Below are 243,793 nucleotides of genomic sequence, written 5' to 3' on the forward strand. Positions count from 1 at the left end.
ACTCTTTCACTCACCATGTGACATGCCTGCTCCCCCTTCACCTTCCACCATGAGTAAAAGCTTCCTGAGGGCTCACCAGAGGCAGATGCCAGCACTATGTTTCTTGTACAGTGTGCAGAACAATGAGCCAAAATAAACCTCTTTTATTTGTAAATTACCTAGTCTCAGGTATTCCTTTATAGCAACACAAAACAGACTAGTACAGCTGCCTTCTCCCTCTGTCTCTTCAGATCATCTTCCCTGTATGTATGTGCATCTCTGTGTCCAAATTTCCCCTTTTTATAAGGACACCAGGTCATATTGGATTAAGGCCCACCCTAATGACCTTATTAATTTCCCTTTTTATAAGGACACCAGTCATTGGGTTAGGGTCCATCCTAATGACCTCACTTGAAATCCTGCCTCCAGATGAGATCATGCTCTGAGGTATTAGGGATTAGGATTTAACATGAAAGTGAGGGGGATGCAATTCAGCCCATCACAGGGTGGATTCCCCTTCTGGGGCTGTGTTACTCAAACCATCCCAGGAAGGGTAACAGGGCCAGAGGAGCTGAAGAATTGTGAGCCCTTGTTTACCAGGCTTGGGGGGTTCTGTCTTGCACTACTACCCTGAAAACCCTACTGGTTGCCAATTGAATTTATCAGGGAACTCCAGTGCCCAGTGACAAAGGCTGGAAATCTTTTCTCCTAAAGATCTTTAAGGGTGCACCTGCCCTCACAGTCCCTCTGGCTCTGAGCTTGTGGCTCTATCTGTTCCCTATGCCCACATGAATGAGTTCTGCCTCAATCCCTGCTCCCCACTGTGGGGAACCAAGTACCAACCTCAACTTGCTGGGCAGATGCTACGTGACAGTCTAAGTGCTAAGCTCTTTACAGACATGGTCTCATTTTATCTTCCTCATAAGCCAAAGAGGTAAAGAATGACATTACTGTTTTACAGATGAGAAGGCCACATTGTGAAGAAATTAAGTGATTTGCCCGAGGTTTGTGTTGATCATTTCATTAAATGAAGTATCATATCTATCATACTTTTTCATTTATTAGAAACAAAATACCACTCACGGTAAGAACAAAGATGTGGAGGAGCAGTAGAAGAACAGAGAAGTAGGAGTGGAATTTCATGAGTCCCCAAACCGAAGACCAATACCTATGATTAGAAATACAGGGGACTCCATGTTCATAGTGGCGTTATTCACAATAGCCAAAAAGTGAAGTCACCCAGGTGTCCTTGTGTGGATGAATGGATAAGCAAAATGTGGTCCATGTGTATAATGAAACATTACCCAACCTCGGAAAGGAAGGACATCTTCTATACGCCAGAACATGGATGAACCTCGAGGACATTATGCTGAGTGAAATAAGCCAGGCACAAAAGAACAGACACTGTGTGATTCCACTTACATGAGGTGTCTGGAGTGCTCAGTCTCATGGAGACAGAAAATAGAATGGTGGTTGCCAGGGGATAAGGAGTTGGGGATAGCATGTTTGCATTTAATAGGTACAAAATTTCATTTTAAGAAGATGAAAGTTTTATAGATGGTTGGTGGTGATAGTTGCACAAAAAGGTGAATGCATTTAATGCCACTGGACTATATACTTAGAAATGACTAAGATGATGAGTGTTTATGTGTATTCACAACTTAAAAATAATTTTTAAAAAAGAAAGGAAAGGCACTGACCCCAACCCACACACTCAACAGTTTTTGAATCCAGATTTTCTGGCAATGATATAAAATGTCTTTTGATCCAATCACTCAGGAAGGTCAAGAGAAAACCCTGCATTTTTATTGGGAAGAATAGCCTCGAAGCAGGAGCATCGTTTAGAACCTGTCTTGTGCATCTTCAGTAAACATTTGAGTAATAAATCACTGTTGCACTTGAAGGAAGGTCTCCAGGTTCTGGTGGTAGGTGTGGGGTTGGCAAGAGTGCAGCTTTAAGGTGTGAGCTCCGGGATTTCTCACTGAGGATAAGTTCATCTTTCTACCAGTTCTGCACAGTTGAGTCTAAGCACAGGTGGTGGTGGGGAGGTAAACATGGAGATGACCAAGGAAACACACTCTGACCCATCCCTGATTGCAAAATGAAAGGGTGTTGGATCCAGAATGTGGTTGGTACTTGATAGGTGCACTGTCCCTGACAAAAACGGGGCAGAGGGGTGACCTACACACTCCTATTTCTCATCTCCAGTTTGTTCCTTATCAACTACCACTTTCTCTTCCTGCCTCTCCTGAGTCTTGAAGTTTGTAAAGTCTGGTCTGGCTTACTCCTCATAGGTATCCAGCATTTAGTTTTGAAACATATCAACACTTGTACAAATGGCAGTTAGGGTGACTGTTATGAAAAGGAAATCTAATACACTATTCCTCCACTTGAAATCCTCCATGTCTCCCCATTCCCTGAGGCACATGATTGAAGCCCGAAGAATGCATGCCCCACCTGCTCCCTGCCCATTGGTCCAGCTGCCACCCAGACAAGGTCTGGCACCAGATCCATAGTCAGCAGTGCTGGCCCTGCAGCCTCTGCTAACGGGGCTCACCAGCCTGCAGCCTCGGCTCCTCCATACTCACCTGCCCACCACTACTAGCTCAGCCTACAACCTTAGCCAACTCCTTAGCCTCCAGGAAGACCTCCAGGTGGTTCCTCAACTTAGGTGTCTCTTCTAACCTTAATCCTGGAAGTTGACTTGCTGGTTGCATTATGATTCCTAAGCCCCAGCTGTGGAGGGAGAGTCCCTGGAAGATGGGACAATGTCTTTGCCCCTGAACTTCCATCCCTGGCATAGTGCCAGCTTTTTCATGGAGGGTATTCAGTAAGCACTGCATGTGAAATGCATTGTGCCAAGTTATTTTGCCTCGTTTAACTCTTGAAAAGCAGGCTTCTGTGCAGACCAGGCTCAAATCCATGCTTCCAGGTGCCCTGTGCGGTGCCACCACAGTGTAGCACACAGACCTGCACGTGCCTACATGGCATTGATTCCAGGCCTTGGTTTCCTCTTTGGGAAGATAAAGTAACTGTACTAAATGCAGAGAGAAATTAGTTAACTTTATCACTTGCTTTTAGAATGATTCTTGAAATATGAATAAAAAATATAAATTTCTGGCTTATTTTGGCTTTTCTTTTCCTAGAGTAACTGAATTTTTAAAAATCAAGCAATGCAGGAAGGAATAAAAACAAATTCAGGTTTACATATATGAGACTGGCAGCACAATACAACTAACCTCTGCTAGTTGGTGACTAACAGTTGGAAATCCATCCTGGAAGTTCCCAAGCACATCAGTGTTGCAGAGGACCTTGAAAGCACAGCAAATGGGTGAGCACACATTATTAAACTTTTATTAGGTTGTCAGCCTTGTGTATCTCTTTCAAAAACGTGTAGCTCATAAAAACATTCTTCACTTATCTTCAGCTGATTTGATGCAATTTTCTTCAATGGTGCTTAGTTATATTTAATCCCTGTGCCATACTTATGTCCAAAAAAATGGGAAATAATGCAAAGCAGGCCATATTCTAAAATGAAAAGCATTAAATTAAGGTTCTAGGTTCCCTCAAAAAGAGCAAAGCAGAGTGGACCTCACCTTATATAGCATCTATCTCTAAACTTTGCATTTTATTTTGAAACTCTGCAAAGCAATAAAAAACTCATTAACTTTTATAGCCAGTCAGAAAGGTAGTAATAGCATCTGTAGCAATGGAGATGTAATTAGGCTTTTATTTAAATGTGGCAGGGAGTTTGTTCTCATTATACGAAATAAATGAACAACCACAAATCACCAGTGGATTCATGCTCCCTATGGTGCTGGTGCAAGTGGTCCAGGAACTTGCCCAGTGCTGCTTCCTTATGTGGCAACAGAGCCTGTGAGCCCCAGAGCCAGGGCTGGATGGAAACCAGCTTTCTGAAGGTTGAATAGTCACAGCAATTATATTAACGATTATAATCATGACAGAAAAGATTCTCCGTCCACATTGTTGTGTTAAAACAGAAAAAGAAAAAAAAAGTGTTGCAGATCATCAATGCAATTCTTAACTTGGTCATAGAAAAACACCGAATTTGATCATCCTCTTGTCTCTGCTGTAGCTAAGCTCCTTTCCTGGCCTCCAATTCCTGTTTCCTTCCCAATACAGCAACTTCCTTCTATCTGTATTATCTCCTTGCCCATTTAGATAGCCTCAGAAAAACATGGGGAAGAACCAATTTGAAAGGTCTCAGTGGGTTTCATCAGGTTCCTAACAGATAATAAATGCTGAGCTAAGGACCCTAGGTTCTTCCAAAAAATGATGATATTAAAGCTCTACATCCTCTTTTTGAAAGTATGTAAAACTACTTTAGTGGTTTTGATTCATTTTAATCTTATGTCAGCTACATTATTATGTAAGGGAAATTCAAAGATGAGGATAGAAATTTACTCAGAAAAAGTATAAATTGATTTCTGTTTAAAGATGATTTTCCGGCCGGGCGCGGTGGCTCACGCCTGTAATCCCAGCACTTTGGGAGGCCGAGGCGGGCGGATCACGAGGTCAGGAGATCGAGACCATCCTGGCTAACACGGTGAAACCCCGTCTCTACTAAAAATACAAAAAATTAGCCGGGCGAGGTGGCAGGCGCCTGTAGTCCCAGCTACTTGGGAGGCTGAGGCAGGAGAATGGCGTGAACCCCAGGGGGCGGAGACTGCAGTGAGCCGAGATTGCGCCACTGCACTCCAGCCTGGGCGACAGCGAGACTCTGTCTCAAAAAAAAAAAAAAAAAAAAAAAAAAAGATGATTTTCCTTAATCTCATCTCTCAAAACCCACAAATATATATGTATTACTAGGTATGTGTGTGTATATATATATATAAAAAATGTATATATATGCACACATGTGCATATATATTTTTTGTTGTTGATTTGTTTGTGTATATGTATATGAATGTATACACATATGTGTATATACACACATATTTATACACTCATGTATATGCACACAAATCAACAATAAAAAATAGAGGGCAAAAAATCCAATTTATATATAACAAGAAAATGGCTACATTCTCAAAACATCTTGACTGGAGCTCGAGAGCCAATAAAAAGTTGATCTCTGCCACCTGAGACCTTGGGCCAGGATACACGTGCTCTTAAAAGGGCAGGTTCCGTGTTCACTTGTATGTTCCGGCCCCAGCTGCTTTCCCTGATGGAAGAGGGCCAGAGGCACACAGCGGGAAAGTGGAGAAGCTGGAAGGGCTTAAGAGTCTAAGTCTGGGGAAGGTGAAGGAGTGTCCCCAGGGCGAAGAAAGAGCAGGTTTGTTGGAGGGCACTCAAGAACACACCCACGTGAAAGCCGTAGATAGGCTTTCCCTATCCCGCATCCCGCCACACTCCCATCCCACCCCTCGGCAGTACTAGCTCAGCCAATGGGGCTACTGACTGTCCCTTCTCCAAGATGAGTCATATTGAGAAGAACGGCCTGGGCCCATGGAGAACAACTGCCATCAAACAATCAATTGGCAGCATCCATCAAATACCTGATGGAGGGAAAAAAGGAAAGACAGAGGCACATCGGGGCAGATATCACGAAAGACAGTTTTCAAGGACACAGAGAGGGATTCTCACCAACAGTGCTTCATTCTGCACAAAGATTCTATGCAGCAGGCAGCATTTTCTGCACCTGAAACGAGAACTGTCACGGAAGAGTCAGGATATTCAAGTAAGAGGCCGTGTGACAGTGGGAGAGGATGTGAACAGAGCTGTCAGAGTCCATTAGGACATGGAAAGGAGGAAGAACACTGCAGAAATAAAAAATCCATATGAAGCGACAACAAAGGAAAAACAAGACAGATGATATCATGAGGTCTTGACAAATAGACCTGGGAAAATCTCATAAACTACGTATTAAAGAGAACCAGGGAACTTAAAAATGCTTTTAGCAAAACAATGGCCAGGAGAGGGCAAGATAGACAAGGACAGCTCGGCTCTCAGCAGGCGCTTCTAACCCTCTCACTGTCCCCGCCGCCAGCCCTGGGGGAAGAACACTGTGTTTTTGTTTTTGTTTTTACTACAGATTCTTAAATATTTTAAATTTTGAACCATAGATATATGTTTCCATTTTAGCATTAATCAATAAAATGGCTGTTGGAAACTCAGTGAAGAACAATACAAGAAATGTGATAAACCCCACAATGGGTATACGACCATCTTTGATCAATTTTACAACTGCTACTGCTCACCCCTCAATGCCCATCAGTCTCTCACAGGAATGCACCAAGAGAAGAGAATCTCCAGCAGGAGGCCCAGAGGTGGAAGAGGCAGGGATGCGAAGAAGCAGAGGAGGCTGGAAGGAACCGGCGAGAAGTGGGGACAGCGGGAGTGTAAGTGAGAGCCAGTGAGGCCGCTCACGCAGGGCACCCGGCCAGGTGAAAACTTTTAGAATTTGCTTCAAAAGTCAGTGAAGTGCTCTAAGCAGCACAGTGTCAAAATCAGATTTAAAGTTGTCAAAGGGCATTTTTAATGCAAAAAGCAACAGACTGGGCAAAAGTGTTTTTAATATGTGTAACCAAAAAAAGAGAGTTAAAAACTAGTATTTTTTTTCAAAATGTTCCCAGAAATAACATAAATAAAATTAGTTAGAAAACAAAGCAGACAATTAAAAGAAAAAGAGATACAATTAGTCGATAAATCTATGAAAAAATGGTCACTGTATCGTAAGGCCTGAAATTTCATTTCCCACCTTAACGCCTTCGACCCTCACAAGGCCCCAAGGGTCTAATCCTAAGTCCTTATGCTCACACCAGACGTGTACCCCCGCCAGTGGGAAAGGCTCCTTGCCTGGCCAGTTCCCCATTAGCTGGACTAGCTTCACTTAACCTGATCCTCACTCTAATGGGCTTCGCTTCCCTGCCAGCTCATGAAATTATTCAAAAAAGCTAGTCATATCCTCACATGGGGCCTGGAGGCACCTCAGCATCTTGTTAGTTCAAAGCCTGCCTCCTTTTCACTAGAGTCCCTGCAGGCTCTCTGTGTTCCCATGTGCAAGTCCCTTATGGCCCTGTGTAAAATGCAATGTCCTCCTCCCCGAGGCCTTGAGCATATGTAAGCAACAAACCGCTATGAGCTTATCTGTCCAGTCCCGCAGGGTGGATGCAAGTGGTCAGAACAGTCACCTCATTTGTAATCAGAGAAACATTAACTGAAGCAGCAATGATACGGAATATTTTTACCCAATGGATTCATAAAATTATGAACCAGTATTAACTACCTGTGTTGGCAGTGGTTTGCATGGGAATATATATTGGTGGTTTTTCAGGGGATATCTATTAAAATATACAAATCCTGTGACCTCTGATTTACCTTCTAGAAACATTTACTTAGATGCACTGTTGGTAACAGAGAAAAAATTGGATAGAGCTTAAATAGCTACTAAAAGACAATGGTTAAATGAGTTTTGATATGACAACTGATAGGCAATTTTGTGGACTGGCTCATTTCCAATCTTCTTCCCTTGTGTCTCCCTGGACTGCAGAGACCAGAAAGCCAGAAACTACATTTGCTAAGCTCCCTGGATTACAGGCATGACTTAGCTCTGCCAATGAGATGTACTTATGTGTGATTTGACTTTGGATCTGTTTTAGGTGAGATAGAAATAGCATAAAGCAGTGTTTTAAAAAATACTTTATTGTTTAGAATGGTGTTAAATTTACAGAAAAATTGCGAAGCTACAGAGATCTTGCATATGCCAGCATAACCTTTTCCCCCTATTATTAACATCTTACATTCTTAAAGTTAATGGATCAATAGTGATATATGATTGTTATTAAGTAAATACCACAGTTTATTCAGATTTCCATTTATTTATTTAGAGACAAAGTTTCGCTCTTGTTGCCCAGGCTGGAGTGCAATGGCACGATCTTGGCTCACTGCAACCTCTGCCTCCCGGGTTCAAGCGATTCTCCTGCCTCAGCCTTCTGAGTAGCTGGGATTACAGGCATGCGCCACCACGCCCGGCTAATTTTGTATTTTTAGTAGAGACGGAGTTTCTCCAGGTTGGTCAGGCTGGTCTCGAACTCCCAACCTCAGATGATCTGCCCGCCTCGACCTCCCAAAGTGCTGGGATTACAGGCGTGAGCCACAGCCCCTGGCCCAGATTTCCTTATTTTTTGTAGAACTTCTTTTTCTGTTCCAGGTGTCTGTTCATAACTCCACACTGCACTTACCTCTCACGGCTCCTTAGGCTCTCTTGGTGGTGACAGATTCTCTGAGTTTTCTTGTTTTTGATGACACTGATAAATTTGAGGAGTAATGGTCATACTTGGTAAGATGTCCCTCGAATGGAATTGATGTGAATTCTTTCTCTGATTAGGCAGGTGCCAGCATGGCCCACCACTGCTGATGTGGACCTTGGTCACCTGGCTCCGGGAGTCTTTGTCAGGCTTCTTCACGTAAAGTTGCTCTTTTTTTCCCACTTTCCACACCGTACTCTTTGGAACGAAGCACCTCGTGCTTAAGGAGTGGGGATTTAAGCCCACTAGGATAGTTTCAGCACTCAAAAAACGTATGCTTTCAGAAAGACAAGCATCACATGTTTTCACTTATTTGTGGGATCTAAAAATCAAAACACATGGAGATAGAGAGTAGAAGGATGGTTACCAGAGGCTGGGAAGGGGAGTGGGGTGGGGGGTGGAGGGGATGTGGTGAAAGTTAATGGGTACAAAAAATAGAATAAATGAATAAAGCCTAGCATCCGATGGCACAACAGGGTGACTATAATCAATAATTCAATTGTATATTTTAAAATAACTAAAATAGTATAATTGGATTGTGTGTAACACAAAGGATAAATGCTTGAGGGGATGGATACCCCATTCCCCATGATGCAATTGTTATTTATTGCATGCCTGTATCAAAACATCTCATACGCCTCATAAATATATATACCTACTATGTACCAACAAAAATAAAAAATAGAAATCCTGCGCTTTACCTATTTACCCCTCCCATCCCCTCTGGCAACAACTATTTTTACTGACTCCATAGTTTTGCATTTCTTTGAACCTCATATAGCTGGAATCATATGCTATGTAGCCTTTTCAAATTGGCTTCTTTCACTTAGTAATATGCATTTAAAATTTAACCATGTCTTTTCATGGCTTGATAGCTCATTTCTTTTTATGGCTGAGTAACAGTCACTTGTGTGGGTGCTCTCTACTTTGTTTACCTCGGTTGCTTTCAGTTTTGGAGTTTATGAATGAAGCTGCTAAAACACACTTTCATGCAGCTTTTGGTGTGAATATAAGTTTTCAAATCAATTCTTACTAGGAACTTGATTGCTAAATCACATAGTAAGACTATGTTTAGCTTTGCAAGAAACTGCCTAACTATCTTCCAATGACTGCACCATTTTTCATTCACACCAGCAGCAAAAGAGAGTTCCTCCATACTGAATCCTCTCCAGCATGCGGTGGTGCAATTTTTGCAGATTTTATCTACTCTAATACATGTCTACCTGTATGTGGTTTCAATTTGCAATTCCCAATTGGGAAATGATTTCAAAAATTATTTTAGGTTGCCATTTGTATATTTTCTTTGCTGAGTTTTCTGTTCAGATCTTTTAACTTCATTTTAATTGAGTTGTTTGCTTTCTTATTGTTTAACTGTAAAAGTTCTTTGTAAGCTTCAGATATAAGTTCTTTATCAGACATATGTTTTGCAAATATTTTCTCCAAGTCTGAGGCTTATTTTTTTATTATCTTGCAATGTCTTTGGCAGAGCATAAGCTTTTAATTTTAATACAGTTTAACTTACCTATTTTTCTTTCATCCACCATGTTTTTGATGTTGTGTTGAAAAACTCATTGCCAAACCCAAGGTTACCTACATTTTCTCTATTTTCCTCTAAAAGTTTCAAAGTGTTGCTATTTACATTTAGGTTTATGATTCATTTTGAGTTACTTTTTTTCTTTCTTTCAGCTATATTGAACTATAACTGACAAATAAAAATAATATACATTCAAGATGTACAATGTGATGTGCATATACTATACACGTTCATTGTGTAATGGTTACCACCATCAAATTAATCAACCTATCCATCACCACAGAGTTACCCTTTGTGTGTGTGTGTGTTGTGATAACACTTAAGATACTTTTTCTTAGCAAATTTCTAGTAAATAATATTATTAACTATAATTATCATGTGGTATATTAGATACTCAGCAATTATTTATCTTATAACTGAAAGTGTGTACCCTTAAATCAACATCTCCCCATTTTTCCCACCCCTCAGACACTGGCATGCACTGTTCCACTCCTTGCTTCTATGAGTTGCACTTTTTAGATTCATATATGTCAGATCATACAGTATTTGCCTTTCTGTATCTGGCTTATTCCACATAGCATAATGTCTTCCAGATTCACTTATGTTGTCACAAATGGCAGGATTTTCTTCTTTTATTATGGCTGGATAATATTTCATTGTATATATGTGTGTATATATGCATCATATATATGTATATACATGCATCATATATATGTATATACATACATCATATATATGTGTATATATACATCATATATATGTATATATACACATTGTATATATGTGTGTATATATACATCATATATATATGTATATATACACATCATATATATGTGTATATAGACAATAGTTTCTTGATCCACTCATCTGTCAATGGACACAGGTTATTCCATGTCTTCCCTATTGTAAATAATGCTGCAATAAACATGAGGGTGTAGATAGCACTTCAAGATATTTTATTTCCTTTCACTATCCTTTTCCTTTTCTTTGGATATGTACCTAGGTATAGGATTGTTGGATTATATAGTAGTTCTATTTTTAATAGTTTGCAGAACTAACAATGTTTTCTATATAAATTGACTATATCAATTTATATACCCACTGACAGTGTACAAGGATTCTCTTTTCTCCACATCCGCACCAACACCTGTTAGTTCTTGTCGTTTGGATAATAGCCATCCTTACAGGTGTGAGGTGATGTCTCAGTCTCACTGTGGTTCTGATTTGCATTTCCCTGATGATTCATGATGTTGAGCAGCTTTTCATACACCCGTTGGACAGTTGTATGTCTTCTTTGAAAAAATGTCTGTTCAGGGCATTTGCCCATTTTTCAATACGTTACTATCATCATCATCATTATTATTATTAATTTGCTATTGAGTTGTATGTGTATTCAGTATTTTGAATATTAACCCATTATCAGATATATAGTTTTTAAATATGTGCTCCCATTCTGTAGCTTGGCTTTTTGTTTTGTTGATTGTTTTCTTTGCTGTGCACAAGATTTTTAGTGTGATGTATTCCCATTTATTTATTTTTGCTTTCATGCTATGTGCTTTTGGTGTTATATCCAAAAAATATTGCCAAGGCCAATGTACAGAAACTTTTTCTCTCTTTTTTCTTCTAGGAATTTCACGGTTTCAAGTCTTACATGTAAGTTTTCTTTTTTTTTTTTTTGAGATGAAGTTTCCCTCTTGTTGCCCAGGCTGGAGTGCCATGGTGTGATCTCAGCTCACCACAACCTCTGCCTCCTAGGTTCAAGTGATTCTCCTGCCTTAGCCTCCTGAGTAGCTGGGATTACAGGCATTACAGGCATGCACCACCACGCCTGGCTAATTTTTTTTTTTCTTTTAGTAGAGATGGGGTTTCACCATGTTGGTCAGGCTAGTCTCGAACTCCCAACCTCAGGTTATCCACCTGCCTCGGCCTCCCAAGATGCTGGGATTACAGGCATGAGCCACTGCGCCTGGCCCATATAAGTTGTTAATCCTATTTCAAGTTAACTTTTGCATTTGGTATAAAATAATGGTTCAATTTTATTCTTTTGCATGTGGTTATGGAGTTTTCCCATCATTTATTAAAGAGAGTATCCTTTACCCATCGTGTATTCTTAGGACTCTTCTCAAAGGCATTTAATTTGGGGCTCTCTATTCTGTTCTAAGAGCCTGTTTTTATGCTAGTATCATACTGTTTTTATTTACTGTACCTTGGCAATATAGTTTGAAATCAGGAAGTATAATTCTTAACAGCTTTGTTGCTCTTTCTCAAAATTGCTTTGCCTATTCAGAGTCTTTTGTGATTCTGTACAAATTTTAAGATTGTTTCTTCTATTTCTGTGAAAAATGTCATTGGATTTTTGATAGGGATTACATCAAATCTGTATATCACTTTGGGTAGTATGGATCTATTTGCGATGTTAATTCTTTCAATTAGTGAACATGAGCTATCTTTCCAGTTATGTGTGTCTCCTTTAATTTCTTTCATCAGTGTTTTATACATTTCAGCATACATATCTAGATATTTCACATGCATGATTAAATGCATTTCTAACTATTTTATCGTTTTTGATGCTATTGTAAATGGGACTGTTTTCTTAATTTTTTGGATAGTTGGTTCTTGATGTATAGAAAACCCACTGACTTTTGTATGTTGATTTTGTATCCTGAAACTTTACTGAATTTAGTTATTAGTTCTAACAGTTTTTTCATGGAGTCTTTAGAGTTTTCAATATTTAAGATCATGTCATCTTCAAACCGAGATAATTTAATGTCTTTCTTTCCAATTTGGGTTCCTTTTACTTACTTTTCTCTCTTAATTGCTGTGGCTAAGACTTCCAGTACTATGTTGAACAGAAGTGGCAAGAGTGGGCATCTTTTTCTTGTACCTGAGTTTAAAAGAAAAGCTTTCAGCTATCATCACTGAGTATGATGTTAGCTGTGGGATGGTCATATACGGCCTTTCTTGTATTGAGGCACAGTTCTTCCATATGTAATTTGTGAAGTTTGTATCATGAATTTATGTTGAATTTTGTAAAATGCTTTTATTGAATCTATGGAGGTGATCATATGATTGTTATCCTTTATTCTGTTAATGTGGTATATCGCAATTATTGTTTTGCACATTATGAAACATCCTTGCATCCCAGGATAAATCCTACTTGATTATAGTGTATGATCCTTTAAATGTGTTGTTGAATTTGGTTTGCTAACATTTTGTTGAGGAGTTTTGCATCTATGTTCATCAGTGATTTTGTCCTGTAATGTTCTTTTCTTGTAGTGTTCTTAGTTAGCTTTGGTATAAAGATAATGCTGGCCTGATAAAATTAGTTTGGAAGTCCTTCCCACTCTTCAACTTTTTGGAAGATTTTGAGGAGAATTGCCATGAATTCTTCTTCAAATATTTGATAGAATTCACCTTGAAGCCATCTAGTCCTGAGATTTTCTTTTCTTTGAGGTTTTAGATTACAGGTTTAATCTCCTTTCTCATTATTGTTCTGTTCATATTTTCTCTTTCTTCATGATTAACTTTTTGCAGGTTGTACATTTCTAGGAATTTATTCATTTCTTCTAGGTTATTCAATTTGTTGGTGTATAGTTGTTCATAGTGGTCTCTTATGATCCTTTGTATTTCTGTGGTATCAGTGGTAATGCCTCCTCTTTCGTTACGTTTTCTTTATTGTGAGCCATCTTTTTTGTTCTTGGTTACTCTAACTACAGTTTTCTCAACTTTGCTTATCTTTTCAAAAACGCGACTTTAGTTTTGTTGATATTTCCTATTGTGTTTCTAGTCTCTATTTTATTTCTTTTTATTCTAATATATATTTTTTAATTTTCTGACTTTGGACTGAGTTTGTGCTGCTTTTCTGGTTTTTTTTGGGCTAAGTAGCTTGTATATTTGAGATTATTCTTATTTCTTAATATAGGCATTTATTGCTATAACGTTTGTTCTTAAAACTGTGTTTCCTGCATCCCATACGTTTTGGTATGTTGTGTTTCTATTTTTACTTGTCTCAAGATACTTTAAAATTTCTCTTTTGATTTCTTATTTGAGCCATTGATTTCAGGAGTATGCTGTTTAATTTGTACATATTTGTGAATTTCCCAAAATCTCTTGTGTTATTGATTTCTAATTTCATACAACTGTGGTCAGAAAAGATACTTGATATGATTTCAACACTCTTAAATTTGCTAAGAATTGTCTTATATCCCAGCATATGATCTATCTTAAAGAATGTTCCATGTGCTCTGGAGAAGAGTAAGTATGCTACTGCTGTTAGACAGAAGGTCAAGACCTTCTGTTGGGTCCCTAGGCTAATGGGATTACTTCTGAGATTGCAGTCAAGTGGAGTCAGAGCTGAGTTACAACTGCTGCTGGGCCCACAGTGGGGACCATGTTTAGTGGGCCTCTTCCCAGGTGCTCAAGCTGGCATGGATTATACCTCCATGACTTTGGTCAGTAGGGCTGGTGATGGGACAAGTGTCTGTCTACTCAGGGTCCATAGTTGGTTGTTACCAGGTGTGTATACCGGTGCGGATCCTTCTAGGTCCTTGGGATAGCTCCTCCTGGGTCACTGGGTAAGTCCCTGGGCAGGCATGACTGCACAGGTAAGAGTGACTGGAGAAGAGTTACAGGGCCATTTTGGAGTCTACTGTGGTATCAAGGTAAACAAGCCTGCCTCCCTGGGTGTGAAAGATTGAGCATGCCTCCTGGGGGGGTCTTTGAGTGGGAAAAACTGCTCTCAGCTCACAGATGAGAAGGCCTAGAGCCAAGTTACAAAACTATTACAGGACCTTCTGTGGGTCTGAGATTGGTAGACCTTCTCTGAATGCACAGATAGCTGTATCTCCTGGCAAGACTGTGCTTGGGCAAGAATGCTCTCAAAACACAATTGAGAGGGTCTATGGCTGAGTTACAGGACTGCTTCAGAGTTCACTGCCCAGGCTGAGGTCAGCGAGCCCATCACCAGAGGGAGCAGTGCCCGTGACTCCACCCCAGTCCTTTGGCAGATGACTGTGGTAGCAGGATCAAGGCCAAACAGGCTTATAGCCGAGCCCACAAGGAGATGAGGCTGATTCCAGACCTATTGCCTGCACCAACAGTCAGCAAGCCTGCCACCTAGATGCAGGCCTCCCCTTTCCTCAACCTCCTAGGTTTTAAGCCAGACCAGGGTTTCACAACCTCCCACCTGGATCCCAAAGGCTCTTTTGTCTAAATAAATCTCTCAATGTATTTAAATATTCTTTGATTCCTGTCATCAGAGTTTAGTAGTTTCCTGCATATAGATTTTGTACATATTATGTTAGCTGTTTACCTAAGAATGTCATTTTTGGTGCCATTGTAAATGTTTTTGTGAGTATAATTTTGAATTTCAAATGTCCATAGTTGGTGTATGGAAAACAAATGACTGTTGAATATTGGCCTTTTATCCTGTGATCTTGCTGTAATCACATCAATACCAGGACTTTGTTTTGACCATTTCTTAGGATTTTATACATAAATAATCATGTCATCTGTGTATGCAATAGACTGAATAATAATTACCAAAGCTAACCAAGTCCTAATATTTGGAACCAGTGAATATTATGTTACGTGGCAAAAGGGATATTGCACATGTGGTTAAAAGATGGGGAGATTGTCTGAGATTGTCCAGAGTGCCTGAAATATAATTGCAAGTGTCCTTATAAAAGGGATGCAGAAGTAGCTTTGATTATGGGTAGGAGAAGGCAATGTGATGAGAGAAATGGTGATTGGAGTGATGCGGCCACACTTCAGGGGATGCAAGCAGCCACCAGAAGCAGAAAGAAGCAAGGAACAGACTCCACTCTGCAAGTGACCAACCCCAATAACACCTTGATTTTAGTCCTATGTCTTAGTCTGTTTTGGGTTGCTATAACAAAATACCACAAACTGAGTAATTTATAAAGAAAAGAAATTATATTTCTCACAGTTCTGGAGACTTGGAAGTACAATATCAAGGTGACAGTATCTGGTAAGGGCCTTCTGGCTATGTCACCCATGGCAGAAGGCAAAAGGTGAGAGATGGTGAGAGAGCTAAGAGGGAAGCCAAACTCATCATTTCATCAGGAACCCACTCCCACAATAACTAACCCACTGCCACAATAATGGCACTAATTCATTCATAAGGGAAGAACCCTCATGACCTAATCACCTCCTAAAGTTCCCACCTCAGCATTGTTGCATTGGGGAATAAGTTTCCAACACATGAACTTTGGGGTACACATTCAAGTCATGACACCCTATATGACTAATTTTGGACTTTTAGCCTCCAGAAATGTAATAGAATAAGGATGTATCATTTTAAACCATGGACTTTGTCATAATTTGCTACATCAGCAATAAGAAACTAACACAATCAATAAAGACAGATTTATTTCTTCCCTCTGTACCTACACAATTTTTACTTCCTTTCTTGTCTTATTGTATTAGCTATGACTTATAGTATAATGTTAAATGGGAGTGGAGGGAAAAGATCTCCCTGCCTTGTCCCTGAACTTAGGGGGAAAGCTTCCAGTTTCTTACCACGAAGTAGTATGATGTTAGCTGTAGGTTTTTTGCAGATGTTCCTTGTCAAGTTGAAGCTGTTATCCTCTATTCCTATTTGCTGAAAGTTTATATCAAGGATGGGTACTGGACTTTGTCTAGTGCTTTTTCTGCATCAATAGATATTGTATTAGTTCATTCACACACTGCTATAAAGAACTACCTTAGACTGGGTAATTTATGAAGAAAAGAGATTTCGTTGACTCACAGTTCTGCAGACCTAACAGAAAGCATGGCTGGGAGGCCTCAGGAAACTTAAAAACATGGCAGAAGGAGAAGGGGAAGCAGGCACGTCTTACCAGGGCGACCCCATGATCCCATCACCATCAGGCCCCTCCTCCAATTCGACATGAGATTTGGGCAGGGACACAAATCCAAACCCTATTATTCTGCCCCTGGCCCCTCCCAAATCTCATGTCCTTTTCACATTTCAAAATACAATTATCCCTTCTCAACAGTCCCCCAGTATTAACTCATTTCAACATTAACTCAAAAGTCCGAAGTCCAAAGTCTCATCTGAGACAAGGTAAGTCCTTTCCACCTATGAGCCTGTAAAAATAAAATAAAATAATTAGTTACTTCCAAGATACAATGAGGGTACAGGCATTGGGTAAATGCTCCCATTCCAAATGGGAGATATTAGCCAAAACAAAGGGGCTACAGGCCTTATGCAAGTCCAAAACCCAGCAGGGCAGTCATTAAATCTTGAAACTCCAAAATAATCTCCTTGGACTCCATGTCTCACATCCAGGGTACACTGACGTAAGGGGTGGGTTCTCCAAGCCTTGGGCAGTTCCACCCCTGGGGAGGAGCTGTGCAGGGTACAGCCTCTGTGGCTGCTTTCATGGGCTGGTGTTGAGGGCCTTTGGTTTTTATAGGTGCACAGTGCAAGCTGTTGGTAGAGCTATCATTCTGGGATCTGGAGGATGGTGGCCCTATTCTCACAACTCCACTAGGCAGTGCCTCAGTGGGGACTTTGTGTAAGGGCTCCAACCCCACATTTCCCCTCTGCACTGCCCCAGTGGAGATTCTCCATGAGGGCTCCACCCCTGCAGCAGAATTCTGCCTGCACACCAGGTGTTTCCATACGTCCTCTGAAATCGAGGCAGATGTTCTCAGACCTCAATTCTTGTCTTTGGCACACATGCAGGCTCAACACCATATGGAAGCTGCCAAGGCTTGGGGTTTGCACCTTCTGAAGCCACTGCCTGAGTTGCGCCTTGGCCCCTTTTAGGCATGGCTGGTGCTGGAGTGGCTGGGATGCAGGGTTCCATGTCCCAAGGCTGCACAGAGAAGCTAGGCCCTGGGCCTGGCCCACTAAATCATTTTTCCCTTCTAGGCCTCCAGGCCTGTGATGGGAGGGGGTGCTGTAAAGGTCTCTGAAATGCCTTGGAGACTCCATTCTTGGCTATTAACATTTGGCTCCTCTTTACATATGCAAATTTCTGCAGCAGGCTTGAATTTCTCCCCAGAAAATGGGTTTTTCTTTTCTATCACATGGTCAGTCTGCAAATTTTACAAACTTTTGTGCTGTTTCCCTTTTAAATGTAAGTTCCAGTTTCAAATAATCTCTTTGTTCATGCATATGACTGTACATGTTTAGAAACAGCCAGGTCACCTCTTGAATGCTTTGCTGCTTAGAAATTTCTTCCACCAGATACCCTAAATCATCTCTCTCAAGTTCAAAGTTCCACAGGTCTCTAGGGAAGGGGCAAAATACCACCAGTCTCTTTGCTAAAGCATAGCAACCGTGACCTTTACTCCAATTCCCAACAAGTTCTTCATCTCCATGTGAGACCACCTCCACCTGGACTTCGTTGTTCATATCATTATCAGCATTTTGGTCAAAACCATTCAACAAGTCTCTAGGAAGTTCCAAACCTTCCCACGTCTTCCTTTCTTCTTCTGAGCCCTTCAAACTGTTCCAACCTCTGCTCTTTACCCAGTTCCAAAGCCGCTTCCACATTTTCAGGTATCTTTATAGCAATGCCCCACTCCCGTACCAATTTTCTGTATTAGTCTGTTCTCACACTGCTATAAAGAACTACCTGAGACTGGGTAATTTATGAAGAAAAGAAGTTTAATTGACTCACAGTTCTGCAGGCTTAACAGGAAGCATGGTAGGGAGGCCTCAGGAAACTTATAATCATAGCAGAAGGCAAAGGGGAAGAAAGCACATCTTACTGTGGTGACGGGAGAGAGAGAGCAAAGGGGAAAGTGCCACATACCCGTAGACCATCAGATCTCATGAGAACTCACTCTGACAACAAAAAAAGCATGGGGGAAATCTTCCCCCATGATCCAATCACCTCCCACCAGGCCCCTCCTCAAATTTGACATGTGATTTGAGTAGGGACACAAATCCAAACCATATCAGATATGGTCATATAAATTTTATTTTTTTACCTGTTGATGTGGTAGATAGCATTGTTTTCCAGTGTTGAACCAGCTTTGCATATCTGAAATAAATTGGTTGTGGAATACAATTCTTTTATACCTTGTTGGATTCAAGTTACAAATATTTTTTGAGGATTTGTGTATTTGTTCCTGAGAGATATTAGTCTATAGTTTTTCTTACTCTTACTAATAATGATTTATCTGATTTTAGTATCAGAGAAGTGCTGGCCTCATAGAATGCATTAGAAAGTGTTCCCTCTGCTTCTATTTTCCAGAAGAGATTGTAGAGAATTATTGTATTTTCTGTCTTAAATGTGTGATACAATGCACCAGTGAAACTATCTGATCCTTCTGCTGACATTCTTGGAAGGTTATTAACTCCTGATTTATTTTTTATACATATTGACCTGTAATGATTATCTATTTCATCTTTGATGAGTTTGGTAGTTTGCATTTTGCAAGTAATTGGCCCATTTCATATAAGTTATCAAATTCGGGGTCACGGAGTTATTCATCATATTATTTTACTATCTTTTCACATTGAAGGGATTCCTGCTGATGACATATCTTAAATTTCTGATATTAATAATTTTGGTCTTCTCTGTATTTTTCTCAGTCTGACTAGAAGTTTATCAATTATATTGATCTCTTTAAAGAACTAGCTTCTGATTTTATTTTCTCTTATTTTCCATTTTTTATGTTCATCGACTTCTGCTCTAATTTTGCTTATTTGTTTGCTTTAGGCTTAAATTTATTTTTCTATTCATAATTCCCAAATGTGGAAGCTTAGATTATTGATTTTAAATCTTCTTCCTTTGTAATATATGCATTTAATGCTATAAATTTTTCTCTAAGTATTATTTTCATTGCATTCTACATATTTTGATAATTTGAATTCTCATTTTCAGTTAGGTCAAAATATTTTGTAAAAATTTTTCTTGAGGCTCCTTCTTGACCCATGTGTTATTTGAGGTTAATTTATAAGCATTTTAGGATTTTTGTGGTATATTTCTGTTGTTAATTTCTATTTTAATTCTATTGTCATCTGAGTTTATATTTTATATTTAATTTTTATTTAAACAAATACGTTAAATATGTTAAGGTGTGTTTTATGGCCAAACATGTGGCCTTTGTGAGTGTTTCAATGTGAGCTTGAGAAGAATGTATATTCTGCTGTCGTTCAATGAATTATTCTATAAAAGTTAATTAGATTCAGTTGATTGATGTTTCAGTTCAGTTCAACTTACATCTTGTTGGAGAATTAGCCTCATCAATCTTTGTGTAAGTCTCTGCTTTATCCCTGCTATTTTTTTTTCTTTGGAAGCCTGCTTTGTCTTAAGTTAATAGCTGCCCTGAGAGCATCCTGAAAGTTGGAATGGGTATGTGGGGCAAGACTCTGATGAAGCTGGGATCGTTAAGCCCCTACATTCTGATGAATCTTCTTTGCCAGTAGAAACAACTCTCCAGCCCAGTAGGAATGGCTGCTCTGAACCTATTTGGGGCAATTAACACTGTATAGCCTGAGGTGACTGCAATGGGCCCCCTGAGGTAGTTGCCATGCAAAACACAGCTGATTTTTTTCAGGACCCACCCCATAACTACACTCACATCACAACAGGACTCTAAAGGCGAGGTAGAAAGTGTGACCCATGAAGAGGCGTGACACACTCCAAGGGAATTAGTTGTGTTTTCTTATTTATACAGACAAAAATCCAGGCTATATGTGCAGAAATGAATAGTAAGTGTGTGGGCTAATGAGAGAAAGTTAGATCAGGGTAAGTTTATTGATATGGGCCCACTAAGCAGAGACTCTGCATTTAATATTGTAGCTTGGGGAGTCAGAAAGGACTCTAACAGTTTGGTTGGTGGACCCAAAAAGGGATCAAAAGGTGGCCCACAGCAAGGGAGTTAAAATATAAATGCCAGGTGTGCCTTGGTTTAATGCCGAAGAAGGGATTAAAGGCTTAAAGACATTGGGATGTTAGAGTGGATTTTCCATTTAAGACCTACTTATATGCCCTGGGAGGCTTCAAAAGACATACCTTTCACCAAAATGGTGAGAAATAAATTTTTGAGGAGAGCCTCAGCATCCTTGATGTGTTTGTTCTCTATAGGCAAGATTTTTAGTGGAAACTAGAGTCACTGAATTGGGAAAACTAAATGTAATGGGAGTAACTGGATCCCAGGTTGGCAGGAGCCAAGTACCAGCATTCAGCCACCAAAATCCAGGTGGGCCTAGCTGACACAGTGGACAGCAATGTCACAGCAGCCACTAGAATAGTCTCACTCGTGGAGACCTATGGCATTGGCTAGTTGATCATGGTGCTCCTAGAAGTGAAATAGATAGGAAGCCAACTAAATTCTTACTTGATCTGTATAAGCAGAAAAAGTTGTAGGTCAAGTGAATAAAAGTCTAACTCTAATACTGAAAAACAGAGAATCATGATCCCTCAATCAATTATCAGAGGCAAAGTAAGGCCTTTATTCTTCCTGTAAGGGATAAAAGCCAAGTCCCCTTGAGGAAGAAACCCATGACACTGCCAAAAATTTATAATGTTAATCTCTTTCTCAGCCTTCCCCAGAGGAGCTTATGGCCTTTTAACAAGATGACTAAGCATTAGGGAAAAGTAAATAATCAGACATTTTGGTGACTGCTGGACACTGGCTCTGAATTGACACTAATTCCTGGTGGCACTGAACACCACTGTGACTCAACAGTCAGAGTAGGGGTTATGCAGATCAGGTGATCAGTGGAGTTTTAGCTCATCTTATAGTAGATTCAGGTAATCTCTGAACCCATCCTGTGGTTATTTCCCAGTTCCAGAGTGCATAATTGGAATGGACATATTCAGCAACTATCAGAATCCCCACATTGGTTCTCTGACCTGTGGAGTGAGGGCCATTATCATAGGAACTGCCTGTACCTAAACAATGTAAACCAAAAGCCATACTGCATTCTTGGAGAGATTACAGAGGTTAGTGCTACTCTCAAGGACTTTGAAAGATGCAGGCGTGGCAGTTGCTACCATATCCACATTCAATTGTGCTATTTGGACTGTGCAGAAGACAGATGGACCTTAGAGAATGACAGTGGATTCATGAGCTTAATCAAGTATTAACTTTAATTGTAGCTGCTTTAGCAGATGTGGTTTCATTACTTAAGCAAATTAACACATCCCCTGGTACCTGGTATCTGAGATCTGGCAAATGCCTTTTTTTTTCTGTATCTGTTTCGAAAGGCCATTAGAAGCAGTTTGCTTTCAACCTGCAAGGCCAACAATACAAATTGAGTGTCCTATCCCAAGGGTATATCAGCTCTCCAGCCCTGTGTCATAAATTCAGTTCATACAGAACTTGAGGCCTTTTCCTTCCACCAGATACCACGCTGGTCCATTATCTTAATGACATTATACTGATTTAACCTAGTGAGTGTGAAGTAGCAACCACTCTGAACTTATTGGTAAGACATTTGCATGTCAGAGGGTAGGAAATAAATCCAACTAAAATGCAAGGGCATTCTACCTCAGTGAAGTTTCTAGGGGCCTAGTGCTGTGGGGTGTGTCAAAATATCCCTTGTAAGGTGAAAGAGAGTTGCAACATCCCGTCCCTCCTATAACCAAGAAAGAGGCTCAAGGCCTAGAGGCCTCTTAGTATTTTGGAGGCAACGTATTCCTCATTCAGGTCCAACCCATTTACAAAGTGAACTAAAAAGCTGCGAGTTTTGAGTGGAGCCTAGAAAAGAGAAGGTTCTGCAAAAGGCCTACATTACTGTGCAGCTGCTGTGCCCCTTGAGCCACATGAGCCATCAGATCCAATGGTACTTGAAGTGTCAGTGGCAGGGAGAAGTGCTGTGTGGAGCCTTTGGCAGGCCCTTTTAAGTGAATCGCAGTGCAGACATAGGACTCTGGAGAAAGGATCTGCCATCCCCTGTGAATAACTACTGTCTTTCTGAGGAACAGCTTTTGGCCTATTCCTGGGCCCTTTTAGAGCCTGAACACCTAATCCTGGTCCATCAAATTACCATGCAAGCTGAGTTGGCCATTATGAGCTGGGTATTTTCTTACCCACCAACTCAAGAGGTAGATGTGCACAGTAACAATCTATCGTCAAATGGAAGTAGTATATGTAAGATTGAGCTTGAGCAGGCCCTAATGGCACAGTTAAGTTACATGAAGAAATGACACAAATGTCCATGCCTTCCATAGAAGCCTGAACCTATGGCCTCATGGAGAGTTCCCTATGATCAATTGTAGAGGAAAAGAATCTCAAGCCTGGTTTACAGATAGTTCTGCAGCATATGCAGACACTACCGAAAAGTGGACAGCTGCAGCACTGCGACCCTCTCTGGATCATTCCTGAAGAACACTGATAAAGAAAAAATCCTCTCCATGGGCAAAACTTCAAGCAGCACACCTGGTTGTTCACTTTATTTACAATGAGAAATGGCCAGCAATGAGATTCTATACTGATTTATGAGCTGTGGCAAATGGTTTGGCTTAATGGTCATGTCCTTAGAAGGAACAATATAGGAGTATTGGTGAAAACGAAGTATGGAGAAGAGGTATGAGAGTAGACCTCTTTGAATGAGAGAAAAACATGAAGATATCTGTGTCCCATGTGAATGCTTACCAAGATTTTAGTAATAAAATGGATAGAATGACTCATTCTGTGGATACAGTCAGTTTCTTTCCCCATCCACATTTGTCATAGTCCAATGGGCTCTTTGCCATTGTGGCAAAGATGGGGATTATGCATGGGCTTAGCAACACGGACTTCCACTCACCAAGGTTGACCTGACTATGGCCACTGTTGAATGCTCAATCAGTCAGCAGAAGAAACAGCACTGATTACTTGATACAGGATCATTCTTCGAGATGATCAGTCAGTAACCTGGGGCAGGTTGATTACATTCTATTGCTTCCATTATGGGAAAAGCAGGGTTTTGTTTCTACTAGACAAGGCACTTACCCTGAATATGTATTTTCCTTCCTTGCATGCAATGCTTCTACTAAGACTACAATCTGTGGACTTACAGAATGCATTAGTCACTGTTATGTTATTCCACACAGCATTGTTGCTGATCAAGGAACTCACTTCACAACAAACAAAGTGCAGCAACGGGCTCATGCTCATGGAATTCATTGGCCTTTCTATGTTCCCCACCATGCTACAAAAGCAGGCTTGGTAAGATAGTGGAATGGCTCTTTGAAGACTCAGTCACAGAGTCAGCTAGATGGCAATACCTTGCATGGCTGGGACAAAGTTCTCCAAAAGGCTGAATATGCTTTAAATCAGTGTCTAATATATGGTTCTGTTTCTCCCATGGCCAAATGCATAGGTCCAAGAATCAAGGGGTAGATATGGGAGTGACACAACTCACCATTACCCCTGGTGACCACTAGCGGAATGTTTGCTTCCTGTTCCCATGACTTTATACTCTGCTGGGCTAGGGGTCTTAGTTCCAAAGGGAGGAATACTTCCACCAGGAAACAAAGTGATTCCATTGAACCTGAAGGCTGCTGTCACCTTTCTCAGCACACAAATGATGGGGATGTAAGGCTGGTGCTCATGGAATTGCAATTGCCTCTTGTCTTTAAAGGCAGTTAATTTCTACCCAGTTTCTGAGACTGTGGAAGGAAAGCAGACAAGGTCTCTGCTTGACTAGTAGATTTTGCTCTTCCCCACCCTCACCATAAAGTTCAAAGGCACAAACTGAAAAGATTTTGAAAGCTGGCTCAAAGCCTTTTTCTTCTGTTAACAAAAAGTTAGAGTATTTTGCTTGGGAGGATCAGTTTCATAATTGTATCAGTGCTCCTATTCTAGAATTTCTAGAGCCAATTCTTCAGTAATGGGCATCTCAAGCAAGCACATGCAAGTTGTATGTTTATTAACAATTTTTTTTTAAACTGGCAATGCTTCTCATGTTCCCTTACAGAGGGAGGAAGACATATCTGGAGAGACTGTGGAAAGAGCAGAAGAAAACATAAACTGATTACACCCACAGAACAATTGCTGATGGAACATGAAGGATGCTTTAGGGAAAGCACCCTGATGTTTCACATTCAAATTGCCTCATCATGTGTTTTTAAGGTGCTGCCTGTCTCCAGGCACAGAGGTGCCTGGAACTAAAACCTCAGTGTTTGTCCTCTCTGTATTATCCTTGGCTCCAGAGCAAGGAGAGAGTTCCAGGACAGGTGTGTACAGTGTTTGCAGGTGAATCTGCATGTTGGTCTGTGCACTCGTTTCTCCTTTCCACCCCAGCAGTCAGTGGTGATTTATAAGCATCCTTCTGCATGCCCTTGTGATGTGAGGGAAAGAGCAGAAACATTTGGTTTAGAAAATAAATGGAGTCTAAGTAAGACCTTGAGCCTTTAGTGGGTTAGTTGTCAGCTTTTGGACAGATCCCTTTACCTTCTTACCCTTAGCTTTCTCCCCTATGAAACAGGGCCATGATCTTGTAAAAGGATGAAAATGACATGAGTAATTGCAAATAATTATAAACATCAGGGAAAATTCAATCTACATCTACTACGCCTTCCATTCCTTTTCAACTATGTTATACATTTCTTTTAACTTTAGCTATTCATGGTGCAAGGGATCTTCCAGATCTCTAGAAAGCTAATTCAAAGACTGACATTAGAAAACTTTACAGAAAAAAAAAGATTAAAGAGTTGCAGGCATGGGTGCAAAGAGCAACATAGCTGCTAAAGGAAGCTTGAAATCTTTGTCTAGTCCTGGGGACCCAGCTGGAGTTGTCAGGAATCAGCAGAGCAGGTGTTCAGCTGAGGTTTGGAAGAATTCTTAGCCCATTGAAATACTTTATGGGCCGGGCATGATGGCTCACACCTGTAATCCCAGCACTTTGGGAGGCCAAGGTGGGTGGATCACGAGGTCAGGATGTTGAGACCATCCTGGCTAACACGATGAAACCCTGTCACTACTAAAAAATACAAAAAAATTAGCTGGGCATGGTGGCAGGCACCTGCAGTCCCAGCTACTTGGAAGGCTGAGGCAGGAGAATGGCGTGAACCTGGGAGGCAGAGCTTGCCATGAGCCAAGATCGTGCCACTGCACTCCAGCCTGGGTGACAGAGCGAGAGTCCGTCTCAAAAAAACAAAACAAAACAATAAAACTTTATAAAGTCCTGATGCGGTGGCTTATGCCTGTAATCCCAGCATTTTGGGAGGCCGAGGTGGGCAGATCACTTGAGGTCAGGAGTTCAAGACCAGCCTGGCCAACATGGCAAGACCCTGTCTCTACTAAAAATACAAAAGTTAGCCGGGCGTGGTGGTGGGCACCTGTAATCCCAGCTACTTGGGAAGCTGAGGCAGGAGAATCGGGTGAGCCTGGGAGGTGAAGGTGGCAGTGAGCTGAGATCACACCACTGCCCTCCAGCCTGAGCAATAAAGTGAAACTCTGTCTCGAAAAAAAAAAAAAAAAAAAAAAAACTTCATAAAAATGCTAAAATATTTATCCAGAATGCTCATTTATTTCTAGGATGAGGTTTATGCATTTCATCATGCAAAAAGTTCTGTTCAGGTCAGGACTAGAACAAATATTAATATATATTTACAAATGTTTGCAATGTACAAAAGGCTCTGTTAGTGATCTGCTGTAAAGAAAAAGAAAGGCTGCATCAGCCTTTGAAGTTTTGTTTGCCTTTGAAGCTGGAGGAAGTCATATTGCCTGAGTGCTGCTCTTCACATTAAGAAGGTAGGGCCACTTGAGGGACACCATCTGACAGGCTGCAATCTAGGAGAGACCTACAGGGTTCCAAAGGCTCAGTGTGCTAATTTCTGAAACAGGATAGAACCTCCCATCACCTCAGAGCGATGGGACGGCAGGCAGGCCTTGGCGAGCCTCACTTCATCTCCACCCTCTTCATGAAGCCCCTGACTTTTAGTTCTCTGCCTAACAGTCCAGAAGGGACTGGCCATTTCCAGCTAAAGGTCAGGCTGTCTTAGGCATAGTTGAAGTAACAGAATCATCCTTATTGCTGGTTGCTTTTTTCACTTTTATTTCTTTATTTCCTCTTCTCTTGAGGCTTTCAGAGGCACATTTTGGTGAGAGAAAATAAGTCTAAACATTTATGAATTAGAAATATTGGCTTCTGGCATCCTTGTGCCAGTTGTGTGGGAATCTATTTCTTAATAAGATCATAATTAAGAGCACGGTTGCAGATTGTGACTGTGTTTACAGGGGCCACTGAACTTGGCCTGTAAATAACAAACAAAGTCATAAAAACTATCCAGAGAATAAAAGGTGCATCCTACAGTGAAGCCCTAAGAGACAGTAGTCCCCAGGCTGGCTGGAGAGCAGCACAGTAGCCACTCTGCTGCAGCGGGAAGGGATTGAGGAGATGTCACGGAGTCTGAGTGGCAGAGCCAGGGCCAGATCCAGCCCATGAGGTCACAGGCTGAGGAGTTTCTGAGTTTCAGAGCCACAGGCACAGCCCAACCCCAGGACTGAAAGATGCCAGTTACTCATCCAGTCCCCAAGGAGTTCCTGCCGCTGACCTTTGAGAGAGAAGACCCCAGGGAACAAGCCTTTCACCAGAAGGGGGAAACTGGAGCTTGAGTAGCTGACATTAAATACTCATGTTGTCTTTGGTTATAGATTTAATCTCCCTGACTCTGTTTATTTTTCGTTTTTGTCTTTCATCATGAGTATGTGGTCCTAAAGCAGTGAATCTCAAACTATGTTTCTAAAGCATCTGAACCTGCTGGGAAATGAAAAGTTACCCACTATTTAATATAAATATACATGCATATACACATACACATACAAATGCATGTACAAATACATATGCAAATACATGCACAAGTGCATATACATGAGCATGTATCCACGCATATCATATACATGTACACATACACATACATACATATACACATATAGACATATGCATATACATAGACAAAAGTATAGCTGTTTTGGCTGAAGCTCCGGTCTCACTCACTCAACTCACACTCACCCTCTCCCTCGTCTGGCCTTCATAGTGACACCTAAGCACCCTCACAAAAAGCCTAGGCTCTGCCCAACTCCACTTTAAAACCACTGAGCTTTGATTCAGTCAAAAGCTTGTCCTCACCAACCAGCTTGCCAGTGAATCTGAAAATGTGGACCTTTGCGTGAGTCAGTGCTTTCTGACATCAAAATCTCTTGAAGGAAAGAGGATCGTTCCCCTATTTTAAAGATTGAATTTGGCAAAAAATTTAAAAAAAAGAAGTAAGAATTTCAAGCCAGATGGAAAAAATCTTTAGGGCTAAACAAAATCTCATAAAATGAATGAGGAGGAACTAAGCATAAACTATGTGATATTAATGGGTTAGAGATGTGCAGAAGTTTAGGGAAGATATTATACATGAGCAGAGCATTTAGAGATTGATGGGTTTCTGGATAAGTGGAGGGAAGCAGTGTAGGAGGAAAAAGCCATGGGTAAAATAAAAGTTCCTGATGATCACAGATGTCACAGGACTGGAGGAGTTTGTGCTATAAAAGGGAGAGGGATCGTAGTTGAGATAATGAGAAGATGAGAGAGACTCGTAGGAGCCTCATTATGGAATCTACGGAGGGCTGATAAGGGCAGGGCTGATCCTGTCACTCAGATAGGATGTAGAACGCTATCTCTGAGTGGGACAAGAACTCTGCCAGGCTGGTTCAGGACCGGGCGAGTGAGGGTGAGGTCTTGCTCAGCATTTTCAATGAGTGGGCCAATCAGTGGCTCTATGAAAATGGCAGAGATTCCTTCCTTGGTCCCTGTTGGATAGTCACCTCGTAAAATTGATCCTAATTTCTGACAACTACTCATGAAATATGCCTGCATTTTCCCATGCCAAACATTTGCAAACCATCTATTTGAAAAGTTTAAATGGATATTGTTAACTGAAAAAAAAAAATCCACAATTTTTAAATTTAGAAACGGAAAGGAGACTTTTTTCTTATAAAGGGTTACATCCTGCAAGGTGGCCAACCTGCAGGCTGGGAAGCATGCCTCTGGCTGAAGCCCGGAGACAGGCACTTTGAAGGAGAAGGGGTTGAGTTGTAGAAGCTTCATTCTGAATAGGTTGACTAAACACACATATTCAACAAGTTACAGGAGGAGCTGTGAATATTCATGAAGGTGGTCCTGACACATGCCTAGTGAACAAACATGCATGTAACATACAACCCATATTCACCTTGGGGTGGAGAGTTACCATTTAAATTTGTTACAGTTTAGCCCTATATGTCAACAGGTTTTATCAGGAGACAAAGGCACTTAAGTGTGCAACCTCTGTAAACCAGCCAGAACCAGTCCATGATTGGTGGGCTCTTATCAGGAGAAAGTTACTGAAATCAGTCTCTTGTCTGATCGAAGCTGTAACTATGGCTGGTGGAACAGGAGTTTAGTGAGTGAGTGTCTGTCTGTGAGCTGGATGGATTGTGATTGTTTTAATATTGCTTACGTTGAGGCTGGGGCTTGTTTAGCTGCTAGAGAAAAAGAAAAAGCTGTGAGAACATAGTTTATCCTTTCAGTGTAGGGGTGTGTGACTTACCTCTTGCTTGGCATGGTAGGTCCTGTTTATAATTTGGTATCTTATGGCCACAAAGAGTCTGTTCTGTCATTCTTACAGTCTCTATTTTAACATTAATGCTGGCTGTTGTGACTAAACCGTAAAAGGGAAGGGGCATAACAAGGCATGTCTGATGTCCCATCCTGTCATGGCCAGGAACTCAGTTTTCAGGTTTCTGTGGGCTCTCCTTGGCCACAATGGGGTCTGTTCAATAGGTGGGAGAGTCTGGATTTTATATTTGTTTATTTAGACAGAGTTTCGCTCTGTCACCTAGGCTGGAGTGCAGTGGCATGATCTCGGCTCACTGCAACCTTCGCCTCCCCAGTTCAAGCAATCCTCATGCCTCAGCCTCCCAAGTTGCTGGGACTACAGGTGTGAGCCACAACACCTAGCTTTTTTTTTTTTTTTTTTTTTAGTACTTTTTAGTATTTTTAGTAGAAATGAGATTTCCCCATGTTGGTTAGGCTGGTCTCAAACTCCTGACCTCAGGTGATCCACCTGCCTCGGCCTCCCAAAGTGTTGGGATTACAGGTGCGAGCCACTGTGCCCAGCTTGGATTTTATTTTTAGTTTACAACATGCATGCCCACACTTGCACATATATGCACACATGTGTGCACACACATATTTATAAGAAGAAAATATGGACAGCTGCTACAGTCTTCATTTCTGGCCACAGTATCGTAGCTAATATTTAACTCAACTAGTTGGGGATCCTTTTTCTTGTCGGGTGACCCAAACCTTAATTCCCAAAGGGTGTGAGTCCTTAGCAGTCCTGCCTTTGTGAGGTTGCTATTATTGTCCATTTCTATTTCCAAAGGCTGACAAAATAAATTACCACAAACTGAGTGGTGGCTCAAAAAACAAATTGATTTTGTCACAGTTCTAGAGGCTGGAAGTCCAAAATCAAGATGTCAGCAGAATGCATTCCTTCTGGAGGTTCTGAAAGAAAAGCCTCCCTAGGCCCCTCTCCTAGCTCTGATGCTGCTGGCACGTCCTGGTAATTTTTTGGCTTGTTGCTTCATCATTCCAGTATCTGCCTCCATTGTCACATGGCACTCTTTCTGTGTGTGTCTGTGTCTCTTCTCTGTTTCCTTTTTTTTTTTTTAAGACGGAGTCTCACTGTCTCCCAGGGTGGAGTGCAGTGGTGCGATCTTGGCTCACTTCAAGCTCTGCCTCCTGGGTCCACACCATTCTTCTGCCTCAGCCTCCCGAGTAGCTGGGACTACAGGTGCCCGCCACCATGCCTGGCTAATTTTTTGTATTTTTAATAGAGACGGGGTTTCACTGTGTTAGCCAGGATGGTCTCGATCTCCTGACCTCGTGATCCGCCCGCCTCGGTATCCCAAAGTGCTGGGATTACAGGCGTGAGCCACCGCGCCCGGCCTTCTCTGTTTCTTATAAGGACGATAGTCACATGGACTAGAGCCCACCCTTATCCAGCTCATCTACCCTTGATATCATTTGCAAAGACTGTACTCCCAAATAACATCACGTTCACAGGTATTGGGGGTTAGGACTTTAGCATAGCTTTTTCGGGGGACACAATCTAGCCCACAAAATTGTCCACTAACATTTTCTATTATGTGTGGCAGAGCCAAGAAGCACTCAAGAGCATCCCCTGGGTTTTTAGGGGGACATGGTTCTTCCTACCTCCCTTGTGAGCAGAAACCCAATTTCTGCTTAGGGATCAGCCAGGACAGTTACTCTATTCTTTATAGTGGAATAAGAAGCCTCAAATGACAGAATAAAGCCTCAGTATCCCATTCAACAGATACAGCCTTATTTTCTCCAGCAGAAGCACTTCTGTCTTAGGAACTAGAATCTCCAAACCAGCAAAGCACAAGATTCTGGAGGGAGAAGCAAAAATCCTGCAGAAGAAATATGAGAAGAGCCATTTCCAATTATGCCTCTTTGATTTCCAGACTCCTGTATTCTGTTGATTGATTGCTGCTTCAAAGCATATACTACTTCCAGAATGCTGTCACTTTATGGGCGCTGTAACTGAGTATTCTCAGGCCATTGTGCCATTATATCAGGACAAGGCAGAAATTGGTGGAGGTCAGTGTTACAATCTGCTTGCCCTATCATGTGGCTGAGTGGTTCCCCCGGGAAGTTAATGCTGCTGAACCCTTGAGTGGCTTCTATCACCACTTCCTTAGCCACTTTATACCCAGACCCATTGAGCAAACACCCCGGAGCCTTCCAGCACACCCACTGAATGTGTCATCACATCCCCCTGATTCCTGAAAGTCTCCTGTGTAGCAGATGACCTTCAGGGAACATTCACGTGGGACACAGGTATGCCCCACCCTGTGTCCCTTCTGAGAAGTCCATTTACACATCTCTTCTTCAGTCTGTCACTAGTTATCCAATGCCATTCTTTCCCAGTCTCTGACCATCTACTCAGAGAACCACACATGAATTTGTGTAGATCTGTACTTCTGGCCATCTGTTACGCAGATAAAATGAAAAACTAAATTTTACTGCTACAAGTTTTGTCCACTGGGAAGCTATCCTTTTCCCTTTGTTCTTCAGCACTATCCTTGAGTGAGACAGTAGCATTGGCAGCGATCCACTTATGGCTGGTGCCAGCATAACAGAACCATCTGCAAACCAGCTGCCGTAGGCAACTCCCAATGAGGTCCTAAGTGTAAATTATGGGAAGAAAAGATGGAGAAGAAGGAAAAGATGGAATCGGAGTCCTTAGCAGTCACCTGCTCATGAAACCTGTTTCTGGACTTGCCGAATCTTATTCTCCTCCCACCTTATGGCCTAGTGTGTCGGTGCATAGCCAATTCATGATGAACAGTGGTCATGAAGTTCTCATTTTGTCTTGACAAAGCTCAGTAGCATAGCAAGATAAGAGTTGATTCTTAAAATAATAATTATATGCAGAGTAGAACATGGCTTTTCTCCAAAGCCCTATATATTTGCATTGCGATTCTCATTTGGGCTTGCCAGAAGCTCCTGAAAACAGATATTCAATTATGCTTTTATTTATTTATTTATTTATTTATTTATTTATTTATTTATTTATTTTGAGACGGAGTCTCGCTCTGTCACCCAAGCTGGAATGCAGTGGTGAGATCTCAGCTCACTGCAACCTCTGCCTCTTGTGTTCAAGCAATTCTCCTGCCTCAGCCTCCCGAGTAGCTGGGACTACAGGTGCCCGCCATCAGGCCTGATTAATTTGTGTATTTTTACTAGAGATGGGGTTTCACTATATTGGCCAGGCTGGTCTCGAACTCCTGACCTTGTGATCCGCCTGCCTCGGCCTCCCAAAGTGCTGGGATTACAGTTGTAAGCCACCACACCTGGCCTTCAATTATGCTTTTATGTGTGTCCATATGGCCCCAGTCACTTACCTTGGAGCTTTGTTGGTTACTCAATAAATGGGTTGGGACAGCACTCTCAAATGTGGTATTTGTTGCCTCCAAAGACATTTTCTCAACACCGTGCCCATTTTTTAGGGGTAGGTAATAGATGAAATAACAACTTCTGTTTCACTTTGGAAGAAATGCCCAAACATGCTTCAGACCACAGGGCCATGAGAAACCTCCCCAAGGCATGGGCCTCGAGATTTCATGGGGTTTATTGTTCACTCTTTGCCACACATGTGTCTCATTAAGACATTTAGGGTTCTTGCTGTGCTTGCTCACCAGATTCAACCAAGATGGTGTCCTGGGTATGGTGGAAGAAGATGTTCTCTGGGATGCAGAGATTTCCCTGAACAAGTCCATCACAGAGAGCAGGAGAGTCTGGCCTCTTCAGATGTGAGCCATCATTAAGTTCAAATTCACTCCACCATCCATGCAAACTGTGAGAGCTGCTCCATGGTGCCCAAATCAGCACATTCAGCTAGAATCTCTGTAAGTGCTCTCACATGGATGGGGTCAGCCTTATTCAGTGTTGAATTCTGTGCTCTGTGGTGTAATGTTCTTAGGATTCATGCACTACATTTACCCATGTTTCTGGTACTTTGAATTGGTGAGTATTGCCCTTTTTATCATTTTTCTTCCCTCTCTCTTTTTTTTCTCTCCTATAAACCATGTCCTTCTGGATTGGACTTTGCTTTTCTCCCTGTGGAACATACTTGACATTTGTGACCCTAATTATGGGTCTCATGCACTAATGGGTGATGGGAGTGAGCCCTGAGAGTTTTAGATATCACCTTACCAGGGAGCTCAAGCATGTGAAGTTATTAAAAGGTCTTCAAATAAGGGAAGATTCTACAGGCAGGGAGAGGAGGCTGCTTCCTTCAGCAAGGATGGCTTAGAGAGACTTGGGGTGTAAATTTCCCAGCTTTTCTTGAATCCACACAGATAACCCAATTCCAAGTCTTGGAGAGCCCCCTGCTACAATCAAAGCCTAACTTTTACACAAATGTATTGGCGAGTCTGAGGATTGAACTTACACTGTAATTTTGTACCTACTCCATTAAATTCTGCATCTATTTTATACAGCTCTATCTGCCTTGCTGCTTGTAAGTAAAACAAAGATGTTTTGTTTTGGTTTTAGTGTCACTGGAGAAGCTGTCTGATTCTCTGAACATGACGCAAGCCTTGCTGTCACCACCACCGTGAAGGTCAGATACAGCACCCAAGGTACTTGCTGCAATAGGCCTTTCTTCCCCTGCAACTGAGGTGATAATTGAATCATAATACCACTGCACGCCTTGGGTTATAGGAATCCCGTTTCCCACTCAGCATTGCATTCAAGACAAAGGACATACCAAGTCAACCCTAACATCTCACATCAGATGTTCATAAACGGCTCACATTTTCTGTACTTTATGCATATTTTTTTACTCATAAAAGAGTCAAGGGGAAACAGCTTTGAAGAAGGAGCCCAAATGATATTAGCGTTCATGCTTATTTTTAGACTTCAAAAAGATAGGTATCTAAACACTACTTACTGGATAAATGTAAGGGTGTATTTTAGCCTTTGTAGATTTCCTAACAGTAATTATTAACTATACAACCATACGAACTCATTATTAAGTACTTAGTGTGCTTTTGACATCAGCTCCATCTCGATTTCTTTGAATTGCATGAGCTGTTTTGTAGGACAGTACACATCTGTCCTGGAAGTGTCCCAGAGAGCCAGCAAACCCCTCACCTGCTGGACTGTGGCTGTGTTGGGAACCTGTCTACGTTTAAAACTCCAATGCTTTGACTGAGTGGTATTGGCTGGATAAAATCTGTGGTCTTTGTGAGCTCTACAAGGGCAAAGCTGGTTAACTTGTTCATTTCAAAGGAGTAATCTTAATATTGTTAATGTGGCTTGTGGCATCAAGGTTATTAGAATTTAAGGACTTAATAGATTTCTCCATCTACTACATCAATGGTAATTGTAGAAATTAGCTAAAATGCACTACTGCTTAAATGCAATGGAAAAATATTTCTTTCTTCCTTTCAAGACTTTAAGAGGTCTGAAATGTTTCTGTCCAGGCCCTTGCGCCTCTGCCACCGCTGTGAGAAGTACATATCCTGGCCAGCCTGCTGACTCAGGAGGTTGAGAATCAGGTGCAGCAGACCAGAGCACTGCTTCAGTGTCAGGGTAGAGCTGCTCCATGACCCAGAGATTCATACGAGTAAGTTATTTTCCTCAAGACCAGTGAGTTTGTTACACAACAGAATTGTGGCCATACCCAACCAATACAGCATGAATCTTTTCCATTACGTTACTATACAATTACACAATTGATCGTTCTATATGCATTGTTTTGTTAAACTGCATGTCTTAGGGATCCTCCAAGGTTAGTACCTATAAGCCAAACTTATTCTTTTTAATGGCTGCAGAGTATTCTGCAGTATGGTTATAGCAAAACTTATTTATTCATTCCCCTGTCGATGAATATCTAACTTCCCAATCTCTCCTTAAATCAACAATGCTGAAATGAACATTTTTATGTATATATGCCTTTTCACACTTGGGCATCATATTTAAGATAGATTCCTGCTGTAAAGTTTATGAATCAAAATATGTACATATTTAAATTTTGAGAATTACTGCCACTTTTTCTGAAAGGCTACACATTTGCACTCCCACCAATGATGAATGAGAACATTGATTACCCTGCCTCTTCTAAATTAATCCCAGCCTAATAGATGAGGAAAAAGTCTCATGGTTGTAACATACTATTTCTTGATTTTTGAGTAAGTTTAACACATTTTCATATGCTTACTATGTTTGACTCTTCCGAGAGAGTATGTTCATGGTCTAAATTTTTCTATTAAAATGTTTTTCTTTCTTATCAATTTTAGGATCTCTTTATATATTCTTGATATTCATCCGTATTGATTAAATATGTTACAAATATTATCTACCAATCTACCACTTGCCCATTGACTTTACAGTGTTTTGCTTTTTCACTAAAGAAGATTTTAGGTTTTTATGAAGACAAACGTTTCATTAGATTTATGTAGGACTTTTGATTTTTGCACATTGCCTAGAAATACTTGTACTTCACTTCAATATAATGAAACCACTCCGTATATTTTCTTTTACTAAATTTACAATCTTAACTTTTATCTGGCATTTATACCATTGCACTATTATGAAAACACTCTATAATGTTTTCTCCTAATAAGTTTACAGTACCATTTTATATCTGAACATTTTTTATAATGTAAGAAAAAATTTTTCCTATAGATATCTAATTATCTCCAAATTATTTATTGAATGAGCTATTCATTTACTATTGACTTTAAACACCATTATCTTTGTCATAAGCTACTATCTCATTAACAGAAGAGTATATTAATTTTTAAAGAGTTTTAAAAATTTTATAGCAAAAACACATAAAATTTACATCTTAATTGTTTTTAATGTACCGTTTAGTAGTATTAAGTACATTCACATTGTTGTGCAATTGTGACCACCATCTATCTCTAGAAATTCTTTAATTTGCAAAACTGAACATGTACCCATTAAAAAATAACTCATCATTTCACCCTCAAAAGGGTGAAAATCCTGGAAAGCCTGGAAACTGCCAGTGTACTTTCTGTCTCCATGAATTTGACTACTCTATGTATCTCATATAAGTAAAATCATGCAGCATTCTTTTTATGACCAGCTCTTTCACTTAGCCTAGTGGCTTCAAGATTCATCCATGTTGTAGCACGTGACAGGATTTCCTTCCTTTTTTAAGGATGAGTAATATTAAGGATATATTTCTAAAACCTCGAGCCTGTTTATCTGTTTTATTTTTCTACTTTGGTACAATACTACAATGTTTTAAATACAACAGATCAATAGTGATAAGAAAAAGCTGGTATAGTTGGATATTTGTCCCCTCCAGATCTCACGCTGAATTTGATCTCCAGCGTTGGAGGTGGAGGCTAGTGGAAGGTGCTTGGGTCACGAGGGCAGATCCCTTGTAAATGGCTTGGTGATATCTGCTTGGCAGTGAGTGAGATCTTTTTCTAATAGTTCATGAGAGAGTTGGTTGATTAAAAGAGCCTGAGCTCCCCTTCCCTCTCTCACCCTCTCTCTCGCCCTCTCTCTCACCCTCTCTCTCGCTCTCTCTCTCACCCTCTCTCACCCTCTCTCTCACCCTCTCTCACTCTCTCTCTCACCCTCCCTCTCGCTCTCTCTCTCGCCCTCTCTCTCGCCCTCTCTCTCGCTCTGCTCTCTCTCTCACCCTCTCTCTCGCTCTCTCTCTCACCCTCTCTCTCGCTCTCTCTCTCACCCTCTCTCTCGCTCTCTCTCTCGCTCTCTCGCCCTCTCTCTCACCCTCTCTCACCCTCTCTCTCGCTCTCTCTCTCACCCTCTCTCGCTCTCTCTCTCACCACAACATAAACCTGCTCCCCTTCACCTTCCACTGGTGGTGGAAGCAGCCTGAAGCCCTCACCAGAAGCAAATGCTGACACCATGCTTCTTGTACAGCCTACAGAACCATGAGCCAAAGAAACTGCTTTTCTTTATAAATTACCCAGCCCTAGGTATTCCTTTATGGGAACACAAAATGGAATGAAATACAAGTAAATTTGCCATCTTATCGTTCTCTTTGTAAAAATGAATTAGACATTCTCCACTGCTGTGGTCTGAATATGTCCCCCAAAATTCATATGTTGTAAACGTAATGCCCAATACAACAGTGTTGGGACATGGGGCATTTTGAGAGATGTTTAGGTTTCTTCAAATTGATATCATTATAAAAGGGCTTGAAGGAGAAAGTCTGGCCCCATTTCACCCTTCCTTCCTGATATGGTTTGGCTGTGTCCCCACCTGAATCTCATCTCGAATTCCCATATATTGTGAAAGGGAACCGGTGGAGGTAATTGACTCATGGAGGCAGATCTTTTCCGTGCTGTTCTCGTGATAGTGAATAAGTCTCACGAGATCTGATGGTTTTAAAAATGGGAGTCTCCCTGCAAAAGCTCTCTTCTCTTGTCTGCTGCCATGTGAGACATGCATTTCACTTTCTGCTGTAATTGTGAGGCCTCCCCAGCCATGTGAAACTGTAAGTCGAATAACCCCCTTTCTTTTGTAAATTGCCCAGTCTCGGATATGCCTTTGTCAGCAGCATGAAAACGGACTAATAATACACTTTTCTTCTGCTATATGAGGACACAGCATTTGTCCCTTCTGGAAGATGCAGCATCCAAGGCACCACCTTGGAAGCAGAGAATAGCCGTTACCCGATAGTTAAGCCAGCCAGCACCTCAGTTGGACTTAGGCTGTAGAACGGTCAGAGATAAATTTCTGTCCTGTATTAATTACCTAGTCTCAGATATTCAGTTATAGCAGCACAAAACTGACTAAAACATCTGCCATATGAATTTTAAAAACCTTTTATCAAGTTCATAAAACTTTCAGTTAAATTGAAAATTTTCTTTTTTTGGGGGGGTTTATTATTATTTTTATTTTTTATTATACTTTACGTTTTAGGGTACATGTGCACAATGTGCAGGTTAGTTACACATGTATACATGTGCCATGTTGGTGTGCTGCACCCAGTAACTCGTCATTTAACATTAGGTATACCTCCAAATGCTATCCCTCCCCCCTACCCCTACCCCACAACAGGCCCCGGTGTGTGATGTTCCCCTTCCTGTGTCCATGTGTTCTCATTGTTCAATTCCCACCTGTGAGTGAGAACATGTGGTGTTTGGTTTTTTGTCCTTGTAATAGTTTGCTGAGAATGATAGTTTCCAGCTTCATCCATGTCCCTACAAAGGACATGAAATCATCATTTTTTATGGCTGCGTAGTATTCCCTGGTGTATATGTGCCACATTTTCTTAATCCAGTCTATCATTGTTGGACATTTGGATTGGTTCCAAGTCTTTGCTATTGTGAATAGTGCTGCAATAAACATATGTGTGCATGTGTCTTTATAGCAGCATGATTTATAATCCTTTGGGTATATACCCAGTAATGGGATGGCTGGGTCAAATGGTATTTCTAGTTCTAGATCTCTGAGGAATCGCCACACTGACTTCCACAATGGTTGAACTGGTTTACAGTCCCACCAACAGTGTAAAAGTGTTCCTATTTCTCCACAGCCTCTCCAGCACCTGTTGTTTCCTGACTTTTTAATGATCGCCATTCTAACTGGTGTGAGATGGTACCTCATTGTGGTTTTGATTTGCATTTCTCTGATGGCCAGTGATGGTGAGCATTTTTTCATGTGTCTTTTGGCTGCATAAATGTCTTCTTTTGAGAAGTGTCTGTTCATATCCTTTGCCCACTTTTTGATGGGGTGGTTTGTTTGGTTTTTTTTGTAAATTTGTTGGAGTTCATTGTAGATTCTGGATATTAGCCCTTTGTCAGATGAGGAGATTGCAAAAATTTTCTCCCATTCTGTAGGTTGCGTATTCGCTCTGACGGTACTTTCTTTTGCTGTGCAGAAGCTCTTTAGTTTAATTAGATCCCATTTGTCAATTTTGGCTTTTGTTGCCATTGCTTTTGGTGTTTTAGACATGAAGTCCTTGCCCATGCCTATGTCCTGAATGGTATTGCCTAGGTTTTCTTCTAGGGTTTTTATGGTTTTAGGTCTGACATTTAAGTCTTTAATCCATCTTGAATTAATTTTTGTATAAGGGTTAAGGAAGGGATCCAGTTTTTCATGAGATGTATAGATTAACCTGGAGATAATTTACATTTTCCATGACTGTATCTTTCAGTGTAGGTATAGGGTATGTCTCCTCTTATTTTTTTTTTTTAACATTCTTCAACAAAGTTTACAATTTTATTCACATCAGACTTGTATACTCTTTGTCAGGTTTATGGTAGAATTTGCTGGCAACTCTTCAAAATTTAATCAACCCTTTTCTTTGTGCAAGCAGTTAGATTCCCTTCCCAGCTTCCCTTGCAATTAGTTGGGGTCATATGACTGAGGTTGTAGTTAGTGGAATTTGAGCAGAAGTGATGGATGTTACTTCCAAGCCAGGACCTTAAAACCATCCCACACTTTCTCTAAGCTCTCTTTCCTTCCTGCCTTGGATGACAACTCCCAGGGTGATCTTGGGAGAAACCTGTGGAAGGTGACAGAACCCCTGTGTCCCTGAATGATGCAGTGGAGCAGAGTCCCAACCTCCCCCTCTGGACTGCTGCCCTGGGCTTTTGGATGAGTGAAACATGAACTGCTCTTGGATGGAGTTGTTACACGTTTGAGTCTGTTACTACAGCTGATTCTACCCTAATCAGTATCAAACCAGTGACCTTAAGGTGTGATGCCACAGATGAGCCCTGAAATACATGAATGCCACTTCCAGGCCACCCCATAACAACCTTACATACACACTCTTCCATGCTTTCCTCCTCTCTGGCTAACCAGGATTGCAACTCCATGATAGCCTTGGAAGCAGGGTATAAAAGATGGCAGAGTCGCTGCTCACCTGTGCACCCAGAGCCTCCACACCTGCCTGGAACCACCTGGAACGTCACGTTGCTAAGGGAGTTGTTAGATATTGGGGTCTCTGTAATGCTAGAAGAGGTTCCATTTAGATAATAAAAGTTCTTCTTTGGGGTTTTGTGTGCATTTAAACAATTGGTAATGGCATTTGTTTCTTTCTATCATGTTTTCTAATTGGTTATTGTTAGTATTTTTAAATGTTTATTTTATATCAGACCACCTTACTAGTTAATATAGTTTATCAGTTAATTCTGTGAAATTTTGGGGTAGATTATCAGATAAAACTTTTTAAAATGGCAGTTTTGTCTTTTCTTCATGCTGTCTGTACAATGTTTCTGTATTTACTGCTAAGATTTCTTATTCACTGTTTGCATAAAAGTGGTGCTAGTAGGTGTCCTTTTCTTGTGTATAATTTTAACATGAATATTTATGATATTTTGCCATTAGCTATTATGTTTGCTCCAGTTTTCTAGATCTCTCTTATACAAAATTAAGAAAGTTTTCTTTTATTTCTAACTTCACTGTTTTGCTTTGTTTACATTTTTATCAGAAATGTAATCAGGATGTTGGTTTTAGCAAATGCTTTCTTGATATTGATTGAGATGATCTTGTTTTCCTCTTTTAATCTGAAGACATACAGAATTGAATTAATAGATTTTGAAACTATTGAATCATGTTTGCATATCTAAGTCTTGATTTTACAAGACACACACATTTTTAAAAATCATTATTCTGTGAAATTTGCTAAGATTTTTTGGGGTTTAATTTCTGCAGCTCTCTGTGTTAGTGAGATTGGCTGATCTCATTTAGTTTTGTGTCAGCTTTGTCTAGTTGTGGTGTTAGTTTTATACTAGCCTCACAGAATAAGGTAGCAGCCTTCCCATATTGTTTGATGCTACAGCAAAGTCTGTATCACACAGGGATAATCTAATCTATGAGCTAAAGTTTCATAAAATTTATTAACTCAAGAAAATCCCTGAACTTGGTTTCATTATTATGGATAGATTTTTTTCTTTTTATTATCTTTTAAATTTGGTTTAGATGCTTTTGACTGTTTGAATTTTGTTTCTTATTAAGTTAAAAATGATAATTTATAGTGTTCTCAAAAACTGTCCATTTAATCTAGACATTGAAATATATTAATTTAATATCTTATATTTTAAATATATTTATATATTTATACCAGCTTGCTTTTAAAATTATATTTGTATTTATATTATATTACAAAATATTTTTAAATGCTCTTTTCATTGCAAAGAACTGTCTTTTTATTTTAGTGATGAAATCTGTGAATTTTAGCTGCTAAATCATTTTGTTTAAATCTTATTATATTGCTTCTACTTTCTTTAGGTTGTTTTTTCTTTGATTTGATTACATTTTTCAATTATGGAAAATTTTCAGCTGTTAGCTCCAAATACCTCCTCTCCATTCTTTCTCTCCTAGAACTCTTACAGATTGTGCATTCTATCATTAATTCCTCCTAAATGATCATTCCCAGTCGCCATTTTTTATATATCTGCTGTAATCTGAGTGATTTCTCAGTGCTAATGTCTACCTCACTGATTCTCTCTGTTGCTATTTCTATGTAATCTGTTGAAAACTGCATCTATTGATAAATTATTTTCTTTTTTGCTATCCTTTCATTCTTTACTTTTAGTTTATTTGTTTTATGGAAGGAAATATGGCTTGTATCATTTTTGCTTTTAGGAATGTGCATAGCTTTTCTTTGCAGCCAGACACATAATCTATTTTTGTGCCTATCTGGGTAGGGAGGATTTCAAAAACACCTGGAGGCAAGAATAGGGAACATTAACTGCCTTAAAACCAGGATCAGTCCTGGCTCCCCAGGGGCTCAGCTCATTGGCTCCAGACAAGAGTTCTGATCTGAACATCTGAGTTAAGAAAAAAGACCTCATGTGTCTTCCTGTGCCATCCTGCTGGAGCAAGAGCCAGGAGACCTACAGGAGCGCTGCTTCCTCCTCCCTTTTATGCGCTTGTCTCAAGTCTGTTTTGGAGGCCATTGCAAAGGTGCTGCCTGCAGGAGCCAGCCCTCTGGGCGTGTGGAGGGAAGGGCACACTGACTAAGCTGCCCACAGGAGGGAAGTGGGACCAAGGACGTGGGAGGAAGCTCACATGGTAACTATGGGGCATAAGGCATTTTGAGAAAAGCAAGACTTTGAGGAGGAATTTTTAGGACTAAAGAATAGCATGAGTGTCTGGAAATCCTAGGGTAAAGAGCAACTCATAAGGAGAAAGAGAAAGGTGGGAGAGCTCAGAGGCAAAAGTCTATTCTTACCTGTGCCCTGGACTGGCCCTTCCCTACCCCATTTCCTAGACACCGAGATAGAATTTCATGCTGCTCACAGTGTCCGGACTGCAACACACCATTTCTGTGTTTCCTGTAGTTAGGTGGAGTTGATAATTTAAGTAACAGACAAAACTAAGAGACCCCTTGGCCAGTCTCAGGCAGCAAGCACAGTGTGTGCCCTTTATTATTTTATTTTATTTATTTATATTTTTTGAGACAGAGTCTCACTGTGTCGCCCAGGCTGGAGTGCGATGGCGGGATCTCGGCTCACTGCAAGCTCTGCCTCCCGGGTTCACGCCATTCTCCTGCCTCAGCCTCTTGAGTAGCTAGGACTACAGGCGCCTGCCACCATGCCGGGCTAATTTTTTTTTTTTTTTTTTTTTTTTTTTTTTTTTTAGTAGAGACAGAGTTTCACCGTGTTAGCCAGGATGGTCTCGATCTCCTGATCCCCCCTCCTCAGCCTCCAAAAGTGCTGGGATTACAGGCGTGAGCCACCACGCCTGGCCGTGTGTGCCCTTTATACTAGTAATAGGCACATGTGAATTTTGTCCACACTTATGCAGAAATGGAGAAAGAAGCACTGCAGTAAACACCTAAGAAACAGCAATCAGAAAGGTTGTGGGCAAAGCTCGATATTCAGATGTGTCCTGGACTCCCCTCCAGTATCATTTTAATTACAAATCATCCATATGGAAACCTGGAGACTGTTTTAACTTTCCTTTTCAGTTTTTAGTTATATCTTACATCTTATATCACTTTCTAAAATTGAATAACCTGGAGATTAATTTATTTGCTTGTCACTTTTCCATTAGAAGCTTGAATTCATTTCTGTTTTCATTACCAGTACACAGTGGCTTGTCCCAAATTATCTTCACCCAAATCCTACCTGGATGAACTTACAGCATTTTAATAAAAATGGTTATTTGCTCTGGGAGAAAATTGTAATGGGCAAAATAAATCTCCTTATCTTTGAAGTAGTTTGAATGTGAGATCACAGTATGTCCTTTCTGTTAATACTTGGCTGCAGGATAATCCATGATTCCTTCTTTAAAAAAGTTCAGTACTAAAGTTGTTATGCAACATTTTATTAAAAGATAAAGTGCTCCCATTCTTCATATATACTCCATAAACTGCTGAGATGTCAAAGTGCTCCATAAATAATACAAGCTTCTTGCCCATCATTAACAAAAGACGCTGCTAAGTGGACAGAAAATTCAGTAATTCCCTTTTATGGAGATCACAGTACATACACTTAGTCCAATTTGCTGACCCTGCCATCAAAAATTACTGTCTGCAGAAACCCTGGCCTGGATTTTTTCACACTGAAAAATGGAGAGCTGGGGATTTTAATGGAAGACGCTGAACACTGGTTAAAATTCTGCCTTCACTTGAGAACTGGTCCACTGAGAAAAAATTATAACTATTGCTTCCCTTCCATTGAGAACACACTCTTCTATCAAAGGCATTCTGAGCCAGGAATCTGAGCTCTTTCAAGAAATCAGCTTATAGTAAGGCCAAATGAACTGCTAAGTCAGATCCCAGTGTGATGATACGCATATTCCCATTTATGATATGTCATCAATCATGGCTCATGCCTCTTGATTGCACTATGATAAATATGCCACTCAAGCAGGTTCATCGTACATCAGAGCCAGGGAAGGCAGCTTGGGAAATGCACAGGGTAATGGGCAACTTGGAAAGTGTGCAAATCCAGACAAGGCAGGTGCCTGCAGGACAAATCAGCCAAAGCCAACCAGATGTCTGGGCACCTGGTGTGGACATGCTTTCCCTCAGCCCAGATTTAGTTTCAGTGCATCACGTCTCTGTGTTCCAAGCAGCAGTTAACCTCAAGGCCGCACTAACATCTCTGGTGAGTTTACGGCCTCTGGTTCCTATCTACTCTCTGATTTAGGATATTCTTCAGCAGCAGATTGATCCTACATTCTGGCAAGTGCAGTTACATGGATCGTAATGTGCAAGTTCCCATGACCCCTCAGTCTTTCTTTCCAGCTGATGCACAAGTTAGACTCTAGTCCTCTCCAGATGTTTCATCTCACAATATGAAATCCACCTTTCACTGGTATCTCTCACACAAATCAGAGCCAGATTGCCAAACTTCTTCACCTGACCTAATCGGCCAAAAACCAGAAAGCAGTATTTGCTGTTTTCCAATGATGTGGCCCACCGTGATTAACTTCCATAACACACAAACATGTTCCTCAAAAAGAAAGGCTAATGCTACATTCTAGAGAAAATGTATTACCCCTTGATATGGTTTGACTCTGTGTCCTCACCCAAATCTCATCTCAAATTGTAATCCCCACGTGTCGAGGGAGGGAGGTGATTGGATCACTTCCAATGCTGTTCTTGTGATAGTGAGTGAGTTCTCATGAGATCTGATTTTAAAAATGGCAGTTTCCCCTGTGCTCTCTCTCTCTTGCTGCCTTGTGAAGAAGGTGCTTACTTCCCCTTTGCCTTCTGCATAATTGTAAGTTTCCTGAGGCCTCCCCAGCCATGTGGAACGGTGAGTCAATTAAACCCCTTTCGTTTATAAATTACCCAGTCTCAGGTAATATGTTTACAGCAGTGTGAGAAAGGACAAATGCACCCCTCTCACCCTTTCTTTCCTGTTAAATTGTTTCAAAACTAGCTTTGGGGCATGTTAAAAATGTAGATGCGCCAGGCGGATAACTCATACCTGTAATCCCAGCACTTTGGGAGGGTGAATCACGAGGTCAGGAGATCGAGACCATCCTGGCTAACACAGTGAAACCCCGTCTGTATTAAAAATACAAAAAGTTAGCCGGGTATGGTAGCATGCACCTGTACAGTCCCAGCTACTCGGGGGGCTGAGGTGGGAGAATCACTTGAACCTAGAGGCAGAGGTTTCAGTGAGCTGAGATCGCACCACTGTACTCCAGCCTGGGCAATGGAGCAAGATTCCATCTCAAAAAAAAAAAAAACAAAAAACAAACAAACAAACAAACAAAAAAAACCTGCCTGGGCCTCAAGTGCAGACCTATTAAATTAAAATTTCTGGGAATGGGGCTTACAGACTCTTGTTTTTTTATAAGCAGCCAGATAGTTCTGTGCATTGAAGTTTGAGAAGTTATTTGGGGTAGGTTTTCTCTGAGATGCCTTTCTGCCCTGATATTTTGTGGTTCTAGAAGCATTCAAAGAAAACTGTCAATGCACACCCCAAAGGCACACCCATGGGTCTCCTGCAGCACTGGCCACCATTCTCAGACCATTGCAGGACTGTGCAGAGGGAGTGATGGACAGGGGAAAATGGGACAGGGAAGAGCTAAGGGTTGGAAATCACAGGTCTGCTTTAAACTTCAGTGCCTTTACTTCTGGCTCTGCTGTCTTAGAGCAATTACATGACCTCACTAATTTCAGGTTTTCTAATTTCCAAGACCTGCAGTGTTAGATCAGTTACATGACCTCACTATTTCAGGTTTTCTACTTTCAAAATAGGAGTAAAAACAGATACTTCCCAGATGGCAGGAGGGTCAAATGAAGCAATAATGGGGCTGTATATAGCAGTGTTTAACTAAAATTTGAATTATTTAACTCTGTAAATGTTAGTTTTCTTCCCAATTTCCCGTTTGTAAATGATCCCTGGTTCGTGGGTTATTTTGAAGATCACCTTAGATGTATATGAGAGAGACTCTCTATGGATGACGTCGTGAAGAGCAGAGACCCTGAATCCCTTTACCTGTCGGGGAAGAGGGACAGACAAGGCCACCAGTTCAATCTGAGAAAAGGGCAGTGTGGTCCACTGAATAGTGGCCCCCCAGGACCTCCACCATCTGGTCCCTGGAACCTGTGATATGGTGACTTGGAAGGCAAAAGGGATTCTGCAGATGTGATTAAGAACTTTGAGTTGGGGAGATTATCTTGGGCCATCCAGGCGGGCCCTAAATGTAATCATAAATTTTCCTATAAGAGAAAGGCACAGGGGACTTGATGACAGTAGGGAAAGGCAGTGTGATGACACAGTCGGGGGGAAGGTGATGTGATGCAAGGAAGGGGCCAGGAGCCACGGGACGCAGGCGGCTCTGGAAGCTGAAAAGGCAAGGAAGCGATTCTCCCTAGAGCCTCAGTTAGAACCAGCCCTGCCCTGCAGACACCTCGGTTTTGTTCCCATAAGACTCAGTTTAGACTTCTGACCACCAGAACTATACATTCCCACTGTTTGAAGCCACCGAGTTCGTGGTAACTTTTACAGTAGCCACAGGAGAGGAATGCACGTATATGTAAAAGCAACACTATTGCTAAGAAAGTAAGGAGCACGTTTTCATAATTTACAGATGACAAGTATCTGAAATTTCAAGGGTAGTTTGAACTCACATATTTCCCCCACCAGCACTTTCAGGGCACTCACTCAGTGCCTGGCCTTGTGCAGCTCCGTATCACTCTGACAACCTAAAGTTTAGGCTGCTGCAGCCACTTTGCCCCACCTGAAGCATCTCAGGGGTGGGGGCTTGGGATGCTAAATTCTTCTCCATGCTGCAGGCCCAGGGTGCACTCAAGCTGGCACCGTGTTCCCCAGAGCTGGTCTCAGTATCTCCAGAGTGGGCGTCCTGGAATCCTCTCAGCCTGGGAGGTTCTCAGGGTGGCTCGAGCAGCCCTGTCCTCCCAGAGCCTGCTCAGGTCAGGAGACCCATGGAGGGAAGGGTAGGGACTTTCCTCCCAATCCCTAGAAGTCACTCCACCCACTATCCCAACCTTGCTTCCTTTTGGCCCCATTTGTCCTCTTGTCCTCACTTTGTCTGCCAGAATCATACTTCCGACCTATTGTAAAGGGTGGTTTTGCAGTAAAAATGAAGCTGATGCAACCAGTTCAATGCACAGAGGCCCCTGAGCTAAGAATAGGATGAGTGTGTAATTTCTCATCCACACCAGGACACTGCTGGGCTTGGCAAGCTCCCACTAAAGACAGCACAGTCACGAACCACAGGACTCAGGCCAGGGCAGGGAAAGTAAGAGGAGGCAGGCCCCTCTGTCAACCTCCATCTTCCCTTATCCGCAACTGGTGCTGCAGGCCTGCAGCTGCAGTAGGCTTCCAGGAGAGCCCTTCAGAAGACCTAAGGGCTGAGCAGAGTCCTCCGGGTGGAGAAGCAGGACACAGGCCTTTTATTTCCCTTTTCTTCCAGAACACCACCTGGATTAGAGAGAGCCACCTTTCCCAGGTGGGGCATTTGCCTCCTTTGACTGGCCCAGACTCATGATTATTCAAGGCTCTTGCCTGTAACTAGATCTTCCTAAGGAATCAGTGACTCTCTAGAACCCATCAGCAGAGGATCTTCTGCCATGTACACTGTTATCACATCTCTTTTAGCCATCCATGAAGTTTCTATTTTCCAAGAGAGATGCCCAAAGCCTCCAAGCCACTTGCAGGGCAGTCAGGAATCACACACTTTGGATCCTATTACAGAGCAAGCCTTCCTTAATGCAGAACACCCCTTTCCCCTGCCCAGCTTTTCGGGTTCTTTTGTGATGACCTTCCCACTCTACCTCCTCTCAGGTGGGCAGATAACACTGGATACGCAGTGACAATTTTGAATTTCAAATAAACAACTTAAGTTTTTTAGTTTCTTTCTTTTTAAAAAATACCTATTGCCCTACCTTTTCCCAAGCCCCTCCACCAAATCTGAAGAACACAGTTTCCAGAACCCTATCACAATTTTATCATATCAAAAATACACACTTAAAGGCTTTTTAAATTTATTGACGTGTGAAGTAGTTAAAGTGGCAATTATATAATTACACAATAATTTGGTGGAGATGATATTTCAAATTATAAGATGCATAAAGGAAAGGTAATAAAAGGGTCTTAGGCTAAAGGCCTTCAAATTTGTGATATACAAAGAGCACAGACCACAACCATGAAGTCCAGGAGGGCCGGGTCTTGCACTTGTAGAAAGTGCACAATCAGGCTGGGCGTGGTGGCTCACACCTTTGGGAGACTGAGGTGGGCAGATCACCTGAGGTCAGGAGTTTGAGACCAGCCTGGCCAACATGGTGAAACCCCATCTGTACTAAAAGTACAAAAAATTTGCTGGGCGTGGTGGTGGGCACCTGAAATCCCAGCTACTCAGGAGGCTGAGGCAGGAGAATCATTTGAACCTGGGAGGCAGAGGTTGCAGTGAGCCGAGATCACGCCACTATGCTCCAGCCTGGGTGACAGAGTGAGACTCTGTCTCAAAAAGAAAGAAAGAAAGGAAGTGCACGTTCAGATGATGTCTCCTCCCGGCCTCACACTCTCAGGAAGGAAAAACAGAACAGCTGCGTAGATCCCACGGTCTCTTCCTGAAGCTTCCCTAACTCTAGCACCAGTTCCAGATGGGACAGCCCGTAGGCTGCTCAGGCAGTGTGTCAAAGGCTCACCTGATGTGCCAAGGCTTTCTGGCTTGGAAGCCCCTTTCCGTGCCATTTTGTTAAAAATCTGTAAACAGAAATTTAAAGTAAATTTTACCTATTTATTATTTTGTTTTATGCTAATATGCATGTGAAGTTAACAATTTTGGGGCCGTTCTATGAACATACCAGTGGTAAATACCCATTATAATGTCTCTTTCTGTTTTCTGAAAAATGTTCTTTCAATGCAGATAAATAGTCATTGAAAATCAGTAGAATGTGTGTCTTTTGGTCAAACAGCAGGAGAGCTGGGAAGGGAAGTTGAAAGGCCTGGGTAATTTTCATTTGTCAGTAGTGAAATCATCAGATTAATGAATGAAGAATGCATGATTTCCACCTTCATGAAGTCACTGCTAGTCTTAACCAGACACCATAAAAAAATGCAAGGATGTCCTGAGCTGGAAAGTTAAAATCCTGAGTGTTCCAGAATCATAGACTTTAAATCCTAAGGTTTAATCCTGACATTATGCCATCAGGAGCCTGGTGGCCAGGTAAGGTGGAAAATGTAAACTATTTTACCAATTTCAAAAGAGCTCTGGAAATTAGCCTATGAATCCTATAAGTGAAAACGTCCTCCAGCCAAAGACCTCAGGATCAGGCCTATAGTTGAACGAGTTGGATTTACTATTTGTTGGAGGGAGAGAGACTACACGCAGGGCACACCAGCGGGAACTGTGGGGTGTCTCAGGCAGAGGGGGTTTGCCAGGACTCATTACAGAACTGGGGCATGTTGGGTGATCTGGGGAGAGCGTTCAAGGAAGTGGGGCTTTGCTCCAGATTTGGTTGGTGTTTGGAAGAAGGGGATGCTATGCGATGCGTGGGTTAATCTTACCTGGAAGAAGGCAGACCAGAGCCAGGCAGCAGGCTTTTAACTATAAAGCAGCAGCACTCACTAGCATGAGCTGGGAGAGGGGGATATTAAGTCACTTTTATGGTTTGAACCATGTTCTTGCCTTGTCTGTGTTCAGACCTAATGACATAATGGTCTTGTTCTTTTTTTTTTTTTTTTTTTGAGACAGAGTCTCGCTCTGTCACCCAAGCTGGAGTGCAGTAGCATGATCTCGGCTCACTGCAAGCTCCACCTCCCAGGTTCACGCCATTCTCCTGCCTCAGCCTCCCAAGTAGCTGGGACTACAGGCACCCGCCACCGCGCCCGACTAATTTTTTTGTAATTTTAGTAGAGACGGGGTTTCACCATGTTAGCTAGGATGGTCTCGATCGCCTGACCTTGTGATCCACCCGCCTCGGCCTCCCAAAGTGCTGGGATTACAGGTGTGAACCACCGCGCCTGGCCAGTCTTGTTCTTGTCTTATTCCGTCACACTCACCAAGTGGCTTCCCTGACCGTTCCTGTTCAGTGAACTGTTTATGTTCATCAGGAGAGACCAAGGCCCAGCTGTGGGCACCGGGCCAGCTCCTGCATATTAGGGGCCACCTTTGTCTTCTTAGAGCAATAATAACTGATGAACACCAGGACTAAGTTAGCACTGTGTGTTCTTGTTTACTGTGGGATTTTACTGAATAATATTTCATTACATTTCTTTCTCCAGAAATGCTGGGAAGGAATAATTTGGTGGAGACAATAGTTCAAATTATAGGATGCATAAAGGAAAGGTAATAAAAGGGTCTTGGGCTAAAGGCATTCAGGTCTCGCCGTATTCAAGTGTGCAATGATGTGTTGTAGCCACTGAGCCAAATCCTGGGAGACCACAAGAGGCTGATTGTGTCTGTCCCCATCAGTATCCAGGAAACTCACTTTCCCCAAACACACCTACAGCGAGGTAGTTCCCTAAGTTAGGCAGCCTCTATCCACAAGCCGCACCTGCATCTCTCCAGTACCTGAACACTTCCTTCATTCCACAAGCATTTCCAGACAGCCCACCTTCCCCTCACACTGCATCCTTCTCCTCAGGGACACAGAAACCCCCTCTCACTGCTGGTCCCAATTAGATGGGCAGGCCCCTCCCTGCTGCTCAAAGCACAACCAGAAACCAGGCTCAGAGGCAACCAGAACTCCGAAAGGTGTTCAGAGGAAGGCGGGCTGGTTTTGGGACCCCAGGGGGAGAAGGAAGGCACAGCAACAGGGTGCTTTATGGCCCCAAGACCAACAGAAGGTGACCCCAGCCTAGCACCCATGGCAGCCAGCTAGGCTTGCTCCCGCTCTGATGGAACAGGGCCCTCTGGCAATACCAGGCCAGCCTGACGCCACCTGACGGAGGAGGGACCTGAAGCCCTGTCCGCATAAGTGGCCCCAGGGTGGCTCCCCTCCTTGTGTACTGACAGCCCCTCCTCCCCACCCAGAAATATCTGGTTGGTGGGCACCTGCAGGGGATCCAAGCCTCTTCTTCAGACAGCCTGAGCCTTGGGCCCCACTGGGAGACACTCAGGGCAGAGCCTGGGGAAACTCCGTCTGCCCCTCAGCCTGCATCAGGAGGGATCCTGAGAGCCACAAGGACCCCCGAGAAACCAAGCAGGAGAGAACAACACAGCAGCGACTCTGGAAATTAGATGCCAGTAGAACCACAGCCTGCAAGATGGGCCAGGACCCATGTGCCAAACCTAAACAGGTCACTGCCTTCTAAAGCAAAAGAGTCACAGGGGACCCAGGTCACCTAACATGACAGGCAGAACGTCCACCAAACAACTGAAAACTCACCATCCTTCCAAGAGTGCAGAGATCACCACCAGCATGAGCACCACGATCAGCTGCTGCCAAGACCCAACTATCAGATGTTGGAATTATCTGACAAGGGCTCTAAAGTATCTGCCATTAAAAATGCTTCAGCAATGACAGGTTCTCTCGAAATAAATCAAACAATGGAAAATCTCAGCCCTTTCCTCACTGCCCCAGGGCTGGCAATCACTTGACATGGTTGCCTGTTACACCTGATAGCCCTCTTTGACTTCTTTTTTTTTTTTTTTTATACTTTAAGTTTTAGGGTACATGTGACAATGTGCAGGTTAGTTACATATGTATACACGTGACATGCTGGTGTGCTGCACCCACTAACTCGTCATCTAGCATTAGGTATATCTCCCAATGCTATCCCTCCCCCCTCCCCCCACCCCACAACAGTCCCCAGAGTGTGATGTTCCCCTTCCTGTGTCCATGTGTTATTGTTCAATTCCCACCTATGAGTGAGAATATGCAGTGTTTGGTTTTTTGTCCTTGCGATAGTTTACTGAGAATGATGATTTCCAATTTCATCCATGTCCCTACAAAGGACATGAACTCATCATTTTTTATGGCTGCATAGTATTCCATGGTGTATATGTGCCACATTTTCTTAATCCAGTCTATCATTGTTGGACATTTGGCTTGGTTCCAAGTCTTTGCTATTGTGAATAGTGCCACAATAAACATATGTGTGCGTGTGTCTTTATAGCAGCATGATTTATAGTCCTTTGGGTATATACCCAGTAATGGGATTGCTGGGTCAAATGGTATTTCTAGTTCTAGATCTCTGAGGAATCACCACACTGACTTCCACAATGGCTGAACTGGTTTACAGTCCCACCAACAGTGTAAAAGTGTTCCTATTTCTCCACATCCTCTCCAGCACCTGTTGTTTCCTGACTTTTTAATGATTGCCATTCTAACTGGTGTGAGATGGTATCTCATTGTGGTTTTGATTTGCATTTCTCTGATGGCCAGTGATGGTGAGCATTTTTTCATGTGTTTTTTGGCTGCATAAATGTCTTCTTTTGAGACTGTCTGTTCATGTCCTTTGCCCACTTTTTGATGGGGTTGTTTTTTTCTTGTAAATTTGTTGGAGTTCATTGTAGATTCTGGATATTAGCCCTTTGTCAGATGAGTAGGTTGCGAAAATTTTCTCCCATATTGTGGGTTGCCTGTTCACTCTAATGGTAGTTTCTTTTGCTGTGCAGAAGCTCTTTAGTTTAATTAGATCCCATTTGTCTATTTTGGCTTTTGTTGCCATTGCTTTTGGTGTTTTAGACATGAAGTCCTTGCCTGTGCCTATGTCCTGAATGGTAATGCCTAGGTTTTCTTCTAGGGTTTTTATGGGTTTAGGTCTAACGTTTAAGTCTTTAATGCATCTTGAATTGATTTTTGTATAAGGTATAAGGAAGGGATCCAGTTTCAGCTTTCTACATATGGCTAGCCAGTTTTCCCAGCACCATTTATTAAATAGGGAATCCTTTCCCCATTGCTTGTTTTTCTCAGGTTTGTCAAAGATCAGATAGTTGTAGATATGCGGCGTTATTTCTGAGGGCTCTGTTCTGTTCCATTGATCTATATCTCTGTTTTGGTACCAGTACCATGCTGTTTTGGTTACTGTAGCCTTGTAGTATAGTTTGAAGTCAGGTAGCGTGATGCCTCCAGCTTTGTTCTTTTGGCTTAGGATTGACCTGGCGATGCAGGCTCTTTTTTGGTTCCATATGAACTTTAAAGTAGTTTTTTCCAATTCTGTGAAGAAAGTCATTGGTAGCTTGATGGGGATGGCATTGAATCTATAAATTACCTTGGGCAGTGTGGCCATTTTCACGATATTGATTCTTCCTACCCATGAGCATGGAATGTTCTTCCATTTGTTTGTATCCTCTTTTATTTCCTTAAGCAGTGGTTTGTAGTTCTCCTTGAAGAGGTCCTTCACGTCCCTTGTAAGGTGGATTCCTAGGTATTTTATTCTCTTTGAAGCAATTGCGAATGGGAGTTCACTCATGATTTGGCTCTCTGTTTGTCTGTTATTGGTGTATAAGAATGCTTGTGATTTTTGTACATTGATTTTGTATCCTGAGACTTTGTTGAAGTTGCTTATCAGCTTAAGGAGATTTTTGGCTGAGACAATGGGGTTATCTAGATATACAATCATGTCATCTGCAAACAGGGACAATTTGACTTCCTCTTTTCCTAATTGAATACCCTTTATTTCCTTCTCCTGCCTAATTGCCCTGGCCAGAACTTCCAACACTATGTTGAATAGGAGTGGTGAGAGAGGGCATCCCTGTCTTGTGCCAGTTTTCAAAGGGAATGCTTCCAGTTTTTGCCCATTCAGTATGATATTGGCTGTGGGTTTGTCATAGATAGCTCTTATTATTTTGAGATATGTCCCATCAATACCTAATTTATTGAGAGTTTTTAGCATGAAGGGTTGTTGAATTTTGTCAAAGGCCTTTTCTGCATCTATTGAGATAATCATGTGGTTTTTGTCTTTGGTTCTGTTTATATGCTGGATTACATTTATTGATTTGCGTATATTGAACCAGCCTTGCATCCCAGGGATGAAGCCCACTTGATCATGGTGGATAAGCTTTTTGATGTGCTGCTGGATTCCGTTTGCCAGTATTTTATTGAGGATTTTTGCATCGATGTTCATCAGGGATATTGGTCTAAAATTCTCTTTTTTGGTTGTGTCTCTGCCCGGCTTTGGTATCAGGATGATGCTGGCCTCATAAAATGAGTTAGGGAGGATTCCCTCTTTTTCTATTGATTGGAATAGTTTCAGAAGGAATGGTATCAGTTCATCCTTGTACCTCTGGTAGAATTCGGCTGTGAATCCATCTGGTCCTGGACTCTTTTTGGTTGGTAAGCTATTGATTATTGCCACAATTTCAGCTCCTGTTATTGGTCTATTCAGAGATTCAACTTCTTCCTGGTTTAGTCTTGGGAGAGTGTATGTGTCGAGGAATTTATCCATTTCTTCTAGATTTTCTAGTTTAATTGCGTAGAGGTGCTTGTAGTATTCTCTGATGGTAGTTTGTATTTCTGTGGGATCGGTGGTGATATCCCCTTTATCATTTTTTATTGCGTCTATTTGATTCTCTCTTTTTTTCTTTATTAGTCTTGCTAGCGGTCTATCAATTTTGTTGATTCTTTCAAAAAACCAGCTCCTGGATTCATTAATGTTTTGAAGGGTTTTTTGTGTCTCTATTTCCTTCAGTTCTGCTCTGATTTTAGTTATTTCTTGCCTTCTGCTAGCTTTTGAATGTGTTTGCTCTTGCTTTTCTAGTTCTTTTAATTGTGATGTTAGGGTGTCAATTTTGGATCTTTCCTGCTTTCTCTTGTGGGCATTTAGTGCTATAAATTTCCCTGTACACACTGCTTTGAATGCGTCCCAGAGATTCTGGTATGTTGTGTCTTTGTTCTCGTTGGTTTCAAAGAACATCTTTATTTCTGCCTTCATTTCGTTATGTACCCAGTAGTCATTCAGGAGCAGGTTGTTCAGTTTCCATGTAGTTGAGCGGTTTTGAGTGAGATTCTTAATCCTGAGTTCTAGTTTGATTGCACTGTGCTCTGAGAGACAGTTTGTTATAATTTCTGTTCTTTTACATTTGCTGAAGAGAGCTTTACTTCCAAATATGTGGTCAATTTTGGAATAGGTGTGGTGTGGTGCTGAAAAAAATGTATATTCTGTTGATTTGGGGTGGAGAGTTTTGTAGATGTCTATTAGGTCTGCTTGGTGGAGAGCTGAGTTGAATTCCTGGGTATGCTTGTTGACTTTCTGTCTCGTTGATCTGTCTAATGTTGACAGTGGGGTGTTAAAGTCTCCCATTATTAATGTGTGGGAGTCTAAGTCTCTTTGTACGTCACTCAGGACTTGCTTTATGAATCTGGGTGCTCCTGTATTGGGTGCATATATATTTAGGATAGTTAGCTCTTCTTGTTGAATTGATCCCTTTACCATTGTGTAATGGCCTTCTTTGTCTCTTTTGATCTTTGTTGGTTTAAAGTCTGTTTTATCAGAGACTAGGATTGCAACCCCTGCCTTTTTTTGTTTTCCACTTGCTTGGTAGATCTTCCTCCATCCTTTTATTTTGAGCCTATGTGTGTCTCTGCATGTGAGGTGGGTTTCCTGAATACAACACACTGATGGATCTTGACTCTTTATCCAATTTGCCAGTCTGTGTCTTTTAATTGGAGCATTTAGTCCATTTACATTTAAAGTTAATATTGTTATGTGTGAATTTGATCCTGTCATTATGATGTTAGCTGGTTATTTTGCTCGTTAGTTGATGCAGTTTCTTCCTAGTCTCGATGGTCTTTACATTTTGGCATGATTTTGCAGCGGCTGGTACCAGTTGTTCCTTTCCATGTTTAGTGCTTCCTTCAGGAGCTCTTTTAGGGCAGGCCTGGTGGTGACAAAATCTCTCAGCATTTGCTTGTCTGTAAAGGATTTTATTTCTCCTTCACTTATGAAGCTTAGTTTGGCTGGATATGAAATTCTGGGTTGAAAATTCTTTTCTTTGAGAATGTTGAATATTGGCCCGCACTCTCTTCTGGCTTGCAGTTTCTGCCGAGAGATCCGCTGTTAGTCTGATGGGCTTCGCTTTGTGGGTAACCCGACCTTTCTCTCTGGCTGCCCTTAACATTTTTTCCTTCATTTCAACTTTGGTGAATCTGACAATTATGTGTCTTGGAGGTGCTCTTCTCGAGGAGTATCTTTGTGGTGTTCTCTGTATTTCCTGAATCTGAACGTTGGCCTGCCTTGCTAGATTGGGGAAGTTCTCCTGGATAATATCCTGCAGAGTGTTTTCCAACTTGGTTCCATTCTCCCCATCACTTTCAGGTACACCAATCAGACGTAGATTTGGTCTTTTCACATAGTCCCATATTTCTTGGAGGCTTTGTTCATTTCTTTTTATTCTTTTTTCTCTAAACTTCCCTTCTCGCTTCATTTCATTCATTTCATCTTCCATCGCTGATACCCTTTCTTCCAGTTGATTGCATCGGCTCCTGAGGCTTCTGCATTCTTCACGTAATTCTCGAGTCTTGGCTTTCAGCTCCATCTGCTCCTTTAAGCAGATGTATTGGTTCTGTATTGGTTCTCTGTATTGGTTATTCTAGTTATACATTCGTCTAAATTTTTTTCAAAGTTTTTAACTTCTTTGCCTTCGGTTTGAATTTCCTCCTGTAGCTCGTAGTTTGATCGTCTGAAGCTTTCTTCTCCCAACTCGTCAAAGTCATTCTCTGTCCAGCTTTGTTCCATTGCTGGTGAGGAACTGCGATCCTTTGGAGGAGGAGAGGTGCTCTGCTTTTTAGAGTTTCCCGTTTTTCTGCTCTGTTTTTTCCCCATCTTTGTGGTTTTATCTACTTTTGGTCTTTGATGATGGTGATGTACAGATGGGTTTTGGTGTGGATGTCCTTTCTGTTTGTTAGCTTTCCTTCTAACAGACAGGACCCTCAGCTGCAGGTCTGTTGGAGTTTGCTAGAGGTCCACTCCAGACCCTGTTTGCCTGGGTATCAGCAGCGGTGTCTGCAGAACAGTGGTTTTCGTGAACCGCGAATGCTGCTGTCTGATCGTTCCTCTGGAAGTTTTGTCTCAGAGGAGTACCCGGCCGTGTGAGGTGTCAGTCTGCCCCTACTTGGGGGTGCCTCCCAGTTAGGCTGCTCGGGGGTCAGGGGTCAGGGACCCACTTGAGGAGGCAGTCTGCCCGTTCTCAGATCTCCAGCTGTGTGCTGGGAGAACCACTGCTGTCCTCAAAGCTGTCAGACAGGGACATTTAAGTCTGCAGAGGTTACTGCTGTCTTTTTGTTTGTCTGTGCCCTGCCCCCAGAGGTGTAGCCTACAGAGGCAGGCAGGCAGGCCTCCTTGAGCTGTGGTGGGCTCCACCCAATTGGAGCTTCCTGGCTGCTTTGTTTACCTAAGCGAGCCTGGGCAATGGCGGGCGCCCCTCCCCTAGCCTCGCTGCCGCCTTGCAGTTTGATCTCAGACTGCTGTGCTAGCAATCAGCGAGACTCTGTGGGCGTAGGACCCTCCAAGCCAGGTGCAGGATATAATCTCCTGGTGCGCCGTTTTTTAAGCCCGTCGGAAAAGCGCAGTATTCGGGTGGGAGTGACCCGATTTTCCAGGTGCTGTCTGTCACCCCTTTCTTTGACTAGGAAAGGGAACTCCTTGACCCCTTGTGCTTCCTGAGTGAGGCAATGCCTCGCCCTGCTTCGGCTCGCGCACGGCGCACTGCACCCACTGTCCTGCGCCCACTGTCTGGCACTCCCTAGTGAGATGAACCCAGTACCTCAGATGGAAATGCAGAAATCACCTGTCTTCTGCGTCGCTCACGCTGGGAGCTGTAGACCGGAGCTGTTCCTATTCGGCCATCTTGGTTCCAGAAAAAAAGTCTTTGACTTCTTTTAGGGGCGGGTGCCTTTGCCTGTGTAACCGCTGTTCATAGGAAAGTGTCCCCATTCACATGACTCCAGTGGTTTCTGCCACCCGTCTGCACCGATTGAGTGACTGAGGGGCTCTGCAGCGCTAGCAAACATTCACCTGGGGAGATAGAGAAGATGCTTTAGATCATACTCTCCTGGAAAATGCCTTGAAACCCTCTTTCAACATTTCTTCCTCCTAGTCCTTCTGTCCCAGGCTTTGAGCAGGTTATTCCCTCATCAGCCACGTCCTGTCGGCTGCCATTTTCCATCTCATATCTGACCTATAAATCACATCCTACATCTCACCTTAAGACTGGAGGGAGATCCAGCTCCCACTGCCACACCTGGTCAGCCTCCCAGCATATGGGACTCAACAAAGTTTAGGGCAGAAGTGGAAAGAATATGCTGTAGCTCCCAATTCTTTTTCCAGAATCTAAAAACAACTGAATTATACCACTCTCTGGCCCAGAGCCTTCAGTCGCCCCTACTGCTCTTAGGGAAAGCACTAGGGAATCCCGAAGACCCCCATCTCCCATCCCAGACAGTGCCTTCTCCCACCCTCACTCCTCCTGCCCACCGCCACCCTGCCCACCCTGGCCCTCTCTGGTGTTCCTCTCATGCATACCTCTCAAGGTGCACCAGGCGGCTGCCTCTGGGTACTTGCCCAGCCCTGTCCCCTCTGCTCCCCTCTCGCAGGCCATCCCACCACACTCGTCCCACCTGGCTTGTGTCAATGTTCCATTACTGTTCACCGGCTGCCCACGCACCTCCAGCTCCACATCGTGAGTATTTCTCCCCCTTCTCATCTCATGTCCTAAAAGCATTCAACAAATATGTACTCAGTAAACGGTCTCTGCTGCTTTCCATGTGTAATGACCCCTCCCTAATGACCTCACCAGATGCCTCCTGGACCCACTGCCAAAGCCCCTGTATTTATTTATTTATTTTTTGAGACATGGTCTCGCTCTGTTGCCCAGGCTGGAGTGCAATGGCACAATCTTGGCTCACAGCAACCTCCGCCTCTTGGGTTCAAGTGATTCTCCTGCCTCAGCCTCCCAAGTAGCTGGGATTACAGGGATGCACCACAATGCCTGGCTAATTTTTGTATTTTTAGTAGAGATGGGGTTTTTCTGTGTTGTCCAGGCTGGTCTCGGACTCCTGACCTCAGGTGATCTGCCCGCCTCAGCCTCCCAAAGTGATGGGATTACAGGCGTGAGCCACTGTGCCCGGCCTAGCCCCTGTGTTTCTGAGCTGTGCTTTTTGGTATTTGGGTCCTGGTAAATATCACTTAGGAAGAGACAACTGACAATGTCTTTCTAAACTTTCCTTTTTCTCACCAGAGAATGTGTTGCTAGACGTCATTGTCATGGTGGCAGGAGGAATTTGTTAAACTTCAAAGGAATGCCTGTTTGTCATAAAGCCTTTAAAACAAGAAGATGGCATCTCCTATGTGGGAGGAGTGAGGTTTGATCCTGCGGAAAATAAACTTAGCTGACATTTTCGAGTGCGTCTTGTGTTCTGGGCTGTCCTTGCGACAGTGTCTTGGCAGGTAGTACTATAGTCACTCCTTTAACGTGGGGACACCCGAGTTTGGATAACGTGAGCAGTGTGCTGGAGGTCAGTCGGCAGGGGGCAGAGTTGGATTTGAAGGTGAGGTCGTGTTTGTGGGGCCACTGTTTTTAATCACGGTACTAGAGGCACCACAGAGAGTGTAGAGAAAACAGAACCGCAAGGCCTGAGTGCCTTAAAGAGAGGTTTTCAGAATCAGGACCCAGCATGCTTATTCTTGCTGCAGTGCCTTAACACGCTAAACAGCGCTTAACCACGCTAAAACATCCCATGGGAAACTGTGACTGCAAGGCCCGGGGGATGTTCCTTCTCAGCCCATGCCCTGCCCATGCCCCAAGTAAAAGCAGTTTTAGGGACCACTAGTGTCCCAGGAATCATGGTATTAAAGAGTTGTTGGGTGTGGTGGCTCATGCCTATAATCCCAGCTGCTTTGGAGGCTGAGGCAGGAGAGTCGCTGGAACCCAGGAGGCAGAGGCTGCAGTGAGCCGAGATCGCGCCATTGCACTCCAGCCTGGACAACAAGAGCCAAACTCCAATTCAAAAAAAAAAAAAGTTAACCTTTCAAAGCAAGATGGTTTTAGCCATAAATTTTCATAGCAACAGAGGACAGCACATACCAGTGACGGAACCGATACTTTGAATCAAGCCAGCCAGAGGGGTCTACACCCCCTTCCACTGCAGACACCAAAACACAGGGTGCCATTCTCCATTCCCTGCCATTTACAAAGAAGAATGGACAAAGTAAGTTTGAGGTTAACGAAAGCAGCCTCAGGATGTTGAGTTCCTAGTCTCAGTTCAAACAGCTATTTGTGTGAGGCTGGGCAAGTCGCTGGGGTGGGCCTCAATCCCCTCATCTGATTTTACCTGAGGCGCCACCAACTCTAGGAAGTCTCCCATGATTGTCTAAGGCTGGGATCCCTCCCTGTGTGGCCCTTACTCTCTTTTTACCTAATTCCCTTCCTAAGAACGAGCTCCTTCCAGCTAAGATAAGCTTTCTCATGACTGCACCCCCTGTGTCTGGCAGAGGGGACAGCACCTGACAGATGCCTGCCTTGGAGGCTGGGGCTGCCACAACAAAGAACCACAGCCTGGGGGCTTAAACACAGACGTGCATTTCCTCACAGTGCTGGAGGCTGGAAGTCCAAGATCAAGGTGGGCAAGGCTGGCTTCTCCTGCAGCCTCTCTCTTCGGCTTGTAGATGGCTGTCTTCCCTGTGCCTCAGACGATCACCCCTCTGACTGTGTCTGTATCCTAACCTCATCTTCTTATAAGGACACCAGTCAGAATGGATTAAGGTTCACCCTCATGGCCTGATTTTAACTCAATTACCTCTTTAAAGGCCCTCTCCAAATAAGATCACAGTCTGAGGTACGGTGGTTGGGCTTCAACATATAAATTTGAAGAATCTTAATTCAGACCACAACGGGGTCTCACATGTCTCAGGTGAATGGACTGAATCTCAGCCTGCAGTTCAATGGGATCACATCCATGTGAATCTGAATTGCAGCTGTGGGTTGACCTCAGCCAGTTGGCTTTGGCTCTCCTCTGCCCAGTTATTTCCAGGAGTCTGGAAGAATCTCAGGAGAGCTCAGGGAACCTGGAACAAACACCTACTGCTGGCCCCCACTGCTGCCACTCCTGCTCCCTCCTGATGGCAGGGTCCCTGTCTCCCCCAGTCACAGACACGCGGATGAGCCCCCATCTGCCTGGCTGACCCACTGCCTCCTGAGCCCAAGTCTCTTTGGCTGAGGCCCCAGTACACACCAACACCATTTTCAAAATGACTCCTTCACAATTTCTCTTTAAGGCCAGACACCAAAGTCCCCCAGACCTGTCTCTGGAACAAATACTCTTATCTTTTGTACTTGAACTAACCTTTAAAAAAAAAAAAGCTTGGAACCTGATGCCATAGACGAGCTCTGAGCTTCTGTATATTTGGAAATTCTGAATCTAATTGAATAGCATGAACTTGTCTTTTCCACAAAGGATTTGAGGCACTGTGTTTTTAAGTGACTAAGCCCACGTCCCTCTCCAGACACCACCTGGGGCTTGGCAATGAGGATGCTGGCGGGGTTTAATATGGTCACATGGGAGCCAGAGAACCAACAAGGTTGACCAGGGCACAGGGGGCATGCTGAAGTATGGCTGGGACTGCAGCAAATTCTAATTCCAAGTGGATGGTAATTTCTTGAGCATTATGATGTTTGAAAAGTACAACAGAAGTCTATATTGTAATGTAGTGCCTTCTTATCCACAGGGATATGTTCCAAGACCCACAGTAGATGCTTGAAACCTTGGGTAGTAGTGAACCCTACATATGTTTTTTCTCTGATATATACATACCTATGATAAAATTTAATGTATAAATTAGGCACAGTAAGAAATTAACAGCACTTACTAGCAATAAAATAGGACAATCATAACCATATGCTGTAATGAAAGTTATGTGAATGTGGTCTCTGTCACAAAACATCTTATTGTCTTCGCCTATTTTCTGACTGTGGTTGACCACAGATAACTGAAGCCACAGAAAGAAACACCACAGGACATGTGTGGTGGCTCACGCCTGTAATCCCAGCACTTTGGGAGGCTGAGCTGGGCAGATCATCTGAGGTCAGGAGTTCGAGACCAGCCTGGCCAACATGGTGAAACCCCAGCTCTACTAAAAATATAAAAATTAGCTGGGCGTGGTAGCAGGCGCCTGTAGTCCCAGCTACTTGGGAGGCTGAGGCAGGAGAATGGCGTGAACTTGGGAGGCAGAGCTTGCAGTGAGCCGAGATCGCGCCACTGCACTCCAGCCTGGGTGACGGAGCAAGACTCTGTCTAAAAAAAAAGAAAAGAAAGCAACGCCACAGATGGGGGTGACTGTATGGTAATTACCAAAATGTGTAGGAGAAAAACATACTCACTTTAACCCTGACATATTGATTTCACCAAGACTATCTTTATCTTAAATGACAGCTTAAAATAATGTGTTTGAAAAACAATTACACTATTCATATTAATACAAAGATACTAAATGGCGAATTCTTGGCCGTTTTCATTTACCACAGAAAGAAAAGGGGGCAAATATAGTTGGAAAAAGATTAAACTCTGTAGCTTCATAAGGTCCTTCAATGTAAAGATGAATAGCTTCAACATGAAGTGAAAAGCATCTGCCACAATCTTCTAAAATTACTGGGAATATAATTTACCAGCAGCCTTGGTGCTGAGACATAACACACTCTCTCTCCATTGTTACCCATTGCCCTGAATATGTGGTCAGTGACTATCAACGCGTTGCGAGTGGAGGAAGGCAGGATCAGAGATATCGCTGCCCAAAAAAGCAACAATAGCAAACAGCAGCAGCAACACAGAATGATGGAGCCTCCTGCCACACTCTTCAAAGCGCTGCAGCCAGGAGGACACAGAGAAGAAGGTGGTGTGGGCCTGCAAAGGACAGACTCTGAATCAGTGCGACCCACCCCGCGTGTCCCTCCAACCCAAATAGCGGATCCCTCTCCCCACCCTACGCTGCCAGTCTCGAGTGAGGCTCATTGAGAAGGGAAGTTGTAAGTTGGAGGGAAAAAGTTTTAAGAGAGCCCATGAGTGCAGAAGTCCCGCCTCCCACTAAGGATCTCAGCAGATGCAGGAAAGTCACAGGCAGGAGGTCTTCAGGTGTCTTCCCTATGGGCAGGAAGGAAAGGGGATGTGACTATAACCAAATTCCTGCTCCCACCAGCCCTCCAACTACCAGCCCTAACAGCCAAATCCATGGACATTTTATCTGTCCTGACTGGAGGTTGAAGGGTGTAAGGAGAGAGGTTGGGAAATTTCACCGGGAGTACGCGGCTAACTGAGAAAGCTGAATAAGAGTTCACTCACCCCAAAGACCCAGAATTTCATGAATTAGAGCAATAAATAATGATATAGATCTCCTTCCAGGGTAATGCCTAAGATGTATTGGAGCACCAACAGACCAACATCAACAGCAACAAAGTAAAGACAAAAACGCCCAGGCTGTCCATCCTAGGGGCTGGCCTTCCTCTCAGAACCCCAGGCCAGGAAAGCAGGAAGAAGGGGGAGCACAGAGTCTGAAAGGGGCTGAGACCTGCTTTTTCAGAGGAATTTAAAGATCCACATGGAGCTGCCCAAATTAAGCAAAAGTAAGAGTGAAATAAATGGCAAGGCATTCCTGCAAATGTACTGCAGGGGAACAGTGAACACAGGGTGGACCATGGTCTGTAAAGAAAGACAAAGATTTCATTCTGCAGCAAAATATATAACTGAATCCATGCAAGAAAGTTCTCCAAAATGTTGTGTAAGAAGTTAGTAAGAAATCGATTTCAATAAAAAAGAGCTAAAAGATAGAAAAGCAAAATGAAAGGTAAATTGCAGAGTTTTGGAAACAAATTGAAGAGCAAAAACTCATTTCAGAACGGGAAGAAAAAAAAAAAAACCTACCCGAACTGTAAATAGCAGGAAACAGAATAGACAATGCCAAAAATAACAAAGCTACCATCATAGAGGAAGAATTTCAGATCTCCAAAGGGAATAAGAGGAATAAAACACATCATTGCATATTCAAGCCAAAATGAGGAAAAAGAAGGAAAATTCATTTTGCATAAATAAATATACCATGTATGTGATGGTAGGAAATTAATTTCAGAAAGTAAATGTTATAACTCATGAATTTGTAAAAATAACAAAGATAATTGCACTATGAAAATTAGGTAAAAGGGAAGATCACCACAAAATGAATGAATTGCCCATCCTATTAAACATCTTTCAATTTTCTCTCAATAGTAGTCAACAGATACTCTTCTGAATTGATAAATATTAAAGCATATCACAGAGTGTTGTATAAGGAACCTGCAGAAAACCTAAAAACAAAAAGATAACTAATAATATATTGGGGTTTGAAGTGAGAAGTGGAGAATTAATAGAAACTGTCAGGTTGATAAATCATGAACTATAGGTTGAATTATGTAAAATTATATAGGTAACCACTTAAACACATAAAAGCAATAAATCTTTCATTTTAACAAAAGGATTGCACATAATCAGAAGGAGGGGGGAAATAAAAAAATCCAAAAGGGAATGCAAAAGAAATATTAATTACAGATATTGAAAAAAATATTAAACCAAATATATCAGCAATATGTATTAAAAATATAAGTGCAGATCCAAGATAAATAAACCTAAAACAAAGTGCCTCAAAAAGGTTAAACATAAAATTGAGTATAAAATAATAAGAAATACATATTGGTCTGTGTCTCCAGTTTCTGACACAGAGCTCCTAATACCCTTGTAATTTCCTGAGTGATGGGGGTACTGGGAGCATCTTTTGTTCTAATATTGGTTGGGAGCATCTTTGACTGGGTTCCTGGTACAGAGCTTCCAATCCCTTGGAATTTCCTGGGTGATAGGAGCATCTTTTGTTCTAATGAACGACTCTTGGTGGAATCCTAGATGAGGGCTGGTCACCAGAAAGACCAAGCCATGGTTAGAAGCTTGGAACTTTCAGCCCCACACCCCATCCTCTAGGGAGGAAAGAGGAGTTGGAGATTGAATCAATAATCAATCATGCCTACATGATGAAGCCTCCTTAAAAATTCCTAAGTACAGGTGCGGGAGCTTCAGGGTTGGGGAACACGTGGTGGTGCTCCTGGAGAGGCCATGGCAGCTCCATACCCACCCCCACCATATCTTTTCCTGTATTTCTCTCCCATTTGGCTGTATTCTTTATAATAAGTGGATAAACATAGTAGTGTTGCCCTGGGTTCTCTGCGCTGTTCCACCAAATGACTGGACCTAAGAAGGGGGGCGTGGGAACCTCCGATTTATAGCCAAGTTGGACAGAAGCTGTGGGTGACCTGCAGACCCACCACTTACAACTGGCATCTGGAGCAGGGCAGTCCTGGGAATTGAGCCCCTCCCCTGTGGGGCTGGCTCTAACTCCAGTTAGTGTCAGAGTTGAGCTGAACGGTAGGACACCCAGCTGGTGCTGGCGAATGGGTGGGATTTTTCCCCACACATGTGGAGACGGGAGGTGTTGTGTGAGTGTAAGAATGAACGAGAGAGGCATCTCAGCATAAGAAATCAGTGGGGCTGATTTTAAAAGCAGACAAATGTGAATTCAAGGTTAAGTATTGAAAATAGAATGAAAATCCGGTAAATCGTTAAACATCCTGTGGTAAATGGAAGGATGATTGAAAGAGGAATGCTGCTGACAGGGAGCGTGGCCCCAGCCAGGCCAGTGAGCAAAGCCAGGGGTGGAACTCCCACACACCCGCCCAGGTCGTTCTCAGAGAGGGACCCATTCACAGGCACTGATCATACAAACCCCTCAGAAACACCTCAGCACATTATAAATATTAGAAATAGAACAAAAGGCATTTTGCTTAAAGCATAAGGTAATGTAACTAGAAATTAATTTTTAAGTTAAAAAATGTGGAAATTTTAAAACACTCAACAAAGCTCAGTTCGGGCTGGTCTGAGTGCAGTGGGGTGTACAAGGAATTGATTACAAGCAGTTACAGGTTTCTTTGCTCCTTTTCCATTTCCACTGCTGCTTCACTTCACTAGCCTTTATTTAAAAAGTCAGCTTGAAGAAGGTACAACAATTCAACTTATAGAATATCCAGAAAATACAAATGAAAACATTGCATATTAAGACGTATGGACTGCTGTTAAAGCTTTGATCAGAATAAAATGCAGAGCCAAAAATACTTATCTGATTAAATAAGAATAATTGGAAACACATGAATTAGGCATCTATTGAATAACTTAGAACAACAACAACAAAATAAAAGTAGAAGAGAACTGGCTGGGCACGGTGGCTCACGCTGGTAGTCCCAGCACTTTGGGAGGCTGAGGCGGGTAGATCAACTGAGGTCAGGAGTTTGAGACCAGCCTGGCCAACATGGTGCAACCTCTACTAAAAATACAAAAAAAAAAAAAAAAAAAAAAAATTAACCGGGAGTGGTAGTGGGTGCCTGTAATCCCAGCTACTCAGGAGGCTAAGGCAGGAGAATTGCTTGAACTCGGGAGGTGGAGGTTGCAGTGAGCCAAGATGACGCCATTGCACTCCAGCCTGGGTGACAGTGCGAGACTTCCTCTCAAAAAAAAAAAAAAAAAAAAAGTAAAAGGATCATGGCTGAATCCTGAGGATATCTTATTTCATGTAATGTGAAATAAGTCAGTCACAAAAGGACAAATACTATATGAATCCACTTGTATCAGGTACCTAGCCAAATTTATAAAGACCAAAAGGAGGCCAGGTGTGGTGGCTCACGCCTGTAATTCCAGCACTTTGGGAGGAGGAGGCAGGCAGATCACTTGAGGCCAGGAGTTTGAGACCAGCCTGGCCAACGTGGTGAAACCCCATCTCTACTAAAAATATATAAAATTAGCTGGGATTGGTGGTGTGCTCTGGTAATCCCAGCAACTCTGGAGGCCGAGGCATGAGAATCGCTTGGACCCAGGAGGCAGAGGTTGCAGTGAGCAGAGATTGCACCACTGCACTCTAGCCTGGGTGATAAAATGAGACTCTGTCTCAAAAAAAGAAAAAAAAAAAAAAAGGACCAAAACAAGAGTGGTTGATGTTTGATAGAGACAGGGTTTCAATTTGGGAAGATGAAAAGAGTTCTGGGAATATGTGGTTGTGAAGACTGTACAACAATGTGACTGTATTTAATGACACTGAATGGTACACTTAAAACTGGTTAAAATGATAAATTTTATGTTATGTATATTTTACGAAAATTTAAAAATATACAATAATTTTTAAAAAGTAAAATAGAATGAAAATATTAAAGATAAAAGCAGAAAACTAAAAATTAGAAAACATACCTGCAGAATTTGTTGATGGGAAGTATTTATCAAAGGTGAACACACAGAACTCTAACACAGCAGCAGAGGAAATGGTAGGAAGGCCATTGGCAGAAAAAAAGGAAATTTAGAAAGCAGTGCAAAATGTTACACGTGACGGTGGAGAGAAGACAAGAAAGAGTGTGGAACTGCAGCACTGCAGAAAGGTGGCATTCCCGAAGCGGGCTGTGTGCAAACACAGGGGGCGTCTCGTCACAAAGAGTTTGAGAAAGATAGAATCTGTGGGCCGCATCCCCAGGGGCCATAACTTTGAGACCCCTTCCCCAACTCAGGACAAGCTATGGCATTAGAAGGTCAAACGCATATGAAGTAAACAGTAATTACAAAAGGAGCTATCCATGGTGAGGTCAGAAACACTGATAGACGGAAGGTCTAGGGAGGTTGGGAAGGGTTTGTACCACATAAAAAATGAAGGAATGAGAAAAAGTTAAATTATGTAAGAGTTCCTTCCTGAGGCGTGCACCTCCAGGGGGCTCTGCTTAAAGCTTCTGTCAGTCTTTTCTCCAACTCACTGGGGTCCCCGTGAGTGCAATGACCAGCTACATCTAACCCACCATGCTGCCCCGACTAGTTTGTCCCACAGGCTCCCAGGGCCCAGAGGAAGGGCTGAACCGTGTGTTGGGCCCAGCACTGGCTGGAGAAGCACCTGCAACAACTGTGGCTTCTGCTGTGCTGGCCCACTGCTGTCACCTGGGAGGGCTGGGTCAACGCAGGGACCCCCAAGACCCTGCAGACAGGTCCTCGGACTGCAAAGTCTAAGGGTCCGATGTCTTAAAAATATAAACCGGTAAAACTCATGGCAAGCTAAATCAATAGGCACGGGAGAAAGGAGAAATGCACACAATTACAAACGGAAAAAGGAGAAAAAGCCACAAATACAGAGGAAAGAAAACACCTGAAGTGCATATATTACAAAACTACGCAACTATGTTGAAAAGTGGATGGAATTAATTTTATTTTTAAAAATGTCATTAAAATGGACTCTAGAAGGGCTCGAGGACCTAACTTGCCTGATGAGCAAAATCCAGAAATATACCACGGCAGGCCCAGACAGCCCCAGCTAGTTCTTCTACACTTAAGCAGAAAATAATCCAAAACCAATAGATGATTGTAGAATATAGAGGTTTTTGTTTTATAATATTTCTTCCTTTAAGTCAGCATAAAGTTAAATCTGGACAAAAAACACATAAAAGCAAGATGTAGAATGATGAATCTTAATTATAAATATTGATAACCAAAGTCATGATACTAATAAGTAAAGAACATCTCAGGAATACACTAATGATTTGGTCTTAAGTATTCTATTAATATAATTAAACATACTACTAGAGCAAAGGAAAAGACCTTCTGATAATCCCTCTGGACACTGAGAAGGCTTTGACAAAAATCTAACATCTACATTTTCCCCAGAGAGTCTTAATAGTTTGAGAACACACAGATACTTTTTTATTATGGCAAGGAAAATACATGTCTTCATACAAGTTAAACGCTGAGACATTAAAACGTCCCACTGATGTCACGAACAAGATAAGCATGCCACCTGAATCACTGTGACTCAACACTGATCTCAAATCAACTAGATACAAGAAAGAAATAAGAGACACATTGGAAAGGAGAAGTCAAAAGTATACCTTAGAAACAAGTAGGAATCACAATTTGTGGTTGATTATAACATTCATACATAAAAACCAACTACTTTCTTATACAATGGGATAAAATAGAAAATAAAGTGGAATAAATCATTCCATTGAAAATGATAGCCAAATGATAAAACATCTAGAAATAAACTATAAATTCAAAGCACCTTAGTGAACAAAATCATAAAACACTACTAAGTTACATAAAATTAGACTTAAACACAAGATTTCATGCTTTTGAATAGGAAGACTCAATCTGTAAATTCATTGTGACTCTAATTGAAAAAAGATTCATATGAGAGAGAGATTCAGAGTTGATGGGAGTGTTGACTTGAAAATACTGATATTAGTATGAATAATGCTTTAGAAATGAAAGGCATTCATAGAGATAAATAGAACAGAAACAGAACCAAACACTTAAAGAAATTTAGTTTACAAATAAGGCTGCATTTTGAACAACTGGGGAAAACACTATGACTGTATTTTAGAAATGCATTATTACATATTTATTGATACTGCTGACCACCATTTCGAGGAAAAAGTATGGATTTTTCCCTCATGTCCTGCAACAAATGAATTCCAGGGAGTCTGAAGATGTGAAGGTAAACCAATAAAACCATAAAGTTTCAGAAGAAAATGCGAGTAAGTCTATTTATAATCTCAGAATGAGGAAGGCTTTTAAAAACTGGAAACAAATCCCACGATCGACAAAGAAAAATACTCACAAATTGACAACATAAAAATTTAAACTCTATGCCAATAAATAAGGAAATCAATAAATAACATCGAAAGACAAATGATAAAAATATTTTAAAGACATAAGACAAAAATGTCCCAAAGTGCATGAGCAAATTAAGAAAAAGCCAAATAACCCAATTAGGAACTGGGTAAAATATATAAATGTATCAAAATTAAAACTACAAAAAAATTTTAAAAGATGTCCCATTTTATACACAAAATAAACCAAAATCAGAATAATATTCGTAAATATCATGTTTCACCAATTATATTGGGAAAAACATTAAGTTTGAAAATACCCAGTGCTATTATAGAAAGCTGAGAAATTGGGCCTTTTATTGTACTCTTGATGGAGTTACATCCTTCGATCAGTTTCTAGAAGATAATCTGGCAATAGCTATCAAAATTTTAAATACATGTAGCCTTAAACCCAGCAATTCCATTTCTAAGTTGGAATTTATACCGTTTTAGTCACAAAACTATGTCAAGATGTATGTACAAGTATGCCAATTATAGATTTGTATATAAAAATAAAAACTGGAAGTATCCATATGTTCACCAATAAAAGGCTATTCAAATAAATGATAGTCCGCTGAGATAATGGAATGCTAAGCAGCTACTAGGAGGAATGAGGTAGATCTTTATATGTTATTATGGGACGACCTCTAAGACAAAACACCACATGAAGAATGCAAGGTGCAGCGCCCTTCACAGAGCGTTAGTGCTGGAAAGGGAAGGTCTCTCTCCATAACCCCCGTCCCTCCTTCTTTGGCCTCTTATCTTCTTTTCTTCCTTTCTAGAAATGCCCTTAGAAGCTCATTAGTGGTCCCCTCTGAGAGAGAAAACAGGCAGTATGGGAGACTGTTGTTTTTAACCACTCATACTTTTCTAACTATGTGCACATCTATTCCTTATTATTACTTTATTAAAGGACAGAGTAGTTATTTGAGAGTCCAAAATATGCACAACTTGTTTGCATTTTGTGTTCCTGTATAAAATACAAAACCAAAAAGGTTTCTTTTTAAAGCAAAAATGTGGGAGGGATCAATTTTGGGATAATGATAAGAAATGAAGCATTCCTTTTATATATCAAAACAGAAAAAAAAAACCGAAAATCTTGTGCATGGTTCATCCATAGCATGTGGAAGGAATGCCTGCTGAGGAATGATCCTGCTCCAAGCCGCCTGAGGCTGGAATGTCCTGATCCACCAACTTTCTCGTAAGTGAGGTCTCTTGTCACACACAAGGTACCTCACACTTACACACACACACACACCGCACACACGCAAGCTTCCATCTTCCTCCAGTGCAAACAAAGTCATGTGCATTACCCAGAAATGAGTGAGCCAGATGGCTGGAAAAGCACATACAATTTATTTAACTCTGAAAATCAAATCTTCCCTCATGATGTTCCCACCTCAGGGATTAGAAGCAAATTAAAAATCTCTAGGGGCTCAGAAGCCTTCTATAATTTTGAGCTCTGAGCAGTTGTTGGATGACACAATGGAACAGGAGAGGTCTTTCTTGGTGAATTACCCTCTGATCTCATTAAAGAATAAGAATGAGACCATCCTGGCTAACATGATGAAACCCTATCTCTACTAAAAATACAAAAAATTAGCCAGGCATGGTGGCGGGCGCCTGTATTCCCAGTTACTCGGGGGGAGGCTGAGGCAGGAGAATGGCATGAACCCAGGAGGTGGAGCTTGCAGTGAGCTGAGATCATGCCACTGCACTCCAGCCTGGGCGATAATCTAAGGGAAGAGCTGTATCATCACTTAGGTTTAAAAATTAAAGTTTCTCTTGTTTTAAGTTGCCCATCTCCAGTGAATCCACCCAAGGACTTTGAGCCAGCTTTTGGGGCTGCAGCTGGGGTGGACTGGCTTGGAGCAGGCAGACTCCCAAAGGCCAGAACTCAGAATTGCTGGCTTGTCAGTCACTGAGGGTCGGCCAGCTCCTCCCTGCTGCCTGCCACTGGCCAGGTATCCAGAGAAGGGATGGGCCACACCATCCCCTCCCTGGCGCCTGCCATACTGGGGACCAGAAGAGTTCCCAGCCTCTACTTCCTGGCCCTGACACAGGCAGAAAGGGCCTAGGAATATGTTCACTTTATGTTGTGCATTTGTATGGATGCACACATTTCTAAGACTAATTAACTCCAGTGCATGTGAATCAGCTAACACATTATTTTTTTAAAGCCCACGTAAGTGGCTTCACTTAGCTGTAGCTATTCTTTTGGGCTGTTAATTCTAGTAGAACTCTTATTTGTCCTATGGGTTCTGCAGAATAGAACAGATTTGCTCAACTCCTCAGTGTCTGAGAGCAGCACCTAGGAGTTATCTGGGATCCACCAAAGACACTCCGCGGGGCCTGGCCCTTGTTCAGAATAAACAGAAACCTGCGTCCCTTTGATCTCCTTGACAGGGTAGGTTTGCAGAAGTCAGGCAGGCTGGTAAAAACATCCTTAGTAAGACCAACAGTCTGTCTTTTTTTTTTTTTTTTTTGATGTAGAAACAGCATCAAGCTGTTTCTCTCTACCGTCTTTGATAGAAATAAAAATAAAAATAAAAAGTTGAATTGCAGAAAAGCTAAGAGGTTTTTAGTTTTTGTTTTTTGTTTTCCTTCCACCAGTCAATTATTGGAAAGGATTTAGTGAGTCTGGTTTATTTTAGCTTCAATCTGGGTTTGTACACAAGCAAAAAGCAAATGTTGAATTTTCAGGTAGACCTTCATGCAGACATGCAAAACCAACTGTCTCGGTGGTGAGGAGCCATGGGGAGCTCTCCGAAGGGCTTTCCAGGCAGTGGGCTAATGGGCAAAATGACTACTCAGTGGCCCTGCTGACCGATGGTACGGATGTGCCAAGGATATCTATCAGCCCATCTGAGAATATGAAACAAAGTGCTGAGATTCTACTACCTAAAGTAACAAAGAAACCGTAAGCAACACGACTGACAGCCAGAAGGGAACACTGGAGTTGTGGCGTGTAATGCTGTCCTGGATTAGCACCCCCAAATCTCGCCAAGCCAAAGGCCTTGCCCATCTGTGAGTTTTCCACATGTACAGAACCAGGCGTGGTTACGCAAAGTCTTTGGACACGGCCTCCACGAAGTTGGGAGCCGACATCAGGATGCCGATGGTGCAGATGATGGTGAAGACCGAGAAGGCCATGAGGCACAGGCGGTCCACCACACAGGCGGCGAACTTCCACTCGCTGCAGACCGCCTCGCTTTCGTCCTGGCAGCGGAAGCGGTTGGCAATGTAGCGGACCTCCTCCAGGATCTTGGCCAAGTCCGGGTCCCCCTCGGGGGGTTGCCCGCCGTGCAGGAGGTGCTCATCGTGCGTGGGGGAGCAGGCCATGCGGCCACACACTACCCCAGAGTCGGGGGTCGGGACACAGTGCACGCCGTCCAGGCCGCGGAAGCCGATGTACAGCAGGTTCCCGTTGCTGGCGGGCGGCGGCGCCACGGCACTCATCTCCACACTGGCCAGGCTGCAGCGCCGCTGCTTGTGCTGGCAGGCCGGGCGCACCTTGTCCTCCCCGGGCCTCTTCATTCGCAGGAACCACGCGCACCAGTTCAGAAGGATGACTCTGGTCTGGGGAGACAACAGAACGTTAAGAGCAGCCCTGAGGCGGACACGGGCTGATCCCAACAGCAGTAAGATCCTACAATACAAGCCCTGCTTCATTGGTCCTGGGGGTAGCAGCCTCCACTGCCTCCCGGATGATTTTAGCAGGCAAGCAGTGCTTGCGTATGACAAGCAGTCGAGTTCAACGTGAGGCAAGACTAAAACTGATGCACCCTGGGAACAAGCTAAATTGTTCTCCGGGGCAGGCACACTGCAATCTCAGGGAAGACAGCTTCGTGGAAGGGGAAGGCTATCTGAGCTGTGTAAAGAGGGAAAGTCAATTTCCCTCTCTGATCCTTCCTCATCTGTAACCCGGGGACCTTCAGATCTAACTCTGGCTCCCACACTACCTGTTAGGTGCCCTGGAAGGCCACTGCAAATTCGCAAAGAGTGTCTGGGGGAGGTTGTACATTTTCAAATGCAATCCCAGGATATCCATGAGACACCAGGTAAACTTGAAGCTTGAAGCAGTTCAGGCTTCCAACATCAGATTACCACATCTCTTGTGATGACGTGACCACTTTGCAAAGCTGTTTTTCAAAGTACCCTGATAAAAAGCAAACACCAAGGAACTTCATGTGAAACAGAAACTAGGTTAGTGGTCTCCAATCTGATCCCAAGATTTGAGAGGCGGTGCCGTGCCCCATAGGTGCTACATTGTTAAGGCACAAATACTTATTAAAGTGTTTTGATCTATTTAAAAAGAGAGCCTTGGGTATTATTTCTTTTGGCCAGGGGCTCTGTGAAAAATTTCCTGAGATACTAACGTGCTGTGAACCAAGGCAGTTTCGGAACCTCTAACCTAACTCAGTAGGCTTCAATGAAGACCGAATAAGATGATGTCTGGGAGAGTACTTTGAAAAGTTGAAGGCAGAAGTTGGCAAACTTTCTGTAAAGGGCCAGGCAACTACTCACTTCTGCTGATGTAGCACACATTGAAGGCGTCAAATGGATGGGCATGTTTTCTAAAATAACTTATTTACAAAAACACTTGGTGGACTGGATTTGGCCACCTAGGCCATAATTTGCTAACTTCTGGTCTAAAGTGTGTCCTAGAGTGCATGAAAGAAGCTGGAGAAAAATCACCATGGAGTTTATCCTGGTTTTGCCTCTCATGGAAAGAAGAGAGACAACTGAAGCCTCAATCCAGGTAAAGAAGCATTCTTGCAAGCCCATCCATGTAAAGTGTATGAAAAGTGGGCCTTTTCCCTGAAATTATCCAGATCCTGATTTCATTTACATTTTGTTTTATGATTTTGGGGAAATTCCATCAGTAACCTAACAGGTTTATTTCCTATCTTTAGGAAATAAATATACAGATAGTAAATTGTGCAGTTCGTATCTGCAGAGCTTTCATTCTTGGTCATCTTTTTATAACATCAAAGATAACTGCAACAAACAGGTCTGGGGACAAGAACAGGGAAGCACAAGACCAGTTTCACTGCAGCTATAAAAATAACCCTTTGTTTCCCATTGTACTTTACAAGCAGGCGGCACTCTGCGTGTCCTGGAAAGGTTGGGTCTGCTGACCTTGGAGGGTTTTTTATGATCAGTAAGGAGCAGGGACATATGGCCCCAGGTGAAACCTTGGGTGAGTTGGGCCGTCCATACAAGGCTCATGAGATAAGTCATCTCACTTGGGCCTTTCAGGGTCCGGTGAAATGAGTATAATCCCCTCACTTTACAGACCAACAAACTGAGGTTCAAAGAGGCTAATAAACTGGCCCAACGATGTACAATGAGTAAGTAAGTGGTTATGTCACTTCACATGTTTAGCCTTTCCCAGTCTCATCTGTCAAAGGGTCTGTAAGATTCTCTTCAAAACTTGCACAACCCCACCCCTCTGGGAAGGCACCAGAAAGCCTGAGCCAGCTCTCCTGGGAGGCTGCAGGGCAGTGAGTGTGCCTGCATCCAGTGGCAGCAGTGCACACAGGGAGCGAGCAGCACCAGGCACTTCTCCCTCCATGGCAGGGTCTACACGTCCCCCAGTGCACATCTCAAGCTCATACGATACACTCTGCCAAGTCCATTTTGAATTCCATGGCCTGAATCATTAACTTTCAAAGCCAAAGCATTTAAAAGATAAAATTATCCTCTTGGCACTCCTCAAACTGTGCTCTTGACCTCTTCTGTTAGGCTACAGTTTTGTTTCTGGCTGTGCAAATGTCACATAATGCCACTGCACCCGGCAGTATCTTCTTCATAGCAACAGATCATAATAAAAGTCCCTCGGAGGCTGTTTGTGTTTCACATACACATGGAATGAAAGAAAAATGCAGTGTGCTATATAAAGCAAGAGAAATGCATAAGCTTCATCTTTCATTTGCAGCCAATTGGTTTTAATAAGCTTTTATGCTGAGAGGTGAATAATTAGCATATGTTCTTAATTAAGATTGTTCTAGAGCAGTAGAGTGCTCCAGGTCGTTAAAAATGGTTTTGTGTCTCAATGTCTTAATTCTCTTATCTTCTCATCAGTCAAAATACTTACAAGAAATGAGAATGTTTAGATTTTTGTATTTGCATAAATAAATACTAGAAGGAAAAATAAGGAATTCATTAAAACGGTTATCAGTATTGACGGTAGATGCAGGGTAAAGGGGAAGGAATGGGAGCAGGATTTCCTTATGTATAATTTTAATTTTATTTTGACTTTAGAAACAGGTAAATGTATTACCTGCTTCAAACTGATGGATGGACAGACAGAAAGAGCAGCAAACCAACAAGCCTCCAGCTCTCAGGCCTCTCACCTCTGGCCTTGCATTTTCTTAAGTGTGGGTCAGCGTTATAAGGAAATCAGACAAAAATACAGGTGAATGTGTGCAAATGTACCCCAGTGTTTTAAGGGGGGGCCTTCACAAAACAAGCCTCAGGGAATGTAGTGATGTGGTCTGTGTGTGAGACATCACCATGTAGGCTGAGCTCACATTACTGCTTGTGTAATGAGCTACAAGTGAGTCTTTTTTTTTTTTTTTTTTTTTTTTTTTTTTTTTTTTTTAGGAGATGGAGTTTTGCTCTGTCACCCAGGCTGGAGGGCAATGACACCACCATAGCTCACTGGAGCCTGGAGCTCCTGGGCTCACATGATCCTCCCACCTCAGCCTCCCAGGTAGCTGGGACTACAGCCACACACCACTGTGGTGGGCTCACAGGTAAGTCTTTACTAAATAGTGTATAAGGGGAATGGGCCATGTGGGTGAAACTCTGAGAAGAAACAGTAATTTTGTAAAGCATTTCTTAAGAAGCAGTCTTTGCTAAGTGAGCATTCAGGTAACAACTCCACAATGACTGTTTCAGGAGGCCCAGCAATCCCCTATTCCTGGAGGGTGCCTGACAGCATCTCACCCCCTACAGCTGCATTTAGCTTGTTGGTGATTCCTAGATTCCCTTCTGAACTGGGACACAAGTGCTCTCCAAAGACAGACAACTTTTGGAATGTGAGGGCCTTTTTAGCTCCCCAAATCCTTAGGCCAGGCTCTCTAGACAGGAGGACGGGGAAGCTTTACAAAGCTCACATGAAGAGGGGAAGAAGCTCAGGCCCTCCCTAGGCCCTCATCAAGGTTTCCTGACTGCCAGGCAAGGGTGGATGCAGAGCTCTGGACACCGTGCAGGAGAGGATCCCTGGGTGGGTGAGCATCCGCAGATGTGGCCGGGCACGGTGCCAGCAGCTGGGGCAGGAGTGGTATGGCCCAGGCTAAGCTGACAGGCTGTGGGATGCCATCCTTTCTGTTTTCATCCGTTTCCTTTTATCCCTTCCCCCTTCTGCACTGGTGACAATTAGTCTTTGTTTCATAGACTTCTGGTTGGATGATATCCCTAGATGTACTGAACGTACATATTTGTACACAGCTCATTCTGTTTCTTACTCTTTGCTCCTCATTCTGTTGTGAAGCCTCAACCATGTTGCTACGCATCTGTCTCATCTGTTGCTTCCAACTGCAGCACAGTGCTTCACGGCATGCATCAAAAAACAAACTAGCTTCTCAAAACACCGTGCTGATTGATAGAACACACAGGGCAGCCAGTTTGAGAGCCTTACTCTACTCTGCAGTTAGATTAGACAGCAGTGCCACGGGGCATCCGGGAACACGTGCACCATGACTGCACACTACACAAAGACACGTCAATAGGTGACGAAATACAGAAACAAAGCTATTTCTGGCTGGGAACAATGGCTCACACCTGTAATCCCAGCACTTTGGGAGGCTGAGGTGGGCAGATCACGAGGTCAGGAGTTCGACATCAGCCTGGCCAACATAGTGAAACCCCATCTCTACTAAAAATACAAAAAAAAATTGGCCAGGTGTGGTGGCAGGCGCCTGTAGTCCCAGCTACTTGGGAGGCTGAGGCAGGAGAATTGCTTGAATCCAGGAGGTGGAGGTTGCAGTGAGCCAAGATTACACCACTGCACTCCAGCCTGGGTGACATAGTGAGACTCCGTCTCAAAAAAACAAACAAAAAACCCAAAGCTATTTCTTTAGGAATGCCCGTTTTTTGTGTGATTTTAAAAATAAACCCTAGGAGGAGCCTCCTTTACAGCGGGGCTCCGACTCCATCGGGGGTGGGAGGAACGTACCCACTTGGGCATCTTGCCCCCGTCGGGGTCGTGGTGGTGGTACTGCAGCACGATCACCGTCACCACCACCGAGAGGCCCACGATGATCATGGTGCTGGCGAAGTACTGGGCTGTGGAGAGAACAGATGCAGGGTGAGACCCGGGGATCCTGTGGCACTGCACGTCACAGGACAGGCACACCCTGATCAGGTTCTCTGACCGTCAGGGCCTCAGGGTGCAGTGATGCCCATGTGTCCAGGCCTGCAGCCCACATTCTGGGTGGGCAAAACCAGCCAGTGTGGTCTGACTTCCCGCCCACGGAGTGACCTTCCCTCACTTCATTGCACTTCCATGCACTCTGGCCGACTTGTCAGTCAATAAGAGCTAGCATCGCCTGGCAGGATGGTGATAAGCTTGTTCCTGTGGGTAAATACTGGATGTGAGGGCATGGGAACCATCCAGTGTTCATGATGCAGGCCTCTACTGTGCTCCAGGGGCACAATGAGGGCAAACCTGCACACCACCTGGCTGCCAGCTGTCCAGCCTGAGGAAGGGGTCAGTGGCAGGGACTTTTCAGGACGAGAACTTCAGTCTCAGCTTTGGTTCTAATGGGTCATGGGTGTCCTTCCACCTGGGCCCAGGTGAGGGGCAGCATGGAGCATCTGAGTGCTTCCATCCTGGTCCACTAGCTACTGGCTGTGAGTTTGGAGTGGATGCTCAGCCTCTTCGGGCCTCAGCTCTCCAATGGGGGTGGTACAAAGGATGACGTTTGTGTCCCCACGAAGTTCATGGGTTAAAACCCTAGTCCTAACTGGGATGGTATCTGGAGGTGGGGCTTTGGGAGGTATGAGATTGTGATTTATAATAAGAAATATGTATTTGGTCTTCCTCCCATTTCCTGGCACACAGCTCCTAAAACCTTTGAATCTCTGAAGTCATCAGTGTCTTTTTATATGCTAATGAAATGATTTATGGCTGAGGTTCCTGGATACCCTCAGGATGGGGTTTGGTTGCCAGGGGAACTAGCCAAGTAATTAGAGAGTTGGAACCTTCAAGCTCTGTCCCCTCTCCCAACCCTTGACCCCTGGGGAGGAAAGAGGTACTGACGGTTGAGTGGATCGCCAGTGGCCAATGATGTAATCAATCATGCCTATGTAGTGAAGCCTCCATAAAAACCCAAAAGGATGGAGTTCTGTGGAGACCTTCCCAGTGCTGAACACGGGGAGGTGTTTGGAGGGCAGAGAGGGCATGGCAGTTCCATGCCCCTTCCCAAATACCTTGCCCTATGCATTTCTTTCATCTGACTATTCATCTGTGCTTTATAATTAATGAATAAATATCAGTAAAATGTTTCCCTGAGTTTACTAGAGTGAGTCACTCTAGTAAATGGCTGAACTCAAAGATGTGCTTTTGGGAACTCCCCGATTTATAGACACTTGGTCAGAAGCATGGGAAGCCGGAACTTCTAACTGGCATCTCAAGTAGAAATGGTCTTGTGAGCCTTAATCTGTGAGTGCTGTGCTAACTCCAGGTGGTGTCAGGACTGAAGTGAACTCACTGTAGGACGCCCAGCTGGTTTCCAAGAATTGGTCGATGTGGGAGAAACGCCCCGCTTTGGTGTCAGAAGTGTTGTGTAAGTAGAGAAATGGTGACTGATTTTCTCAGGGGCCTTCAACAGGTCCTGAGGGTGCAGCCCTCATGAATGGGATTAGAGTCCTTCATAAAAAGAGGCTAAAGAGCTAATTCACTCTCTTTTTGCCACGTGAGGCCACAGCGAGAAGAGGGCCAGCTGTAAACCAGGGAGTGGCCCCTCACCAGAGCCCTGCTGCCACCCTTATCGAGGACGTGCAGCCTTGCAGAACTCTGAGAAATAAATGTCTGTTGCTTAGGCCCCCAGTCTACAGCAATTTGTTACGGTAGCCTCCATTAAAATAGGAACTTCTTCCTTGCAGGATTTGTGCAATGATGAGCAATTACACAGGCCAAGATGTCTAGGAGAAAGGAGGGGGCATTCTTTAGTGGGCAGCTCTAATTATTAAACCTTTGGTGTGGCTGTCCACTCAAGGGGCTGAACTCTAAGCGGAAAGCATCAGAGTGCAGGGCGCTAAGCATTCAGCTAGCCCTCACAGGCCCTCACGCCAGGAAGGAACTCACTGCCTTCCTACAAAGACCAAGAGGTACCTGGGAGGAGCTCTGCCAGAGCTGGAAGTTTGAGACCTAAAGTTAGCATCAGGGCCCCTGAGAAAAGGAAGGAGACTGGAGCAAACCGTGACCCTTATGAGCTGAATTATGCTTCCCCCTAGAATTCATATGTTGAAGCCCCAACCCCTAGTACCCTAGAATGTGACTGTACTTGGAGATAGGGTCTTTAAGGAGGTAATTAAGTACAATTAGGTCATCAGGGTAAGCCCTAATCCAATCTGACTGGTGTTCTTTTAATGAAGAAGAGAAAATTTGGACACACAGAGAGACACCAGGGATGCAGGTGCACAGAGGAACTACCAGGGGAGGACAAAGCATTGTGAAAGTGGTTGTCTGCAAGCCAGGGGGAGAGGTCTCAGGTTAAACCATCCCTAATGGCCCCTTGGTCTTGGACTTTCAGCAGTGCAACTGTGAGAAAATAAATTTCTGTTAGTTATTTAAGCCCCTAAGTCCATAGTATTTTGTCACGGCAGCCTGAGCAGACCAACCACCTCTGGAGAGATGGGGGTCAAAGGATTGCCCAGACTGAATTTCCATCAACAGAGGGCAGCAAAGCTGATGTCCCTGGGGCCATCAACATCCCATCCTTCGAGATGTGGGCTATGCACCAACCAAGCCTTTCCCAGCGGGTCATCAGTCCAGAGAGAGAAGGCCTGACAACTGCCCCCGGAAGGGAGGCTGCAAATCTCTACTGAAAGCAGTGTGCTGGAAGGTAGAAAGAATGGAGTCAGAATCAGGTGGAAAGGTGGTTCTTCCCTGTCTGGATGGTACCAAGAGAAAAATGATACCCACAAAGGCTTTTCATACCAACAGTTTCTCTGGCCAAAATACTGCACATACAGGGAGTTCCACAAAGAAGGGCCTTTGCTGCTTGGTTCCTAAAGCCTGGGGGTATCCAGGTAGGGCTCTCCCTCTAGCCCACCCCCAGGTAGACACAGCATAGGTCCTCAAACAGCAGGGGCCAGCAGGTGTAATGACAGTCTGTATACCTCCTTCCAACCTTCCCTGCCCAGTGGGAGTGGAGACTTGTTTTTGTTGTCCCTCCCTGGGTAGAGGATCATGCCTTATACCTGTGCAAAATATATTTTTCTCATTCATATTTCCCTAGAAACTTTTATACAGAGACATTGAGTTATCTCAGGACACAGTAACTGTGTGCTTCTCCCATTTTAACAAAGGCTTTGTGGGAAAACAACATCTTAAGCTAAAATGATGCATCTCTAACGATGAAATATCTGGCTTCAAAGCAAGCATGAGGAGGAGAATTATGAGGGGAAGGGGGGCATTTCTGTGAGATAAAAGTCAAACCTCAAAGCTGAATATCCCCTTCCCCTTACTTGGGCCCGGGTGACTCTGAATAGTTACAGCAAATCATCACCTTCCAGAGAAAATGGGGGCAGTGCAGCCGTATTTCTTCTAGTTTCATCTGCTGGGAAATCCTGGGCACACTCTAACCCTAACCCCATATCTCTAAGAGAGGAGCCCAACTCTTGCCTTACCTATCAATGGTACCGAATCGGATGTTGCGGGCATGATCTCAGCCACGAGCAGCATGAAGACGGTAAGAGAGAGTAAGACTGTTATCCCTAAAACATAAACACACAGCGGTTCCTCAGACAAAAACAGACAAGAAGGCCTCAATTCTGTCTAACGAGGGCTCCTAACCTGACACTCAAAAGAAAGGGAGGCGCTGGGGGGAATGTCGTGGAATGCACGTTTTCCCTATGTATGGGCGTGTGCATTTTCCAGGGGACGTTCCATGCCACTTACCAGAGTCCCAAAGGAGTCTCTTATGGAGACAAGTTTAGGACCCAGAATTTTAAAAGCATCAACACAAACTGAAAAATTTAACTTGGCACAATTATCTTTCATATTCTCTGTAAAATATTATTGAGAAGTAGTTTCACGTAGCAGGAAAAAGAAAATATGCAGTCAGGAGACCTGATTTCAGGTCTTACGTTTGCTACTCAGCTAGCTATGTGACCTTAGATACAACATTCAACCTTTCTGAACCTCATACTCAGAAGATATGGGTTTGGGAATGATTTCTACCATATCCTACATCTGATGTTTAGCAACTCTTTAAGACATTGGGAAACTCATTCCACCATTCAAAATCTTGGTTTCCTTAGCTTCGTATGGGAGTGATTGTAAGAATTACACTGGGTACTGTAACATACAAATGCAAGCTGATACTAAGCTAAATTGTTCCCTCGATGACCAGTCGCCATTGAGGAACAGGTGGGGTGGCAGGAGGGAAGAAAGCACAGGCCTCTCAAGGCAGAATGGAGCTGGCCCCCTCCCTGTGCATCCCCCATCCTCTGAGGGTCCTCCAGTATTCTCAGGATTACACAGCCGTCCAGCACGGAGCCCGAATCAGGGACCTCTGGTGTCCTGGAGCCACCGTGGGCTCGGAGGTCCATGGGATGAGCCAGGGAATCCCCAGGAACCCTGATGGAGTCCTGCGCTGTCTGCTGTGAGCCCTCCAGAGCTGATCTCAGCAGAAGGTCTCCAGTCTCAGACTCCCGCCAGACACTGGGGCGCTTACCCAGGGAAATCTTCTCCCCGGAATCTGCAGGAAGCAGGAACACCAGCAGGGCGAGGGCGGAGATGAGCACACAGGGGATCAGCAGGTTGAGGCCATAGTAGAGCGTCCTGCGGCGCATGGTCACTGTGAAGGTGACATCAGGGTAGGGCTCTTTGCAGCACTCATAGAACCTTTCACTCCTCTTGCCGGGGATTCCTCCATAGGGAGGAGGAGAGAAGGAGCCATTGTTAGAATACAATAAATTACCCTGTTTATTTCAATGTGTATACCACACACAAGCACAGTCCTAAAGTTTGCAAAGTGCTAAAAAAAAAAAAGGGGGGGGTTGTAATTAGCTTGAATAAAACCTTGTTGATTTACTATAGAGTTAAGAGTATTTTAGTGATAGTTGGCCAAATTGGTACATATTCTTTTGGTGGATTGGAAACACATGATTATAATAATTATAAATAATACATTACCAATTTTACACTGTTATAAATGTAATCACTGTTTTCCTATTTTAAAATAATCAAATATAGGTTCCCATCAACTGAAATTTGCTGTTCAACTTGCTTTTAGAAATGGAGTGGATCTGCATAACGTAGAGAGATCTATCCTCACACTGGTTTGTTTAAATGCATCCTCACTGCAGTTGCCAGTTCCTCTTGGAAAGCATGGCATATCCTAACTGTTTTCTGTTTCTCCTCCTGTAGCTCTCAGTAAATTATGGAGACTACTGCAAAATTCAATAAATGCTCGCACCGGAAAGGACAGTGGAAAATCCCAAACTTTTAAAGCTTGCCCAGGAATAGGAAAGCTTTCTTCCAGGCGGTTAGTCTCATGGCTTACCCACTAGGTCCCATTCTCCATTGGGGATATAGCCACTGATATCTGCCTCCTGCATCTGCAGATCCAAGGACCAGCCTCCGTAAGACCAGGACCCAAACTTCAGTTTGCAGTGCTGCACATCAAAGGGAAACCAGCGTACATCGATGTAGCAGGAACTCTTGAATATGCCTGTGTGGGTGATGGAAACAGAAGACTGAAACGGAAGCTGACTGAGATGTGCTGAAAATACACAGCAGTTCCTTCAGCCGGTTCCGCCCTCCGCACTGCAGCTAACACAGTCCAGAGCAAACGGAATCTGTCTTTTTATTTATTCGCAAAATCTGTAAAACAGAATCTCAGCTAAGCTTCACTGTCTTTTAAAATCCAAACGTAACACTGACATGCTCTCTCAAAGACTGTTTTGTGGGCTTTTTGTGCAAAAAGTTAGCTCTATAATCTGCATTTACCATGAGCATCTTCAGACTCTAAATAATAAAAGTAAAGAATGCAAAATATCTCAGAGAAGTTGATAACCCTGATGATGAAGTTAGAAATAGAATCTAAAAGGTGTGTGTGTGTGTGTGTGTGTCTGTTTGGTGCGGGGTGAGGTAGGCATTTTCTTTAGGTTAAAAATGGGAAGAACACATGATTATCGAGAAATACAATCTAGAATTCTGGTTAAAGCTAGAATTTTAACTAATTTAAATTCTAGATGAAGAACAGAACAAGCTGGGCACAGTGTCTCATGCCCGTAATCCCAGTGACTCTAAGACATTGACGTGGGAGGGTCACTTGAGACTAGGAGTTTGAGACCGGACTGGGCAACATAGTGAGACATCTCTAATAAAAAAAATTAGCTGGGTGAGGTGATGCATGCCTGTAGTCCCAGCTACTCAGAAGGCTAAGGCAGGAGCATTGCTTGAGCCCAGGAGTTTGAGGCTAAAGTGAAGTGAGCTATGATCGAGCCCCTGCACTCCAGCCTGGGGAACACACCTAGAATCTGTCTGTAAGAAAAAAAGTTAAAACAAACAAACAAACAAACAAACAAAAACAAGAACAGATAGATAGGTTTAAGCTGAAGAGATGGTGCTTGAAGGAAGAGTTTCCGCTGAAAAGAGCTATTCCAGGCTAGGACAGGTTGGAAGTGGATTTCCCAGAGGGCCAAGGGGAGGAAACCAGATAGAGGCCACTCCAGTTATTTACACTCATGTGCTCTTCCCTGCCCAGAGGAAGGCTGCATGGCACAAGAAGACAGGCACAGACTCGGTGTCCAGGTGTTCCTGGGGCAGGGCTGGCACTCTGCAAACTTCTGTTACTGAGTTACAGAAAGAGTGCACGCAGGAAGGGCCTCCACAGCCTTGCACACAAGGACCCCACCCCACAACCGAGTTGGGAAAAGATACACATTTTGTCCCCTGAAGTTCCTTTAAGTATGCTTTGCGTCCTTACATGAAATGTTTATAGGAATCTGGAATCATCACAGACAATCCCCCTCCATTAATAGTTGGATCCCCCCAAAACCCACCTTGTCTGCCAGTTAGTTGGAAAGCTTTGTAACTTCATGAGCCCATTTCTACGAAATAATGGCCCGAGACAGAGAATTTCTAGAGACAGAAAGCAGATCAGTGGTTGCTGGGAGTAGGAATGGGAATTAACTGCAAACAAGCAAAAGGGATCTTTGTGGGGTGATGGGAATGTTCTAAAACTAGACTGTGGTAATGGTTGCATAAGTCTGTAAATATACTAAAAGTTGTTGAATCATGTACTTAAAATGCATGATATGTAAATTCTCTCTCAATAAAGCTGTTAAAAAATAAACACATGAAATGGGGGGGAAAGTCATGTTATGGTCAAGTCTCTATTTCAAAGCTTGAACTCAAAACATTCTTTCCTATCCATGCCCCTCTAACTACAGACAGGGCAGCATCCTGGGACTCGTTCTACACTCCCAGGGAGCAGGCAGGGGTTTCCCAATCCAGGCGGCCCTGGGCCTTTCCTGCCAGCGTAAGGAAGCCCCTCATGGTCACAAGACAACGTGTCCTGTCCTGACCGGAATCCAGGGCCACTGCAGTGGGGACACAGGCCTGGAGCCCCAGAGGGGGCTGCTGCACTCAGGCAGCTCGAGGCTTGCAGTGCTGGTCCTGCAGCTGAAAATAGCCTCAGCCTTCCAAACAACCTGCAGCAGCATATTCTACACTGGTGACTACCGGAGGCTGTTTTCTAAAATAGCCCTCATAACAGAAGCTGCAACACGCAGGCCTGGCGAGAAAGACCTCGGGAGTGATGGAAGGCTCCCCCCACTACCCCTGTTTGCAAGGGTCCTGCTGGTAGGAGGAAATGCCAGGGCTAGCAGGAAAGCGGATGCTTCGAGAAGCCTGAACAGCTGGACTTCTTCAATCTCTTCCAATATTATTGGGAGGTGTCTACCATTGACAGGTTCACTCGCTCCTTTGTTCATTCAGGGATAAATGCTAAGGTGAGCAAAGGCTGACTGTGCCCCCAGATGCTTGTCACCTGCTGACAGGGAAGGCACACAGACAGCAACCGAGAAGGCACAGCCAGTATGTGTGGTATGTGAGTGGTGTGAATAGTGTATCTGGTTTGAGAGTGCATGCCTGCATGTGTGTAAGTGGTGTGTGTGAGGGTTGTGAGTCGTGTGTGAGTGGTGTGTATGGTGTGTGAGAGTGGTGTGTAAGTGGTGTGTGTGAGGGGTGTGTGTGTGTCTGGTGTGTGTGTGTTGGTGGTTTGAGTGGTTTGTGTGAGTGGTATGTGTGGAGTGGTGAGTGGTGTGTGGGTGGTATATTTGTGTGAGTGGTGTGTGAGTGTTGAGTCGTGTGGGTGGTATGTGAGTGGTTGTGTGAGTGGTGTGTGAGTGTTGAGTCGTGTGGGTGGTATGTGAGTGGTTGTGTGAGTGGTGTGTGTGTTGAGTCGTGTGGGTGGTATGTGAGTGGTTGTGTGAGTGGTGTGTGTGTTGAGTCGTGTGGGTGGTATGTGAGTGGTTGTGTGAGTGGTGTGTGTGTTGAGTCGTGGGTGGTATGTGAGTGGTTGTGTGAGTGGTGTGTGTGATTGTGAGTGGTGTGTGTGTTGTGTGAACAGTGTGTGTGGGTGGTGTGTATGAGTGGTGTGAGTAGTGTGAGTGGTGTGAGTGGTGTGTGTGAGTACTGAGTGGTGTGTGTGTGTGAGGTGTGTGTGAGTGGTGTGTGTGAGGGGTGAGTGGTGTGTGGTATGTGTGAGTGGCTGTGAGTGGTTGTGAGTGGTGTGTGTGTGAGTCGTATGTGTGAGTGGTAGTTAGGTGTGGAGGTAATTGCAGGTTGCCTCTGAGCAGAAAGTTAAACAGCTGCAGTGTGGGAGATCACCCTGGAATAAACACATTAAAAATCTTCTAAAAGATCAAAAACCCCAGCTGTTCCTATCAATATGCTAGTGCGCACTCTGCATGCACCTTTAGGCCATAAACCCATTTCCCTTGCCCTGTGAATCGACTGAAAAGATGGACTGGTGGGAAAGAACCAATCCAGGGAGCACTTAGCCTTGGAGGTGAGACACTGTTGGGAAGAAGTCAGCCGCTAGAGAGCTCTCCCTTGAAACCACCAGACCTTGCCTGTAACCTGCGTGTGCTCTTTAGCGCACGCACTCAGGATCCTGGAACTGTCATATCTCACCCCCGGCAGCTGGAGCGCTGCACCTGCCAAGACACTGAGTCCCGCAGGGAGGAGGATGGCAAGCTGGAACTGAGAAGCAGAGCCTGGAGAGGTGGCTTGCCAGGCTGGAAGGTGAGGTGGCCACTGCCCGGCAAAGGAGACTCGCTGTATTTGTACATTGGCTTTAAGGCACACATGGCAGAAAATAAGGACATAGTGGCAAAGACGGCTTGATTGAGACAAAAGAGGAGGATGGACTTCTGGGGGTAGAAAGCACACAGAAGCACAGAAGAGAAGAGAGAGGAAGAGGTGGGAGTGAGCAAAGGCGAAGCAAAGAGCTGGTCCACCACACGGGGGCACCGGCCAGACTGACTGACACCCAAACTCGCTTCAGTTTTCTAACTGGAAGAGGACAAAGGAGGTGCAGCTTACCTGGAGGCAGGTACTGGCAATGCCCAGAAGAATTCACCAACACGTTAGTGTGGAATGTGGCGTCAAAGCGCTCATCAGCACTAGAAACAGGAAAAGGACTGCATGAGCCAGTGCCACCAGGCTGTGGATTTCCCGAAGCCCTGGGGTCTGTCTTTGATGGAGCAGCAAAGACCTTGAGAGGGGCCCCTGTCTGTCCTCACAACCCCACACGCTGCCTGAGAGCACCACTGGGACTGGCCTGGGAGGTCTTCCCCGGGCACAGCTTGGAAGGGCCAGTGTCTACCCCCATTTCAATTTTCACACAGAACTGGTGATTTTTCTCACAATGTATATAAAACCAAGCTCTTAACCAAATGAAACCTGTAAACAACTCTGGAGGACATCGGCAGATGTGACATTTTCATGGTGTCCAGAAGAACAGAGGGTGGGTGAGGCACGCTGCCACCCTGTGAGCCTCATGGGGCAGGGTTTTCACTCGCTGTGTCCAAAGCTCTAGTTCCAGCCTCTTGAAGCGGACCCACACTTGGTTTGTGCTTCACATATATATCTTTTTTTTTTTTTTTGAGACAGAGTCTTGCTGTGTTGCCCAGGCTAGAGTGCAGTGGCATGATCTCGGCTCACTGCAAGCTCCACCTCCTGGGTTCATGTCATCCTCCTGCCTCAGCTTCCCGAGTAGCTGGGACTACAGGTGCACACCACCACACCTGGTTAATTTTTTTGTATTTTTAGTAGAGACGGGGGTTTCACTATGTTAGCCGGGATGGTCTCGATCTCCTGACTGTACACATAAAAATAGCTAAAATGGAACATTTTAAATTATGTGTAATTTACAAGTAACACATTTTAAAGTTACAGTATTACACTATTACTATATATGAATTATACCTCATAAAGTTGATTGGCAAGGATAAAAGGATATACAATTTGATAAATACTCAACGTTGGAAGTTCTAACAAAAGGCATTTTAAACACATTGACTGGGATTATCTATTGATACAATGTTTTTTTAAGAGTATTTCAGCAATTTTTCAGAAGTCACAAAGATATTTACTGCCTTCTACCCATTTGTTCTAGTTCTATGAATCTTTCCTAAAGGGAAAAAGAAAAAGCGGGCACGAAGATTTAATCTCAAAAATGTTCATCAAAATGTTGTTTACAACATTATAATACTATCCAAAAATAGTAAACAAAATGATCAGATATTCACAACATATAAAACGTTTACCTTAAGTATTATGTATTTTATTTTAAAATGTTGATAACATTTAAAATACATAATATATATGTTATGGGGGAAAACAAACATAAAAAACTATATCATGTGATTCTAATTTTTTATAAGCAAAACAAAACTAAGTATCTACTTCAATAATAATTATCTCCCAGACTAAGTTAAGGACCCTTTATCATATGCTATCAAGGTAATATAACCTGAGGTCAGAGAAAACCTCACTGGAAGTGGCTTTGGATGGAGAAAGAGAATAAAAGAAGATTCCTACCAGAGAACTTGTCTACCTCAGTATCATTTTATTCAAATTAAAACTGTTTTACAATCAAACCTCAATTTTTAACAGTGGGGGAAAAAACAGTATGTGTTAATTTTAGTATCCAAGGGGATACTAGAACCATTCTCCTGGCTGATACAGAGGGATGACTGTTCTCGGAAATGATTTGGAATGTCTGTCTGAAAATGTCAGCAGGGAGCACCCCATTCAGGTATATAACACGTTTTAAATAAAAGTGTTTAAATACATATTTCATTGATTCATTTTTAATGAGCATACCATAAGCCTTCTCAAAGTATTAAATGCTCAACCATTACCTAAAAATCCTACTTTCTATTACCAGATTTTACTTTGCGAGAGTAACATTAGAAGACGTATAATAAGAATTACCCTTATTATTAAACATTTTCTAAACTCCTATTGTTTCACCCATATTTCACCAGCATAGAAGAATAATTATTATACCACTGCCACAATTCACAAAATCCTTTCACCTCCGTTTTTTCATGTGCCTGTCCTAACAATCATGAGATAAGCAAGCTTCATGATAATAACTACAACTTCTACAACCCCAACCCCACTGTCAATGAAATACCCACTAAGAATCAGGCACTATACGGCCAGGCACGGTGGCTCATGCCTGTAATCCCAGCACTTTGGGAGGCTGAGGTGGGCAGATCACGAGGTCAGGAGATCGAGACCACGGTGAAAAAAATTAGCCGGGCGGGCGCGGTGGCGGGCGCCTGTAGTCCCAGCTACTAAGGAGGCTGAGGCAGGAGAACGGCGTGAACCCGGGAGGCGGAGCTTGCAGTGAGCTGAGATCGCACCACTGCTCTCCAGCCTGGGTGACAGAGGGAGATGCCGACTCAGAAAAAAAAAAAAAAGAAAGAAAGAAACAGGCACTATACCAGGTATCTCACATATTTACCACATTCAAAGTTGAATAATTACCAAAAATCTATGAAGTAGTTATCCCATCGCAATTTTACAGATGAGGAAACTGCGGCTCAGCAATTAAAGTAATTGGCCCAGAAAGCAGATCTTTGATCCACACCCAGGTCTGTCTGAATCCTAAACCTATGCCATTTCCTTGTCCCACCCACACTCCCCAGGAAACAGAGATTGAGAAAAAGATAATCATTTGGCCAAGTCTTATAGGCAACAGGAACCCAGAGCCTTCTAACACTTGATCTACGGTGCTTTCCACCTGGTATGTTGCTTCTATAAAAAGTAAGGACACTTCCTTCCATCGGGAGTTTATAAATCATAATTAATCTCATTAGATTATAAATAACATCATAGGGAAGCTATGTGCTACATAGGGACAGATAAGGGTGCCCAAGGGAAACTTTGAGGAAGTATAACTAAATTAATACACAGGGATCAGGGTTGAAGTATTTTATAACCAATACTCAAAACAGTAACAGTTAGCCTGGCTCAGTGGCTCACGTCTGTAATCCTAACACTTTGGGAGTCAGAGATGGGAGAATCACTTGAGCCCAGGAGTTGGAAACCAGCCTGGGCAACATAGTGAGAGACCTTGTCTCTACGAAAATAAAAAAACAACAACAGTTAATAAAGTTTCCAGGAGTAGCTTAGATAATCCCAGAATCGTATCTATATTAGGAGAAGGGCTATTTTTAAATATTCTAAAGTTTATAATTGGAATGCCCATAAAAATTGCCTATGAGTAAATTCATCATTACATCAGGAAAATTTATGATAATTACTTAGGACTCTGCTTTTGATAAATATGTATGCTGTAACTACTTAATAAAACCATGAGAAATAATTTTTAAAATGTAAATGTTACTTACATATCGCAGTTTGCAGCTATCCACAAATGCTGGATTAGCAATTGGAACTAGAATAAAAAATGTAAATGTAAAAAAAGAAAAAATTAAAATATTTAAGTCATGAAACACAGAAAGTGACAGCAAAGTTAAAAACTCAGATCTTTATAAAAAGGAAATTTATACTGTACACCAAAAATGATATTTGCTAAATTACAAAGGCACTTGTATACGAATAAGATTAAAATAAAAACTAAGAACAGTACTTTTAGTTTCTCCTACCACTTTATATTCTCTAAATGACAGCCCTTACCTGATAGACACACGCCAACTATCAAAAAAAGCAATCTTAATACCATCCTGGAAGCAAGTGAACTTACATTTTTTTCAAGCCAATTCCCAAATGAGGGCCCACTACAGAAAACACCTCCGAACCACTGTAATTCCTTTCTGAGGATGACTCCAAACACTCTGCCAATCGATGCTAAACATGAGCCAAAAGAAACAAAAAAACTCTGACAAATTCCCATGAGCTTACCAATGGACCAAGATTGTCCAAAAAGTAATATTCCCAGAGGATAGGAAAAAAATGTCTTAGAGGGTTGATGTCTGCCTTCAATGTCACAGCAGAAACCTTGCAGTTTACCAGATGACCCAGTAAAGGAACCAACACCCACAACCCGTTCCACATGGGCAGTTAATTCCAGTCACTGATGAGAAGGGAAAAGGTCTGTCTTATGATATCACATTTTTTTTTGTTTGTTTTTTGTTTTTATTTTTTGAGATGGGGTTTCGCTCTTTTTGCCCAGGCTGGGGTGCAATGGCATGATCACGGCTCACTGCGACTTCTGGCTCCTGGGTTCAAGTGATTCTCCTGTCTCAGCCTCCCAAGTAGCTAGGATTACAGGAGTGCACCACCACGCCCTGCTAATTTTGTATTTTTAGTAGAGATGGGGTTTCGCCATGTTGGCCAGGCTGGTTTCAAACTGCTGACCTCAGGTGATCCACCTGCCTCGGCCTCCCAAAGTACTGAGATTACAGGCGTTCATTCCAGTCACTGATGAGAAGGTAAAAGGTCTGTCTTATGATATCACGCCCGGCCTGATTTCACATATTTTTTAAAAATCTTACAAGTTAACATAAAATGGAAACCTGAGTATTACAAACAACAACAACAACAAAAAGTTCAAAATCACCGTCTACTCTTATCTACTTTAAGACGTAAGGATTAAGCAGAGGATAATTTGCATAAACCTAAAATCGTGATAAATCAGTTTTTTCATGGTAGTTAAATCAAATTGCTATTTTAGCACTTGTTTGAGCCTCTATAAAAAACATAAATTTAAATGCATAAGTCATGTCACAGAGGCCTACCAGCGGGGAAAGGAGGAGCCTGGTGGCCACCTCCTGGTGACCAGCCACCACTCACAAACAGCAAAGGAGATTAAGCTTGGCTCAGGAGGTCCCCGAGCTCTTCTCACTGGAGTCGATCTGCGAGCACACTTGTTACAAAAAGTCATTCCAATCTTGGTCTTTCAGAAATTATAACTTATCCATTGCCAAGGAAACAAAATAACAAACGTATGATGATGAGAAAAACAACTGCTGGAAACATTACATGAGAAATAAACACAGAGTTACGACAGCTAAGATGAGGACAAAGAAAACATTACTCTGTCAACACCAAAAATACTCCAAAGATGACACTACTTCTATTTGTCCTTCTATATTCCTCATCTCTTTATCTATCCATGGAAACTTTTTAAACACTTCAATGGAAAACTATGCTTTCAAACCAAGCAGATGTCTAAAGCAGAATTGTCTCACAACCTAGATTATAACAAAATGCAAAGTTCAATACAACTGGAGTAAAAGACAAAAAAGCCTTTGTATAAATAAATCAACTCTCAGATATTGAGAAAAGCACAAACCACACAGTTATTAAAAAGTTCCAATGAAATTACTGTAAAAAAATAACGAGGATAACATGATAGCTAAAATCACCTGAAATTCCTACCTCCTAATCCCTATAAAAAAAGGGCAAAATCTAGGAAATGTGATACTCCCTAAAATTTTTTGCTAACATGTTTTTGCTGATCTCAATCTTTAGACAAAGAAATTGTAAATATAATTTCCTAAGTAACTCAAAGAAGAAAAAGGAAATAGTATTTCCCAATAATAATTCTCTAGGTTTGCATAAATAGACCTACTTGGCACTGAAAGCACTATTAATATTTTGCTTCACTTTGGTCTTTCAAAAACGTCCTTCTACACAGGTTTTTTTGGTTGTTTTTATCACTAATTAAGTTGACTGATATAAACCCTTAGCTGGTTTATTTAAACCTAAATATATTTTAAATTTACTTCAAATCATAGATTCTACTCTAGCCACAATGAATAATTTTCCCCAAATTGAGTTTAACAGCTTAAAATATAATTTGTTAAAAAAAAAAAGTTTAAGGTATGTAAAAATTTCTGACTTTCACCGTAAATAAGATTTTCATTAGCTCAACAGAAATGTAATAATTATCCCTTAAGTATCTCCACTCCCACACCATCTCCACAGTCATGAACCACCTAGTCCCGTTCTCAAATGTCCTGGTCCCGCCAATAGAATCCCAATCCTTCCTTCTTGTCCCCAACCCTGTGCACCTACACCTGCCATAAATGGTGGAAATTCAACCAGCTCTATGAACGGAAGGGAGGAGGCCCCCCACCCACTCTACAGGAAAACTTGCCCAGATCTACAGGAACCTCCCCACTCACAAGAGGACAGGGCAGCCCAGACTCAGCTGAGAAATGTCAACAGCTGGCACAAATGAATTACAGATTATTTACAATTCACATAACACTGACCCAAGAATATAACCAATTGTCAAGACAAAATAAATTTAGTTGTTCACATACAAATATTCCATTTGTGAATAAATTTCATATTCGTATCTGTATACAGACAGTCTACATGTTCGATAACTCCTTTATGATCCTACCTGAAAATGCTGGTAGATGCAATATTTTTGCATCAAATTTAACCGATGGTGGTTGTTTCATTATCTGTGGTTAAAAAAAAAAAAACTTTTGAGGCAATTTTAAAGATGGATATCTGTCTCCTTATATGTCCCTTATATCAGATAATAAATCAATGAGGACAAAAAAAGAATGTGTAAAATTTGTTACCAAAAACAAAAAGAACGATGCCTTTTCAGATTAAAACATACATATATAGATAATAATTTATTTTTTAAAATCATTTCAATTGATATCTGTAATAAAATAAAGCTTCAAAGAAAAAATTCACCCCATCCTGGCTTACTTTTTAGGTAATTTACGTCTAATTAGAAATTCAGTCTTTCAACAAATATCTATTGCTTACCTGCCAAGGTAAGGCTCTATGTCAAGTGCTAAGGGGGATACAAAGATATAAAAGACACAATCCTATTTTCAGCGAGCTGACTTTCTGGTTGGGAAGATGAGACAAACATTTGATAAACAAGAAAATATTTCACAATTCAAAAGAGGCAGGACATAACTACAGACAAAACCCTGGACAGAAAGAATTTTTTTTGTAAATAGTAGTTTAGAGAATACAGCAAGCACTTTACTTGATATAGTTGACACCGGGTTTACGGAAGAGGTAGAAGGTGGGTTGCGGTCTTGAAGGATGGCTAGAACTTTATGATTATATCAGAGAAGACACCATTCAAGGAAGCCATAATAGCATGAATTGGAAAGTGCATAATTTATTTGAGAAATGTGAAGAAACCATGTAGTTGGATCCATGAGCTTAGGACAGCCAGATACTGCATCTTGAGACTTTTAATTAAAAATTCAACCATCATTTCTATACCTAACTTCTGCAAAACTTCTATATGTAATATTTTTAAAACCTTTACTAATTAAGTAACCAGCATTACTGTATTTACTGTAGTATTCTTACTAAAATGCATATTCTCATTCTAATCTCATAATCCAAATTCATAATCTCATTCGAGTCATGAGAAACCCTTAGACAAACCTAAATTAAGGGACATTCTTCAAAACACCCAACCAGTTACTCTTCAAAGTGTCAAGGACTTGAGTCATACGTTTTATAACATGTATTACAAAAACATACAAAGGCCAGGTGCCGTGGCTCACGCCTGTAATCCCAGCACTTTGGGAGGCCTAGGCAGGTGGATCATGAGGTCAGGAGTTCAAGACCAGCCTGGCCAACATGGTAAAACCCCATCTCTACTAAAACTACAAAACTTAGCCAGGTGCAGTGGCAGGTGCCTGTAATCCTAGCTACTCATGAGGCTGAGGCAGGAGAATAGCTTGAACCCGGTCGGCAGAGGTTGCAGTGAGCTGAGATCGCGCCACTACACTCCAGCCTGGGTGACAAAAAACAAAACAAAACAAAATAAAAGACAAACTGTCAAGGTCATGAAAGACAAGCAAAGTCTGAGAAATTCTGACAAAACCGTGAAAAACTAGGACAGACTATATGAGACTAAGGAGGCATAACAACTAACTGTAATGTGGGATCCTGGAACAAAAAAAAAGAGGACATTAGAGGCAACCGGTAAAATTCAAATGCATTTGGTAGTTAGCAGCACTATTCTCATGTTTTATTTTTCCCTTTTCAGGAAGAATTCGAAAGGAGCAGTCAGGGTATTGCATGCCATCATTACACAGAGATATGAATCAAGTATCATGCAACTCCAACTACCACATTCTGCTGCCCTCCAAAAGGAGGCACAGGTAAGGATTATCCCGCCTGACTAACACTATACCAATGTTAATTCCCAGGTTTTGCTAACTATACTATAGACCTATAAGATGTGAACATTAAGAGCAGCTGGGCAAAAGCTATACAGGAGTTCTCAACTATTTTTTAATCTTTTCTCTAAAAGTAGTTTAGAATTAAAAGTTAAACACAAAAATTTCCACTGATGAAGGCTTCCCATAAACTATCAAATATGGTTATAAGAGGAAAAAAGGAAACACAGAATATTGTGTAAAGCAAGCTTGTCCAACCCGCAGCCCGTGGGCTGGATGCGGCCCAAGACGGCTTTGAATATGGCCCAACACAAATTCATAAACTCTCTTAAAACATTGTAAGAATTTTTTTGCAATTTTTTTTTATTGGTTTTTTAGTTCATCAGCTATTGTTAGTGTATTTTATGTGTGGCCCAAGACAATTCTTCTTCCAGTGTGGCCCAGGGAAGCCAAAAGACTGGACACCCCTGGGAAAGATATCACAAATTGTTCTAGAAAGCCCACTTTGAAAATGCGCCAATGCACATCAAACTTAGCATAATAAAGTTACACTGCCAGACATATGAACTCACAAAAAGAATTAGCTCCATTATGAAAAACAGCTAAATCATCTATATAAAATGCTGTCTATCTAGAAAATAAACATGAATCCAAAAACCCTTACATTGTTCTAAACCACACTAATGTTCCCAATGAGACAAGAAAAAAACAGTCATGAATTAATACAGAAAAAGATATTTAAAAAAGAAAAAGAAGGCCAGGTGTGGTGGCTCATGCCTGTAATCCCAGCACTTTGAGAGGCCGAGGTGGGTGGATCACAAGGTCAGGAGATCGAGACCATCCTGGCTTACATGGTGAAACCCTGTCTCTACTAAAAATACAAAAAATTAGCAGGGCGTGGTGGCGGGCACCTGTAGTCCCAGCTACTTGGGAGGCTGAGGCAGGAGAATGACATGAACCTGGGAGGCGGAGCTTGCAGTGAGCCAAAATCGCGTCATTGCACTCCAGCCTGTGTGACAGAGCAAGACTCTGTCTCAAAAAAATAAAAAATAAAAGTAAAACTAAAAAAAAGTAAAAGAAGCAGTAAAGTTAAAATAGAGAATAAGTAGTGGAATGTGAGTATGTTGGGGAGCTGGAAGTCAAGACAAAACAGAGGGACTTAGAAATGCATCTGTTTTTTAAAGTAAATACTCATTATCCCCCAGCAATAAAGTATTATATTCCAAAAGACAAGAAGCAAAAAAACTCACAGTGGTTTAGAAGTACATTGTGAACCATGACTCCTCAAGTTCCCATAGTGTCTCCCCACCATCTCCCCTGCAGTATTAACAACCTGTGACAGGGCAGGGCTTCCGTGTGATCTGCCTGCCCAGCCCAGCCTGGTGAGCAGTGCCCTCTGACTGCTTCTGCCTTCAAAACACATCAGAGACTAGAATACTTAGAGTGATTCACATTAGTGCAGATGGAGAAACGATGGGACTGAGAGCTAAGGTCTGAGGTCAAGAGGCTGGCAACCCCTCCGTGGCATGTGGAAGAAAGCAGTAGTGAGAAGCAGAGCTGACTCATTCAAAACAGAGGGGGGAAAACTTAGAACTCCAGTGAAGCGGAAGTGAAGGCAGAGGAAAGGGTTGCAGACAGAGCGGGAGCTGGAAATGCAGACATGCAGCACAAATGAAAGAGTAGCGGACAAGAGAAACAGGAAAGATTAGACAGTAAATAATATTCTGAATGAAAATCTTATGCAGATTTCAGATCTCAGTAAAGTCTACAACTCACTTGTCAGAGTGCTTTCTGCACCTTTGGATTGTCAATAATGGGGGTGACAACAAGATCTGAGTCGTGTAGATAAGCTCTCTCATCTGGGATTCCAGGTCCTGCTGACTCAGGTGTCCACTTGTAATCTGAAATGAGAACAAAAATTTGACTTTGTTTCTGTGACTAATATAGAGCTTTAAAACACTGAACTAATATGATGCTGAGGAAGACACCACTGTAAAATATCACCTATATCAATGTACTTCCACTGCTATTCAAGACACTTGCAGTCTCACTTGATTTTCACAAAAATCCTAAACTGTAGGTACCATAATTTCCATTTTACAGATAAAAATATAAAACTCTGAGAAAGTAACTGAATTGCTCATGTTACCATTAAAACTGGCTAGGACTACAAAAAAGATCTTTACAATTCAACGTTCTAAACTCTGATGAGGCAAACTGCTTTTTCGATTACCAGCATGGTTTTTTTTGGTTTTTTTTTTTTTTTAGGGATGGAGTCTCAGTCTGTCACATAGGCTGGAGGGCAGTGGTGCAACCCTGGCTCACTGCAACCTCTGCCTCCTGGGTTCAAGTGATTCTCCTGCCTCAGCCTCCCAAGTAGTGGAATTACGGGTGTGCACCACCATGCCCAGCTAATTTTTTTTTTTTTTTTTTTTTTTTTGAGACAGAGTCTTGCTCTGTCACCAGGCTAGAGTGCAGTGGCGCGATCTCAGCTCACCACAACCTCTGTCTCCTGGGTTAAAGTCATTCTCCTGCCTCAGCCTCTCCAGTAGCTGGGACAAGGTTTCACCATGTTGGCCAGGCTGGTCTCAAACTCCTGGCCTCAGGTGATCCACCTGCCTCGGCCTCCCAAAGTGCTGGGATTATAGGTGTGAGCCACTGCACCCGACCCATGGCTTTATTTTTCATTCATAGAATGCTGATCAATTTATTTCTGCTTTACAGAATATTCAATGTGAAGTTGAAACTGTAACATACAAAAATTTTCAGACTTAAATACAGACCGGTTACCTAAGTGTTAAACCTCAATTATTTATTAAGCCTCATTAGAGATGATACATAATAAAATCAATCACCAGACATTCACCATCAGTTATTCCTTTGAGATGGTTCTTTGTGCTCTATTTAAACATAATTTGTATTCCTAGTGCTATGCCCCAGTATTTCCCATCAGAAAAAAAAAAAGGATTTATGCTTAAGAACCTTAAAAGAAACAATGACTAGCAAACTAAATAAAATAGAAAAGTAAATCAGTGAAGTAAGGAAGAAGGAAAATAAATTATCCAAAACTAGTGAGGAAGGGTCATAGATAAAGGAACAGAGTTAGCTAAGAAAATTCCTGGAAACCCAAGGTGCCCCTTGCAACTCAGATGAAAGATATACGAAAACACACAAAGAGGCCGAGGCCGGGCACGGTGGCTCAAGCCTGTAATCCCAGCAATTTGGGAGGCCGAGGCGGGTGGATCACGAGGTCAGGAGTTCAAGACCAGCCTGACCAACATGGTGAAACACTGTCTCTACTAAAAATACAAAAATTAGCTGGGTGTGGTGGCATGTGCCTGTAATCCCAGCTACTCAGGAGGCTGAGGCAGGAGAATCACCTGAACCTGGGAGGCGGAGGTTGCAGTGAGTTGAGATTGTGCCACTGCACCAATTAAAACAATTGTATGCAAAAATTAGTTTCCTATAGGTAAATTGAGTGTAGGCACAAATGCCAAGTTATAACAAATATCCCACTCACAATAGCAAAAATATATAAAACAAAATGTTCAGGAATAAACTAAATGATCAATAATTGCAATGAGATCATGATCATTAAATGAAAATAATCGTTATAAAATTATACTCTCTTGCTTCAAAGTGAACACATTATGTATAAAACCAGAAGTAGTAATATCAAAATGTATGAGATGTATGAGGTTACAGTGAACTATGATGGTGCCACTGCACTCCAGCCTGAGCAACAGGCTCTAAAAAAAAAAAAAAAGGTAATCAGTGTTTACTTGGGAATTACATTGTAAATAATTTTTCTATTGTCTTTGTCCTCTTTTATATTTTACAAGTTTTTTACAATTATATATGTTTTGTAATAGAATAAAAAGTATCATTTAAAAATTATAAAACATAAGGCCAACACAGTGGCTCACACCTGTAATCCCAGCTCTTTGGGAGGCCGAGGCGGGCAGATCACTTGAGTCCAGGAGTTTCAGACCAGCCTGGACAACATGGGGAAACCTCTACTAAAAATACAAAAAATTAGCCATGCATGGTGGCGCACACCTGTAGTCGCAGCTACTCAGGTGGCTGCGATGAGATGAGATAAGCACCTAAGCCCAAGAAGTTGAGGCTGCAATGAGCCATGATCGTGCCACTCCACTCCACCCTGGGTGACAGGAGTGAGGCTCTGTCTCAAAAATAAATAAATACCGAGATATATATGTAAAATAAACTACCTTAGGTATTCACATTATTGATTATATTTTCTCAATAGAATGATTATATATTCCTCTTTATAACCATCTGCCAGAAGAGCTTCAACATCTATCGCATTTCAGAATGAATTTTTTTTTTTTTTTTTTTTTTGAGACGGAGTCTAACTCTGTCGCCCAGGCTGGAGTGCAGTGGTGCGATCTCAGCTCACCGCAACCTCCGCCTCCCAGGTTCACACCATTCTCCTGCCTCAGCCTCTCAAGTAGCTGGGACTACAGGTGCCCACCACCACACCCGGCTAATTTTTTGTATTTTTAGTACAGATGGGCTTTCACTGTGTTAGCCAGGATGGTCTTGATCTCCTGACCTTGTGATCTGCCCTCCTCAGCCTCCCACAGTGCTTGGATTACAGGTGTGAGCCACTGCGCCCGGCCCAGAATAAATTTTTAAATTTACATTGATTTTCTATTTCACATAACCAAAAAATTAGCACAGTCAGATTTTATTATAACCAGTTTATACTAAATTTCAAAGCAGAAATAAGCTTCACAAGGTCCAAATACAGTTCACATTACATCAAAACTACAGTTAAAAACTAAAAGCAATTATATTTGTCAACCAATAAGTAGCATAAAAATTACTTAGAATTAATTCAAAGTAGGTCTGCATTCAACACAACTACGATTGAAAGAAATTAAAGGAAGACCTAAATAAGTACAAATACATCCTGTGTTCGTGGAGGAAAACTTAATATTGTTAAAATGGCAGTACTTTCTAAGTTGATCTACATATTCAATGCGACTGTGATTAAAATCCCAGCTGGCTCCTTTGCAGAAACTGACAAGCTGATCTTAAAATTCATATGGAAATGCAAGTGACCCAGAACAGCCAAACCCACCTTAAAAAACTTTCTGGAGGATTCATACTTTCTGATTTCAAAGCTTACTAAACAGCTACAGTAATCAAGAGTGTGCTACTGGTATAAGGACAGATGAACAGAGAAAAGAATAGAATCCAGAAATAAACTTTCACATATACAGTCAATTGATCTTCAATAAGCGTTCCAAGACAATTCAATGGGGAAAGAATAAGCTTTTCAACAGATAGTTCTGAGATAACTGGATGTCTAGGTGCAAAACAATGAAGCTATACCCCCCTACTTCATGCCGCATGCAAAAATTAATTCAAATGGATAAAAGAGCTCAATATAAGAGATATTGATAAACTATAAAACTCATAGAAAAAAACATAGGCAGAAACCTTTGTGACCTTGGAGTAGCAACGTTTTTTTAGATATTACACCAAAAGCACAAGGAGCAAAAAAACACAAATGAAAAAAGATAAATTGGACTATATCAAAATTTAAAATCTTTCTGCTTCAAAGGACACCATCAAGAAAGAAAAAAGACAATCCAGAAAAAGGAAGAAAGTTGTTATAACTCCTATCTAGAATATGTAAAAAATTCTTACAGCTAAATAATAAAGAGATACATAACCCAATTAAAAATAAGTTAAATTTTGGAATAAGTATTTCCCCAAAAAAACAGACAAATGGCCAATAAACACATGAAAAGATACTCAACATCATTTGCCATCAGGTAAATGCAAATCAAAACCACTAAGACATAGAAATTCACACCTACTAGCTGGGCGCAGTGGCTCACACATGTAATCCAAATACTTTGGGAGGCGGAGACAGGTGGATCATTTCAGGTCAGGAGTTCGAGACCAGCCTGGCCAACATGGTGAAACCCCGTCTCTACTAAAAATACAAAAATTAGCCAGCTGGTAGTGGTGCATGCCTATAATCCCAGCTACTCGGAAGGCTGAGGCAGAAGAATTGCTTGAGCCTGGGAGATGGAGGTTGCAGTGAGCCAAGATCATGCCACTGCACTCCAGACTGGGCGACAGAGTCAGACCCTGTCTCAATCAATCACTCAATCAATGGAATTTCACACCTGCTAGATGTGAAATAGGATGGCGATCATGAGAAAGACAGGCAATGCAAAACTATTCACAATAGCCAATAGGTGGATGCAACCCAAGTATTCATCAACAGAGGAAAAGATAAAAAGGCATATTAAATACATACAAGGGAATATTATTCAGCCTTAAAAACAAATGAAATTCTGGCACATGCTACAACATGGATGAACGTTAAAGACATTATGCTAAGTGAAATAAGCCAGGCACAAAAGGACAACTACTATATGAGACCACTTATGCCAGCAGTCCCCAAACTTTTTGGCATCAGGAGCCAGTTTTGCAGAAGACAATTTTTCCACAGACAAGGTTGGGGGAGATGATTTTGGGATGATTCAAGGACATTACATTTATTGTGCATTTTATTTCTATTATTATTACATTGTAACATATAATGAAATAATTGTACAACTCACTATAATATAGAATCAGGGCTGGGCACGGTGGCTCACGCCTGTAATCCCAGCACTTTGGGAGGCCAAGGTGGCCAGATCATGAGGTCAGGAGATCGAGACCATCCTGGCTAACACGGTGAAACCCCGTCTCTACTAAAAAATACAAAAAATTGTTGGGGCATGGTGGCTGGCGCCTGTAGTCCCAGCTACTCAGGAGGCTGAGGCAGGAGAATGGCGTGAACCTGGGAGGCGGAGCTTGCAGTGAGCCCAGATTGCACCACTGCACTCCAGCCTGGGTAACAGAGCGAGACTCCCTCTCAAAATAAATAAATAAATAAATAAATAAAAAATAAAAAAACTACAAATGATAAGCAACATAGAATAGATATGTAAGGAAAGGCTTTAAAAAGGAAAATAAGATCAATATAAACTAAGAAAGAATTATTACAGAACAAAGAGATTCTAGGGAGAAGACAAGAGTATCAAAATCACTTCGTAAAGATACTTGTGAATATATTACATGTATAAAACAAAACAGAGGCCGGGCGCGGTGGCTGATGCCTGTAATCCCAGCACTTTGGGAGGCTGAGGCGGGTGGATCATGAGGTCAGGAGATCAAGACCATGCTGGCTAACATGGTGAAACCGCGTCTCTACTAAAAAATCCGTCTCTACTAAAAACACAAAAGTTAGCCAGGCCTGGTGGCGGGCGCCTGTAATCTCAGCTACTCGGGAGGCTGACGCAGGAGAATCGCTTTAACCAGTGGACTGTCAAGAGAGGTAGGCTGCAGTAAGCCGAGATCGCGCCACTGCACTCCAGCCTGGGCGACAGAGTGAGTGAGACTCTGTCTCAACAAAAAGAAAAAAAGAAAGAAAACTTTTTTTTGAGAGAGAGAGAGAGAAGTCTCGCTCTTCTCCCCCAGGTTTGAGTGCAATGGCTCGATCTCAGCTCACTGTAACCTCCGCCTCCCGGGTTCAAACGATTCTCCTGCCTCTGCCTCCCAAATAGCTGGGATTAAGTCGCCTGCCAACACGACCGGCTAATTTTTCTATTTTTTAGTAGAGACGGGTTTCACCATGTTGGCCAGGCTGGTCTCCAACTCCTGACCTCAAGTGATCAGCCCGGTTGGCCTCCCAAAATGCTGGGATTACAGGCGTGAGCCACTACGCCCGGCCAAAAAACCGAAAATCTTAAAGGCCTTTCCCCTTCCCCGCCTGGGCTCCAACAACGCGGGAGCCGCCCTGCCCCGCCCTGTCGCGGTCCCTAGAGCAGGTGGGCTGACTGAGGGCGACCATGGGTCCCAAGAGGGCTCCCGCAGCGGCGGGCTCCCACCTCGAGGCGCAGCGACAGGGGCCGAGAGGGGCCAGCAGCCCCCAAGCCAGCCCCGCGCTAGGAGTTGGAGAGACGCGCCCTCCGCCTTCTCCCACCCAAGCCTCTGCCTTGCCGGGCGGGCCAGTTGCAGGAGAAAGGGGCGGGGAACCGCGGCCTCTCTGGGGCAGCTTCCCCTTTCTCCTGGGACTCTGGGCACCCGCTTTCCGCCCTCGCCCTGCCCCGCCAGGCCGCCACCCGGCGACTCACCTTAATGTTGCGGTGGGGCGTGAGCCGCGGCTGTGGCTCCTGGTTCTCCTGGAAGATAGAGGCCAGTAACTTCGGTTTGGCCTTGAACCCGGACATGGACATCTTCCCCTCACCTCCGGCGGGAGGGGCGCGGAAAAGGAGCCTGTCCCGAGCCGCTGTCATGGCCGCGACCACCAGGCGGGGCCCCCGGCCGAGCTCTCGCGGCTCCACCTCTCCCCGCCGCCGTGACCCTCGTGGGAGCGCGGCTGGAAAATGGCAAGGGGCACCGAGGACTTGGCGGGAGCTATGTGGCGGCCTGCGGGGCTGCTCCCTTTATAACCGACTCCACCGACAGGAGGCGCGGCTCCCGTCAAGCCGCAGTTTAAAAGGGCAACAGCACCACTGCCCCCGCTACCGCCTGGGAAAGGGCTGCCCCTACCCCGCCCCGGTCCTCGTCGCCCCTCACCTCTTACCCCTCACCCCTCACCCCTCAACCCGGCGCGCCCCGCGCGCACCCGGCGTGCCCGCGCTACCGGCTGCCCCCTCCTCTCTTGACCCAGCACCTTTCTGCCCGACCGATCTGGTCCCTTCCTCACACTCGCGACTGGGCGGCACAACCACCAACTCTGTGTGTGTGTGTGTGTGTGTGTGTGTCTATGTGTGTGTGTGTGTGTCCCTGTCCCAAGGGGGCGTGGCTCACGCCTGTAATCCCACCACTTTGGGAGGCTAAGGCGGGTGGATCAGGAGGTCAGGAGATAAGACTATCCTGGCTAACACGGTAAAACCCCGTCTCTACGGAAAAAATACAAAAAATTAGCAGGGCGTGGTGGCGGACGCCTGTAGTCCCAGCTACTTGGGAGGCTGAGGGAGGAGAATGGCGTGAAACCGGGAGGCAGAGCTTGCAGTGAGCTGAGAGCGCGCCACTGCACTCCAGCCTGGGCGACAGACCAAGACTCCATATAAAAAAAGAAAAGAAAAAAAACCTCAAAGGATCACTAGTGGTCAGCAACTGTGTGCAAATAAATAGGAAAACCTACCAAAAATGGATAAATTTCCAGACACATCTAACCTACCAAGATTGAACCATGATGAAACCCAAAACCTGAACAAACCAATAACAAATAATGGGATCAAAGTGGTAATAAAAAGTCTCCCAGCAAAGAAAAGCCTGGGACCTGATGATTCACTGCTGAATTCTAGCAAACATTTAAAGAAGAACTAATACCAACCTTACCCAAACGATTCCAAAAATAGAGAAGGAGGGAATACTTGCAAACTCATTCTACAGGGCTAGCATTACCCTGATAACAAAATCAAACACACAGACCAAAAAAGAAAACTACAGGCCAATATCACTGATGAATATTGATGCAAAAATCCTCAATAAAATATTAGCTAACTGAATTCCACAACACATTAAAGTTGGGGTGCAGTGTCCCAGGTTCACTCAACCCTTCCCGTTTTCCTCTCTGTGTGTGTCTACTTTGCCGTGTTCCCTGGTGGCGGCGGCGGTGGCAGTGTTGGTGCATGGGCCTCCCAGGACAAGGGGAAAGTGAGTATGCCCCTTTCTTGCCCCCTGCCAGGTGTCTGCAGCCTGGCACAAGCTCTGGCCAGGTCTCCAACAGGGGACCTGGAGATGTTTTTTTCCAATTTCTGGATTGGTAACTTGAGGCAGATTCTGGGCACTAGAGTCAGAACTAAGAGGAGACTGAATCAGGGGAGTCTGGGGTCCTGAGAGGCAGATACCTGAAACCGTCTAGAGCGTGTGGGGAGCTCGGTGCATGTTCACGCCAGTTGTTTTTCTCTGTGCCTCAATGTTCCAGGTACCCTTGGAGGTGCTGAGATCCTAGGGATTCCTGGAGCCTGGCTGCATGGCCTGGCCACCCTGATGCCACTGTGTTCTCCATGACAGGACAGCAAGGCTGAGGAGAATGGCTCCGACAGCTTCATGCACTCCATGGACCCATAGCTGGAGCGGCAAATGGAAACCACCCAGAACCTTGTGGACTCCTACATGGCCATTGTCAACAAGACCGTGTGGGACCTCATGGTTGGTGTCATGCCCAAGACCATCATGCACGTCATGATCAACAACGTGCATGCACTGCCTCATAGGGGCAGGGGGCTCCTATAGCACTGGGGATGCAGGTGGCCATGTTGGCCTGGGGGAGATGCTGACCAGCCCTATGGGACCAAGGTCCAGGGAGGGAGGCACAGTCCAGACCAGAGCTGTCTCATAGAAATATAACGTGGGACTGGGGACAGTGGCCCATGTCTGTAATCCCAGCACTTTGGGAGGCCAAGGCAAGAGGATAGCTTGAGCCCAGGAGTTCGAGACCAGCTTGGGCAACATAGTGAGACCTGATCTCTACACTAAAATTTTAAAAATAGCTGGGCTTGGTGGTGGCACGTACCTATAGTCCTAGCTACTCGACAGGCTGACATTGGAGGATCACTTTGAGCCCAAGAAGTTGAGGCTACAGTGAGTGGTGATCTCGCCCACTGTCCTCCAGCCTAGCGACAGAGCAAGATCCTATCTCCAAAAAACATTTTTAAGAAACTGAGTAGACCGGTGTCCTGGTGGCATGATAGGTCCTGGGTCCCCTCCCAGATGTGTGACCTTGGACAGGTGACTTTTCCTTTGGACCTCAGTGTCCCTATCTGAGTGAGAAAAGGGCGGTGGGGAGGCAGATCTTTGAGTCTAAGCGGTGTAGAAGCCGCGTCTGAAAAGCCATACTCAGGGCTCCAAGTCCAGCACACAGTCCCAGCAGGGCCCGGCAGGAGGCCAGGGCAGCAAAGGCATCAGGTCCCAACCTCCTTCCCTCTTTGCCCGCTCTCAGACCAAGGAGTTCATCTTCTCGGAGCTGCTGTCCAACCTGTACTCACGTGGGGACCAGAAAACGCTGATGGAAGAGTCGGCAGAGCAGGCACAGTGGCGCGACGAGATGCTGCGCATGTACCACGTGCTGAAGGAGGCACTCGGCATCATCGGCGACATCAACACGACCACCATCAGCACGCACATGGGGGCCCGTGGACAACTCCTGCCTGCAGGTGCAGAGCGTCCTTGCCGGATGCAGGTACCAAGGCTGGCTCCCACGGCCCCAAAGCCCCCCAGCCCCCATGGCTGAGCCTGGGGACTCTTGGAACAGGCTCCGTGCCCACGCTGGTAGACATGGGTGCTCCCTGGAGCCGTCACAGAGCTCATGGTTTATGGTGTAAGGGCTGAGAGCTTAGAGGGGGTGGTGTGTGGGGCTGTACTCTGAGGCGGCCAGAGTCCTAGGATAGTCCTCCTGTGCACACCGCACCTGTTGGGCAGTCTGAGTCATGCTGCCAGGGCAGGGCATCCAGCTCCCAGCCTGGGAGTGCTGAGAGCCAAATCCACTGCAGAGCAGGGGTGATAGTCAGAGTCCCACCTCCTCTATCTGTCGGCAATGCAGTGGTGAGATAGGATAAAACCTTGAGAGTCGCATACACACGGTCAACCCACAACACACCTCACAGGCCAGGCAGGAAACACAGGCCCCTTCCCTCCCTCCCAGGTACCATCATAGCTGCTAGCGTGTGACTGAAGGCAGGGTCCCTGGCCCCCGCTGAAGCACTATTGCTGGCCAGCAGGCTCACGCACCTTGGAGTGTTGCTCCTAGAGGTCACCTCTGCTATTCAGCCAAGGGGACCACAGTGCCTGCTGGCCCAGCTGACCTCCGCCCCACAAGCCCACCCACCTCCCCTGCCATAGACTCTCCCTCTTCTGCTTTTCCCAGCAGGAAGGGCCCAGCCTCACCTATCCGACCTGCAACCCCCAACAAGCTGAGGCTCCCCTCTTAGACTTATAAGTCTATAGCCAGTGGCATCCAGCTGCATGCCCTCCTTTCCTCCCCCAGGGACCCTTCAAGGGTTCCTGGGCTTTCTGACCCCCCAGAGGGGGCTCCGGCGATCACTCCACCCATCCATCCCTTTTAGCTTCATCATCCTGGTTCAAGCAGTGTTTCTTCTCTATCAGGCCTGGTGGCTGTTGTTTTGGGCTCCCCAAGGCGAGAGGTGGCCCTGGACAAGTGGGTTGGAAGACACGGTGACCAGAGAAGAGGGAAGCCCAAAGGGGCTGAGCATCAGTCTTAACAGTGGGTGCACTGGGTGCCGTGGAAGAGGCCAGCACGTGTGGGGTGGGGAGGGCTGCCACAGCCCCCAGGCACTACCTGTGAAACTCCGGCTCCTCCCTCTGTCTTCCTCCCCTTTCCCTTCCAGCCCCTCTTTTCCAGGAACCTTGCCACACCCGCACGTGCACCCTTTACTCCTTGGCCCTCCCACAGCTGCTGTGGCACACCTGTGCTCTGCACTTGCCTCACCAGCTCTCTGCTCGCTTTTTTTTTTTATTATTATTATTATACTTTAAGTTTTAGGGTACATGTGACAATGCGCAGGTTAGTTACATATGTATACATGTGCCATGCTGGTGCGCTGCACCCACTAACTCGTCATCTAGCATTGGGTATATCTCCCAATGCTATCCCTCCCCCCTCCCCCCACCCCACAACAGTCCCCAGAGTGTGATGTTCCCCTTCCTGTGTCCATGTGTTCTCATTGTTCAATTCCCACCTATGAGTGAGAATATGCGGTGTTTGGTTTTTTGTTCTTGCGATAGTTAACTGAGAATGATGATTTCCAATTTCATCCATGTCCCTGCAAAGGACATGAACTCATCATTTTTTATGGCTGCATAGTATTCCATGGTGTATATGTGCCACATTTTCTTAATCCAGTCTATCATTGTTGGACATTTGGGTTGGTTCCAAGTCTTTGCTATTGTGAATAATGCCGCAATAAACATACGTGTGCATGTGTCTTTATAGCAGCATGATTTATAGTCCTTTGGGTACATACCCAGTAATGGGATGGCTGGGTCAAATGGTATTTCTAGTTCTAGATCCCTGAGGAATCGCCACACTGACTTCCACAATGGTTGAACTAGTTTACAGTCCCACCAACAGTGTAAAAGTGTTCCGATTTCTCCACATCCTCTCCAGCACCTGTTGTTTCCTGACTTTTTAATGATTGCCATTCTAACTGGTGTGAGATGATATGCTCGCTTTTCTCTCTCCTGTCTTCTCTCTGCTTTCTCTCCAACTGCCAGCCAATCGGCTCAGGCAAGTCCATCCCATCCTGAGAGCCCCAGGCCCCCCTTTGACCTCTAAACAGATTCCTCCTCTTCTCAGAGACTTCCCTTTCCAAGCCTGCCTGGGCGGCTGTTCTGTGACTTGGCAGTGGCTCCCCCAGCCCCAAAGGCAGCCCCCTTCATCTGTGACTTCGTCTATTGTTGCGGTGAGCTGACACATCCAGGTGTGACCGTTGCTGAAAACTTGTGCCCCCCTCTGTGGTATGCCCCTGCCCTGTTCTAGAAATATCTACAAATACCCATATACATATACACACACACACACACACACACACACACACACACACACCTACATGTGGCCAACCGCCTCGCCTCTAGCGCTGGGAATCAGTCACCGTGCTGTCCTTTTGGAGTCTTGTGGCCAAACAAGAGAAAGCTAACCCCTGACATTGCCCCTCCAAAGTGCGCTACCTTCAGTGAGCCTCCCTGTCACGCCCAGCCTATGGAGAGACACACCCCGCCATCCCTCCCGCCCCCCCCCCCCCCACCAAGCATGGGAGTGCTGTGCAGGCAGCTGTGTGGCCTGACAGTCTCTACCAGTCCTGCTGTCCCTTGGCTGAGAATCAAACCCGCTTCTGGATGGCGGGGAAGTGTGTCCTCTGCTGGCTGTGTTCTCTGTGGAGCTCAGGGGAGGGGAAAGGCCAAGCCATTTCTAGGGTGCTGTTGGGAGCAGTGAAAAGGCCATGCCCTTTCCAAGGGACACTTTTCCTGGAAAGCCCCTGGAGCTTAGCTGGCTCTTATCCTGTGAAGCCGGCTCTGGCCACCAGGGGGCAGGGCCATGAACTCAGCCCAGAGGGAGCCTGCAGGGCAGCCGGCACTCTGGAGGCACAGACAGAACAGGCCACCAGGTGCAGACAGGAGAGGGAGACAAGGGGATAGAACGGAAGATGCCGGGGCTGGGTGGAAGTCAGTGCCCTTAGGTGCTGGTACCTGTCTTCCCGGCCACCGCTAGATCAGGCTTCTGAGCCTGTTGGCTGTCAGGGCCAGACTGCGCCCCATAGACTACATGGCAGTCCCCTTGGAATCCCCCAGGCGCCACCAGGCAGCATACAGGTAACACGCCTGGAAGGTCCCCAACAGCCTAGCTGGACATGCTCAAGACACTCTGGGACTCCTTGTTTGGTGGCACAAACTCCAGGACCCAGTGAGGGAAACGGAAACACACCAGGCCGAGCAGTATGGCTAAATCCATTTATTCCAAAATAAAAAGCAAAATAAACAGGAGTCGCATCACCAGGGAGCCACGACCCCATCCCCGCCTCCTTCCTCTGTCCTATGCTAGCAATAAATAAGTTTCCCAGCCACAAATAATTATTACAACCTCCTCCCCATGTGCCGGCTCCAACCTCAGCTAGGTATGACACAGGGGTGGCCCTACCCTCTGGAATATACAAAACCTTACACAGACACAATGTGTACACCGGGGAACGGGGGCCACCCCAGCAGCCCGTGCCCTCGCCTGGTCCACAGTTAGCCCCACTGTCCTGCCTCTCTGAATAAGAAGGGAGCCCCCCTGAGGGAAAAGTTGCTATGGTGAGAGTAAGGGGGACATCAGGCCTCCTCCAAACAAACCAACTCCACCAGCCTCTGGCTCTTAAATAACAATCATCATCATCCAGAAATTTAGGGACTCAGCCCTGGTCAGGGTGGCAAAGGGTCTGTTTGTCTTTCCCCATTAGACAGAGGTCTTGTCCTGCTACCCTAATTGTAAAGGGGTGCCTGGGAAGGGGTGGTAGGGACATGGTGGCGGTGGAGACTCCGGCCCCACTTCTCCAGGCTTTGCTGACAGGGGCCTGCTTTTAATTTTTATTTTTATTCCATGACTTTTTAAAAAAGAATCCCGTAACTTCTTTTTCATAACTTTTTTGGTAACTTTTCATAATACTGTTTTCTACTTTGTTCCCACAAGTTTTTTTGCCACAACGTTTTTACATTTTTTATCCCATAACTTTTTCACCCCATAACTTTTTTAATCCCATAACTTTTAAAATCTTGTGTTCTTTTAAGAAACACTTGCATAGTTATATCACAACTTTGTAAAAATGAAACACATTATCTCATGCCAAGCATGCCCAGCATTTGCACAGTATCAATACCTTTAATACTATAGTTTTCAAGAAACGCAAAATAAAATTTTAAGACAAAAACAACACATTGAAACAACTTAATAATTTATTACATTACAGTGGCATCACACCAGCAGTCAATAAGGCCACTCTAGGGAAAAATCTTTCAGTATTTCCACGACACATTCTCTTTACAATAATTCATAAACTGGTAAAATTCATTCTAAGAAAACTTGGCAAATAAAACTTTGGACTGGAATTGGCATTTCTTTCTCTGCTTTTCGTTCCCACCATTTCTTTCTTTTATACTACAGTATTCATATTTTAAAATGTTTTAAATTATTTCAGAACATTAAGATAGCAGTTACATTTTTTAATAGTTATTTTAAAATGACTCTTTAAAATAAAGTTTTAGAGAAACTATATTATGGATAGGGCTGATTTACATTTTCAAATTTTCTAAAATCAGCTTTGGTTTTAGAGCTGATTTTTTTTTTCATTTCTGGAAAATTATCAGGTTTAATCAAATACTTTTAAAATGATTATTATACATTGCCATCTTTAAATAGGTATTTTGATTCTTCCTACAGAAATCAAAATGTATTCAGTGGAACTCACAGTTTAAAATTCTATGTTTCTGATGAACTCTAACATTCCAATGTTGCCTTCTAAGCAAACTGAAAGCTGCCTTATACTGAATGAGGAAGAGCACAAATACTCGGCTGAATGAGGTATCACAAAAGACTGCATGCACTTTGGAGAAAGACTTGAGTTATTGTCATACAATTTCCATTCTTTTTAGCTTTTTCTTAAATATATGACAAATACCTACACAAAGAGTGGTATTTCAGTCAATATAGTAAATTTATTTTCCAGACTGACCTTCAGCTTAAATATGCCAGTGTGTGATTTAATCCATAGGCACCTCATGAACACATTATTGTCAGATTGGTTACAGATGCTAAACGCTATCCGAAGGTCATTCCTAGTCACTGATATTTATCAGGGTAAAAGTGAAGTGATTTCAACGATAAAAGTACCTTTGCAATAATTTATCAATGTATTAGATAAACCCAGTTTCAGAATGATAAAAGAAAAAACGTTAGACCAAATAATGTGGCTGATTAACAGTGGTCCGATTTCTAGCCCGAGGGTTTAAAATGCTCTTAAAGTAACTGTCTTTAAACTGAACTCAAAGAATGCAAAAGCGGCAAGTTCAGAAAATAAAAGGCGAGAACAGGACTTTAAGTGCATTTTAAACCCACGGGCTACAAATCGTACCACTGTTAATTAGCCGCATTATTTGGTCTAAGATTTTTTCTTTATCATTCTGAAACTGGGTTTATCTAATACATTGATACATTCATAAAATTTGGAAGAGTCAGTGGAAGTCACAAGGACCGAATATTTGCACTCTTTCAGTGAATGCCAGCAAATCTGTTATTCCATCGGTAAAATCGTATTGTTGCTCTCCTGTTAATGTCATATTTATAGAAGTATCATGAGGATGCCAAATGCTAAAAATGGAGATGATCTAGTAACTAGAAATCCCCACCGCAGGGAGCACACACACCTATCTCCCTGCATCCTAACAATGTGATGTGTTTTGGAACACAGACATTAGAACTTCATGAAGTTTTAACTGTTGAGTCTTTCCCAAGCATCATCAAGTTACGATTTAGGCAATACATAACTGAAATGCATTCATTCATCATGCATAGGCACAATCACATAAATATTGCACAAAATATGTCCCGAACAGAAACCCAGAGGTACAAAAACATATTTCACTTTGTAAAGAAGTTTGTGAGAAAATATAACTCTGTGGTTGTATAGACACGTTTCCTGATAATACATTGACATTCACGAACAACAGTAGATTGCACTGCAGTTTGTACACATTTTAAGTTTCATAAACTTCTCCTTGATTTTCAAAGATAGTATAATACCATCTACTAAAACTCCTTTTTGTTTCAACTATCTCACATATATTAGTTTATAAGAATGTTTCTATTTTTTTAAAGTGTTTTCCATTCAAAGAAAAAGAAGTAAATTCCTATGTCAGAGTAACCAAGGTGGTTGAAGAATAGGTATTAGCCAAAGAGGTCTAGATGGTAAAATCAATCTTCAAGCCTCAAAGAATCTCCGTGAACAGAGAGGAATGCCAGGAGTCACACAGCTTTCCTTCACTCTAATTCATTCTTGACTAGAGCCTGTATGCCTGTTCCAGGGACATTTGAACTCGTAAAGGATTTCTTATGATCTTCACTAAATACATTAAGAAGAATGCCAACCAGTGCCCTTTTGTGTACTGGGGCATGTAGTCATGTGATTAAAACAGGTAACATGAACTCTGACTTTAAAATGTATTGTAGATACAAATGCTCTAAGCTAGGAAAGGTTTTCCACATCCACAGTCAACGATGGGAACCTTTCATTCCTCAGAAATAAGCCCTTTTTAGGTCATCGAAAAAGAGTGCAACTGCTGCAGCTCATGATGCAGTATCTTCATGAGCCCAGAGCACATACAAATCCTAAGGGAACCACCATAATACACTGCTAATTCCTGGCACCGGAACAGATGAAACACACTCTATCCTGCACGTACCTGCCAGAGGAGGCCACTTTCCTCTTCTGTGAGATTTAAAAAGCTCCCCCAAAAGGTTATCACTCCCATCACCAATACACAGAAAATGGAGGAAAGGCTGTTTCCAATTCTTGGCCTTTAAACAACTCTAAATGTCAGTACTCATAGTGGCGTATTACAAAGTAATAAACAGTGCACACTTGGGGGCAAACTACATATTGAGCTAAGGAAGAGCTCACTGTGATTAAGATTACATCAAACAACAGCAGAACATAGGCAAATTTTGTCTGAATGCTGTAGTGAATATACATGCTGCAATAACATTAAAAAAGCATGGCAGCCTATTCCAAACCAAAGAGAACAGTTTTGGGCAAAGAGTGGGTCTTTGTGTGTTTGAACTCCCACCACGTAAGGGCAAACTCGATATGCACGCTAATGACCTACAATTATGAAATTAAAAAAGAAAAATGCTAAAGGATGCCAGAGTGAACATCAGTGAGAGCCACAGACACCCACTCTCTTTTAACTTTTTACAAATAAACTTAAACTATAAATTAGAAACACAAATAATCATGAGTGAGTCTAACATTCAAAGGAAGTAAATGAATTGTGTAGGAGATTAACCCCATAACTTGGTTTCTTATTTAAAAATTTCTTGAGCAGCTGTTTGATGATGGTGATGTTTATCTCCTTCTTCTTGGCAGCCAAGCCCAACAAAATAATGGCACACAGCAGTTGCTGCCCAAGCCTGGGTGCTCCTGGTGGTCCTGCACGATCGGCTGTGCAGTAGGCTTGTCAAGGAGAGGATCCTCCCTGGCCTCTCCTTGGGCAGAGGAGGTGAGGGTCACCTCACGAAGATCTTTGGAGAGAGGGAGGCGGGGATCTGAGCACAGTGGGAGCCCCCCTCTTCCTGCCTACCCACCCCACCTGAGGGCTCTACTCACCACCATGCTTGTCTGCAGCCCCAAGCTCCTGGGGGGCTGGGGCTCCTGGACCGGGCTCATCAGCAGAGTTGTGGGCAGCGGCCAGGAATTTTCTGTGCCCATTGTTGTAGTTGCTGTAAGCCGCAATACCATCTGCTGCAGCTCCAGCAGCTTCACCTGGAGGGAGGGGTGCTCAGCTGCCATGCCGCTGCCTGCGCCCACCCTCACACCCACCCCCACCCCCACCCCCACAGAGATGTTGCACACCCTACCTTCATCTCCTCCCTGAGCTCCAGCCTGATGGTGTCCTCCTCCCAGTGCTGCATCTTTGGCACGGCCCCCTGGTTCTGATAAAAGGTGATGGATTTTCCTGCGGGAGGACAGGGCTCAGACGCTGGGGCCCCTCTGATGGCCCTGTAGCTCCCCCTGCCGTGCCCTGGCCTCCCACTCACTGATGGCATCTCTCTTGCCAGTATTGAATGAAGCGAAGTTCTTGTTTTTTCAGCAGCTCACTCAGGTCTGCCTTCTCCTTCAGGTGGTCCATAAAGCTGCTCTGGAGCCAAAATATTGCAGTCACATCTCGGCAGCGACCTGCCCTCAGGTGGCATTTTCAAGTCATGGAGAAGGCGGAGGTGAGTCCTGGCATGGGCCAGCTTCTCCGTGACTTCCTGCAGGGCCCGGTGGGTCTCCCCACTCACAGACTCGCCCCCAGGCCCTGGGGCTCCAGGGCCTCTGGCTGCCTCTGGCTCCTTCTGGGCCGAGGCCACCGGGTGAGCCAGGCGCTGGCAGCACACCCTCTGCTCTTTCACCTGCTCTTGTAACTGTGCCTGCTTCTCCTGGGCACTAGCTCCAGCGGACTTGAAAAATGCCACCTGAGGGCAAGATGTGAGCATTCTTCTAGGGGCATACACAGAAGAAATGGGGCAGAGAGGTGGAGCACAGCCCCTTCCCTTGGGGCCTCAGAGAGTGCACCTGTTGGCCACAGGTGAAATGGTGTCTGACCACTGGCTCTCGGAAGGGGTGAGGGTCCAGAGAAATCAGAAGGCAGGGAAACGAAGAGCATAAAGGGGTCTTGGAGGGACCACAGAGAAAGGTGGCAAAATGGGTGCAGGGGGAGTCAGGCTCACCATGGCCTCCCTGCTCTCCGGGTCCTCTGGGACACTCGGCATGGGCTGAGGTGCCTCCTCCCCCTCACTGTCCAGATGTTCTCCTCCGTGTCCTGTGGGGGGTGGCCAGAGGGGTCTTCAGACAACCCAACAAGGGAGGTACTGTGGGCCCACCTCTACCTCCACCCTCACTGTGTAACCCTGAGCCAGCCCCTCCCCAGAGAGGAATGAGCTGTTGTTCTTTATTTTTACTTTTAAGAATCAAGATCTTGCTATTCCGCCCAGGCACACTCCCACTACTGGTCGATGTGGGAGTTCTGACCTGCTCCCTTTCTGACCTTGGCCAGTTCAGCCACCCTTAGGCAACTTGGTGACCGCCCGCTCACAGGAGGTCACCACACTGATGCCGAACTTAGTGCAGGCACCCGGTCGGCATAATGACCAGCTGCTCTAAAGGTCTCTTCCAACTCCTCAATCCTATGCTGCTAGCAGTCCCCCCTTCCTCCTGGGGCTCTCTCCTCTTCCTCTGAGCGGTCTCCCGTACCTTCCCCAGGGAGAGCCATGAGGCTCAGCTGGGCCGTTAGCTGCTGGTTCTGCTGGCTGGCCACTTCCAGGTGCTCCTAAGGGGCCAGGAAAGAGTGAGAAGGGATGGAGTTTGCCAGGTCGTCCCCCTCACAGCCCCATCCTCGGCAGCTCCCTCCCCTGGGTCTCCTGCAACTTTTGGCAGGCCATCTCGGCCACTGCTTTGCCCCAAGCTTCCTACTGCTGCAGCTGGTTCATTAGCTGGGTCTGTTGCAGTCACTGCCTGTACAGCGCCTCCTTCTCACAGGTCAGCTGCTGATAGGCGGCCACCTGCTGCTGATAGGTGGCCACGTACTGCTGCAGGTGACCCAGGTAATGGTCTGGCTGCTGCTGCAGACTCTGAACCTCTTGGCTCTTCAGCTCCACCTGCAGGAAGACCCTGGGTGTGAGGGCACGTGGTGGCTGGTTTCCAGATTCTGGGCCCATTAATAGGGTAGCGAGGGCACTGTGGGGCTCTGTCAGCTACCCAGGCCCCTGTCCCCTTACTCCAGGCCTAAGTGACTGCCTCCCTTTCCTAGAACCCCATGCCTCCTTCCCCAGCCTCAAATCTCATACCCTCTTCTCATTTAATCCTCAGCACCTCTGTAAGGAAAATGCTAACTTCCCTTTGAAGTTAAAGAAACAGAGACTTAGAGATGCAAAGTACTTGAATGGTGACCAGTGGAACCGAGGCTGGAATCCAGTTTCAATCTAAGGAGTCTTTTTGTTTTGTTTTCAGACAAGAGTGTCACTCTGTGGCCCAGGCTGGAGTGCAGTGGTGCAATCTCAGCTCACTGCAACCTCCACCTCCTGGGTTGAAGCAATTCTCGTGCCTCAGCCTCCCGAGTAGGTGGAATTACAGGCATGCGCCACAATGCCCTGCTAATTTTTTTTTTTTTTAATTTTAGTAGAGATGAGGTTTTACCACATTGGCCAGGTTGATCTCAAACTCCCGACCTCAAGTGATTCTTCTGCCTCAGCCTCCCAAAGTGCTGGGATTATAGGCATGAGCCACTGCACCTGGTATAAGGAGCCTGTTATAGCACTGTCTCTTCCCCTGTGATTGGGGGCTCCATGCCTCTAGCTGGGATGATGATGTCCAGACCTGAGAGGAGCCCAGGGCTACCCACCTTTAAAAGTCAGAGGCAGGAAGTGAGAAACAGTCGCAGGACTGCCCTGCGGGGTGCTGTGGTCACCAGCCCCCAGGCTGGAAGCTGCCTCTGACCTGGCACCTCCCCTCCCAAGAGGCTGCTGCCCGCCTCCCAGCCCTTCTTGGATGGGGTGGAGGTTTCCGTCTCCTTCACCTCGCCAAGCTTCTCCTGTAGCTCCTTTACTTGCTGCTCCAACTGCAGTGTGCTCTTGTTCTCATTGTTCTGGACAGAGAGAAGCAATCAGCAGCCACCCACTGCAGCTGGAGACCCCAGAACTTGGTGTCTGCCTCCCATGGCACTGGGAAGGCTGGAGGCAGGTTAGAAAAATCACCCCCTCTCTCCCACAGCCACCTGGCTCACAGGTGCCTTTAGAAGTAACCTTTCACGCGAGGGCTACACTGCCCCATTTTAGAGGTGGGGAAACAAAGGCCCGGAGGGCTAGGGAGGAGGGCAGGCTCCCCAGTTGGGGCAACGCACCAGCTCCTCGAAGACGCTCTGTGGCTTGGCCAGCTGCCGAAGCTTCTCGTGCTGCTCCTGAAGCCTCTCCTCCTGCTTCCGAAGCCTCTCTTCCTGTTCCCGAATCCTCTCTTCTTGTCGCCGGTTCAGGAGACTTATGTGCTGATTGTTTTTGACCTGGGACTGGAGCTCTCCTGCCACTCTCTCTAGTTCCTTCCTCAGGTGCTGCAGCTCCACCTCAGAGGGCACTGCTGGGGGCTCCGGGGGCAAGGGTTCAGCTGAGAAAGGAAGCAGATAATAAGGGCCTCTGGATTCTCGGAAAAGAAAAACCCTCCTCTTGGCGCACAGCTCCTCTCAGGCTCCTCAAACTTGGCCTCACTGCTAATGATTCCTCGCACCCAGATGGTAGCCAGTCTTCCAAAGCACTTTCAGAGAAAGAGCACTGCGGGTGGCTGACAACGGGCCCTCTTTGCTGATGGGGACACTGAGACACTGAGACTCACTGAGATGACAAGACTTGCGGTCTCCTGGCACAGATCTCTTTCCCTCTGCCTCAAAGCCCTTCCATCCACCCACCTCCCTGGGGCACTCTAAGCCACCCTCACAGCCCTCTGATGCCAGTCCTGCTCCCAGGTCATGCCAGCCCCATCTTACCCGTCTGGTTTTTGAGTTTGGACAAGCTCCACTCCAGCTGCTCTACCCAACGCATATCCTGCTTCTCTTTCTTTAATGTGCAAATCTGCCCAAAGCACAGGGGGAAAGGGCCCTGGAGAGAGGGGCTGGTGGCTGGACAGGCTGCCCTCTCCTTCTCTGCCCCCACCCCCACAAAGCCCAGACCCATGACCACCTCTGGCTCTACTATTCCCATTTTACAGATGCCCAGAAAGATCCAGTGACCTATCTAATGTGGGGGGGCTGAAGGGTCAGATCTCACCTCCTGCGACATTTTACTCATCCTCTGATGCCACCGGGCCCTCTCTCCTTCTATATGTTCAGCACACTCATCTCTTTCTAATTGGAGTTGTTGAAATGACTCCTTCAACTGCAAGAATGGGCACAGAAGTTAGGAAGGGCTGTCACTGGTCCTCACCTGCTCCTGGCCACCTGGGGTCATCGTCCTTCCACATCCCTCCCTCGGAAAACCTCACCTGTGTCAGCTGCGCTTTCAGCAGTGCCTGGTCCTGTAGGGACTGCTCTAACTCCCACTCTGTATGTGCTTTGCTGCAGCTGGACAACTGGATGGTGAAGAGTGAGAAGTTTCAATCTGGAGAGCCTGGGCATTTCCACACAGTGCCCCTTAACAGGGCTAGGGCTAGGCCCAATATACAACTCGGTCAGTAAAGATCAAGGCATTTCCCAGCCCGTGGTCTGGTTTTTAAAAGAACACAGTAAAGTTGGAACGGACAGGGAATGAGACTGAGTTTATAGCTGGCTAACAGAGGCCCAGAGAGATCAGATAATATTGCTATTGTTATTATTGTCATTATTACCACTGTTTGAACCTTTGTGGAATGCTTCACCAGGTACCGTGCTAACAATCCCATTTAATCCTCGCAACCACCATAGGAGACAGTTACTATGATTCCCTCTATTGTGGAGATGAAAAAACATGGAGTATTTGAGGTTAAGTGCTTGCCTAAGTTCACTTAGGCAGAGCTGGGATATAAACACCCAGGTCTATCCAATTCTCTAAGCCCGTTTTTCTTGCTGGGGATGGGGGCACAGATAGGAAGGGGAAAATTAATCTTTTGTTCACTTTTTGACAGGATGATACATTCACATAGTCCAAAACTCAGAAGGTACAGAAGGGAAGTATCTCCCAGCCATCTTGTTCTCTCTCCTGAATTTTTTATGAACCCTTGCAGACATGTTTTATGTATATTATCACAGTATGTACACACACACACACACACACACACACACACATGCACGCGTTTCCTCTTTCTACAGAAATGGTAACATACTAAAGGTACTCTTCTGTACCTTCACAGTACAAGTACCCAATACCCCACCTAGGACTTGCCCAAGACCACAGCCAGGTAAGGGCGGGGCAGGCACTTGGCCTCCAAGCTCTGCCTCCAGTGCTCACTCCCCACAGTACCCCCCAACTCACCCACAGCAGCTGACTCGGCCCCAGGCTGCCACTAAAAACCATACAAAAAAGTAGCAAGAAATGGCCATGCTGCCTTCTGGGCAGGACACGCCATCCTGCAGAAGGGACCTTTAGGCTCACTCTTCCATCTGCAAAACCAGGCTCCCAGGGGATGGGGCAGGTGGCTGGACTCACCTGGTTTGCCTTCTTCTTCTCTGTGGCGATGACAGCAGACAGAGCCCTCTCTAACTCTCCTTTACACTGCAATGAATGTTGCAGGCGGACAGCCAGGTCCTTGGACTCTTCTGTAATGAGAGAGTTGAGATGGGGCCCAAAGGACTCCCCCTGAAGACCTGTCAAAGTGCCAGGTTGAAGGATGACAGGGTGCCCAGATTCCCACCTTCAAAGTATCTGAGAGAACGTTCCATGTGGTACAGGTCCGTATTTAGTTCCTCTTTCTGTATGATCAATGTCTGGATTTGAACCTTTGGGAGAAAAGCCAAGCAAGTGCTGAAAGAGAAGGAAAGAAACATTCTCCGGAGGACAGGAGGAAACTGCACACCCTCCACTCACCTCTAGCACCCTTTCGGCTTTCTGTCTCTCGTTGTTTGCTTTCTTTTCCTGTAGGAAGAGGAAGACAGAGCTCTTACCAGGGGGAGGCAGAGATGGCACAGCAAGAGACATGCCCCCAGAATGCCACCAATGCCCCAGGACAGGCCCACCCATGGGACCAGGTTATCAGGGGCCCTGTGGGGATGGGGTGGAATCTGAGGGGTGAGCCTTCTTCCCCAGGCTGGGAGTGGGTGAGACGAGACTGGGGCCTCTATGTCTGAGTGCCCCCCAAACCCAGCAGTCATGTCGCGAGGAAACGAAATCACGTTACTTCTTCCAGCTGATGTTCCACTTGTTTCTTCTGTTGTTTCTGTGGGGAGAGTCAAATAAGGTGATGGAGGGTGGCCCCCTCAACTCTATTCCCCAGATCAGGAAGCGGTAGGCAGGGGCCAGGAATGGATTTTAAAGGCAAAGTTCTCAGACATAATGGGAACACGAACCGGTAAACTCTCCTCAAGCTCCCAAGGACAGAGGATTTGGGTCTTTGTTGGCTTTTGCCCACAGCCACAGAACTCAGTCTGAATCTGGAATCTCTTGAGAGGACAGCAACATAAACCTCTAGAGATGGAGTTTCAGAAAGGCCCCTCCTTCTGGCAGCTTGTGATTTAGAAAAGTGGGTTCATTCAATAAACACTTACTGAGCACGTATGGGCCAGGTACGGTTCTTCACAGCAGATATAGGATGGAAAAGGACAGACAGGAGCCCTTAGCCCTGAGGTTTCCATTCCCGGGGGCCTTTAAATCTCAGACTCGAGAGCTAACAGAGACCTTTGATACTCACTACCTCCTCTGGAAACACGAGCCCAAAAAGGAGAGGTGGCTTGTCCAGAATCAAAGAGCAAATTAGGGACTGAGTCATGGCAGAAATACGGGGCCCTTGACAACCAGTCAGGCTAGCACTTCCCCAAGAGGCAACAACCCCAGGGCGTGTGTAGCAAGGACTCGAGCAGGGGTGTCTGGAGAGGAGAGAGTCGGCAAAGAGGGCAGCAAAAGAAGAGCCATGCTGCATGCTCTGGGGTCCCTCCAGGTGAGGCCTGGGCACCCAAGCTCCCTATTTGTCCCGGGCACCAGGGACCCCCAGCCCCTTTCTTCAGGGCCCCAAGGGGAAACTGGAGCCCAGGATTGGCAGCGTGGAATCAGGGGACCCCACCGGACTCTTACCAAAGATTTGATGGTGTTCTTCAGTCGACTGATTTTTACGGACGTTGAATCCAGGACTACTGCTCGTTCTTGGCACGGGCTCTGAGGTGCATGCAGAGAGGAGGAGGTGGAGCAGGAGTGGGGAGAGAGGTAGAGAGAACGATCGTTAGGGCTGGGGTGTGTGGGCTGTCTCAGCTGGCAGAGGGGCACCCAGTCCCACCTGGAGGAGGAGGTTGGAGGGTTGACCCGAAGGGTCACTGCACCTCCACCCAGAGCCTCTTACCTCCAGATCTTTCAGGGTAGCAGATGATGTAGGGCCTTCCCTGTGGAAACCTGTTGCTGACTACAAGAGATGAGAGTGCACATGGAGATGTTCTGTCCCCCACAGTGTCTGAGCCCTCTGACTTCCTTTCTTCCCCATCAACTGCAACATTTTCTTTTCTGCCTATCTTGGACCTTTTGTCCCATAACTCCTTTGTGCCAACTTCTCTCATGGTTCTTATCTCCCCACCATCCCATCCTGGGGCCCCTTCAGTGACTCCTGATGGCAAGTGGCTGTTCTCTTTGTCCTGGTTTCCCCTTGAGACTGGGGATGAGGAAAATCAAACCATATCCTGGGTGTCCTGAGTGTTTACAGCAGGCCATGTACTAGGGATTAACATAAAAACAACAATAACAAATCTCATTTAAACTTCACAAATGGAAGTGAAACAATAACACCTCTATTATACAGATGTGAAAAGAGAGGCCCAATGAGGTCTAGCAACTTGCCCTAAATCATATCCCTAGCAGAGCAGATGGAGAGGCAGGATTCAAACCCAGAATTCCTTTTTTTTTTTTTGAGACAGAGTCTTGCTCTGTCACCAGGCTGGAGTGCGGTGGCATAATCTTGGCCACTGCAAGCTCCACCTCCCAGGTTCACACCATTCTCTTGCCTCAGCCTTCTGAGTAGCTGGGACTACAGGCACACGCCACCACGCGTGGCTAATGTTTTTGTATTTTTAGTAGAGACAGGGTTTCACCGTGTTAACCAGGATGGTCTCGATCTCCTGACCTCATGATCCGCCTGTCTTGGCCTCCCAATGTGCTAGGATTACAGGCGTGGGCCACCACACCCGGCTAAAGCCAGAATTCTTAACCAGTACCCAGCAGTCCATCCACAATCTTAAGAATTACCCTCTATTGCCCCTTGGGCCCCCTGTCCCCAGAAGCCTGGTCAGCCAAGACTCACATCCCCAGGTGGCTGGCAACCACCGGAAGTGGCTGTCTCAGGGATACTGCCATTTGTTTTCCTGTTCCTGTTCACTCCTGCTGGAACTCTAGGTCTGTTTTTCTGCCAATATTCTTTTAACTGTTGGAAAGAAGAGCAGTAATATTCATGAGAACCGTCAGCCCCTACAGCCACAACCTCCTTTACAGTTTTTACAAAATACACTTACACACCATCTGATTTAATGACACCAACAACTGTACAAGGTGTTGTCACACTCATTTAGTGACTGAGAAGGATTGATATCATGGCTAGAAAAAAAAAAGAAAAAGGCAATACTGGAACTTTGAGACTCAGTCTTCTGACTCCAAGCTCTGAGGTTTTGCCAAGAATCAGCAGCTGCCAGGGACCAAAACCAGAGGCAGAGGTAGAAAAGTAAACATTAAGTAGGCAGGAAATGTATGCCATGTGGTTTAGTCATACATCCTCACACGTCTGTTAGTGTGAAGAAGTGCACCAGTACCTCTCAAACTTTTATATCAATGTGTCCTCATGGCAGAAGGCAGCCTTTCTCTTAAATCAGAATTTATCAGAAAGAGGACAACCCAAGCCTCATTTCAGAGAGAGGTCTGGTATACTCTTAGAAACCTATGTGACTGTCCTCCCTAAGTACATTCATGTTTTTTCTCTTGATCTCAAGAGAATCAAGGGAAACTGATGCTTCAGAAAGATGTCCCACATTTATCCTGTGGCACTCAAAGTACCCAAGGTTGAGATAATATGAGGAAGATTCAAGGTGTCAAGTTCAGTTTCCCAAGATCTATTCCACAGAAGATGAGCAAATCTCACTTCAGAGACCACTGACTGAAGGAGAGTCTGGTCCCAGAACCATGGAGAATTAGAATATGAGGTGGAGAACTCAGAAAAAATTGTTAAAATCTCTCTGGAAAGTAGAAGCCTGGGAGAAAACCAAATCAAACCCATTCTCTCATTGCCACCCAGAGATACTGTCAATGTTTTGAGTTCATGGGGGAAGTGTAGGCTTTTCCCACCGTCAACATCTGTAAGGGAGTGAGGCAGCCTGGAACCTCTTGCTCCTAGGTCCCATAGTCTCCATTCCCCTTCCAGCTGGAAATTTGTGCTGTGACCAGAGGAACCAGAAACGGGGTGAGAACGCTTAGGGGACTGGGTCGTAAGGTCAAAGGCCAGTCTTGCAGTAACGGCAGTTACTAGGTGGACTGTGACATCACAACATTCCACTCCTCCTGGTCGGGGGGAGGGACCATGTCAGCACCATGTCCAAGTCGCTGCTCCACGATGGGGGAGGGAAGCACAGGGTTGGGACCCAGCTCCTTGGAGACGCCAGCACAAAGAACCCAGGGAGGTCGACCTTGAGGCAGCAGGAGGGGAGGGCACAGTCTGCAGCAGGGAGTCCCAGGAGTCACCAGCCCAAAGTCACCCAAGGATGACTGGCGAGGGTGGGGCCTGGCTCCTTGGAGATGAGAGCCCAAAGAGCCCACGGAGATCAAGCTTGGGGCGGCAGGAGATGAGGGCCCAGTAATGGAGCGGGAAGCCCCAGGAGTCACCCACCCAAAGTCACCCTGGGGTGATTGGCGAGGGCAAGGACTGGGCTGCTTGCTGAAGGGGTGGGGCTGACTGACAAAACTTTGGTGGGGGTAGCCCAAGGCACCGGGGTTGGGGGGACCAGTCCAGTGTGCCTCAGGAGTCATATAGACTCTGGCAGGGGTCTTGTCATCAGAGGGGATCTGTGGCTGGGTTGAGGGGCTATGACCTAGTGCGTTTTTACCTTTTTCTTGGCTGCAGCCAATTTGTTGTGTTGAGTTTCTTCTGCCATTGCAGGGTGGGGAGGGAGGAAGGGTTGGGGCCACAGCAGCAAAATCCCAATAAGAACCGATCAAGGCCTCCAGTCACCTACCAGGCAGCTGTGTGACTGAGCCAGAGGAGGCGTAACCAGGGACCCAGTAGAATGCGGAATAGGGGCGTGGCCTTAATGCTCCAAGCCCATTGGTCAATGAGAAAGATGAAAGGGAAAGGGGGCGTGGCCAGACAGCAGCGTGTCCAGAGGGCCCTGTGGCTCACAAGGAAAGCTGCCCATGGCAACCGCTCTCCCCACCCACTCTAAGAGAGGGGAGAGGCCTCCCACTCTGGAAGAGAAGAGGGGCTGGCTTTTGCTTTAAAAGCTTTAAAACTTTAAAAAATATATGTGTGTATACTTTATATATATGTGTGTCCATGTGTGTGTATCTATGTTTTTCTCCATAGCTGTCTTCATTATCCAGCTTCTATGCAAGGTCTATGATTTTGGCCTATATTTTTCATCTTTGATTACAGTACAAAAATTACCAGTATTACCTTAACTGAGATACAGATCCTATAAAAATGGAAAATGCATAGCATGCTTGATGATTAATGAAGCAGACTATATTATCCAACATTCTAATAAGATAAAATAATCACAATGATTTCTCTTTTTTGGAAAAATGTTTCTCTTATTCTCCTACGTTTTCGTTAAGATTTTTTTTCTTAAACAAGAAACATGTCTAATATCTGTAAAAGCACAAAGCTTTTGGGCTGGGTGCAGTGGCTCATGCCTGTAATTCCAGGACTTTGAGAGCCCAAGGTGGGTGGATCATGAGGTCAGGAGATCGAGACCATCCTGGCTAACACGGTGAAACCCCATCTCTACTAAAAATACAAAAAAGGCCGGATGTGGTGGCAGGCAGCTGTAGTCTCAGCTACTTGGGAGGCTGAGGCAGGAGAATGACATGAACCCCCGAGGTGGAGCTTGCAGTGAGCCAAGATCATGCCACTGCACTCCAGCCTGGGCTACAGAGCAAGACTCCATCTCAATTAATTAATTAATTAATTAATTAATTAAAATAAAAAATTAATAGTAAGAGCAATGTGAACAAAAGATGCAATAAAATAATTTAGAAAATACAAACTATTAAAAAATAGATTTTAAAACTTGTGCAACGAAGTCAAACAGCAGCCAACGAAAATGTATACCCTTACACGTTTGTTTAAAAAGCAATTTAAATTACATTGATCCACTAAACTAGGAAAAGCAAAACAAACAAAAAGGGGGAAATAATTAAGACCTAAGGAAAAAGAAAAACCACTAGATTTAAAAAATAAAACTAAAGGAGGATTCTTTCAAAAGACTGAGATAATAAAACAGTCAAGCCTCTGATAAGTAATCAAGATAAAGAAAACTTTGAAGAGAAAAGGGCATATAGCCACATGTGAATATGATGCAAAAAGTGAAAACTTTACACATCTTTACAACACCTTAGAAGTATGGATGACATGTTCATTTTTTTTTTTTTTTTTTGAGACGGAGTCTCGCTCTGTCACCCACGCTGGAGTGCAGTGGCGTGATCTTGGCTCACTGCAAGCTCCGCCTCCCGGGTTCACAACATTCTCCTGCCTCAACCTCCTGAGTAGCTGGGACTACAAGCGCCCGCCACCACGCCTGGCTAATTTTTTGTATTTTGGCTTAGTAGAGACAGGGTTTCACCATGTTAGCCAGGATGGTCTCTATCTCCTGACCTCGTGATCCACCTGCCTCGGCCTCCCAAAGTGCTGGGATTACAGACATGAGCCATCGCACCCATCCAAAGTGTTCATTTTTTTTTAAGAACCTACAGTTACGAAAAGTAACTGAAGAAGTGGGAAATCTGGAGACCAATATGCAGAAGAAGGAAAAAGACAAAGACTCATCCTCCAAATTGGATATTTAAACCAGAATTTGTCATCCTCAGCAATATTGATATATTGGGCCAGATAATTCTTTGTGGAGGGTTCTCTTGGTGTGTTGTCGGGCATTTAGTAACATTCCCTCTACCCACAGAATGCCAATGAGACCTCCCGACCATGACCAGTTGTGACCACAAAAATGTCTCCAGATATTTCCAAACGTCCCATAGGAGGCAAAATACTCCTGCAGTTGAAAATTACTGTGTAAACCAGATCTACATCCTAGATCTTAGAAAAAAGATGTAAAGCTTCCCAACTCAGCCCTGCATACCCTTGATACTGAAATAACAGCCTTAAAGGAAACAAACAAAACTATAATCTTATTTAATACAGAAGTAAAAATGCAAAAATAAAATATTACCATAGCCATTCTAACAGTGTTTATTATAGGAATGCAAAGATAATTCAAAATTAGGAAAATTTCATCAGGCAATTCACAAATTATATTTCTACATATAATTGAAGGCACAATCATGAAAAACAAAGTAGCTCTATATGCATTAAGTCCATGATCTATTCAGTGAAAAACACAAGTTGCACATGTCTTACAGAAGGAAAACTTAACACTGAACACAGATTCTCACCATCTGCTCTTTGTCCTGAGGCTCCAATAGAAATACAGTGAAGAATAAACATTGTATAAGCACACCATTACAAAAAAGGAATGGGGTTACCAACAGAAGAGAATTCATCTTCATTAGACAATGACAGTACATGGAAAATGGTTAATTCATGGAGCAAAGCAACAAAGGTGGAGGTCAGGGGGATACTGAGAACAAGGAGGCTAATCTGTCCCACAGCAACCTGGAAAGGTTCTAGACTCAGACACGAGGTACCCCCGACAGTGGGACTGATAGGCAAGACTGAAAACAGAGATTAAGCAAAAGCCCGGATAGAGAACACATTTCACAGGCCCTGAAACACACTGCTGGCCCCATCTCCTTAAACAGAACCCAAGCAAACGTATCCACCTCAGGCAAGAGAATGTAGATTTTACATCCAGAGGAATGGAGTAGTCATCCAGCCATCATTTATGATTGCAACAGGAGATAAGATAGAGGGATGGAGGATAACAATTAGGAATCAGCATACATTCCCCTTAAAGCTATCAGTTGACAAGTCTTGGCCACAAAGAACTCCCAATCAATTTTTATTTATTTTTATTTTTATTTATTTATTTATTTATTTTGAGACAGGGTCTTGCTCTTTCGCCCAGGTTGGAATGCAGGAATGCAGTGGCATGATCAGAGCTCACTGCAGCCTCAACCTCCTGGGCTCAAGCAATCCTCCTGCCTCAGCCTCCCAAGTAGCTGGGACTGCAGATGGGTGTCACCACACCTAGCTATTTTTTTTTTTTGTAAAGATGGGGTCTCACTATGTTGCCCAAACTAGTCTTGAGCTCCTGGGCTCAAGTGATCCTCCCACTTCGGTCTCCCAAAGCACTGAGATTATAGGTGTGAGCCACCACACCTCGGCTCCCAGTCTTTTAGTACCTCTCTCAAATATGAATGAACAAATAAAGGAATGGAAAAAAGACTACAGGTCAGGCACGGTGGCTCATGTCTGTAATCCCGCACTTTGGGAGGCCGAGGTGGGTGGATCACCTGAGGTTGGGAGTTCCAGACCAGACTGACCAACATGGAGAAATCCCATCTCTACTAAAAATACACAAATTAGCTGGGCGTGGTAGCACATGCCTGTAATCCCAGCTACTTGGGAGGCTGAGGCAGGAGAACTGCTTGAACCTTGGAGGCAGAGGTTGTGGTGAGCCAAGATCACATCATTGTACTCCAGCCTAGGCAACAAGAGCGAAACTGGGTCTCAAAAAAAAAAAAAAAAAAAAAGACTACAAATGATAAGCAACATAGAATAGATATTTAAGGAAAGGCTTTAAAAAGAAAAATAAGACCAAAATAAACTAAGAAAAAAATTATTAAAGAACAAGGAGATGCCAGGGAGAAGACAAAGAGTATCAAAATCACTTCATAAAGACACTTGTGAATATATTACATGTATAAAACAAAACAATATGAATAAGAAATAATCAGAGAAGAAAAAGTTCTTAGAACTCATGCTCCATCTTGGGAGTTGGTCTCCAATGAGCCATACCTCCTGTCATCATGTCCTCAGACAGGCCCATCCCATAGTCAATCTGGGTTGGCCCCAACACTCACTTTAACCTATAGCATGTGGTAGAAATGACACTGGACCTGTTCCAGGTCTAAGCCTTAAGAACTCCTGGCAGCTCCATTTCTGTGCTTCTGGAAGCCAAAAATAAGAATTGGCTACCTTCTTGGAGAAAGAAAAGCCACATGAAGAGATCCGAGAGGATGAGATGCTATGCAGAGAGAAAGGCCACATCAAGAATCACCAAGGCAGCAGACCTGTGGGTAAAGAAGCCGTCTCAGACATTCCACTGCAGCTGAGCATCCAGATGACCAGTCCCTGACACTGTTTAACCACACAGTGAGAGCTGCCAAATGAGACCAGCAGAAAAACTGTCCAGCTAGCCCCAGGTAATCCATACAGCCGTGACAGATAGACAGATGTGTAGTTTTAGGCCATTAGGTTTTGGGATAATTGGTTAAGCAACAATAAATAACCAAAACAAAACTTAAAGTTATGACAGTCCAAATAAAATTTCCTGAAAGTCGAAAGATAAGAAAATATTCCAGAACTGAAAATTTAAAAAACATTTAGAAATAACGTGAGATATAAGACTCAAGACAAGAGGTCTAAAATCCAATTAACAGACACTTCCAAATGAACAAATAAAATGGAAAAGAGAAAGTTAACAACAAAAATATGACAAGATTCAAGACTCCAACTTTGAAAGAGCCTATCCATAGGCCTGTTCATTTGGTGTACCCAGCATAATGAATGAAAAAAGACCCACACTAAGTACACTGTTGTGCTATTTCAGCTCACCAAGGAAAAGACAAACTCCTAAAAGCTTCCAGGGAGAAAGTCATGCATAAACAAGTGAAACTCAGGATGGCATGAGGCTTCGCCACCACGACTGGTTAGAAGACAACAGCACAGACTTTGAAATTCTAAGGTAAAATTATCCTCAACCTAGAAATACGTAATCAAGCAAACTATCAATCAAGTGTGAGGGTAGAATATGAGAGACGTGAATACTGATGGGGATGTGATATGCAGCAGGCACTGTTCTAAATGGTTTACATGTACCAACCCAATTAAGAAACTTAAAATACACACGCGCACACACACACACACACACACACACACACACAGTTTTTCCTGCTAATCATTTTACGATGAAACAGCCAAGTAGCTAACCCAGAGCCCACAAAGGCAGAGTAAAAATTCTAACACTTGGTAAAATAAAAATGCACATATACCCTGTGATCTAAAAAAAAAAATGCTTAAATATTCAAAGACAGACAGCAATTACAGCTACTGAGAACATCACTGTAAGCAAACTGAGGCAGAGAAAACAAAGGTGCTAATGAGGATTTGAACCACCTAACATGCAGAAACCCACTGGATGCTTTCCTAGGTTCCGAGCTGGCATTGTCTTTCAGAATGATCTAGAAGAGGTCACATGACACTGTTACAAAGGATCTGGAGAAAGGGACCCTTGCTTTATCACTCCGGCTCTCCAGTCATGCTTCACATTTTCACTTCTTACACTCTTTCACATGAAGTCAATTTACAGACCTCCATCATGCCCTTAGAGACCTTTTTGTAATATTCTGACAAGTTCTGGATGTCATCTCTGCACTTTTGACAAATTCTTAGCAGTTAACGTACAAGGCAGTTAACATTTTTGTTCACGGTATAGCTAGAAAAGGGTCATATACTCAATAAAACAAATATTTACCAAGCATTCATTGAGTGGAAGATAAAACGCACAAAGCATAATTATAAAATATTCTCCCCTGCCATGATACAACAAAATTTTTAAAGGCTTACAGAATATAGCATAACATGACCAAAGCAAAAATAGTAAGGACTAAAGAGGGGAGGAAGGGAAAATATCAGCATGAACTGAATATGACCCAGAAGAGTCTTGATGGTCAGACATGTAAAGATGTATTGGGCAGGGTTAAGGGGTGGAAGTCAGGGGCACAGGTCAGGGGCACATTCTACAAGGGAAAAACAGCTGATACAGAAGCCTGAAAGGTAAAGTGGGCAGAGCACCTGTACAGGACTCTTACCTGCCACAGCGAGGGCACAATGCGCCTTTCCAGAACACAGCAGCGCGCAGCCAGGCCTGGGGCAGAGGGATCACTCAAACAGCACCAGAGGCTGCATTCCTACTTTTCTTCCGTCAACAAGTCCATTTTCATTGTTAGTTTCTCCTTCAACACAAACTTAAAAACAAATGGCTGAACACGCAGGAACAAGGAAAACCTGACTGAAGAATGAGAAGTTAAAACTTAAGGGCCTTGGGTCCTGGCACGGTGGCTCACGCCTGGAATCCCAGCACTTTGGGAGGCAGAGGTGGGTCATTTGAGGTCATGAGTTCAAGACCAGCCTGGCCAACACGGTGAAACCCTGTCTCTACTAAAAACACAAAAGCTAGCCAGGCGTGGTGGCCGGCGCCTGTAATTTCAGCTACTCGGGAGGCTGAGGCAGGAGAATCACTTTAACCAGAGGACTGTCAAGAGAGGTAGGCTGCAGTGAACCGAGATCGCGCCACTGCACTCCAGCCTGGGCTACACAGTGAGACTCTGTCTCAAAAAAAAAAAAAAGAAGTCATGGTCATGGTAAAAAACCTATGGCTTTGGAAGGCTTTCTCGGTAACGTCCTAGAATTAAGGTTAAGCCTGCGTTTCCTGTTAACTGAACAGGAAACCAGCCTGACCAACATCCTTCTGCCCAGTGGCTTGCTCTCAGCTCCTCTTCTTTGGGCCTTGGGCAGCCAGACTGTCTAGTTTTAATCCTTGCTCTGCCACCTGTGACCTTGGACAAGTTACCTACCTTCAGTTACCTCATCTACAAAATGCAGATATTAATAATACCCTCTTTTTAATTTATCCAGAGGATTAAAAGAGTTAATAAAAAGTAAAAAATAAAAAGACTTGGTAAGCATAGGCACAGAGGAAAAAAAAGTAAAAATAAATAATTAAATAAAAAGACCAGTGCCTAGCACATAAAATTTCATCAGGAATTAATTCTATAATATGAACTCAATTTTGCAAAACTTCAAAGTACGTACAACTTTTAACTTACTAGGGTATACATACCAGTAATAAATTCACAACGGTAGACATGTTTGCCTACTGTAAATATAACAAAGACTAAACAAGCAGATACTAAATCATTAAGCAATTATCAGTTAGTATCTTTAATTTTCTTATACTTCTATATTTTCTATAGATCATCTTTGTAACAAGAAGAAAACCAACCAAATGAAAATGAAATGAATTCTCTCAAAAAGAATTAAGTCAAGACAGGAAGAAGGCTCGCAAAGTAATATAAAATATATCTTATGGTTTATGTAAAATTCTTAATAAAATACCTTCTTTGCTCCAAGCTGCACTCTGGCTTTGCCTTTGGGTCAGGTGGCATTTCTTTGCACGATGACTGGTTTTATTGAGTAGGCACTGCTTCAGCCCTACAGGAAGAACAAAACCTCTCTGGAACACAGCAGCATTCCTGACTCCCACTTGAGGAGGCCTAACAAAACGGCATATGCCTCAACAGCAGCAGATCAGTGTTAAAAAGTCTGGAGTCAAGGGGAAAAAGTAAAATTGGACCATTTCCAAAATCTCACAAAAAGCAACAAACTGACGTTCTAAGTGCCCAACATGAGCAAATTAGAACCTTAAATAAAGGTCACTCTTAATGCCTATCCCAGCATAGATGCAGCACCAAGTACAGTGTCATTTTACTGGTTTACCTTTTTCATTCTTGAAAGTAGGAGCTATGAAAAAAAAACACTAAAATTTCTCTAAGAGAACCTTCTACTTTCTGTCTAACTTACATAATCAAAACACTCTATTGAGGGTGAAAATTGAATATTATAAGAAAATAATCACGTGTTTTGCGAGAAGTTGCAAATATAATGCTCCTCCACCCAATACCTACCTTAAAAAGAAAAAAGGAAACATACAAAATTATCTCGAGAATTATTCCTGCTTAAACAATGTCTACGTGCCATTACTAAGAAAGTATGCACACAGTAAAGATGAGAAGAGAACATGCAAGCGTGAACATACTTGTTAGGGATATAGGACTATGGGTAATTTAAACATTTTAATGGTATTACTCTCATGTAATTGCTCTGAAATTCTAGTCAGTTGTTTGAAATGGCTCTTAGAACAGAATACTTTGACATTTTTATGATGTCAAAAACTAAGAACTTAGCCCTAAATATTCCAAAGAATAGGTGCAGAAGAACCCATTTCCTTAAACGGCATTTGAGTATTCTTCACAACTCAAACTTTCTCTCCCATCCTGTGATGGCCGAGAGTTTTTCCTCTGACGACGGCACTGACCTTACCCTATCCAAAATATGAACATCTGCATGGTTTCCTGGTTCAAATTGTTTTTATCCATTCTGTCGTGAGAATCAAATGGTTCAGACCATGCAGCACCTCTCTGGGACTTCTCAAGTCCTTTCTAGATCTGAAGACTATTCTCTGAACCAAAGACAACTTCTGGGGGTGTACCAAATCTCCCATTAGAAAATTATTAAGATCAAGATGTTTTAACCTTTTAACTCTTTCTCAAACAAAATAAATTCGTTTCTCCTTTACTGTTATTTTAAATTTCAAAATACACAGATAGTATATCTAAAATAAAATCAAGAGAATGACAGTTTTAGAACACAAACTGTGGTAATTTTGAAAACACAAAAGCTAAGACCACTAATTAGGTCTATGTGGACACCAAGTCCACCACAACCTGTTCTGTCCTCCGGGGCTCTGCCCACGCCTTTCCCTTGCCTGAGATTCCTTCTGCTTCCTACCCTTCCAAATGCTGTATTTCCCCCTGGAAGACTTGCCAAGACCACTCTAACCTGCACATCTCCCATTCCAGCTAACCAAAGGCATCCTTGGGTTGACTAAACCAAATTATTTTGCAGACAAGGCATCTAAACACTTCCACTGTAGACTATTCACCTTAATAATTGTTATTGTGACATTATTCAATAATAAAATGAGGGAAAGAAGTCCTCTTCAATCCCTTATCCTGGAGAACCCAAGCAAGTGTCTTTCCCACTTGCTTTGCCCAAACCCTGGGACCTTTCTAAGTAAAAGTTTAATGGAAGGGAAAGAAAATCTAAAAGAAAAACTCTCCAAGAAATTAAACTCGGGCAAAGATTCATGGGATTAAAAATTTTTATTCTTTGTGTATCTGATTTCCGAAACATAGAAATCTCTCTCCCACTCCTTAAACCTGCCACTGGGCTAAGAGAGTATTGTACAGAATATGCACTCACTGACTTAACAGAATTAGAACATCCAGGCACTCACTGAGATTTTGCTTCCACAACCGCTCAAAGTCTAGTCATTAGTTCATGAGTTAACACCACACTTGACCTTCAAATTTTGGAAATGCTGACGGTAGACAGGGACTTGTTTTGGGAAAGGAAGTACACAGTAGACATTGTTACCCATGACCCAACCACCACCACCTTTCCTTTAAAGAACCCCACTCTTCCTTTAAGGTTGCAGAGTCTCAGAAAGTGGGAAGAAAGGAAGTTTTTGCATTTTCAGGTCAAAACGAAGTACATTTGTGCAACCACATAATGCCCATGCAAAGGTTTCTTGAAATCTAAACACAAGACAGAAGTAGTTCTAGCACCTCCACAAAAAGTAAGGTAAGTAAGCTTTTCCTTAATATACACTTTCAGCAGCATCAACACCTAAAAGTGGTTGACTTTACTACTGTACTAAATTAAATTACATTCATTTTGTCAATAGGTGTTCCAAATTCGTACTGATCTTTGTCTCCAAGGGGTTCCTGCTGAATATTGAGACAGTTGAAGATTACTAGGGGAAAAAATTCTTAATAATCGAAGTAAGGATCATCTAAGGATAATATGCCACATATACAGACACAGTCACATTTTCAGCTTTACAAAAGTTCAGTTATCAAAGTTGTACAGCAAACACTATCCTAAGCTTAGTGTCTTCAGGCATTTGATTTATAATCACTGTAAAGAAAAATCAGTCACAAAATGCCACTGTTGTATGATTCTATTTATATGAAATGCCCAGGATAGGCAAATCTACAGAGATAGAAGTTAGATCAGAGGTTGCCAGGATCAATGGTGGGGGAGAGAGCTACAGGGAGTGACTGCTAGTGGGTACGGGGTTCTTTTTGGGGAGATGAAAATGTTCTGAAATTAGGGAGTGGTAATGGCTGCATAACTCTGAATATACTAAAAACCACTGAACTGTACACTTGAAGGGTGAGGCTTATCATACAAAAACTGTATCACAATAAAGCTCTTAGTTTAAAAAATGTTTGTCTATGTCAAGAAACAAAGAAATAGGGTCATAGCTAGAAGATATGGGATATAAAATACTGGAACAAAACTGCTTAATAATATATCTAGAATCACACAATGCTTAGTCTTTACGCTGACTAAAATCACGAGATTTGTGTTTTATCGGTATTTCACGTTTTTTACTTCTTCTAAGTCAGCCAGTAATTCCTCCTTCTCACTTAATCGTTGACTACAAAGACCAAGCCATTTTGACTCTGCCACCGATGAGCTTTCACATTTCTTTCCTCCTTCCATTCCCATGACTACCAAACCAGTGCAGGTTCTCCTCACTTCACTCTAAGACAACAGCGTGGCCCTCAAATACTGTCACACTCTTCAAGGCTCTGTGAGCACAATCTGTCTCATATTCTCTTCTGCTGTCACCAGATTTATTCTAAGACCGTTTCTTCACTGTTACTCCCCTGTTTCTCAACCAGTTACACAGAAAGACGAATATCCAGGCATGGTGTCATGTGCCTGTAGTCCCAGCTACTCAGGAGGCTGAGGCGGCAGGATCGCTTGAGAATGTGAGATTCAGACTGCAGTGAGCCATGATCATGCCACCGCACTCCAGCCTGGGCAACAGAGTGAGATTGTCTCAATAAATAAATAAGTAAATAAATAAATAAATAAATGAATAAATAAATGTGGTCTATCCATGCAACGGAATACTATAAAATTATCAGCCTTAAAAAAGAAAGAAGCCCTGTCACATGCTGCAATATAGATGAACCTTGAAAACATTACACTAATTGAAATCAGCCCATCACACAAAGACAAATGCTGTACAATTTCTCTTACATTAGGTTCGAAATTAGTCAAACTCATAGAAACAGAAAATAGAGCGGTTGTTTCCATAAGCCAGGGGATAGAGAAATGGGGAGTTGTTGTATAGTGGCTATAGTTTCAGTTCTCCAAGAGAAGCAAGTTCTAGAAACTCGTTACTCAACGTATATTTTTAACACTACTGCACTGTATACTTACAAGTGGCTAATATGGTAAATTTTATGTTGTGCCTTATCACCATAATGTTTTTAAAAGAAGGGGTTTGTGTTTCCCTTCGTTGTGATCACCCATTTTTCACTTCAGCATTTTGAACTTGAGATTTCCTGTAGCGGTTTTACTGAGCCCTGCAGTTACCGGCTCAGAATGTCTCCACCGCCTTGTAACCTTGTAGGCAGACACTTTTCAGCATCTTATTGGGCTCCGTGTGCTTGATGCTTAAAGTGACATGGAGACATGCCACTTGCTGAGAAGCAAAGAAAGGCAAAAGGTGACTGCTTTCCTGGCATCGATGAAGGCAGAGAGAAGGGATCTTGGAGGCACAGATATTAAGCCATAAGCAATAACATGGGTTGCCAAAAAGAGAACTAACCCCTCTCCTGGTAACATTTCCAGGTGTTTTTCACAGGGCCAGTGGATTTCACAATGTGAGTGCTGTCCAGCACCAAAGGGAATGGCCAACAGGCATGGAGCAGCCTACAGCGTCCAGCACCCAGTAGGATGGCCAGGAGGCACGGAGCAGCCTGCCTGTCCCAGGAAAGCAGGAGTCACAGGACACAACTGGACCCAGGTAGGCATGTATGTTACTTTCCTGTGGCTGTTAGAGCAAATTACCAAAAATGTGGTGACTTAAAACAACAGAAATTTATTTTCTCACAGTTTTGGATATCAGAAGTCCAAAATCAGTATCACTGGGCTGAAATCTAGGTCTCAGCAGAGCCAGTGCTCTCAGAGGCTGAGGGGAAAATCCATCCTTTGACTTGCGCAGCTTCTGATGGCTGCTGGCATTCATTGGCTTGCAGCTCCACCACTCCAGGCTCTGCCTTCTTGGTCACAGGGCCTCCTTCTCTTCTGTCTGAAGTTAAATCTCCTTTATCTCCCTCTTATAAGGATATATGTGCCAGGATTTAATGCCCACGGAGACAATCCAGGATAATCTCTCCTCAAGATCCTTAACTTAATCATACCTGAAAATATGCTTTTTCCAAATGAGGTAACATCTACAGGTTCTAGGAGTTCCAGACCAGCCTGGACGACATGGTGAAACACGGTCTTTTTTTTTTTTTTTTTTTTTTTTTTGAGCGGAGTTTCGCTCTTGTTTTCCAGGCTAGAGTGTTTTCCGGTCTCGACTCACCGCGGCCTCCACCTCCCGGTTAGGTGGTTCTCCTGCCTAAGCCTCCTGAGTGGCTGGGATTGCAGGCATGAGCCACCATGCCAGCTAATTTTGGTGGTTTTTTTTTTGTACAGACGGGGTTTCTCCGTGTTGGCCGGGCTGATCTCAAGCTCCTGACCTCGGGTGATCCGCCCGCCTCCGCCTCCCTGGGTGCTGGGATTGCAGGCGTGAGCCACCGCGCCCCCGGTCCAATTTAGTAACCAGAAAGGAATAGATCGGCCTGGCGTGGTAGCTCATGCTTGTGATCCCAGTACTGTGGACGGCCGAGCGCGGCGATCGATTGAGCCTAGGACTTCCAGACCGGCCTGGGCAACGTGGTGAAACACTGTCTTTTTTTTTTTTTTTTTGAGTGGAGTTTCGCTCGTTTTGCAGGCTGGAGTGCAGTGGCGTGGTCTCGACTCACCGCGGCCTCCACCTCCCGGGTTTAGGTGGTTCTCCTGCCTCAGCCTCCTGAGTGTCTGGGATTGCAGGCATGAGCCACCATGCCAGCTAATTTTGGTTTTATTTTTTTGGTACAGACGGGGTTTCTCCGTGTTGGTCGGGCTGATCTCGAGCTCCTGACCTCGAGTGATACGCCCGCCTCCGCCTCCCTGGGTGCTGGGATTGCAGGCGTGAGCCACCGCGCCCCCGGTCCAATTTAGTAACCAGAAAGGAATAGATCGGCCTGGCGTGGTGCCTCCCCCTTGTGATCCCAGGACTTTGGAAGGCCGAGTGTGGCAGATCGCTTGAGCCTAGGAGTTCCAGACCGCCTGGGCAACATGGTGAAACCCGGTCTCTGTTTTGAGATGGAGTTTCACCCTTGTTGTCCAGGCTGGAGTGCAATGGTGTGATCTTTGCCCACCGCAACCTCGGCCTCCCGGATTTAGGTGATTCTCCTGCCTGGGCCTCCCTAGTAGCTGGGATTACAGGCATGAGCCACCATATCCGGCTAATTTTGTAGTTTTTTTCTTTTTTTTAGTAGAGACGGGATTTCTTCATGTTGGTCAGGCTGGTCTCCGACCTCGGGTGATCCGCCCACCTCTGCCTTCCAAAGTGCTGGGATTGCAGGCCTGAGCCACTGCGCCCGACGGAAACCCAGAACGGAAAACAAAACAAAAACCACAAAGATTAGCCGGGTGTGGTGGGCCGCGCAGGTAGTCCCAGCTACTCTGAAGGCTGATGGAGGAGGATTGCTTCACCCCGGCTTCTAGGTGGCAGTGAGCTATGATGGCGCTGCTGCACTCCAGACTGGGCGACAGAGCGGGACTCTGTGGCAGGAAAAGGGAAAGGAAAAAAAAAAGAATGTAAATAAAATTGCTAACTCAAGGAACAGCTTGACAGTATATTATTGCGACAAATAGAGGCAAAGGTTAGCAGACACCAGTGTTCACTTAGTGGGACCTGCGGGTGTTCCCCCCATAGGAGGCTGCTACTTTCCCACAAGAAATCCATTACTGACTACCGATAAAAGAACACATCGTTGGTTTCTTACAATATACAAATAGCTAAACTTTATATAGCCACGACCCTCTTCTAGCACTGCTCTAAGCCTTTTCCTGCTCTGAAATAGCTACTATTGTTACCTCCATTGTAGAGAAAACAGGTGCCGGAGGCTGTTGTGGAAGGCCCAGGGAAACTGACTATGAAATTGACTTGTTGTAAGTTTCAGACTTAAAAGTTCTTCCTGCTCTGCGCCTTACATTGCTACATTTTAGTTAAGGTACCTCTTACAATACTGGTCTTTTCTGTATTTGGAGGGACTTCTCTTGCAAATTGAAGTTTTTTCTTGCGCTAAGCATTTGGTCATGAGATTATCTGCGTTTTACATCAGTTTAAATACCTCTTTAGACATTGTTCAGTTAGGAATGTAAATAGGAGCTAACATTGTGTGTAAAAGGAAAGAACATCTGATTACAACCACTTTTGTTTCATAATACAAATATAAATCAATATGTTATTGGAAATGCAGGCTGGGAGGGGAGGGAAAATATGCATAGAGAAAAGCCCCATCTCTGCTTGGAGTTCAGCACTGGGTCTCTTTTTCCTTTCCACCTTCCTTGTCAAGGCTGCCACAGTGACAAGCACACAGGGGTGCCTTTAGTGACACCTGCTGCGACAGACCTGGCAGAACGGATTGCAGATTTGCATGTTTCCTGGCTGCCTCTGCTAGCCTGAGTCAGCAGCCCACTCCAATTCATGCTGAGCTTAGACAGCTCAGGTTTGCAAAATTATCCCTTCCCTTGGAGCAACCGCTTTCCAGTCTCTTCATCATTCCTAAAGGAGAATGACATACATGCCAGCATGACAGAGGTCCAGAAATTTATAGAAGCTTCATTGTGAGCCTATATCCTTAACAGGGGTTCAAACTACCAACACCGAATGAAGAGAGAGGTTTTGCAGTAAAGCAGGAAGTCATTAAAATAATGAATCACCCAGCTAGGTTTTGAGCTCCTTTCCCACCAATTTAATGGAAAGTTTTATTGTCTTTACAATGTACACTTTCATAAATTTTGCATAAATTTATTATTCACATCTTAACATAGGTAACTCCTTAGTGTTTGATCACTGAGCAAATTATATGCAGCAAAACAATCCTATATTTTGGTGAACTCATAGCTTAGAAAATACTAAAGACTCATTGTAAACTGAGGGCAGCATTAAGCAAATTATATTTACCTTTGTGACTGCAAAACTTAATGATTCAATGCTTTTCCCATGAAATTTATCTTCCAATACTGATAGTTTTTTAAACAAAAAATATGAATTAAATATCAATTAAAATTTTATCATTGTTTTCAGAAACTGTGACTTCACTAGTTATGAACAGACTTGAAATGTATAGTTTTTAAGTTTGGAAATTCTTTGTAGTCTCATTTACTTTTCCAGGAAGGAAGTGAGATATTTTTTGCCACTGTTGCCTGGTTTTTGTTTGTTTTTTGATCATAAACAAAACTTAATGGAGCCTCAAATCTACTAACTCGGTCCTCCTCTGGCAATATGCCTTTTTCTGATTTCTAGATATCACTTGATATTTTTTAACACACTAATTTTATTATTTAAAAATTTATAAAAGTACTCAGAAGTAAGAGGCAAATTAAATTTGAAACCTTAGTGGTAATACCATCATCCAAAGTCATCATCAATAATATTTTGGCATATTTTATTTTAAAATACATTTCAGCACAGTTTAGTTATATTTGTTATATCTGTATCAATAAACTGTTTTCATATGTCATTACTTTTATGGATATAATTTTTGACGTGCGACTAATACGAAATCTTATATACTTGCTATAGTTGACCTTGTGAGACATTTAGATTTTCAACTGTTTAGTACTTTAATAACCAGTTTTTATTCTAATATCATTATTAGAATAATAATATTACTATAGTATTATTATTATTGTAGCAATAACTTGTTTTTAGAATAAATATCCTATTTCTCATTTAACTTGATCGGATCCGTGCATGGACAATTATGTTGGGAACATAGAATGTAACTGGCCCTGTTTCAACCCCTTAGATGTGGCCCTCAGTTCAGGGAAGGGAGGAGTTCTCTACTGGGCTGATAAAGCAGAATTCAGAAACATTGTTTTCTTCTCTACCTGGTGTCTTACAAAACCAGAAGATGTGAGTGTGACTCGTAAAGGCAAGAGCATGTATATTATGCAAAAGCAGCCTGAAATATTTTATTCACAGACAGACAGACAATGCTTGACTCCCTGCTAATCTGAAATACTTCGTGGGGAGGGCCAGGGAAATCAAAACAAAATTTCAGAAGTAGAATGAGCTATTTGGTGTATGTCTCCAAGGCCAATAAATAACAAGAAGGAAAAATAAATTTCTTTGCTAACAACAAGAAGGAGAAATAAACTTTTTTGCTCTAAAATATTTTCCAATTATCTCCACGACACTGGAGGGAAGGACTAACAAAAAAAAAAAAAAAAAGAAAGAAAGAAAGAAAAAAAAAAAGAAAAGAAAAAAAAGGTGGGGCATGGTGGCTCATGCCTGTAATCCCAGCACTTTGGGAGGCCAAGGCGGGTGGATCACAAGGTCAGGAGATCGAGACCATCCTGGCCAACATGGTGAAACCTGGCTCTACTAAAAATACACAAAATTAGCCGCAGGCACCTGTACTCCCAGCTACTTGGGAGGCTGAGGCAGGAGAATGGCATGAACCCGGGAGGCAGAGCTTGCAGTGAGCCGAGATGGCGCCACTGCACTCCATCCTGGGGGACAGAGCGAGACTCCATCTCAAAAAAAAAAAAAAAAAAAAAAATTAACCATCACAGAGGAGCAGAGAAAAACCTTCTCAAAGACAGAAGTCATTGATTTATTTCCATCCCGGCACAAGCCCCTTAATTCTGTAACTTGTCCAGAATGGTTTCCTGTCACTGTAGATTCTGCATCAGAACATCCTCTTATGCAAAGCTAAAAAACTCCAAACCACCTCTGTTAACTGTGCGGTGCTCCATGGTTTCACACAGTCCAGAGCTGCTTGTGTTTATCAAAAATGAAGCTGAAAACAAAATTCTTCCTTCACACAACCACTACATTCCATTGCACATTTACCAAAGACATTTACCACATTGGCATTATTTGTGCATCCATCAAGAAGTGCTGAAAAGCATTCCCCTCACACACTGCATGTGTCCTGTGAGTGGATCTTCCATTTTACTTGCCAGTTCTGGAAAACTTTGAATTTGTGTGTCGATGGAAAATTAAAGTTTAGTGGCATCTTTGCCCCACATTCACCCAACTTTTCTAAGGAACTATTTCAATGCTACTTTTCACTAGTGTCACTTTTCAGTCTTAGCCTCCTGGAGTACAACTTTATTAGAAGCCCGCAAAGCACTAGTGTTAAAATGAGAAATAGTAAACATCTGATTCTGTTGTGTTTTAACTCCATGCTTTTCTCTAATGTTTCATTGTTTTGAATTTAATTCTTTGTGCTTCCCACGTGAATGCAACTTACAGTTTGAATGTCTTCTTTCTTCACTAGCCGATGCATCTGTGCCAGTAACACATGGTGATTCTGTCCTTTCACCTTCAGTTATGCCTGTAAAACCAAATTCAAGACAGATGATCCTCAACTCACAAAGGAGTTATAGCTCATCATCAGTTGAAAATATAAGCCGAAAATGCATTTAAGGCCGGGTGCAGTGGCTCAGCCTGTAATCCCAACTCTTTGGGAGGCTGAGGCGGGTGGATCACCTGAGGTCGGGAGTTAGAGACCAGCCTGGCCAACATGGGGAAACCCTGTCTCTACTAAAAATACAAAAATTAGCCAGGCATGTTGGTGCGCACCTGTAATCCCAGCTACTGGGAAGGCTGAGGCAAGAAAATCGCTTGAACCCAAGAGGCAGAGGTCGCAGTGAGCCGAGATCATGCCATTGCACTCCAGCCTGGGTGACAAGAACAAAACACACTGTCTCAAAACATAAAATTAAATTAAATTAAATTAAAATGCATTTAATACACCTAAGCTAACATCATAGCTTAGCCTAGCTTACCTTAAACATTCTCAGAAAATTTACATTCACCTTCCATTGGGCAAAAATTATCTCTCACAAACCCACTTTAAAGTGTTGAATATCTCATGTAATTTATTGAATACTGAAGTATGGTTTCTGCTGAATGCGTATCACTTTCACACCATCATAAAGTCAAAAAATTATAAGTCAAACCATTGTATGTCAGGGATCATCTGTCCATTAGAAATAGTACTTCTGAGTAAAACGAGGACAAACTCCTTTGGTCTTCATGTCCTCAGAATCACTTTCATAATCATCTCTTGGTTTACAAGGTGCATCTTTTATTGGTTAAAAAAATTAATACAATTTATTTCACTCTCAAATTAGGTTTAATAATAAATAACACAACTTTCTTTTGTTTTCACTAATAATGCTAACATTGGCTTGATTTAAAATTAAAATTATTGCAAAAATAAGACTTTATAGAATAGATGTTCCCATTTTTCAGATGTGTGAGATTATACTATAGTTGACAAACTAACCTTAAAGAACACAGCTTGCAATGTGGTCCTTGTGTATGTGACTCGTTTGCAGCTCACAGCCTCTGCATCTTTCCATCGAGTCTGACAAAACCTGAGTTGGTCTGTAACTGCTCATTGAGACAAGTCCCCTGATGTCACATACAGATGCTGGGAGAATGTCAAGTTTCTATAGAAATTTCTAAACATTTACCCTGAATTTCTATGTTTCTGTCATTACATAGAGATGACAGAGTGTTGACAGACTTTGAGTGGTCTTTAGTAACCAATTGTTGAAAGTCTGGTTTAGCTAAACTAGTTTGTAAGTACCTTGGCAGGTGCCTTTGCTGTAGGAATTCTCAGAGTCTCTATAAACTAATGAGCATTGGAAATCTGCAGGGGGGAAACAGAGTATGCAGTATCCCCCATGATGATTCAACCCCAGATTTTATTTTTCACTGAGCATCTCACACTTAGTAGTGTATCTTTTCTATGCATTGGGCACTGGGAGACGACGTGTAGTCATCTCAACAGAGACCTGGCCTTCAGACGCCACCACTCACTGCCGCTCTGTCCAGGCGAGCATCAACTTGCACTGTTTCAGAAGCAAAAGGAAAATGAACCGCAGCCACTGAAGTCCCTCAGAACTGAGGAAAAGTTATTGACTTTCCTGATTTGTGTTCAATCTGGCTGGCCATGGGTACAGACACAGCTGGTTTCCCCATTTGTGAGCTGGACGGATTTAATTCCTGGCTGTTTGAATGATGTATCCCCTCATCAGTGAAACCAACAGAGTAGCTCAACTTAATTTTCTCTTTCTATGGCATGCCATTTATACCCATTCAATTATGCCTGTGTCAATTAAGTCAAACATTCTTACTGTCTCTATTTCTAATAAAAAGTGGTAAACACTCGAAAACCCCTTTCATAAATAGGCATGTATAAAAGCAATGTTCTTAATAAAAATGTTGGACTTAATAAAAGTATTTTAAAAAACAGTAGGAACCATAGTATAATAAAGGCCTTGGCCGGGCGTGGTGGCTCACACCTGTAATCCTAGCACGTTGGGAGGCTGAGGCGGGCAGATCACGAGATCAGGAGATGGAGACCATCCTGGCTAACACGGTGAAACCCCATCTCTACTAAAAACACAAAAAATTAGCTGGGCGTGGTGGCAGGTGCCTGTGGTCCCAGCTACTCGGGAGGCTGAGGCAGGACAATGCTGTGAACCCAGGAGGGGGAGTTTGCAGTGAACAGAGATTGTACCACTGAACTTCAGCCTGGGCGACAGAACGAGACTCCGTCTCAAAAAAAAAAAAAAAAAAAAAAAAAAAAAAATATATATATATATATATATATATATATATATATATATATATATATATATAAAGGCCTCATTTTGCAGGTGAGGACACTGAAGATTATAGGAGAAAGAAGGGCTTCATGCAAAACCACGTTCCTGATTGTTGGCAGAACCAAGCCGACAACCTGGAACTCAAGTTTCTCTACTTATAGTAGACGCTCAAAGAATTATAATACTTTATAACAACGTCATAATCATTTGACGTTTCTAAGCTGGTCATGTTTTCTTTCATGTGTACTTCTCCCCTCTCAACAATTACCGTGCCCTTGGCAATTTAATAAAGCAGGATAATATTCAACTCAGTGACCTACAGCTTGACAAGCATCTCCTGCTCCCAGAAAACAGAAGGTGTTGCTGTCAAACTAATACTAAATAATAATTTTCTGTAGTCCTAGAGCCTCTGGACTTCCCAATTACACGGCCAATAAACCCCCTCATTGTCTGAGCCAGTCTGAGCTGGGCAGCCTGACTGAAGTCTGGAACATCCTAACTGGCACAAAGGCCCTTAAGATGACCCCAAGCCACCTGTCTGGCTTTCTCTCTTGTCACTTCCTTCTACATCCTCTCTGCAATAACCAAATTAGATTACTCACCATTCTCCACACTGCCTTGTGATTTTCTTTCTTTTTTTTTTTTTTTTGATGAAGTTTTATTCTTGTTGCCCAGGCTGGAGTGCAGTGGTGTGATCTCAGCTCACTGCAATCTCTGCCTCCTGGGTTCAAGTGATTCTCCTGCCTCAGCCTCCCAAGTAGCTGGAATTACAGGTGCCCAGCATCATGCCCAGCTAATTTCTGTATTTTTAGGAGAGACAGGGTTTCACCATGTGGGCCAGGCTAGTCTCCAACTCCTGACTTCCGGCGATCCACCTGCCTCGGCCTCCCAAAGTGGATCTTCTTTTTTTACCCATGCACTTGCCCAAGCTGACTTTCTGGCTCAAACCTTTCCCCTGGCCTTGCATCCTCTCTATCCATCTGCCCAAACCTCCCTCACTCTCCAAAGTCTCATTTCAAATGTTGCCTTTCCCTGAAGCTTCTCCCGGAATGACCCATCTCTCCCTCCTCATTCTGATCATTTCCTCTTTGAATTCCCGTAGTGTTAGGTATGCCCTCCTCTTCCAGCACTGAATCCAGCCTTGCCTCGCATTAGAGTCATTTGTACACCTGACCTTAATCCCCCTGAGGGCAGGGATAGTTTGTGTTTATCCCAAAGTCCTGAAACAACTAGTACAGAACCTGAGACACAGGAAGGCCCCAGAATTGCCTGCCGAATAGAACAGTGATAGTGCTGAATTTGGTTCCTCCTTTAACCTGTGTGACCCCAGACGTTTGTTTTCTATGAAGTCTCAAAACATGGTTATGTTTCCTAATTTACAACGAACACATGGAAACCCATGTTTTGAAAACGGGGGTGGGGAGGATGAACTGAAGGCAGCCTCTTCAGCCAAGTTCCAAAGGCCAGGTGGCCCACTGTGAACCTTGTTTAACCACACAGAACATATGAATAGCTACAACAAGGGATCTAACAGTTACCAGAATGTTTTCAGAAAGGTGACTTCAGAAGTGCCAAGCTTCAGGAAGACCTGGACTGAGAAGGGATCAGACAACTTTAGGAAAGCAGGTACCAAACAGCCCTTTTACAGTTTACACACAGGCCTTGGTGTCAGAAAAATACTGGTTTGAGTACTGGTTATGCATCAGAGATGCCACTCTGGACAAGCTCCTTATGCTCTCTGGGACTCTGCTTTCTCATCTAAAAAATGGGGATCACCTGAGGTCAGGAGTTTGAGACCAGCCTGGCCAACATGGCAAAACCCCATGCCTGCTAAAAATACAAAAATTAGATGGGTGTGGTGGCTCGCACCTGTACTTGCAGCTACTTGGGAAGCGGAGGCAGGAGAATTGCTTGAACCTGGGAGGCAGAGGTTGCAGTGAGCTGAGATCGCACCACTGCACTCCAGCCTGGGCAACAGAGTGAGACTCTGTCTCAAAAAACGGGGCGGGGGGTGGTGGATAATAATAGTGCCTACCTCAAGAGGTTGCTGTGAACACCAGAAGAAGCAATACACACCAAGTGCCTACAGATAGTAAGCACTTGGTAAAAATGTAACTGCCATTAACAATAAATATGATGCTCACAGGGTCAGTGGAAAAAGTAGTGGAAAGTAGGAGTGGTGGGAACAGAACAGGAGGGAACAAAGCACCTCTGAGTAGACCTTTCTGTATAGCTCCGACTCTCCGTCTCTTATTATGTTTCACCCTAATAATTCATTAAAACTAGGATAGGAAGGCTGAGGGTGTTTTTGGAATACAAACACTAATGAACCAAACTGCATTATAAATAGTGGCCACACTGAAAGGGATGAAGAAGAAAGTAACTACTTTTTTTTTTTTTTTTTAGACAGAGTCTCCCTTTGTTGCCCAGGCTGGAGTGCAGCGGGGCTATCTCAGCTCACTGCAATCTCTGCCTCCTGGGTTCACGCCATTCTCCTGCCTCAGCCTCCCGCAGTAACTGGGACTACAGGCGCCCGCCACCACACCCAGCTAATTTTTTGTATTTTTAGTAGAGACGGGGTTTCACCATGTTAGCCAGGATGGTCTCGATTTCCTGACTTCGTGATCTGCCTGCTTCGGCCTCCCAAAGTGCTGGGATTACAGGCTTGAGCCACCGCGCCCGGCCCCCCCGCTCCATTTTTTTTTTTTTTTTTTTTTGAGACGGAGTCCCGCTCTGTTCCCCAGGCTGGAGTGCAGTGGCACAATCTCAGCTCACTGCAAGCTCCGCCTCCCTGGTTCAAGCCATTCTCCTGCCTCAGCCTCCCAAGTTGCTGGGACTACAGGCACCCGCCACCACGCCCTGCTAATATTTTTTGTATTTTTAGTAGAAACGGGGTTTCACCGTGTAAGCCAAGATGGTCTCGGTCTCCTGACCTTGTGATCCACCCACTTTGGCCTCCCAAAGTGCTGGGATTACAGGCGTGAGCCACCACGCCTGGCCTCCCCCTGCTTTACTTGTATTAACCAAATATTTATGAGTCTATCTATCAAGCGTTCAAATTATTTTACATGTAATCGCCAATCTCCAGAAAATAAATGGGACCACAACAAATTTACCCTAATTTCTGCAGCGAGCATAAATAATTGCTTTCAAGGGATGCTTGAATGAAATTACTATCCTGACTGTAGGGGCAGGGGCTTGGTGAAGATTTGTCCTTTGTGAGTAATGAGAAGAGTATACTTGGATATAAAAATAGTGAAGAAATAAGTAGTTTTTATAAAAACGCTAAATTCCATGTTTAGCAAAGTTAATGAGCCCTAAATTCCTAAAGCTGAGTATTAGTGTGTAAATGAGTACTCCAAACCAACAGAGAATAACCTTGTAATTCATGGATATTTAGCTAAAACTTCATATGTTCTCATCATTCTGTGTCTCCTAGTTTTAGTTCAAACAGATGTTTTCACTCCTAAAAGACTCAAAATTTCTGACAATGCCCTTTATTAATGTTACTTTTTGAGAAATCACTTATTAAGTAAAAATTAAATTTACATTTTTCAAAATTGCATGTTGGGTTAATTTACCAAATCTTTTATCTGTTTTGTGTTTCCAGTTAGCCATTTTTGTTTCTGATTTGTAAATATTCAAAAATATTTGTTGAAATTACAAATTTTATTAATTGATTTTTGAGGGGAGTAGGGTGCGTTAGTTACTTTTCATTTAAATTCTGTGGTGTTTTTGCATATTCAAATTATTGTATTGTGAATAACCTGAAAGACAGTAGCTGTATGATCGTTTGAGGTAATGGTAACAATACTCAAGGGTTGAAAAGATATGATTTTAAGTATGAGCTAAGGAGACTGCCCTTTATGTAACTACGGGATGATGTGAAAATCTGTTTTAACAGCATGATTAAATTTGGAATTCTTTTTTTTGAAGTTTTGTAAAAGGGAGGCAGAAGTTTAAGGGAAAAAGTTGGCCAGGTAAACTTGGATAGTTTTAGATCTATTAGTGACAGAATACTCAAGCTCTTGAAAATAGGAAAAGTTGTTCTTGCCATGTCAAAGGACAAGGGCTGCCATATGCTAATCACTGTATCTTTACTCAGATCCTATAAAATGATTTGTACAGAGAAGGGATTTAGTAAATCTTTACTAAATTAATGTTAGATGATGGAATGGATCATTGCGGCTGAAGGAGAGAGTAGTGAAAATGAGGATATTAGGAAAGGAAGTGGATGATTTGCTCAGATGTTGTTAAATTAGGTTTTGATAGAAAAAACCTGGAAAAAAAAAAAAAAACGACAACAGCCTGCATGACTTCTTAAAGCCCCCACCTCTTAATACTGTTTCAATGGCAATTACATTTCACATGAGTTTGAAGGGGAACTTAAAACCATAGCAAAGAGCACATTATATTCGTTGTTTCTGTGTAGTGCTGCTCTTTACCAGGCTAATAAATCCTGGTAGACATGCAAGAGCTTGCTCTTAATCCAAAATAAACAAAATGTGTTTTACTGAGAAAATTGCAGACATATCAAAGGGTAGTTTGACAGCACGGGTACAGAATACTATCAAGACATTTTCTTCTGTTTTACATACATGGGTAATTCTTGCTTGAATGCAAGAGGGCTGAATACCAGCTTTATTTAATATATTTTGTGTCAACTTCTGTATACAGATTTTTTTTTCTTGAGGTGAGAGAAGAGGAAAGAGGAGAACGTTAATTCCAGATAGCTTTAAGCAAATGTTAGAAAGGCGAACATTTATAGGTTTCCAAATATCTTTTGGCTAGCTGACATTTACAAACACGGAGCTAGGTAAGCTTTTCCCCCTAGCAATATTAAGGCTCTGGCAGCAAGTAAAGGATATGTGAAGTGAAATATGCCTTTCAAACATAGTAAAGAAGAAGACTGTTTGTAACCACCGTTGGTGAAAATCACGAGAACCAAGTCTTTCTTGTTATTTTAAACATCCTATAAAAGCATTGCAAAAGTTTATATTGCTGGTTAAAATATTTGGGACTATTTTGTCCATTTCCACACCTTACTTTAAGGTCCAGGCATTTGTTGAGAGGGAAATTGCCTATTTAACTGAAGGAACAATATGTTTTAAATTACTGAGAGTACTCTGTTGAAACTTAATGAGAACAGAAAGCAGCATTAATAAGAAAAATAGTATTTACAAAGATTGCTTAAGGATGCAAGCTGGGTACCAACTAATTGTAATTCTTTAATTTCGGTATGCGTGCAACATCCCATGTGTATGAAAACAAAATGTGTATTTCCAAGCAGTATGTTTTAGGATCAGAGAATTTCAACCAAATATTAAATTCTCAAATCGTATGCAAACAAGTGTCAATCATGGCTTTAACATGACAGCTGGAGGAAAAAATTCAAGCAACATGTGTAGATAATTGTGGTTAATGTTTATCTGTACATAGGAAGATACTTCAGATGTGTAAGTATGCAAATAACTCTCGGATTTCTAATTACTGTATTTATCAAGTTCTATATGCTGTCTAAATTCAGAAATGAAAGCAATTTTAAAATAGCATGCATATTATAATTACAATATTAAATTGAGCTCAACTTTCCTAGCTATTCTCTGCCTTTCTGTCTGCCTCTGCCTATGTCTCTATCTCACACATGTATGTGTGTATGTGTATATATACCCTCACTTGTGAACATATATTCATAACCACATGTATAAACACACAGTATAAAAGGATATTAGAAAAGGAAGTGGATGATTTGCTCAGATTTTGTTAAATTAGGTTTTGATAGAACAAACCTGAAAAAATACGTTAAAACATATGAGGACATATACCAAAATATTATCACTAGTTAATTTTAAGACAAGCCTGATGGGTCATTTTAATTTTCTACTTTTTACCTGTCTGTTTTGATTGCAACTTTAAAAATAAGCCTGTGTTACTTTTTAAAGAGAAAGAGAGAGAGAGCAAGATTTGCCTGTTTTGGAAAATTGTTTTAAAGGAACACCACAGGAAATGAAGTAATTCTTAAGTGCCTGCCATTTATATCTAAAAATGGTTTTCAGTAATGGGATAGTTCTAGTATCAGTAGGGAGATCCATTATCACATGCAGATTTAACCTTGTTGTTGTAGGCCAGAAATATTTAAAACCATTTAACTGACTTGAAGAATTCTTCAATTTTTGAAAATATATTTCAAAAGAAAAACTTTCCAGTTAATTTATGAAGTTAACAAAATATTGATTCTAAATGGTATATTTATAAAATTTTATTCTGTAATTGGTTATTGGTAGTGTAAGGAAATAAAATAGACTTTTATGTGCTCATATTGTAACCAGTGATCCTGATAGCTATATTTAGTTATTCGTTCTAATATTTTATTTTAGATATTCTACATATACAATAATGTCCTTAGCAAATAATGACCTGTGTATTTCTTTCTTGCTAATTCTTACTTTTTTTTTCTTATTGAACTGACTAGGGAATTTTGTTTCTGATCCCATAAGGAAAGCTTTCCATATTTCCTTATTAATTATAATATTTTTGTAAGATTTTATGATTATCTTTCACCAGATTAAATACATTTCATTGTTGTTTGCATATTAAAAAATATATTCTGCATCTGTTGAGATGAGATTTTCTTCCATATTGTTAATATAGTGAATTACAATAATTGATTTTGTGATATTAAAATAATATTTTATTATTGAAACACAATTTGTTTTTAATTTACTGTACTTTTTAAAATTAAGATATAATTCATACACCATAATATTTGTCCTTAACAAGGATGCAACTCAGTGATTAGTATATTCAGAAGGTTATGGTATAATCACTGCAAATTCCAGAATAATTTCATCACTGAACAACAACAAAAAAATCCTGTGTCTCTTATTAGCCAGTCCTTGTTTGCTCTTCTCTCTAGCCCCTGGCAATCACTGATCTACCTTCTGTCTCTATAGATTTGCTTTTTCTGGGCATTTCATATAAGTAGAATTATAGAATATGTGACATTTTGTGTCTGGCATTTTTCACTTAATGTTTTCATGATTCATACATGTATCATGTATCAGTAGTTCATTCCTTTTATGGCTAAATTATATTCCATTGTATGGATATACCACTTTTTGATTATCCATTCATCAATTGATGGACATTTGCACTGTCTTTATGGCCATTACAAATAATGTTGCTATAAACATTTGTGTCCAGGTTCTTTGTAGACATGTTTTTCATTCTTTGGGAGATATTCCTAAGGAGTAGAATTGTCCAGTCATTTGATAACACTGTTTAACTTTTTTTTCTTTTCTTTCTTTCTTTTTCTTTTTTTTTCTGAGACAGAGTCTCACTCTGTCGCCCAGGCTGGAGTGCAGTGGCGTGGTCTCAGCTCACTGCAACCTCCGCCTCCTAGGTTCGAGCAATTCTCCTGCCTCAGCCTCATAAGTAGCTGGAATTACAGGTGCCTGCCACCACGCCCGGGTAATTTTTGTATTTTTAGTAGAGATGGGTTTTCACTGTGTTGGCCAGGCTGGACTCAAACTCCTGACCTCAGGTGATCCTCCCGCCTTGGCCTCCCAAAGTGCAACTGCAAAATTGTTCCTACCATGGCTGCATCGTTTTGCGTTCCCACCAGCGATTTATGTGGGATTGTTTCCACATTCTCAAACATACTTGTTATTTTCTTTTTGATCATAGTATGAAATGGTATCTCCTGGTGGTTTTGATTTGCATTTCTCAAATGACCAATAATGTTGAGTATCTTTTCATGTGCTTCTTGCCTATTGTGTATCTTTTTTGGAGAATTTTCTACTCAAATCATTTCTCCATTTTAAAAATAGGTTATATGTTTTTTTATTATTGAGTTGTAAGATACATATTCTGAATACAAGTCTTTTAGAAGATGTATGATTTGCAAAATTGTTCTCCCATTCTGTAGGTTGTCTTTTCCCTTCCTTGGCTTTTTCTTTTAAAGAAAAAATTTAGTTTTAATTAAGCATAATATAGCCCCCTTTTTTTTCTTTTGTTGCTTGTAATTTGGTGCTATATCTAAGAAACTATTGTTTAATCTAAGGTCATGAAGATTTTGCTTATGTTTTCTTCTATGAGTTTTTTACTTCTAGGTCTTACATTTAGGTTTTGATCAACTTTGTGTGTAAGGTAAGGTCAGAATCCAACTTCGTTTGTTTGCATGCATATGTACAGTTGTCCCAACACTATTTGTTGACAAGACTACTATTTCCCCTTTGAATTTTCTTGGCATCCTTTTAAAAATCAATTGCTCATAAATATAAGGTTTATTGATTAATGCTCAATATTATTTCATTAAATTTATATGTCTATCTTTATGCTAATGCAACACCGAATTAATATAGTTTGGTAGAAAATTTTCTGTTTCAAGACTATTTAGACTGTTCTGGGTGCTTTGCTATAGTAGTTTCCTGTTCCTGATGTAACATCTTACTACAAAGTTATGCCTAAAAAATCACAGCTTTATCATCTTAATGTGTGCACGTGTGCGTGCGTGTGTGGATTCCTTAGGATTTCCTGTATGCATAAATATTTCTCCATATATATCTATATACAAATTCTTTATACCTCATGGCATCTCCATATAGAGATAGTTATATTTCTTTCTTTTTAATCTTCACCCCAGGCTACTATCCAATTGAATAAAAGGTGGTGCTACTATTGAACATGCCATAGAATATTAACTTTGTAAACTGACTTGAAGTCTCCCTGGGTGAATGCTAACCCTCTCATATGTAATAATGGCTTCATTTACAAAATGTATAACATGATGACTACCAAATTATTTCTTCAGCCTTCACTTTTATCCAGAACTGCCAAATCTGAATCTAATTCCCATTTAGGATTGCCACAGGTATGTTCAAAATAGTACTTTCTTTTTCTCATAAGATTCTGCCTTATGTCTTGAATTTATACTCTAGGTAAATGTTGTAAGCAGAATAAAAACCCCCAAAGATGCTCACACTTTAATCCTTGAGACCTGAATATGCTGTATTACCTGACAAAAGAGACTTTGCAGTTAGAATTATGAATATTAAAATGAGGACCGTATATGAGTCCAATCTAATCACTATGAGCCCTTAAAAGCTGAGACCATGTGTAGTTGATTTCTGAGAGACGGGGCAGGAGGGAAAGGCAGAGATATTTGAAATGTTCGTGCTGCTGGAAAGGCCCATGAAAAAAGCATAAGGAACAGGGACAGTCTAGGAGGAAAGGCTGGTCCCAGCTGACGGCCAGCAAGGAAATGGGGACTGCAATAATACCTACTCAAGGAACTAAGTGTGGCTAACAATCTGAACAAACGTGGAAGCAGACCTTTCCTCAGAGCCTCCAATAAAAAATGCAAGAGTGTGGCTGGGCGCGGGGGCTCACGCCTGTAATCCCAGCACTTTGGAAGGCCGAGGCGGGCAGATCACGAAGTCAGGAGATCAAGACCATCCTGGCTAACACGGTGAAACCCCGTCTCTACTAAGAAAAATACGAAAAAATTAGCCAGGCATGGTGGCGGGCGCCCGTAGTCCCAGCTACTCCGGAGGCTGAGGCAGGAGAATGGCGTGAACCCGGAAGGCGGAGCTTGCAGTGAGCCGAGATCGCGCCACTGCCCTCCAGCCTGGGCGACAGGGCAAGACTCCGCCTCAAAACAAACAAACAAAATGCAAGAGTGATGGAGTCAGTGCATTACTACCTGAATACAACACACTTTTCAAGCTACATAAACTTCATGCTTTCCTCGTTTTATAAAAGTCATCTCCTCTGCCTTGAAAACTCTCCCCATTGTTATTAATCTGCCTGAAAATTTATCTTCATCCTCAAGTGTCTACTCAAATGGTCTATTAAATGAGTTCTTCCCAGATGATCCCAGATAATGAGTACCACTTTTTAAAATTAGATTTCTAGATACTTTCATTATTGTAATCCACTTTTATAGGAAATTTTTGTTGTTGTGTATCTCCTTACTAAACGAACATTTTTTTGTTTTTGAATCTGCATCAATTGTTGAACACATATAGAATATATTAAATACATACAAGCTAATGAAGTAACACATGAATGCATCTCAGACCACTTATCCTAAAACAACCATTTTTTTCTTTCATTCTGTCAAATACTTTTTCTCTAATATCCTATACTTTTGTTACTATTCATGGATTTTATCTATTTATAGTTATTTTCTTACTGATATGCAATTATTTTCTATGTATAGTGTATCACATATCTGGCAAAATTTTGTTTGGTTTGCATAATATCTTTTTATTTTATTGTGAATGACATTATAGAACTTTACAGATGAAATAAAATCTGTCGGCCGGCTGCGGTGGCTCGTGCCTGTAATCCCAGCACTTTGAGAGGCAGAGGCGGGCAGATGACGAAGTCAGATCAAGACCATCCTAGGCCAACATGGTGAAACCCTGTCTCTATTAAAAATACAAAAATTAGACGGGCGTAGTGGTGCGTGCCTGTAGTCCCAGCTACTTAGGAGGCTGAGGCAGGAGAATTGCTTGAACCCGGGAGGCGGAGGCTGCAGTGAGCCGAGATCGCGCCACTACACTCCAGCTTGGGCTACAGAGGGAGCCTCTGGAAAAAAAAAAAATCTGGCTAGGCGCGGTGGCTCACGCCTGTAATCCCAGCAATTTTGGAGGCCGACGCGGGCGGATCACGAGGTCAGGAGATTGAGACCATCCTGGGTAACACTGTGAAATCCCATCTCTACTAAAAAAATACAAAAAATCAGCCGGTGGGCACCTGTAGTACCAGCCAGTCCGGAGGCTGAGGCAGAAGAATGAGGTGAACCCGGGAGGCGGAGCTTACAGTGAGCATAGATAGCACCTCTGCACTCCAGCCTGGGCGACAGAGCGAAGACTCCGTTTCAAAAAAAAAAAAAAAAGGCATTTATATGTCCATTCTTCCACTTATGCAGCCCTACTTAATTATTGTCATTACAAAATGATGCTTATCCTTCTGCTAAATTTCTCTGAGTATTTCTAATATTTATGCTTACAGATAAAATTGAATTATTTTTAATCAAAGTCCAAAAATACATCATTAAATTTATTTTTTCAAAAGAAAAGACAAAAAATTTTTTAATTTATCCAATGCTCCTTTTAAATCCCTAATGGAAAAATACATTTTATTCATTCATTATATATAATGAATTCATTTTATTGAATAAAATGATTTTATTAATGAATAAAATGTATATATAAATATATTTATATTTATTTTTAATGAATTTTTGGCTAATTTTTTGCTAATTTTATTTTTATTATTATTATTATTTTTGAGACGGGCTCTCTCTCTGTGCCCAGGCTAGAGTGCAGTGGTGCGATCTCGGCTCACTGCAACCTCTGTCTCCTGGGTTCGAGCGAGTCTTCTGCCTCAGTTTCCCAAGTAGCTGGGACTACAGGCATTTGCCACCATGCCCAGCTAATTTTTGTATTTTTAGTAGTGAGGGGGTTTCACCATATTGGCCAGGCTGGTCTTGAACTCCTGACCTTGTGATCCACCCATTTCAGCCTCCCAAAGTGCTGAGATTACAGGCGTGAGCCACCATGCCCGGCCACTAATTTTTTTTTTTTTTTTTTGAGACAGAGTCTCCCCCTGTTGCCCAGACTGTGGTGATGTCATTGCAACCCCCACCTCCCACGCTCAAGTGATTCTTGTGCCTCAGCCTCCCGAGTAGTTGGGATTACAGGCATGTGCCACCACAGCCGACTAATTTTTTTTATTTTGCAGTAGACAGGGTTTCTCTATGTTGGCCAGGCTGGTCTTGAATTCCTGGCCTCAAGCGATCTGCCCACCTCGGCCTCCCAAAGTGCTGGGATTACAGGCATGAACCACCATGCCCAACCAAGAGTTAATGTTTCTTTTAAAATAAATCAAAAGAGCAAAACTTATCTGACAGCAATTGACAAAAGAAAACAGCAGTCTACTATTAAACATAATAAAATTTAAGGCAAAATTATTTTATTTGGGATTTTGGATTTCCTTGTGTTTTCTCATCTTACTTAAACCTGCTTCCTTTCTATGCCTGCACTTCTCACCATCACTTTTCCCACTACAAGCTTACTGCTCCAGTTTTTTAAAAAGTCATGGCTCTTCTGTCTTTTTTAGTGTAAAAAGGGGAAATTTTCTAATTTTCAGTTTCTTGTGTTACATTCTTTTCATAAGTACATTCTTTTTGAATCCTAAATATTTCGTTGTTAGATGATTGTTCAAAATCAGTTTGCTCATTCATGACTATAGAAAGATGTAGATTTAAGCCCTGGTTTTTGCAACAGAAAAGCCAGATGGCCCACAGCTTATCCCAGTTTCTACTTGAACACAATAAGCTTTCTTTTTCTCTCAACTTTATCCAGGAAGAACCATTTTATATACAGATTTCTGATCCAGTCTCCAGGGTTTCCAAGGCATTAATCAAGCATGGCTTTACTGGACAAATGTAGGGCCTTCTGTGTCTTTAATACTGGACTTTCTATGCCAGACAGTATTTTTGTTCTAGTTCTTCTTTGCACTGTTCATATCTCACTGGTTTAGATATAATTGCCTGCTGCAGCGTGATGACTTCCCTCCGTGAATCTTCCTCAGTTTCATTATTGATGGTATACCATGTACATGAGACAAAGATTTCTTTACTCTTCTTGAGGTCTCTCTATGCTGTTTGGTTCAGATAATACGGAGTTACCCATTGTAAACTCATTTACAGTGAAGTCAGTTGTAGCACTGATCTAGTTTGGCTGTGTCCCCACCCTAATCGCATCTTGAATTGTAGTTACCATAATCCCCATGTGTCGTGGGAGGGACCCAGTGGGAGGTAACTGAATCATGGGGGCTGTTACCCCCATGCTGCTGCTCTCGTGATAGTGAGTTCTCGTGAGATCTGATGGTTTTATATGGGTCTTTTCTCTCTTTGCTCTGTATTTCTCCTTCTGCCATCATGTGAAGAAGGATGTTGTTTGCTTCCCCTTCTGTTCCCCTTTTTTCCTTTATTTATTGATTCGAGTGTCATTCAGTTCAACATAAATTTTGTGAACAGCTGGTGTATGGTCAGCCCAAGGCTAAAACATTGTAAATGAATACATGGAGGACAGAAGTTTTGTGAACAGTGGGAGCAGAAGGCAAATCGCTGTAGACAGAGGAGAGAGCAAGAATGGACAACTTGCAAGAAGTTGAGCTATGTAGACAATGGGGTAAGAAAGCCAGGGGTGTTAGAGGAAGAGAAGTGCAAGTTGGATACCATAGCTTATAATGAGAATAGGAATTGGTAAAAATGTCAAGACAGGAGAAATCATATATGTTTAGAGGTTTAGTAGAGGAGCCATTTGACTTCTCTGTTCTTTTTGAGAAAGACGTGAATTGACAGAGATATAGGGAAAGTGTATTTGAAGTACAAGCAACAGCATGTATCTGGAAAACCAAAACACGGAGGGCATAAGTATGGGGGAACTGTGAATATTCCAACTTTGGCCACAACATTGGGTAGATACCATAGTTGCCCAGTAATGAAAACTTGTCTGAAAATGTATGTTTATGTCACACTGAGATAAAGAAGTATGTAATTAATTGGTTTATTTTAATCCCAATTATTGATTTTCCTGAATTATTGAGTATCATGAGACAATGGCCCATCTTAAGAAGTTCTAAGGAAGGTAGACTAATATGCAGGAAGGTATTTGTAACCCTCGAAACCCATTGGAGACACCTCACTAATGTATGGTAACCAGAATAATAGGAGGGTAGGAACTACGCCAATAATCAAAGTGATCCCTCCGCACGCCACTACCTAACTTCTTCAGCTTTGCTTAAACTTTGTCATCTGCTTGTGTGGCAGCAACTTCCTCCTAATAGTGTATGTTTACACTGAGTATTGGCACATAGTTTCTGCATCGTATAGAATTAAATTTCCTGTTTATTTTTAATTTTTGCTTTGTATTGTATTGTACTTTGGTTCACTTGTTTGTGTTTAGTCCAGATCATGATTCTAACCGGTTATAAAAATTTTGTGCATATGCTTCTTTTGAAATTTGTTTCTTGTTTGTATATCCACAGAATCCTTGAAAGATTCCTTTACCCAATGCCAAAAGAAATCCACTTAATACATTCCGCTGAGGCCTTTATATTAGTACACGTTAACTTTAAGTTGGAATATGCCACCGTGTGACATACTTTATGTGACAAGAAAAATGTTCTTAGAAAAGATTCTCATCTCAAGAAAGCTTTATACTGGAGACATTGTTTGCAATATCAGACTTCACTATTTTCAGCTCACAGTTTACTAAAGAGGATAATTGGAGAGGCATTCTAACATTAGTGGAGAAAAAGGCACTTGATGTTCATGACACTTGATAACAGAACCTCTGTATTTCTTAGTCTCTAGCACCATTTCATAGAATGAACTAAGTTATCAGAGGAGAGGAGATACACATTCGACCCAATTCTAAAAATTTAATATAATCAATATTTACTTATAAGGTACATTAATTATATTAATACATGGCAAGTCTCAAGATAAATTCTGAATAAAAATTTTTCAGTTAAATGTTGCAAATAATTTTTATCATTAAATTTTAAATACACAGATTATCTGTGTAACATATTAAAATGTATGTCATATAATGACAAAGGATTTCTCTATTGGAACATCTTTTATTTCACTGGCTTATTATTATTTCTGGTTGGTAAGTTTAAAAGACTACAATCTTTAATTTTATTTAGTTAAATGATTTGTTGTATTTTAAAATCAGTAGATAGTATATGTATCATCTTAGTCTTAATTTATAAATATATGACATTTCAATAAAATTCTTGAAGCCAATCAATAAAATTGATTAAGCTTTAAATTCTAGGCTGAGTCTAATTGATTATATTTCTTTATGATTCTTTAAGGGGAAAGCAGACACTTTCTTTTGTTTCAAGATGCCAATTTTCTTTTCCTCTTTTTTTTTTTTTTTTGAGACAGAATCTCGCTCTGTTGCCCAGGCTGAAGTGCAGTAGCACGATCTCCGCTCACTGCAAGCTCCGCCTCCTGGGTTCACGCCATTCTCCTGCCTCAGCCTCCCTAGTAGCTGGGACTACAGGCACCCACCGCCACGCCTGGCTCATTTTTTGTATTTTTAGTAGAGACGGGGTTTCAACGTGTTAGCCAGGAATGGTCTTGATCTCCTGATCTCGTGATCCGCCTGCCTCGGCCTCCCAGAGTGCTGGGATTACAGGCATGAGCCACTGTGCCCGGCCTCAAGATGCCAGTTTTCTAAAGTGAGAAAAATTAATTTTAAAAATTAAATTGTATGTTCAATATCTGTGTGAGATCAGGTAAACCATGTGTCTTAGAGAGGGAAAGGTTTGAAAGTATAATTTTTATAGTTTCTTATTTATCTATATTTTCCTATATGATTGTTGTTGAAATATCTTAAATTTATTTCACATTAAAATTGTCAAATATCTGAATTCATGAGCCACCTGTTGAAGACCACTGAAAGAATATAAATAAATAAAATTGGTAGCTCATTGTTTTTCAATAACTTGTGAAGACTAAGCTCTGATTTTTTTATTTTGCCCAAATTCTTATCTAAGGGGTCTGGGGAGTCATCCCCCTACTAACCATAAATTCTCATCAGATGGATTTTATTTAACCCTATATATCATGGCTTACTTTGCAATCTGACTCTGGCATAACATTATGTGACAAAGAAGAAAGTAAAAAAAATTTTACCCCAAAAGCAAGTTTCTTTGTCATATTTTGAAATGGTCCTGCAAAGCTGCCCTTTGTTGGGGGACATATGCATCTGTAAAGAATCTCTATTGACATAACTAGATCTTTTTCTTCCAAGCCCTCCCAATCCTGAAGAAATTAGTAGAAGTCTAGCACCTTTTAAGGTCTGAATAGGAAATATTTGTCATCTATTATCTCTAAGGGCAGCCACTATAAGACTTCAGAAGAACCTTGGTATCCACAATCTTTTAGCTTAACCTGGACATATCCTTTCCTTTGATCCCAGGTTTTTAGACAAACTCAACCAATTATCAATTGGAAAATGTTTAAATTTACCTATAGCCTGAAAGCACCCCCCCACCCCTGCTTTGAATTGTCCCGCCTTTCTGAACCAAACCAATGTGTTTCTTAAATGTATTTGATTGATGTCTCATGTCTCCCTAAAATGTATAAAACTGACCTGCACCCTGACCACCTTGGGCACGTGTTCTCAGGATCTCCTTAGGGCTGTGTCATGTGCCATGGTCACTCATATTTGGCTCAGAATAAGTCTCTTAAAATATTTTACCGAGTTTGACTCTTCATCGACACTTGTTTTATTGAATGAACTGGATTTCCATTGTTAATATTACCCTAATGTAAAGAGCAGTGAAGTAACAGACTTTTTGTCAGCCTTTTACTTACAGAATAGATGACCCCATGATCTGAGCCCTAATTCCTAACAGGGGATGCTTTGGAATGAACAAATCAAGAGGTACCTTGAACTGGAGATTGGTCCTGCTTCATGGTAGCATTTTCCCAGAAAACATGTCTCCATAATAAAAAAGAGTGACTGAATAGCAGATGAAGATATCCAGTTATAAAGCCAAGAGATAAGCCACCCATTCCAGAATTGCTACTTCCTCCTTTATCTGCAATGATCAAGTGGCAACTGTGACAGTGTCAACAGGTTGTACAGTGCACAAAAGGGAGGTTCTGGCTGAGAACGGAAAGTCTGCAAATGATAAGAGAGCAAAAGGAAGAAGTCCTAAACTGAGGAGAAACTGTCCTTTAGGGACAGGAAAAGGAAAATGAGCAAGAAGAATAAAAGATTTTAAAAAGAAATGAAGCTGGAAATCTATCATCATAGCCTAATCCCTAAATACCCCGCAGATGTTAGAAGAATGCCAAGCATTCCTGAAGTTGATAGACACAGATATAGATAGGTAGGTAGATACACAGAGATAGATTAATAGATAGGCAGATACATACATACATACATGCATACATAGGTAGCTACATAGACACATAGATGTATTGAATTGTACACATACACATGTGTATATAACATATATACCTATGTATGAGAGAGACAAGTGAGATATTAAATTATAATTAGCTAAAGACCATTTACAATACCCTATACAAAGAGAAATATCTAAAGTGTTTTTGGATAATTAATTCCACATTCTTTAGCAACTCATCCAATTTCCCACTGGCAGAGATTCAGGGCAAAGACATTTCAAGCCATTTTACAATGAGTCTCAAAAAGCAGTAAAATACCTTTATTCTGAGCACCATTTTAAACTTTTTAGCAAGTTGATGCTACTGCGACTCTTATTCCTGTCACCAGAGAAGCAATTCAGAAGAATTGTTAATATTTCAGAAGTTGCTTAAACTTCCTGTAAAGTGATAGGCCTGACCTCCTGGGGTTAATGTGAGCATCATAACAGTTAATACACGTAAATGCTTGACATACGATAAATGCTATGTAAGTGTTAGCCATGATTAGTATTTTCATCACTCAAAAATGCCTCTTTTCTGTCTCACACCATATTTCCCTAAAGTGCTCTGCCATTTCTTTATCTTTAACCATACTTCCCACTCTTGCTCCAATATTTCTCTCTTTTATATTTTTATTCCTTCATATACTGCTTCCAATACCTTCCTACTCAAACAGAAAGCTGCCTCTGTCCTTTAAGAATACCTACTAGTAGTACCTGGAAAGATTATTTTTCAGACACTTACCGTAAGGTGGGGTGGGGTTAGCATTCACCTTTTTTCATGCTGCCATTTTTAAAACTACACTATCTCAGTCTCCTTATGTTCAGGATAACACCATTCATAATCTACCCCTTCTTCACTGGGCCTCATGCCATCATGTCCACATTTTTGAAATACACAAACACCTGTCATTTTCCTTGAGACCTCAGAGCCCTGTGCAGGTGTCATCCAGTTACCCAGCCTCACTCTTTCGTAACTGGTGCGTCAATGACTACCATCATCATTTATGTATTTCTCACCTTAATTAATGGGGAGGGGCCGGGTGCGGTGACTCATGCCTGTAATCCCAGCACTCTGGGAGGCCAAGGCGGGCGGATCACGAGGTCAGGAGATCGAGACCATCCTGGCTTACACGGTGAAACCCTGTCTCTACTAAAAATACAAAAAATTAGCCGGGCGTGGTGGCAGGAGCCTGTAGTCCCAGCTACTCAGGAGACTGAGGCAGGACAAAGGCGTGAACCCAGGTGGTGGAGCTTGCAGTGAGCCAGGGTGGTGCCACTGCACTCCAGCCTGGGCAACAGAGCAAGACTCTGTCTCAAAAAAAAAAAAAAAAAATTAAGGGGGAGCTTGCCTGAAGGAAATCATTTCCTAGTACTGAATTATGACATAAGTGCCTTTGCTGAGACATTTTATATATATGGGCCATTGAATTATGATACTCTTCAACAATATTTTTGTATTAGGCAACAAAATGGATTTCATATGACTATTTGTTGTATTGTTCTTTTATTAAAAGGAGTAGGTCATGGCCCCAAAACTTAATTCAAGGAAAGAAACTCTGTTGGAAACTAAGGCAATATAGTTCAACTTTGTAGCCTCCTGGTGATCTGATTTGACCGAGGCTAAAATTTATAATACCCAGAGGAGTGACAGCCTTCAAATGATTTTCTGTAAGTATTAAAGTTGAGGTGTTTATTAAATGTCCACTTCTGTTTGGTAACACTTTAAGATTTTCTAGTTATTTTGAAGACTCATAAAATTCTAAAAAAAAAAAAATCCTTAGTAAAAAATAGTTTCCTCAAAATAAATACATTGCTCACAATTTTAATGACTCATCATTAAAGCTAACAAGGAAAGGGGTATTATCTGTCTTAAACTATTTGTAACTGATAAATAAAAGGTTAAATTTTTCCCTACAGAGTTTTACTATTGAGCCATTATTCAATTATGAGAAAGAGTAAACTGAAATATTTGCCAAGTACTTATGATATGACAGATATAGTGCCAGGTTGTTTTACATATTGTATATCACTAAATGTCAGAATTAAACTTCTGAAAATCAAAGCTGGCTAAAAGTGGGTATTTAACTTCTGTGGACTTGTTGAAACCCAATACAGAGATGTGTCTACTTGGGATCATGAAATCAAATATTCAGAAGAAATATATTTTTCATGCATATTCTGAAATCAGTGGCTGAAACCACAAGAAATAAGTGAACAGAGCTTATAAATATTGATTTATTGAGTTTATTCCCTTAGGTTCATATCATGGAGATGCTTAAAATACTTAAGCTAGAGTTATATTTAAAGTACTGCTATGTACGGATGTAATACAACTTATTTTACAGAGCTTCCCTTTGGGGGGCAAGAATTATTAACGTATGTGGTTATCCTGAGCTCCCTCTTTCTGTTTGCTAATGGGGATTCTGGCTTTGTCTGCTCAATTTCTTCCCCATTGCTCTTCTCTGAAAAGGCACTGCTGGTGGCTGACAGTGATATTCTCTTTCGTTATCTCCACATCAGTACAATGATAAGAGGAAACTGGAACAAAAAGGCAGGAGGGGTGGTAGGTAAAGATTGAGAACATGCATTTGAGTAAGGCCTAGGTGAGCTTTCTTCCAGAAAAGAAAAAATAAATACATAGTCAGGAGGCAATGACAAATTTTAACCAGAAGGATTTAAAGAAAGAGAGATATGGATAAAACGATATAAAGATGTGTGCGTTATATTTTATGTCTTATTCAGATATTACCAAAATACAAATACACTCGAGGTATTTTTACATTATGTTTCATTATAATAGAATGATTTATATTCCTATGAGTATATACCCAGGAATGAGATTGCTGGGTGAAATGGCAATTCTGGTTCTAGGTCTTTTAGGAATTGCCACACTGTCTTCCACAATGGTTGAACTAATTTACATTCCCACCAACAGTGTAAAAGCATTCCTATCGCGTCTGTTTTTTGCTTCACTATTCACAATAGCACAGACATGGAATCAACCCAAATGCCCATCAATGATAGACTAGAAAAAGAAAATGTGGTACCTATACACCATGGAATACTATGCGGTCATAGAAAGGAACAAGATCATGTCCTTTGCAGGGACATAGATGGAGCTGGAAGCCACTGTCCTTAGCAAACTAACACAGGAACAGAAAACCAAACACCGCATGTTCTCACTTCTAAGTGGAAGCTGAATAATGAGAACACAAGCACACAGGGAGGGGAACAAAACACACTGGGACCTACTGGGGGGTTGGGGGGAAGGAGAGCATCAGGATAAATAGCTAGTGCATGGGGGCCTTAAAACCTAGGTGATAGGTTGATAGGGGTAGCAAACCACCATGACACACGTTTACCTATGTAACAAACCTGCACGTCCTGCACATGTATCCCAGAACTTAAAATTTTTTTAAAAAAAATTACATTTCACCTTTTTTAAAACAGAGTGTTGTCATGCTATATCATGTGGATCCCATCATTATAGGCATTATGTACTCTAATAAGATGGCAAGAGAAAAAATGTTTAAGCTGTTCAGGCTGGAGGTAAAATGGAAGAGTTGAGGCTGGCCTTGGCTGACAGTCAGTTGAGTCTGGACTCTGGCCCTACCTGGCCATGTCTATGGATAAGTTTCTGAACTTCTTTTCTTCAAAATATAACCAGGCTAAGAGCAGCCTGATGGGAGTCCGACTGAGCAGGGTTTGAATCCCAGCTTTGCCATTTAGCATGATGAGATGTGAGTTAAGTTACTTAATTCAAGCCCCACGTCCTCATCTTTAAATGCAGACAACAGTATCTACCTTCAGGTTGTTGTCAGGATTAATATAATTTATGTAAAGTATTTTACCCAACATTTGGCATATATTTGTATACAGTAATTGGCGTATCTTTGGTATAAAATAAATGTTACAAAACATGAGTATTTTCCTTGTTATTGGTGTGGTACCTTGCATTTTCAAGTTGTCTTAGTCCATTCACATTACTATAAAAAAACACCTTAGACAGGATAATTTAGACAACTATAAAACAGAAATTTATTGCTCACAGTTCTGGAGGGTGGGAGTTTAAGACTGAAGTGTCAGCAGATTTGGTGTCTGGCGAGAGCTTGCTCTCTACTTCATAGATGGTGACTTCTGTGCTTCCTTACTTGGTGGAAGGGGCTAGGGAGATTTTGGAGGCCTCTTTTATAAAGGCACCAATCCCATTCATGAGGGCTCTGCCAGTCACATTCTAAAGCCTTCATCTCTTAATACTATTGCATTGGAGATTAAGTTTCAACACATGAATTTTAGAGACACAAACATTTAGACCATAGCACAAGTCGACATGTTTCTCTTTTGTTTAGATTTGCTGAGAGAGAGAAATGGAGAGACAGATTGAGATTCAGTAAAGGGTAAAGTTACTGAAGTTGTAAAAGTATATTCAAGAGCATTATATGGAAAATGTATAGGGCATTGCAGCAAATAAAATATAATATGGATACTGTGAATGATTTCTAAAAATTCAAGTTTACAAAATACATATTTTGAAGACTTGAACTGTTTGAAACATTTAATCCTTGTAGATCATGAGTGGAAGAACAGATTCTCTAAGTAGTGAAGAGAAATAGAGCAGTGGTCCCCAACCTTTTTGGCATCAAGGACTGGTTTTGTGGAAGACAATTTTTTTCACAGACATGGTGGTGGTGGGGATGGTTTCAGAATGATTCAAGCCCATTACATTTATTGTGCACTTTATTTCTATTATTATTACTTTGTAACATATAATGAAATAGTTATACGACTGACCATAATGTAGAATCCCTGGGAGCCCTGAGCTTGTTTTCCTGCAACTAGATGTTCCCACCTGGGGGCAATGGGAGACAGTGACAGATCATCGGTCATTAGATTCTCATAAGGAGCACACAGCCTAGATCCCTTGCATGCTTAGTTCACAATAGGGTTCATGCTCCTATGAGAATCTAATGCTGCTGCTGATCTGACAGGAGGAGGAGCTCAGGGGGTAACACGAGCCATGAGGAGCAGCTGTAAATACAGATGAAGCTTCGCTCACTCAGCCGCCACTCACCTCCTGCTGTGGAGCCCAGTTCCTAACAGCTATGGACTAGTATGGGTTTGGAGAGCCCTGAAATAGAGGATATCCAGCAAGCCTTTTAAAAGAGTGAATTATTCCATTCCAACCTCTGGAATATAAAAGATAAATAGTCTCTCAGGAATTCACACTGTGTGGCCTTTTGCATTAAAGCAATCACCTAAGTTATCTGGAGCTTCATGTACATGGGTCAGATGTTGCTGGCATTGTCCTAACTCTGCATGGCTGCTCTCAAATCAGTCCTTCATCACCTCCATGAGATTCATGCCGTGAGACCCTAATTTCCTTCATTTTTTCAAAGATGTCTATCTTCCAGGAGGACACATCTGCATTTTTAAGGAAAACTCTGGCTACAGGCCATCAGATGATTTTCCCCTTGCCAACACTCTGGGTAACGTTAGCGCATTTGTGCAAAATACATTCAACACCCTGGCCTTACACCTTTTGATCTCCTTATCTTCAATAACATGTATTTCTACTCTAATTTAGGCACCCACATTCATTGCCTCATCAGGAATGATGATATCTTCTGTAGTTATTCACATTGTATTTTTGAATTCCAGTGGCCCTCTCACCTTTGACTTCAATACCTGATTCTTTTAGTTCTTTAAAATTTTTATTTTCTCTTCACACATTATTTGATCTCCTGCAGAACACTATTTTCTTCCACCTTTGCCTCAGTTATTTACCAAATATCTCTCCTTCTTTTTTTATTTTTTTCTTTTGAGATAGAGTCTTGTTCTGTTCCCTAGGCTGGAATGCAGTGGTGCAATCTTGGCTCACTGCAACCTCTGCCTCCCAGGTTCAAGCAATTATCCCGCCTCAGCCTCCCGAGTAGCTGGGATTACAGGCACCTGCCAACACGCCCAGCTAAGTTGTGTATTTTTAGTAGAGACGGGGTTTCACCATGTTGGCCAGGCTGGTCTCGAACTCCTGACCTCAGGTGATCCAACCACCTCGGCCTTCTAAAGTGCTGGTATTACAGGTGTGAGCCACTGCACCCCGCCAACCAAATATCTCTTAAGCACCTCAAGTGCTTTACAACATGGAATGCCAGAATACACCAATTCCAAGCCAAATCTACACAGGAGTGAAAAATTCTGTTTAGATAAATGCAACTATTCAAACACATGCTTTCAAATAACACTTCCTCCTTAGTGCTGAGGGCCATCTTGATACTTTGTTAAAATGATTCAATCAAGAGACAGAATAGAGAGATTGAGGGAGAGTGTGATGCTTTCTTTAATGCCCTGATCCTGAGTTAGATGTATCAGCAGTGTGTCCTGGAGCTTTTTCTAAACCTCCTGTTTCCACATCTACCACCTTCTATCACACTGGATTCTTTACATAGTTTCCACCACGACACTGTAAATGTTAAGGATGTCAAATCAAGATTGAATCTTGGTTTTTCCATTGCCTTTATATTATAGCAAAGTACCTGGTACATAGTTTATAGTTAATAACTATCATCTAAGTGGATTGGTTACCCTACATTATCTTCCCAAATAAATGCCAATTTCAAATAAATACCAAATTTTGCCAACTCTCTATTCAAACCCACATCTTTCATTTTCAGGAAATGACATATTCTCTTTAATGAAAATAAGGACATAAAGTATCACCTACCATTATGTAGCCAGTCCCACCCTCCTATAAACTTACCTATAATTGGGTGATGAGTGATCCTTCCTCTTAATTAATGTAATTTTTCACTTGTAGAATTGATCTAGCTCATGCCTTCCATTATATCTTGTATCTTTCCCCATTTGTTATTGTGTCTCATATCTCTGCCTTCAGCCCTTCCCACTTCTCTATCTCTTATTTTGCCTGTAAACATGATTGAGGCAAAATGATTGAGGTAGAATGACATAACCAAAAAGAGGGTAATTTCAGAATTTCATTCCAATGTGAGAGAGCTCCAGTGGGCCCTTTTATCTTCTAAAATCACCCTCTTTTTTGTTATGCTATTCTCTAGCTTCCAACTACATTTTTTTTTAAAGAGGTGGGGTCTCGCTACATTGACCAGGCTGGTCTTGAAATCCTGACCTCAAGTGATCCTCCCATCTTAGCCTCCCCAAGTGCTGGGATTACAGGCGTGATCCATCACAGCCAGGCCCCAACTACTATCTTGCTGACCCTTTTCTAATTCTCTTCTTTTGAAAGGAGTTTTCAATTTGCTACTTTACTTCCTAATATCCCATTCATGCATCAACCCAATGTAGAGTAGCTTCTATTCTAATTACTCTACCAAAGCTGTTCTTCCATACCGTTCACTCCTTTCACTCAAAGTACCCCATATTTTTGAAGAATGGTATCATTCATGATACAATGTTCTCTAGTAAGCAGATTTGGACATGGAGATATATACTAGGGAGTGCCCTTGGATTACTACCTGTGAAAAGGAGAAGAAGGAAGCTGGATTGAGGGAAAGGGAAAAAGCTGGGCTGAAAAGAAGTCCTGGACCACAGCTTTGGCTCATCTCACAGGGGACTTTGAAGATAAAATGGCCCACTGGCATCCTTTCACATTGCAATGACATGACTGAGTCTTTATAGGCCCCAAGTCCCCTCCCCACCTCTTTCACCTGCCTCCTTGCCTCACCTCAATCAGTCGTTGCATATGCACCACAACTGGGAACCTCAGGACCTTAGGCAGGGGGAAGCTCTGCAGCTGAGGTGACGTCTGAAGGGGCTCACAGCTGAGTCCTGTCTACTGACACAGCTCTCAGGGAGGACCTAGGTGATGCATCTCTGTGTGTATCATATATATGAGTAATGATATTAGAGGTTTTATAATTTAACCTTTTTTCTCCTTTTTATCTTTAATCTTCACTGTATTTCAGTCATGGTCTTCAGGTTTCAAAGTGACCTTTAAGATTCAGCAAAGAATATACAGCTTTTTAAACATGGGGAATAAAACAAGAACAATGTGATAGCATAGTGTAATGGTGCCATAGAAATAAACAATAAAAAAGAATTTAAAGAGAGAACCAGGAGTCAATTTCATAAATGCCACCATTACATTACTTAGGTTAAGCTTTTGAATTTATCTAGAGAAATGTCATTGGCCAAAACATTAACATTTATAGAGGAATGCAAAAGTGCAAAATTAAAGTTCCTAAGAATCAAGTCCAGAAAAATAGAAAATGTGTAAAGGCTATTGTTCTCAGTTTGGCAAATAAAATTAAAAAAATAAGCAAATCCAGAACTGGCTAATTTCAAATAACGTTTCTAGTATTTCCCACACATTTTTTTTACATATTTTAAAATCACTAATACAGCATTACATTTTTAAAAGGCATATTTCAATACCTTACCTTGAAATCATAAGATGCATTTGTTCAATGAAATCTTACAGTAAAGCAGCATAAAAAATATAAATTGTACAGTGTGATATAAATGCAAACTATTTGATGTTCAATTTAATCATTTTTTTCAGGAACCTAAATGTTAGTTATTTATTATTACTTTAACAACTTAATATTAATTACAATGAAAAGAATATTGCCTTTGAGATCTTCCATTAATGATTCAGTTCCCAGGCCCTGATTTCTTTATAAACTTCTAAATTCTTAAGAGAGAAATGTACTTGGCTCAAATTTAATCATGTTAGAATACAGGTTCTGTATCAACTTAGTTTTTGTAGACACTATATGATATAAGAAGACAATGTTTAATTTTATGTCAATTTCTTGCATAAACTTGTTCAATTAATTCATTCAATAAATAGTCATTGAGTTCATATCATGTCCCAGGTACTTTTTTTTTTTTTTTTTTTGAGATGGAGTCTCACTCTGTCGCCCTGGCTGGAGTGCAGTGGCACGATGTCCGCTCACTGCAAGCTCCGCCTCCCGGGTTCACGCCTTTCTCCGGCCTCAGCCTCCAGAGTAGCTGGGACTACAGGCGCCCGCCACAACGCCCGGCTAATTTTTTTGTTATTTTTAGTAGAGACGGAGTTTCACCGTATTAGCCAGGATGTTTTCGATCTCCTGACCTCATGATCCTCCCTCCTCGGCCTTCCAAAGTGCTAGGATTACGGCGTAAGCCACTGCACCCAGCCATCCCAGGTACTATTAAAAGCACTGTTATTATATGGTGAAAAAGACGGACGGGGTCCCAGTACATACTTTATATGGAACATACTGATGTCTTTTCTAAAACCTCTAGTCTCTGATTTGCCTATATAAAGAGTGACAAGTTTTATTTTTACTTTCTGCAAAAATTCAGTTTCTTGTTGTTTTATCATCATACATACAACTTTTATTCAAATATTCATCTAAGGGCCAGGTGCGGTGATCTCTACTAAAAATACAAAAAATTTTAGCCGGGCGTAGTGGCGGGCGCCAGTAGTCCCAGCTACCCGGGAGGCTGAGGCAGGAGAATGGCGTGAACCCGGGAGGCAGAGCTTGCAGTGAGCGGACATCGTACCACTGCACTCCAGCCTGGGCGAGAAAGCGAGACTCTGTCTCAAAACAAAACAAAACAAAAATTAAAAAGAAAACTCGATATTAGGGATTTCACAGTGCTGTAGACTGAATGATAGTGCCCCCCAAAATTCAGCTGTTGAAATGTAACACCCATATGATGATATTTGCAGGTGGGACCTTAGAGGGAGGGGATTAGATCATGACGGTAGAGCCCTCATGAATGGGATTAGTGCACTTATAAAAGAGTCCCCGGAGAGACTCTTGCCCCTTTCACCAAGTGAGGATGCAGGGAAGAGATGGCAATTCATGAATCAAGAAGCAGGTCCTCACCAACTCTTACGGCACTTTGATCTAGGACTTCCTGCCCTCTAGAACTGTGAACAACAAATTTCTATTGCCTATAATCCACCAATTTATGGTATTTTGTTATAGCTGTTTAAATAGATTAAGACACCTAGGATGGGAAACCCATTAATACTGTAATAGAGAGATGAGCTTTCTCTTCCTCTAACTACTTTTAAAGTCTAAGATAATTAGGAAATGATGTTTTGTGTAGCTATATTTTGATTTAAAATTATCTGCCTCAATTAGTGATGAACTAACTTGATTTTGTGCCTGAGTTTTAATAACTGTGATATTTTGAATCAATGTGAGTTATTTGATCAGTTCAAAATATCCAAAAGAAATTTGTCTGGTTAAGATCATGTGCATCTCCATGATGGGATTAGTGTTCTTATAGGAAGAGAAAGTGAGACCATAGCTCTCTGTCTTTCTCTATTTTGTGCCATGTGAAGACATTGTCAGAAGGCAGGAGCCTGTAGTCTAGGAAGGGGGCTTTCACCAGGGACTGAATCTGCCCGAACCTTGTGGAGGATTTCCCAGCCTCCAAAACTGTGAGAAACAAATGTGTGTTGAAGACACCAGTCTCTGGTATTCTGTTATGGCAGCTTGAGCGGCCTAAGATACAATGATAATATAAAAATATTAACAAGATTAGCCTGGGCACCATAAGAAGACCCCAGCTTTAAAAGTAATACAAATAATAATAATAACAACAAACTAAAACATTTTGAAATTTTAAGTGATAATTTTTCATTAGATACAGAATCACCTACTTAGAAAAATACAGATCCCAGGGCAGGGCGCAGTGGCTCAGCCTGTAATCCCAGCACTCTGGGAGGCCGAGGCGGGCGGAACACGAGGTCAGGAGATCAAGACCATCCTGGCTAACACGGTGAAACCCCGTGTCTACTAAAAATACGAAAAATCAGCAGGGCGTGGTGGCGGGCGCCTGTAGTCCCAGCTACCCGGCAGGCTGAGGCAGGAGAATGGCATGAACCTGAGAGGCGAAGCGTGCAGTTGAGCTGACATCGTGCCACTGCACTCCAGCCTGGGCGACAGAGCGAGACTCCGTCTCAAAAAAAAAGAAAAAGAAAGAAAGAAAGATACAGATCCCAAACTCTATTATACTTAATATTTCTTCTAAAATGTTCATCATTTTGAGGATTAAGATTTCTTAATGCATCTGTACAAACACACATGCATATATTCACACAAATAACTATAGTCATTTTATCAACGTTTTGTTTTGACTTATTTATTTAAAAATATTAAATGTATTTTATAAATGAAGAATGCGTGTATTTATTTATTTATTTATTTATTTTTATTTTTATTTTGAGACGGAGTCTTGCTCTTTCGCCCAGGATGGAGTGCAGTGGCGTGATCTCCGCTCACTGCAGGCTCCGCTTCCGGGGTTCATGCCATTATCTGGCCTCCAAAAGTGCTGGGATTACAGGCGTGAGCCACTGCTCTGGGCCTCATTCAAGTATATTTATATAGGAATGTCTGAAATACTGCCACCTAATGTTTAGCAATTATTTTCATTTCTGAGCAGTAGAATTTGAGTGATTTTTATTACTTTTGATTCTGCAATGTGATGTATTCTTTTTTTCATAATGTCTTTCGTATTTATTAAAAGGTTAATTAAATCATCCTAAGAATATTTTATGCATATTTTTGTTAAAATAGGATGTTTAACAGTCAAAATTCTCCATTTACTAAATCTTTCTCAGTCAATGCTTCAGACTTACCTTTTCTACATTTACTAATAAAAAATTTAATTTCAATGTTATATAATAGAAGAACACAGAGTATCTATTTTAAATTTTACCTCCACAAACATCTTTAACCAGAAAATGAAATAAGCACTTAAAATATCAAATAAAATACTAGTTTTCAGGTCTGTTGCTTTGAAAATATGCTTCCTCGTTGAGCAATATCTGAATTTTTATTACTATACCAGGGTATAGATGAAATATCTAACTAGTATACTTTTAAATTAAAACTGCAAAAAATATATAGAGAATTCAGTAGTGCTTATTCAGCATGTAAAACATTTTGCCTATTACATTCTTCATGTTGATGGTAGCTATGGCTAAAGTTTGTAGATACTTGGTTTCGTTAGCTTTTAGAGTTGCTTAGGTTAAATATGCTATAATATACCAGTCCCTGCTGGCTTTGAACTACTTCGAATTCTTAGAAGTGAAGTAACATAGTACAAACCTATAGAAAATATGATAAATGTACCACGAATGACACAAAATATTTTCTGCAGGTCACATAAGGAGTCATTCTCTATTTTGTCAATTTCCTTAGTTAATTCAAAAGCTCCCGGCCAGGCGCAGTGGCTCAGGCGGGTGCACACCTGCAATCCCAGCACTTTGGAAGGCCAAGGCAGGTGAATCACAGGGTCAGGAGGTCGAGACCATCCTGCCCATCCTGGCTAACACAGTGAAACCCCGTCTCTACTAAAAATACAAAAAATTTGCCAGGCGTGGTGGTGCCCGCCTGTAGTCCCAGCTACTTGGGAGGCTGAGGCAGGAGGATGGTGTGAACCCAGAAGGTGGAGTTTGCAGTGAGCCGAGATCCTGACACTGCACTCCAGCCTGGGCTACAGAGCGAGACTCCGTCTCAAAAAAAAAAAAAAAAAGTTCCCAATGCATGAATCAATCAAGAATTTCACCCCCAACAGTGAAAAAAAAATGTGAAAGCAGTCAGGTTTTAGTCACTGTAAATCACAATTTCAATTCCACCCCATCCAAAGAAAGCTATGTATGTCCTTCTCATTCCAAATACATACAGGCCATGAGTTAATAATCTTTCATTCTTCTAAAATACCAACAGATTTGCTTTTTTACTTTCATTTGTAGTTTATAGTACTCACAATTAAATTGACCCAAATGTTTTTGAGGTATGTATCTAAATATATATATATACATGGATCAAAGGTCAATGCTATTGTCTATGCATTAGCCACTCCCATTTATGAGAATTTTCTAAACTTGTTGCTTTATATCTCTTAAATGGTGTCAGTTGGCCACATTTATTTCCTGAGAAACAACTGAGCAGCTGACAATGAAAATGAAGCTCTCTGCATTCCTCTTAGGCATACTGCATACATCTTAGGCTCTCTGCATTCCTCTTAGGCATACTGCATACATCTTAGGCTCTCTGGATGCCTCTTAGGCACTTAACGCTTACATGTATTTGTATCTCATTACATAGTGATACAGTCCTAAAATAAAGTAAATAATGAGTTATTTTCTAGACTAATTTGATGAGGCTTTTATTTGATAACAAATTAAAATTATGCCACCAGATGCCTATACTTTGACTTATAAAATGTGTTGTGTTCTGCATGGGCAAACAGAAAGTGCAGAAATTGAACGGCTGCCTGGTAAAATTACCTAAATCCACAATGCCACTGGACAACATTGAACTAGATATTTAAATAAGTGAAAGTAATCAAGTAGTTGAGTTCACTGATAAAATTATACTTGGAATCTTACATCATTCCCAGATTAATATATACAATGTATATCAAATGTCATTGCTATGGGAATGGAAACTGTTACACATGAGGCTAAATTTTTATAAAGAATTTTTTTTTCCTCTAGAACTGACCTTGAGAAACTTGATATCCTCTGTTTATGGCAAGTCTTAAGAAAATGTCAACCCAATGTCAAAGGATAATTAATTTTTTTAAAGAAAAGAAAATTAATGGTTCTCATACAAATGTAAAATGAATATATGTTCATGATTTTATTTAACTGATTAATAAATAAGAGTACCACAGGATGTTCTGACTGGTTCAAAGGAGAATACAAAGAGCAGAGAATATACAGGCAGACATTCATGCTGAAATGAATTTGCTTAATAAAGGCAAAATTAGCCAATATCTATAGGGTGACAGTCAAATATATCTACACTGGATAATTTGTATTTTCATGGACAGGAATTATTTGCAATTTACACAGTTGTGAAATAGGTAAAACAAACAAAAAGTGAAAGGTTCAGAAACCCCATACAATCAGTTAAACTAACATTTAGTTTTCCACTGAAAATAGTAATTTTTTGAGACCATTTCAAAGTTTTTCTTAATTTTTCTCTGCTCTAAAAAAGTCTATAAATTATTTCCAATGAACATTAGAGCTTTTTCTTTGTTGAATTAGTATTTTAAAAAATTTATGGAAGGAGACAGAGCATAAAAGCAGTCGCCAAGTTTATCAATTAAGTCGGTACGATTACAAATCCCAATTGAGAAATATTTTTAAGTATATTTTTCTTTCCAAGACAAATAGACATTAAACAGTCCTAATGTTAATATCCTTTATGTTACATATATATGTATAGATGTATAAGTATATGTATATCCTCATGTATATAAAAAGTTACAAACACATAGTTATTTCAGAGAATTATTTATGCAAATGTGTTGGGTTTTCTTTTTGTGAAGCTATGTTATCAAGAAGTTATTCTTAGTTTTACAGAAAATAAAACAGCTCTAGCTCTTTGTATCATAAGATAAATATCTGTTTATAAATATCAGTATTTTCTAATACTTCTAATGTACTCTTTTGGAGGTAATGGTATATGAAACCCTATAAGAGCAATTCTACTTCATTAATTAATTCGGAAGAAACACAAGTTTTTAAGGCCCAGTGTATACCAACAATTGACAAAGTCATTAAGGTAGACAAAGATGGGCAGAGCCTGGGCTTTGGCTATGAATGTTAGAAAATGAATCACTGAAAGTAAAACATGTTTAAAAGATTAAAATAACAGAAAATGGTTTGAAATTAAATTCAGTTATTGGCCATCAATTGGTCAGAAAGAGTAATTAAGAATTAGTCAAAGCTTTTTTCTCTTCATTTAGGTCAAATATGTCATAAAAATAGTCAATTTTAGCTTATTATAAGTCGATTATGTCAAAATGGTTGAACGACATGTCATTGAAATTAATCTTTAGCTTGTAATGCTATCATTTCAGTTTTAATTAATATTGGGGCCAAAATGTTCATTAGATACTGTTTTTAATGATCAGTTTTTATGCAAATGATTTATATAAGTCAGAACTTCAATTCAATGTTTGGTAGCTGTTTGATTTTTAGGACATTATATATTGAAATGTACACTGATTATCCTAAAGTTGTAAATATTTAAGAAACTTTTCAGCAAAAAGTCTAAAATAAAGATATATTTATATTATTTCCAAAACAGAAAATTTAAATTGATTCCCTAGTCAAAGAAACTGTTTGTAAATAAAATGTAACAAGCTATATATTGCTTGGCCCCCAGACATTTTAAAGTCACTTTTCCTTTTTATATACATGTTCTAATATCATAAACAGTGAGCTCAGAAATATCCTAGTTTGTCTTTTGTGTATTTTCAGCAGATTGTGCTGTTTCAAATTCTATTATTTTACTCCAATTCTTTTGTTCACATATTGCTGTTTTGCTAGCGTTTTTCATATTTTAAAATACATTACTATATTGTATATAGTAATATTGTGTTTCTATTTCTCTTTCTTCATGTTTTATTTTGTTCCATAACCTTTGGCTTGTCCTTTTTATTCCATATTCCCATTTGTAGGTGTAGTTTTCAAAGGTGCTTTTCTTATTTACACAAACATAAGACTTTTGTGCCGGGCGTGGTGGCTCACGCCTGTAATCCCAGCACTGTGGGAGGCCGAGACGGGCGGATCACGAGATCAGGAGATTGAGACCATCCTAGCTAACACGGTGAAACCCCGTCTCTACTAAAAATACAAAAAAAAAAAAATTAGCCAGGCGTGGTGGCAGGGGCCTGTAGTCCCAGCTACTAGGGAGGCTGATGCAGGAGAATGGCGTGAACCCGGGAGGCGGAGCTTGCAGTGAGCCGAGATCGCGCCATTGCACTCCAACCTGGGCGACAAAGCGAGACTCCGTCTCAAAAAAAACAAAAAAAACAAAAAACTTTTGAACCAGAATATTCTGAATGAGATCAAAGTCAAAGCTCAAACATTTCTTAAAAATGAGGTTTTTCTGAGTTGGGAACCAGAGTCATCTTCTATTGCCTGATGCAATAGGCATTGAGAATAGAACTTGTGACAACTCTCTATGCATTAACAATAGAAAAAATGGGATAAGATAGAGGCAAGGAACATACATTCAGGGAGCAAGAAGAAACACTGAGGAACTAATAGAAATTGTGCTTATCAAAATAAACTTACCAAGGTATGGTACCAATTCTCCTTTTTTTGTTCAGTCCATAATAGAGTTCTTAATGCTTTCAATTTTTTTCTTATTAATAATTTTCCTAAATATATTTTATTTGTTTGTTTGTTTGTTTTTTACATGGTGTCTCGCTTCATCACCGAGGCTGGAGTGCAGTGGCGCGATCTCGGCTTACTGCACCCTCCGCCTTGTGGGTTCAAGCAATTCTCCTGTCTCACCCACCTGAGTAGCTGGGACTACAGGTGCCCGCCACCACACCTGGCTCATTTTCGTATTTTTAGTAGAGACAGTATTTCACCTTGTTGGTCAGGCTGGTCTGAACTCCTGACCTCAGGTGATCCACCCGCTTCGGCCTCCTAAAGTGATGGTATTACTTCTGTGAGCTACTGCGCCTGGCCCTAAATCTATTATTTAAAAATCCACCTGTACAATTGGTATTCACAGAAATCTCCCATATATGTTATTATTTTATTCTCATAACTCTCTATGCCAAGTATAGATACATTATTGATGTGGAAAATTAGATCACAGAGATAAAGTGACTTTCCCAAGGTCAGTGCAGAAAGGGAAAAGTGAAAATTTGAAATTGTACCTGAAGAGTAAGAGCAAAGGGGTTAAGGAGTTATTCATAGATCTTTGTGCCTCAGAGGTCCTTACTGAGAGTTTTAATCCAAATGGTTTGGTAAATTTGGGGCGACAGGTATAACATGGCTTATGTGATGCTTAGAGTGTTTTGGAACCATCAAGATCTTTGCAATGGCATCACAGATAACAACCCCATCATCTTGTAAAACATGGACATGTTGGGAAACAATGTTTTAGTTCAGTCATTGAACTGACCCAAACTTCTGTGTTCATATTGTTATAGACCTCATAATTGTTAAGGTATAAAGAAGCATCAGAAGTTTTGTTTTTGTTTTTAATTACAAAGGAGTTAGGATATTCCTAACATCCAAAGTGAATTAAAATAATTCACTTTGATGTGAGAAAGAGCTTCTTGTCTTAGGGACACTGGTGAGGTGAATTCACAACTATGGGTTGTTTTAATTGAATTACATCCTCAGAGCTTTAGTTTTGAGCTCTGAATCTACAATCTGCATTTTGCAAGTAATCAATGGTATTTATTTAAGTGCTCTTGGTAAAGATGATGTGAATAGAGAAATCTGCTTATTTCTAGCATAAAATTGCTTATTAAGCAAAATAATAGAGCACTGCAAATTAACTAGTAAAAAATTGAAATCTTTAACTTTCACACCTTCATTTGATATTTACTGAATACTTTGGGGACTAGATTATATGTAATTTAGTTCAACTTTTGTTTAAAATAGGAAAATGAACTTTGAAAATAAGTACTTTTAAAAATATTTTAGAATGCAAGATAGTTTTCATGGAAACTTTCATGGAATCATATTCTTTATATTTTAGAATCAAGGTATGTTCCTACTTGGTACTTGATCAAGGAAATACCTAAATCAAGAACCATTCCAAATGGCTGTTTATTAAGTGTGATGGTTTACTAATGTCAACAAAAGTGAAAAAAATTATATTGAAGTATAAACTATAAATAATCTTGTTTAACATATTTATAAATACATTTTTGCCCATATTTGTATTTTGTACCTATTTATATAAAAAAACAAATATTATCTTTTGTACAAATATTTTAAGATCTGGCACTTTTTTAGCACCCCAGAAAAATATTTTTCAGGCTCTTAGCTGATGCTGAGAAAAGTCAGTCAGTCTCACATGTTACCATAGATTAATATTGCCTATCTTTGTCTTCATATAAATGGAAGCATACGGTATTTATTTTTTTCTGGCTTATTTCACTCAAAATTGCATTTGTGAAATCTATTTATGTTATGGACCAGTGTTTCATTCCTTTTTGTTTTGTGTAGCACCCTGTTGAATGAATATGGAGCTTTCCAATCCATTCTATCCTGATGAACATCCAGGTGTCTCTGTTGAAACTGCTGGTCATAAATTATGTGTTTAAATTTAGTAGATAATGATAATTATTTTTCCAAAATAGTTGTATCAACTTAATAACTCATTCAAATATGTGAAGACCTCCTAACAATCTAAAAAGATGGACTTCCAATTTCAAATAATAAATACAAAGATTAAGTACTTGAACAGGCAGTATATGCACATTTTTAAACATAAAAGATTGAGTTAAATTTTGAAAAATGTAGGCCGGGCGTGGTGGCTCACGCCTGTAATCCTGGCACTTTGGGAGGCCCAGACGAGCGGATCACGAGGTCAGGAGATAGAGACCATCCTGGCTAACACTGTGAAACCCCGTCTCTACTAAAAATACAAAAAATTAGCCGGGCGTGGTGGCGGGCACCTGTAATCCCAGCTACTTGGGAGGCTGAGGCAGGAGAATGGCATGAACCCGGGAGGCAGAGCTTGCAGTAAGCCGAGATTGCGCCACTGCACTCCAGCCTAGGCAACAGAGCGAGACTACGTCTCAAAAAAAAAAAAAAGAAAAGAAAAGAAAAGAAAAAAAAGAAACATGTAACTAAGAATCTCATTTGAGCTACATGTGTGAAAATATTTCTTTTACATTATCATATAACACAGTTTTTGGATATGACGAGTGCTGAACTGAGGCTTTTCACTTGATATGCATTACAAATTAGAATTTTTCACTCACAAAACATGCTTATGACAGTTTTATATATGAATAGAATTGTAAAAATTGCCTTAAGAGTTATTGAATAAAATGTTTAAAGTACCTCATAGGATGAGGAAAAAATGGAAGAGTTAACAAGGATACAGAGCATAAAAGAGAAGAATAAGAGTTCAAATAAAATCGAATGAAAAGACACCATCTTGTGTAACTCTGTAGTTAATTGTGCATGTGTGCTATTTTTCATGACTTGGAGCACGTTATTTTTGGCCAAGAGTTTCCATTCTATCTATGGATATGCCAGAAATTTCCTATTTTAGATCTTCTAGTCTCCAACTCTCAAGATAAAAAACAAAAATCATTAAAACCTCTGACTCTGATATTGAATGCCTGCATAAAAATCTCCTCCCATCACCTTGCAACAGATGACTTGCTCATACACCTTTTTGACTACCACTCCCCATCAAGGGTTCTCTCCTTCGAGACTACAGTAATTCTCTTTGTATTTCATATTATGTGCAAACTTTACTTTCAAAGAGTTGTTACCTATATTAATGTACTTACATCATTCACCGAATATATTTTCTCTATCAGCAAAATTGGTTTAGATATCTTGGATTAGGATAGAACACGTCACAACTTCTCCCCCCTTTATGATCAGTTTTTTTTTTTTTTTTAGTCGGACCGTTTTTCAGTTGGTGACTGTCAGAAATGAATTAAAGTTTTAAGAGAAGAATAGGTAAGGGTAAAGAGAAGGGTGTCCTTATGTATCAACTTTGCTTATTTAGTTTTTTCAAGTTCAACAAGACCCTCCTCTCCCTTCAAGGAAGATGATTCCTAAGCACGTTTGTTACTTCTATCAAAACAGCTGAGTTTTTTTTTTTTTTTTCATTCATGTTGTTAAAATACCAATAGTGGAGCGAAAAATGCTTCACCTGGGACTGTCCCCTGACAGGCAGTGCGGCGAGGTCAGGCCCGCGCCCGCCGAGTCCTAGGGCCGCTGCCGCCGACGGCCATGGAGGACGAGCAGCTCGACAGCCTGGAGGGCTGGGCGCCGGTCCGGCAAGGCCTCTTCGCCGATGCCGAGAGGCACCGGCTGCGCTTCCTGGTGGCGTGGAATGGCGCGGAGGGCAAGTTAGCTGTGACTTGTCACGACCTCACCGCGCAGCAGCCGCAGCGGCGCGAGGGGGCCCGGCTGGGGCTGGAGCCCAAACCCAAGGCCGCTGTGTCCCCGCCCAGCTGCCGTGTCCCCGCCCAGCTGCCGTGTCCCCGCCCAGCTGCCGTGTTCCCGCCCAACTGGGCCGGCCGGTTCTCGGCCGCGGGGTTCCGCGGCGCGCGCTGGCAGCTAGCGGCGCTGTGGCCGCCTCTGGAACGCTGCTCCCCGCAGCTGGACGTGGGCGGCGGCGGGGCCTGGAGTCTGGGGCTCGGGCTGTGGGCGCTGCTCTGGCAGGCGCGCGCGGGCCCCGGCGAGGTGGCGCTGCAGGAGCTTTGCGGGCAGCTGGAGCGCTACCTGGGCGCGGCGGCCCACGGCTGCGGCGGCGCCACCGTGCGCCACGCTGTTTTCGCGGCTAAAGGCCGCGCGGCTGACTGCGAGAGCCCGCGCGAGTTTCGAGAGCGGGCCCTGCGCGCCTGATGGGTCGAGGCGGACGCGCGGCTGCGTCAGGTAAGCGAGGCCGGGCCGCCGGCGTTTGACCGCGCTTGGGTGGCCTGGGACCCTGTGGGAGGCTTCCCCGGCGCCGAGAGCCCTGGCTGACGGCTGATGGGGAGGAGCCGGCGGGCGGAGAAGGCCACGGGCTCCCCAGTACCCTCACCTGCGCGGGATCGCTGCGGGAAACCAGGGGGAGCTTCGGCAGGGCCTGCAGAGAGGACAAGCGAAGTTAAGAGCCTAGTGTACTTGCCGCTGGGAGCTGGGCTAGGCCCCCAACCTTTGCCCTGAAGATGCTGGCAGAGCAGGATGTTGTAACGGGAAATGTCAGAAATACTGCAAGCAAACTGAAAACAACCCATCCATGTAGGAAAGAATAACACGGACTACACGTAAGCAATTCCAAGTCTGTGTCTGCGGGGACGTCGCAAGTGGGATAAAATGGTTTAAAGGAAGAAATGGCTTTTAGGAGTTAGGGTGTTTTGTTTTAAGTAATACAGACTTGGTCAAATGGAAAGCCGGTAGAAAGTGAGCTTTATTCATCAGTTTAACCGCATTAGTGCTCTTTTAAGCTTGAAAGAGGTAGTTTGAGAGAGTAATTGAGTGGTAAACTTACTGAACTTAGGGGACGGGGAAGTACATGTTCATAGAAGGGTTTAGGAGAAAGTATGCCTTCTAAATCCACACCCACGGTTTACTAAGCAGAGCCAGGCTGGAGTCTCAGCTCACTGCTCTTATTAACCTGAATGATTTTTTTCTGTGCATTCTTTTGAGGAAGGGGAGGTGAAAAGAAGAATTCAGCCTAAGCTAAATATAGAATAAGCTTTCTAAATTAAAATGGTTTTATAAAAGGAGCTTGTTAGTGGGGTCATTTTTGTACTGTGAGCTTTATGTGTAAATGTCTACACACCCACTTAACATGTGTTGATTTCACTTTAGACTATGAGGAAACCACAGGGGAGTTTCAGGCCAGTCAGCTTTTGATCTTCAACTTTATAACTTTCACCTTAGGATATGACGAGCCCACCGGAGTTTCAAAAATGGTATCATTTTGTATCAGACTTGTTTTTTACACTCTTGGTTTCTCACAGAGATAGGTGGTTTCTCCTTAAAATCGAACATTTATATGATGCATTTTACTGTAGTTACTATCAGAAAAGTTAGTTTTCCCAAATTTAAGTTCACTCTGGGGTACTATAGCGTGAATGTAGTTCATTCTGTTGAGCTAGTTGTTCATGTTAGTGTAGTTCACATATTTATCTGGAACTCAAAAATGAGGGGTTGAGAGGGGAAGCTAAAATTCAAAACATGTCCAAATATATAATTTTAATATTTTACTTTATATTTAAAATAGAAAAGCAATTGATTCTAGAATTAGATTAATTGCTAGCATTGCTAGCATATATAAAATGAAGCTGAATGTTTTAACTCTGGAATTTTTCTGAATAGTCTAAGAAATAAGGCTGAAGTGTATCACTTGCCTTAAGTTTACTTTTGCGTGTGTGTTTTAATTTTGTTCAGTGGGGCTTTCACTTAAAAAAAAAAACATAATATTATTACCTGGATAAAAAATACAGCTGAAAGTAGATCACTTTATCTTTAAGCAGAAGGATGGAAATAGAAGAATTTTAAGAATGTATTGGTTGAAAAACATCTATATTATTTTATTTTTATTTCTCTTCTTGTGGGAGTAAAATAATTTCCAACCAAATCAGTCCACCTAGATTATACACTGTTCAGTTTGTTTTCTGCCCTGCAGCACAAGCAATAACCAGCAGAGACTGGAACCACAGCTGAGGCTCTGTAAATGAGTTGACTGCTAAGGACTTCATGGGGATATTAACCTGGGGCATTAAGAGAATCAACATGCTAAAGTACTTGGAGACAGCTCTGTAATGTTTTATGAGGTTTTTTGTTTTTTTTTTTTTGAGACAGAGTCTTGCACTGTCGCCCAGGCTGGAGTGCAGTGGCGCCATCTCGGCTCACTGCAAGCTCTGCCCCTCAGGTTCACCCCATTTTCCTGCCTCAGCCTCCCCAGTAGCTGGGACTGCAGGTGCCCTCCACCACGCCCAGCAAATTTTTTGTATTGTTAGTATACACAGGGTTTCACCGTGTTAGCCAGGATGGTCTCAATCTCCTGACCTCGTGATCTGCCTGCCGTGGCCTCCCAAAGTGCTGGGGTTACAGGTGTGAGCCACCATGCCTGGCCCTTAGGAGCTTTTAAAAAGGAATACAGCCTCACAAAACCTTCACAGTCAGAAAAGTCAAATGAAAAAATATCCACACCTCAAACCTTCTTTTGGGTCCTTTTCGCTGCATACTTAGTGCATAGTTGAGATTAAATTTTGTACTCTGCCTCTCCATTTAATTATAAAAGTCTCCTTTTTTTTTTTTTTGAAACAGAGTTTCGTTCTTGTTGCCCAGGCTGGAATGCAATGGCACTGTCTCGGCTCACCGCAACCTCCGCCTCCCGGGTTCAAGCTATTCTCCTGCCTCAGCCTCCCCAGTAGCTGGGATTACAGGCATGCGCCACCACGCCCAACAAATTTTGTATTTTTAGTACAGACAGGGTTTCTCCATGTTGGTCAGGCTGGTGTCGAAGTCCTGACCTCAAGTGATCCACCCGCCTCGGCCTCCCAAAGTGCTGGAATTACAGGCGTGAGCCACGGTGCCTGGCCAAAAGTCTCCATATTATTAAACAATCTTCAGAAGCACAGTGCTGAATGACTACAGTAATAATATTCTGCCATGGATATATCATAATTTACTTAACAATTCTTGTTTTATTGGGCATTTTTGATGGAGGATGATGACATTTTCATATTTAATCAATATTTTAAATTGATGTATTGAAAGTTGAGAACATGAAGGTTTCTTTTGTTTAGTTTTGTTTGTTGGGTATGTATTACACTGTCTGACTTGAGCTTTATTCACATTTGCTCTCTAGGTTATCCAAGGACATGGAAAAGCCAACACCATGGTAGCATTAATGAAAGTTTACCAAGAGGAAGATGAAGCCTACCAGGAATTAGTTACCATGGCAACCATGTTTTTCCAGTACTTACTGCAGCCATTTAGGGCTATGCGAGAAGTTGCAACTTTATGTAAGCTTGATATTTTGGTATTTTTTTTAATTTTTATTTTATCACATTTACTATTTGTCATATATTATTTCTTTATTTACACTTAATGTTCAATCTCTGCACTTTGTTTGGGTTTACTTTTATGTTTCTTTACTTATTTATTGATAGAGATGAGGTTTTGCCATGTTGCTCAAGCTGGTTTCTAACTCCTGAGCTCAAGCAGTCTGCCCACCTCGGCCTCCCAAAGCGTAGCATTACAGGCGTCAGCCACTATGCCTAGTTCACCCTCATGTTTAAATATTGAATTTATATTTAAAATTGATAGAAAATGAAGACATTTATGTTGGTCATCTTACTAGCTTAAGATTCCTGCAGATTTTAAAGAGTTAAGAGTTTTTTTGTATCGATGCCTTTTTTTTTTTTTTTTTTTTTTTTTTTTGAGATAGGGTCTCTCTTTGTCAGCCAGGCTAGAGTGCAGTGGCACAATCTTGACTCACTGCAACCTCCTCCAGGTTCAAGTGACTCTTCTGCCTCAGCCTCCTGAGTAGCTGGGATTACAGGTGTGCACTCCATGCCCAGCTAACTTTTTTTGTATTTTTAGTAGAGACGGGGTTTCACCATGTTGGCCAGGCTGGTCTCAAACTCCTGACCTCAAGTGAGCCACGCGTCTCAGCCTCCCAAAGTGCTGGGATTACAAGCGTGAGCCACTGCGCCCAGCCTGATGAATTGTTTTTGATGTGATATTTATTTGCTTCAGTTTGTTTTCCTCTAAGGACTCATCCAAATTTCTTAAAATAGGATGAAAATTTAAATAGCAGGACCCTAGATTGTAATTCAGTAACTTAAATTTTAGTAAATGCTGTTATCGCTCTTGTTTCATTGAGCCATCAAACAACCGTGTGACCCCATTCAGAAAAGACATTCTTATTCCAGTGTTACAAATGAATCTGGAGTCCAGAGTTGTTAAATATCTTACCTTGGGTCTCAACAACGGGAATCAGAAGACACCTAAGAGATCTCTTGATTTCTGCCCCCTGCACTGGGCCATCTTTCCACATATAATCTCATGCCCCCTGCCAGATGATTGTACTATAAAAATAGTATCACATTTAGATGAAACTCATGCCACTCTAACCTGTGGATAAAGTTGTTCTGTTCATTATTTTGAAAGTCTATTATTTGGAGAGTCTACTTCTTGCATATATTTTGCTTTCTTCTTCTGTTTTTTTTTTTTTTTTGAGATGGAGTTTCGCTCTTGTTGCCCAGGCTGGAGTGCAATGGCGTGATCTCAGCTCACTGCAACCTCCACCTCCTGGATTCAAGCGATTCTCCTGCCTCAGCCTTCCGAGTAGCTGGGATTACAGGCATGTGCCACCATGCCCGGCCTGGCTAATTTTGTATTTTTTTAGTAGAGATGGGGTTTCTTCACGTTGGTCAGGCTGGTCTTGAACTCCTGACCTCAGGTGATCTGCCCACCTCAGGCTCCGAAAGTGCTGGGATTACAGGCATGAGCCACCGCACCCGGTCTATATTTTTCCTTTCTTTAAGTAACAGCTGTTTTAAGATACCATTCACAGATTATATATATATATATATATATATATATGTATATATATATATGTATATATTTATGAATATATGTATGTATATATATGTGTATATGTGTGTATATGTGTATATATGTGTATATGTATGTGTATGTGTATGTATATGTATGTGTATATATGTATATATAAAAGATGTACAATTCAGTGATTTTTAGTATATTGAAAGTTGCACAATGGTCATTACTATGTAATTTCAGGACATTTTCACCTCCAAAAGAAACCCTGTACCCATTAGTCACTCCCAACCCTGGGCAACCACCAATCTACTTTCTGTCTCTGTGGATTTCCCTACTCTGGACATAGCAACAGCATTATTGAATATGTGGTCCTTTCACTCAGCACAGTGTTTGCAAGACTAATCCATGTTGTAGCAAATACCAGGATTTCATTTCTTTTTATTGCTCAGTAATATTCATTGTATGGATATATTGCATTTTATTCATCAGTTGATGGACATTTGGGTTGTTTCCACTTTTTGGCTATCATGAATAATTCTGCTATGAATGTTTGTGTATGAGTTTCTGTGTAGACATATCTTTTCATTGCTCTTGTGTACGTACTGAGGAGTAGGATTGCTGGGTCCTGTGATTACTCAATGTTTAACCTTTTGAAAGACGCCAGATGGTTTTCCAAAGTGGGTGCCTCATTTATATTCCCAAAAGCAGTAAATGAGGGTTCCAATTTGTCCACATTATCACCAACACTTGTAATTGTGTGTCTCTTTGGTTACAGCCATCCTAGTGGGTGTGAAGTGGTATCTCGTTATGGTTTTGATTTGTAATTCCTTGTCGGCTAACTTGTACATATTTCTTATGCTTTGTAGAAGAAAAATTGCATATTGGATGACATAGCTGTACATGTCTTAGTTCAGGCTGTTATAACAAAGTACCGTAGATTAGTGGCTTATAAACAACAAAACTTTTTTTCTCACAGTTCTGGAGGCTGGGTAGTCTAAGATCAAGGTGCTGGCAGATCCAGTGTCTTGTGAGGGCCAGTTTCTTAATTTGTAGATGACTGTCTTGCTGTGTCTTCACATGGTGAAGAGCAGAGAGAGAGATCCTGTGTCTCCTCTTCTTTTTATAAGGGCATTAATCCCATTCTTGAGGGCTGCACCCTCATGACCTAATTACCTCCCAAAGGCCCCATCTTCAAATACCATCACACTGGGGATTTAGGCTTCAACATATGCATTTTGGGGGGACCCAAACATTCAGTCCAATACCAGTGCATGTTATAAGCATGAATATACAGATACTGTCTTTTAGGTGATTATATTACATATCCCTAAAAGAAACGATAACAACAGCTAACACTTAAGTGCTGTGTTCCAGGCCCTATGCTGAGTGCTTGACAACACAGATCACTCATTTAAACAATTGTGTATTATTATTAATAGAGAGAAGCATAAGTTGACAACATTCCTCTCTAGAAAAAGTTATTCTAGGCATGTGAAGTGAAAGTAGGTTTTTTTTTCCCCTTTATGCCCCAGAGTGTCCTTTTGTCTTCCAGGTGGTGCTCAGCTTAGAGCCTTATTCATATGCAGTAAGGGACTGCTGAATGAATGAAAATTTAACTGACTGAGTAGTACTGTAGTTAAATTAATCCATGTGACCAATTTCCTTTCAATTTCCTAATGGGTCAACATAACTATTAGCTCTTAGTAAGATAATTTTCTCTTCTGTCTGTAGAATTCCTTGGATGAGGATGACGTAGGTCCTACGTCTCCAGGATAGTTGCCCTGGAGAAAGAAGCTGAAGAATGGACCAGACGGGCTGAAGAAGCTGTTGTCTCTATTCAAGATATCACAGTGAATTATTTTAATTAGACAGTAAAAGCATTAGCAGGTGATAATCTAAAAAATGCTTTACGCAGATACGTGTAATTGATTGTCATTTTATTCATATACCATTTGAGTCCCTCTTACGCACTAGGCACTGTGTTTTCTGGGTGGCAAGAATTCAGTGTCAAGCATTAAGAGACATTGTACAGTCTGGTGAAGGGAGAGAAATCTTAATTATCTATTCACTGAAGCACATGGAAAATGGCAGTGACAATAAATGGCACAAAGAAGAGAGACATCGGGCTCTGAGGGTCTGTGAGAGAGAAATTGGGCTTGATCAGGGTGGTCGCTGAAGGCCTCTGAGAAGTGGTGCTTGCCCCAGTAGCTGAAGGGTAAACGGAAGTTGAGAGAATAGAAAAAGTGAGGAGTGTTCCGGGCAGAAGGAATAGCACTGGTAAAGGTCCCCTGGCTTGAGGGAAGTTGGCAAATAGGAGCTTACAGAAAACCTGCAGGGCTGGATCACACAGAGTGCAGGACAGTGTGGCACGAGGGAGAATGCTGGCAAGACAGGCAGGGATCAGACCGTGCAGGGGCTTGCGGGCTGGGTGAAGGACTTTTTTTCAGTCTTAAATAATTGTTAATAAAAACACCAAATAGGAAACAACTTAATGTCTGTCAGTTTGTTAAGTTATGGTACATTCATAAAAGAGAAAACTACATAGCTATTAAGCATGATTCTTGATTTTTTTTATAAATGGCAAGAGTGTCTGATATATTGTGCAGAATCAGCAAGATATAAAGCAGAATGATAATCCTGGTTTTTTGGTCAAACTATCCATATGAGCCTGTCTGTCTAGCTAGACATAGAAACAATATGGAAGCAAGTGTGCCAAAATATAAGAAGCAGTTGCCTCAACTAGGTGAGATCATGACTTATTATTGTCCTTTTAAAAATTGAATACCTAAAATTGTATATTAATGACCATGTATTATTTTTATAATAATAAAAAAGTTAATAAAACAAAATTTCTTTTAAAAAAGATGTTCTGCAGGTAGTATGGAAGCAATAAAAAAAGAATTAGCTCATGATCAATGTTTCCCTTTTTAATGAGGTGTAATTATATTTTATTTTTATAATCCAACAGGAATGCAGAAAGAAATGGAACAGGATGTGAAGAGATTTGGCCAGGCTGCCTGGGCCACAGCAATTCCCAGGTTGGAAAAACTTAAGCTAATGCTAGCTCAAGAGACTCTGCAACTCATGAGAGCGAAAGAATTGTATTTAAATCGCAAAAGAGCTGAAATTCAGGGAAAGGTAAGACAAAGATAAACGTAACTTTGTTTTAAAACTACACTTTTATTTTATTTATTTTTTTATTTTTTTTGAGACGGAGTCTCGCTCTTTTGCCCAGGCTGTACCACAGTGGTGCAGTCTCGGCTCACTGCAAGCTCCACCTCCCGGGTTCACGCCATTCTCCTGCCTCAGCCTCCCGAATGGCTGGGACTACAGGCGCCCACCACCACGCCCAGCTAATTTTTTGTATTTTTAGTAGAGACGGGGATACACTGTGTTAGCCAGGCTGGTCTCGATCTCCTGACCTCGTGATCCGCCCGCCTCGGCCTCCCAAAGTGCTGGGATTACAGGCGTGAGCCACCATGCCTGGCCCCACTTTTATTTTTTAAAAAGTTTGTGTAAATAAGGGATACAAGTACTGTTTTGTTCCATGGATATATTGTGTAGTGGTGAAGTTTGGGCTTTTAGTGTAATCTTCACCTGTATAATGTAATTGTACCCACTAAATATTTCTCATCCTCCCTCCCACCCTCTTACTCTTCTGAGTCTCCAGTGTCTATTATTCCACACTGTGTGTGTATACACACTACTTAGCTCCCACTTATAAGTGAGACCATGTGGTAAAGCACACTTTTATTTTTAGATAGCACTTTTCTTTCCAGGCATCGTTAAAGAGCTTCTTTTCTTCACTTATTCTAACACTATCTTCTATGGAAGGTTAGACATAAAGTTTTCCTTTAGTTAAGATGTTTCAAAATACCATATTATAGGATTTACTTTATAGTAACACCGAGCCCAGTATTGAAGTGGGTACTGTACTTGAATATCAATCCAGCAATGTTTTCAGTACAGCTTTAAAATAATCAAAGAGATACTTCACTGAAGGATCATAGACACTTAAGTTTTTTCCTATAATCTTATGACCTTAAAGCAGAAAACACTGTAACCACCTGTCTTAGTTGGCTAAGGCTGCTATAACAAGATTAAATATCACAGATTGGGTGGCTTCAACAACGGACATGTATTTCTCACAGTTCTGGAGGCTGGGAAGTCCAAGATGCCTGCAGATTCACTGTCCGGTGAGGATCCTCTTCCTGTCTGGTAGACAGCTGCCTTCTTAACTGAGTGCTCATATAGCCTTTCTTCTGTGTGTAAGTTTAGAGAGAAAGAAAGTGATCCCTGTCTTTCTCTTCTAATGGCACTAATCCCATGATGGGGGTGCTATCCTTTTGACATAATCTGAACCTAATTACTTCCAAAGGACCCACCTCCAAATAACATCACATTGGGAGTTAGAGTGTCAACATATGAATTTTGTGGGGACACCAATATGCAATACATAATAATACCTCATTGCCATTTATGTTTCTCAAAACCTAAATGTTTTTCTGTTTCAAGGATGAGATAAAATATTAGCATCACTAGATGAAATGAAAAAGTGTTTCTTTCCTATTTGCTTTTTTATATTTAGTATTGAACAAGGAATAGAAAATAGCTAGAATGCTTCTGAAGTTTGTTTTTAATATACTATTTATTTTAACTTATTTTTCTTTTTTCTATGAAAATAAGATGGAAGATCTTCCAGAACAAGAAAAAAATATAAATGTTGTAGATGAATTAGAAATGCAATTTTATGAAATTCAGTTAGAACTATATGAAGTTAAATTTGAGATATTAAAAAACGAAGAAATACTGCTTACTACACAGTTGGACTCTCTTAAAAGACTTATAAAAAGTAAAGTTTATATTTAAGTATATAGATTACAATGTTTATAAATTTAAGGAAATACAGACCATATTATCAATTACTTTTTGTAAACTGTAACATCTGAAAATTTCCTAAAGTTTTCCTTCAGTAGTTTATTATTCAAATAATATATTCATTGTTAGCACATAGCAAAACAAAGAAAGAAAAATGATTATTACTCCAATCCCATCATCTAGAGATGCTTAGTGTTTGGCTGGGCACAGTGGCTCACGCCTATAATCCCAGCACTTTGGGAGGCTGAGGCGGGCGGATCACTTGAGGTCAGGAGTTCCAGACCAGTCTGACCAACATGGTGAAACCCCATCTCTACTAAAAATACAAAAATACTAAACCCTGTCTCTACTAAAAATACAAAGTCCGATGTGGTGGCACGTGCCTGTAATCCCAGCTACTTGGGAGGCTGAGGCAGGAGAATGGCTTGAACCCGTGAGGTGGAAGTTTCAGTGAGCCAAGATCGTGCCACTGCACTCCAGCCTGGAAGACAGAGCGAGACTCCGTCTAAAAAAGAAAAAAAAAAAAAGAGATACTTAGTGGTAACAATTTGCTGTATAACTTTGTAGATTTTAAAATATGCTGATATATAAAAATATAAATTTTTAACCAAAACTACATAACCAGTTCAGTAACATCTTTTTAAAAATTTTTTAATTTTTATGGGTGCATAGTAGATATATATATTTATGGGTTACATAAGATATTTTGACACAGGCATACAATGCATAATAGTCTCTTTTTCATTTAATACATACTAATTGTCTATTTCAGAAATAATAAAAGTATCAAAATTTTAATGGCTGCATAGTATTCCATTATATGGATATACCGTGATTTCCAAATTTCCGCTGTTTTGAACAGTAGTGTAGTGAACTTTCCTTTACACATGTCTTTTTGAGTATAGGACAGATTATCTCCTTAGAATAAATATCTAAGGATGGAATTATTGGGTCAAGGACAATGTATATTTTACATTTTGCTACGTAATAATACAACAATCATCTGAGATACATTTTTCCTCACCTGCGTATTATTTTCTGATTTCTAAATTTCATACTATGTAGTGGCCCTCTAGATAGGTTGTACATTTAAAATGACGCTCCCAGGCTGGGCGTGGTGGCTCACGCCTGTAATCTCAGCACTTTGGGAGGCTGAGGGGAGCAGATTACTTGAGGTCAGGAGTTCAAGACCAGCTTGGCCAACGTGGTGAAACTCTGTCTCTACTAAAAATACAAAAATTAGCTGGGCGTGGTGGTGGGTGCCTGTAATCCCAGCTACCTGGGAGGCTGAGGCAGGAGAATCGCTTGAACCTGGGAGGTCGAGATTGCAGTGAGCTGAGATGGCGCCACTGCACTCCAGCCTGGGCGACAGAGTAAGACTCTGTCTCAAAAAAAAAAAAAAAAAAAGACGCTCCCATCAGCAGAATATGAGTGTGTATGTTTCCCAGACTCATGCCATTTTTTTGCATTTTTGCTTGCTTGACAGAGAAAATGGCAGTCTTCCAATTTTCATTTATTTAATTATGAATGAATATTGAACAAAATTTTGTATGTTTACAAGCCATTTGTACTTATTTTATGAAATGCCTAGTCATAGTCTTTGTCCATTTTTCTTTGGAATATTTCCTTTCGACATTAAGAATAATATTCTCTATTGTCTGTCATATGTTGCAAATAGTCTCTCCTTGTCATTTGCGTTTTCTTGCCTTTCAGAAATATTTAATTTTTATGAAGTCGTGTTTATTGATTTTTTCCCCTATGGCTTCTGCTTTTAGTATTATGTCTGGCAATAGGCTCCTATCCCAAAATTATGTCAATATATACTTATGTTTTCTTTCAGTATGTTTATGATGTTACTTTTTAAAACATTTAATTCTTTAGTCCAGGTGGAATTTATTTTGAATGTGGTAGGAATTGAACCTTTCCCTCAAATTGTTAAGCAGTCCCAATCACTGATTTTAAAAACATTTTCCCTAAATGTTTAACATTTCTCCAGTTAAGCATTAGATTGACTTTGGTCTGTTTCTGAGTTGTTCTCCTCCATTGGTTCGTGAGTGGCTTCTGCTGCTGGCTCCATACTGTTCCCACGACTGTCTTGGAGGCACATTTTAGGGTCTGGTAAGGCAAGTACCCCCCACATTACTTCACAAGTTTTCTGACTATTTTCACTCCTTTATTCTTCCAGATGAAATTTAGAATCAAGTTCAAAACAAAAAACTCTTTGGAATTTTGATTGTGATTTTGCTTAAAATTAGAGATTACTTTGGGGAGAATAGTGGTCTTTGCAATTTTGAATCTTCCTACCCAAGAACATGGTATGTCTCTCTCCATTTATTTAAATCTTTTTTCCTAAAGTTCCTCCAAGTTTAATAAATTTCTTCACATAGATCCTGAACTTTTAGTTTAATCCTGAGTATTCAGAATTTTTTTCAGTAGTTTCAGGTTATAAGCATTTTACATATTTAGGAAAAAAATTACATTAAAAAACAAGTTAATCTGGAAGGATGCATGCCAAATTGTTCATAATGTTTTTCCTCTGAGAATGACTCAGAAGGTTTGGGGAATGAGCAATAGAATTTCACTGTTTATTTGATGTACTTCTGGAGGGTTTGAATTTGTTACAGTAAGCATGACTTTTAAAAAATCAATATGTAATCAAGATTAAATATCACTAAGGCATCTTAATAATATATTGCTGGTAGAATATAAGTTGCCTTTCTGGAGGGCAGTGTGGCAATGGGTATCAAGATCCTTAAACACTTATCTGCTAAGGAAATGATAAAAAGTGTACACAAAGATTTATACAGAGATGTTTATCACAGTGAAATGAATAATAATGGAACATTGGAACAGCCTAACAACGTGGATTGCTTAAATTAGAGAATACTATGCTGCCATTAAAATTTATCTTTTTAAATTTTTTTTTATTTTTGGAGATGGAGTCTTGCTCTGTTGCCCAGGCTGGAGTGCAGTGGCACGATCTCGGCTCACTGCAACTTCTGCCTCCCAGGTTCATGCTGTTCTCCTGCCTCAGCCTCCTGAGTAGCTGGGATTACAGGCACACGCCACTGTGCCCAACTAGTTTTGTATTTTTAGTAGAGACGGGGTTTTGCCATGTTGGCCAGGCTGGTCTTGAACTCCTGACCCTCAGGTGTGCCGCCTGCCTTGGCCTCCCAAAGTGCTGGGATTACAGGCGTGAGCCACCGCACCTGGCCTAAAGATTTATTTCCATCCCATGGAAAATGTTCTTTTAGAACTCCATTGATATGTGTAGCTATGTAAGTAGTATGTGTATGTGCGTGTGTATATATACGTATGTCTGTACAGGTATATATACATGCATATACTACTTGTATATACACACATGCTACTTAATACATGTGTATAGTCATGTATATATACACGTGTATATGTATATTACATTTATACACATACATTTTTTATATGTTAATAGTGATTCTCAGTGGTGGCATTACAAGTGATCTTTATTTTCCTTACATTTAAAAAAATTGAGTGCATTTTTACAAATAATAAAATATGTTTTAAACAATCATTAATACCTTTTTAGAAAAACAGGATGAAGTTGTCTATTACGATCCATGTGAAAGTCCAGAGGAACTTAGTCATTGACTGTGGTGGGGCTGCAGGACGATAAGAATTCGGAAGTGAAAGAACTCAGAAGGCAGTGCCAGCAGCTGGAGTCTGTTAAACGGAGCAGTCTGTGTCAAAAGAGCTTCTCTCCAGAGTAGAAAGGTAGGTACGCTCAGAGCGGCTTTCTTTTCTTTTCTCTTCCAGAGATTTATTCTTGTATGAAGGATAAAGAGGTATTGAAATAAGGTTTTTACCAACACAGTGATTAATTTTTTGTGTGCTTATGTACTTATCCATGGCTATAGTTAAAATGATTTTTAATATTTTTCTTAAAAATATTATTTTTTTCTTTTGGGTTTTAAGCATTTAGCAAATCTCAAGGTTTTAATTTATTCATTTAACAACTATTTGTTGAATGCCCACTGCATACACAGGCACTTTTATTTTTATTTTTTTGAGACAGAGTCTTGCCCTGTCACCCAGGCTGGAGTGTGGAGGCAAGATCTTGGCTCACTACAACTTCCGCCTCCTAGGTTCAAGCAATTCTCGTGCCTTAGCCTGCCAAGTAGCTCGGTTTACAGGCACGCGCCACCACGCCCAGCTAATTTTTGTATATTTTGTAGAGACGGGGTTTTGCCATGTTGGCTAGGCTGGTCTTGAACTCCCGACCTCAAGTGATCCGCCCACCTTGGCCTCCCAAAGTCCTGGGATTACAGGTGTGAGCCACTGCCCCTGGACCACAGGTACTTTAAAAACCACAATAGGTAGAAACTCTATTTCTAATAACCAACTATAACAATTCTAAATATATTTTACTGTAAATTATTGAGTACACAAAACAATAACAGGTCAGCTCACCTCAGATTTAATACTTAAACATTAAAGAATATCAACCTACTTGCAAGAAACTTAACAAAACCTAAGGAACATAATACAAATAAAACTTTACCTATCCAGATTATAAGCTGGATATTATAATATCCAGGAAAATATCCAGGATGTTAGAATGGCTTGAAACAGAATTGAAAATTTTTGAGCTATAAGACACATAGGAGAAATTTTAAGTTCATTTTTTTTGGATGAGACATTTATTAGTCTCAACAAGACTGAATGATTTTCTTTTAAGGTCACACATTTAAATAGTTAACAGGAGAAATACCAACCAGAATCATAGTCAAATACCCACCTACTCCCTTTCCAAGACAACTAAGGTCTCAAATTGCGCCCATTTTTCTCAAATTATTTCTAGAATATTTAGCAAAAGAGGCTTTTAATTTGGCATATCTTTGTCTACAATTTTGTAGTTTGTGTAAAGAAAGGTAGATTAAGGGAATTTCATTTTAAAGGTGAGAATCAGAATGACATTTGTGAAGCTATGATGCCTGTGCCATCTGGCATACACGAGGGTGTAGTACTAAATGGGATCAGAATGAGCTCCTTTTGGAAGGAAACCTTTAATAGACTGGGAAACATTAAGGGAATCTTCCCTTTTTTATTTATTTTATTTTATTTTATTTTATTTTATTTTAGATGGAGTCTCACTCTGTTGCCCAGGCTGGAGTGCAGTGGCGCAGTCTCGGCTCACTGCAAGCTCCGCCTCCTGGGTTCACGCCATTCTCCTGCTTCAGCCTCCTGAGTAGCTGGGACTACAGGTGCCCGCCACCACGCCCGGCTAATTTTTTGTATTTTTAGTAGAGACGGGGTTTCACCGTGTTAGCCAGGATGGTCTCGATCTCCTGACCTTGTGATCCACCCGCCTCAGCCTCCCAAAGTGCTGGGATTACAGGCGTGAGCCACCGTGCCCAGCCTCTTATTTTTAATAGAGCATTGGAAAATGAATTCTGTATACCTGGTTAATGAAGGAAATCCAGATTCGTTGCCAAAACCAAGTTTTAAAGGAATTTGCAATCCTTCACAGTTCATTCAAGGAGGCAATGGAAATTTTGATGAAGAAATTTTTTTAAATCTTTCTTAAAAGGAGTCCTTACATTGGTATTGTATCATGACTAAAGTCTTCCTCCCTCTCTCCCTTCTATGCTTTTTGTTTCTGTTTTCTATCTGTCAATGACATCAGTTTCATGGATATAAATGGTTAAAAGACAATGATTACAACACACAGTTGAGTGACACAAATCTTGTTGTAGTGTTAGAAATACATCAATACATTGGGATCATAAAGAGAAATGGCAAGAAAAAAAATCTAAGTTAATAACAGAAAATGCTGATTCCCACAGTCAGTGTAGAAAATAACACGTTTTTTTTTCTGTCAGTGGAGATAACTGAGACTAGTTAATATTGTCAATTCTGTTCCTTCTGACTGAGCCAGGTGAGGCAAAATTTAGCATATGAGTTGAGGGACAAAACTATTACCTTGGCAACATAAAAATTAATACTGTCTACATTGTTTACTAGGAAATGCATGCAAAATTAATACACTCTTGGTAGTACAGGTTGGTTTCACTTCTATAGTGTGTGGTTAATAGAAAGCTGATTCAACAGACGATAGATTCAACAGACGATGTAGAATTGTCTAAAATCCGGCCGGGCGCGGTGGTTCACGCCTGTACTCCCAGCACTTTGGGAGGCCGAGGCGGCAGATCACAGTGTCAGGAGATCGAGACCATCCTGGCTAACATTGTGAAACCCCGTCTCTACTAAAAATACGAAAAAATTAGCCGGGAGTGGTGGTGGGCGCCTGTAGTCCCAGCTACTCGGGAGGCTGAGGCAGGAGAATGGCGTGAACCCAGGAGGCGGAGCTTGCAGTGAGCCGACATCGCGCCACTGCATTCCAGCCTGGGCGACAGAGCGAGACTCCATCTCAAAAAAAAAAAAAAAAAGAATTGTCTAAAATTCATCATCAGTGAGTCCATGGCATGTTTTGGAATTTATTCACTTGTTTGCCTCAGGAACAGTAGCTGTTCAGATTTGTTCTGTCTTTGATTTTGGAAATGAGGTTACCGTGCTCTGTAGTGTGAGGAAGATGACATGGCATAATTAGGCAAACGGCTAGGCATTTTCTCAGCAGTAAATTACCAGTGCCCTTACTTGCCATGATACCCACAACAGGCAGAGGCAGTTTCCTGAGGCAATCCAGGCCACAAAGAACTGTACATTTGGGGAAAACATATCTTCAAATATATATGTTAAAATCTAAAAAATTGGTTAGTATGTATTACTTTTGTGGATACTTAAACATTCCCTATGCATAAAGACCTAGTTAAAGAGATGCAGGCTTTTGGCATGTTAAATAACTCCTTGATGAGAAATCACACTACGAATAATAAATATTACTTAATAAAAATGAAAAATAATGAGATTAGTTACTATTGAACTATTCTTGCTTAGAATGCCCCTGAATTTCAGTCATTGAAATTCACTTGTACCTGGGTAAGTTACAAGTTCTTATTTGTGCTGGTTTCTGTTCCATTGGCAATTAAAATTTTGGTAAGTTGAATAAAAGATCTTTCTAAAAAGGGAGTTTTTTTTTTTTTTTCTTTTTTGAGGGGGACGGAGTCTCGCTCTGTCGCCCAGGCTGGAGTGCAGTGGCACGATCTCGGCTCACCGCAAGCTCCACCTCCGGGGTCCATGCCATTCTCCTGCCTCAGCCTCCTGAGTAGCTGGGACTACGGGCGCCCGCCACCACGCCCGGCTAATTTTTTTTGTATTTTTAGTAGAGACGGGGTTTCACCGTGTTAGCCAGGATGGTCTCCATCTCCTGACCTCGTGATCCGCCCTCCTCAGCCTCCCAACGTGCTGGGATTACAGGTGTGAGCCATCACGCCCGGCCAAAAGGGAGTTCTTATATTGGCAGTGTATCATGATTAAAGTTATCCTCCCTCTTTCTCTCCCTCCCACATATATATTTTCGTGTCAGTATATGTATATGTGATTTGTGCCATTTGTGTGTGTGTAGGTAAATGAAAGTGGCATCAAGAGAATCTCACGTTAAAAAAAATTTGAGATAGTACAATTCTTATGCATCATATGTTGCATAATGTTTGACTATTAAGAAATTTGCATCACACGTCTACTTATTTCATTAAACATGTTACAGTCAATTAATTTACTTACACCCTCCATTTCCTTCTTCCCCCTCTCTCGTTCTCCTGTTGCAGGGTCATTATACGTTCCTACTCACAAAATGTCCTTGTTTTTTCCCTTACTCCTGTCATTGATCTTCTGAATCTTTCCGGCGAACTTAACATGGATGTTTTGATAGAAAGCTCTGGCATTAACTCTGGAGTTGTTTTGCAAGGAAGGTTGTTCGCTTTTTCACCATTTTTTTTTCAGGTCCTTGAAGTGTTTTCACATAGATATTTCACAAGAGCCATTTCAGAATTGAGAACATTTGGCGTGCACTCTTCCTCTTTTGGTCCCACAGTTTTTATGTGTCCTACTTGAAATTATGTTTGCTCCCGTTTCAATTGTAATATTGCACTTACTCATTAGTTTTTAGTTTGAACTCTCCTGCGAGGTCTAATGTAGAGTTTGGACAAGAACACAGATTCATAATAAACCTACCCAGTCAATTTGGTATAAAGGCTTAGAAGGTGGAACTGGCCACATTTTGAATTGGAGGTAAGGATCAGGAATGCTAATGGAGAGACATAGGATTTTCTTATGGAAACAAGAAACAAATAACCTCTGGGCAGTATTAGAGCCCAGAGAGTGATAAGCCTCTTCTAACTTCAATATTCTATGTACAAATTCACAAGACTTTTTTTTTTCTTTCTTTTTTTTGAGACGGAGTCTCACTCTGTAGCCCAGGCTGGAGTGCGATGGCGCGATCTTGGCTCACCACAAGCTCCCCCTCCCGGGTTCACGCCATTCTCCTGCCTCTGCCTCGTGAGTAGCTGGAACTACTGGCGCCTGCCACCACATCCAGCTAATTTTTTTGTATTTTTAGTGCAGACTGGGTTTCACCGTGTTAGCCAGGATGGTCTGGATCTCCTGACCTTGGGATCCGCCCGCCTCGGCCTCCGAAAGTGCTGAGATTACCGGCGTGAGCCACTGTGCCCGGCCGAGACTTTTAATTATGCAATGCCAGACTGCATTGCATAAACCAAAGGCCAACAGAGAGGTGACCTTTCAAATTACTGGCACAAGAAGAGCTGAGATCAGAAAGCTCCAACTTAATGCAAACATCGACAAGAAATCCGACAGAAATGACTTCTGTGTCTGGTCAACTTAACATAACATGACATATTGTCAAGCGCATTTGGCTTTTTAGGTAGAATTGTCTATAAAGGTTTAACTGCTTTAGAAAATATAAATGTGAAGATTTGTGGTATTTGGGTTTATATATAAGATATTTCTACATTGAAAAGAGACTGGAAAAGCTTGGTATAAGATTTGTAAAATATGTTTGTAATAATGCTAATGGAAGAGGTGAGATTTGGGTGGGGTGGGGTGTAGATGGGAACATGGTTTGGGGATTGGGGAAAGGGAAGTCATGCTGTTAATAAAATAGTGAGGCATGTTGTATAAAGTGTGTTTTATGTCTCAATTGAAATGTTATAGAGATAAATTTAAAATAGATCATGATGGGTTTTGAATCTGATTTCTAATTTTAAAATGTTATGAGCTTTTGTTGCTTTCCTATTTCATACACATTTCTTTATGGGTTTCACTTAGACTGCATGAAATTGCAGATGCCAATTACCTTTTAACAAAATTAAATTCACATATATGTATAATTTGCATGTATATATCCATGGAATTTTTTATTCTACACGATATATTATTTTAAAATGGTTTTTCAATGACAAAATAAAAAGTATTTTTCTATACTTTCAGTTTTCTGGTTTGAATTTTTTCTGGCAACACTAATTTTCACCTACCTATACTCATTGATAGTATAAAATTGTATAAGTGCATATTTTACCATGTTTACATTTGAATGGATGACTGGAGGTACATCTATGATGACTAATACTTTCTAAACACATATTTACTTCTCATATATCTGTCTAAATGATTTTAAAAGGAAGGGGAAAATAGAGATGTATCATTAGGTTATACTGTCTTAAAGCACATTGAGCTGCTCTCATGTTTGGAGAATTTTGAATGTGATGAATGTTTCTCTTTCACCGCTAACAGGTTGTATGTGTGAGCCACATTTTATTGCAAGTGTTTGAAAGGCCATTGCAAATATGGGATATTGCCAGACAGTAAAAAGCAAATTGAGTCTATTGAGAAATTAATTCACCAGCTGAAGGAAGTACATTTGCCTTAGAGTCATCAGATATTCTACTCACCAGACTCATCTCCGAGATAGCATCCTAATGAGCTTCCTAAACCAACTAAACATAAGCAGGAAGCATCAGTCGTCAAAACTGACTCTTTTCAGCCAATCAGCTGACTGCACAAACTGTATGGCATTGAGGAAAGGAAGAACATTCTGAAAGTTTTTTTCTTTTTTCATTCTGTCCTCATTCTGTTGGTTTCTCAGTTTTACGGATGCAGGATCATGTACAGAACCCTGTAAATGAGCATAGTTCGTTTAAGTATATAAAGTGCTTTCAGTGGATAAAATGAATTTTAACAGGCTTAAGTGATGTGCCTAAATGCACACAATTAATGCATGGCTGGAATTCAAAATCATGTCTTTTCCTCTGTTCTGATTGTTTTATAAATATGGGTTGTTTTAATGTGTGGCTGGAATTCAAAATTGTGTCTTTTCCTCTGTTCTGATTGTTTTATAAATACAGGTGTAGTGATTGATTTTCTACCCACCATGACAGGGAATAGGTTCAAAACTTAAAACCCTGTTTGTTTTATAATTAGGTAGACTCAAATGACAGATCAAGGCAGGGAGGGGAGCCAGTCATTTTTACTCCCATATGGGTTTGCTCCTTCAAAGACAGGACTGGGGTAGCAGTGTCAGTTCCTACAGGTTATAACGATCTTAATGATAAATAACCGTAACTGAATACTTATAATGTGCTAGCACTTTTCATAATGTATCCCAATAATACTCACAAAACCTTCCAAATATTACCTTTTTGTTGTCTTTGTTTTATTTTGTTTTGTTTTGAGACAGGGTCTCACTCTGCTGCCCAGGCTTTAGTGCAGTGATGCAATCATGGTTCACTGCAGCGTCAAACTCCTGGGCTTAAGCAATCCTCCCACCTCAGCCTCCCAAGAAGCTGAGACTACAGGCATGCACCACCACTCCCAGCTCCAAATAAATATTCTTATCCCATTTTACTGATGCAGAAAAATGTTTGGCCCAGAGAAGTAATGTTAAGTTTATTGGGGGATTTAAGTTGTAAAAAATTATTTTATCGAACCCTAATGTAAACTGTGGACTCTGGGTGATAGTGATGTGTCAGTGTAGGTTCATCGATTATAGCAAATATATCATTCTGGTGCAGGATGTTGACAGTGGGGGAAGCTGTGTATGGGAGTAGGGAGTCTATGGGAACTCTTCTACTTTCCACTCAATTTTGCTGTGAGCCTAAAACTACTCTAAAAAATGAAGTTTATTAATCAAGAAAAAAATTCTTATGTTTTATGAATATATGGGACAGCTATTCATGTATGTGGTAAAAATGAAGAGATTTGTTACAGTACTCGGCAGGAGTGTGTCTAATCGACTGATATTCATGTGTCACTTATAAAAACTGGCTTCATTATCAATCTATAGATTCATTTCATTGGTGTATGTTCGCTTAAGGGCACACACATGGAAACCCTTTGGTGTTATTAGAGGTCTGTTGGGAGGGCTCCTCTTTGGTGGAAGCTATGTCTGTTTCTCAGAAGTGATTTAAGAGTAAGATGTGAAATAGCACTTGTCCCCGAGGATGGAGCCAACAGAGCACAGAGCATAGGGGAGTTATGTGATGCTGTCTCTGAGGGACTGGAGAGAGGAATATAAAGAGCTTATCCCTTAAGAAAGAATAGGGGAGGACTTCCTTGCCTGATATCTCAGATCATGAAGCCACAGTTCTCTGCCTGCTTTAGAGAAAAAAAAAATAACAGACTTTTTGCAAAAATCAATTATTGAACATATTCCTATATTCTAGATTTATAATGAAGTATTTTTGTACATATTCATTAAAAAGAGTAATTAGAACATTTTTCTCTGGTTTATAGTAACTAGGATGGCAACACAGATATATCTTGGAAGTATTTCGTGGTATGATTCTTCAACATAAAATTATTTTTCAAAACTTCTTAGAAGTCTCCAGGTACTCAGGAATAAGGTCATTTTAAATTATTCCTTATTGACTATAAGAAAAATAATTAGGCAAGATCACAAAATAAATGTTTAGACTGTTTCTCCTGTTTCCTGATTTTCAGGTTATTTTTTATCCCAATTTTATTTTGCTGTATAGTCATAAATTTCATCTTTGAAATGAAGCATATAATCACTTTTTTTGTTTGTTTGTTTTTTTGAGATGGAGTCTCGCTCTGTAGCCCAGGCTGGAGTGCAGTGGCGCAATCTAGGCTCACTGCAAGCTCTGCCTCCCGCGTTCACGCCATTCTCCTGCCTCAGCCTCCTGAGTAGCTGGGACTACAGGTGCCTGCCACCACGATCGGCTAATTTTTTTGTATTTTTTGTAGAAACGAGGTTTCACCGTGTTAGCCAGGGTGGTCTGGATCTCCTGACCTCGTGATCTGCCCACCTCGGCCTCCCAAAGTGCTGGGATTACAGGCGTGAGCCACAGCGCCTGGCCGTGCTTTCTATTTTATATGCTGTTTTTGTGTTTCTTTTTCATCCCTGATCTTCAGTTAGCTGCTGGCATTTTACTTGTTCCCAACTAATTTTTCTTCTAATGACTTGAAAAGTATATGTTTAGTTCCTATATCTTTATATTTTTATACACATAGCTACACATATGATTGACATCCAGAGCTAATCGTATAGATAAAATGAGACTCCTAGCATGCTTTTACTTCTCTCTCCTTCCTCCTTTCCAGACTTCATAACTTTCCATCCCGAGTTATTTCAGATTTTAGTTTTTTATTATAGGTTTATTTTTATAATTTAGACTTAAAAGTAAACTTCACTGATTATCTTGCTCACCTGTGCTTCTTATATCCCTTTTTTTCTTCCCAGATTTATTTTCTTTTTGAATATATTTTCTACACCATGGTTTCTCAACCAGAGGTGATACAGCACTGTCTCCAAATGTGGAGCTGTTGTGTATTGTCACGGGGAGGAGAAATGCTACTGGCATTTAGTGGATGATGGTCAAGGACACTAAGCAACCTGCAATGTGTGGATCAATCTTACACAACGAAGGACTGTTCCACCCCAAATGCCAATGGTACCCTGTTGAGAAAGGTTAGTCTATGTGGACAGTGAATTATAAACTTTTTGAATCTGTTTTTGGGTCTTAAAATGTCTTTATGATGCCCTCACATTCACTTGCACTTTGGCTGGTTAAACAATATTAAAAGAAAACTTCAAATTAAATGGAATTTAATTGAGCAAGAAAAAAAAACAATTCCCAAGTTGGGCAGCCTCCAGAACCACAGCAGATTCAGAGAGACTTCAGGGATGCCTCATGGTCAGAACAAATGTATAGACAAGAAAAGGAAAGTGACACACAGAAATTGAAAGTGAGGTAAAGAAACAGCTGGATTGGTTACAGGTTGGCATTTGCCTTATTTGAACACAGTTTGAACCCTCAGCAGTGTATGAGTGATTGAAGTATAGTTGCTGGGATTGGCCAAGACTCAGCTGCTGTTACAGATGCATACTCCTAAGCTAGGTTTTCAATCTTGTCTATTAAGTTAGGTTATGGTTAGTCCACAAGGACTCAAATACAGAAGTACAGAGTCCTCAGGCCATATTTAGTTCGCTTTAACAAGAATCATAAGTTCACAAGTATTTTCACCAGAAAACTGTAAAGACATTATTCTGTTTTCTTACTTACCATGTTGCCAATGTGAAGTCTGGTATCGATCTTATTCCATCCCACACAATTGTTTTCACGCTGAAAACATTCAGTTTCCTCCTTATCCTTAGTATCCTGAAATTTTATCATGATTTACTTACATGTCAGTCTTTTTACATTCTTCCTGTAAATATTCACTGGTTCCTCTCAATATGAGTATTTCCAATTTCTAAGAAATTGTCTTAAATTTTTGCCTTGTTTTAGGCACTCTCCTTCCTTAATTTTCTTCTCTCCTGTAATTCATATTAAGCAGATAGTGGAACTTTTACAGCTGTCATTCATGTCTCATAACATTTTGTTCATTCTTTCCATCTATTGTTTTGCACTGCATTCTGGGAGAATTACTTAGCATGATATTCTGGTTCACTGATTTACTCTTCAATCCATGTTGCTATTCAACCCATCTATTGAGATTTTTATTTCAAGAATAAAATTTTTTAATTTCTGAAACCTTGATGCATTTTTAATTTTTTTTAAAAATGAAAGCAGTAAGCTCTGCCATTTGTCCAAGGTATATAATGATACTTATTCCATAGTCTGTTTCTTTTTTTTTTTTTTTTTTTGCTCTGTCGCCCAGGCTGGAGTGCAGTGGTGCGATCTCGGCTCACTGCAAGCTCCACCTCCCGGGTTCACGCCATTCTCCTGCCTCAGCCTCCCAAGTAGCTGAGACTACAGGCGCCTGCCACCACACCTGGCTAATTTTGTTGTAGTTTTAGTAGAGACGGGTATTCACCATGTTAGCCAGGATGGTCTCAATCTCTTTACCTTGTGATCCACCCGCCTCGGCCTCCCAAAGTGCTGGGATTACAGGCGTGAGCCACCGTGCGCGGCCGCAAACTCGTTTCTTAACTGTACGTGGATTCTCCTTCATCATACAACATCTAGATCTGTGGAACTGAACCAAACCTAGAAAATGGGCAATAGGCTACCACTGTCAGATACGTATTTGCCAGATTCAGAGATTCTGTTTTTACTTCTAAAAATTTAAATAGACAAGACTTTGAGAGTTGACAGAATCACCTTGACTTGTCATTCTCTGCCCCTCCCTACTAAGTACAATTATAAACACTGAGAATAGTAAAAGGAACAGCTACAGGAGAATTCTGAAAGGTGGTAAGAGGAAGGTGAATTGGTCGGGGCCTCGATTCTGGAGGCACAAAATACAACCCCCATCCAACAAGAGAGGTGATCCAGGCTTGACAATTCCCACCTCCCAATGTAGTAACAGAAGGTAGCTCAAGTAGGCTCATTCTTCTGCAACAAATGAGAGTTCTGCCAGAAATAGCAGGCAAGCAGAGGAGAACCAACAATGGAGACGGGTTGATTAGAAGCCCTGTTAACGGTAAGCTGCCAGAAAACTCTACTTTTTCACCAAGTGTGAGACACCATTTTCTCTACGTCTCTACTCCTCTCCTTCCACCCCTGTTCCCAAGCCCTTGGTTGAGGGCACTAGCAACTGGAATTGCCAAAATCCAACTTTCCAATTCTTTCCCACAAAGGACGCAACTCACCTCCTTCACCAGAGACACTGCACAACCAAGGGCACAGGGAAGGGAATTCACACTGCAATGTGCACTTGGCCAGGGAAGCACTCTGCCCCTGTAGGACGGAGTCTCCATTCATTCACTTAGAGATACAGACAACTGATCCTGGGGAAGCTCCATCAGAAACCAGTAGGAGCCCCAGTGGAATGATATTTTTTTAAAAAGCAAACTAAAATAGCTCTGCAAAGACTGAAAATTAAATTGTCGTAGGAGTCAAATCCTTCAAATTAGGTCCAGACCGGCATGCTGAATCCAAAAAGGTGAATGCTTACTAAAATTAAACAAAATGTAAATAGAACCCAGATTTCCTAACATAATATAAAAAATGCGCAAGGCACAGGGAAATGGGAATTGAAATGACAAAAGGCAATCAGTTGATGTTAACAGTGAAATAAACCACATGTTGGAATTATCTGACAACAATTTCAAAGCAACCAGCATAAAAATGGTTCAAGTAATAAAAAAATTATCTTAAATGAAAAAATGGAATATTCTAGCAAAGAAATAGGAGTTATAAAAAAGAAACAAGACATTCATGAAACAGATAAATGCAGTAACAGAAATTAAAAGCTTTCTAGGTGGGCTCAATAGTAGAGGGTGGAGGGCAGGAGATATGATCAGTGAACTTGAAAATGTGTAGAATTTCCCTAATCTGAACAATAGAGGAAATAGACTGAAAATAATGAACAGAACTTCACAGACCAATAACAAAAGATCCAACATTAATATTATCGGAGTTGGGGAAGAAGAGGAGAAAGTCAGTGGGGCTGAAAGAGTATTTGAAGACATAATGGGTAAACATTTCCCAAATTTGTTAAACGAAATACACTCAGATTCAAGAAGTTTAATATATCCCAAATAGTATGAACCCAAAGAAATATATACCAGGACACATCATACTAAACTTCTGAAAAGACAGAAAATATTGAAAGCAGGCACAGAAACATGACTTGTTATCCTTAGGGGCACATGAATTGGAATGACAGTGAATTTCTTATCTAAAGCCATGGGGGCAAGTAGGAAGTGGCACAATATTTTTCAAGTGCCAAAAGAAAAGAACTGTAACTGTTGATCTACACAAATGTTGATGAATTTAAAAGATGTTATGCTAGATTAAAGGATGTAATGTTTAAAGTTAAACATTAAGTTGACTTGGTAGATAGCTGGTAAAACATTTCTAAGTGTGTGAGGGTGTTTTTGGAAAATAGTATTTGTTTATATTTTTTGTTTTTGGAAGTGTGCAATTACTTTAGTTTTTTTCAGCTTTATTGAGGTATAGACAAAAGATTAGTATTTGATTCAATAGACAAACAAGATCTGCCCTCACAAATGTGGGCAGGCATCACCTAGTTCATTGAAGGCCTAGATAGAACAAGAAGGGCAGAGGAAGTGCAAATTATCTTTCTCCTTGAGCTGGGACATACTTTTCCTGCCCTTAGACATCATATCTCCTGGTACTCAGGTCTTTGGACTCAGACTGGTAGTTTCACCATTCACTCTGTTGGTTCTCAGGCCTTTGGACTCAGACTGAATTGTGCCACCAGTTTTCATAGGTCTGCAGGTTATAGGTGGCATATTGTGGGATTTCTTGGCCTTCATAATTATGTAAGCCAATTCTGATTATAGATCTCCTCTTATCTCTGCACCTATCCACAGAGATAGAGAATCTATTATCTATCTACAGGGATAAGAGTGATATGCACAGGCGACAGGGAAATACTGGGTAGAAGAGGCGGTTCCCTGTCAAAGGCCCCACCCTGAAGCCAGGAAACCTGCAGCCCTAAATGGGAACAGTCATTCCTGTTTTTGCACCCAGCTGTTGCCTTTTGGCCCACCATGCCCCCCTCTCCTGAACCCTTATAAACCCCAAGTCCCAGGCTTCACAAGCAGAAGAGCAGAGGGTTGGAAGAGCAGGGTGGCAGAGAAGGAGAGAAGAGAAGGAACGTCTGAACATCGAGAGGTGGTTGGCTGGGGATGGTTGGAGAACAGATTGGCCACGGGATGGCCAAACTCCAGAGGAAGATCATCTTCCTACTGCAACTCCTCTCCAGCTCCCCATCCACCCCGCTGAGAGCCACTTCCGTCTGGCAATAAAATCCCCCACATTTGTCATCCTTCAATTTTTCCATGTCACCTGATTCTTCCTGGATGCCAGGCAAGGACCTTGGTACCAAGAGGGCACTGAGCTGGTTAACACTTAAGTGGTCTGCAGATGGCAGAGCTAAAGAGTACTGTAATATGCCCACTGGAGCTTTGGGAGTTGCAGGCACCCACCCATATATGGTAACGTGGGGCCAGAGTCCAAAAGTGCTTGCCCCAGCTCCTACACCTCCCTGTCTGCGTGCTTCCCCTCCCATGAGGGGTTTGAGCAGGAGGCAGCAGAACAGATGAGCCACACCCACCAATCATCCTGTGTAGGGGATCAGGGAACTCTCCTGTTTCAAGAGGAGATATGAGATACAGATAGGTAGCTAGCTAGCTGTGTACCTATCTACCTATCTACCTATCTATATCAGATTGGTTCTATTTTTCTGGAGAAACCTGAATAATACAGATTTTTGCCCCAAGAGTGGATCTAGAGGAACAGAATTTTAAGGATAAATTCTGTGAATTGGTTTTGAGGTTTCTGGAATTGTTTCTCTAATATGATTAAACTTGAAAATACTAATGACTTTACTTTCAGTGGTAAGATATTACTGATAGTCCATGACGTGAATTTTTTATTGAGATACCCAAAATATCTGCATTGGATAGTCCTAGTCAACTAAAGTAATGCGATATATAATACTTTCAAAAGATTTTGGAAAACTAAGGAAAATAATGACAATAATTCCCAGCTCAAGCACCACACAAATGACCTAAGACCTTCTAGGTGCACCCTGAGGGAGAGTGTTAGGTCTTGTAGCTTCAGGGCTGAAATTGCTGAAAATCAAATGCAAGACTTTATCCTGTGATTGGCTGAATTACAAGGCAAATATAACTCCCAGCCTCACAGGGTGCCCACTGATAAAGTGAGGGCATTGACTGGGAAAAAAATGGGATCCTGTAAATTGGGATGGAAAGCCTTGGTAAAGCTGGGAACATTGAGCCCCTCTGATGAGCCTTTGTTGCCCATGTCAACTTAAGGAAAGAAAATGAGGCAAAATTAATATAAGTAGAGAGTTTATATGGGCCAAGATTAAGGACTGCAGCCTAGGAGTAATAGATTCAAGTTGCCCTACATATATACCCAGATTAGCAGCAGTTACAAGTGGGTGTTTAAGAGAAAAAATAAGCTGGGGGCAGTTTCTAAGTTGCTTATCAATAATCTACATAGGTTCATTAAAATAACACAACACAAACTATTTGTTGGCTATGCATTGTTTTTGTATCACAGATTCCAGGAACATGAAGATATTGGGTGAGGGCCACATTGTGCAACTTATGGTAATGTTTTAGGAAATTTATCCGCTAGTCTGGAAACTGCAGGAAAGGAAAGAAAGCCAAAGTGCCTTTAAACAATTATGCCCAGGCACGGGTGCCGGGACATGAGTGAAGCCTCGTGCTCATCTCTCAGGGCCCGATAAATTTTGCAGACCTCACATTTCTAAGACGACTCGGAGCCACTTTTCTTTCTCACCAGTGGAACAGGTCTCCCTACCACCAGCAGAAGTAGCCACCCCACCCCTGGCAAAAGTGAATTCCCCAACCCCAGAGGAAGTGCCTCCCCATCCCCAGTGGCATCAACCTTTCCACCTCTGTCTGAGGGGATAACCCTGCACTGCCTGAGGAAATGGGAATGGCCTCCCGTAAGGCAGCTGTGGAGCAAGACAATGCTGATTCTCCTTAGGAGCCACCCCACCACCCCTCTTTGCTTTTAGGCCAAGTTCATCCAACCTGTGGCCTGCAGGCCACATGTGGCCCAAGACAGCTTTGAATGCAGTCCCATACAAATTCGTTAACTTTCTTAAAACTATGAAATTTTTTGGCCAGGCGCGGTGGCTCACGCCTGTGATCCCAGCACTTTGGGAGGCCAAGGCAGGCAGATCACGAGGTCAGGAGATCGAGACCATCCTGGCTAACATGGTAAAACCCCATCTCTACTAAAAACACAAAAAATTAGCCGAGTGTGGTCTCCGGAGCCTGTAGTCCCAGCTACTTGGGAGGCTGAGGCAGGAGAATGGCGTGAGCCCAGGAGGAAGAGCTTGCAGTGAGCCGAGATTGCGCCACTGCACTCCAGCCTGGGCGACAGCGAGACTCTGTCTCAAAAAAAAAAAAATTATGAAATTTTTTTGCTATTTTCTTTTTTTAGCCCATCAGCTATCATTAGTGTTACTGTAGTTTATGTGTGGCCCAAGACAATTCTTCTTCTAATGTGGCCCAGGGAAGCCAAAAGATTGGACACCCGTATTCTAGACCTATAAGTAGACTCCAGTCCCGCAATCCCCTAAGGTGAGTTACAGAGTATGATCTCTGAGGAGGCTGACTACATCCAGGAACAGGTAGGAAACTGGGGAACATGTGTGGGAATGGATATTAGGGGTGTGAAAGGAAAATAAATATTGGGATGCCAAACTCATTAAGCCGAAGGGAAAAGTTAAGCTGGGAACTGGGTCATGCAAACCTGCCTCCCCTTTTGCTTCCTAACTAAGATGGCTACAAGATGAAAATCTTCATGCCTCCCCCACATTTTGTCCATGAGGAAATTCCTAGTGAGCTCCAAGATCTTTACCCTAAGGTGTGTCTGTTAAAATTTCACCATGATAATGTCAATTGTCTTTACAGTGCAGTCACCCCCCTGCCCTCCAGACACAAATGCATATCTGATCGGTCCCCTGCCCCATTTTGTCTGTTATCTTATGTAAAAATGCAGATTCCAGCATTTTTCCTCTGCCCCATTTGTCTATGTCATCTTATGTAAAACAATGCAAATTCACTGAGCCAGACACATAAATGAATATTTTTCCCTACCCCACTCTCACATGAAAATTGTGTACCTCTCAATATCCTGCCCTTTCCTCTTTAAATTTGGAGCCCTCAAAATCATCTTTGAAGAAAGGCATAGACCTGTCTCCTGGGCATGCATCCTTAACTTTGGCAAATAAACCTCCTAAAATGATTGAGATTTGTCTCATCATTTTTCTCGATTGACAGGGGTATGAGACAATGGTGGAAGGAACATAAAGTTCCCCGTTTGTTGATACGGTCCCACAGAGCAGAGATTCTGCATTTAATGTTGTAGTTCAGGGAGTTACAAAAGGCTCTACCAGTTTGGTTTGTTGGCTGCAATATGGATCAAAAGATGTCCCACTGTGAGTGAATTGGAAATGCCAGATATCCCTTGATTTAATGTAGAGGAAGGGATTCAAAGACTAAGGAAAATTAGAATGATGGAGTTAACTTATCATTTAGGAATTACTCATTCACACAGGGAAAACCCAGAATACATACCTTTCACCAATACTTAATGAAATGAATTTGTGACAAGAGACCTAGCTATTTTATGCTATGTTATGTTATGTTATGTTATGTTATGTTATGTTATGTTATGTTATGTTATGTTATGTTATGATGTAGCAGGATGAGCCGCAGACAAAACCTCTCAGACACCGAGTTGTAGAAGGAAGGGCTTTATTCAACTGGGAGCATCAGCAAGCTACTGCCTTAAAATCCGAGCTTCTTCGAGTGCACAATTTCCATCCCTTTTAAGGGCTCACAACACTAAAGATTTCATGTGAAAGGGTCGTGATTGATTGAGCAATCGAGGGGATACATGACAGGGGTTTCATGCACTGGTGGTCAGAGTGAAACAGAACAGAGCAGGGAGTTTCATAATATTCTTTTATACAATGCCTGAAATCTATGGGTAACATCGGGTTCTAAGTCATGAGTTGATTTTTAACTACTAGGTTTAGGCCGGGCAGGCCCAGGCCTGGTTTTGGGCCTGGTGCCAGGCTGCCTGTCTTTGATTTCACTTCCTTGTTTTTTTTCTTTTTTCTTTAAACAGGTACTGAGTATGAAACAATATAAAACAATATGAGAGGGTCTTTGTCTTCCCTCAATGAGATGGAGTCTCACTCTGTTGCCCAGGCTGGAGTGCAATGGCACAATCTCAGCTCACTGCAACCTCCACCTCTTGGGTTCAAGCGATTCTCTCACCTCAGCCTCCGGAGTAGCTGGGATTACAGATGCGTGCCAACATGCCCAGCTAATTTTTGTATTTTCTGTAGAAATGGGGTTTCACCCTGTTGGCCAGGCTGGTCTCAAACTCCTGACCTCAAGTGATCCACCCGCCTCGGCCTCCCAAAGTGCTGGGATTACAGGTGTGAGCTACCGCCCCCGGCCAAGCCTCTTTAATAATATATAATCCTTCTTTTCTTGGGAAGCCTCCGTACTACATAATGAAGTAGAAAGAAGTTGGGAGAATAGTAAGGAGGCATTTGTAAGAGTCCATGTGAGAAATCACAATAATTTGAATTACATAGAATAAGAAGAACTTTGGAAAGATGCTCTGAAAACAAGCAATAAGATATTTCTGTAGAGAGGACCTGTGTGGCTTGAAGTCAATTGTGAGAGACAAGATGTTCACTGTACATAAGACGAACAGAGCGATAAAGAGAGAGACTGGGCCCCTTCCAGCCTATGACTTAAGAGAGCTTCCATAAAGGTCTGCATGGTCTATGCTCATGACTTAAAACTAAGGGCCAGGAAAAGAGAGGAGAGGTAAAGACTCAAACTGAAGCAAAGGGCTCCTTGTTACAGTTTTGTGGGTGCAGTGACTCCCGAGGCAAAGTCCATATATAAGGATACAATGTGTTTGGGGGCATAGCCATTGGACCCTTTAAGTCATATTCTAGGCTACATAGCTTTTATGTCCAAAATGATCTGAGCTCCAGGACAGCTCTCTTATAGGAAACAATGCCAGATGAGGTCACTAGTGAAGGACTTGCTTTACCACAGGGAAATGGTACCATTTCTCTCAGGTCAATTAGGAGCTTTCAAAGAGAAATATAGATAGAGCTCCAATGTTTCAGGGCAGACAAAGTACAGTCAGGTGACATCTGCCATGCTGTGATGTAATACTGGCACTGTTGGTAAGATTATAATATTGACATCGAGAGCCAAATGTATTGTGAAATTCAGTTAAAAGTTTTCTGGCTCCCCCAGATATTAGTCATATAACAAGAATCGCAGTCAAAGAACAAGGGGTGGCTTGTTGCATAGTAATTAATTTGGCTGATCTTTTTCTCTGGGTCCTGAGAGGAGCCCTCTAAACCCTTGAAGTTTCCTATGATACAATTATATTTTGTTACTGATGGCGGGCCTGACAATATCTGAGCTTATGCTGTGGAGATGACACAGGATGGGGCCCATCACACCAGAAAGAACAACTGTGTGATTCAAGGGTTGGGCTTCGAAGCATGTGCTATCAGCCCAGCCTTCTGGGAGGAGAGAGAGGCTAGAGGCTGAGCTCAATAATGTGGCCAAAGATTCAATCCGTCATGTGTCCATAATGAAACCCTGATAAAAACTTTGGCCACGGAAGCTCAGGTGTGCTTTCCTGGGTAGTGATACACATCGATGCGCCAGGAGGGTGACTTGTCCTGAGGAAGCGGAAGTCGTGTGTCTCAGGTCCTCCTAAACCTTACCCTGACGGTTTCTTTCTTTGGCTGGTCCTGATTTACATCCTTTATTATATAACTGTAATTATAACTACAGCTTTTTCCTGAGTAATGTGTTATTCTAGCAAAGTTGTGTATCCAATTTGAGTGGGTAGTGGGAATCTCCAGCTTTGTAGCCAGTTGGTCAGAAGTGTGTGTGTCCTGGAAGCCCCCTCCCCTGCTTGTAGCTGATGTCTGAAATGAGGGAGGCCCTTTTCAGGCCCTGTGCCCTTGACCTGTGAGGTTTGACCTAATTCTGTGTAGATAGCATGACAATTGCACTGCACAGGACAGATAACCACCCCAAAATCTAAAAAGAGAGGTACAAACAGACACTGCAACTGATAAAGCCTAGAGATGTGCTTCAGACAGCAGGAGCCTCTAGAGCTATTGGTCCAAACAATGAAATGACAATTTTAACAAACTGCTGGAGGAAGAGTTTCTTAGGAGGCTCCCTCCAGTAACCTCACCATATTTTTGTGGTAAGAATCCCCAAAAGATCCCTTCATGCCTTTGCAGAAGAAGGAAAGAGTGACCATTGTGAAATGTAACCAGAGCCTTCTCCAGGGGAAGGACTTTACCAGAGCTCCATTCTGATACTGTATCCAAGCTTGGGGAAAGGAATCCCCCCTCACTTCAGCTCTCTTTAGCCTTCTTTCATCACGTAGTGGCAGAAATAATCATCAATGGATAGAGTGCTTCATGGAGATATACTGGGAGCTCGGCAGCCAGGGAAAGGAGCTAGAAGGTGAACATGCTACTGGAGGAAAGGCAGACACAGCTGGGATAGCTACAGCCATGAGCTACTGGCTTAGGAAATGACCCACACTTCATTAGAAGGTTGGAGAATGCTTACTGTCTTCTATATCCTATCATCACTGTTATAAAGCTTGAGTTTAAAAGCAGTGACTACAGCTGTTTTCAGTGGAATGAACTGAAAGACACAGACTCACTATGAGGAGCAGTGCAGAGACAAGCTGTGAAGCCAGGCGAAGCGCCAAAACAAAGACACTAAAGGAATTTGGAACTTCTGATACTTATGGCTGCAACAAACATTAAACATAGCTTAACTCTTAAACAAATTAACATACATTCTCACATAAAGGCCTATGTACCTCAGTTGTTATTACCTAATGCAATATCTGTCTTTTAACAAAAAAATTACACAAGACACGTCAAAGGCAGGAAAAAACAGTCTGAAGAGAAAGCAATCATCAGAATCAAACTCAGATATGACACAGATGTTGGAGTACCAGAGACGGAATGTAAAAATAACTGTGATAAATATGTTAAGGGCTCTCATGAAAAAAGTAGACAATGTGCAAGAACAAATGGATAATATCAGCACTAAGATGGTAGCTTCTAAAAGCCCATGAGCCAAAGAAGAAATCTCAAAAAGTGTTTCAGAATAAATGAAAAGGAAAATATAACTCATCAAAACTTATGGGTTGTAGCTAAAGCAGTGCTTAGAAAATAATTTATAGCACTCAGTTTCTGTATGCATATATTACAAAGTAAGAATTAATAATATAAATAAATTACGCTTGCACCTTAAGAGCTTGAGAAAGAACAGCAATTTAAACCTGAAGAGAACACAGAAAAGAAATCCATGCAAATTAGAATATACATCAATAAAATTTTAAACAGGAAAACAATAGAAAAATTCAACAAAACCAAAAGCTAGGCTTTCACAAACGTAAATAAAATTGATAAACCTCTTCCCAGGCATGAGCGTACAAGATGAGAGAAAGAAAGAATACAAATTACCAATATCAGCAATGAAAGAAGAATCATTACTACTGATTATTGATACCGTGCACTTTTAAAAGATTCTAAGATTCTACAAGCAACTTTATCCTTGTAAATTTGATACCTTAAATAAAGTGGACCAATTCCTTAAAAGACACAAACTAATAAATTCATGCAAGGAAAAACAGACTAGCCCTATACATATTTTCTTTTTTTTTTTTTTTCTGAGATGGAGTCTTGCTCTTTCGCCCAGGCCAGAGTGCAGTGGCGCTACCTCGGCTCACTGCAAGCGTCACCTCCTGGGGTTCACGCCATTCTCCTGCCTCAGCCTCCCAAGTAGCTGGGACTACAGGCGCCTGCCACCGCGCCCGGCTAATTTTTTATATTTTTAGTAGAGACGGGGTTTCACCGTGTTAACCAGGATTGTCTTGATCTCCTGACTTTGTGATCCACCCACCTCGGCCTCCCAAAGTGCTGGAATTACAGGCATGAGCCACCGCGCCCGGCCGCCCTATACATATTTTCTAAAAATTAAATTAATAATAAAAACCTTCCAAAAAAGCAACAGGCTCAAGCTCAGATGATTACACTGGTGAATTATACCAGTGAAAAAATTATTCTCCATATTTTTTTTCCAGAAAAGAGAAGCAGAGGAAAAACCTCCCAACTCATTTTATGATATCATCATTACTCTAATCCCAAAACCAGATAAAGACATTACAACATTGAAAAGAAACTATAGATCAGTATCTCTTATGAACCTAGACACAAAAGCTTCCACCAAACATTAGCAAGTCAAATCCAGTAATGTAGAAAAAGGATAATACATCACAACAAAATGGAGTCCATTTCTGAATATAAGGATTCAATATTTTAAAATACATCATTGTACTTTATCATATTAATATTAATAGACTAAGAAAAACAACACAATTGTATCAGTAGAAGCAGAAGAAGCATTAAACAGAATTCAAGACCTGTTCATGATAGAAACTCCACAAAGTAATGTGAACTATGGATTTTGAGTGATAATAATGTGTCAGTGTATGTTTATAGTTTATAACAAATGTACCACTCTGGTGTGGGGGGTTGACAGTGGACGGGACTGTGTGTGAGTAGGGTGTATAGGGGGACTTTGTGTGGGTAGGGTGTATATGGGGACTGTGTGTGGGTAGGGTGTATATGGGAACTGCGTGTACTTTCTGCTCAATTTTGCTGTGAACCTAAAACTGCTTTAAAAAAAAAAAATAAAGCCAGCCAGCTGCGATGGCTTATGCCTGTAATCTCAGCACTTTGGGAGGCCGAGGTGAGCAGATCGTGAGGTTGGGAGATCGAGACCATCCTGGTTAACATGGTGAAACCCCATCTCTACTAAAAATACAAAAAATTAGCCAGGCGTGGTGGCACTCACCTGTAGTCCCAGCTACTTGGGAGGCTGAGGCAGGAAAATCATTTGAACCGGGGAGGCAGAGGTTGCAGTGAGCTCAGATCACGCCACTGCACTCCAGCCTGGGTGACAGAGCGAGACTCTATCTCAAAATAAATAAATAAACAAATAAATAAATAAAGCCTATTTTATAAAAAAGAAAAATTCAGCCGGGCACGGTGGCTCACGCCTGTAATCCCAGCACTTTTTTGGGAGGCCGAGGTGGGTGGATCATGAGGTCAGGAGATCCAGACCATCCTGACTAACATGAGTGAAAGAATGGAGTGGTATATAATGTAGCAGAGTTGATAATTTAAGGCTAATTCACTATATATCTCCAAGCAAATAGATTTGTAATGCTTTTCCTGCCTAAAATCTGTACAGCTGATTCACAAATACTTGGTTGACAGGTTTTATATATCAGTGTGGCTCATCAGCTTGTATGTTGTTGGGGCCAGAATCTATACTTACACTTCATTCAAATTTGATTTTACAGAAGAGTTGTGGTTTTTATTTTTCTTTTAATTAAGAGGGCTGTGAAATTATCAACTATAACTCTAAATCTCATTTAATTCCTCCCATTAGGATTCAAGATGGATTGGCATCAAAGTTCACTTCTTTAACAAAAGTGCTTTATGACCTTAATAAAATATTAGAGAATGGTAGGATCCATGGAAGCCCTTTACAAAAACTTGTGATAGAAAGTTTTGATGATAAGCAGACTTTGCAACAACTGGAATTGCAAAATGACCCAATTTTACAAAGCTTCCAGAATGCAGTTAGTGAAACAAAGATGAAGATATCAGTATCCCAGAGAGTGAAGAACAGGAGCATGAAGAGGATGGTTCAGAGACAGAGGCTGATGGCCAGGAGGACCTAGAAGATTTAGAGGAGGAGGAGGAAGTGTCAGATATGGGTGGTGACAATCCTGAAGTGAGTGAGAGAGCAAACTCAAGCAAATTCGATCCGACGAAAAGCCCAGTTCTCAGTGATGAGGATTCTGACCTTGACTTTCATATCAACAAATTGGAACAGCAGAGCAAGGTGCGAAACAAAGGACACGGGAAACCAAGAGAAAAGTCCATAGCAGATGAGAAATTCTTCCAACTCTCTGAAATGGAGGCCTATTTAGAAAACAGAAAAAGAAGAGGAACGAAAAGATGGTAATGATGATGACGTAGAAGATACTGATTTTTTTAAGATATTGATTCTGATGAAGATGAAGGGGCACTGTTTAGAAGTAAAAAAACTTAAGGTAAAATTTTGAGAGAGGAGAGAGCACTTTCCTCCTCCTCAAATTACCTTTTGTTCTGTTTTTCTAGGACAGATGTAATTGTAGTTAGAAGATTTGGATCTAAGAAATATTGTGCTCTATCTTATCAGTTATAAATGAATCTGTACTTCCATTCAGTTTCTGTTCCAGTTGTTCTTATAATAGTTTTATGGTAATGTTTTTAGTTGCTGATTTCACCTAATAACTATTTTTGGCTTGTAGTGTTATTAAGTTAGAAAGTAACGTAGACATACAGTATACACACAAATATATATGTGTGTGCTAACGATGTATTTTTCTCTTCCTAATTAATAGTTTTAAAAATCTTTTTATTTTAGTCAGGTAAAAGTTCCAGAAATGTGAAGGACAAAGACTTTTTTTGATCCAGTTGAAAGTGATGAAGACATAGCAAGTGATGATGATGATGATCTGGGTTCAAACAAGCTGATGAAATTGCTGAAGAAGCAGCAGAAGAACTAAGCATTTCTGAAATGTAAGTATTTGAACCATCCTTTATATTGTGAGCTGGAACTGTCCAATCATGTATTGGTACTTGTGGTTTTCACATATGTTTGTTTTAAGAAGTTAGATTCTCTCCTATCAGATATTCTCAAGATAGCCACAGGAAAGTCTGTGTATTTAAAGGGACATTAGAGATCATTTAATGAAGAAAAATATTACTGGCAATGGCAATCAAACCTTTCTGACCAGGAACTTTGATTTGGTTTTGTGCCCCAAAAATCCTGTTATTTCTGTGAGATTGAACAATTTATTTTCTATATATTGGACACTTTTTGTTCTGTTTCTTACATAGCATTTCACTTAAATGATACCTTCTGTTCCTTAATACCTGAATGATTTTGGAACTTCTGAGTATTTGGTTGCATTAGGCATATAAAAGAAGAACTTTATTAAGGGAAATATGTTTCCTTTTGTTTTTCTAATGGAAAGCAGTATATTTCTTTTTATAAGAATTTTGTAGTGTAGGGATGAAGATGATGACCTGGAAGAAAGTGAAGACAGTAAACAATGTAAAGAAAGCTTGAAAAGAGTGACCTTCACTTTGCCAGATGATGAGGCAATTGAAGATGCAGGTGTTTCACATGTAAAGAAAAATTCTGATGAAGTTAAATCCTCTTTTAAAAAAAGACAGGAAAAGGTAATTAGGAATTTAAGGAATTTTTAATATGCTTGACATGATTGTGGAACTCACAGACTACTAACAAATCTTCCCTATTTTTCTTTTTTTTTTCTTGAGATAGAGTCTTGCTCTGTCACCCAGGCTGGAGTGCAATGGCATGATCTCAGCTCACTGCAGCCTCCACCTCCCGGGTTCAAGTGATTCTGCCTCAGCCTCCTGAGTAGCTGAGATTAGAGGTGCATGACACCATGCCTGGCTAATTTTTGTATTTTTAGAAGACATGGGGTTTCACCGTGTTGGGCAGGCTGGTCTCGAACTCCTGACCTCAGGTGATCCTCCTGCCTCAGCCTCCCAAAGTGCTGAGGTTACAGGCATGAGCCACTGTGCCCCAGCCTTCCTATTTTTCTTGTTGTAACTATTAACCATCCTTTGCAAACAAATATCTTGGCCAGGTGCAGTGGCTTATGCCTGTAATCCTAAAACTTTGGTTGTCTGATGCAGGAGGATCGCTTGAGCTCAGGAGTTCAAGATCAGCCTGGGTGACATAGTGAGATCTTGTCTCTTCAAAAAATACAAAAATTAGTGGGGGCATAGTGGTGTATGCCTGTAGTCCAGCTACTCAGGTGGCTGAGGCAGGAGGATCACTTGAGCCCAGGAGGTTGATGTTGCAGTGAGCTATGATCACATCACTGCTCTCCAGCTTGGGCGGTGGAGCAAGATCCTGTCTTCAAACAAACAAACAAAACCAAAAATCTTGCTGCCACTCTCTAAAGCAAAAGCACACTATATGGAGATGCCATATGGAAAACATCTGATTTGCAAAAATCAGTGCCTGCATTACCCAGCCTATAGCTTTCAATTTGGGGCCTGTGTGTAAAATGGTTGTTTCTTTTCTGTCTCCCTTATGTCTTTATATGCATAGCATGTCTCTTCTGACAAAGCTGTCCCGACAGCCTCTTCTTGTAACTGTTTTGACTGCTCCGGAGGATGCCGCCTATGTCTTTAAGGTGCTCCACAGATTTTGGTGAGTGCCAAATAGCCGTAATTTTAATTAATACCATGACAAAGATATCTTCCAAAGTATGTCATGATTTCAGACAAGTGAAATTTCATTTAATTTTTGTAGATGTAGTCTGGCTCCAATAATTGGGCTATATTATTTATCCAATCTTAAAATTTTATTATAAAAATGAGAATAGTGCCAGGTACAGTAGCTCACACTTGTAATCCCAGCACTTTGGGAGGCTCAGAAGGGAGGATTGCTTGAGCCCAGGAGTTCGAGACCAGCCTGGGCAACATGTTGAAACCCCATCTCCACTAAAAATATAAAAAATTAGCTGGGTGTGGTAGCGTGAGCCTATAGTCTCTGCTACTCAAGAGGCTGATCGGGTATGATCGCTTGAGTCCAGGAGTTCAAGGCTGCAGTGAGCTATGATTGGACTATGGCACTCCAGCCTGGGCAACAGAGCTGCAGAATAGGTAAATAAATGATACCAAGAATATCAAAAGAATTATTTTTAAAATCTGTGAATCTAAATTAAATTCATCATTGTCAGATTGTCCCCAGAAGATAAATTCTAAAGGGAAAAAACAAAACATAAAATATCAACGAGTTAATGTCCTCCTGTCCCGCTCCTCCCACCCTCCCCCAACAAGAAAGAAAAAAAGGTTTGGTTTTGCTTTGAAATTATATCAGACCTTCAAGTAAAATTTTCAATAAATCACAAATAATTTATTGAAATTTCCACATATAAAGAATAAAGTAGAACTTTCAAACTTTTTTCTTTTGAAACTGTTCGAACATGAAAACCCAAACCTGACAAAGGTACCTGACAAAGGTAACATTAAAACACACACACTCTCTCATTCATGGCTAGTGATGCAAACATAGCACAGTGGGAAAATTATGCCGCACAATCACATGAAGCTCATTCCCTTGAATCACTACTAGAAGATCTGGTATGATTCCTGGTTGCAAGACATTAAGAAGAAAATACATGGTTCCCTCCATATATGTTAGAAAGACATTTGATAAAATTCAATATTTATTTCTAATTTTTTTTACTCCTAGTGGATTATAAATACATCTAGCCAAAAGCTGCCATCATGCATGATGAGTGAAACTGTAGAAACATCCCTTTAAGATCAGGAATAAGACAAAATGTCCAGTATTGCAGTTATCCCTGTTAATTAACACTAACAGTTAATAACCACATAAGCCAGTGCAACTACAAAAGATAAAGAGAAGGGATTAGGAAAACTGCCAGGAGCAGTGGTTCTCACCTGCAATCCCAGCACTTTGGGAGCTCAGGAGCTCCCAGCACTTGAGCTCAGGAGTTTGAGACCAGCCTGGGCAACGTAGTGAGACCTCATCTCTGCAAAAAATACAAAATTAGCTGGGTGTGGTTACATGCACCTGTGGTCCCAGCTACTTGGGAGACTGAGGTAAAAGGACTGCTTGAGCCTGGGAGTCGGAGGTTGCAATGAGCTGAGATCATGCAACTGTACTCCAGAGCAAGACTCTGTCTCAAAAGAAAAAAAAAAAAAAAAAAGATTAGGGATACTAAAACGAAAACATTAGTGTTTGGAGAGAAAACCGAATGGATAAATGGAATCGATATTAGGAAAATAAGAGAATTCTGTAAGGTAGCTGAAAAAGCTGACATTTTATACATTGAAGTCATAATTGTTCATAACTTTTAGAAGTTAGAGATAATAAGAATTTGAGTTTAGAGTCAAAAGGGTCAGGCTCCATCAAATACTAATATCCTAATCAAAGAATTACTTGGCCAGGTGCGGCGGCTCATGCCTGTAATCCCAGCACTTTGGGAGGCCGAGGCGGACACATGACGAGGTCAGGAGATCGAGACCATCCTGGCTAACACAGTGAAACCCCGTCTCTTCTGAAAATAGAAAAAATTAGCCGGGCGAGGTGGCGGGTGCCTGTAGTCCCAGCTACTCGGGAGGCTGAGGCAGGAGAATGGTGTGAACCCGGGAGGTGGAGCTTTCAGTGAGCCGAAATCACGCCACTGCACTCCAGCCTGGGCAACAGAGCGAGAGACTTTGTCTCGAAAAGAAAAAAAAGAATTATTTAACTTAACTTTAGGGTGCTCTAATAATCAAAATTGATAGTGGCTTGTGAACAGATAGATCACTTGAATAGAATAGAGCCCAGAAATAAACCCAAATGCTTCTGGGGGAGTTTAGTATATTATAAACATGGCATTTCAAATCAATGAGGAAAAGAAATCATTTGCAGCTCACCCCACCATAGGCAGCAGGAATAGGAAGTCATTGGCAGAATAAAAAGATGGTAAGGACAGAATTGTAGAACAGTACATTTCTTGCTTCCCCACTTTTCAAAGTATTTTTTGCTTTTACACAAGTATAAGTGTAATTTGATTTTCTCAATGTATACTAATTCTTTTGTCTCTTTCTTAGATGAATGAAAAAAATTACACCTTTAGAAAAAGAGTTGTTATAAAAAAGCCTTGGTTGCGTCTGGGGGAAGTGACAGCACAGAAGAGACCAGAGAATAGCCTGCTGGAGGAGACCCTGCACTTTGACCATGCTGTCCGGATGGGTACGGTGCCCTCTTCTGCAAAGTTTTTCTATGGTTCCATTTTGTAGGAAGATTTGGGGTGATGTTTCTTTTCCCTCAACTTTTTATTTTAAAAACTTGCAAACACAGAAAAGTTGATAAAATAATACAGTGAACATCAGTATGCTATTCAACTGGATTCACCAATTAACATTTTATCATATTTGTTTTGTCTCCCCTGCATATGGAAGATTGTATATGTGCCCTTTTCCCCCCGAATCATTTCAAAGTAAGTTGCCAGTATCAGCATTTCAGTGTTAAGTACTTTCGCAGATATCTTCTAGGAACCAGGACGTTCTCCTATATAATCACAATACCATTAATCCCACCCCAAAAATTTAACATCAATACACTAATGATACCTACTGTATAGATTATAATCAGCTTTCTTGCAGTAATCTGTTTAGAAGGCTTGCACCCTGTCACCATCCACTGATTAAATTTTGAACTCTAACTTGAAACCCTGCTCATCTCATTGCCTTCTTTCTTATACCCATTAAGTCAAAAAGAGCTCTCATTTTATTTCAACGGAAAAGAGAATGGAAAAGAGGGGAAGGTACCTGGGATAAAGTATGAGCACTTACTGCCATATGTATTCTAGTTCTGTAGTTTTCAAACTTCAGGGAGCATCTCAAGGCTTATTAAAGGACAGACAGCTGTCCCTCTTCCCCACTTTCTGATTCAGGAGGTGTGGGGCTGGCCCAGGAATTTGCATGTCTAACAAGTTCCCACGTGTTGCTGATGCTGAGGGTCTAAGGACTACAATGGGAGAATCCGTGGTTTAGTGGATATCCACCTAAAGAATACTTGTTGTATTTCCTTTAGTGCCTGTGATTACAGAGGAAATACCTTTCAACTGGAAGATATCATTAAACACAGGAAAAGAGATCAGGTCAGTAAGAATTAAATTTAACTTAATTGAAATGTCACTGAAATTTTTAGAAATAATATGACAGGCCAGGCACAGTGGCTCATGCCTGTAATCCCAGCACTTTGGGAGGCCAAGGCGGACAGATCTCTTGAGGTCAAGAGTTTGAGACCAGGCTGTCCAAGATGGTAAACCCCGCTCTCTACTAAAAATACAAAAATTAGCTGGGCATGGTAGTGCATGCCTGTAGTCCCAGCTACTTGGGAGGCTGAGGCAGGGGAATTGCTTGAACTCGGGAGATGGAGGTTGCAGTGAGCTGAGATGCGCCACTGCACTCTGAGACTCTATCTCAAAATAAATAAATAAATAAATAAATAAATAAATAAATAAATAAATAAAAATAAAAAATAAAGGGAAGATGGGGCAGCTTTGTGTAGTGCACTTCCCGAAAATGGGCTGATTTCCCTCAAGAGGCAGGGATTGAAGCTCTCTAGCCTACATGGGATACATACAGGAGAAAAAAGAAGAAAAAGAAAAGAAATGTAAACATAAATAAATGAAAATAACACTTCTCCCTGATTATAAAGGAAATCACATTCTTTTTGTAATAATTTGGATGACAAAATATAAAGAAAAATCTTTAATTTTGCCACTCAAAACATTCTGGTTTGTTGCTTTTTACACTTTTTATGCATATAAACATATTTAAAAGTAGAATCTGCCATGTTGAGACTGTGAGGTTGAAGCCTTCGGGAAAGAACATCAAGATGAATGGAGTCTGAGTTCCTGACAACATGGAGCATCATGCCAGCCATGAACCACTTCTGAGACATCCCTATGAGACAAAAATAAACTTCCATGTTCTTTAATTTATCATTTTGGAGGGTTTTCTGTTATTGCCGCAAAACCTAATCTTAACTAATACAGACATTGTATCTGAAATTCCCAGGAAAATCCCTGTAAACGTGTTGCTTGCCACGAATAACTGGCCTCTACCAGTATCACATTCCAGATGAGCAGAACAGGGAAAGGATTGGAAGACAAGAGAGGGGAGGAACACACCTCGCTCTCTCCTGCTATTGGCTGTGCCTGGCTGCAAGCTAGAAATGCTGGGTCCATTGCAAATGGCCACACATCTAAGGCCCTACCACCATGGGAACAGCCACTGGGAGATAACTAGCAGCTTTTACCATTTGTCATTTAATTATTTTAAAGTTAGAAACTTTTTCTTTTTGAATGTCTGAAAGAGAATGGCCTGAGAAATATTTTGGAAAAGTTAAATAAAGCTGATTTGTGACTGTTAAAAAAAATAAAAGTACAATCATAGTAAATGGGCTTTTGTCACTTATTATATTTTAAACATGTTTCTAGGGCAGAAGTATATCCTGGCATCATCATTTTTAATAGCTGGATTATGTTAAGTGAATCATTGCCACCCCAGAGGTGAATTTCCTCTATATACATTTTAATGGACTCCAGTAAGGATTTTTGCACTGAATTCATAGAAGTAGAATTTCTAGAGGAAAATAATGTAAAACTGTTTTAGGATTTTTAAAAGAAATGTTCAAATTATTCTGTAGGAAAATTGGTTCAGTTTATGCTCCCACCAACAGGGACAGAGCTCCAGGTTCCCCCTTCCATTTGTCATCTTTGCTGGTCTTTAAGCAGAAAATCTCATTGTTTTCATTACATTTCTTTGATTTCTAGTGCTTTTGAATCTTTTTCGTTTGCTCATTGGCCATTTTTATTCTTGTGGGAAGTGCCGGTTTCTCCATTGCCCATTTTCTGCTGGAAATCATTCATTTTTTTAATGAGTAATTTTAAATTTTTCTTTTTAGGCTAAGGATAAGTCAGGATCAGTCAGTTCAAGACTAGACTGATCAACATGGAGAAACCCCGTCTCTACTAAAAAGACAAAATTAGCTGGGTGTGGTGGCACATGCCTATAATCCCAGCTACTCAGGACTCTGAGGCAGGAGAATTGCTTGAATCCAGGAGGTGGAGGTTGTGGTGAGCCGAGATTGCACCATTGCACTCCAGCCAGGGCAACAAGAGCCGAACTCTGCAAGAAAGAAAAAGCAAGAAAGCAAGAAAGCAAGAAAGCAAGGGAAGCACGGGAAGCAAGGGAGAAAGGAAATAAAGGGAAGAAGGAAGGAAGGAAGGAAAGAAAGAAAGAAAGAAAGAAAGAAAGAAAGAAAGAAAGAAAGAAAGAAAGAAAGAAGAAAGAAAGAAAGAGAAAACAAAGAAAAAACAAATGAGACCATGGGCTTGGAAATGCCTTGAGAACATGTCAGGTGTGATTGAGAGTGAGGGAGTGTTACTGTGGAGTATCAGTGTAGCTGTTGTTCTGGTCGTCCAGCTACTCCTCTGCCTGCTCTATCCTGACTTAACCTTTCTCTATTTGCAGTACATCGAGAAATTAACAAAGGAGAGGGACGCTCTGAGTCTGGAACTGTACAGGAACACGTAGGATGGGGGAAGGTGGAATGGGAGGTCTGGGGGCCCTTAGAGTGGGTGGTGTGCTGGGAGGTGGGGGGTACAGGTGAGCATGGTGAGAGGCTTCTACAGGTTTTCATGTGTGCACAGGGAAGCTCTAGTGCCGGCGGTGCCACTGACTCATGGGGAAGCCTCAGGCAACTCATGTCTTCTCTCTGGCCTGCCACCTGTGACTTTTAATTCCTGGGGTCCTTTCCAATGCCACCGTTCTGTGGTTGTGTGGTGAAAGTAGAGGGTTGATCACCAAAGCGGTCCTTTCTATTCTTCGTTCATTCCTTTCTCTACTGCCTCTGGCCACAGCATAACCGATGAGGAGTTGAAGGAGAAAAATGCCGAACTACAAGAAAAACTTCGACTTGTAGAATCTGAAAAGTCTGAGATCCAGCTCAACGTAAAGGACCTTAAAAGGAAGCTGGAAAGGGCCCAGCTCCTGCTGCCACAGGCGAGCAGCTGCAGCCCCGGGGGTTGTGGGAGCCCCATCCGGCTGGGGCCATGGTCTAGGGATCATGTAGGGTGTGGGGAGGCTCCAGCCAAGAGCTGGAAAATTTGGGTCCTTGTTCTGGTCCCACCATAGAATCCTCTGGAGTGTGCTAAAAATATACAAATTGGGGCCCTGCCTGGGGAATCAGAATCTCAGAGTTTGGGCTTAAAAAAATATTTTTCAAAGGATCATAGATGAAAACCATTATTTTATAGATTACATTTATATGGCTAGCTCATGAGTCTGTTTCCTTCTGAGGTTTGAACCAACACTTTCACTATTCCAGCAGCAGCTGCAGGTGGAGGCTGACCGCCTGGGTAAGGAGCTACAGAGTGTGTCAGCAAAGCTCCAAGCCCAGGTGGAAGAGAACGAGTTGTGGAACCTCCTGAACCAGCAACAAGAGGAGAAGATGTGGAGGCAGGAGGAGAAGATACAGGAGCAGGAAGAGAAGATGTGTGAGCAGGAGCTGAAGATAAGGGAGCAGGAGGAGAAGATGTGGAGGCAGGAGGAGAAGATGCATGAGCAGGAAGAGAAGATACGGGAGCAGGAGGACAAGATGTGGAGGCAGGAGGAGAAGATACGGGAGCAGGAAGAGAAGATACGGGAGCAGGAGGAGAAGATGTGGAGGCAGGAGGAGAAGATACGGGAGCAGGATGAGAAGATACAGGAGCAGGAGGAGGAGATGTGGAGGCAGGAGGAGAAGATACGGGAGCAGGAGGAGAAGAGGCAGGAGAAGATGTGGAGGCAGGAGAAGAAGATGCGCGAGCAGGATGAGAAGATACGGGAGCAGGAGGAGGAGATGTGGAGGCAGGAGGAGAAGATACGGGAGCTGGAGGAGATGATGCAAGATCAGGAGGAGAAGCTGCGGGAGGTGGAGGAGAAAATGCAGGAGGAGGAGGAAAAGATGCAGGAGCAGGAGGAGAAGATACAGAGGCAGGAGGAGAAGATCCAGGAGCAGGAGGAGAAGACGTGGAGGCAGGAGAAGCTGCTCAAGCAGGAAGAGAAGATATGGGAGCAGGAGGAGAAGATGTGGAGGCAGGAGGAGAAGATGTGGGAACAGGAGGAGAAGATGCAGGAACAGGAGGAGAAGATGCAGAGGCAGGAGGAGAAGATGCGGGAGCAGGAAGTGAGGCTGTGGCAGCAGGAGGAGAAGATGCAGGAACAGGAGGTGAGGCTGCAGGAGCTGGAGGAGAGGCTGGGGAAGCTGGGGCAGAAGGCGGAGCTCTTGGGGGGAGCAGGCAGAGGTGTGTGCAAACCCTGGAGATCATACAGAACGACCTCACCACAACTTAGCAGATGGTGGTTGGCTCCCTCTGCTTTTCCACCAGTCTGCGGCCTACAGTTTAAATGGTGGGAAGAAGGGTGTGAGATTTGAGGCTGGGGAGGGAGGCATGGGCCTCTAGGCAAGGGAGGCAGTCACTTAGGCCTGGAGGAAGGGGCCAGGGCCAGGGGCCTGAGCAGGCGACAGAGCCCCGCAGTGCCCTTGCCACCCTGTTTATGGGCCCAGAATCTGGAAGCCAGCGACTACCTACCCTGACGCCTATCCTGCAGGTGGAGCTGAAGAGCCAAGAGGCTCAGAGTCTGCAGCAGCAGCAAGACCACTACCGGGGTCACCTGCAGCAGTACGTGGCCGCCTATCAGCAGCTGGCCTCTGGGAAGGAGGCACTGCCCAGCTGCAGCAGCAGGAAGCTCAGGGCGAAGCGGTGGCTGAGATGGCCCACCAATAGTTGCAGGAGACCCAGCTGAGGGAGTTGATGAGGGTGGGGCCCTGAGGGGGACGACCTGGCAAACTCGGTGCCTTCTCACTCTCTTTCCTGGCCCCTTAGGAGCACCTGGAAGCTGCCATCTACCAAGCAGATGACAAGAACACAAATATAATAAACATGTAAAAGCCGGCAGCAAGGCCTGGAGAAGAGTAAGCTGCCATGTGACTGTTTAGAATAGAGTCTGAGCACAAACCTGAAAAAAAAAAAAAGAAAATTTATTTATTTTAAATTTTGGCAAAATACTGGCCAGGCACGGTGGCTCATGCCTGTAATCCCAGCAATTTGGGAGGCTGAGGTGAATGGATGACCTGAGGTCAGGAGTTCAAGGCCAGCCTGGCCAATACAAAAATTAGCCGGGCATGGTGGCACATGCCTGTAATCCCAACTACTTGGGAGGCTGAGGCAGGAGAATCGCTTGAACCTGGGAGGCAGAGGTTGCAGTGAGCTGAGATCGTGCCACTGCACTCAAGCCTGGGTGACAGAGTGAGACTCTGTCTCAAAAAAAAAAAAAAAGTTTCTTCCTTACATGTATGTTTCTATTAGTTTTTTTCTTGGTCTTTCTCATTTAGTCTGATGTTGTCTTATGGCATTCCTAGTAAAGTTTTATCTGCCTCCAGAGAGTATTGACTTTGACTTTATGGCACACAATTGGAGTAAGGGCAGATCGCCTTCATCTAGTTTGTGACTAAGCTAGTTCAAAGCAGGTTTTAGGTTTTGTGACGGCTGGTCTATATTTTATTCATTTGGACTCCTAGGGGTGGCCCTTCCAGGGTCCCCACCAATGTCCCATCTCCTTCCTGGGACCCAAATTCTCATTAGGTCATTTCAGCCCTGTGAGAGTGCCAACATTCAGCTAGGCTCTCCAGCCCCTTAACTACCACTTCATATTCAGTTTCTTAGCCTCTTAGCCCTCTACTGTTGACCGATCACCAAATGTGGGAAAAGCACTACAGACTGTCAGGATCACCTCCCAGGCCTGGTCACTCAAGTGCTGGCTGAGGTCTCCAATTACCTTCCAACAATTGTTTTTGGTGGTGGGGCACATTTTTGTCCAGTTTTTCTAACTGTTCCTATGGGGAGGCGAATCTGTAACAAGCTCCTCTGCCTTTAGTGAAAGTTGAAAACCTTCATCTGTCTCTCTCTCTTTTTTTTTTTTTTTTTTGAGATGGAGTCTTGGTCTGTTGCCCAGGCTCTAGTGCAGTGGCATGATCTCTGCTCACTGTAACCTCTGCCTCCTGGGTTCAAGCAATTCTCCTGCCTCAGCTTCCCGAGTAGCTGGGATTACAGGCGTGTGCCACCATGCCTGGCTAATTTTTATTTTTTAAATAGAGACAGGATTTCACCACATTTTCCAGGCTGGTCTCGAGCTCCTGACTCAGGTGAGCTACCTGCCTCAGCCTCCCAAAGTGCTGGGATTACAGACGTGAGCCATTGCATCCGGCCCATCTGTCTTTTAAGAAATGTATTTAATTTGAGGTATAGTTTATATTCAGTGAAATGCACAGATCTGGTTTCCATTTTGATCAGTTTCAACAAATGCATTACCCATGTAACCCACCTCCTTTGAAGATATAGAGTATTTCTATCATCCAGAAAGTTCTCCTACGCTTTCATCCTGTCTGGCACTCCCCCAGCAGCTGAAGAACGTGCTGAGGACATTGGTACAGGATTCTGGCCTCCCCAGAAGAGCTGCTTTGACAAGCCTTCTTGCCTTACCCAGCACTAAATCCCTGCCTACTCTCTCAAAATTTCCATCTTTTAACTGGTTGTACGTATAACCCTCCCTCATCAAGTCAATAGATAAACAAACCCTGAAAAATAAACACCCCTTCCTGGCCCAGCAGCCCACAGCCTAATATTTACTGTCTTCCCGGGCTTTCAGAAATGTAACTCGCCTGCCGGTTCACCCTAACTAGGGCGGCAGCTGCACGGGAGCTGCTGGGCTCACCCGTTAAGCAAGAAGCCAATAGCTGGACAGTGACACTCAGACCCCAGCCTGGGTGAGCCTGGTTGAAAGCCCCCTTCTTTCCCGTCCGACTGTGGAGAAAGGGGGCGGAGCACACACAACTCTACTGCCCTCCGCATCCTTCAGCTGTGCTTCCTCCTGGGAGAGGGAGCTACTCATTAATTCGGCCAAAACCTTCTTGAGGGCTGTAGGTTTCACAGGCTGGGTGTGTGGGGGCCACCATGCTAGAGAGAGAGGCTGGTGTGTCAGAAGGCAGCCACCTGGCCAGGGGAGGGTCAACCTGCTTGGTGACCTCCTTCCCCCGGCTGGACACAGCGCCCTGCACTCTCTACATGTGACTGTTCCCCTCAGAGCTGCTTCCAGAGGAGAGGTTCTAACCCTGTGGGTGGGGACATTGTGTTACTTTACAGTGGGCCATGGCTCCCTCTGACATCTCCAACTCAGAGGCCGTAGAGAGAAGATGAGAAACTCCATGCACCTCCTCGCTCAGCACCCCCACCTCTGCACACGTCCACATATGGAGACCCTGACGATGGGCCCTGGGAGTGCCGCCATCTGCGCCTCCTTTCCATGCCTGCAGCAGCCATGCCCACTCTCCAGACCCTCACCCGCCTTGCTCAGTAGACGCTGCACTGCCTGTGGTCCTGCCCCTACACCTGGGCCTCTGTACCCATCGGTTCTCGCAGTCTGGTTCTTATTCCTCGCAAAGAGTAGGGAGCCTGTAAGGTCACCTGTTGAGCAAGCTGGGGGAGAGAGTAGGGTGGGGCTGGGAGGATGAGGAGGAGAAGCTCATGGTCGTGCTGGAGACTCAGCTGAGCAGAGTCTCTGCAGGCCCATTGGCTGCCTAGCCAGTGGTGATCCTGCTCCCACCCTCATTTCTTCTTTGTTAACAAAACCATGACCTCATTAAATATTGGACACCTATAAACCTCATGGACCCTCCTCCAGCCTCCCCGCCATGTATTGGTGAGTCTAAGTCAACTCTAGTCATTTCATTCCTCTGGACATTGATTGCTTTGGGCTTGGGCATGAGCTGCCTCTTCGCCTGAGCCTGAGCCACAGGTGCCCTCTGCACCTACCACACTGATGCACTGGGCCAGGGAGAGCTCCATCTCGATGGAGATGAGCTGTGAGGAGCTGGCGGCTGGGCGGATCAGGTTGTGGTAACGGGTTTTGTTCAGAAGGTCGTCCATCAGCTTCTGCTCGGCAGGGCCATGCGGCAGAACCCTGCGTAAACACACAGACCTGCTTGGTCCTTGTGCAGCTGTCCCCCACTGCAGCTGACAGCTATGAAGCAGGAGCTGAGAGGGCCAGGGAGCACAGACACCCTGAGAGCTGGCTGAAGCAGTGAAGGGGCTGGCCGGCCTGGCTCTCCCTGGGGACTTCAAATGACATTCACGACAGAGCTCAGCTATCTCCTCCCATGCCATACCTCTTCCTCCTCCTCCTCCCTCAATCAATGAACAGCATCCCACGCTCTACACATCTGATACAAAACTGGGTGTCTCTTCCTGACCCCTCCCTTGGTTCATATAAGTGGCCACCAAGTCCTGTCTGTCCTCCCATCTCCACGGCTACAGCCATGTCCCTGCCTCCCCCGCCCTGCCCACCTTCTATTCTCTCCACCTGCACTCTGCCCCTGCCATCCATGTGCCATACAGTGGCAGACTGGTCTTTCTACAGCAAACTGGACTTGGGCCCTTCCCTACCCACAGCTCTCAGAGCTGGAGGTGGAGTTGAAGCTCATGTTTTGGCTTGGCATTCAGAGCTCTTTCCCCCTCAGCTCTGGCTTATCCAGAGTGCTCACAGTGCAGGGCAGGAGCCCCATCACTCAAGTGTGGGTTTGGTGCAGAACTGGGTCAGAGGTGGTGCTTTCCCTATGAAGAGACAGGGCTGAGATGGGATATTCGGGGTTCAGAGTCAGATCTATGGAGTGCAAGGTTTCTCTGAGGCACCAAATGGAGGGGTCCAGCTAGCAGCTGGCTCCTGGTCTGGAGCTTCAAGGAGAGGTCTCAGCTCAGAGCCACATTCAATAGCCAGCTTACATGCGGCCTCCTGCAGGGAGCCCCTGGAGCTTCCACAGCCTCCGATCTGCCCCTCTGCATACCCCAGATCTCCTGCTAAGTGGCGTTTGGGTCTTCATGTCATCTCCCTCCCATGTCTGGGAGTAAAGGTGAGGTGCAGGGACTTGCGCTTGTGTACTCTGGTGTCTTAAGGGAGAGTGTGTCAAGTAGAGTGCAGGCGGCTTGGAAAGAGGGAGACTCAGAGGAGAGTAAAGGACACATGACCAGGCGAGCCTGGGAGCAGGAAAAGAGTGAGCAGAGGAAACTGCTGGGTCAGGGGAGCGGATGGGAGGATCAGGGAATGCGGGGGGCTGGAGAGGTGGGTGTGGGGATGCTGGCAAGGGGCTGCCTGGCTCGCCAGGCTCAGGAGTTTTTACATCCTCCCACAATGGCCAGCTCACCTGGTCGCTCCAAAGCCCTCCCTCTGTGGGTGGGACCAGAGGGCCCAGAGCACGGATGACCCAGTTGAGCAGGACTGAGGTGGACTCAGATGGGTGCTGGGCTGGACTCCTGGCCGTAGGGAGCAGCTGCCACCCTGCCTACTGCATCCACATTCCAACTCGCTGCCTATCTGAGCAGATGCAATATTGGGCACCTTGTGGAACATGCTCCTGGTGCACCTGCTGCCTCCTGCCCTTCCTGCAGAGTGCCCGGGCTCTCCAGAGGGGATTCCTGTGGAGGCTTGGCCTAGATTCTGAGTCCTGCCTCTCATACCCGGGGCTGCTACCCAAGAGGCCAGCTGCTTGAGTACCCTGGAAGCCAGTCTGTAGCCCCAGGCTACAGCTGGGTGCATCCCACAGCCCTTCTTTAGTTTACCTATTTGGACTGAGTGCTCATTTCATAGAGAGGGGTGTGTCTTTCCCCAGCCCATCTGGCATGTCTAAGGCAGCTGTGGGGTCAGAATCTGCAGCTCCCAGCCCCTAGCCCTGCAATAGTAGGAGAGGCTGGACCCCACATCTCTGAAGTCCCACTGGGCTGGTGCAAGTGGGCTCCCAAGTTCAGAGCTGCTGTGCAGGCTGTGGGGCTCATGCACCTGTTCTGAACCCACCTGATGTGCTCAGGTTACTCACCTTTGGGCCTGTCCTGCCTCTCTGGCATTCGGCTGACCCTGAGGGCCTCTCCCTCATCTTGACCACCAGCTATGGGCTCTGACTTAGGGGTTCCCAGAACCTTAGACCATTTGGCCGACCCCCCATTTCTCAGCTGAGGAAACAGGCCAAAAAGGGGAAGCAGCTTTCTCAAGGACCCCCAGCAAGTCAGAGGCAGAACCAGGTCTAGGAACCTCTTTTTGACAGAGGTTCTCCCTGTCCCCTGAGCCTTCTTTAGTGCCTCATTAACTTCCCTGTAAGGAGACTGCCCCGCTGAGGCTGGAAATGGTGCTGTCCAGGGTGGTGTGTGCCCGTGACTGTGCTTGTGTTTGTACTTGTGAGTGTGTATGGGGGTGGGGATGAGGGGTGGGAATAAACGGCAGGGATGCTGGGGGCTGGAATACACTCTGCCTCACCCCAAAAAGGGGCACAGCAGAGCCCAGCCAAGCACAGCACATGCTTCGACTTTCCAGTCTGCTGAATGAGTGTGAGGCCGGCTGGGCCCAGAAGACAAGGGACAGGCCTTTCCCCACAGATGGCAGGGGGGGCCCAGGATGGGTGGAAGATTTTGCCACAGCTTTGGGGATCCCATCCCAGCCCATGGGCTGACTGTTAAGCAGAAAAGCCACCTCTAGGGGTCAGTCATGATCTAGTGATTCTGATGAGGAGGGGGCCCCACCAGCCTCTGTCCAGGGTCTTGTCTGGGAAAAACTGCTCCCTGGCAGAAACGGGCTAATAATTTGAGAGGAAGCCATAGCTGAAATCCTAAACTGTGTGAGTGTGTGTCCAGTTTGAAAAAGCATATTTGACCTAAACATTTATATTGAAAAAATGGAAAGATATTCCCCTTGTTTTGGAATACAAACTACAGAAAGTAACAGTTAACAGAATCCTATTGGAAAGGTCAGATTCTGCATCTGGAAAGGCACAGTGATTTTCAACTGGGGTGTGTGTCCTTAACTGAGGAAGGGAAGGTGAGATTTATGTTTAGTAAAAGGCAGCTATGAATTTACCTTTTATAAAGAGCTTGCCATATACTATTAGTGCTTTTTCAATCATGTCAGAATCTGCCGGATGCCTGTGGAAATGCAAATTCCCAGGCTTCATTCCCAGAGATTCTGGTCCTGTGAGCCTAGGGTGGGGCCCAGCAAACTCTATGGGGTGGTGCAGGCTGCCCCAGGACCACACCAAGAAACACTGCAACTGGCCCCCACACACATCCCAGTCCCCAAATATGTAGGCAGGCATCTTATCTCCACGGAACAGATAGGGAAACTGAGGTCAGAGTGGGGAAAGAAATGTCATGGGGTCACCCAGGAAGTAGTAGCATAGCCACGATACACCCACTGCCTGCAGTCACCATCTCTGGTGGCAGCTCCACCTCCCTACAGGAACCTTGCCTACCCCCACCCCTACCTCCTGTTGCCCCTATGCTGGGTCTCTGTCCAAGGAAGATGTAGCCCTGGTCCTCTAGGCTGACTGGGGCTTGGCCCAGAGTGTGGGAGTTAGAAGGGTCCTTGGAATTCAGGTGGGGAAACTGAGGCCCAAAGAAGGCAGCCCTCACATTTGAACTCTGTCTGGAGAAGGGCTAGGTCTTCTTCCTGAGTGGTAGTTTTGACTTCACCAGCCTGGCCCTCAGTCAAGCTGGCTGTCCAGGCCCGCCACACCTCGGGGTGGGTGACCAGAGGCGGTGGTGCCATAAAACACGTTTCCTGGGAGATCCACGCCCATAGCTCAAAACATTCCAGGTCTGGTGATTTGGGCAAGCCCCCTTCTCTCTCAGCCTTGTTTCCCTGTCTCTACAATAGCTGTGTTGCAGGAGACGTCTGTCTCGGACTGAGCTGCAGATTTTCTCCTGGCTGCCTTCACCGTCCAGGATGCTGGCTCCTCTGTGTCCACTCTTCAAGACAGTCACCTCTTAGGTGAGGAAGGAGCCTCGGCCCTATCGGGAGTGGGAGCCGGTGCACCCCCAGCCTCCCAGGCCGCTGGGGATGACTTAGGCTGCCTGCAAAGCCAGTGCCATTCGGCGCCGCTTCCCAGGCTGCAGACGACCTCCAGGGAAGGAGGCCCTGGCCCTCACAGCAGCTCTGAGAAGAGGTGGCCCCCACTCCAAACCTCGCCGAGCCACCCACACATTCCCTCAGCCCAAAGAGGCTTTTAGGAAAATGAATCATCTCAAGTTCATACCCATGGGGTTGCTGAAAGAAAGGACAGTGCAGGGTGAGCTGGCATGAGGGAGTGCTGCTCTCTGCAGACTTTGCTGGGATGGCTCTTAGGAAAAGGGCCTGGAATCTGGGATGGTGACTAGCTCAGGGTTAAAGGGAGGGGATGGAGCTGGAGTGAGCTGGCCTCATCGTCCCCCTTGGGCCTTCCAGCCTGGGCTCAGGTGATTCAAGGGAGCAAGCACCTCCTTCTCCTGGCCAGGGAGTTCTCGCCACGTTCTGGAATCAGTACCATTCCCTTGGGGGCTGGGGGACAGCAACCACCTCCGGACCTGGCTGGAACTGCTGCAATTCTGGATCCAAATGGCCCCTGGCAGCTTCTCCATCTCCCTCTCAGTCCAGCCCCCACCCCTCCCCCATGAGGGCCCCAACAGCAAATCTGACAACTGGAGGAACAAGGCAGGAAGGGCAGAATCTGAGGGAGTGACCACCTTCAAAAGGCAGCTCTGTCACCTTCTCTCCAGGACTCTGAGGCTTGCTTTCATATTGCTTCCTCGACATCCTTTTGCTATAATCTGGCATGTTGACATATGGTCTTTAAAAACAAGAACACTGATGACGTGGAGCAGACTTCCCCTTTGGGATGGTGTGGAGAAGTTAGGGTTGAGGGCATCCTCTCTTCTGCAAACTGCAGCAGTAATAGGTGAGATATATAAAGTAAATAAAGGCCAGGTGCGGTGGCTTACGCCTGTTATCCCAGCACTTTGGGAGGCCGAGGTAGGCTGATCACCTGAGGTCAGGAGCTCAAGACCAGCCTGGCCAACATGGTGAAAACCGGTGTTTACTAAAAATACAAAAATTAGCCAGGCATAGTGGCACACACCTGTAGTCACACCTACTCAGGAGGCTGAGGCAGGGGAATCACTTGAACCCAAGAGGCGGAGGTTGCAGTGAACGGAGATCTCACCACTGCATTCCAGCCTGGATGACAGAGTGAGACTCCATCTCAAAAAATAAAAATAAAAAATTAAGTAAATAAAAAAGACACGCCCAGGCTGAAAAATAAGTTAATCACCTTCATGAATGAAAAGCAGTAAAGAAATGCAAAGTGGTTGGAGGCTGAAGAGCCTGGAGCCTGCTGGGCTTTGAAAACCAAAGACAGTGACAGGTCTTTTGGGATAAAGGGGTACCAAATGACTCCTAGCTAGAAGCTGAGAGCTTAGGTGTACCCCAGTACTTGAAAGCATGCTGGCCAGGTGCAGTGGCTCATGCCTTTAATCCCAGCACTTTGGGAGGCCGAGGTGGGCAGATCACGAGGTCAGGAGATCAAGACCATCCTGGCTAACACGGTGAAACACCGTCTCTACTAAAAATACAAAAAAAAATTAGCCGGGTGTGGTGGCGGGCACCTGTAATCCCAGCTACTTGGGAGGCTGAGGCAGGAGAATCCCTTGAACCTGGGAGGCAGAGGTTGCGGTGAGCTGAGATCACACCACTACACTCCAGCCTAGGCGAAAAGAGCGAGACTTCATCTCAAAAAAACAGAACAAAATAAAACAAAACAAAAAACAACCAAGGGTGCTGGATCCCTGGCTTTATGGGATGTATACCTTCCCAGTATCCCCAGGACAGGAGCTTGCACATGCTGTAAAACCTGTAGGCCACTGCAAAACTGTCAACGTCAGGCTAGCAAAGGTGATAGGATTAAATAGGTTTTTATAAAAGTTTGACAAGTTTTTTTAATAAAAGAAAAAGAGCTATTTAATTATCTATCAAGAATAATATAATCTTGGTACAAAGCTTGGCACAAAAGGATGTCCAAGGAAAGTTCACGATGGAACAGTCTGAATGACGAGTCTTTGTCACAGGGAGAGGGCACAGGGCAGTGCTTAGTGCTTGGCCTCTGGAGCCAGGAAATCCGGATTTGTATTCCTGCTGCCACTACTTATCCTCCCTGTGACCTTAGGGAAAATGACTTGCCTTCACTGGGCCTTCACTTCCTCATTGATAAAGGGGGAAATAACCTTTACAATAAGCCTTCTAGGATGAAATGAAATAATTCAAGGAAAGTAACTTAACAAGACCCAGAACATAGAAAACCAAATAGATGTTAACTATTATTAACTTTTAGGAACATGAATTCCAAAACTTTAAGTAAAATAATACCAAGTTGAATACAGCAATGTACACACACACAAATAATGCATCATGGTGAATTAGGTTTTATTACAATAATGCAAGGGCAGAGTCAACATCAGATAATGCACTATTAGCAAGCTAGCTTCCTTTTTTTTTAAGACAAGGTCTCACTGTCACCCAGGCTGGGGTGTAGTGTCAACATCTTGGCTCACTGCAACCTCCACCTCCCCAGCTCAAGCAATCCTCCCCACAGCCTTCCAAAGTGCTGAGGTTACAGCTGTGCGCCACCACACCCGGCCCTATCTTCCTTAATGTAAAGCAATTATCATACTTAATAGTAAAATTTTAGAAGTGCTTTTCGTCAAAGTTAGGACATAGACAAGGGTACCTTCTATCGCTGTATCTACTGAACATGGCACTGGAGACCCTAGGTAATGTGTTAGGCTAATACATATGAAATTGCCATTTTTTTAAGGTTATGGAGTGCAGTGGAGTGCAGTGGCATAGCATCAGAAATGTATGTAATTCAACCTATAATAGAAATAAATCAGCTAGGTGAGATGGCTTATGCCTATAACCCCAGCACTTTGGGAGGCTGAGGCAGGAAGATCACCTGAGGTTAGGAGTTGGAGACGAGCCTGGCCAAAATGATGAAACCTCATCTGTACTAAAAAAAAAAAACACACAAAAATTACCCAGGTGTGGTGGTGGGTGCCTGTAATCCCAGTTACTCAGGAGGCTGAGGCAGGAGAATCTCTAGAACTCGGGAGGTGGAGGTTGCAGTGAGCCAAAATTGTTTCACTGTACTCCAGCCTGCGCAACAGAGTGAGGCTCTGTCTCAAAAACAAACAAACAAACAAACAGAAAGAAAGAAAGTTTCAAGTTTTCTCTTTACACAATATGGATGTACTTCATAATGGACTTTCTCATCATGATTCATGAGTGAAGTGACATTCAAACTTGGTAGCTTTTCAGTAGAACTTCCTTTCCCAACATTTTTTTCTGTTCCTTTAATGATGGCAATATCTGAGAGCTCTGAACATAAGTCAAAGGTTTGATTATTTTTCATGTGGCTGGAAATTTTTGCCCTCTGTCAAACTTGGAAATTTTTTCCTCTGCCTGGAACTTTTTGCCCCGCATCTTCCGATCGCCCCGTGTCCTCTTGTTATGCCACTACCCTTTTTTGAGTGTGTCTATTTTCTGGCACTACAATACACTCTGGCACTACAAGGCTCATCTTGTGTTTTCTCTACCCTGACCCAGAATCAGCCATTACTTCAAGGAGCCCTGGTTCTGATATTGGAGAATGCTGTTAGAAACCAGGATGTGGTACTAGGCATGCCGATTTCTATTGGAGTGTCATATAAAAAATTTGTAAATTTTTTGTAGGTCCTCCCAGTGGATAGGATTAGGAAATAAAACATGCATACTAACCACACATATACACACATCTACATCTGTTTCTGTATCTGTCTGTATACATATTAAAATAAACATGAGTTGATAACGAATGTTTCCGCTTTAATCCAAGCACAGATTTCATCCTAGCCTCCCCCTCTTCCTTCTTTTTAGCCTTTTCAACAGTGGGAAGTGTGGCTCTTGTTATGTACACTTTATTCACTTATTTGTTTGACCCTAGTATCATAAAGTAGTTCCATATGCCTGTGACAGATTGATTAACTGGAGTCCATTGTTTGTGGAGAAATATTTTTGTCCTAAGCCTTACAGCAGGGGTGGCCAAACTTTTGGCTTCCCTGGGTCACACTGGAAAAAGAAGAATTGTCTTGGGCCACACATAAAAATACACTAACACTAACAATAGCTGATGAGCTAAAAAAAAAAATCACAAAAAAATTTCATAATGTTTTAAGAAAGTTTACTAATTGGTTTTGGGCCACATGCAAAGCCATCCTGGGCTGCAGGTTGGACAAGCTTGCCTTACAGTATCCAGTCAAAATACTGTTTTCCAAAATTAGTTATTTTCTTCTTCATCCCTTTCAGTGTGGCCACTATTTATAATGCAGTTTGGTTCATTAGTGTTTGTATTCCAAAAACACCCTCAGCCTTCCTATCCTAGTTTTAATGAATTATTACGGTGAAACATAATAAGAGTCGGAGCTATACAGAAAGGTCTACTCAGAGGTGCTTTGTTCCCTCCTATTCTGTTCCCACCACTCCTACTTTCCACTACTTTTTCCACTGACCCTGTGAGCATCATATTTATTGTTAATGGCAGTTACATTTTTACCAAGTGCTTACTATCTGTAGGCACTTGGTGTGTATTGCTTCTTCTGGTGTTCACAGCAACCTCTTGAGGTAGGCACTATTATTATCCACCCCCCCCCCGCCCCGTTTTTTGAGACAGAGTCTCACTCTGTTGCCCAGGCTGGAGTGCAGTGGTGCGATCTCAGCTCACTGCAACCTCTGCCTCCCAAGTTCAAGCAATTCTCCTGCCTCTGCTTCCCAAGTAGCTGCAAGTACAGGTGCGAGCCACCACACCCATCTAATTTTTGTATTTTTAGCAGGCATGGGGTTTTGCCATGTTGGCCAGGCTGGTCTCAAACTCCTGACCTCAGGTGATCCCCATTTTTTAGATGAGAAAGCAGAGTCCCAGAGAGCATAAGGAGCTTGTCCAGAGTGGCATCTCTGATGCATAACCAGTACTCAAACCAGTATTTTTCTGACACCAAGGCCTGTGTGTAAACTGTAAAAGGGCTGTTTGGTACCTGCTTTCCTAAAGTTGTCTGATCCCTTCTCAGTCCAGGTCTTCCTGAAGCTTGGCACTTCTGAAGTCACCTTTCTGAAAACATTCTGGTAACTGTTAGATCCCTTGTTGTAGCTATTCATATGTTCTGTGTGGTTAAACAAGGTTCACAGTGGGCCACCTGGCCTTTGGAACTTGGCTGAAGAGGCTGCCTTCAGTTCATCCTCCCCACCCCCGTTTTCAAAACATGGGTTTCCATGTGTTCGTTGTAAATTAGGAAACATAACCATGTTTTGAGGCTTCATAGAAAACAAACGTCTGGGGTCACACAGGTTAAAGGAGGAACCAAATTCAGCACTATCACTGTTCTATTCGGCAGGCAATTCTGGGGCCTTCCTGTGTCTCAGGTTCTGTACTAGTTGTTTCAGGACTTTGGGATAAACACAAACTATCCCTGCCCTCAGGGGGATTAAGGTCAGGTGTACAAATGACTCTAATGCGAGGCAAGGCTGGATTCAGTGCTGGAAGAGGAGGGCATACCTAACACTACGGGAATTCAAAGAGGAAATGATCAGAATGAGGAGGGAGAGATGGGTCATTCCGGGAGAAGCTTCAGGGAAAGGCAACATTTGAAATGAGACTTTGGAGAGTGAGGGAGGTTTGGGCAGATGGATAGAGAGGATGCAAGGCCAGGGGAAAGGTTTGAGCCAGAAAGTCAGCTTGGGCAAGTGCATGGGTAAAAAAAGAAAATCCACTTTGGGAGGCCGAGGCAGGTGGATCGCCGGAAGTCAGGAGTTGGAGACTAGCCTGGCCCACATGGTGAAACCCTGTCTCTCCTAAAAATACAGAAATTAGCTGGGCATGATGCTGGGCACCTGTAATTCCAGCTACTTGGGAGGCTGAGGCAGGAGAATCACTTGAACCCAGGAGGCAGAGATTGCAGTGAGCTGAGATCACACCACTGCACTCCAGCCTGGGCAACAAGAATAAAACTTCATCAAAAAAAAAAAAAAAGAAAGAAAATCACAAGGCAGTGTGGAGAATGGTGAGTAATCTAATTTGGTTATTGCAGAGAGGATGTAGAAGGAAGTGACAAGAGAGAAAGCCAGACAGGTGGCTTGGGGTCATCTTAAGGGCCTTTGTGCCAGTTAGGATGTTCCAGACTTCAGTCAGGCTGCCCAGCTCAGACTGGCTCAGACAATGAGGGGGTTTATTGGCCGTGTAATTGGGAAGTCCAGAGGCTCCAGGACTACAGAAAATTATTATTTAGTATTAGTTTGACAGCAACACCTTCTGTTTTCTGGGAGCAGGAGATGCTTGTCAAGCTGTAGGTCACTGAGTTGAATATTATCCTGCTTTATTAAATTGCCAAGGGCACGGTAATTGTTGAGAGGGGAGAAGTACACATGAAAGAAAACATGACCAGCTTAGAAACGTCAAATCATTATGACGTTGTTATAAAGTATTATAATTCTTTGAGCGTCTACTATAAGTAGAGAAACTTGAGTTCCAGGTTGTCGGCTTGGTTCTGCCAACAATCAGGAACGTGGTTTTGCATGAAGCCCTTCTTTCTCCTATAATCTTCAGTGTCCTCACCTGCAAAATGAGGCCTTTATATATATATATATATATATATATATATATATATATATATATATATATTTTTTTTTTTTTTTTTTTTTTTTTTTGAGACGGAGTCTCGTTCTGTCGCCCAGGCTGAAGTTCAGTGGTACAATCGCTGTTCACTGCAAACTCCCCCTCCTGGGTTCACAGCATTGTCCTGCCTCAGCCTCCCGAGTAGCTGGGACCACAGGCACCTGCCACCACGCCCAGCTAATTTTTTGTGTTTTTAGTAGAGATGGGGTTTCACCGTGTTAGCCAGGATGGTCTCCATCTCCTGATCTCGTGATCTGCCCGCCTCAGCCTCCCAACGTGCTAGGATTACAGGTGTGAGCCACCACGCCCGGCCAAGGCCTTTATTATACTATGGTTCCTACTGTTTTTTAAAATACTTTTATTAAGTCCAACATTTTTATTAAGAACATTGCTTTTATACATGCCTATTTATGAAAGGGGTTTTCGAGTGTTTACCACTTTTTATTAGAAATAGAGACAGTAAGAATGTTTGACTTAATTGACACAGGCATAATTGAATGGGTATAAATGGCATGCCATAGAAAGAGAAAATTAAGTTGAGCTACTCTGTTGGTTTCACTGATGAGGGGATACATCATTCAAACAGCCAGGAATTAAATCCGTCCAGCTCACAAATGGGGAAACCAGCTGTGTCTGTACCCATGGCCAGCCAGACTGAACACAAATCAGGAAAGTCAATAACTTTTCCTCAGTTCTGAGGGACTTCAGTGGCTGCGGTTCATTTTCCTTTTGCTTCTGAAACAGTGCAAGTTGATGCTCGCCTGGACAGAGCGGCAGTGAGTGGTGGCGTCTGAAGGCCAGGTCTCTGTTGAGATGACTACACGTCGTCTCCCAGTGCCCAATGCATAGAAAAGATACACTACTAAGTGTGAGATGCTCAGTGAAAAATAAAATCTGGGGTTGAATCATCATGGGGGATACTGCATACTCTGTTTCCCCCCTGCAGATTTCCAATGCTCATTAGTTTATAGAGACTCTGAGAATTCCTACAGCAA

At 42.4% G+C, this 243,793-nt stretch overlaps 3 protein-coding genes, 3 long non-coding RNA genes, 1 other non-coding gene and 5 pseudogenes across 20 annotated transcripts, besides 3 other annotated features; 6 read left to right on the forward strand and 6 right to left on the reverse strand.

The window, feature by feature from the left end:
- Positions 1–71,168: 71,168 nt before the first annotated feature.
- CHRFAM7A (CHRNA7 (exons 5-10) and FAM7A (exons A-E) fusion) lies at positions 71,169–104,503 on the reverse strand. 5 transcript variants are annotated; one of them, XM_011522153.3, is made up of 11 exons: positions 104,397–104,503; positions 103,855–103,902; positions 97,466–97,590; positions 93,922–93,985; positions 90,956–91,002; positions 87,633–87,712; positions 83,581–83,748; positions 82,750–82,944; positions 81,701–81,787; positions 78,021–78,130; positions 71,169–73,414 (listed from the first exon to the last, which is right to left on the reverse strand). In XM_011522153.3, the coding sequence occupies exons 4-11, from the start codon at positions 93,952–93,954 to the stop codon at positions 72,896–72,898; spliced, it is 1,239 nt and encodes a 412-aa protein (XP_011520455.1). In that variant the 5' UTR covers positions 93,955–93,985; positions 97,466–97,590; positions 103,855–103,902; positions 104,397–104,503; the 3' UTR covers positions 71,169–72,895. The 5 variants fall into 5 exon arrangements, with proteins under 5 accessions (XP_011520455.1, XP_005254807.1, NP_647536.1 ...); XM_005254750.4 differs by lacking the exon at positions 104,397–104,503 and adding an exon at positions 92,306–92,479 and having other exon boundaries at positions 103,855–104,264; NM_139320.2 differs by lacking the exon at positions 104,397–104,503 and having other exon boundaries at positions 103,855–104,143.
- LOC105370751 (uncharacterized) lies at positions 73,414–85,397 on the forward strand. Of its 5 annotated transcripts, XR_007064547.1 has the most exons (6): positions 73,414–74,597; positions 76,103–76,256; positions 76,445–76,596; positions 79,531–79,632; positions 83,445–83,562; positions 83,642–85,397. It is a non-coding gene; the product is annotated as an uncharacterized LOC105370751 (long non-coding RNA). The 5 variants fall into 5 exon arrangements; XR_007064550.1 differs by lacking the exon at positions 83,445–83,562 and having other exon boundaries at positions 79,531–79,647; XR_007064549.1 differs by lacking the exon at positions 83,445–83,562.
- Positions 77,656–78,156: an enhancer, noted in NCBI's record as "H3K4me1 hESC enhancer chr15:30659256-30659756 (GRCh37/hg19 assembly coordinates)". NCBI's record gives its function as "activates a minimal SCP1, AML or CMV promoter by ChIP-STARR-seq in primed H9 embryonic stem cells {active_cell/tissue: H9 hESC(primed)}" and the evidence as "EXISTENCE:reporter gene assay evidence [ECO:0000049][PMID:30033119]".
- Positions 78,157–78,657: an enhancer, noted in NCBI's record as "H3K4me1 hESC enhancer chr15:30659757-30660257 (GRCh37/hg19 assembly coordinates)". NCBI's record gives its function as "activates a minimal SCP1, AML or CMV promoter by ChIP-STARR-seq in primed H9 embryonic stem cells {active_cell/tissue: H9 hESC(primed)}" and the evidence as "EXISTENCE:reporter gene assay evidence [ECO:0000049][PMID:30033119]".
- LOC124900357 (U8 small nucleolar RNA) lies at positions 95,562–95,694 on the reverse strand. The gene has a single exon (XR_007064809.1). It is a non-coding gene; the product is annotated as a U8 small nucleolar RNA (small nucleolar RNA).
- On the forward strand, positions 105,748–109,197 carry DNM1P29 (dynamin 1 pseudogene 29; annotated as a pseudogene).
- A 1,967-nt stretch (positions 109,198–111,164) lies between these two features.
- GOLGA8R (golgin A8 family member R) lies at positions 111,165–124,863 on the reverse strand. Its single transcript, NM_001282484.1, has 19 exons — positions 124,718–124,863; positions 122,932–123,051; positions 121,984–122,043; positions 121,722–121,802; positions 120,832–120,870; positions 120,522–120,569; positions 120,349–120,433; positions 120,144–120,253; positions 119,005–119,091; positions 118,791–118,898; positions 118,511–118,595; positions 117,878–118,134; positions 117,554–117,622; positions 116,233–116,308; positions 115,710–115,801; positions 115,035–115,135; positions 114,855–114,952; positions 114,604–114,759; positions 111,165–114,518 (listed from the first exon to the last, which is right to left on the reverse strand). The coding sequence occupies exons 1-19, from the start codon at positions 124,763–124,765 to the stop codon at positions 114,343–114,345; spliced, it is 1,896 nt and encodes a 631-aa protein (NP_001269413.1). The 5' UTR covers positions 124,766–124,863; the 3' UTR covers positions 111,165–114,342.
- Positions 114,408–136,640, forward strand: LOC101927788 (uncharacterized). 4 transcript variants are annotated; one of them, XR_243135.5, is made up of 5 exons: positions 114,408–114,496; positions 115,118–115,214; positions 117,631–117,717; positions 129,614–129,748; positions 132,039–132,192. It is a non-coding gene; the product is annotated as an uncharacterized LOC101927788 (long non-coding RNA). The 4 variants fall into 4 exon arrangements; XR_007064551.1 differs by lacking the exon at positions 117,631–117,717 and having other exon boundaries at positions 132,039–132,190; XR_007064552.1 differs by lacking the exons at positions 117,631–117,717; positions 129,614–129,748; positions 132,039–132,192 and adding an exon at positions 136,558–136,640.
- RN7SL196P (RNA, 7SL, cytoplasmic 196, pseudogene) lies at positions 115,910–116,200 on the reverse strand (annotated as a pseudogene).
- Positions 122,561–134,495: a non allelic homologous recombination region, noted in NCBI's record as "15q13.2 beta inversion proximal recombination region, recombines with the 15q13.2 beta inversion distal recombination region". NCBI's record gives the evidence for it as "EXISTENCE:nucleotide sequencing assay evidence [ECO:0000219][PMID:25326701]".
- Positions 124,143–124,666, reverse strand: LOC100288482 (uncharacterized; annotated as a pseudogene).
- LOC105376704 (uncharacterized) lies at positions 129,748–181,612 on the reverse strand. Its single transcript, XR_932048.3, has 4 exons — positions 181,302–181,612; positions 142,290–142,373; positions 132,181–138,582; positions 129,748–131,074 (listed from the first exon to the last, which is right to left on the reverse strand). It is a non-coding gene; the product is annotated as an uncharacterized LOC105376704 (long non-coding RNA).
- Positions 181,613–181,771: 159 nt separating this feature from the next.
- On the forward strand, positions 181,772–200,916 carry WHAMMP4 (WHAMM pseudogene 4; annotated as a pseudogene). 2 transcript variants are annotated; one of them, NR_146104.1, is made up of 8 exons: positions 182,072–182,403; positions 184,415–184,533; positions 184,959–185,115; positions 188,390–188,545; positions 189,627–189,796; positions 193,722–193,851; positions 195,105–195,289; positions 199,871–200,916. The product of NR_146104.1 is annotated as a WHAMM pseudogene 4, transcript variant 2 (transcript). The 2 variants fall into 2 exon arrangements; NR_146103.1 differs by lacking the exons at positions 182,072–182,403; positions 184,415–184,533; positions 193,722–193,851 and adding an exon at positions 181,772–182,029.
- On the forward strand, positions 217,967–223,391 carry MPHOSPH10P3 (MPHOSPH10 pseudogene 3; annotated as a pseudogene).
- LOC124903452 (golgin subfamily A member 6-like protein 1) lies at positions 223,375–229,070 on the forward strand (the record flags this gene model as incomplete). Its single annotated transcript, XM_047433404.1, has 6 exons — positions 223,375–223,391; positions 224,235–224,301; positions 226,685–226,743; positions 227,074–227,215; positions 227,541–228,422; positions 228,806–229,070. Coding segments are annotated over 6 exons (1,362 nt in total), but the record flags the coding sequence as incomplete, so codon positions are not given.
- Positions 229,071–243,793: the final 14,723 nt, after the last annotated feature.

This window comes from Homo sapiens, chromosome 15, assembly GCF_000001405.40.
Source record: "Homo sapiens chromosome 15, GRCh38.p14 Primary Assembly".
Classification (NCBI taxonomy): domain Eukaryota; kingdom Metazoa; phylum Chordata; class Mammalia; order Primates; family Hominidae; genus Homo; species Homo sapiens.

Excerpts from the sequence above, each read along its gene's own strand:
- CHRFAM7A (XM_011522153.3), bottom strand. The coding sequence starts at position 93,954 with ATGCAAAAATATTGCATCTACCAGCATTTTCAG. Across the intron at positions 91,003-93,921 it reads GCATCTACCAGCATTTTCAG|TTCCAATTGCTAATCCAGCA; the intron begins GTAGGATCATAA and ends TTTTTATTCTAG. Across the intron at positions 83,749-87,632 it reads TTGCCAGTACCTGCCTCCAG|GCATATTCAAGAGTTCCTGC; the intron begins GTAAGCTGCACC and ends TCACCCACACAG.
- GOLGA8R (NM_001282484.1), bottom strand. The coding sequence starts at position 124,765 with ATGGCAGAAGAAACTCAACACAACAAATTGGCTGCAGCCAAGAAAAAG. Across the intron at positions 123,052-124,717 it reads TGGCTGCAGCCAAGAAAAAG|TTAAAAGAATATTGGCAGAA; the intron begins GTAAAAACGCAC and ends TCTTTCCAACAG. Across the intron at positions 116,309-117,553 it reads TACAGGAGAAGCTTGGCGAG|GAGCACCTGGAAGTGGCCAG; the intron begins GTGAAGGAGACG and ends CTGGCCCCTTAG.